The 288,358-nt window shown below is 43.1% G+C and overlaps 1 protein-coding gene across 7 annotated transcripts; it reads right to left on the bottom strand.

Annotated features, from left to right (window-relative positions):
- Window positions 1-75,627: 75,627 nt before the first annotated feature.
- CHL1 (cell adhesion molecule L1 like) lies at window positions 75,628-204,686 on the bottom strand. Of its 7 annotated transcripts, none has more exons than XM_063165034.1 (28): window positions 204,636-204,686; window positions 173,288-173,368; window positions 133,425-133,614; window positions 131,444-131,549; window positions 129,488-129,678; window positions 121,496-121,618; window positions 120,056-120,226; window positions 118,229-118,276; window positions 116,083-116,203; window positions 112,985-113,169; window positions 107,157-107,288; window positions 105,841-105,978; window positions 104,460-104,571; window positions 103,616-103,782; window positions 101,962-102,127; window positions 100,629-100,753; window positions 98,417-98,518; window positions 98,023-98,220; window positions 96,834-96,904; window positions 93,678-93,900; window positions 92,357-92,472; window positions 91,995-92,199; window positions 91,642-91,764; window positions 90,302-90,481; window positions 84,127-84,288; window positions 83,377-83,508; window positions 82,567-82,639; window positions 75,628-80,600 (listed from the first exon to the last, which is right to left on the bottom strand). In XM_063165034.1, the coding sequence occupies exons 3-28, from the start codon at window positions 133,513-133,515 to the stop codon at window positions 80,384-80,386; spliced, it is 3,678 nt and encodes a 1,225-aa protein (XP_063021104.1). In that variant the 5' UTR covers window positions 133,516-133,614; window positions 173,288-173,368; window positions 204,636-204,686; the 3' UTR covers window positions 75,628-80,383. The 7 variants fall into 7 exon arrangements, with proteins under 7 accessions (XP_063021104.1, XP_063021103.1, XP_063021108.1 ...); XM_063165033.1 differs by lacking the exon at window positions 204,636-204,686 and adding an exon at window positions 204,281-204,366; XM_063165038.1 differs by lacking the exons at window positions 84,127-84,288; window positions 204,636-204,686 and adding an exon at window positions 204,281-204,366.
- Window positions 204,687-288,358: the final 83,672 nt, after the last annotated feature.

The following is a 288,358-nucleotide window of genomic DNA, read 5'->3' as shown; positions in this document are numbered from 1 at the left end:
TCCATTGTGCGTTCCAGGGCCCCTCTGTGATACAGGTGGGCACAGAGCTGACCAGCAGCACTGGGGCAGGATTTGGGGGTTGCAGAAGGAGCTGGAACTCTGTCTCCTCTTTCCTATTCCAGCACAGCTGCAAGGATCTTGGAGGAATGGTTATCCTGGACTGTGGATGCAGCTAGGTGAGTCCATGTCCTAAATTATGATGATAACATGAATCGAATGTCACATTTGGCAGTGGCACCCATTCTGATAGGAGTCTCCAGGAGCACTGATCAGGCCTTGGCCCCCAGGCAGAGACCACCTGCACCTTCCTTCCCCATATTTGCATTTTTAGAGATCTCTGTTTTGCAGTCTGTGCCCTGCTTCCCCAGACTCTCGTTTGTGCCTCCCTCGTTCAGGCTCCTCCACTATTCCTGCTTCCTTTGACATTTCTTTTATTGCTCTCCCGTGCACCAGCTCACGTTAACACGTGTTAGAACAGCAGCATCTTTTTGTAGCACTGCTTTTAATTAGCCTGCAGCTTCCCCTGGGATGGCTGTTTGCTCCAAAGCTTCCTGCAGGTGCTGTTCTGTGCTCTGTGACTGCATTTCCTGGAGGTGATACAATACAGGAGGTGGTTGTGTTTTAGGTGACTCCAAAAGTCCTCCCCAGCGTGCAGAATTCTCTCATCTTGGCTGATGAAAACCACTGGCAATGTGGAAGAATATTTTTAATGCTGAGGGAAGGGAAAGATGAAGGTGGGCAAAGCCACTTGTTCAGAACCCACTTGTGTGAAAGGGAACCAATGTCTGAGTGCCATCAATGTCTTTCAAGGATTCTTTGTTTCAAAATACCTTAAGAACAGGACTGGAGGAGCAGTTTATGGGATCAATAAGGCAGGTGCTGATACAGTGCAAATGGGCTGCTTTATCCACATTTACAATGACTAATCCAGGAGTAGCTGCAATGAAGTTGTATTAGTTGTGCTACAAGGACTTGCACTTCTCTCTCTGAATCTGCCACGCCACATTTTCCTATTATCATACCCTGCACAGAGCCTTTGATAACTTCCCAGCTGCCTGTGTTTTGCTGGTGGTCTCCATAAACCCTGACTAATTATTTTTACATCCTCCATCTCCTCATTGCAGCATGTGCCTGACTCCGTGCCCTGCTGCTCACAGTTCTGTGAAACACATCACACCACCAGGAGCTCTGCTTCTCCAAGCCATGGAAAATCCAAAACCTGGCCCTTCTTCCTCAGTTTGCTTTCTAGCACCTCGGATCTTGACTTTGCTTCTGTGAGCTGCATCTTGGCTCATTTAATTACTGTTTGTATGGAGCTGATGATCAGAGTATTATTTTTATTATATATATTATAATAAATACTCAGAGTATTTATTATAACTGACCATTTATCCCAATTCTGTGCAGGATTCCAGAATGGTTTGGGTAGGAAGGGACATTAAGCCCCATCCAGTGCCTACCCCTGCCATGGCAACCCCATCCCACTGTCCCAGGCTGCTCCAGCCCCAGTGTCCAGCCTGGCCTTGGGCACTGCCAGGGATCCAGGGGCAGCCACAGCTGCTCTGGGCACTCACTGCCCTCCCAGGAAAGAGTTTCTTCCTAATATCCAATCCAAACACGATGATGTGAGATGCTGTAATATCTCATTATGCCAAATTCCTGTTGATTTGAGCAGGATTTTCCAGTGGATTAGGTGAGGATACACTTTCTGCAGTGAGTATATGGGAACAGTGAAGCTGAGTTGTCTCTAACAGAGCTTGAGTTGTGTCTAAGACAGAGCCACAATGGCCAATATTTCCATTGAATTTTTGCCTTCATGAAGATTAAGGGTGGTTTGAGGCAACAGTGCAATCCTGGTTTTGTTTCTGGTTTAATTCCTAATTCACTGTTCCTTTCTTGCCTGGTGGTGCCTGCTCTGTCCTCTTGTTGCTTCCATGAAAAGCAGATGTGAAAACCAAAACCTGAGTCTGGAATTTGAGTCTTCACTGCTGCTCCTCTCAGCATTATTGATCACTTCCATTAAAGCCCTTCCAGGAATGAGGCCTGGAAGGGCTCAGAGCAGCAGGGACAAGGCAGAAATGCCCATCCCCAGTCCAGGAGCTTTGGTCCTGCCCTCCTCTAGGAGAAGGAAACAGCCCCACATGTGAAGCATCCCCAAAAAAAGCATTTTGTTCTTCTCATTTCCTTGGCATTCAGTGCACACATCACGTGGGGAAATGTGCATTGAGCTGTTGCCTGCACAAGTGCACCTTGGAGATGCTCATTCAGGAAAATCTGCATTTTTGAACCCTGATTCCTGAACCTACACTCTGACAGATTATTCACTTTGGATGTGTGAATTAACTATTAATTTCTCAATTTAACTATCAATTTAACTATTGATACACCACCAGAATGTGCTTTGGGCTGGACTGGGGTGCAGGGAAGTTGTGAGGTTTGTTATGAAATTCAAGCACCAGCGATTTTCCTACATCCTGCTGTGTGCAAGAGCATTCTGGCTGGACTCCTGTGCCCGATTTCCAGGCTGGCTCTCCTGGCTCTCAGGAAGGTGGCTTAGCTAAAGCTGCATTGTGTGTCCCCTCCACAGAGCTGGAAAGAGAAAAGGCTGCCAGCAGACAAAGAATGGAACAAAGAATTAAACAGTTGTGTCATTAAGCCTTCAGCGTTTGCAGACAGGGCTTTGGCACAGCTTGGCTTCCCAGTGCTAAGCACTAACTCTGGTTTTGGTCATTTAGTGACTTATTAAAGCCCTCAAAGCTTTTCCAGGATTTCTTCTTTTGTTAACTTCTGTCGCACAAAGTGTTTCTAATGCTTTTCTCTCGTTTCCCGTATTACAGCTCTGCAATATTCAGATTAGGTGAGTGGAGAGAGCAGTGATTTAATTATGGATGTGGAAAAAGAGTTTGCAGGAGTTCCCTGTGACAAACAGACAGAAATTTTCCTGACATGAGTGGAACATTTGTCAATCTGCTGTTATATTCAGAGGTAACCAAACCTTTTCAACTCAGGAAACCTCAGCTCAGCTCCACAATTGTTTTTGTGGGAAATAATCTGTTGTTTGAAAACTTTGCAAGTGGAAATCAGTCCACAGTAACCCACCCAGAGTCCAAAGCAGGTCTGTGGCTTTTTAAAATACCAGTTTAACTCTTTCTGTGATGGGAATTGATGGGATTTTGTCTTTGGGACAGTGCCCACCCACATTATATTTTTCATTCATACAATTAAACACCAGTTTGGTGGGACAAAAGTGCAGCTAAAAGACTTAGGTGGTGCTTCAGTGATTCTTCATTAATAAATGCAGTGATTCATTAATAAATGCAGTGATTCGTTAATAAATGCAGCTGGGATGGGCCTGTGAGGGAGGTGAGAAGCTGAGAGGAACTTTGCCTGTCTGGGTTCAGTGGGAGCAAAGCCAATCTCAGGTAATGGAGAAACTCTCTCTTCCTGTGATTTCCACCACAAAAAGCTTTGCTCCAGCAGCTTTGCTGCTCTCCAGGTGAGGAGGGGTGGCCCCAGGGAGGGGTTTGGATGGCTCAGGATGAGTTATCCCTGCTCAGGGATAACCATGGATGGCTCTGCCTCCATCCTGGTCCATCCTGGGTTTCACTCTGCTGGGACATTGCAGCCACGTCCCTGTCACTGCCTGCTGGTGGCCACCACCAGGTGACACCTTTGGAGCATCACCCTGCTGGTTTAATAAGGATATTTTACAGATCTTGTTCTGTGGTCTACAGCGAGCAGAAAAAAAAATACACCTAATAAGTGCAGAAATATTATATACTAGGTGTTTTAATTAAAATTTTTATTTATTGCATTTTAGTCCATTGGAAGTGTTGAGAGTAGCTCTGGGTTTAATGCAGGAAGGATTTTTTTTTAATCTACATATTAAAAGGAAAAGGAGTGTGGTTGTTCTAACATTTTAAGTGCATTTATACCAAGTATAAACTAGAATCCTGGGTTTTATTTTTTAATGAAACTTAATTCAGCCTAGTTAGGAAACCAATAACCATATCTCCTAATTCAGTTTATTAAAGTAATAAACACAGCTATTCCAGGAAATGAAAACATTTCAGGGGATGAAATAGAGAGTTCTCTGAAGAAGATACTCAAGTGGGGGTACCAGGCATTTCACAGCTATTCTGGTGCTAATCAGAGCTTTCTATTTCTAAAGATGCTGGGCATCACCTGGGGCTGTGGATGTTGGAGATTTTCAGCATTTTGAGAACTCCTCTGGCTTACTTGGGTGTGTAAGGTGGATTTAGGTGTCTGATTTTAAGCAATGAGACATGCAGGTGCTTGTCTTGGGCCCTGACTTTCAAAGCTGCGTTAAGCCTGACAAGACAGAGCTGGAATTATGTTTAATAATGGACTAAACTCCTCGCAGGCTGCAGAGCGGGAATAGCAAATACAGCAGGGTGGGTAGGAGAGGCCCTCAGTCACTGCAGCAGGGTTTGCTCTTCATCCTCATCACTGGATTCCTGGAGATGGAAGAAAGGGCAAAGCTGAAACCACAAAAATTGGTCTTTCCATCAAACTGGAATAGGAATGTCTGGGTTCTTCCTCAGCTCATGAACTTGGAACCGTCAAGAATGGGTTGGAAATACCTTAAAAGTCACCCAGCTCCTGTCATGGTGGGGACACCTCCCACTGTCCCAGGCGCTCCAGCCCCAGTGTCCAGCCTGGCCTTGGGCACTGCCAGGGATCCAGGGGCAGCCACAGCTGCTCTGGGCAGGTCCTTTGCAGATTTTGCTTCTTTATCTCCCAAGTCACAATGGTGTTTAACTCAGGCTGGGATCTTGGAGCTCAAAAAGAAAGGAGAAAGAAGTCCAGGGCTAAGGATGAGATGAAAATGTTTATTTAGGAGCACAGGCAGTTTTAACCTGCTTTCTTATAAATCAGCATACTGATAATGGAGATGAATCATATGGCTATAGAGATATCAGACAGCATTTATGGACCCATATTGATTTTTGAGCATTGATCCCAAATCAGCCAATTCTTGCTATTTCCTCCCTTCTTTTCCTCTTTCTCTCATTCCAGTAATCCAGTCATCCTCGATGGTGACGCTGCCGTTTCTTCTTCATCAGGCACTTTACACAAAAAAATACAAAACTACAATTAAAAATGAACTATGGAGAGGGGGATTCCGTGGTTATTGAAGAAGCTTGTGTTCAGCAGAGGTCACTTTCACTTGCCTTTTCGTGTTTTGAGGAACTGCAGCAGAGAGAGACGTGAGGTTTCCCAGGGAAGCCGTCCCGGTGCTGCCGTTCCAGGTGGCTGATCCTTCACTTCTTGTCTCAGCAACTGGGCTGGCCTTGACAACCTCCCATTCCCCAGGACCTACAGGAGCTGTGCTTAATTAATCTCCTCCTTTTTTCAGAGGTAATTACTCTGATTTGTCATGAAGGATTTTTGGAATTTTTTTTTTTCCCGATGTGGCAGCGTTTGATTCTGGGAACCCCAGCATGGGAAGAACAAGGGGCGTGGCTTCCATGTGACAAAGGGCAGGGTTAGGTGAGATTTTGGGAAGGAATTCCATCCCTGTGAGGTGCCCAGAGCAGCTGTGGCTGCCCCTGGATCCCTGGCAGTGCCCTAGGCCAGGTTGGAGCACCCTGGCACAGTGGGAGGTGTCCCTGCCATGAGTCATTTTTTAGACCCCTTCCAAACCAATCCCATTCTGGGATTCTCTGGAGTTCTGAGCTCCCCATTCTTTTCTCACTCATAAACCTCTCTTGTTTTCTCTTCTGGCTCTCTAGGAATATTGGTTTCCTTTAAAAAAAGAGAAGAGGGAAAGGGAATGAGCAGCTCTTGCCACAAGGCAGCAGAATCTGTCCTGGCAGTGCAGGGTGGCTCAAGAAACCTTTTCCAGCTGCAGGGAGCAGAAGTGCTCAGCAGAGCTGTGGATTTGGATCATCCAAGGAGACTTCAATTATTTCCAGAGTCAGTTACCAGCCAGGAATTTGTGGTTTTATGGCAGCATTTAGGGATTCAGCAGCTTTCTCTCCCCCTCCAGGCAGAGCAGATCACTTGAGTGTGCTGGAGAGGAGCACTCAGAGGGAAATGGGAGCAGAGGCAGTCACGAGGAGCAGGCACTTGGAGAAAGGCTTTGGAGAGAGCTCCCAGGGTAAATGATCCTTTGTCAGCAGCTGCTGGATGGCACAGCCCTGCTGCCAGGCCCCAGCACCTGCCCTGCTCAGGGCTGTGCCCAGCAGTGTCACTCCTGTCCCTGTGCAGGGAGGGGATGCTCTGCTTGGACTGCACCGGGAATTTCATCTGGATCTGCCTTTTCCTAACCTGAGCTGTCTGTGAGCTGAGCTTTGCCTTTAACCCCAGCACTTTCTAAAGCCCCACACTGAGGTCACTCCCTGTTTGTATTTGGGTGTTTCTGGCAGTTTATGTTCTAACAAACAGCATTAACGTGCTGTAATACCTTGGAATAAAAGCGCTTTATTTCCTACTGGAATTTCATGCTGCTTGTGGACTTATGAATTGGATTTCCAAGGGATAGTGCTAAGCTCAGAGCCACTTTCAAAGGGGCAGGCAAAAAGTCATTAGCAACACTTGGATAATAAATTCTTCCCGTTCTGCATCAGTGAGATTTGTGATCCCCTTTACATGTATTTTATTATGATCATTCATTGGTTATCTTTCTGGCACTATTAAAGTAATCTGGAGAAGTATATTGCATATTATGACCACTACTTTTATTATAGCAGGCTCCTAAGTAGGAACACAGGAACACTGAAGGGGAAATAGAAGAGGGAAAAGATCTCCTGGGCTGGCACATCCTCTCTCCTGCTGGCACATCACATCACATAATTCCTGTCATAAATACAAGTAATCTACAACTCTGGGGTTTGTTCACTCTGAAAAGAAAATGTTTTCCTGGCGTGTCTAAAGAAGATTAAAGTAAGCCAATCATAAATGTAATTATTGTGAGTTATAAAAGATGATAAGATTTTAGCCCTGTGGTTGCTTTCTTTTGGGGTTTGGGGAGGAAAGAGTTGGTTCTGTGCTGTTTGGGTTTATTTCTTTCTCTGAGAGAGCTGTGTTGAGGGAGCTGCAATAACCTGGATCATTTTCTTTGCACGGGCTGGCTCTGGTGCAGTCAGGCTCCTGCAGGGCAGCCTGGGGAGCTTGCAGCTCCAGCCCAGCTCTGTCCCATGAAAAATGGAATTTCCTAGGGAAGAATTCTTCCTGTGGCTGCCCCTGGATCCCTGGAAGTGTCCAAGGCCAGGTTGGACAGGGCTTGGAGCCATCTGGGACAGTGGAAGGTGTCCCTGCCCATGGCAGAGAGTTGGAATAGGATGGATGATTGGAATAGGTCTCTTCCAACCCAAACCATTTTGGGATTGTATTATTCTATTTCTTTCCTATTTTCTGAGATTATTTTTTTAATCCAGAAGCACAAGTGATGTTTATTACCAAACAAGCATTTTTTTGCCATTTTTGCTGTTGCCATTTTAGAGATGTTAATAACATTAATTATAATTTTACTTTGGTGTTCCCTATCACCTCATTTTCATTCAAAAACACAACTTTTTTTCATTTTCTAAACAAAATTCAGGTGCTTCCTGCTAAGCAACATCCCATTCTGAAGCTGAAATACTCTGTGCCATTCTGCAGAGGCCTGAATGGCAGCAGGAAGGCTGAATTCATTCTGTCACCACACAATGCACAACACCATCCTTTAGCTTTTCACAAACCTGATAAATCCTTCACAAACCAGCCCAAAATAGAAGCAGCAATAGAATTCTCTGAAGTTGTCAGCAAGATTTCTTGAATGAATTTTAACACATCTCTCCTCCAGGAAAAGGTTTCTACAGCAAAGGTTTCTGCAGCAAATTCCAGCTTTCCACTGCCTATTAAAAATAACTTGTAAATATGTATACTTATATATGTACACACATATATATTTACATGTCATTGTTGAGTAATTCACTTTTTGTCTTTTTTATTAGAGTGGCTTGCACTTAAAAAGCCAAGTCTGGATGATCCCAGTGCAAATGCAGAAATCCAGGAGGTGAAGAGTTACAGAAAATATCAGTTGAATTAATATTTTTCACGTAACATTAACTCCAGCTGTCGGTTAGCATTTTAAAAATAAGTTTCTGAGCAGCCAAATGCTCAGACACACAGATAAGCACATGAATAATTCTGGTGGTTACAATAAGGAAACTAATTAAGGATGCCCAAATCCAGGCTGTAACAAGCTGGAGCAGCAGTGATCATTACTAAATTAGTGTTGCTTGATGGGGTTACAAATAACTCAGTGGTCACCCTCCACAAAACCATGAAGGGAGACACAAAATTCAAGAGGACATTAGCCCAAAATGAGGGATATTTTTTCTAGATTGCTCCTAGAAGCAAGATTTGGTAAATCTGAGCTCTTAGGTGCACTTGAGGCATTGAGCAGCTGAAAAAAAAATCAAAATAAACCAACACTAAAGTTGCAGCTCCACAGAAATTAGAGGGAAGTCAAATTTCTGCTTTTCCATGATGTTGTGGTGCTCCATGCTGGAATTACCTTTTCTGGTGAAATGTTCCACCAGACCCAGGGTTTCACTGCAGGTGGGTCCAGCACAGGAGTTAAATTCACCTCAAGGCTCGGTTCTGCACAGGGATTGTTCTTCCAGCCCTTGTGTGTGGCAAAATCAAGTCAAAAACTCTTGGGATGTGTATGGAATGTTCAGGGACTCCCTGGTTTCAGGGTTTTTCAGGATCAAAGCAGCTGCTGATTGCTGAGAGCAAATTGATTGTTCTTGATTTGTCATTTCCCATCTTGGAAGCACATTCAGCCTCCAAACCTAAAGGAACTCAGATAAATTAATGGAGAATTTTTAATACATTTAAGCTAAATTTCCTTAGTGCAAAGAAGAATCAGCCAACATTCTTTTCATAGCATTAGGAACAATATTTGAAGTTCCTTTCCCATCAGCTGCCTTTTCATTAGCAACACTTGAGCCCAGTTCTGACCAACTGGGATTGTTCTGATCTCACAAAGTGGGTGCTGTGTTTTTTCCTGCTGCAGCTGCAATTAAACTGCTTTAATCACTTGATGAGTAACCTCAATATTGGGGGTGACAGAGGCCTTTAATGGTTTAATAACTCAGAGGAGCCCTGGCTTTTGAGGGAAGTTCAGAAATGTGCTGTGGAGTTGGAGAAGTTTCTCCAGATGAATGTAGGCCATAGCCTTGCAGGATAAGGAAAAGCAGCTTGAACAGGGAGATGCTCTGGAGAAATAAAATTTTGCTTGGGATTGTTTATGTTATCACAGCCCCAGATGCATTGCTGCTCACAACAGATCTATTCCAACCTGATGCTGAATTATTTTGGCTTTTCATGCTGTCAGAGGAGACAGAAAACTCCTACCATCAGAAAAACTGCTTTTCTATCCCCACGTGTGAACATCTGACTGAGTGCGTGTGTACTCCAGACTCTGAGTAAGGATGAAAGGACATTTCTGAGTCTGCATTTCTAGCCATTATCTATTATTTAATTCATAAATTATGCAGCCTCTGGGTATTTTGAGGATGTTGCTGCTGCTGGTGCCGTGGCACAGGGAAGATGTTCATGGTACAGCCACATTGGGTTGGGAGGGACCTTAAATTCATCTCATTCCACCCCTGCCCTGTGTTTAAATAATAAATGCAATGTCTCAGTTCAAATAAAACCCTTCACCTCTGTTTTTCCATGTTACTGTTCCTTTTCCTTGTAAATCTCATCTTACTCCGCCCAATCATCTTGATCTTGATAATTTTGTCAACAAATGGAATGGTCAAACAACCTCTGTCCATGATGTGTTTCTGCTCTGAACAGGGCTGTGCTTTGTGGGGTTTGCTGATCCCATTTGTTTCAGTGTCAGCACTACAAGTAGTTCTGCTTCCTCTTTTAAAAGAATTTAAAATATTTTCAATTTTTTAATATTTTTAATGATGTATCAGAAACCGGATCACAATGATTGTGCTTATTGACGTTTTGTTTCCTTTTTAACAGGAATTTTTCTGTTTCATTGACAACCTGATCTCTTTAACCTCCATTTGCTTAAAGCTTCTGTTCTCTTTTATAACACACTGGGTTTGGTTCAGCGTGTATTTGCAATCTCAACCTGCGTACGCATATATTTATATAAATACACATACAATGACCTATGCATATGTTCATATATAAATGTTTTGTACAATTTCACAGCACAGTTCTGGAGAAGGCCAAGCACAGAGCAGCAGAGCTGAGCAAGGTCAGAAAATTGGATCCTGTGAGGCAGCTCTGCCAAGCTGCAGATGGGGCTGGACCTTTGGATGAGGGGATGGGTTTGGAGAAGACTCAGGAGAGGTGAGGGGCTGCAGGGGATCAGCTGGGGCTCACCCTCTGGGTTTGTGGCTTTCTCTCCCAAATGAAGAGGGATAATTCCCCAAATCCCAAGTTTTTCAGCTCTTTCTGTGTCCGATATACATCTTCAGTTGTGTTATGTGCACCCTGTGTTTTACACACCCTACATTTTACACACCCTGTGTTTTACACACCCTGTGTTTTACACATTTTACACACACCATGTATTTTACACAACCTGTATTTTATACACCCGGTACTTTACACACCCTATGTTTTGCACCCCCTACATTGTTCACACCATGTATTTTACACACTCTGTTTTACACCCCCTTTTTTTTACACACGCTACATTTTACACACCTTAAATTTTACACGCCTGTATTTTATGCACCCAATATTTTACGCCCTCTCTATTTTACGCTCTGTACTTTACACACCTTACACTTCACACACCCTCCATTTTACACCCTCTATGTTTTACACCCTTTGTATTTTACACACCTTACATTTTGCACCTCTTGTATTTTACACTCTCTGTACTTTACACACCCTACATTTTACACACCCTGTATTTTACACACTCTGTTTTACACTCTCTGTATTTTATACCCCCTACATTTTACACACCCTATATTTTACACCCTTTGTATTTTACGCACCCTACATTTTACACACCTTACATTTTACACCTCTTATGTTTTACACTCTCTGTGTTTTACACCCCCTACATTTCACACCCCCTTTGTTTTACACACCCTGTATTTTACACCCTTTGTATTTTACACCCCCCACATTTCACCCCCCCTGTATTTCCCCCATCCTCTGTTCTCAGACAATTTTCTGTCCCTTCCAGCTCCTCTCCACAGGCTGGGACACTGCAGCACCTCCCTCCATCGCTGGCTGCGTCACTTTGCTTTTGAATCTGCATCAGGTGAGTAAAGAAACATCAGAGAACTGGTTCTTTTCTGGCATTGCACCAGGTTTTACTGTTAGGAAAATGGTCATTTTATTGCTTGTAGGGCTGTGATTCTGCCCTAGGGATTGTCCATAGGAAAATCTCAGTTGGCCATGGGAGTTTTGTAGCCTAAGGACAGCTGGTTTCATGCCCGAAAAACCCCAAATTTATAATTATATGGGTTGCAAATGTTGATAAATGCCAGTATTCCACTTTCCCCCTCTCTGAGGTGTTCAGGAAAAGATGCTGTGGAAGTCAAGGGATGTTTAGTTACTCCTTCCATGATTGGCTCCCAATAAATGGGGATGCATGGAGCCACTTAATTGGGAAATGTGAAAATTAGAAATGATCTCTCCTTTAACTTCCTCATCACTCCAGCCCTTCTCTAAGGCAGACAAAGGGCTGGATGGGGGCAGGTGGTGTTGTCATTGGGGTCTTTTTTTATTATTTGAAGGGCCCAATTTCCATAGGTCATTGATAGGAAATCATCCTTTAAAGTGTGGATATTGATGGGTGAGTAAAGTGAGTGTTCAGGTGGATGGCGATGCAAAAAAATCTCATAACTTTAAAAAAACCCAAATTATGGGTCAGATTCTGGTCTCACCCAGGACACTTTAAATCTGAAGTCATCTGGAGAAATCATTGACTCCAGGGTAAATGAGTTCCAGGGTTTTATCCTCACAGAGCAGAAGAGAGCAAACCAGAATTAACCATTACTCTGCCACAGTCCTGATGGAAGCAGAGAGAAAAGATCAGATCTGTTTGAAAAATCCCTTTGGCATCTCCCTGCTTCACCCAGAGAGCAGGGATTGTGGTAGGGATTATTTTAAGGTATTTCTGGAAGTTCAGTATTGTAGGGATTATTTTAAGTTATTTTTGGGAGTTTAGAGACAGGGACAGAGGTGAGCTTTTCATTTTTTGGTTTTGAGACCCACTTAGATCTAAATACATAATTTTAATAAATACATATTGTATCTAAATATCATTTTAGTGCTTTAAATACATTGGAAAAATACATATCCCCAAATAGGTCTGGCTGTTTGATATTCAAATATCATTTTTACATGAGAACAATCCCCTGCATAAAAATAAGACCAATCTGTACTCACATTTATTATGTGCTTCTATTATTTCTGTGAGACATTTGTGCTTCTGTGGTTTCTATTAGGCCTTGAGAATATATCAATATATTTTATTTGCACATTATTAATAAGTATTTATATAGATATCATGCAGATTTATAGAAATAATTCCCTCAACAAAATCCTACACAAATTTTTAGAGCAAATGTTTATGGCTACTGGAAACTCATGAAGGATGTAGTTTGTAATATTCTTGTGACACAGCCTCAGCTGTCAGAGCACGAAAAATCACCTCCCTTGCACAGTGAGACAGAGACAGAGAGAAAAAATCAAGGAGAAAAAAGAGGGATACAGGAGTGAGATAAAAAAGAAAACACGACAAGTCAAAATAAAATTTAGCCAAAACAAAAAATTTAACCAAAATAATGATAATAAAAAAAGAGTAGGTCGAGTTAATCCTGAGAATAATTTATAGCCCCAGCTATAAATTATATATTTTATATATAATTTATATATAAATTATATATTTTATATATAATTTATATATAAATTTATAATTTTATATAATTCATATGTAAATTTATATAGTTTTAATATGTTATATATTAATATATAATATTTATTTATATTTATCTATATTTATTAATATATTATATAAAAATAAATACATAATAAATATATAATATATACTAAATATATAATTATAATTAATACATATATAAGTATAATATGTATGAATATACATTATATTTATATATAATATTTATTTAGATGTATTTATTTATATATTTATTATATATATTTATTATTTATATATATCTATATATATAAATTTTTATATATAAATTTATATCTCAATTATATATAAATTTCTTCTCCTCTCCAGGCAGAGGAATATTATAAATGTGCCAACGTGCTGGTATAAAATCTTGGATCAGTGATGGGGGTGATGCTGCTTGATCGCAGTGCCAGGGGGATGGAGGGCAGGGTTTGGAGTGGCACCATCAGGAGAAGCTGGCAGCAGCAGGGATTGTCACCCTGGGGAGTGGGCACAGCTGGGACAGCCTGGGAATGCTGAGCCAGGAGCCACCAGCCCCAAAAGAGCAAAGAGAGGGAGCTTGGCAGGCACTGAACTGATCATTCAGCCAGCAGAATGGGTGCAGATGGAGTTAAAGCAGGGATAAAATCCAAACCTACACCTCCCCAAGCTCCTCCTTCCCAGGGTGGGTTTGGAGCATCTTCCCTAAGAAAGAAAAGCAGGAATTATTTTAATGAATTATATCTTTCACCAGTTTGTGGCCAGGGATAAAATCTAAACCTGCACTTCCCAAGGCTCCTCCTTCCCAGGGCGGGCTTGGAACAACTTTCCCAAGAAAGAAAAACCCACAAATTATTTTAATCAATTACATTTCACCAGTTTCTGGCCAGAGAATATCTAAACCTGCACTTTCCAAGGCACCTCCTTCCCAGGGCAGGCTTGGAACAACTCCTGGGCTTGGTAAGGCAGGAAAACACAAATTATTTTAATGAATTATCTTTCACCAGTTTGTGGCCAGAGATAAAATCTAAACCTGCACCTCCCAAGGCTTCTCCTTTCCAGGGCAGGCTTGGAGCATCTTTCCTAAGAAAGAAAAAAACACAAATTATTTTAATCAATTCTCTTTCACCAGTTTGTGGCCACAGAAAAAATTTAAACCTTCACTTCCCAAGGCATCTCCTTCCCAGGGCAGGTTTGGAACAACTGGGCTTGGTAAGGCAGGAAAACATGAATTATCTTCATGAATTGTTTTCCACCAGTTTGTGGGAACTCCTCAAAGACAAACAGGGGATGCTTTCAGGATTATTTACTACAGGACATTTTGGTTTGATTCTTGGAGCAACAGATTGTGCCAATCTTTCAAATAGTTTTGAGGAAAAACTCCAAGCTTTTCTAGAATGCACTAGTTTTATCAGCACTCCAGTGTTTCCCTTCCAGTAAAACTACAATTTCTTATTAATGTTGAGCAAAAACCTACACAAAACTCACAATTATATCAGGTTTTTGCAAGTCAAAATTTACTTAGGCTTAAAAAATGCTTCCCATGTAACAGTTGCTTTGCAGAAATTCACTTCTCAGAAACAGAAATGCTGGTTCAAATGTAAACAGCTTTTTGTAGTAAGAGGGAAAAATAAATATTGATTGACTGTTTTTCATAAATGTCTCCCTTTTACTACAGGGATGAAATTTTCCCACAGAATCTGGTCAAAGAGCACCCTGTGTTTTATACCCTAACCCTGCACCTTTGTTGTTCTTAGGAAATTTGATTTTGGTTACTAAAAAGGATCTTTTGCCCATTATTGTGCAGAAATTCTTCTGTTTTGTAGCTGCTGATGCAGAGCTTGTCTGAAAAACAGGAGAGACTTAAAATGTAACAGGGAACTGAACTCAAGAATTGGATTAACAGCATTATAATTTTAATTTGATTGTGAATTCAGACTTGCCATTGTTTAACAAAAGTAAGTAATATTTGATTTGAGCTTTCTGCCCAAAGGAGATTGCTTTTGGTCATGATTTTGGTGCAGAATCACCTAAATTTGAGCTGAGCTCACTCATCACACACTTAGCACAACACCTGGAGACAAGCAAGGAGCCTGCAAGCTCCAGTTCATTTACAACGTGACTAAATCTGCTTTTCAGGCACGTGTAAATGTCAGCAATCTGATTTTGCCCCAATTTTGAATATTTCTATTTGAATTAAGCCAACTGAGCCCTCTCACAGGACTTGGGCTGGCAGTGGCTGAGCTCTCCAGTGAGAGCTGAGCTCGAACAGATTTTGCCTCCCTGAAGCCTGTCTGGAATGCCTGGATACTGATTATTATTTTTATTATTCTTGGGCTGTGTCGTTGGCCTTTTCCCACTGACACATTGCTGGGAGTGCAAATAGAAACATGTGAAATGTTTAACCTCCTCTCCAAGCAAAACTCCACAGAGCTGTCTCCCATTCCCACCCAGCTCTCCCAGCCTGTCCTTCACACCTAAACCATCTGTTTGTCATCTCTTGGCTCTGCCACAAACCAACCATCTGCTGGGAGCCTTTCAACTTCTATTTACAACCCAGGCTCTTTTATCTATCTTACAACTCCTTGCATATGTCAAAATTTTAATTACACAGCCACACATTAGGATGTCGTGGGCTCAGGGGGCTTTTTCTATCAGTGATGGCTTTGGAAATGTGGTTTTATGGCTTGTTGATGGATGGTGTTCCTGAAGAGTGCAACTGGTTTGGAAGGGAGGGAATAGCTGATGCATGAAGTCAATAATTGTTCCAAGATACCTCCAAGTAATTGATGTCTGCATAATTCCATAAATGCCGTGGCTTTATTAAAATACAATAACAATATTAATTTATATGAAAATTCGCCCTGGCTAGCAGCTAATGCATTTAAATTTCAGATAATTTAATGCAGTCCTTTCTCCTGTTGGGGTAGGGGGGAAAAAAAGATGATTCTCAGTAGAAATTCTCTACATGCCTCAGATCTCATAAAATAGAAGGTTTGAATGACTTTTATAAATGCTATAAATATGATTAAGATATCCCCCTCCCAAGGCAGGAGGGTGAAATGGATCTCACTGAACAAAAACCAGCCAGGAACGTTAAAAATTACCATTTCAATTATGAATACTGTACATAATACACAGATAAAAACAAAGCCTTGCCTCTCTCCTGCCAGCTGGAGGGACAGAGGATGAATCCCCAATTTCTATCCACAATTTGGATGCAAATTGCTGAGGAGTGTTCCCTGTTCTTTCAGGGTGAGTTTGCTGAGTCGATACCATTTTAGGACACAGATTATTTTGCATGGAGATGGAGGATGGAAGGGAATTTTAATAACACAAATGACAGAGGAGAAAAGAGCAGCAGGACTTTTGCCACATGGTCCACAAGAAAATAAGGGAATTATTGAGGATTAGCAGAATCAGATCCTCTTTCCCTGGAGCTCCAGGGCTTTGCTTTTGTCTCTCTATTCTGCCTTTTCTGGTCAACTTCTCTGTAAAAACAAGGATTTTCCACGCTGAAATCCAAGAACACATGGAAAGCAGATTGGTGGGGAAGTGTTGTAATCTCTGGCTTTGAAAAAAACAAACTAAACAATTTTGAGAGAGCCCCAAGGAGGTTCAACACCATCAGAAGGCTGAAGATGGGATTCTGGAGAGGGACAGAGGCAACAGCACAATTAAATCCCTGCGCAAAGTCCATCTCTTCCCTCTCACTTCCATTTTCCCCTTGGCCCTTTGCTGCAAAGCCTTTCCTGTTTTTTTTGAGAACAGGGGGAGCTTTGCTCAAGGCAGGGAGAAAAATGAAGCATTTTGATGCTTTTTTTTGCCTTCACCCACCTCTGCACGCAATGGGATGCTTTTTCTTCTGTGAAATTTTATTGTCTTGGTTAGAATGAAGAGCTGTCCTAAGTCTCAAATTACACAGAGTATTGGAGCAATTCCAAAAGATCTGTTGGAGGAGACAATCCCACCTTTTTTCTTTTTTTTTTTTTTTTAATTGATTAAGGTAAGCAGCTGAAGCCTGCTTTCAGCTGAAGGAGCCCCTTTCATTTTAATTAAACCTCTTTTTAACAATGAAATCAGTGCTGGAAAGTTTTCTGCGTGCACCTGATGCTGCTGTGGAACATCCCTGCACTGAGAGCCTCTTTACAGAAAACAAGGTACCCAAACTCTGAGAATATTTTTAAAAAAATCCTTTATGAGATTAGCCCTCGTGATCCCTCAATTTACCAACTGGTCTTTCTCCACCAAAGCAGGGCTGCACAAACTGAGAGCAGCTCTGAGTCATCTCCAGGCACTGAGATTGCTCCTCTCCACCTCGTCCAGCAGTGGGGATTATGCTCATCATGCAGATCAATACTGGCTGCTTTAATGCTCTGTGCTCACTTGCTCTCAAATCCCCAAATTTAATCGTGCAGCCTGAACGAGCAGCTTCGTTGTTTTGGAGGAATTTCAATGGTTTTGAAAAGACACATTGGCTTTGGAAGCAGGCTTGAGGAACAAGACATCACATAGAAGTTGTTGTAAATTCTTCACACAGAAGTTGCTGTAAATTTTCAGCTGAAGGGTTTTAATGTGGCTGTGGTTCAAGTGATTGAGCTGGAACTGCTTTCCTGGTTTTCACTTGTTGATAAAGAATAGGAGACAACAATGAAATTTGATTTCATTCAAAGTGGAATTGTATGTTACAGATCCAAATGGAGAAAACCCATTAGACAATAACTCTTCCTGTGGTCAGCATGTTACCCAGTGCTTTTTGTGCTGTTCCAGTCCCAGAAAACAGTTTAGAATCAATTGATCTATATTTTCTCACCAAAGATGACACAAAAATATGATCTGCTGTGATATATCTGTTCTCCTTTTGCTGGGTGTATACAGTGAATTCATACATATTTTATGGAAACCTTTCACCAAAAGCTCCTGCAATCCTATAAAAATTTCTAGGGGATGCTGAGGTGCAGGAAGATTGATATTTGGGAAAATGATTGACTTCAAAAATAACTTTGGGTTCTCTGAGCTCCTTTCTTAGTTCAGGGAGGGGGGAAATTCCAAGGACGGGAAGGTGGAGGGATGATAATGGAATGAGCACAACCCTGGTGAGAGAACATCTCAGCCCCAGCTGCCTTAAACAAACAAATCTCTGCTTTTAGAGTCTCTGTCTCCTGTTTTCTATTCCAATCATCATTTATTAGTTTTCCTGCTTTCCAGCACTCTGTGATCAGAGAATCATTTGTTATTAATGTTTTTTTTTTTTTTTCCAGACATTCAGGTTGCCACAATAGCTCCATCATCACCAGGCTTGAAGGAGGAACAATTAGATCCTGATTTTCTTTAAGCCTGTCCCAGCCATCACAAAAATCCAGCTGTGTGAACAAAATACAGAATCCTCTTGCAGAGCAAATGGTGTTTGCAATCTCACAATTTGCAGACTAAAAATTTAAATGACTATTTTTATCCTTCTTTTAACTAAATTTGTCAATGTTAGCATGCTTAGGATTAAAGTTTTATTGACTTTCTTTATTTTATTTTAAGGCAAACTTTAAGATACAGCACATAAAGTTTTCCAAGCTGCATTAGAAGAGTTCCTGGCCCAGATTCCAGCTTCCAGTTCTGCTCCTGATCCCAATCCTGGTGACAGCTTCAATCTGCTGCTGCCTGGCTCACAGCTTGGTCACAGCACCCAAAATTTGGGCTCAGGAAAAAGGAGAAGGGAGAGAGACAGAGCAGGAGAGAAACTTCTCTCATGGGAAAAGAAAATCCAGTGGTGGAAATCATCCAGTTTGATGGGAATGGTCCCCTGGAATCATTACTACAGCACAGGTTGGAATCGTGAAGGAAAATTGGTCCTGGGTTTGTTCTTCATGCTTCTTCTTCCTTCTTCTCCATGGGTTTGGGTGGCATTTTGTGATTGAGCAGAAAAGTCCCCATTGCAGCTCTGTGGGATCAGTTATTGGATTAAAAGGGAAAATAATCCAGGTGTCAGCTTTTCATTGGGTAGTTTAGTCTTAAAAGACCTTACAACAAGAGATTGTTGGCCATTTTGTGCCTTCTCATGAAAGGCTGCCCACCTCACAGCAGTGAGACTGTTTTAAATAATAAACACCCGAGTCCAAACATGAATTACTGTTTTAAGTGCCTTCAATCCAGACCCAGAGAAACCCACAGCTGGAACTACCACAGGTTGGGCAGGGAACTTGCCATGAAATGATCCCAGTCTCCATTTGCAGCCCTGCATTTACCTCCTGGTGCAGCTGGGAGGGGAGCAGGCAGCTCTCCATGCAGCCACAACATGTCAGGAGCACATCCTCAGCCACAAAGCCATCGTGGAGCCTGTTTGATTTCCTGGCTGCCTTATTTGTTTACAACAATGCTCTTAAAATCGTCTCTCCCATCTGTGTATTTCCTACTTGTCTGAATGAGAATGAGATATTAAAATGCCATCCAGATGTCTGGATGCATATCAGCATTAACATATTATGCAAATTGTCACCAGGATGGGTTTTTTTTTTTTCCTTCCTTAAACAAAACAATATTTGGAGGTGGAATGTAAAGAAGGGAAGCTGTGAAGGATGACAAGTGAAAAAAAAAATAATGCACTGAGCATATTCAGCTGAACTTTTCAATCACTTTGGATGAAAGGGTTATGCACAAAGTGTCCTCAGTTGTTTTCACTGTAAATCTAGAGAAGGACAATTGGATGAAAACAATCTTGAAAAGCAAAACACATAATAAGCAAGGAAACAACAGCAAGCCTGAAGAGTTCATAAAATTAATTCAACAAAGGAAAATATAAAAGTTGCCTCTGATCTCATGAGAACAGGACTTTATAAACAACAGAAACAAATATGTGTTGCTACTGGGCATTTAATTTAAAGAAACCTTTGGCTCTGCCTCTGCAGAATGAGTCCATGGAATTAACAATGTAAGATCATACCTGAGCCTTCATTGCTCTAAAAGTAAGAAAATTAAGATCAATATCTTTAATTGAGGTTGGGTTTGAGGGGATCCTTCCAACTAACAATAAACATGGTGTCTCTTGAGTTTCTCCTAACAAAACATAAACCACCAAAAATTTTAGATTTATTATTTGGCTCCAGATATTTTAATTACTCCAAGCTTAAGCTGGATGTCAGGGAAAAAATCAAAATGGAAATGTTGAAAGCAGGGATAATGGAAAAAGATTTTGAAATGAAGTCACCCACATTATATTTATCTCAAGGTAACATAAATGAGACTTCAGTTGTGTCTGGCAGGCGTCTGCCTAACCTGTCCTTCCACAGATCCTACACTATTTACTCCAGACCCCATCTGGCCTGTAGGTTGGACATTTCCCTGGTGTTTAACCTGAATTTCCTTTACAGTTTCATCACAGAAATTCTCCCATTCCCTCCTGATGGCTGGACACTTCCCAGCCTTCCTCCCACAGAGGACAGAGCTGGAGATGATGCTGTGGAGGTTCTAAAAGAACTTCCCACATGTGAAGATATTTCCCCTCCCTCACCATTCCCTTTAGCTCCATCCTTCACCCAGCCAGGCTTCCCTCATCTCCATTTTTTCTGTAATTTTGTCCACATTCCCCCCAGAATTCCCTTCAGTCCCAGGCAGATATTCCAGCTGTAGAGTTAAGTAGCCTTGAAGAATTGCCCCACATTGGAGATGTGCTGTTCCTGCTCATTTCTCCTGATTTTCTCTCTGTTTCTCTGTGTTTCTAACCCACCAGCACAGCTCCTGCACACATCTCCCCTCCTTCCCCACCCACCTTATCTGCAGAAGGGAGCTTGATATGATTTGTTCTCAGAACATCCATGCTGTTTCTTCTCTCATCATCCTTTATCTTCTGAGTGCTTCAATAGATTGGCTGACTGTTTATCCTGGCATCTTCCTGGGAACAGAGCAGGAAATGATCAGCCTGTTATTCTTCACCATTTTTAACAACATATTCCTTCATTACTGTCATTTTTTTGTCTACTACCAGAGGCACATTATCTTCCCAGAGAGTGTCTATTATTATGTGTGTCCCAGGGTTTAATCCACAGAGGGATGGAGAAGAAAGGATTGAATTTCGGCTGCTCCTGAGTGAGGATGACAATCCCAGTGTGCAGGGGATCAATGATATCACAAAAATTGATCTTCAATAAATAGAGTGAGAGTCTGTGTGTATCCTGTAGCAGACAGTGCAGGCAGAGGCTCTGTTATGTTATGTACATTATGGCAGGGGATATGCACAATCCCATGCTGGAAATAGATTTGATATCTTTCATTTTCCTGCACTTCCTGGGCTTCAGCTCCAGAGACTTCTAATGATAATTCTCAAACGCCTGTCCAATGGCACAAGAGAGCAAAAAGAAGGAAATCTATTCACATAGTTCAGTTCCTTCAGTCATTAGACCAGGAAAAAAAATTGCTGTTTTGAGGATTGCTAAGCAGTCAGAGAATAGATCTGTTTGTGGATTATTAATTGCAAAGTAAAAGCTAATTTTGCAATGGGTGAACAAGATCTGCTTTTTGTGTTGGTGGTTTTGGAGTGCCTGTAGCCAGAGCTACAAGCATTTGTAAACCAGCCCTGCATCCTGCTTTATTTTGAATTCCTGAGAGTTAGGAATTAACACCAAGAGGATGATGGCATCAAGGGAAATGAAAGATTTGCTGTAATCTGGAGACCAGTTTAGCTAAAGGTGGACAGTTGGTGTCGGAGCCGTGCAATATCTGGATATTTTGTACACCTGAGGTGATATTGTCTGTCTGACAAAGCTGTGAATCTGCTCATTTAAGCAGATCTGGTAATAGCAATCATTTTAGTGGCATATTAAGAAATATTTAATTTTTAGTTGGCCCTGAGTCCTTCACAATGACTCCCCTCAAGCACATCAGTGAGCTTCAGGTGCGCAAAATGTTCCCAACACACTGATTTTAGCTATAAATATTTTCTCTGAAGCTATTTCCTAAATATTTCTCAACTGCCACCTGGGGAGGTAGTATGAGACTTTCTCAATTTGCAGCACAACCCGTTTGGATGGAGTTACCATGAGCAGATAAAATATCAGCTGATTTGCTTCCAGGTACCATTCAAGAAGGAATAGTAATAAATCTAGTCAGGAACATTTCACAGAGTAAAAGTGAAGAAATTAGGTTAATACATTATTTATAATGAGTGATTTGCTGGGCTCTATGCAAAACAGAGGAACATTTTTAACCAGTTGAATCAGGAGAGGTGAAATCCATTGTTTCCCTCGTTTTTCTCATTTTCCTGGCAGACTGTCTTAATTACTTATTAAGCTTTAGCTTTGCCACTTGTCGTGTGGCAGCTGACAGTAAAGAGCTGTGCCTGAACAGATGAGCAAACATCTGGCCAGCCCTGGGAGCAGTGGCTCTGCTGCCTGCTCTCACTCCCTTTTTTCAGCCACAAACTCCTTTCCTTGAGGTTCTCCTGTCTCCTCTCCCCTCTCACTCCCTTTGTACACGGTTCTAACAAAGGAATTGCAGCTGGAGGAGCGCTGGAGTGCAGAGTGGAGAATGGATTCTCATTAATCATGCAGGTACAGCTCACTGGATAATTCATAGCACATCTCCCTGCCACATGCAGGACTTCAGAAGTGATTAACCAGCCGCTCTCGCTGCTGTCCCACCACATAAGAAAGCGTGGCAATAAAAGAGGATTCAGCTTCACAGCACCACAGAAGCTTAAATTTCCCTGATAATAACAACAACATGAGCATGGAAATGGGAGAGATGGGGAAAATATCTCAAGGAAGGGAAAGAAGAAAAAAAAAAAAAAGATAAGAAAACAGTTCTTCAAACCTGAAAATAAAAAAGCAGGAGAACATCGTAGCAGGAAATGTAACAAATTTCCAAAGAGACGCTGCAAGAGAAAACACTCCAATCCCACAAGAAGCAATTAGAAGATCCTGTGGAAATGGTGCATTAAAAAGATGAGTCTCCAAAGGAATGAGCTGCTTTTTCCTCATCTCTTTTTTTTTATTGTTGTTCCAATGGAATTCATCTGCCTGCACGCTGTCTGCATTGTTGGAACAGTGCTCTCTCCTTCCAGAGGATTATCTGGCCTCTCTTATCAGAGGCTGTGAATAAGCAAAAGCTTTCAAGGCTGCTGAAGGGGATGAAGCACGTTTTTATTTCTCTTTGTAGAACACAAAGCCTGTAGGAGGGAAATTGCAAAATATTGTTCCTCTCCAGCAGGCGTTAGAAGCTCTTGGTTTATTTACTCGTCTCCCACCTGAGCCAACCTCCAGCTTCATTTCAGTAAATGAGCTCCCACTTCATGGTTTTTTATGTGAGGAGTGGGGCAAAGAGAGGAAGGGAAATGAAGGGAAATTGTTTTGTGGAGTGGATTGTACCTCTCCCTCTTTCTCCTTTTTTTCCTGCTGTTTCTCTTGCCTTGCAGAGGGGCTTTGACCTGAAGGAATTTGGGTATCTCAGAAACCAGGGCACTCACCCCTTGGGCTCAGACATCCATCACCTTCTAGATCAGTTCATGTTGGTTTAAAATGCAACTTCCCATTGCAGTTCTTCAGCCCCACTCGCCTGGAATTTGAAAAGGCCTTTGCAGAGCCCTGCAATCCTCAGTGATTCCTGCCCTTCCTTGGAGGGAACTGAAGGCAGCACAAATCTGAGTTAATGGCTTTTATGATCAATCAGCTCATACCTGTCCTATTAATAATGCAAATGGGATAGGATTATTGGGTTATGAGTAGCTTATACACAAATATTAACCACTAATACATTCATTAAGCTGACTAAAGTATTAATTAGCTTTGATGCTGCTGGATTGCAGACTAGCAGATAGTTTTACTGAGGCCTGCTCAAATTGATTAGAGTGATCCCATGCTGTGCACTGTTTCCACAACAGAATTGATCTTCCTCCTGGATGAAGACAAACAACATCCTGAACCACATCTGGGGATCTTTGTGACTAAGCTTGGCTAGGGAAATCAGGGATGGAAATATCCTGCTGGAGTGGTTTCTCTGGATGGGATCTTACTCTGAAGGTAATCACTTTAAATTTGATGTGATTGGGCTTAGATCCAGAAGAAAAGCAGAATAAAAGATTTTCCCATTTTACTGGGTACTGTAGAGATTTAGGCCCATGACTAAATGAGCTTTAAGGTCCCTTCCAACCCAAACCACTCTGGGATTTTTGCTGTCATCCAGGAGAAATGAAGGCAAAAACCCTACAAGGAAAATCATCATCCTAATGAGGTGGGCACTGTGGATTTCTCTGCAGGTGAAAATCAGAATAAATTTGCACTCTCGCCACAACTTCAATGCAGGCACTCAGTGAGAAAGGTGTAAATATTGATACTTTTACATTACAGGGGTTTAAATAATCATTATTGATTTTTCATGTATCTTTGAAAGGGTCCAAGACAAGCCTATGCAAGATATTTTAAAAATACCACTGGCCTAAACTGCCATGGGGTCATTTTACTGCATGTCTGGAGGGTTAGGAAACTCCTTCAGGGCTTGATGTGAGACAGATATTCTCAAAAACATCATGATCAAGGCAAATTTCAGTTTCCTTACAGCTTTTCTCCCCAACTCTGGATGCTGTTTGCCTCTGTGATATTTTCTAATTTCTCTGACTTTTGAAAGTGCCTTTTCCCTTGCATCACTTCACTGACAGTGAGTGGCAGTTGTTCATTAACCATTATCTCTTCTAATTTTCTGTGAACTAATTACAAGGAGCATAAGAAAAGCTATTAGAATAGCAAAGCTCTGAGGGATAAGAGGAGAAAAAGAGCAGGTCAAGATCACTGCAATTTACAGCAATATTTCTTTCAAGAAATGTGGGGGTCTGAAAGTCAATTGTTAAAAAGAAAGCAGAAAGAGACCTGAAAATATCAATTCAAAAATCAATAGAAATGTCCAGTTTGATACGAAGTTTTACAACAATTTCTAGGGAAAATACTTACCCGATGACATGACAAGCACCTTTATTGCATGGGGTAAATGAGCCAGTAAAAGCAAAAATATTGGGAGCATATTGGAGCAGAGCAGTAGGACAGAAAAACAGGAATACTCAGGCACAAAGATAACAGAGGGGATAAAAAACCAACCAAAACCAGCCCACAAAAGAAACCCCATGTGAGGTGATTCTTGCAGTCCAAAGCTGTTTTCTGAAAGAGGGAACAAGCTTGGTAATCAAAAGGCATCATTATCTGGATAATGTTTCCCAGTATTTGGAAAGAAATAGAAATAAAATTATTAAAACTACCACAGGTTATGAGCACAAAGCAATTTTGCTCCTGTCTGCGTTGATGTGTAACCCCAGCAGGAGATTCCTTACAGCCTGAGCTGCTGATGATTATAAATCATCAGCTTCATTTCTGTATCACTCACGGTTAAAATTCACTTTGGATAGTAGGGAAGGAGGGTGGTGAAAATTGTAAATTAAAATATCTGCTCGAGCTCTTGTGTCAATACAACTCATGATTAAAAAGGTAGAAAAACTTCAATGAATGTTGCAGAAAGAAAAATTTCCATGTTTCTCTGTCCTAAAATTGTGACTAATAGGTGGATGTAGCTTGAAAAAAAAAAAACAAGAATGGTGAAAAAATATCTGCACTGGTCACGTGCAGGCAACAAGTGAGATACAGGAACCCTCATAAATCACATGTACAGCCCGAGCACAGACGGATTAACAGGTGGTGAAACAACAGCTGACACATCCACTGTGATGGGCAAGAAATATGGCCAGGGTGAGGAGTTTGGACAAGCTTTAATTCAGCACAGCACTCTTTGGGAAATGGATGGCTTTTCAAATAACCTGAGAAGGTTTCTGCCCTCCTTTGGTGCCCCCTGGGGCTGGGGATGAATCCAGAGCCATTGTTGGGAGAGCAAAGAGTGAGGTTGAGCGGGTACTGGTGACCAATGGAACCAGCCTGAGATGGTTCCCATGACCAATTATTGAATTACTCAATCAGAGCTGTTCTGACAATACCACCAGCTCAGGAGTTAAAATCACATAAGGGAGAGGATTGATTAACATGAACAAATCCTCCTGCTTGGGTGGGGGACAGCAGGGAGGGTATCCCTGAATTCCTGGGGGATGAGAATAAAAAACCCACCTCAGTTAGCCTTGGAGCAGCTGAAGGGCAGGTAAACAGAGCACCAGAGAGATCTGTCATCAGAAGGACACAGCTCTGCCAGCTTGGTAACCTTCAGCACAGAAATGCAGGATGAGGTGGTTTGAAGATTGGAAGAATTATGGGATGAAAAGTTAGTTAAATAAATCAGCAGGCGTGCCAGGTGATGCTCTGCAGCAGAGATGGATGTTTCTTTTTTAATTTACTGAAAAGGCACAATCCCTTGGCTTGGACTCGAGGCTCTTGAAGGTCTTTTCAGCCTCAACTTTTCTGATTCTCACAGGGACTGCAGGTTCAAGCAGCCACCTTGAGAAAGAATGAAGTCTTTTTCTGCCCTTAATCCAAAGAGTTTATGAAGACTTTGTAGCAGCTGAATTCATGGAAATTTAATAACTTTGAAAGATCTTCAAGAAGCTGATGGTGACCTGGTCCATGGAGGACACCCATGGAAGGAATTCCACCCTCCCATGAATCCATGGGTTGGATCCCTCAGGAATCACAGCTGGGGCACTCTTGCAATGGCTCAGGCTCACCTACATGGCCATGTAACACCCAGTGACTCCAGGGCTTGGTGGCATCTGAGCTGAGGCTTTGAGTCCCTTAATTGAAATATGAAAATAATTGAAATATTGAAAATATTGAAATATTTATTACTGAAAAATTAAAAAGCCCACAGTTAAAATTACTGAAATCCTCCACGGGGTCTAGCAGGTGGCACTTAAACTGTATAAAAGTTTCTTTTCTGGTGATGCAAGTAATACAGATAAAAATTAATCCAAGAGAAAGGGGTGGGAAATCTGGCTGGGTTATTACAGTTATTTTCCAAGTCCTGCTGCAACTCCACATTTTTATGGAGTTCATTTTATTTTCCACAATCCATTGTCAATGAAAATCCAGGCTAGCAAATTAAAATAAACCCACATTATCACTCAGATTTAATGATTTCCTGCTGGCCCTCTTTAATGCTCAGGACTGACCTTTGTTTTAAATACTTATCAGCAAATTTGCTGTCAGTCTTTGGTTTCTTCTCCCCTGGAATGGTCACCTTTTCCTGCCAGGTGAGGCTAAGCATTGCCAGCATGAACGATTTCTGCCTCTCCTTGAGCTTGGGGTTTGTAGCTCTGTGCAAACATTGTCAGCCCTCAAGTCCTGGAGCAAGAGGAATATTCGGCTCCAGAAATTTCCATTCCAGGTGGTGTGAACTTGCTGATTAACCCTGTGAATGAAAAGAAGTGTTTTAGTGGAGTGCTGAGATGACAGCAAATGAAAATATGCCTTAAAATACAGCAAAACCTGCAGGAAATTCCAGGTACCTGCTGAGGAAGCAGCGTTCTCTTGAGCTGAAATGTTTAAATTAATATTTTTGACTCTTGCCTTGTTCTTCTTGGGTCCACGTGGTGGCCATGGCACCGAAGTGCCCCTATTAATCTGGATTTTCTGCTGCCTGGCTGCTGGCAGTGAGGACAGTTAACATCCCAATATCACTGCCCCTTCAAGGATACTGAAGAGCATTGGAAGCATTAAGCTCTGAGGTCGGTAATTCACTAATGAGAAAACTGATTCAAAGAGAAATTAGGAGCTGATTCTCTCCTCCACTGAAGCCAGTGGAAATCACTTTGTGACCATGTGTGGCTTGGAAAGGTCACACAAGAAATCACGGGAGAATGGGACCTAAATTCCAACCCCTTTTTGCTTGTTCAGCACAAGAATAATTGTTCCTTATCTAGAGTCTGAATCCTTTGTACTGAACCCCTTCTCCTTAAAGCAGTTCAGAAATATTTCAATAAATTCAGATTTTCTAAGCCTACATTTTCAAGATTTTGGAAGTAGTTGAACTTCATTGAAAAGCTGCTGCTCTGTATTGCTGAGACCTTTCTGAGGTGCTCAGTTTTACTTAAGAGACACAACTGAATTCTCCAAACTTGCTGCTTTAGAGGTTGTGCTCTCCAGGGGGCTGATCCAAAGTGTTCTGTACTCAGCAGCCTCGAGGATCCCTGAGATGTTTTCCCTCTCCCTGGCAATATTTCCTGGAGTTGCTTTTCTGTTTTCATGCACTGCTTGTGTGGCTGGAAACGTTTTTATACCAAGAGTGCAGATAAATGCCAGTTCTGCCATCATAATACACCTGAACACAGGTAAGAAACACAGTGTTGTGTTTATAAATCTGATTCATGCAGGGCCTGGAGCTGCAGTAACTCAGGCAGAGAGGAGTTTATGCACAGAATCAGCAGAGCATACACAGGATTATTTATCAGCATGGCCTGTGGAGAGAGCTGGCCTGGGGCATTAGCACCCACTTGACAGAACAGGAATAAACATTTCCTGAAAGGGCTCTGGGAAGGTTTATCACAAACACAGCTCTGTAATGAACCCATGGAATATTTATGCTGTACATTCCACGTGAAATATGTGAGAGCTGGCCAAGTAAAGCCCTCCCAAAACAAGGCAAGCAGGACACTTTTATAATGGTGATAAAACTGCAGCAGCATTTCTGGACTTTTATGAACCTTATGCTTCCTATCAGTGTTCCTTCAAATTATTTATCACTTAAACACCATTCCAGCACAAATGAAATTAATGTATTTCCATGGCAGACAGAGCAGACTGGAGATTTTGCTCTGCTCTGGGCTTAACAAATTCCAGTGTGCAGTGAGTGGCAAAAGTATTATTCTACTGTGTCATATAAAGGATTATTTCAGATGTTTGAAATAATGCATACAGTTAAAGGTTATGGGAGAATAATGTTAAAGAAATTCATTGTTTCAGGCTTGGCTGGTAATCTGAATGATAAAAAGGTGATGACTGTTACAGCCTTGAAGCATTACAGTCATTTGGCTATGATAATAGTTCTCAGATTTGGTTATGGCCCTAATATGTTACCTGAAAGTTAAAATCAGATTCTCAGCTCTGTTGGCACATAATGATCACTTATTGTCTAGAATGTAATTTCTGAAAGAGAATAAGAGTTGATCTTGAGGATAAATCCTGGTTTATTTTATGGTTTTCCTTTTCTTTCCCCTTTTTCAGAAGAGCTAAACATGGAGTTTGTATTTCAGAGGAGGAATCAATTCAGGATCATCATTTCTTGAAATACACTGAGATAAATCTGTCTCCTGCTCCCTGCTTTTATAGCCCTTTGTTCCAAGCTGTTATGGACCATGGGCAGGCAATGTTTCTGCTGCTGGAAGCAATCCCCCAGAGCTGGGAGATGACAGAGCTTCAAACCAGACCCTACAGATGCTTTGGGATTTGCTTTTGGCGTACTTTAAAAACACAAGTACAAAGGAGCAGCTCAGAGAAATCTTCCCTGGTTCTTGGTTTTGGATGGGGGCTCAGTGGGAAGGACACAGCTCCAAGGTGAGTTTGGTCTGAGTGAAAGAATTTCAGAATGGTTTGGGTTGGGCAGGACCCTAAATCCCACCCAGTGCCACCCCTGCCATGGCAGGGCCACCTCCCACTGTCCCAGGTGCTCCAGCCCCAGTGTCCAACCTGGCCCTGGGCAGTGCCAGGGATCCAGGGGCAGCCACAGCTGGGAATTCCAGCCCCTCCCCACCCTCACAGGGAGGAATTCCTTCTTTACATCCCACCTAACGCTGCCCTGTGGCACTCTGAAGCCATTCCCTGTGTGCTGTCCCTCCATTTCTGCTCTTTCAGCCTTTCCAGGAGTCCAAACCTTCCCCTTCCCTACAGAAACACAGCAGGAAGGAGTCAGAGTCACAATTTTCACTCCTTTCCTGTAGCCATGATATTTTCTGCAAAACCCAAAATACAAAAAAAGGAAGCACAAAAAAGCCCTCCAAAATCAAACCCAAAAAACCCCAACCAGACAAAAAACAACCAGAAAAACAAAAAAACAACCAAACAAAAAAGTAAAAAAAAAAAACCAACCAACAATGCCAAAAAGTTCACAAAAACCAAAATCCAAAACAACCCAAGAAATTCAGAGAAAAGGACAGAAAATAATGGGAATAATATTCCAGGAAAAGCTGCTTCTAGACAAGCTGAAAAATAAATGAAATGCTGTCACAATTATTACAATCCAAACTTTAAATTCAGTATTTATTCTGCAATTTGTTCTGTTTTGTTTTATGGGGCTGGGAAGTGTTTGATCAAAAAGGGGCTGTGTTTGCAGGGTGTATTACTCTTTTCTGTATTATTCTTTCCCTTTTATAACTCAGGGTAGCCCAATAAATTTCTTAGCCCAGAATCTTCCTTATGTCCCTGTATTTCTGGAGCTTCACAGGGATGATGATTGGAAATCAAACATTCAGGGGAGATCCTGCAGTTAAGTATTAAACCTGACAGCTTTTATATGGTGAGTACAATAATTGATTTCATGTTATGCTAACCTGCTCGGCAGGTTAGAGCAGCCAGGAGAGCTCCATCTCGTAGAGTAGGCACTGAATTATCATTTTTTTAAAGGTTTTAAAAGCACTGAGTCAATTTACATTTCAATTTTCCTTTCTAAACACTCACATAGATGAAGAATACAGCGGGCAGGAGGACAAATTCAATCCTGAAATTTCCTCTGAGGGAAAAAAGCCCCACTGAAGTAGTAAACAAATCAGGAAAACACTGAAAATAAGTCAAATTCTCGAAGGGACTGGTTATATCTTTATTTGCTGTCTTTGTTCTGGTCTATTTAGCACCTGCTGGTGGCATTTTGGGAGTGGAAAAAGCCTCAGGGACTCTTGAGTTTTCAGAGTTAAAAAAACTGACACTCTTGAAGAATATGGCGCCAAAATCCACTGGCATAATGTCAGTGCTGAAAAATTGTGAAGTCACTGACTCTAAATTTGCTCAGAAAGGGTCCAGGGAAAAGCTGATACCTTCAACACCCTTGGTAATTGTCCTGGATTACCAAGAAATTGTATGCTATTTGCTATCTGTATGGCAGCTGTCTTCTGTTCAGTGGGCAGTTTTCCTGATCTCTTCCACAACTGGGCAGACACCTGCTGATAACAGTTATTGAATGTCCCTGCATGGCTGATAAGAACTACAGCATCCCATTGGGAGATGTGAGCCCAGAGGGAGGAGCCAAGCATTCCTGCCTGGAGGATATAATCTGGAGATTCTGAAACACCAGCCAAGCATTCCTACCCAGATAGAATCTGGAGATTCTGGAACACCAGCCAGGCATTCCTGCCTGGATAGAATCTGGAGATTCTGGAACACCAACCAAGCATTCCTACCTGGATATAATCTGAGATTCTGGAACACCAGCCAAGCATTCCTACCTGGATAGAATCTGGAGATTCTGGAACACCAGCCAAGCATTCCTGCCTGGATATAATCTGGAGATTCTGGAACACCAGCCAAGCATTCCTACCTGGATACAATCTGGAGATTCTGGAACACCAGCCAAGCATTCCTACCCAGATAGAATCTGGAGATTCTGGAACACCAGCCAAGCATTCCTACCTGGATAGAATCTGAGATTCTGGAACACCAGCACGGCTTCTCCACTGGATTCCCCAGAGGAGCAGCAGCTGCCTCTGTTCCTGGATCTTCAGAGGCAGAGACTGCACCTTTCTCCAGGATCCCTGCTCCAGCAGAACCAGCCCTGACACTGCAGGAGGGCTGAGCCACAATTCCAATGGCACTGCCACCAACAGCCTGACCCACAGGGTGTCAGGTTGGGTTCTGACTCTGTCAGTATTGTTTTAGTTTACTGCATTGTTTATCTTTTTTATTTTCTTCCCTATTAAAGAACTGTTATTCCTGCTCCCATATTTTTGCCTGAGAGCCCCTTAATTTAAAATTTATAGCAATTCGGAGGGAGGGGGTTCACATTCTCCATTTCAGGGGAGGCTCCTGCCTTCCTTAGCAGACACCTGGCTTTCCAAACCAAGACAGCAATGCTCAGACTGGAGTGATCAGTTTGTTATCATGGCCCCAAAATGGAAAATAACCTGTGTTCTACACCAGTGCTTTTTTGAGCACTTATATTAATATAAGGAAATAAAGGTGGGACCCACAGAGTGTTGGTGGACCTGAAAGTTTTCCAACTTTCCCTCTGCTTCAGATCATCTCAGGCAGCCAGCACAGGCATTTAATATGTCTCTTATTTTTCAGGAAGTCCCTAAACTGGAAATAAAGAGCTCTGGGTTGAACTGCCTGTGACTTTCTCTGCTGTTTCCCTTCATTTACACATTTTACCCTGGAACAGGGAGGTTTCTCCTGTGGGCAGCTCTTCCAGGATTCACATCCTGGTCCCACTCCACAGCTGTGTTGTGCCAAATGGAAAGTCCTCAACTTCAGGATAAATTTACGAGAATCCACCTTTTTACCCACCCTTAAGGGTTATTGCCATGCCCCAGTGCCTGTTGAGGAACAGAATTTTCAGTAAGGACCTGCTCATGGTCAGAGTTCTTTTTCCAGGCAGTTTTTGCTGTATTTATGGTGAGAAATGAGTGTCACTGCCTTGCTGCACATTAGGGCTGCTGAGCTGAAGAAAATGGGTATAACTTTTCTCTTAATTCTATAATCTTATTATCCCAGCTCCAATAAAAACTGATAATGAAATCTGAGGATATTGAGAACTTGGATTTTTTCCATCAAGTTTAACTTGGTATTTTTTGAGTGCTGTGGTACTTACCATAGTCCAACTCTTTTTAAGACCATCCAGGGAAACATAAACCCTTGCAGCGAGCCATTTTCTGTCAAAATTACATCTGACCTGCATATTTTTGCAATTCTCTGATGCATTATACAGTCAGATCAGGTTGTTCCTTGACCACTTGTTCACCCCCATCAATTGCATTAGCATTTAACGTGTCAGTTTAAATTACAAAGGTAACAAAGGTTTAGGAAGGTTACAATAGATCCAATCTCATGCAGAAGTGGGGGAAAATAATCTTAAATCATCCTTGCATGGGAGTGTTATTTTTTTTCCTCCTGACATGCATTTACTCACCTTCAGAGCATCACTGGGCAACTTTTTATGGTGAGGACTCCATGGGATCAGCACAGCCTGTCAAAGGAGAGGAGCAGGGATATTTTATTTGAACTTAGATTGCATCTCCTGTGTCTTTACTAATTTTCCCTTCTATTCTTCATCCTTTTTCAGGGCTAAATTCCCTTTTTTCTCTATCTGGAGAGAGTCTGCTCTTCACTGTGGCTGATCAGTAAATTAGGGCCTATTCTGCAGGCACATAAGAACATCATCAAGGATTGGAGTCCTTAAATTCTTAATCCTTTAGCCTTGAACAGAATCAGGGAATCATTAAGGGTGGAAAAGACCTCTAAGCTCATCAGGTCCAACCATCAACCCTAATCCCTGTCCTCAGCTGCCACATCCCCATGTTTTCTATGCACTTCCAGGGATGGGGACTCCAGCACTGCCCTGGGTGGTCTGTTCCAATCCATGACAAATTGTACAGGAGGAAATTTTTTCCTGGGATCTCATCTGAATCTCCAGAAGGGACAGCAGTGCTTCTCCTCAAGCACCCATCATCCTGTACTGTGGATTTTTACCACTCTACCACATCACGGTTTGGGGGTGTATCAATAAAATATCAACCTGGAATTCCAATAAATTTAGGGAAAACCTCTCTAAAATAATTTCATACACTTGCGAAGATCTGGAGGTCATGTTAATTTTACCTGGGATTTTTTTCTATTTCTACAATGGCTTAGTAACACATGAGCAGTGATATCAGAATTCCAACTGAATTCAAAATATGACAGAATTCCTCCCACATCCAATCATTCCAACCTTTCTGTGCCCTCCCAGCACCAAGCCAGGCAGCTGAGCAACATAAAAACACTGCATGGCCTTGTGGAAAAATAAATCAGTACATGATGGGCCAGAAATGCCCCTGAGTGAAGAGCTGGAAAAATCACAAAAGCAAAATTCTGATAATTTATAAATTTATGTATTTATCGATTATGTATTTCTATATAAATGCATGTGTTTATAATACACTATGCTGATGTATTTATACATCATGAAGTGCATTACAAATACAGGTATTCCTTTTTTTTTATAAAGGTGGAACAAAGGGCTTCTGCCAACAATATTCACGTGCACAAAGCTGCCATCAAATTTGCCTGCATGGAAACTGCAGCTGTAAGGTGTTAAAGCAGCAAAACTAAAAGTAAAGCCAGATTGTGGCTGTAACTGAGCTCAGGAAGCACAATTATCAATTTAAAATAAGCAGATATTTTTAAATTCTTGATTCCAATGTGGCCGGAACGTGTTAAAAGGCCCTAAAACAACAATGCCTGCATCTTAAGTTAGAGCAATAGCTGAAGGCTAAAAATACCATTGAAAAAGGAGTTTAAGGAGATGTCTTTGCTGCACAAGCAGCAGCATTTCCCCGTGCAGCTGTGGCCATGGAGTGTGCTGTGATGAATGGTGTTTAATAAGCACGAGAGCAGAGCTTGGCCTCCGTTTGGCTGGAGTGGCTCCTCTGCTGGGGTTGGGATGTGCCACTTGCATGTCCCCAAACGTGCAGTGCAGCAGCTGGGCTGCCTCCCTGCATGGGGGGCTCTGGATTGCTGGAACCAGCTGGATAGAACGAGCCAGATATGCAAATGTATTTAGATGTGTGACTGACAGAAGTGCAGGGTGAGAAGGGACCTCAAATCCCACCCAGTGCCACCCCTGCCATGGCAGGGACACCTCCCACTGTCCCAGGTGCTCCAGCCCCAGTGTCCAGCCTGGCCTTGGGCACTGCCAGGGATCCAGGGGCAGCCCCAGCTGCTCTGGGCACCTGTGCCAGGGCTGCCCACCCTCACAGGGAAGGATTTCTTCCAAAAATCTCACCTGAATGTACTTTCTGTCAGTTTGAAGCCATTCCTTGTGTCCCATCGCTCCGTCCTTTTTGAACAGTCTCTCTCCATCTTTCCTGTAGCTCCTTCAGGTCCTGGAGCTCACCCCAAAGCTTCTCCTGTGCAGGTGAACAATGCCAGCTGTGCCAGCCTTTCGTGCCAGCCTTTCACCCCAGCAGAGCTGCTCCATCCCTGGACTCACCTTGGAGAAGTTTCCTGAAGTTCATAAACTTCGGTCCTGATCTTTAAATCCCAGAGAAAAAACAAGACACTAACTAACAAAAACCAAGTACAAGCATATTCAAAAGCTGTGTTACCATATTTTGGCTACGCAGATGTGAATTTGAAACAACAAGAATTGCTCTGCCTGATCAGAGAACTCTTCTAAGAAAGGATGAAGTACTTCTCCTATTTCAGATAATATTCTGGGATATTTCAAAGGAAAATGAGAATTTAAATAGAGAACAGGCCTTGTAAAATAATCTCTAAAATAATCTCATCAAGACCTGCACCATAAAGTACTTCAGGACTTTTTGAGCCCCAATCTGTGTCCAGCTTCTTTAAATATCTTCAGCAAACACATGTGGAAAGATTCCTATACCTCCCTTTGAAACTCTTAATTCAAACTACTCCTTCCAATATTATATTTTCATAAATAAAATCCTCAGTTGTTCCATTTCTTGTGGCATAAACCCAAACACAGCCCCCAGTGCTACCAAAAATAGCCCTCAACACCATTTGGCCTGTTTTCCCAATGAATATTTATAGCAGCTCAGGTGTCAGAGGCTCCTTTCAGCTGAAGAAAGACCTTATTCAGATTTTATTGATGGAGCTCACGATGCTCCTGCTCCTGCAGAACACAAGGTCAGGCTGAATTTCGATGTCACACTTCATTAAAGTGTGCACTGGGCACCCTTGGCTCCAGGTGCCCCCTGACCCCAGCACCCTGCAGTCCATGAGCATCAGCAAGCCTCTCTCCTGCCACATTTGCAGCGTTTTTGCAGAGTCAGCCAATCAATATTTTTAAAAAAACGACCCCAAAGTTGCCAGCCTGTGATTATCCTTGCAACATTCCCAACCTGATGGTGCTGTCAGCTCTGGGTGCAGCCTGCACCTGCCTCTGATAGGTTGAAGTCTTGCTTTGGCTTGATTCACAGCAAGAGATTGAAAACAGATCTTTCCTGCCTTATGCAGGGAAATAATCCCGTTTGGAGGATGTTATCTTTTAAGCAGAACCCATGAAATCATGGATCAGAGAGCTGGACTTTGAAACGTCCAGCAAAGCTGAGAAATTTACACAAAATGAAACGGTTTTATTTCAACTATGTCCTCTCCCTTCCCCAAGAAATAAATAAATAAAAGGGGGGAAATTTTTTTCCTGTATCTCCCATTGCTGCTGTGTTCTCAATGCCCATGGAATGAGGTGATGGATTTGATTTGGCACAATTTATGGGTTGCAATCAAGCTGCAAGCTCAGGAGTTCAGTGCCACTGTCTGTCATCGAGTCAAACTGAGGCTAAAGAACTTCACATCCTGAAATTTGGTGCCCTCCAATTATTGCTGCTTTGGAGAGCAAGGCCCCAGCTGAAGGCTGCAGTGTCATCTGTGAGCAGTGCTGACCTTCCTTTGAGGCATTGCTGGCATTTGTCACCCTTCTGTTCACCACTGCAGAGTTTTGCAAAATCAGAGTCCCAAGATCATCAAGTCCAACCTTCAGCCAGATCCCACCAAATCCTATCCCAAAGGGCCACATCCAAAAACCAAAAGGGGTTTTTGGGCAGCCTCCACCACTGCCCTGGGGAGTCTGGAATGGAGCTGGCAAAGGGGGAAACCCGGACGGGATTCCAGCTGGAGTCTGGAATGCAGCCGGAAAAAGGGAAAATCCAGAGAGGATTTCAAGCAGAATCCGGAATGGAGTTGGCAAAAGGGAAAATCCAGAAAGGATTTCAGACAGAGTCTGGAATGGAGTCAGCAAAAGGGAAAACCCGGATCAGATTTATCTTAGAGTCTGGAATGGATCCAAAAAATAATGAAATTGTCTTATTTTCTTAATCCTCCTGGTAATCTGAAGTTCCTGTAGGCTGTATAGAAACTCCTCAAGCTGAAATTCAGCAGAGTTGATGTCTGGAAATGCCTGAAGGGTCCAGCTATAAAATCAGACAACAAATTTAAATATTTTAAGTGATTTGGGATGTCTCCATTGACAGGTGTCTATCAAGTCATCCAAAACCTTTTTCTCAAAAATACCCCTGTGGGTAAAGAAGATTTTGCGTTAAAAAAAAATAGAGATTATTGCTCACAATTTTAAAAATTCATCGTGTTTCAGAGAACCACAACTCCCAAAACAGAGATCTATTTCTAGTTAAATATATAAACAAGTTTCAAACTGACATACCTTGTATGGAATTAACTGAATTTGGTGGATTTTACACCTCCTTAATGAACCAATATAAAACATGGTGTGAACCCCCTAATTCAATTCCAAGCTGGATTTGTTTGTTTTAGGAGATGTACAAAGATCAAGAAAAAACACCCCTGGTCCTCCACTCTGTCTCCAGCTGATATCTTTATATTAATTAAAGTAATTGGAAAAGGAGATTCAAATAAGTAAAATTCCATTCAGAAAAAGGCACCATTTTTCTATTAAAATGTCTCAGAGAAATAAGAATAATACTGGGAACAGAGAACTGATCAATATTCCTCTCAAAGTGGACTGGTGAAGTGCACTAATTAAATTAAAAATCCTGAAATTTAGAGTCTCAATAGCAAAACAGAGTTTTGTCCTCATCCAGCTGCCAAGGTGTGATATTTCTGGGTAACCTCAGGGATCAGGTGCTTTAGTCTCTTGGGAATGGTAAAGTACAAAGGAAAAAATAGGAAACTAAGGAAAAAATAGGAAAATTGTGAAAAGAGGCAGAGAAAGTAAAGCAGTAATTTCTGCAAAGGGGGAAACAACTGTTCTCAGGCAGAACTGAAGTAGATAAAACACATGTTGGCATCTTAATGCTTAAGTTTTTCTTTCTTCCCTTTTCTTTATCATCAAAAGGAGGAAAGCACTTCTTCTCCCATCTCAGATCAATCCATCAAACAGCAGAGCAGGAAAGCTGTGTCAAAAAAGAAAAAATATTTCCAGAGCAATGGAAATTCTTGAAGAAATACCTATATATTTTTTGCTTGATAAATTATTTCTTCATTTCTATATTCATACAAAGCACATGTATTTTCCTGCTCTGTTGAACAGAGAAATCCTGTGAGTTCCCAGGGAAAGCTGCTATTAGGTTATTTTTCTCTGACTGAAGAAGTTATTTGCTGTAGTTTTCAAACCCTGGTAAAAAGCTTTGCTGTTCTTCCTGTGCCCTATTGAGCACAGGTGCAAAATAATTTTTTAAAATGTTATTTTAAATGGAAGATGGTTTCAAACTTTAAATTCAAGTGTTTTCTGTGAACCAGATTGATTTCAAACTAACTTGTTAGGATCCTGATGTTGCAGCAATGCCAATTTCAAGCAAGGTCATGATTAGAAATGGATCAAATTATTAGAAATTGTATTGTTTAGCACAAAAATTTGGTGTTCAGTAGGATTGAGGCGAAAAAGGAGGATCTGAGGAAGATCCCAGCAAAGCTGAACAGGATTGGGGATGGGCTGGAATTTGCTGAGAGGAGATGAGAGACAAGCAGGACCCCAAGCTCGACTCTGCTGATGGAGACAAGCTGCTCTCAGGAAAGCAGATGACACCAAAAAGATTTAAAAATCCAGGCTGTTAGTGCTGATTTTCCCTTTAAACCCCCCAGTTTTCCCCAAGTTTGGAGGATATCAGCAGTGCAGCAAGGAAGTTCCCCACTGAGTGAGGATTGAGCCTGGTTTTCCCACAGGTTTTCAGCAGTTTGCAGGGAAGTTCTGCAAGAGACAGGGTGTAAAGCTGTGATCTCACATTGCCACCCTCCAACACTCCTCCTGTTTTGTTGTTTTTTTTTTTTTTTTTTTAATCAGGTCACTCAAATTAATTGGTTTCAACTTCCCTTTTTTTTCAAGTGGAAGTTCATTAAAATGTTGAAAAATTGCCATCACAAGGAAAAGCACAATCTCCTGTTAACAGTGTCAACCTGCAACTGCTCTGGCTTCTTTTTCTTCTTAATTGGATCTGTTGAATCAAATTCTGCTTAGCAAACAGCTTGGATTTGGGCAAATCAGCACTTTTTTCCTGTGGGGGGGACAAAAAAAAAAATTATGGAGAAATTCCCAACCATCCCAAATAATTTTCCAGATGTGGTATCTTAATAAAGTCGTAGCCTATTTAAAACTTGTTTCTTGCATGCTGAAGTTCTTGCTGAAGTGCCAGGGGACAATCAGTCACCACTTGTACTCAATAAACTGGGAGATGATACTTCAGGAATCGATGCAGCTCTGCAGACTTTTGAAAGATGTGCATTTATTGGAGGAAGCAGTAAATAAAAATAAAACCTCACTGGGATTTCATTTCAGTGCCCAGTGGGTGAGTTTGTACTTCTGTGCATGTATAAATAACTTAATTATAAATAAAGATGCCAAAGGAAAAGGAAAATTGTAAACTTAGCAACTATTGACTAATATGCAAAAAATAAGACCAATGTCATCAAGCTGCACTCTGCTATTCTAATTCTGCATTCATTTGCATAAAATCCTTGCTGATTTGATGCAGATAATTCCTGACTCTCTACTCCATCAGGAAAAATCGATTTGTGGCTATTATAGACTAAATCAACATTTTCCTGGTTTTTGTTGCCCACCCCAAGCCCCACTGCTCTCACAGGTGAGTTCCAGAGGTGAGAGGAGCAGAGCCTGGCACTGTGAGTATACAGAAAGCACAAGGAATAATCTTATCGCAATATTGAGTTAATACTATTAAAGCTATTAAAGCATTTTAAAGACTTCTTGGCCAACTCACAATTAACACTTCTTCAATCTTCTTAAATTATCAAGCACTATGAAAATAGACAAGGTCATTGTTTTATCTGCAATAAAGTCAAAGGAATTGCCAGAGACTCTTACACATATAATTAACAGTGTGCAATTTATTCAATAAAGCTCTCATTTAATTACAGGAACCTATTACACTGAGTGATGTGTTAGGGGTGATTTATATCTCACACGTAAATATTCAGAAAGAGGCCTCCCATCACGAAAGCAGCTGCTCCCTGCTCTCCATCCACGTTCAACTTCAGTGTGTTGGTACAATATAGAAATTAAATTGGTACAATATTGAAATTATTAAATATCGGGAAGAAATTGTTGCCTGGGAGGGTGGGGAGGCCTGGCACAGGGTGTCCCTGGATCCTTGGAAGTGGCCAAGGCCAGGTTGGACATTGGGGCTGGAGCACCTGGGACAGTGGGAGGTGTCCCTGCCATGGATGGGGTGGCACTGGGTGGATTTTAAGGTCCCTCCCAACAATTTCCCCTGGGATTCTGGGATTAATATTGATACCAGGTCCTTACAAGCTGGCAGTGATTATTTTGGGAAGATTCAGTGTCACCTGTTGGAATCATGGCTGACGCCTCCTTGGTTTTCCTCAGGAGCGTGGCCTGGAGCAGCAGCCACAGACACAAGCAGCTGCTGAGCTCTGCCAGATGTTTCATCTCCTTGGTGCTCCTTTCACCAACAGCAAAAAACTGAAGTCTGACAGCAAGCCTGTGCTCTTTCTGCATCCATAAACTGGGAATCCACACGAATTTGCACTGTTAAAAATACAAAAGTCAGTTTGGTTTTCTTTTTCCTTAACATAAAAAAAAAAAGAAATATTCCTGATACCCAGTAATAAATTGTTCCTTGTTGGGATGGGATTATGCACTTGTACCTTCCCTGGGCTCCCAGGGCCTGTCTGCCCTTGGGTTATCCAAAATCCAGAAGACATTCTGCACAAAGCTTTAAACCCCAGAGCTTTTAAACTGAGAGACATTCAGAGCTGCAGTAAGTCACTGCCTCTGTGTGAGCTACACCTGTGCTGTTTTAGCACCCAAAGCACAGCAAATCACCCCATTACTTAAGTATTTTCCTCCACATATCTCAGAGCTTTCACAAAAAAGCGGCTGAATGAAGCCGTTTATGTGTGAACAGAAAACATTTTTCAACATCCATTCCTCAAAAAGCTCTCACTTATGTTATCACAAATTTAAACAACAACAAAAACTTCAAACCCAGTCAAAGGCAGCGGTGTCAGGCTGACAGGAGTTGATGACACTCATAAAAGGAACAGCTTTCTAAAGAGACATCTCTCTCGTGGAAAGTGTTAGCCAATTGATAACACAGGTAATATTCAGCACTCCAGATCTATGCTGATGTATAAAACTGCTGTCAAAACCACTGCCTTTATTGACATCAGCATGAATACTTTGCTCCTGAGGTAAAGACATTATTGTCAGGAGTAGCTGAAAACATTAGAGAAGCTATTTCTCAGTTTAACTATGTAAAAAGTCTGTTGTTAAAAATCTTTACGAGTCCTTAACATCAGAAAAACTGTGGGAGAATCCTGTTTACAACAGAATGCCTTGCTTAAAACCTTGAAAGGGTATTTTAAGTGGAAAAAACACTGTATTGGTGGCACTGGTCACTGGCAAACCCAGCTGTGCCTGCCCACACCACATTTCCTGCCCTGTGCAGCCCTGCCTGGGGCTCTGGCAGGTTTAGAGTCCAATGGTGGAAATTTCCTCAATTTGTGAGGAAAATACTCAAGAAGTGATTTCCAGGGGCCACAGTAAGGAAGACAATCCAGCTGCATAGATCCCATCACATGGAATACTGCAGCACATCCAGTGTCTGGGAGCAACTGGGAACCGTGGAGGGACAAAACAAATCCTGCTGTGCCCATCAGAAAATGGAATCATTTTCACAATCATACATTCACTAAATTCCCTGAATTGGAAGGGACCCACAAGGAGCATCAAAATGCAACTCCAGGCCACCCCAGGAATCCCCAGCACATACCTGTACATAAAACATAAAAAATGAACCTTTTTAAAGCCTGCCTCTTTAACCTTGCCGCAATTTGGCAGAAAAAGATGAGTGCCTAAAGACCAAATCTACAAAAACATTTCAATTTGCCACTGAGTGGAATCAATACCCAGAGGCACGGGGATGAGCTCACGTCCCTCTGCTGTTGCCCTGGTGTCCCTGTGCCCCATCCAGAGCTCAGGGCCAGCACCTGCTGCCCTGTTTGGCCCCACCACTGTCCCCAGGACATCTCACCCCGCTCAGCCCTTCCCTCCAATGCAATGAGACTGAGATGAGGGAACCTCCTGCTCTGCAGAGATCGATTCTCCTCAAGCACAGCACATAAATGAATATTTTACAAGCCATATAAATGCTGCCCTCTCCATTTTTCCTGTCCAGTTCTGCTGTTCCAAGGCAGACCCTGGTGCCAATTCACAAAGTTCCCATCTCAGGAGCAGGCAGAGATTCCAGCCCCTCACCAACCTCCTCCTTGGAGGTTTCCCTCACCAGCTCCAAAAATAACACATTTGGGTAATTCTGACAGAATTCCAACTCCTGCTGAGCTGTAACAGCTGATTATTAAAAATGTGAGATATTCTAGAAAACGCCTTCCTGAGGTCCTGGGTGTCGGAGACCTTTTTGTTGGGAAAACTCAAACTGCACCAGCACTGCTGAGTGTGAAACCTTCTCCAAGAAGAAAATCCTCTCTATTATGGTTACATTCTTCAGCACCCAGTGGTCAATAGCTAACATGCTGTCCCTTAAATGTGGCTATAGGGAATTAACACTGGGCACCTCCAGATCCTGCTGCAATGGCCCTTTGCTTCGGACTTCAAAGGCAATAAAAAAGTAATATTGAGATCAAAGGCTCCCAGCACAATCACACTTTTTGAAGTTTGCAAACCATAGAAATTGGAGGCGTTTTAGTTCGCTGGCTCTTGTCATTTTTTTGAACTCCTGAGCACTTTGAGCCACTGTTCAAACTTTTGATATGCACTCGTGTTTTGATGCACAAGGATCTGAAGATGGCAGGGAATTCCAGATTAATCCATGCTGACAGCAAGGGCCCTCGTTACCTTTCTATTGATTTTGCAAGGTCTGGAGAAAAAAAAAAATAAGCAGCAGAGACTGTTTTAAAGCTTTCCTGTGGCACAGGCTGCATCACACATCCAATTCTGGCTCAATTACCATGACGTGTCCATGCCTAATATTCCGAAGTATAAAACTTCAGTAGCAAACATTTGGATCAGGCCTTGAAACCTGTTTTATTTAGAGATCCAAAATCACATCAGACAGTGCTGTCAAATTCCTCTTGAGAAGCAAAATATGGGCAAAGCAGAGAGCCAGGCCCTGAAGTGTGTGGAGCAAAAGCTGTCAGCATTCCTTGTTCAGAATTCCTGAAAATCACATCACACCCCATGAAGTGCTCAGCTTGGAACCTAAATTGCTTTTCCTTTAGGAGGGATAATTTTTGCACATGGCAGAGATCACTGTTAACTCTGTGCAGGGGACTGTCCTGGGCAGGTAAAGTGATTTCAGGTCTTGGCCATACTCTGAATATCCAGGGTGCTGGAGGAGGGCAGCATCCTCTCCCTGCACTGCAGGGCCCTGGTGAAGCAGGCTCTGTACAGCAATAAATCTGTTTATTTTTGTTATGGTTCTCCCCTTGCTCTCTGGCTGCTTCTGTTTTCTCTTCAAAAGCACTTGATTGTCCCATTCTCTGTCTGTCTGCAGCATCATAAAGTGAAATTCACTTCATTGATCAGAAGATGACCTCCATCCAGTGCCTCTTAGATTAGAGATAACAGCAGGCTGCTGTCTCACTGAGAAATAATTTCTTTGGCTCCTTTGGCTCCTCTTTATTATGATTGCTTCCTAACATATCACTTAAAAACTGGAGTGGAAAATAAATGAGGATATCTTCTCCACTGTTTGTATTTTGACTTCCCAACAAACACAGATGCACACACACTGCAGCACTTGGTGCTCTAGAATAATTCATATTTTCCTGTGGAAGATGAAGAAAATATTTAACTGCAGACAAACGAGCTGAGGAAAGGGGTAAAAATGGATTGACATAAAACCTACATTTTGCCTGAGAGACTTTATGCTTCAAACCAGGAAAAATGGGAGATGTACACTCATGTGAAATTTAAACTGTGCATATTCAGGAACAGGTTTTTAAATATCAGCAATAAAGATCATGTTGGAATACATTATCACATTCTGCACTGGAGCATGTGTTACATATTTATAACAAGGAAAGCGTGCAAGACTAATCATACACTATGAATAATGCCATGTTTTTCCAGGCAGATTTGCAAAGTGTTATCCCAGACATTCCCTTCTGCTGGGGGCAGAGGAAGCAGAGGCTGCTCAGCATCCTCTGCAGAGGATCCCACTGCCAAGTGAGAGGTGTGGTGGCATTTAGCTGAAAATAGGCAGAAATATCTGTATTATTTGGCTATTTCAGGCCTGCTGCTCAGCTCAGGAGAGCTTCAGTTGGCAGCATTTGTTCCCAGGGCCCTGCATGGCGCTGCCTTGGCAAAGTGCTGGGATTTCTGGAGGGCTTGTCAGCCTCAGGAAAGCCCCCGAGCTTCAGTCTCACCATCCTCCACTTCCCCAGGCTCTTGAGGAATAAAATAAACTGCTCTTTTATCCCCTCCCTCAAACAAAACTTGGAGTGCCTCACACACTGGAATGGGCTTTTGACAGCTGACCTTATTATACCAAGTAATTTATAATTAAAGCTCCATAAATTCAATTGTGTCAGACACTAATACAGCTGAAACACTACACGGAAAAATCACCCAAACCATTTCAGTTTTATGAGCTGTTTGCCCTAAACACGAGCTACTCAGCACCAGCCCTGTCCAGTCTATTGAGCTTTTCCTCCTTTATGGAAGCACAGGGAGCTTCCAAAAGAGGGAGAGTGGAGAGAAAAATGTGTTTATTCCTGGCTGTGCTGTGTGCCAGGGCTGCTTCATGGGGTGAAACTACCTGCTCCATTCTCAGGCATCCACATGGAGATTCCTCTGCAAGAAATCTCAAACTGGGATTAAAATTCCAGTTCTAGCTGGGATTAGAATCCCAGCCTCAGACTGGGAATAAAATCCCAGTTCTAGTTGGGGTTAGAATCCCAACCTCAGGCTGGGATTAAAAGAGTGAGCAGGAAGACAAATGCTGGTGGTAGTTCTGGCCCTGGGTTAGTGGCAGGCCCTTGCCCAATGCAGGGGCTTGGCATGAGATGATCTTTAAGATGCCTTCCAAACCAACCCATCCTGTGATTCCATGGTGAATTCTTTAGGAAGGGGATGTGCTCAGCGGGATTAAGGATCAGATACCACAAAAGTTGCCCATAAAGATCTTCAGTTTTTATCAATATTCTGCACCAGTAGACAAAAAAGCTTTCAAAAACATCGATAGCACACCTAAAATGAGCCTTTTGCACTTGGCTGGCCAGCTGTGACTTGGTTCAAACTTCAGTTTTGTAAACAAAATTTAACTCACCCAGGCCTCAGGACCCAGCACATTCCCAAGAGAAAAGAGCAGCTTTTACCAAAGGTCGTTCTCAGCCATAGACTGGAATGGAATAAAGAAAGTCTGAGCATCCTCCATCTAGGAAAACACCATCTGGGAATCACCATTTTATTAAGAAGAAAGGCTTCTCCTATGCTGTGGGGTTGAGGCTCTGCTGTAGATTTGTTCCCTGATATCCTATGGAGCAACACCAAGGTTAATTCAGGAAATGTTTGTGTTCAGCACAAACCTCTCTGTGCCCTCAAGCATGGAACAGAACCCTTGTGCTCCCTTTCCAATAAGGGATGGATCAGGGCCACCTCCACTCCCCTTTGGGTGTGAGGAACCCAAATTCTCCCACGGCCAGAGCTGTTTGGAGCTGCCCAATGCTGTGGCAGACACGTCCCAGTGCAGCCCTGCTGCAGCTTCAGACAATTTTACCCCATCTGTGATTTTCAGAACTCCCAAAAACACCCAGCTAAATTGACAGACACATTTGCTGTGTGACAGTGGCTCTGTGATGCTAATATTGGCTGTTGCCTGACATTTTATATAACAACATTTATATAACAATTTCGAGGCTCTGTGATGCACCACACAATTCCAAACCAGCCCTTCCATTTGCTCCCCTTATCAACGTAAAGCTGGTGCTGCATCAAGTAATATCAGAGAAGATAAATTATGCCACTGTTTATTTACAGTTTACATCGCTGCAGTCAATGTACCTGATGCAGGAATTGACCTGTGGAAGAACTATAGCAGCACATTATTTGTGCAGCAGTAAAATTGATGGAAATTGATGATGCCTGAAAAACACACAATTATAGTGTCTTGATTAAAAATGGAGCACATTTCAATGAACTTTTTCCCTTCTTCTCATGATTATGATACACAAGTACTAACATTAATGGTATTTTTTTATATAATGAACCATAAAATTACAGTTGGCAGTCAAGAGTACTCTAGCAGATAAGTAAGGCAATTTTCCTCATCATTTTTCCCTTTGTTGTCAATCTTGTTGCATAGCCCATTGCCTTTTCAATGAGCTGTAATGTGAATATTCAAGATCTTGCTTTTCCCCAGTGTATACATTCCAGTTGAAATAATTCAGTTTCATGGCACCTATTTTAATATGTTTTATTAAGCAAATTTCGTATTTTTTTAGGTTTTCCACTTGTACCAGAACTTGCCTGAGCATTGACAAAGAGAATAATGGCATTTAGATTGTCCAGGTTTCAGGCAGATCAGCAAAAGTGTTTATTGAGCTTGCTGTGCAAACAGGCCTAAAAGTTTGGGTTTGATTTTGCTCTGACACTGCCTGTCTCTCTTTCCAGGAGGTTTTATGAAGTTTAGACATGTTTGAATACTTACCCGTGTAAGTATGACAATCCAATTAACTCTCAGTTTAGACCAAACCAAGCTACAAGGCACACACATTACAAGTATTAGCTCTCTATTGAAGCGTTTCAGGAAATATTTATTTCATGCTATTTCCTGTGATCTGGCAATTTACAGCTCTTGACATAAATTATTGTTGCTGTAGGATGAGAAATAAGTGAAATGTTGTATAGCCTCCTCTGTGTCTTACTTGACATAAAAAGGCAATAAAAATTAATATATTATATAGTTTTGAGCTAGGAAAAAGAAGATGGGAAGTGCTCTTGAGAGGAATTATCATTCTCATTTCTCAAATGTAAACAAGTGACTGTGGTCCCTGCCCATTAGTGTTGGGACTGAATAATCCTTAAATTCCATTCCAACCCTTCAACTTTCCATGATTCCATCAGATACTCACAGCTTCCTCTGGCTCCAGCATGAAGGATGAAATCCAGGTTCCACTGAGGAGGGTGTGGCTTCTCCAAAATCTGCAGAGCTGGGTGAGATGGATCTTTCCAAAACAAGCTAGAAAATAGAATCTTTCTGTGCCTTTACTGCAGGATTTGCCCAGAAGGCTCAGCAGTCAGGGAGGGAGATTATGCAGATAGCTCAGACATGATAAAATCAACATTTTATCCTCACAATGCAGGCACAGTCATGAGAAACTCCACTTGTGGACATGCCCAGACTTTGTGCCCTTGACTCTGATTTTAGGCTCCTGCAAACTGATCTGATTCTCATCAGGTCTCTCCTGATCAGCTCACTAACCTTCTTCTATTATTTGGGATTCACCAAGGGCAGATATTTTTTGTTCTTTATCCATTTAGGGATGAAGAACCATAAAGGTAAATAATCAGTGGAACAAAAGTCCAAATTTAGGAGGAGAGCCTTATTTGCATTTTGGGTGTCTGTCACCATGTGAAACACAACATTTATCCTGGGGAGAGAAAAAGCCCTCCAGGGACTCCTACGTGGCTGATTTAAGTTTTTTACAGTTTTCAACTTGATTGATTTAGGGCTAAATTCTGTAATATTCAAACATATTAAAATATCTCTGACTTCAACTGCTTTAAGCTCTACTTGAATAACCACACAGAATTCTATGGCTCACAAAGATCTCTAACACAGGACAAAACAAAAAAGAAAGAACCAGCTTAAAAAAAAAATAAATTTATAAAGGCATGAAAATAATCTGCAGAGTGAAAATGAGCCATCAGGAGCGAGCAGCAGAGTCTGGAGGGTGAAGTGCTGCATTTTCAGGGCTGCAGCTGTGATTCCCCCATTCAAACCAGAGCATCTGGCAGGCAGGCAGCTGCTGAGGCTGCCACGGACCTCCCTCCCCTCCACGAGCTGCTCTTCACCCCAGAGCTCAGCCAGGGATGAACCTCCCTGCTGGGATCAGCTTTCTCCAACGCAATCAACATTTCTGTTTTCACGTTCCCTGCGAGCAGCTGATTCCCAAATGCTTTGGGTTTGCACAATTTACCCGAGATCTTTCCAGGCCAGGACGTTTTTTCAGGTTTGTGAGTTAGAATGGAAAATGAGGCAAGTCTGGGATTCCCTGTGAGCAGGGTCATTGTGAATTTGGTTTATTTGTTTGTTTCGTGAATAATGTGGGGTTTTTTTTGCCCCCCATAGGTTCCTACCTGCAAGAAAACCAGACAGGCAACTTTTAGTGAGGCACAGCATCATTCCTTTGAAGAGAAAACTGCTGTTAGAACTTCCTGGTGCCATTAATTCCCATTAGCAGCAAAGATGAGGCTCAGCCTTTGAACGTGCAAAGTTTGCAAGAAATTGTTGTGAAGAAGTGAAGCCACCTTCCTGCTGAAAATAAAACAGATGCCACCATGCTGGTGCCTCCCCAGGAGGCTTTGGAACGGGGGTTACTTTTATCCAATTTAAAGTGAACATGGCATAAACTCCAAACACTCATGGAAATACTTACACAGTTGTATCAGCTTTAAATTCCTCAGTTTTCAGCTCCAAAGCTGCTTCCTTTCCTAAAATGAGGCCAATTTTTAGAAGAAGCCACCAGGATGTCCTTCACAGATAACTTCTAATCACTGAGTAGCAAGAACTCACTGCTAATTTCAATGGCCCAGATTTCAAGTGTAAAAGTTGGCTTTAAGCCAGACCAAGTCTATGAAATAAATCAGAGTTAAGACAAATAGCAATTAGATTTTGTTATGCGGTATTAATGGTGAGATTTCTGTTTCTGATCTAGACTACGAGCTGGTGCTAAGAGGGAGCGTGAGAAAGAGAGAAAACCCTGTATGATGGCTTTTGATACCTGCCCACACAAATTTCACAAGCAGCTGTGGCTAATCCAGGCTCAGAGAGCTTGGAGCAAACCGTGGGGCTGAGAAATGAAGAGTGCCAGCTTTGCAAGGAGCTAATGTGGCACAAGGTCAAGGTTGACAAACCAGCCCCAGCCTAATGCCTCAAATATGTCCAGGGCTGCGTTGGCCGAGAAAGACAAATGAAGAAACTGTCAGCCAGCTCCAGTCTAAACAATGGAACAATTTAAACTGGAGGGAATCATAATCCGAAGCAATTTGTTTCATACTGTACCATCATGATAAAGAAAACCTCGATTTTTCTCCATCAATTTGGGGTGTAAATGGGAGTCTCAAGCAAAAAAAAAAACCTTTCATCAGAAATAAAAGTCACATTTCAAGGTATCCATAAGGACAAGAGCCACGTTTAAAGCACAGTGGAACAGCAGATGTGAAAAAACAATTTTGGTTTGTGAGGCTAAATAAAGTACTGCCAGTTGTGCTGTTTGGAGGGAGACAGGAACATGAAACACAAGATGTGGTGCTCAGTAACAATTCAGGACATTCTGGAAAACAAAATCATGTACATCCCCTGATGAGGTAAATTATAGTTGAAATCTGTTTCTAAGAGGAAGAGAGGGACTTTGAGCTTCTAAAGGATCCCTAATCAGAATCTCTCCTCTTTTGGGGACAAAGTTAATGAAAGAGAGGTCAAAAATCATTATTTCTCATAGATTCACTAGCACTGGTTCTTTTCTCTCAAAGACACCAAAGGGGCTTCACCTTGAGCTGCACAAGTAGAATGAGAACACACCCAAAGAGAAGACCCTGCAAAAATAAATTGGAATAAATAGGTTGTAACATGTACATTTCTGCTCCATAAAAGTGGTAAAGTAACAGTGTGTGATAAAGCCACAAAGTGAAAGAAATTGAAAGTTAAAATTCTCCCTGATCCACTCTCATTTCACACTTCAGTTAGAGATTTTTATTTCCGCTCGTTCGGGAGTCTCATATCTTGAGATTTTTCTCTCCCATTTTCCAGATTTTAATGAGTCTATCAAGACATTTGTATAACTCTGAGGAGAAGGTTATGCAAAGTTTGAAGTAAATTCAAATTGATTTTGAGTACAAGGCACTTTAACTTAATATCCATCTCCCGCTCCTAAAATGGTGTTTTACCACCTCACACTTCTGGTTATATTTAAATAAAACAGGTTCAGATCATGTTATGTTATAGAATGGACTTGGTTGAGGGGATTTCCAGGGATGCAGGGGCACCCTGTGCCAGGTCCTGTCTACCTCAAAGGGAACAATTCCTTCTTAATATCAAATCTTTTCATCAAATCTAATATTCATCATAGAATAAATAATCCTGGGGATGTTGAAATGCCAATCTCTTGGGGTCATGAAGGGTGACACTCATGTGCAATGTTCCTGTTTCTTCTCTTACATTTAAAATAACAATAATATTTTTTAATTCATGTTTTATCTTTTCACTGCTCAGGCACTCCCCAGTACTGAGGCAATATTATAGGTGCAAATATTTTGGAATATGGTATAATAAAAAAATACAAGTAACAATTTCTTATATTATTTTCAATATTTGTTTCATTTCAGCTTCAAGCATAGGTCGGAGAATGACAAAAACAATCCTTGACAAACCTGTACATAATCACCAATGTTTATGGTAAAGTTCTAGGTAGTACTAACGAAATCTGTGAAATTACTCACATGTTTAATGAGATGCATGAAATTAAGCAGGTTTTTGGATTGGGGGAGCCCAGATGTGATGGAGAGAAACATCACAGTCAAGTTCAGAACACTGGAGATGCTAAAATTAAATTTCCAGTCCCCAGCTGACAAAACTCACTCATCCTTAGGCTCTGACCTAACTGACATTTCCAGGTGAAATATCCATGCAGATTTTATAATTAATTCTATTTTCCTACGATTCTTCAAGGAAATTGCACAAAGGGCAAAACATCACTGGCAAAACCCGAAACAACAGAAGCAAAAAAGAGCACAAAAAAAGAAAAGGAAGACAGAGAAGCCTGCTGTGAAATCAGCCTGTGTTCTGAGGCACGTCTCACAGAATGATTTGGAGGCTGTGGTGGTGTAAACCAAGCACCAATATTGACAGAAGGATGAGAGATGATCAGCTCGGGCAGGGAAGGATCCAACCCCTGCACATCTCATCCCTCTAAGGTTACAGAGAGTGGAGTCTATAAAACTCAACCTAAAAAGCTTATTATTTCTCAGAGGACACAAATGTAACAAGCTTCTCCTGATGGCAAAAATCCAATTATTGTGGTAAAGGTTGTGCTCAGTTATTTCTCACTTCATGTCAAAGCAAATTGTAAAATGAGGTGCCTGGGAACTCTACTGCTCTACCTTTACTGGTACATAAACTTACACTCTCCCTTTTTTGTTGTAGTTAGTAAAGAAAACAGAAGGAAAAACTGAAGGGGAATGTCATCAAATACTGGCCAAGAATGTGATATATAGATTTTTTTTTCATTTTTATTTCTCAAGAACTGCAAAGAAAAGTTTAGTGTAGATTGGATCAAAAATATATTTTTCTTTGCTGACAGAAATAAAGTTATCTTCATCTCTATTGGATTTTTTTTCCTTAGATAGGAGTATATGTTAAACCAGTCCAAACTGCTTTTTCTATTTGTTTGGCAGAGGAAAAGAAAAAATTCCACTCAAAACTAAAGGCTAAAGCAATTATTCCTGGCTGTATCTTTGTTTTCTGGGAAATGGCAGTAGGGCTGGCAAGGAAAAAAGTTATTTTTTAGGAAATCACATACAGTAAGAATTGGTGCATTTTCTCCACTGGGCATTGAAAATGATGGATGCCACAATTCTCCCCTTCAAACGTGGAACCAGTGAGGTTGGAAAAGATCTCAAAGATCATCCAAAGAGTCCCAGCTGTGCCAGATCCACACCTTGTACCCAGCCCAGAGCACTGAGTGCCACCTCCAGGATGGGCACCCCAAACCTCCCTGGGGTCTCTTTGGGCACCTCCCTCACATTCCCAACTTAGAGACATTCCTACAGTTGCTGTAAAGTGCCTTTTCCCCTTCTTTTTCTCCTTTTTTGCTTTCCTTTCCTATGATATGAGGGCATTTCCCATCTGGTGCTTCCAGAATGGGCTCCCATACCTGAAACACAAAGTTCTCTTCTTTTCGGATAATAATAAAGATTTTTTATTGCTTTTGGATTCAGACATACAGAATGTTGTTCCTCTTTCTGCAGCAGCAGATATTTCAAGGTTGGATGGGGCTTGGAGCAGCCTGGGCTGGTGGAAGCTGTCCCTGCCCATGGCAGGGGTGAATGAGATGGGCTTTAAGGTTCCTTTCCACCCCAAACCATTCCAGGGTTCTGTTGTATCTGATCAACCCCTCCTATGCATCTCTGCTCTTCAGGATTTCATGGAGTGTCTACATTAAATTTTCTGCTCAGGCATTCTAAAGCTGGGCTCCCTGCCTCACTCACACTAATCGAATATGGAAATCCACCTCAGGAGGGATCTCACACACACTTTGGGAAAGTCCAGCCCAGATCCTGCATTTGGAGCTAAGCTGGGGAGCAATTCATGGTCACAACCAGTGCCCAGGAGCAGCTGCAGCAGCAGAAAATCTTGGGCTGCCTCCCTTTGCCAGGAATGACCTAAAACACTGCTTAAAATCAGGGATTTTTCTGGGCAGCCCACTCTCTGACTGACCTCACTTGAGATGACCTAACTCAGTGCAGGAAATTCTTTTTTGGCATTTGCTAAACAAGACTAAATCAAACAAACAAATCAGAAAGCCACCACATATTAAAGTCTGACCTGCTGCCTGTTAGATTGAGCCAAAGCCAGATTCTGCTTCACATCCAGACTCATGAATAAGGTCTCTGTCAAACTGGCATTGCTAAGCCACATATAAAATGTAATTAAGCACAAAATCCAGCTGCCTTCATATTGAGGGAATTAAACAGCATCCAGTGTAAGAAAAGACAGAAAAAATGGGCCCAAACCCTACATTTAAAGCAGTTTACATAAAAAAGTTATTTCAAGAAATGACCATGTAATGTGAATATTGTATTTTGAAAAGTAGTTAATGCTCACAAAGCTTCACTCCCATCAACAGGGAAGGTGCTACATCTATATTTGAAAAGAATATGTTTGAACATATGAAGTGGGCATCTGTCTTCAGCTGGAGAGCACTAATTTGGTTTTATTCTGTGGAAGCTGGCAGTTGTTTGCTGCCTGCTAACAGTATGACCTGTATTCAGACAGGAATTTCCCAAAACAAGCACTGAACATGTTGCTTTTAACATGTTTTGGGAGGTGGGTAACCCCTTCCTCTATTCAAGATGTTTTCCCTCTTTAATTGTGATTAGGAAACGGCAAGAAGGGCTTAAGTGTCTTCACTTGGGTTTAGCTTTGGGGTTTGATCCCAAATAGCTCAGAGCGAGATCCCTTTCCTAGTTTGAGCCTACAGACCAAAATCCACCTTCAGTAACAGGATTTTCCCACTGAAAACTCTTCCTAAACCAGCGAAGCAGCCAAATCCCAGGAAGCTCAGCAGGGTGCAGTTACACCTGCCACGATGCTCTCAGTAACACCAACACAGCACTGACAATAAACCACAGCGTGCAGGCAGCCAGGCCTCAAGGCTACCTCCTCACAAGTGTCCTTTGCTCGCCCTGAAAGGCTTTTAATAACGCTGTGACACTGCAGACGTGCTTACAGCAGCTGATATTTATTTACTGACCCCAATCCCGTGACACAGGTCGGGGCTCTTTGTCAGACACGAGACGGGGCCTTGCCCACCGGCTGCTGTCACACTCCTTAAGTCTGTTTTCATTTATCTCCGCAAAAAATCTCGCCCAAGTCACGAGCTGCAGGGCTCGACTCGCAGAGTTTAGAGCAGGTTCATTCCTCAAATTAAAATTTTATAGGGCCCTGGCTGTCAGAGTAATTTGCAGACACGCCAAGCTCCATCAGGGCTGCTGACACCCTCTGCCCCCAGCCCTGTCTGCAGCCCCAGGGCTCCCCCAGCTCTGCTCTGCCCCGGGCTGGGCAGCACCAGCAGGAGCTTCTGGCCCTCTTTGCCTCCTCCTTCACCCCAGCACATCCTTGCTGGCCTTTTCCTTTGCATTTCTGCCATGCATTTTATGCAGCCAGGTTTATGATGGCTATTTATGCCAAGTCTCCGTGGTGGGTGCATTTATCAGCTCGGCTGACAACAGGTATAAACCTTTCCTTAAATACACTTGTGAGTGCAGAGCCTATAAAAATATTGTAATCCTGAGAAGAAAGCATCTTTTTGGAGGCAAACAAACCCAAAGGAAAGGGACAAGTTGATTTGAAAGTAAACTCTGAAAAATAAAATGATTCCCGTGGAAAACTCCAATAATCCGGTTTTAATATTTAGGCTGCTTTAAACAGCATGCAGATTAAATTTGATATAGATGGAACTGCAGCCTCTATTTATTTGTATTCATACATACAAGAGCAACATAAAACCCTCAGGAGTTTGTGGAGGAGTCTGTAGCAAATTTGCAAATAACCATATCTGCAGCAGCAGACTATAATGGACCAGTATAATATACTGGGAAACTTGTCACTTGTTTGGCAATTAACACTGATATAGGAGGGAAAGGAATGAGAGGATATTAACAGATTAATCTTGGGGCCGTTTAGACTGCGCTGAAGTGAAAAGATGATTTTTCTCCCACTCCTGTTAGATCAGTGCCCTCTGCTGCTCAGTGCCTGGCTCTGGCAGCTCCACTCTGCAGCACACAGCTCAAACCCACACAAATTCAGGCTGGGATTTACACTGAGGAAGGAACCTTGCAGGGATTTGTGCCCTCAACACCATCTTTCCAAGGAAATACACAAAACAGGGATATTTAGCCACAACCTCTCCAGACAATATTGGAACTATAAGCATATATTGGAAATACATTGAAAATATAAACATCTCTCCATATCATAAAATAATTTCATCATTTTATATCAGAAATAAAACCACTCTGGTTGCTGCTAAACTTCATATTTTTCTCGTTTTTGATCAAGTGGAACATTTTTAATGCATTATGAAAAAGAGATTTGCATGTTCATATTGCAGCTGTACACTGAGATAAACGGTCTCACTTTGAGCAAACAGCTCCTGCCATGAGACTTGGCTGCTCCAAGAGTGAGGAGATTCTTCAGGAGGGCAAAACCAGCCCAGGGATTCATAAAGAAATTGTCCCTAACTTGCTTTCAAGTCACAAGTTTACTCACAAGTCAGGATCTTACCTGCAATTGAGTGATGTCACAACTGGAAAAAGTCTGCTGTGATGAAGATCCTATTAGCATAAAAGCACACAAAAACCTAAAAAAAAAAAGCCCCCAAAACCAAACTACAAAAAAGCATAACATTTACAAAAAGAGAAGACAAACAAAAATAATTTAATTAGGAAGTTTGACAGCATGCTGAGTTTAAACACTGACTGGAAAAAGAAACACTACTCCATAAAGAATACAAATGCACATAGGAATTACTGGAGTCTATTAATAAACTTTCTATTTCATTCCTTCTTTTTAGATTGAATTTTCACCTTACAAGCTCTCTACAACTCCCTGAAAGGAACTTGTAGGCAGGTGGAGCTCAGGTCTTCTCCCAGGTAACAGGGGACAGGATGAGAAGGAACTGCCTGAGTTGTGCCAGGGGAGGTTTAGATGGGATATTTGGGAATATTTCTTTATGAAAAAGATTTTTAAATGCTGGCAGAAGCTGCTTTGGAGGGTTTTAAAGGATATGCACATGGGGACACGGGGACAATGGTAGGATTGGCAGTGGTGAAGGAACACTTGGGCTCAGTGACCTTGAGTGGGCTTTTTGAACCTAAACAAGTCTGTAATTCCCTCCCAAAACATATCTAGAAAATAGAAAGGGTCTTCATAATTGTTTTTCCCAAGCTTTGCTACTTCTCAACTCCTCCTGTGCAGGGTCCTGAGCACTTTGTCACTGTTGTGCCTTCTGTAATATGAGAATGTCTTGTGCTTGCTCCAGTGGGGTGTTGATATTGCTCAGGAAGCAATCAGGAAAAGAATCACTGTCCATTAGAGTGAGGGGTGGAAATGAGGAGCTGACAGCTTCTTTACCTGTCAGGAATTCTTTTAAATAGAGGGAACACATGTAGCAAGGACATTGGGATGCAGGGATGAGTCTCAGTTGAACATCACGAAGAGCAGGCCCTGACTCACCTGAAGCATCCCAGTATCAGGGAAACCTCAGCAAAATACAGCTGGAGGGACAAAAGGAAAAGATCTTACACTTCTGGGAATAAACGGGACCTCCACATTGGGCTCTGAGTGTCCTGGATGTCACCAGCAGGCAGGAACCTCAGGGCAGGGCCACAGCCTGGAGCCGAGCCAGCGGCTCCCAGATAACGCATCCACAGCATCTGTGGGGAAACCTCAGGAAAACACAGGAAATTACCTCTCCCCGTGCTCTTTTGTACAACATGCCACTTTTTCCTGCTCTTCCATGCTAATTAAGCTCCTGGCTGTGCCTCTTCCTCCCCGATCCTTCCCCTTCCTTGAGTGAAATGTCAGGATTAGCGCTGATTCAGTGGAGCCGCGCTTTCGGGAGCTCACATTCAAACACAACCCTGCTGCTGGCAAGGCCCTCCCTGGCACAAAGAGAGCCAGAAGTTTGGCAACTCCAGGCCAACATGGGCAGCAGATGTTCTTAATGCCAGCTTCCCTCTAATTGTAAAGCAGCAGCAGCACAGCGGGAAGGGAGAGCACAATAAATCTCCAGCGCTGGAGTAGCCCACGAGCACATCAATTCTGCCACTTGTTAACAGGATCTGCTGCCAATCTCCGTGCCCTGTGGAGGAGTGCGGGGTGTGCAGCCCCGTCTGGCTGCCTGAGGACAGGCACAGCCAGCTCAGGCTGGGCTGGCAGGGCCAGGTTGCCATGAAACGGTTCCTGCCCCATGGAAAGTGGTTTGGAGCACGTGGGTGAATCCTACAAAGAGCAGAGCCTTGGTGCCAGGCACCTCTACTCAACAGCACAGGGCTGGCACATGGGATCCATATTCTGAGGATGCAGCAGCCCCAACAGCTGCTCCTTCACCAGCAAATGAAGCTCCCAGTGCTTCTACAGCTGTGAGGATTGAGTTGATGGAAAAGTGTTCATCCTACAAACATAACTACATAATTCTGGCTTTCTGCCCTCACTTCCTCCATGCAGCTCCTCTCCTCCATCCCACTGTGCAAACAGAAGCTGTCCTGGGCGGACAGAGGTGTCCTGGACCCACAGGAGGCTGGTGTGGCTCCTGTAGGACCAGCCAAGCCACCTCTGCTCCTGCCCCAGGGTGCAGACCCTGCTATTGATGTATTTTCACAGGGGTGGGAAACCATTTCCTCAGATTTTTCTACAAAGTAAATCGATGGGATGATATTCCTCATCCTCAAGATTATGGCATCAGACTTGCACATTTTTTTTTTCCTGGCTGGAGACATTATTGCAACTAATGCACAACTGCTCTCAGGAGCACAGATGTCCAGGAACATTCCCTGCTCCTTGTGCTGCTTTCTCTAAACATTAAGGGTTAAACCACCAACACAAAATCATGGCTTGGAGCTGACCTGGAAAGCAAAGTTTATGAAACATTTATTTGCTGCTCTGACATCTGGAGGGAGATGCATCATTTAGGTCATGAATTTTTCTCTTTGGATCCAAGCTGATTGCTCACCCAGCCACACTCCACCCTCTGCTCCCCTGCACCTTGCAGCACACAACTAATTGTAAAAAGAGGGGAGAGGTTGGCCCTTAGAAAGGCTTGGAAAATAAAGAGTTTCCTTTTCTTTTTCAAGCAGCAGGAAACAAGACTGCTCACTGGAAGAGAAAAGGTAAGGAATGAGCATTTGAAGGGTGAGTAGTCAATAGGAAGGAAATAAAATATTGTAAATTTATGAGTAAAACGACAAGGTGTCCTTTAGAACCTTGCAGCAGAGGAATCTGAACTGAGTTAATCAATCACCAGACTATTGATAGGTTATAAAAAAAAAAGATTTATCAGTAAGCAGGTGGCAAAGGAGGCAGAGGGAGAGTGAGACACACTAGTCTACCTTGTCCAAACTACCCAGGATACATCCAGCTAATTCAAATCCACATAGCAACATCCCACTCAATACAGCTAAAATCAATCCCTCAGGCTGAAGACATTTTTTGTCCCACTTTTATTATCCTTGTTTATAAAATTGAAGGATTAGGACTTGTCTTGCTGTGGTCATTGTCACTGCGAGACGTTCTCTCTTTGGCAGCAAGGCACCCCCAGCCCCCATAAATGTTATGGGAAAACTGGAAGGGTGTTTGCAAAGGAAAGGGTGAAAACTGCCAAAAAAGTCAAATCCCATCCACTTCTGCCTATTACAGTGCTTCCCAAGACAGAATCCCCTCAAGGAAGATACTGTGTGAAAACAGGAGCTGCTTCTCTGACAGAGAGCGGATTGACAGATTCTGTATTTATTTTTAAAAAACGCCTAACTAAGCATCATTAGTCACCCATCATCCATATTTCTCTCCCTAAATGAGAGTGCACAAAGTTACAGAGTCCCCAGAGAAAGCAATTACAATATTAATTTCAACTAAATGACAACTAGGAGAAAGAAAAAAAGAACCAGCTAGTTTAAGGAGTTCTCTTAGATCCTGATTAGGAAAAAAACTTTAGCACAGAAAACCACCAATAACCAATTTAATCTTTAAATGAGCTCCCTGGGAGGCACTGAAAGGTGCAAGATCCATGTAGGAATACATTTCAGTGGGAATGACTGTGCAGGTTTTTGAGTCTGAGTCACAGGTTTGAGCAGAAAATAGGCTGATCCTGGAGGTGGGGACCAGGCACATGTGCTCAGTCAGGCTGGTGATCCAGGGAGTTCTGCTGGAATCCTGCCACTGAAATGCAGGGAAATTTAATTTATACCCTGCTCCTGGGTCTGTGATCCCTTCCATGCAGAGTCTCACTGAAATCCCAAGTGACTCTTGCCATTAAAATCCATAAACTCACAGAAATCATGGCTGGAAGGGACTTCAGGAGATGACAATTTCCCCATTCACAGTAAAGCTCTTCCTGCTGGGTTAAGTGCAGCTTTTTTTCTAATTGAATTGTGAAATTCTCCAAGGACGGAGGTTCTGCAGCTCCCTGGGAGAAAATTTGGAGAAAGGTCTTCCCATCCTTTCCTAAACTGGAGATCTCAATAATAAGAGACAATTCTATACCACCAATATTTCCCTTGTGAGTTTTCCTTCTCAAATATTTCTGTGGTCTCCCATCCTCAGAACAACACCAAATATTTATCCCAAATTTTTAGCTGCAAAATACACCCTGAAATATGTTCCTGCAAACATCAAGACTGATGTGATGCTGTATTTTAACAACACTGACTGGTTCTTGGGCTTGCTGTTATTTTATTTTTCCCCCTGGCAAAGTAGCACCCACTAAAACCAGGAATAATTCTAAAACAGCCTGGAAAAAAAAAAAAAAAAAAAAAAAGAAAAAAACCCCAATAATTTTGAAATAATTCAAGGGATTTCCCATTTCAGACCAGCCTCTTAGATCACCAAGGTCTGCTTAAAAGTTGTCTTAAAAAGGAAAAGCCAACAAACGAAAACAGCCCTCAGCCTCAAATTATACCTATAATTTGTTGTGAAACTCATCCTTCTTTCCAAACTGCAAATTCCTCAATTCCTCTCTCTGCTGGGTTAAATGACACCTGGTTGAACACAATTTCTGGGACACAGTGCAGCTGGGAGAATTTCAGGATTTTTGCAGGAGCTGTGTGTTATTTGCTGTTGGTTGGAAAAAATAAGTGAAAAATCTGTTTCATTCCCCATCATTGTCATAGAATATCCCCTAAATGAAGGAGCCAAATAAGAGCTGTATCCTATTTCTTAAAACTTCTCTCTGTGCCTTCAGATGTGGCAAATTCAAGCTTCTGACTCCAATTAAGCAGCTTCATCTCCATGTTTCAGCCCAGGAAACAAACAGGTAGAAGGGGCCACCATATGTTTGGGGTTTCAGTTCATTAAATCCTTGATCGTGCAAAACATTTTGAGAGCTACGACCCCATAAAATTCATACAAAGCTATAGTTTGAGTTGTTTGGGAGAATCTTATTAAACATTTTCTCCAAAGAAATATTCCAGCCTTTTGAGAATCAGCACGACACTGCCATGAATTATTCACGCAAGGCTCTGCAAGATGGGCAAGTTCCCTGCCAAGACGTGCACAGTGAGGGGTGGTATAAAACTGAAATTGGAATGTGGAGAGAACTGATGGGGAAGATTTCAAAGATCATCTCTTTTGAAACAGAAAAAAAAAAAAAAAGAAAAAACAAATCACAACTTCACACCTTTAACCTTGTTCCTTCACAGAGCCTCCCAAATGTGCTGCTTCACATCCACTCCCAAATTCCTCAGTTTTGGGCTGTGCTCACACACAGATGCTGTTAAATGGTGCCACAGAGTGATGGAGATGGGGTTGCTGAGATCCACTGGGCAAAATTCATTCCAGGGATTCTTATTGAGGCTGAATCCCAGGAAACTCTGGTGAGGTTCCTTCTGTCACCTTCATGTCCCAGCTGTGGGTGCTGACCCCAGCAGGAAAGGGGGGATCCTGCCCCTATACCCAGGTGAGCCCCCACCTGCAGAGCTGCCCAGAGGAGGCTCCAGGATGGTGCCAGGGATGGAGCAGCTCTGCTGGGAGGAAAGGCTGGCACAGCTGGCATTGGTCACCCGCACAGGAGAAGCTTTGGGCTGAGCTCAGGGTGGGCCTGCAGGGCCTGAAGGAACCACAGGAAACCTGGAGAGAGACAATTGACAGGGGATGGAGTGATGGGACACGGGGAGAATGGCTCCCACTGGCAGAGGGCAGGGCTGGATGGGATATTGGGAATCAGGAATTGTTCCCTTTGAGGGCAGTGAGGCCCTGGCACAGGTGCCCAGAGCAGCTGTGGCTGCCCCTGGATGCCAAGGCCAGGTTGGACATTGGGGCTGAAGCACCTGGGACAGTGGGAGGTGTCCCTGCCATGGCACTTGGTGATCTTTAAGGTCCCTTCCACCCCAAACCATTCCATGACCCATGGAGGCACTCCCTGATAGCTCCACAGGGCTCTTCCTAAATCACCCCAGCCATACAGATGGAGAACCAGAAACTCAATCAGGCCTAAACCCCAAATCCAATCAAATAGTTGAGCCCAATGCAGAAACTAACAGCTAGAAAGAACCAAATGAAAACTATAGTCCCAAACTATTATTTTTAGACTGATATGTCCAGGTTTAGATGTGGATGCAAACAAATCAGGGTTTACTTTGTCCCCCCAAATGCACTGCACTGAATAACTGATGAAAGGCACGTTTTAAATAATACAGGAGGCAGGAGGAGGTTTGGCCATCACTGATGCAGAGCGAGCCAGCACCACCTCTCTTTGTTTTGGTGGTATTTGCACGGGGAGAGAAACAGCCCTGTAAGCACTGAGAGTTGATGTGAGCGATTGCTGAGCACATTTAAATAATTAATTCCACAAATAAGTGAAGTCTATTTTAATTTCACCTTAGACAGCATTGCTGTCTCAGTGAAGGAAACTGCAAACTCTCCTGTTACTGTACCCAACACTGACACTTTGGAAACAGCAGGAAAGTAATGAAAAATATATATATATAGTGCTGAAACTTCTGAGCTATCCAAAGTGCTCCTGAAGATCCTGCAGATAATCTTTAGGGAATAATCCCAACAGCTTTGTTGTATAAAGTTACATTAAATGACTGAACATCACGCTGTGATTGAAAAGTCATGCCCAAAAATGCTGGTCAGTTTGATTGGACATGGACTCTGTTCCAGTGCCTCAAAAGGCCTGTAAAGAACAGCTTAGTAAAGAAAACCAGAATGACTAAAGCCACCAAAGTGATCATGCTTGCATGTTTCAAACAGCAATGTAATGGAATTATTTATCTGTGAAGGAACTGCTGAGAGGATCGAGGGGAAAAAGAGTTTGGAAAACTCTGTTTTCCTTCAACTCAGATAAAGCAGGTTTGTCCTCTGCTTTGACTTCTGAGAAGTTTCTGTAAAGGCCTTTGGCATCATGGCTAAAACCACAACAGTGCTCTGCAAAGCCCTGACATGTCCACGTTTTGGTCAAGAAGGATTTCATGCCCACTGAGTAGCTGAGGTGAGCACTTCTGAAAAGAGAAGGTTTCTACATTTTCCCAAAGAGGAGTTTGGAACTCACAATTTCCAAACATGGGCCCTTTTCTTATTTGGAGAGGAATGATTTTTTTCCCCCCTCCTTTCTCCCAAAGGAAGTGGAGTTCATGTTGGGAAATTGCACATTTTTGGGGGAAAAGCTTCTTCACCAGAGTGAGTCCTGCTTCCAGAGGGAAGGGAATCCACTTTTGGAGAAAGTATTCAAGTATTTGATAAGTATTCAAGAAAATACTTGAAGAAATTCAAGTATTTTCACCAATTTCACTTTTCAATGAAAGTATTTAAAGTATGAGGTCACTAATATTGTTTCTCTGATACCTGAGAATTCCTGGCTCTTTTCCAGTTTCAAAAGAAGAGTGTCTGTGTACTCACCACCCATGAGCTTTTCTTATAAGAGAAAAGCTGCATTTTCTTACAAATTCTTTGCATTTTGAGCCAAAGGGATTTAGAAACTTATTATTATTGTGTCAGGTAAAGATATTATTCCCGCCACTCTGAAAAGTTGCACTTTAAATACTCAGATTGTACTGGGGACCCTTGTCCTTTTTCTGAGCTAAGACCTCTGGCATTTCTCTGAGATCAATCCACACAAGCCAAGGATGTTATAAAGGTGTTACTGAGCACTCCCAGCCCATAATATATTCTGCAAATACATCTCCTGGTTCTGTAAATAAGGTTACTACACAGAATCCCACTGGTTCCAGCATTATATGTACATAATAAAGCTGCAGATCTTATTCAATTTCCAGGTATTTTGTGAGGAGAGCTACTGGCATATCCTCAAGGGCCAAATATTTCATTCAAAGGCAAGGAGATATTATCATACTCTGAATAGATATAGTAGTTAGTTTGTACAGCATCTCATAAAGGGGTAATTTGCAGACTTGAAGAAAAAAAAAAAGAGCTGCTTTAAGGAACACAGGGAATATTTATGTAGCTACACAAATTACTTGGTTGAGTATTATTCTAGAGACTTATTTTAGAAACTGAAATTACTCCTTACAATGTAACTTTCGCCATTATTATTATCTCTTGCACTTAAAGATATTAAATCCTTGCCTTGAAGTTTGGCTCTTGAACAGGCAATTATGATTAAAGCACTTCATCTTCTTGGCCCCTTAATTCATCACAGCAACTAGCCAAATTCCTCACAGTCTGGGATAAATGGAGCTGGCCCAGGCAACCTCAGTGCAGCACAGCAAACCCCACCACAAGGTGAGCACATCCTTGTTTTTCTTTCAGTGACAACATTCCTGCTGCTTAAAATGTTCATTTTTGGATCTCAAGCACTACCTTGCAAATAGCTGATCAATCAGGTTACCTGGAAAATGAAGTCATTTTCCCATTTTTCAAACCAATGGTGAAAATAAACTTAATTATTCATGTGAAGGAAACAGGTTTTCCTCAAGCTTAGTCCAAATTTTCATTCCTTCTCTGCTTCCCCATCTCTCAGAAGAGCATGGAAAATATTATCCTGAAGGTTGTATCATTGGAAAACCGGAATTAGAGCTCAGTGAATACAAGATTGAAATGCTGCTGCTCACACAGGGAGGCAGAGGGGCTGCAGGACTCAGTGTTAATATGTTCACTTTAATAATCAAGTTAATGAAGGCCATTGCTTCAGACAAGATGTGCCTATCACAGTTGTATCTTATCTATCTTTCATACATTTAGTCAATATACAATGATGCTGAACATATCTGGGCAAACGTAGCTAATTTTTTACCCTGAAAGCTAATCAATAATATTTCCTTTAGCAGGTCTCAGTTAACTCTTGGAAACAAGAGGCTGGAAACACATAACTGCTCCCTCCTCCCTGTCTGGCATCTGGGGGTTCTAAATCCATATTAAGATTGTTGCTGAGCCTCGTGGTGACACCTCTGCATCATGCAAAAAACCCTAAAGCCGTTCTGAAGATATTATAGGGGAGATATTTTCTCTGCATGAGGCATTTTAGAAGATTGGGATGACCCAAAATGGTTTTTGATCAGCTTGCAGTGCCTCACCACCCAGGAGACAGCAGGATCAGTCCACAGGCAGCAAATAAAACCCCAAAATCTTCAGCCTAGAGAGCAAGAAAGAGAAGGCTCTCCAAAAATACCTCTAATTTGCATGGGAGCTTGGATTGGGAATCTGTGTCCTGGGCTGCAAATCCTCTCAGACCATAGAGGTGAAACACCCCAAAATCCAGGTGGTGCCATTATTTAATCTGTGCCACAGTGTCCATGGGATGCTGGAGAACACAACCTGGGGAAGCGACTGGACTGAAACCCAACAAAAATCCTAAAAATGCCTTCACAGCTTCCCCCCTCACTGCTGTTCTGCTGGCCTCACACAGGAATTGCAGGACAGAGATCCTGCAGGAATTCTTGTGTGAAGAACATGAAACAATGCCATCGATTGATAATGACTGGAGCAGGACCATGGAATAACGACCCCCATGAAATAATGACCCCCATGAAATAACGACCCCCTCCTAGGCAAAACAGACAACAGAAATAGTAACTGATAGAGCAGGAAACAGAAGGAATATATCCATGGGTGAATGAGAGCTGTGGCTGGAGCCTTTGAGCCGAGCTCACGGCCCCGGGTGTGCTTTGATCAGCAGCATCCCAGCCCTGGGAGCCTTGGCTCTGCCTCTTTTCAATGCCACGTTTCTTGCTCAGCTCTTTCCTGGCTGAAGCAGATGATGAGTTTGATCATCCCAGCCCATCCCAGCAAGCAGCAGAGGGGCCGTGGTGGGACGTGCTGCAGGTGGCCAGGACACAGACAATGCCCCACTCCTGTTCTCCAGTTTGTAGCTCTGAAACGCCACAGTTCCACAGGCAGCACCACAGAGATGCTGCAGGACTGGCGTTCCTCAGAAATCCCTTCCTGGTGATCAGTGCACCCTGGGAAATAATTGTGTTTTATTCATTTCTCTGGGTTGCAATTCTCCATGAGGATAAATAGTACCCCAAACAAACAAATAAACACAACTAAACCAGGTTGCATGATTAAAGCTCAGTATTAAGTTGCTGGTAATTTCCTCCCAAGTCACTCAAGTGGAAACTAGAATTCTTAAATAAAATTACACCTCCTTGGAATTAACAGTCATTTACCAGCTAATGTATTATTGCACAAACACCAACAAAAACCAACCAGACAACACTCAAAAATATGGACATATTACAATAACAAAATTTTCATTACAAACCCTATAAAAAGATCTCACTTTATATTTTACAAGAAGTAGGATGTGTGCTCACTGATCCTGTATTTGCCCAGTTGTAGAAATCCCATTTAGAAATATTAAGAGTTAAAGAGGACATTTTCTCTTTTTTAGGACTTGGAAACTGAGGACGATCTGTCAGCTGATCAGTGAATATTTTTTTGTCCACAGTAACCCAAAGCGGCCATGATTTGACAAAATTCTCTCCAAAAATAACCTTGAAGGTTGCTGCTCTCATTGGGAAATGCTGCAGTTGCAAAGGCACTGACTTTTGGCAGAGCTTTCTTTAGTGATAAGAACAAAGAAACACTCATTAAAAAACCAAGCCAACAAACCAACCACTGTTAGATAATTAAAAGACTGCTTGTTTTCTTAATTTTAACACTAAAGAGCTGCAGAGCACACTAAGAAAAACATTAAAATAAGATTTGTAGGGTAGTGAGCAGTCAGAAAAAGAACAAAGGTGTTTGATAATGGCTTTGGATTGTTATCCTGCCAGTTGTACCCCACTGACCTGGATCCCGTGGATTAAAAGTTAACTTAGAAATCTGACTTGGCTCCACCCAAATCAATAGAATTCCATTTACTTGCTGGTGAAATATTGATAATCAGGCTCATTAACTTGAAATGAGCAGAAATTGATTAACCAGGCAGGAGGAGGAGCCAAACCAGACTCCCAGTCCTTGGAACCCTCCTCAGAGAATTAAAATATTTGTTGGGTTCCTCCTCCACATGGATATTAAAGTATTTTAATAACCTGACTATGAATTAAAATATTTTAATAATCTGACTATTAATAAAGTGGGGAAGCTTCAAATTATTATTTCCCTGGAGAGGGGGAAAACTGGAATTTGGAAGGGAGACAAAGAAAGAGTCAAAGGAGAGTCTGACAAAGTGAATTTTTGGAAGCCAGTATATCCTAGAGGCTGCAGCAGATGCCAGCCCAGCACAGCAGAGAAAGGAAAGGGTTTGGCAAAGCCTGCAGGAGCTGTTCCCTCATCCAGAGATCCACATTCCAACCCGACTGTCTGCTGCTCCCAGGGAATTCCACCTCGCAGAGTGGTTTTTACTCCTAGCTAGGTCTAGGAAATAAATACTGGCCTAGTTTGTGAGAAATGTCAATATCAAATTTCAGCTGCCGAGGAATGAAATGAAAGGTTAAAATCTTAACCTGGGGGAAAACGGGAAAATGGAGTGGGAAAGTTCTACTGCAAACACTGCAGCCTGGAATTTTCCCCAGTGAATGGTTTGATGGACTTCATTTAGGTTTCACCATCCAAAAGACAGATTTAAATTCCAAACCAAAGTTGCCATTTAAACCCTAAAAAGCAGATCTTAAATAGAAAGTCAAACAATAATTTAAAAATATGGGGTTTTAACATGGAAATTTGTCAAGAGCAGCTTTATTCCTACCACACCATTTCCACATGTCCTTAACTCCTGGTGGGAAATCAGGGTGAGAGTACCCAGGAAGATCCAAGCTGCTCTGCAGTCTGCAGAAGCCCTTCCACACTCAGTTCCTACTAGACTGTAGGATTTTAATGTCTTTTTTTCCATAAAGTCATTGGCAGTTTCTTTGAAGCACAAACAATTTAAAAACTCAACATTAACTTGCAAATTGTATTGGTAATGCAAAATCCAAGTTCCCAAAATCCATCAGCAATTTCATTCAGAAGATCCAACAGCCAATTAAAGGGGAAAACCAGGACAGATATTGTTGTGCCACACCAATGTGGCACTCAATGCCAGGGTTTAGTTGAGGTGTTGGGGCTGGGTTGGACTTGATGATATTTAAGGTCTCTTCCAACCTGGTCATTCTGTGAATTCTGTAATTTTGTCAAATAAGAAGTTAATCTGGAAAAATATAGAGACAGCACAAGGTTTTGATGGTTGCATTAAAACCATGAAGCTCACGAGTTTTTGAAGAGAAAATAAAATTAATAGAACCTTTCCTCTGCGGCTTAAGCAGTCTCCAGTTTTATATGGTGGACTACAAAATCTTTCATCATTCTGGTGAATTTTCTCTGAATTCCCAAGTGTTTTTGTGCCCTGCAGACACAAAACCAGCCAGCAGCATCCCTTCATGGAGTTTCCCATCCTGGAGTGAGGGATTCTCCCCAGCCCTGCTCAGCATTCTCCTGTTGCTCCTCAGGATAAGATCTCCCCTGCTGCCTGCACCAGCTCCATTCATTATCGCTGGATAGATGACCCTACATTTGGTGCTATCAAACACATATTGATTGCACGCTCATCTGACAGCCTTGTAATTACTCAGGTCAGCCCATTTACCCTCTTTGAATAATGGCAGAGCACCAGCTTTCCCCCAGCCTATGGAACTTCCCCTGCGAGCCAGGACTTATTAAAAATAAACATTAACGATCCAAAGAGCAGCTCAGATGGCTCTTAAAAATTTTAGGTGCCAGTTAGGCAGACTTACTGATTTAACAGAGTCTGATGAGAGGAGCTGCTGTTTAACTGCCTCTTAATCACTGCTGGGAGATCAATTATTGCCTCCTGTGAGGCAGCAGCATCACCCTCCTCCCTCCAGGGACACCAGCAGCCCTGGGTCTGCCTAAAAATGGGCTGGTGCACTTCTGCTCTCTCCTATCACACTTTAAGGGCATTATTTAATAAGTTTAAACTTGCTGATCATACATTTTTTTCATGCTCTGTATCCTCAGGCTTACCCAGCTCCTCACTTCCCTTCCCTGCCATGGGCTCCTGATCACCCCATTTGCCATTTACAGAGTGTTTTGCCAGGGACAGGAGAAGGGTGGAGGAATTAGGAGAGTTGAATTGTTTTCCTCAATGTGAAATTGGATCTTTGGGAGAACAGTAAATAGAGATTTTTTTTCCCTGTTAGCATGGAGCAGACACAATCAAAGCGAGCAGCCACTAATTTTCCATGCATTGATCAATTGCTCTCTTGCTGTGGAGGTGGGATCTAATCTAGGGCTCCATCCTGCTGGATGTGATGCACCTTCAATTAGGAGAATATTTTCAGAATATTTTCAGAATATTTTCAGAATATTTTCAGAATATTTTCAGAATATTTTCAGAATATTTTCAGAATATTTTCAGAATATTTTCAGAATATTTTCAGAATATTTTCAGAATATTTTCAGAATATTTTCAGAATATTTTCAGAATATTTTCAGAATATTTTCAGAAACACTCAGGGCAATCTCCCACCAGCTGCTCCAGACCTTCTGTCTTGGCTTCCCAAAAGTCCCATGGTCCTTCCCCAAGGACCAGCTCCTTCCACCCTGCAGAACCAAAGAGAAAGCCTCCTGTGGGGATTATTTCCCAGCAGCCACGGCCCAGTGCCCCATCCTGTGTTCCAGCTAGCAGAAAGCTGCCCCGGAACGCTGATGGCTCATTTGTATTAATTGCCTGGGACTGACAGGGGCACTGCAGGCTGCTCCAAGTGCCATTTCCCTGGGCCTGCTTCCTACTTGCTGCTCCCAAAAGGGCACAGAGAGCCACTAATTGTGATATTCAATACTCTCTCTTTCCTGCAAGCAATAGCAATTTAATTAAATTGGCGTGGTTTTAAGTGACCAGCTACGACTCCTCTCATCTGTTTATGCAGGTCACTAGAATTGATAAATCTCCAGTTCATTGCTGACATCTTCTTTTAAGTGCTCCCTTATTCCCCTCCTGACCTTTTAAAGCTGTTTTGTACCCTTCCTGCCCAGCTGAAATAGAGTTTGAAATAGAGCTTCTCTCTTTCCCTAGGAGGCAGGACAGCAATCCATAAACCCCCCAATCCCATTGTACACCAGGGGATTTTCCTTAACGCTTTGAGTGTGAAGTGTCTTTGAAGAGAAAATTGGAATATTTCCCTTTTTTACCCATTTTAATTCCCTTAGAGCCATTCACAGGTGAAACCAAAACCCACATTGCCATTACCCTCTACAGAACCCATCATCATCATCATCTGGCACTGGTGATGTCCAGCATGGCAAAAGCTGAAATAACAGCCCAGAATTCTATTACTGTGAGCCTCAAAGCAGGCAGGATGGAGCTTTCCAACCCAAACCATTCTGGGATCACAGTGCCACCACCTGAGACCTCCATGACTCCTGCAGTTAACAGGAACAGCATTTTCTTGGGCTGTTTTGACATATTTTTCACAAGGTTCTATGTTTAGGTTTTGGTTATTTTGGGGCATAAGGGAGAAAACATCAGCAACACTTATAAATCGCTTTAATCTTCAGGTTTTAAACCATTTTTGCAAATCTCTGACCCCTTTTCCCTCACCTGCGCAGGGAGATTGAATTCAGAGCTCTCCACCAGCCTGGAGATGTGTTTGATACGGAGCAGACTGATCATCCCAGTGCTCCATATGTGCTCAGGCAGAGACAGAACTCAAAGCAGCCAAAAGGCAAATCTGGCCCAGTTTCTCCTCTTTCCCTCTGGGGAGAATTCAATCAAGAATTGATTAATGCTTGAATTCTCATCAAGAATTAATAAGTTCCTGATGTGGTGAAAATGAATAGTCTCAGGGAAGCAGCTAAGCTTGTTGTTTTGTACGGGGGAGAAGAAAAAAATTCCATTTATTTGGTAACTGATGCAGTGGTGAAGTTAGAGACGGGGAGCTCTGAATTCCCTGACTCCTGATGACATTTTAATAATCTGATGAATGGATTGACTGAAGGCCATCTCCCAGAGATGACTCGGGCTGCTCCCACCACTTTCCTCAAGCTTAGGTGCAATTCTCAAGCTCCACACCAACACATCAGATGGGGAGCACTGGGGGTGCAGCAGCTCAACACCACCACCACAAAAAATCCATTTCCTTGTCCCCAAAAAGGTGTCCCCAAAGGCCAGAAGTAAGAACAAGCACAAAGCCAATCCTTTCTCATCAAACCCCTCCTCAATGTATCTGTACAGATTGATAAAATGAGACTCAGCAGGTACTTATAGTGATAAAGGTAAGGAATATTTAGTGACATTTTTATAGTTCCTTTGATGGGCTGGAGAGCTGAAATACCTTAAAAAAAAAAAAGAAGAAAGAAAAACCCATGATGCTCTAAGACTAATTGAACCAATAATCAAAGGCTGTCTCTAATTCCTGGACCAGGAGGTCAATTACAGAAATAAATCTGACAGCAGAAAGATGGGAACAGTGTGCAATTACCAGTTAAAGACTTGATAATTATGGCAAGAATTAGTCTGCATTTCCAATGGCAGCAAAACCCATCAGTTCTTTGCAGTTATTATCTTGATTGGAAGGAGAAATGGGCTCAGCTCTGTCTCAGGCTGACACAAAGCTCCAGCTACAACGGGAGATGAGAAGGGACTGATGAGCCCATGGAGCTGGAATTTTCCTTAGCTGCAAACTTCAGTGGCAGAGGTGAGAAAAAATTAATATTCAGCAAGGAGAGATGTGGAGAAATTTAAACTCAGACAGAATAGGGCTGAGAAATGTGTATTTTTATGAGGCTTGCCAAAATGAGCCCAAATATGGCCTTTTCAAATACTCAGTCTTAAAAGGCAGAGTCAATGGGAGAGTAACAATCCTGAATATTTAAAGAATTAGCACATGGTTCTTCCATTCCCCCATGGCATTATGTAGCCAAAAGGAAGAAGTTTTGTAACTATTTCTTTTCAAAAAGTGATCTGCAACGTAAAGCTCTCAATAAATCAGACTAAACTGGATGACCTTTACTCTTGAGGTAGGCTGTACATGTATTTTCTCCTTATTGAAATAATCTGAAAGCACAACACCCGAGTTCTTCCTCCTATTGTTAATTCTGTCATTCTGGGGCTCCAGGAGCTGAAAAGTTCAGAAAAGTTGGATCCAGGTAAAGCCAAGGAGATGCTGCTGCCCTGGGACAGTGAAAACCTTGGCAGGAGAGTGACTGAGCCCAGCAGAGGAGAACAACACCCAGAAAAAACCCTCAGAAAATGAATAAAACCTGGCAGCCAAGAGGCCTCAGGACAGGAAATAATCTGCAGCCTTGGAGTCATAAAAAATGCACTAAAAAAAGTGAAGATATTTGGGTTTTCAGTAAATATTTTCCAAGAAACCAATCAATGCATTTTAAGTTCTCAACAACCGATAATTGTGGGAAATGAAGCAAAGGGAATATTTCCAGCAGACAGTTTCCTCCTCAGCTCATCCTGATGAGGAAACAATGAAAATGAGTGGCTTTAGCAGCTTCCAAGGTGCTCTCCCACCTCTCAGTATTCCAGAGCTATTCCCACTCCATTTGTCACTGCCACATCCCTCTGCTGACACCTCTCTGCAGCAACTCTTTTTCCTCATTTTTTTTTTTTTTAATTAGGTGAATTACTGTGTCAAATGATCTGATTTCACTGCATTTTATGTAAATTTATTTACTTAGTGGCCTCTGGGCTCCATGCTGAGCTTGGAAAATGTACATTTCAAAATGATAAATAATTAACCAGAACTCCGGCACCACTGGAAGTTGCTACTCCACTCTCATTTTAAATAGTCCAGGAATATTTTTTTAATGCATGTTTCACATAAATTGCCACTTAGAGGAAAATAAATGCTCAGAACGTTGGCTGCCTGAAGTCATAAAGGCTTACACATAGCAAGGTGATTTTTATTAGAAAGTGCATTTATGCTTTTCATTATTTAATAAATAATCGTAAAAGGAACTCATTTGAAAGCAGCAGCAGCCCCATGTGCCCAGCCCTCTGCAGGGATGCACAGGAGGGAGCAGCAGCAGCAATTCCCAGGATAAATCCCAGCCCAGGACCAGGACCAGGCAGGTTCCACACCAGTGACACACTGGGGAGGGCTGAACTCCTGCTCACATCTTCTCTTCATCACCCAGAGGAGCAAATGGGAATTTCTTTGGACAAATTGTTGTGTTTTTTAAAAAAAACAAAATTGAATATTTTGTTTTTTGAGAAAGGCTGGAAGTTCAGACACCTCCATCCATGCTAAATTCAAACACCCAGGTGCAGCTGTCAATGAAATACAACTTCCCCAAAGAGATGAGGGAGTTACAGGTGATGAGAAATATTCACAGGGAAGAAGAATCCTGAACACAGCTCAGACACAAAACTGGCTGAACTTCTCCAAGACCAGAAACGGAAGAGTTGAGGGATCAACCAACACAGATAAATCCTGATAGTCAGGAGGGGGAAGAAAACAACCAAGCTTGTACAGGAGAGGCAGCCTGGCTGCCTTAGGGACAAAAAAAAAACCAACCCTTTAAACATTCTAAAAGAAAGACAGCAGAGCAGCCATGGGAAAAATGGGGAAAACCAGCCCTGGGACAGCAAAAACCACTGGGAGGGACCACAGCCACCCAGATCTGTTCAGCAGGGTCCTCTGACATCCTCTTCCAGGTAAAGCAGCACCAAACCCCCGTTCCCACTGCTGGTTGCTCTCACCTGGTCCATCTTCCCATGGAGTTCCAGCAGCTCCAGGTCCATCCCAGCCCAGGAAAGGTGTGGGAGGCACAGCCTCTGCTCCTGCTGCCACACCAGAGCTGCCCCATCCCAGAGCTGGGGGAAAGTCACTTCTCACCACGAAGGTCATTCCATCCCAAACTGGAAGGAAAAGCTGATTTGCCCCCAGGATAATTAACAAAGAGGTTCCTCCTGTAGCTCATTTCCTGCAGGAGGAGGGATTGGGACTGACCCAGCGCTGGTCCTGTGCCACAGCTGCCCCTTGTTCCTGCTCCTCCTCACATCCCTGCTTCTCACCCCATCCCAGCTGAAGCACAGCCACCAAAAACATCCATTTTTAGAGTTTTGAGTCAACAAAACTACTGCAAACAAGTTTTGGGACTCTCAAACCAAACTAGGTGGTAAAAGCAAAAATAAACCCACCCAAGCTCAAGGTACTGCTGCATGTTTTCTGGTTTGAGATATTCCTGCCCCAATGCTCCAAACAAAGGGTGAAGAACATGCTGTAACCCCAGGCTGGGAGGGATATGAAGCATAGAAATACAAATTCTACAGAAAAAAATAAAACCTGAAATGCAAAGAGTGGTGTTTTTTTACAGAAATGCCCATTTCTACATCCAGGGCATGGGTGGGGCTCCGGCTCTCCTGGGTGGGTTCAGCCACATCATGTGGGCTTCAAGCACAGTGAAAACACCTCCCAAGCCTCGTTCAGTGAGGTTGGAAATGTGCAGAGCTGAGACATTTCAGCAGAGTGAAATGCTGGTGTTTCCCTGAGGGGCTCCTCTGCGTTCCCAGCTGATGAACAGATGCTGAAGTGGAGAAGTGATGACATTTCCTTGTGAACAGAGTGCAGTGTTTGAGCATTAGAAGGAATGCTCAGCCCCCAAGCCAGGTCTAATAATGACAACTTTGTCTCAAAAGCAAAACATCAAATATTTATTAACATTAAATCATAATTAACCAGAGCTCCTGCACCCGTGGAAGTTATTTTACTCTCATTTTAAATAGTCCAGGAATATTTTTAAATGCATGTTTCATATAAATTGAATTTTATCCCATATTTTATCCTTAAACTTCTGTGCCATCTGCTCCCACACACCTGCTGGTGGCAGCAGCACCTTTATTCTCACTCCAGTGAAGCACATGATTGTGGGACTTTCTCCTCCCCATTATGCTATTGAGAAAAGTGTAAATCTCATTATTCCAGGATACGAATTCTAATAAAACCTTCTTGGGATGCCCTTGATGCCTCCCTGAAAGGTGAATGCCTGTTAGCACAGGCCTGCATTCCCAATGAGTGTATTCAGTTCTTGCAGGTGAAGAATGCATGAAAAACGTCCTGAAGTGAAGCAGCTAAAAACATGTGGCAAAAAAAAGAAAAAAAAGGAGAATTTCTTTCACTGAAATACAGTGAAATACACTCAGAATACCACAGAATGAAATGGGGCTCCAGCTCTCCTGGGTGGGTTTAGCCACATCATGTGGGTTTCAAAAACCCCACTCAAGTCTTGTTAAATGAGGTTTAGAAATGTGCAGAGCTCAGATATTAGTGAATTATGAATTATATATTAAATTATATTCTATTAATATATAATAAATAATAAATAATCATTATTTATATATTATATATTATATATTATATACATAATAATAATAACTATTATTATTATTATTATAAATTATACAGTGAGATACACTCAGAGCAGCACAGTAGCCACACCAGCATCAAGGGTGATGCTCTTGAGCATCAACCAGGTCTTTCCTGTTAAATACATTAAAAAATGGATTTTCCAGCAATATCAACTGCCACAGATTTGTCTGCTGTCTTTTCTTGAGTCCTCACTTTGGCTGTTCCAGGTATCAGGAGAGGGAATTTGTGTTTACCTGCAGAACCTTCCCATGGACAGACAGAGTAGAATTAATCCTAGAACAGAGTATTGGTGATGGGCAGAGGGAAGGGATGTTTTCCTTGGCAAACAAAGCCCATTTGCTAAATTCCTGTAAAATTAATACATACAGATTCCAGACTTTAGGCACAAGTGTAGTTTTCCCTAAAAAACCAACAAAATAAGGTATTATTGGGTTGTGTGAGCCTGGATATTGATAAGATTACCAATACTCTGGTGATCTTTAATGAAGAGGAGTAGAAACTCTGTGTGCTGGGAGGTTTTGTGCTGATTAAATGGTGAGTAAAGCCTGTGAGAGATACTAACAGTGTACAGGGTGAGTAAAGCCTGTGAGAGATACTAACAGTGTACAGGGTGAGTAAAGTCTGTGTGAGATGCTAACAACGTACAGGGTGAGTAAAGCCTGTGAGAGATACTAACAATGTACAGGGTGAGTAAAGCCTGTGAGAGATACTAACAGTGTACAGGGTGAGTAAAGCCTGTGAGAGATACTAACAATGTACAGGGTGAGTAAAGTCTGTGAGAGATACTAACAGTGTACAGGGTGAGTAAAGCCTGTGAGAGATACTAACAGTGTACAGGGTGAGTAAAATCTGTGTGAGATGCTAACAGTACACAGGGTGATAGTTTGGTCCAGGAGAGGATCTCATGGAATCAATGAGGATTTAAATTCAGGCTGTTTGCAGGCCAGCTTCATCCTGCTTTGCTGTCATATCTACAGGGCTGGTGATCCATGGTGTCCAGAAATCCCAGTGAAAGCCAAGGGCAGCTCAACCTTGGTGTGAAACCAAAAAAACCCCAAAACCCCCACACGTCACAGCCCAGAGAGGGCTGTGAGTCCCAATTCAATCAGATTCCCAGCAAATAAACAGAGTCAAGTGAAAAAAGAATCAAACAAAACCCCCAAATCAAACAAAAGAAACTTGCTGATTGCAGCCAAGGCTTTTGAAGATTACATCAAGTCAAACTTTTATTAGCAAAGTTGTATTTCATGTAAAATGAAAATATCTTTTCAAACCGTACGTGCACATCTGCGTGGTACAAACAGCAACTACAGTACAACACGTTTCTCTAAACTTTAATCAATGCACACTAACATTTAGCTCCCAAAAAAGTAACATTGTGATGGTGACACCACATTTGCTTTGATCTTTTTCTCATGAAATTACAAAGTCTCTTGTTTAAAGTCAGAACCATAATAATAAAAAACGAACAGACAGAATGCTTTGGCTCAAAGCCCCCGAGGGGCTCCTGCCTGAAAACAGAACAAATCAGTGCAGATCACTTGAGATTTGACATGAGAGATCCAGAGCTGCAATGTAAACATGTCCTGCTACTCCAGAGTGGTTTGTACCTTGATTTTTTTTGTCATAAACACTGACAGAGATGCAGCTGAGGGTGTGATCCATTGGCAAACAAAGGGAATTCTCCATGAAGAATTTCCTTTCTTTCTATCTGTTCTTACAGATAAGCAAAATAACCTAAACACACTTCTCATCTGCAAAATAATGGCTGTTAAAATGATGCTGAGGTTTCCTCTCAAAAGCTCAAGGAGCAGTGAATGTTATTCTAACTTTTCTTTACAAAATGTGGTCACTGTTAAAAACTCTACCTTTATTTTTATATATATAGAAAGATTGTGCTACTATTTGCTTTCATGTCAAAAATAATATTGGCCTGAAAACTTTGATGAAAACCTCTCATGGTCTGGATTGAAGCCATTCAGCCATTGGAAGCAGTTCCCAGGAAAAGAGCTACTCACTGGAATTTGTGCAACATCAACACAGCAGAACAAATACCCATCATTAAAAAAAAAATAAATCATTAAATCACTTGCTAATTAGATCCATTTATGATGTGAGTTACAAGAAAGGTTTTAAAATTTTTTTCTACATGAACACATGATTTTATCCAGAGGGGGAAAGTAATTTCCTGATTTGATTTCTAATTCTTTTCCTGAAGATTTGATTCCTAATGCTCTTCCTACAGATCCAGCCCCAGCAGGGCTTTGATGCCCAGGGCTGTGCTTTTATCCTGCTGGAGTGCAGAGCCACGAGGGTTTCTGGAGGTTGGATCCTCTAATTTTGACAGAGAGGGAAGATGGGGCTGTTCCTGCAGGTACTTGATAATGTAATTCAATTTTAAAATATATGTATGTGTATGCGTATATATATACATATATGTATGTCTGTCTCTGTGTGTGTATATGTGTATATATATATATGAAATTACAGAAAAATTATCAATATTAGGCTGCTCTGGGAATCCAAACAGCTCCCCTGGGAGAAAGGACAGAGGGTTTTTCCACTTTATTTAGGAAGACCTGATTTTATTCATTTAATCTTATGCACAGTCAAAACTGCACAACTTTTTCAGCAAGACCCATACCTCTCTTCTTTCAGTGGTTTTTAAATCCCCAACCCTGGATTTGTGGGGCCAGGGAAATGCCTCCTCCCTGATGGGTGGAATTACATCCTGGCCTGATTTGGGCATCAAATCTGAAAGTGCCATTTCTCCTCTCATTTGTTCCGAGGCAAAATGTGCCAGAACCAATTGGCCCAACCTGGGATGGGATAATTAACAATTCCCTGCTCTGCTCCCATGGCTGGACTCCCTCCTCCCAGCAGGCAGGCTGGAATTCCCTGCGAGGTGTTAATTAATGAAATCCCCATGGATTTCCAGCAGGTAATTTTAATAAACACCCCTGGCCAGAAAAAGAAAAAAAAAATCCAAAAAAATCCCAAACAAAGCAAGGCAAAGATTTAATGCTCAATGCACTATTTCAGAATAGGGTGTGATTTTGGGGCTGTTCTGTGCAGGGGCAGAAGCTGGATTTGGATGAATTTGTAGATCCTTTCCAAGTCAGGAATTTTCTATGAACTGCAGAGCAGTTGGTGACACTTTTAGTGAGCTACATAGTCACACTTCCTCTCAGCTTACACAAACCATGACAAAAACACAGCCCAGCTCCCTGCAATGACAAAAATCTCCTCAGGAAAACCTCAGCTTGCTCTGTTAATATACTTTTGAAAAAAAAAAAAAATCTCTAAAAAACCATCACCAACTAGCACTTTTCAGGGTACCTTTACAGCAGAAAAAAATCCCAGTGCAGGGAAAAAAGGAAAATAAATGACTGGGGAAGAGAAAACAGCTCAGTGAGTGAGATTTCCTGGGAGTTTGAGCCACTTGTTTAATATTCACTGGGCATATTCCTCAAAACCCATGTTCAAAAATCCAGGTTCCATTGCACATCTTTTCCTCCCTGTTTGATTTTTAGGTCCTGAGGCATTGTGGAACACCACCATCAAGATTTAAGACTGAGAATTAAAATCTGAGTGGGAAAAGCAGCACCACCAGCACATCACAAACACCTCTGAGCAGCAACAGAGCAGGAGCTGCATGGGGGATTTATATCCATTATTGGAGCATCTGACACTCACTAATATGGCCTGAAACAGAGAAATTTAACATTGTTTAACACAAGCATTTTCTGGGATGAGGGATCTGGTTTATCTGCAGTGATAATGCAGGAAAAGGTGATGGGTGTGTGCAGGAACAGCCCCCCAGCCCAAAGTCAGGATTTGGGGGAGCCCACCCCAATTTTATTCCCTAATTTTCAAAGATGTTTGATCACTGCAGATGATTCCCAAAGGAAATACATGAAAACCAGACCAAAGCAAGCAGGTTGTCACAAGCCTAATCAGTCCTTAGATTTAATCTGGTTCGGGCTGCAGCAGACACGAGTCAGCAGATAAAGATGCTGCTGGGAAATGTCTCTGTTGATGAGATGCCAATTTTCACATTTCTATAATTGTGCACTCCCTTTTTTGGAAAATTACTTTTCCCCTCCAAAATTAAAAGGCTTTTGGACCTTTTTTGGTGTTTGGATTGAGTGAAATACAGAAAATATCTATAAGTAATAAAAAATGAATAATGTGGGTCACTGATATGAGATGGGATAATTTTTAATTGAGGGCAGATTTCCACTCACCATTTTATACTCATATCCTGAAAGGGGCTTTTGGGGTGGCTGTTTGGTGTTTGCTTTTCCCAAATAGAAGTTACACAAAAAGCTCCAATAAAACCCCAAAAAGAGGCACAGATAAGCAGAAGCTTCAGCACCAAAGGCTTCCAGAAACTGCCAAGCTCTGAGGAGCAGCCCCAGCCTGGCGGGAGCTGTGTGGGATCCACTGGGAAAAATCTGCATTTCCCTGGGCTTAATTGTAGCCCTTGCTGGAAACTCAGAACCATGGGAGTAATTCTTGCTTCCTCTCTTTCTTCCACTGAAATTGTGGAGGAGCCATTTGGGGAAATTTGCCTAATTGCTATCAGGATGCCAAACAGCTTTTAGGGTCTATTCCTCCTGCAAGAACTACTGGAAAACTTTCATAATGGGAGTGACAGAAGAAATGAAGCCACGTTGATGCTCTACTCAAGCAAGCAGATTGAAAAATAGAAATGCTGTTAAAAAGAGATTCAGGAGATTCCAATACAAAAAGATCAAAAAAATGTGCTGTACAGCTCGGCTGAGTTAGTGTTGGAGAGGCAAAGAACCAGATTTAAACCAGCATTCAGTCAACAAAATAGGAAAACAAACTCTACCATAATGTTTTCTCTTTGCTTTTGTTGTTTTTTGTTTATCTAACAGTGAATAGGCTGAAAAGAAATGAAGTCTTGAAATTCAGGTAGGTCTAGTTTAGGTGCTGCTTGAATGGTGAGAGGTTTGGATGATTCCTATACACACAACTCCTTCTGGAAACTAATTCTGCTGGTCCAAATCCATATTGAGAAGCAAATCTACTCATTCCTACACAGCTATACAGACCCATGCTAGCAACATGTCTCAATTCAAAATAAAACCAGGCTGCTCTGGACTTGTGTCAATATTAATATCATATGTACAACGTCTCCATGAAATGTTGGCTAGCTCACAAATATACAGATATGAGACAGACACCAAGGAGTTTGCTTAGAAATGCAGCTTGCAGCTGGGAAAAATTAAAAATATTTCGAGTGATGGTGGATGGGAACCCTGTTTTGCCTTGCCACAGGAAAGAGCTGCAGCTTAACATATTTAAGGAAATAGTGCCAGCTACTGGGCAGCAGCTTCACCCACACTCTCCTGTGGGTAAAGCTGCATTTCTAAGTATTGGAATTGACGTCAGCTGTAACCACTAAAACAGTTTTTTTTTTTTAATATCATACACAAAGGGATTTAATTCTTTAGGAAAAAAATTATACAATATATAGAATATATTTCTCTGGTATTTTAAATCCTAATTTTCCTCGTTGTGTCACTTTACAGAGTAACCTGGTTTTGTTGGTGCCATAACCTTGAGGTTGTAACCAAGGCCATGAGGGAATTTTAAACACATACCTGTGACAACAGCCATACAGGGCAAAAATACTACACAGAGAAACATACTCCAACCTGGAGCAGCAGGCAAGGACACAGATGTACCACCAGAGCAAACTCTGCTCAGACTAACACATCGTGTAGAAAAAAGAATTACTCTGTTTTATTCAGAAGAAAACACATAGAAATTAGGATGGAAAAATCATCTTTTAGTGGCAGTGACTTGTTTTTATATTACCTGGATGTCAGGATTTTCCTGGCTGGCTCAACTGGCACCCAGCTCCCCAGCACAGAGGTAACTGTGGGGAGCTAACCAGGACAACACCACAATTAAACACCAATTTTAGGCGTGGAGAGGAAAAGTCGCCGTAGAGCTCCCAGTGCTTTCCACTGATCCTTTTTCCTTAGATCCAGAATAAGCTCCAATAAATGAACCATCTTCATTGAACATGCCATGCTCCCCTTCTCCATAATCTACCAGACTATCAGCACTTCCAGTGGCTTTAATGTCCCCGTTAAGTGACTGGAGGCTGCCCTTCAGCGGCTTTTCATCGCTGTCACTACAAAATAAAGAGATGCCTTTCCAAAAACCTGCCTTTCCAAGCACCTGCCTTTCCAAAAATCCGAATTCCAAAAACCTGCCTTGCAGTGCTCGAGGGACACTCGAGGGACGTGCTCCTGCCTTGGGAAGGGGAGAGAGAGGGACGTGTGGGTGGAATAGTGAGGATGATCTGATCTCTGAGTCCTGCCCTGCTCCTCACACATCTGAGCTCACCCACGTGGGGTTCTGTCATGATTCCAACCAAATTAAATGGTTAATGGGAATTACCAGTACTCATTTACTTGGGTTTTTTCCCCTTTTTGCCTTGGGCAGACAGAATGGACAGAGAGGGAAGGGGAAGGAAAAGGGAATGCTGGAAAGGATTGGAGGGGTCTGTTCCAGCCACCAGGGCTGATGTCAAATCTTTGGAACCTCACTTCTCATTTTACAAAACACTGGAAAACATTCAGAGCTTATTTATTCAATTTTCCTTTTGAAGTGGGTGGGTTAGGTGATATCACTTCAGTGGGTAACATCTCATTGCTTTGGGAGCATCCCTTTGAGTTTAAATGACCAATAAAGGTGCTGTCCCCCTTTTTTTTCCCCCCTGCTGTTATTTTATTTTACCAGAGTTTATCTCACTGGAGTTTGCCCCTGGTAAGGGGGAGGAACTGGGAAAAAAACAAAGTAGAATGAATGTCTGCATCTTTTTGTCTTTGCAGTTTTTGTCCAGTGAAAATTCCAGGGAAAAGGGGAAGAACTGGGAAAAACCAAAGCAGAATGAATGTCTGCAGACTCTATTCACTGAAAATTCCATAAAAAAGGACAGGCCCACCACAAAAATTCTGGGAAAAAAGTGGAATTTCAGTAGCCATTCCTCCTAATGGCACCACAGAAGAGGAACAAGAACAGGACATTTGGGGGGATTGGGGGAATATTAAAAGATTATATAAAAAAAAATTAAATTAGGCCTCTGATTTAGGGACATAATTACTCAAGGAGAGCCCTTGCTGCTAATGCCAACTCCGGGTCAAATCTTTGGCAATTTTATCTAAGGAGGGACAGAGAAATGAACCTGAGCTTCATTTCTTCAGGATGGACTCAATATAAGTAATAATATATAATAATATACTCTGTGCATAACCAACACAGAAAAAAAAATCACTACTTTTCTGCACAGGGCATTTCTCCTCAGAAAAAAGACAAGTTTGGATTTCAGGGGGAAAGGAAGGGGTCAAAGTTATTAACCTCAGGGCTTTCTTACCTTTCTAAATATTTGTCCCATTAGAAAGCATTAAAAATTAAATAAAGATGAAATTATGCAGAAAAAAAAAACCCTACTCCAGTACAAATAATGTAGTATATATAAGTGGGATTTCAACAGCAATTTTATGCCCTTAAGGGCAGCAACACCAGTTTTCCAGCATGGTTCTTACAATTATGTATTTTCCTTCATATCACAAATACATATTGCTAGAAGTTTTAGTTATTTTAAAGCAGCCAAAGTGGCTATTTCAATTCTCCTACAGGGATTTCTGTAGAGAGATGTTTGGTTTTATAATATTCTTTACCATATTCCAAACTTTTCTTTGTTTTCTTCCCCAAAATTCCCCATATTACATGATTTGGGTCTGTGTTTCAAAAACCCACTGAAGACATAGAATTCAATCCATTGACTTCAGTGGGCTTTTCAGCAGCACCCCAAATTATCCTATATATTTACATTATTCATACAATGCTAATTAAAAAAACAAAAAAGTGAAAAATAACCATCAATACATCAGCATTTCCTTATATCCCAGCTTGGATGGATTGAAATATACTGGATATACCTTTATATTCCTACTCTTATCCACTCCTATGAGGTTTGCTTTGAAAATGAAAAACAGCATTAATTGCATGCCATAAAAATGTCCCGAATAATGATTTGGAAACAAACAAAACCCCAAGAAACACAAAGCCTTGTGAAAGCAGGTCCTATTTACCTATATTCCCCAAAGATTTCATCTTTTATTGATTGAGCTTCGGGATCTGGATGCAAATCTTCTTTTTCTTTCACTGTGCAAATAAAATAAAGGACAGATCTCTGTGTTGTGTTCTGCCATGGATTTTTCTTTTCCCGGGGGCAATGGGAAAACAATCTGCACTCACCTCCAGGCTGGGCTGGAGCTGGCTGGACACAACCTGGGAGCTTCCACGAGTTTGGGACCATTCCCTGATTTATTATGAGCAAGTATTTATAGAATCATGGAATGGTTTGGGTAGGAAGGGAACTTAAATTTCATCAGTGCCACCAGGGACACTTTCCACTGTCCCAGGGTGCTCCAAATCCCGTCCAACCTGGCACTGAATGTTTTCAGAGATGGAGCAGCCACCACCTCTTTGGGCAACCAGACTTTGACCTTAATACATTTACCTAAATCCTTACTCATTGCCTGGAAGGTGACAGAGGTAATTTTTAGCAAAATATTCCACTGTTAATGTGCCTGTGGAAGTTCTGTCCGTGTGTCCAGCAGCAGTTCCCAGGGTGGAAAGTGGGGCAGCAGGAACGATCTTGCTGGATTAAATGCTGGAATATTCCAGGAGTGCTGGGAAAGGCCTTTGCAGGCTCTGTGAGCAGCACACAGCACAGCTCCACTTACACTCATTACAACCCCTTCCGTGGATATTTATCAAAAGCTACAAATCCTAATTGGATGTTTGTGCTCGCGGCCCTGCGGCCCCCAGAGAGGAACCTCTGAAGAATGCTAGTTATTAACATGTGAGCAGAGGGAAAGGACAATAAATCCATTTACCTGAATATTTGCCTCCTTTATTTCTTCTGACAAAGCAAATTGTCAGCAGCAGCAGGGTGAGCAAGGCGATGGCACACATCAGCCCGATGAACCAGCCCTGGGTGGAAATCCCCTCGTAAATGCCAGCGTAGGCTTGGGGAGATGGGTGAGGAGCAAAAAGGGAGAAAATCAATCAGAGGGAAAGGGCAGCACCCCACAATAACATAAACACATCATGGTCCTCTCTGGATTTTAATGGAATCAGCCTATGGCTACTGATGGTGCTCAGCTGCAACAGGAATGTCCAGAGTGAGACATTTGGGACTGGAGGGGAGCGTGTCGGGGACAAGGGACAGCACAGACACTTGGCAAGGTGGCTCTGAGAGAGCAGTTGAGTCACAGGATTAGCACTACACAGGAAAGCTGAGCACAGAGCTGTTAAGCCTCTCATGCAAAAGCAGTTTTGTGAAAGAGAGAGAGGTAAAAGTGCCCCCAGTACATGCAGAGCACCAAACTGGCCCCTTATGGGCTTTATCCCACTGCCCTCTTACATTGCACAGATTTGGGATTGTTCCAGGCTGTTGTAAAGCACAGGGCTCAGCCAAGAGCCTGGGATGTGTTTGTGCTGCCATGGGATTCAACTGCAAAGGGCCAACCTCAACCCCAGAGCACAGAACAATGAGTTTGGGACACTCACAGTGCACAGGAACCTCAGCATGGATTCACATGGAAAAACAAACGTTCAGCGCCTCGAAGGGCTTCGTGTCTCACCTCTCCCCCTGGTCTCAATTACATCTTCAAAAATGCTATTGTTATCCACCCAGTTCTTAGTCACTAGGCGGATTGTGTACTCAGTGCCAGGCTCAAGGGCCTCGCTGGGCTGAAACTTTGGGGTGGGCTTTACCGCGTCTGAAATCCTGCCGCTGCCTTTACCTACGGAATGCACACAGCCAAGGCACAGGGTTAATGGCATTCATGGACAAGGAGCCTAGGAAATGCACAGTTACAAGTAACACACGAACACAACAAGGAATTTTAAACATTTGGCATCGGGCAATCTGATTTTCCAAACATTCCCCAAACATTCCCCACTGACTTTTAACGTTCCGTCAGATGAAATCAACGGCGGACCAGAGTAATCCTGATGTTCAGGAAGGGGTTTGTTCATCTCCCAGGATGAAAGTTAATATTGATGGGGGATTATGGATCTGCTTGAACTAATGCCTGCTTAAAAAATTACAACTTGCAAATGGGCTTGCTTTGTATGGATAATCTGGGGTTTGATGCTTCTCCCATTGAACTGAACTCAGCAGGGAAGCACAGACAGCTTGTTAGCTGGATATGGATCCTTATATGTCTCCCAGAAAAAATTAACAGTGGGATTTGTGCTTGCTTCTCTCCTGACAGTGATTTTCTATGTCCTTTTAAATTCCACAATGACTGCACAAAGCACTGGTTTAGAAAAAACTCGACAATTTGCCTGTAAATGGACATTTAGGCATTTAAGTGTTGCTGATGAGTTTAATATTTGATTAGGAAAAGGTAAATTCCACTACTTCTGTTAATGGAACCTTGTTATTTGCAAAACACCTCCTGTAACCCCATCTGCATTCAGATTGTGGGCATTAAATGAGATTTTTCAGAAGAGCTTTTGTGGAAAGCAGGAGAAAGGACATTACAGGAGTTGAAAATCACTGCCAGGACATGAACAGCCCACTCAGCAAATTCAGAACTGTGTGTGACATAGAGGGATCTCTTACAACATGTAAGAGGTGTCCTCAATGGCAGGAGAAAAATTTGAGGGGGGCTGCACTTAATAAAAATAATTCCTGAATTGTTCTCAGTCGCCTGATTTGCCTGTTTTGTCCAAAGCCATCTAAACTAAGGCTTGAGCACAAAGTATAATCTGAAAACTGCTCGGCCAATTAGCACTGACAGGAGAACAATGCTCATTAATACTTCAACTAGTAAATAAGCAAAGCAAGAAGCTGCTGGAGATTAAGGCTGAGTTGACAGCTGAAGGGAAAAAAAAAGAAAAAAAAGATTAAGATAAATCCAAGCACAGTCAAAGCAGCAGTTCAGGATAAGTTTTTAAGGCAGCTCTCCACGTATTACAATAAGCAGTTAAATGAGCAGACCACTGGGACCAGAGAGAACACATCCAGCTGAAACACTGCTGATACTGAAGCACAGCTCATTAGCATAAATTAATCCATCTATGGGTAATTTTTGCTAAATGAAGTATGTGAAACCCAGCTATAGTTTTTAATCAAACCGAAAACTAGGCAACAGGATACCACAGGTACATTTTAATTACATGCTCTAAAATCAAGGCATCAGAAAAACGGGGATATTATCCATAAAGGAACAGGAATGAACACAAACCTTCAACCCAATGTCTGTTAAATACCACTAACACTTGTGCATGACATGGAAAATACATGACCCAAAGTGTTCACACCAGCAGCCTCCTAAGGAAGAATTTCTCCTGAATTCCTGGGAAGTAATCTTAAATCTTAAATCTTAAGCTTCTGCCAGGTGGTTTGTGATGCATGTTCTTAAGCCAGCATTACCAGTCCCTCTCTGCCTCCTGTTTATTCCCAGCTTGTAGGAGCCTTTTCTGGACCATCAGCTCTTTAGAGAAACAGAAAGAGGGAAGTGAGATGGCTGAAAAAATCCCTTTTTCTGCCCACTCATTGCTCAGCTCTGTCTGATGCTGCAGCTGCCCTGGCACATGGAGCAGCCCAGGGCTGGGATGGAGCTCTTGGGATGAGGATGAGCCCAGCCTAACCTGGCACTGGGGATTTACCAACAGCTCTCCATCTAGCATGTCCTAACCCAAAATACTCTTTTTTTCCCTTTAAAACTCAGAAAGGTGTCCAGAGCTGTGTGATTATGAGGTTTCTTTCCATGCCATTTCCTCCTGGTCTGTGTGGGACAGCCAACAGGGGCCCTACAGGGCAGAAAAATTTGCTAAAGGGGCTGGTATGGTGGCTGGAATAGAAAAAGCAGTGTGGCCTCCTGAAAAATAAAAGCAAAGTTACACAGATAAGGCAAAGCTCCACATTCTGGAAGGCCAGGAACATCCTGAAAGCTGCAGGAATTAGCTGCAGAAAATTGAAAGCAGTTGGGTTGGGTTTTTAATCTCCAATAAGGGAGAAGGAACATTAGTAATAAAGGCATATCACCAGCACTTCTCATCTTCCCCCACTATTTATCAGCCACACCATGGGACTTGCATGAACATTAAACACTGAACTGCAATTTTACAATATTCCTACTGGGCTCCAAGATTTATGAGGAGAACAGAACACACATTTTTTATAGAAGATTATGGTATAAAGGGAAAAACAATAGAAACCACCCCCGAAGATTTTCCAGAGTGTTCTCCAAAAGTTAGCACATCTTTTATAAAATACACTTATATTAAAAAAAAAAATCTGGCAGTCTGAGAGCTAAATACTAATTGTGGGCAGCATCTTAATTTATAACCATACCTGTCTAAATACATCTGCTGCAATAAATGCAAAGCTGAACATCCATTAATTTCCCCCTGCTGCCTGGCTGTTAAAAAATGTATAAATATGCAGCACAAGTATCCTTCACTTTCAGGGCTTTTCAGTGCAGGAGGTAATTCATGTTAAATTTGGATTATTTTGTACTACAGAGATTAGCAAACCTGTTGTATATAAAGTTTATTGAGAAAAAATTATAGGGAAGATGATGATCAAGCAATTTGCACTGATTTAATTAGATTTTCTAGATTGTGAACTAAAACTTAGGTTTGCTGCTAACAGCAGCAGTGGTTACATTTGGAAAAGTAATTTATTTTTCCTTTTCCACTTTGCCCATGGCAAAAGAGAGCTGGACCCACATGTCTTTGGTCCTGAGGGATAGGGACCTCGCCTAAGATTTTCCAAAATCCTTTGGGAATTATGAGCCAACAGCCACTGGAATGTAATGAAATTGGTGAACTTTTATTTCCTGGCTTCTCTGGAGAATAAACCTACAACTGTGTGGCTTCATGTGGATGAATTTCTCATTAATGCTTGGATTTCAGGACACACAATGATAATTCTCAACATGTAATATGTGTTTGGTAATCCCCAAGCAGCACTGGATGAAAAGGAGCTTTGTGTTAAAGAAGGGCTGCTACATTAAATTAATCTTTTCACTTCTGGAAGAACATCATTTTGTGTTATGTTTCTGAGGGCTAATGATCTTGGGGAAATTGACATTTTCAAGGGGAAAATTAATTAGTTTGGAGGTCATTTAAGACATACTGCCTGAAAATATGAAGACAGAGATTACAGTCATTTTCTAAGGACAACATACCTTCTTCTGTGCAATGAAACCACAGAAATTAAGCTGTTATTTATTTTTCAGTACAATCCAAGTCCCCATTTGCTCAGGTTCAAGAGTCATTTTATCAAGAAATGATAAAGATCTTAGGTTGCCCATAAGGGTTTCATTTCTGAGTTATTTTCCCTGTACAGATTTGTTTTTAGTGGTACTACATGAATCCTCACACATATTAAATAAGGAAATTCCCTTTTCTTTCTAATTCCAGACAACAGTAGCAGGGATAGCTGCAAATAAATTAAAGCAACAGCAGTGATAGAGATAAGTAAAAAAAATAAAATGTGAATGACTCCAGAGCTGCCACCTCAACATCTCCACTTTCCTGGCAGATTGCATTGTGCAATTCTGAAATACCCATGGCAAAGGCTGAATTGCAGCACTGGAAGTTTCCAAAGCCTTAAAATGAACAACGAGAGCTTTATGGGTTTATTATTAAACTGGAACAGAGTGGTTATAGAATCACTGAATCAATCCCCAAAGAAACGTGGAGTGCTCCATCATGGAGTTTCATTTCAGAGGGCACCACATTTTATATCTGTCACTTACGTGGGTCATTTGAAATGATAAACTTTGACTTCTGAAATCACTCCCCTCCTTCAAAAAGAGAGATTGTTTTAATTTTGAGCAATTGCCTCGGTCCCCAAACCACAGTTTGAAACCCCAAGGAGGTCACTGAAAAGAGTGATTTTTAATTTTTTTTTCAGCCTATCATGTTTAGGTGAAAAATATCTGAACAATTTAGCCAACAAATAATGACACAGAACTCTAATGGCATCTCAGTGACAGATGCAGTGCCCTAATTTAGGGTGGCTTGAGAAGCAGCAAGGAGCACACATAAATCATAGAACTGAACCCTTGCAGCTTACATTAATTATACTGCTCTAGTCTAAGAAATATTTCACAAGAATCAGGTGTTGCCACCACTGAAACAGAGTTTAGGAAAGTAGAGAATGAGAACAAAATGAATGTCAACATCTCTAAACCATGACAAGGTTATTTCAAGGAGTCAAAACACATTATTCTGGTTGCCCAATGAAGGCGAGAAGAGGCAGCTAATGAGGGGAAATGGGGTATTTTTCTTTTCTTAATGAATAATGAATCAAGATGATTAATAGCTGCTACCAGTGAGTACCTGTATCCTACAGTAAGACTGGAGGCCAAAAGAGAGTTGAGAAAGAGTTTTGCTACTTGAGAAAACAAATGGCAGTTCCTGACTGGATGTGGAACTGGGACATGAAGGTCTAAAACACAGTTTTCCTGTTTTACCAGTAACTGAAAAGAATTCTGCAACTTAGAAGTCCAACAGCACATGGGCCATTTTTCTATTTTCCATCAACATTGCTGCACACTGTTATCTTTGCTAAAAATGATGCAGTCAGGACTCTTTTGCTTATCTCATTCTCTTTTCTCCTTCCCCGGGGTAAGTGCACAGCAATGGTTTCTGATGAATAGCAAGGAGCTGCTCCTCAGTGCTGTGGAGTTCTCAGACTTGCTGAGCACAGTACATTTTATTTCATTTCAGCTGAAAGTGAAAGATGAGCTATCATAGAGTGCTTGGGATTTTTTTCTAAATCACTGAACATCAGTGTTTCAGCACAGGGTGTAAGTGGCAGACAAACACTTACTCCTGGTCTCTGATAAAATAATCATAAATAATGGAGCAAATGCAGTCAACTTGATGTTTATCTGGATTTTCCATGTCAAACAGCTGACCCTAATGTTGCTGGCAGTCCCCCATCTTCATGCACGGGCAGAATTTTTTTTTACAGTATTACTGAGAAAAGATTATCTGCATTTCCAATTTTCTGTTTGTGCCTGAATGCAATTCACTTATTCCAGCATGGCTTAAGGAGTTGATGGGTGGGAACTGAAACAGGACTGCACAGCAAAACGAAACAGATGAGCTCTGCTTCCCTGAAGAACACCATGGCCACATTAAAAAGCCCATTGACTGCTCTCATGGCAAGGAAAACAAACTTACTTCCCCTAATTACAAAGGAAATGTCAAGCCTGGATTATTCCCGATGGATTTTTCTGTTATGAAGCAGAGTAATGCAGAGTCCCCAGGCAGGTGCAAAGGAGGGCTCTTTACTGCAAAAACCAGGCCTTTTAAAGCAGTTAGGCCATTATCAGCTGCACTCCATTTAAGCACAACAAATGTAATTCAACCAACTACCATAAACCACGATGTGAGCACGTCATGGTTCTATAACTTGTTTTCCTACCTCCAAGTCAGCTGAGTCACTTTCCCATAGTTCTTTTCCACTTAGCCAAAGCAGCAGGCCCTAGCCATGATTTTACAAAGGTTGCTAATTTTGTAAGGTTTTACCTACATACAGCATTTTTCCCGCTATTCTCAGAGCTACTCCACATGGAAGCGGATTTTGTGAACTTACTGCCTTGGGCCAGCGTCAGCTTCAATTCAGCTGAGTCACTTTCCCACTTAGCCAAAGCAGCAGGCCCTAGCCATTTTTTATAATTTTTTTGATTTTACAAAGGTAACAAGGCCCTAATTTTGTAAGGTTTTACCTACACGCAACATTTTCCCGCCATTCTCCACACGGACGCGGATTTGTGAACTTACTGCCTTGGGCCAGCGTCAGCCCCTCCTCGGTGGCCGCCTTCCCGCAGCCCTTGGCCGTGCAGGCTTTGATGTAGAACTTGTACTTGGTGCTGGGGCTGAGCCCTGCCAGGTGCCAGCTCAGGGCAGAGCGGTTGGCCACGCTCACGTTGCTCAGGGCGCCCACCTCGTGCGTCTCGTTGACTGCAAGGGAAGAGCATTCAGTCAGGATTGTGTTTGCTGGAAAATGTCCCAACAAAAGCAGGAATGATGGAGCTGCCTCCGAGACAAAGTGGAAATTTTACAGAGCGGAAATCCATTTTGATTTAGGCAAAATGTACATCTTTGAGTTAAGTCTGTAGTTTGAAAACGTAGCTGTTTAGTCTGACTGCCTGTTCTCGTAAAAAGACTAGGCTCAGAGAAACTGCTTCAGTGAAGGACAGAGATAAATAGAGAAAAGACCAAGAGACAGAGAGACTGCTACGAGAGCAGGTCAACCTGACCCAGGAATTCTTTCTGATAAAGAAAAATTAGCGGCAAGTGTCACACGAAATCTGTAAAAACGAATATGGATGAACCTATTGAGAAATTGCATGCATATGTATTTGAGGGGGATAAAAAAGGATCTGGAGCTCTGTAGATAGATCCACTCTGACCATAATCAGCAAAACCAAAGGGAAGATCTGGATGCAAAGGCATCTGAGCAGTTCTGCTATCAGCAGGGAGAAGTGTAAAGTACATGGGTGATTATTTTTTTAAAAATAAGGCAGAGACTCATCTTTTACCACCCTCAAAGAATGTGTAAAATAGACTGAATTATCACCACACCACACAAGTGGTGTTGTGGCAGTCTGGGCTAAGTACTGGGTCTTGCCTGAGGTTGTCTTTGTTTCTCATTTCTTTCCTAGGCAAGAAAAAAGAACTCCCCTGGTATGTGGTTGTTTTCAGTGAGATTACTCAACACCATGACTCTGGTGGTCCTTTGTGTTTCTTCTGAGGCACCTTAGGGGGGAGAAACTCCCTGACATAATGTGCAGAGCTACATTAATGTGGCTTCATAGAATGCTCTCATCACAATGCACTATGTATTAAATGAGCTTCACTCCAGTAAAATGTTCACCTACAATTTATGAGTCTTTTTAGCCACTACATTAGGGGTAATTTGCCAATATGAAATAATTGAATCAGCCCATAAATGTGGGACAGGGAATGGCAGCAATGGGAGCTTCCATGGGAAAAGTGCATGGAAAACTGCATGGAAATCTGCAGCCTGCCCTCTGGCAGCCTCTGTGCACATCACACCTGGGAGTTTTCCTTAACTAATCCTGCTTCAATTCTGAACTCAAGGCAAACAAGGCACATACTTATCTGGTACTGCAGAATGTAGCCAGTGAGGTGACCATTTGCCTTCTTGGGAAGCCCCCAGGACAGAGTGACTGAGTCCTGGTCAAAGTTCAGGATCCTGAGAAAACGTGGTTGTTCAGGGACTGGAAGACACAGGGATGAGTTTTCAGAGGAGAGTGAACAGGTCTGCCCGTACAAATTCTTGTTAAATGAGGATATAATTTAGCTGAACACCCACAGCTCCCCTTTCGAGTGAAGTGCTCTACAAATGGTGGAGATTTTACTATCACCTTAAATAAGGCAATCAACTTACCTTGTCCCAAGGACAATTTCAATTTATGTCCCTCCATCCCATATTTTCCTCTTGTCTTACCTCCTTCTGGAGTTTCAAAAAACACAGGGGAGCTCTCAGGGCCATCTCCTCTGGAGGTGAAACCCGAAACTGTCAAGCGGAATTCACTGAAGGGATCCAGGCCAGGAATCATCCCAGAGGTCCTCTCTCCTACAAACGTCAGGAAGTGTTTCTCTGGGTGATGCCTCTTTCCATCCAGCATGCTTCTTGTTTTCCACCAGTTCACCTGCGAGGAGATTGGGATTTCTATTAACAAATTATATTGTATGGGGATGAGCATGATCACGATCTCTCTCAGCATCCCAAAAATGAGAGATTGAAATCTGGGAATAATTTAATTTTTTATTCAACTATATACAAATATTTATAGAGAGATTTGTAACCTTGTAGCCTCCTAAGTGCCCACGAACTCTGTCCCTTGGTATCGCTGACCAGAAGACTTCGACCAGGGTGCTGTTGATGACTTCCACCGACACGCGCGCAGGAGCAGCATCTGGAACTGTAAAAACAAAAGTCCCAGGTGTTAAAAACACTTCCAAGAGCCCAGATTCACACTGTTCCCAGCTCCAGGGCTTGGCTTTCCAGCTCCAGCTGTGCCATTTCATGCAGTCTCACTGCAGGCAAGCAAAAAGCCATTCCACCTGCATCCAGTGGGTGGAATGGGCCAATAAACATTATTTTTCTGTATTTTTCTGCTGAGGGTTGAGATACATGTGTACTGGGACACATGAATTTCAACACCAGTATTTATGATTTCCTGTTTCAAGCAATGCTTACAGCAGTGAGAAGAATAAAAAAATGATTAACACGGCACTCAAGAAGGCAATCATAAAGGTTTTTTTTTATAATCAATTTCATTTTACAACTAAGCTCATTAAACAGTAGGATTTTAATCACTGCATAACACAGAGAGCTATTACAGTTCCTTGAAATAAAGGATGCCTTGATCCATTGACAACTGAATTGCGAGGAAGATTTTGCACTGGTAGATGCAAAATTAGACTCATCACAGAGAGACAAAGGAAATAAACATCCTGTGGAGTTTCTTTATTCTTGTTCTCACTATTCGCCACCTCTTCTGCACTATCAGACCTTCCTGTAACCACCTCTGGGTGGGCAGTGGGGATTCTCCTGTCTGACCACCACTGAGTCATTTCCAGCACTGAAACTCCATGTGGGAGCCATGTAAAACCATGGGGCAGAACCCAGGCTGGAGAGGATGACACATTCTGCAGGGACTCATGGACAAGGTAACACCAGCACATGTGGGAATGCGGCTCTGTCTGCAAATTCACTCAAACACCCAGCGCCTACGAGTTTGTCCCTAATTGTCAGAGTATTTAACTTCTGACAGTGTTAAACTGTTGGGTCAAGCCTCAGAGCCCACAGATTTTTTCCCTACCAAGTACAACCCGACTGCTACACTTCAGAGACTTCTCATGGACTGTGGCCTTCAGCAAGTACCCAGACTAAGCCAACAACTGAGATTAATGAGAGCACAAGTGACCTTTCCAAAAAAACCTCTCACACTCCAGCAGGCTGGCAGCCAGGCACCCAGCATGGGTCATGTCCATGCCTCATGGAGCCCATCAGGCTGAGCATTGGCACTCCAGCTGCTTTGGGCTGCCCAATCCATCACTCCATACCCGGGTGTTCTGCAGCACAAGAAACCCTCAATTTTACAGCCAAGCTCCTGCCACTCACCATCCTCTCCTGAATATCCAATGGTGATGTTTGGCTCCGGTCCAGATCCTAAATTGTTCACAGCCTGGACTTTGATCTCGTAGGGCACGAAGGTGGGCACGTTCCGCACGCTCAGGGAGTGCTTCTTCACCAGCTCCTCGTTCCAGTCTGTCTCCACACCCCGCTGCCTCCAGCTGACCTTGTACTCCAGCCCCGGCCCGTTCCTCTCCGTGGGCTTCAGTGGCTGGGGAGAACCAAAAGAGATCTTGTCTGCCTTTGTTGTAATCACAAAACAGCAGCTGAGGGGAGCGGGGATGGTTTTGTGTCACTCTAGTGTGGTGCTGTTCACAGGGGTCCCAGGATGAGGGAAGAGATGAGAATCTTGACTCCATGTTTCAGAAGGTTGATTTATTATTTTATGATATATATTATATTAAAAGAAAATGATATATTAAAACTATACTAAAGAATAGAAGAAAGGATTTCATCAGAAGGCTAGCAAGGGATAGAAAAGAATGATAATAAAATCTTGTGACTGTTCACAGCTCAACACAGGTGGCTGTCATTGGTCATCAAGAAAAAACAATTTCACATGCTGGGTGAACAATTCTCCAAAGCAGCAAAACATAGTGAAGCTGAAGCTTCTCAGATTCTCAGGAGAAGAGATCCTAATAAAAGGATTTTTCATAAAATATGTCTGTGACATTCTAGGACATGAAATAAAACAACGCATGCGGGAACCTCCAAGGTAAAAAGAAGGGAAGTTTACTTTCTGACCCCAACATTTATAGACTTTCAAAAGTGACAGTGGATTGGAGGATGCAAGTGCTACCTCTCCAATGACACTGGACCAGACAACAGTCCATCAAGTTTCTCCTCCTCCAGAGAAGAATGTAAAAACAATAATTATTTGCATAAAGTGTGTGAGAAAATTCATTACAAAAATGTAAACATCAGAAGGCTTAGAAGAATTTAGAAGAACAGGGTGGCAGTTTTGGAATGTGTGTTTCAACACTGAGAGAGAAAAGGGGCAAAACCCCCAAGCTTTGAGTTTTTTGCTGTCATTTTAATTTGAGGGTGATTGGAACAACAACAACATGACTTCAAGAGAAAGGGGAGTGAAAGGCTTGGATTAAAATCCAGATTAATTGCTAGGAGCCGTATTTCTGCCTCCTACACACATCAGGTTTTGTTTTGCCACAGGTTTGCCTGTGTGAGGTAAAACCACATGCCTTCAGCACTACTGAATTGCACAGTTTGGCATAAGGCTGTGTGTGCCTTTTAGCAGAGATAAAATTTGCATTTTATCCTAGAATTTTATGTAGCACAGCAAGTTGGGTCATTAAAATTTAGATTTGTTCTAACTACACACCAAATGGTTGAAATTACGCCTGGACATTTAATGTGCAACTGCTGGGCCACTCTGCTTTTACCAATCAGCTGGAGAATTCATCCCAGCAGGGTTTCCAGCTAATTAACAGGAATTTCTAAATATTAGGAGATGTATAGCAATAGCTTGTCATGAGACATCCTCAAGTTGAGTTTATTTCCCTGAAAATGCACTACTTTAATTAAGAAAATTAAATAATCACCTACCCTACCAAAAAAGCTGAACACTGGAACAGCTGTGGAGGTTTCCCACCATATAGGCTGGTTTTAATAATGTTTAAATATAGGAAAATATGAAATATATTACAGCTGGTTTGTATCCAAGAGGTCTGACAGGAAATAGCATCAAATACCAGTAGAAAGTTATTCCCCTTTGATGTTCCTCATGCACAGGGAGACCTAAAGTTGGGGGATCTGCAAAAATTCCCACTGATCTGCTCTGCTGTGAGGACCTTTGGGATGTCTGAGGCAAAGGAACTGGGAGATTGGGCAGCTTTCTCACAGGCACCACCTCCACAGCAAAGATCCCAGGAAATGGGAATTGCAAGAGAAGCTGGAGAAGTAAAAAATTCCTCCTAAAAATCTGATTTCTTGGATAGAGTTAAATTGCAGCCTGCTTGACTATTATTTTGATCTCCCTTTGAGCTGCAAATCCTTGCCTGAAAATCCCAGTCAGTAAAGCTCAGCTGGTCTCTTAATCCAAAATAGGCAGATCAACATCATTCTGCAGCCTTTGTCTGTCAGAAACAGCCTGTGCAGTGCCCAGCAGTCCCTCTGAAAAGCACACAGGAAATGCCATAAATAAATGAATATCCTGTTTAACAACATTTTAATGATTCAACAGGATTTAACCAAGCCTTTCCATCCCATTCTCTCCTTTCAGGCTCAGCTTTCACTTCCACTTTTGCCCTGTCTGAGCAGTGCTTATGAAGTTCCTGGTGCTCAAATCCCAGTACTTCCCAGTAAACATACTGGGTAATAGAACTCTGCATTTTATGGATTCATTAAAGATGGAAAAGACCTCCAAGATCAAATCCAACCTTTTCTGAGAGGCAGAATTGTCTCCCCTGACAATTAAGTTAAAAATCCCATTTGAGTCCAAGCCCATGGATCTTGAGGGCCATTTCATTTTGGATGTAATTCTACCCCACTGGGGAAAAATCTGTTGCTCTTCACTAGGAGCAGAAGATTGAGGAGTAAATTTCATGCAAATTGTGTGTAATTCCAGCCTCAACAAAAACCTGCTTCCCTCCACAGTTGTGGATATTTGTGCTAAATGAAGGAATACATAACTCAACTGCTGGCACAGAAGCTCAAGGCTTAAAACCCAGGAAATTTGAAGCCTGGAAACCATCCTCAAGACTTTTACATAATTCCTTTGATGCACATCACAGGCTTTGGAGGTTTATCCACATTCCTTTAGTTCTTGGTGTAAAAATTCAAGCTCACATTCTCTTGGGCAAGGGATCTGTGGTGTTTTTAAACTTCCAGGCTGCAAGAGCAGAAGCCGTGAGCCTCCCATCCCCTCCCTGGGCCTGGCTGGTAATTTTAATTGCAGAAGCAGTTTCTTGCATAAAAGAAGCAGAGACGAACAAATTCTGGTGAATTCTCACTATGCTTTACAGGAATTCTATATTTTTTTTTAATATCTTCTGAAGTCAGACATAAAAACCAGGCTTTTGAACTAAAAATGATAGCGGGGTTGAAAATGCAGAATAAATTTAAGTCAAATTCATCTTTCAGAAGAATAAAGGATCATTCCTATAGGATTTTCCAATCTTGCCTTACCTCCCATTTCATCACCATTTCATTGGGTTCAGAAGCTTCAACTCGGATGTTCTCTGGGTTTTTATCTGGAGCTGAAACCACACAGGTGACAAGGTCAGTTTGCACATCCCGTTTATTTGCATTTAGCATTCAAATGCCAAAAAGGATGGGAAATTCCCCTCTTAGTGACAGACACTTAAACAAAAAACGTTCATGAGATGAATGGCTTGGATCAGCAAAGCTGATGGGACCCAAGCACGTTGTTTATGCAGTTTGGATTCCTAAGTGTCCCTGTTGGTTGGAGCCACCAGCTAACATGGAACTGTGACTTTTGGATTTGAAAGCACCAGATGTGGGGGGATTATGAGGAAGAGATTTTTCTCCCTGTGGGGATAGCAAACAGAAGGTGCATCATTAGAGGTGCACACACAGCTGGAAAGCTGAGGAGGGAACTCAAATTGGTGCAAATGGGGGGAAAAAGAGAGAAAATGCCAAGGAATGCAAATGCTGTGCTGAACAGTTCGCCTCTAAAATGACTTTCAGGGAGGCAACATTTTCTGCCCCAGTGAATGCTCTGTAAATGGAGATTTTTGACAAGTGCTCCTGGAAGGCTCCTTCTAAACCCAGCCCTTCTGCAGGAACTGTTTGTCCATGAAGTTCTGCAAAGAGTGGAAAATCAGCAAAGTGAGGCGCTGGAGGTGTAGGAAAACTCAGCAGCATGGACTCCTCCCTTTGGCATCCTCAGGAATTTTATGCAGCACAGCAATTTGGATCATTAAAATTTAGATTTGTTCTAACTGCACATCAAATGCTCAAAACAATGCCTGGAAATTTGATGTGCAACTGCTGGGCTGCTCTTTTTTACCAAGAATTCACTCCAGCAGGTTTCCCATCTCATTAATATCTAAAATATCAGAATATAACTTGTCACGAGACATCCTCCAGATGATTTTACCTCTCTGAAAATGAACTGCTTTAGTTAATTTAAATGGTCACCTGCCCCACCAAAATTACTGAGGGTTGTTCCAGTCCACCAAACCAGCTGGGGGCAATTCCCACCACAAGATCTACTTTTAATAATCCCTGAGGCTGCCACTGAGCAGCGCAAGCGACCCTGATTCCTTCACACCCTCTGGAGCATGGGAGGGCACAGATATTCCAAAAAAAGCACTGAAATTGTGAATATTTAGGAAAGCAGAGCCAGGTTTACCAGCTGGAGGGGTCGCATAGCGCAGGGATGGTTTGCTGGGCTGGCTCCTGCCCACAGCGTTGACGGACACCACGCGGAACTGGTAATTCACGTATGGGGACAGGGGCAGCAGGGCTGTGGTGTCATTCCCTGGCACTCTGATGAGCTCCTGCCACATCTCCGGCTCCCAGTGGTTCTCTTCAAACTCTATAATTGACTCTGAGCGGGGAAAAGGACAAAAAACAAGATTAAAAATCCAACTTAGTGTGAAAGGCCTGGGGTGGAAATGAACTTGCAACTAACGAACTGTCATAGTTAAAGTGATTAAATTTGGCCATCAGCAAGGTTTGTGACAACCAGGACATGCCAGAATTTTAAACTGCCCTAAAAAGTTATGCTGGAAACCCCTTCCTACCATTCACAGGGCTGTTATGGCTGGCCCCAGCTTTCCAGGAGAGTCGGACGCTCCGGTTTTGGTTTTCCGAGAGCTGGAGATCTTCTGGTGGGTCAGGAACATCTGAGAAAGAAAGGAGAAGTGTCAGGAGCACAGCAAGGTATTTCTGTTTGTCCTGGCATCTTCTAAAGGGTTGGAACAGCACAGTCAGTGAAGATGGTGGTGAAATTCCTCCTGATTTCAAGATGGGCAGGTTGTGTAAAGTGGAAATTGCTTGGAAAGGTCCTGAATCTTCAGGTGCTGATTTTTGCCTTAAACACAAAATCCTTCTGGAATTCAGCACCCTCTACCCACAATATTGTGCTTGCACCAACAATTTTTTTTTCCAAATCAACCCCAAGATCTGCTTAGTCATTAACAGGCACTGACCCTGCTCTAGGCAGGTCCAGCATCACTTGAATTTACCCTGAGAAAAATCAGAGTGGGAGAAGGAGCCTCAGCTCTGGCAGTTACTGAACTTTGCCTTAGAGGGTGTGAGGGAAAGGAGAATGTTCAATATCCCAGCCATGGGATCTGCATTAAAGGGCAACTGGGAAATTCACTACCTGCCAGCTCAAATAATGCTGTCCCAACTAAACTTTTGACTGATGATATTATTTCTTACAGAAAAACCAGTGATTTCCACCATCACCACTGTCTTTGTCATTCTGTAAAAAATTCACTGCGTTCTTACTGATTTTTTTAAATTACAATACTGAGTTTTTATCTCAGGATACATCAAGAAGTTAAAAAGTTTATGTTTGGATTTTTTTTTCTTTTCTTTTTATTTCTTTCTCTATTTCTCTTTTAGCTGGGAAAATATCAGGAAAGCACAGTTTAATCTGCAGGCATGTTGCTGCTCTATCCTCGGAGTACAGCTGGTTAAAATTCAATATATTAATTTAAAGATAGCGATGGTGCGTCTTAAATATTCTCACCCCTCTACCTGATCATTAAACACCTAACAAATACTTAGAATTATTCTAATTGAGTATTTATTTTACTCTCAGTTGCCCCTAATCTGATGTCTCTATCTAGTTCTTCAGGCAGCCCACCAGTTCTTGATCACAAAAACCTGAATTTTTCACTTGGAAAATAAAAGAAATTGTTAATTCACCAAGACCTTTCTCATATGCAATAAACAAGGGAAAAGAGCACAAAACTGTTTTTCTTCTTCTGCAAAGCACCTTTATAAAAAGGAATAAAATGCTTTATGAAATTTTCATCAGTGAAGTAACGAATCATCTACAAACATTTTGAATTATACAGCACTGAAGGACACAGCACCATAAATAATGTGCACAGCATCTTCCTAATTTACTATTTACTGAAAAATATCACTCCTTTAAAGTGGAAAAACATCTTGAAGGGCAGATTGACTTATTTCTTGCTGCAATCACTGCCAGCAATAAACACAAATGTAAAATGAAGCAAAAATAAATGTAATTAAAATGATGCAAAGCTGTCAGAAAATCATAAAACCACAGAATGGTCTGGGTTGGAAAGAACCTTGAAGATTATCCAATTCTGGCCCTCTGCCACGGGTAGGGACACCATCACCTAGACCAGGCTGGCTGAAATTGTGACCACAAAGCAGAATTTTGGCTGCTGCCCTTGGGTGCAATGGGTGCACAGCACTCCACAAGTTCATCCTCTTAATTCCAAGGGTCCTTCAGGGAGGGATGCAGGTGGTGAGGATGCTCTCAGAAAGCCAAGCTTCTGACCACGGGGAGAAGGCTCTTCCCTTTGTCCCTGGACAATCATTCATGCTCAGTTCACAGATAGAATTAATTCCTTTGAGGTGCTTAACCAGCACTGATCTTCTGAGGAGCTGCACATCCAAATATTGGCCTGATGGCCTCCAAAACCAGTCCAGTTCTTGTGAAGGACTGGCCAAGGACTTCAAAGCAATAGCAGAACAATTCTTAGAATGCTCTCACACCTTCCAGCCTGGGCAACTCCTGCAGCCTCTGAGCTGAGGCAAAAATGCTGCCTCACCTTGCTACAGCAAAGATGAAAATTAATCAAGTTTGTGTCAGCATCCCCATTCCCAGAGATAAGGGACAGCACAGCTGAGCTTAAGGAGTGAGAGGCTCTGTGAAATTGGGTTATTGAGGCTCTGTGAAAGGAAGCAAAGAAGTGCTGCAGTGGCAATTCCTGCTGCAAGGAGTTGCAGCAGGAAAATCGACCTTACCCAGAACAATCAGCTGTGCCTCTGCCTCAGCAGTGTCCAGGGCAGTGCTGGCCACACACTTGTAAACTCCCTGATCCTCCAGGAGAACACTGGATATGAACAGGGTATCCCTGTCCAGAATTATCCTGCAAGAAAAAAAAAAAAAGAAACATAATAAGGATGAGAAAAATAAGTAAGATGAGTATGACACACAATGTTGTTCTCTGAAAAATTGTTCATAATAGAACTTGGCACGGGGCACTCTCATCAAATAGCTGCACACTGGGCCTGCTACATTAAAATGTAATTGTGGCTCTGCCCTACACTGTGCTGAGGAGTATTATTTGTATTTTGTGGCAATTTAGCCTCTGTGGCTGGAGGCTGGCCTGTCAATCCTGCTCTGAAAAGAAGCGCTGGATGAGCGTCTGGGCCATAGGACTTTGGCATGTCATTAATGAGACAAATACATGGGGTTTGTGATGGAATTTTTGCAAGACTGAGGGAAACTGAGCATTCCCAAGGCACTTGTGTCATGTCTAAAGCAGCAGGGAAACTGCCAAGAATCCAAGGCCATGGGCTCCATGGCAAGCATGGAGTTTCCATGGCACTGCCTCACCATCCTACAAGGGCCCAGCGGGATTTTCAGCCTGTCCATATTTAGGGAATCATCTCTCTCCTATGGTAATTAATAAAGACATCTGATTTCCCCCTGTGGGACCTCGCTATGGAATAAAGGCTGAGCTCCAGCCCCCTGAGGTCAATGGAAATCCAAAAATAGGGCAAAATTCAGCCTGCAAATCCTAAACTCACATGGAGGAAAGATTCATATCAGAATCCCTGAAACTTGTTAACCATCACATTGCAAAGACTTTGTTTCGGCTAAATAAGTGCAAACTACAAGAAAATACTGGTTCCACTGAAGTGCAGAAACAACCTGCACTGGGGTCAGGGTTGTGTTTTTGTATTGGGCCAACATTTATATTATACATAAAAATACAGATATGTATTATGTCTGTATATTTATATATATATATATATGTATATATTAATATATATTAATATATATATTAATATATATACATATGTATATATATTAATATATAACTTTATATTCGGCTATGATGATACCAGAGTTAATAAACCCAAACCCATTTGGCTCAAAACTCACATTGCTGCATTTATATTCAGAAGTGTGTAAAATGCAGATCTACTCACGTAGCACATGGAGAATTCTTTGCAGACATAAATTTGCATTTCAAGCTATTAAGGCTCATGTTTAATGAAACTCCAGCTCCAGCACCATGCCAGATTATCCAGCTGAGATCAAGAACAGCCTTGTTCCTTCCCCACTCACCTGCCACCTTCTGTGCTGTTGACTGGCAGCTCAGCTCCATCCTTCCTCCAGGATAATTTAAAACTGTGTTTCAAGTGGGAATCATACTCAGCCTGGCATTTCAATAAAATGGAATGTGATTTCAGCACTCGGGGGTTCTTCGGAGTAACAACAAGTTTTGTAGCATCTGATTGATCACAGAAAAACACTTTGATTAGGTGAGAGAGGGGCTATTACATCAAATTTTCACCAAGCACTTCATCTACGCAAATCAACCTCAGGAGCAACAACCATGTCCTTTTTTTTGTCATATATACACAAACATTTCAAATGAAAGATGGTGGGGTTTGAAATAGATATTTGCCAAGATTTCTTTTTTTTTTATCTTGAAACATTTTTCTTATCTTCAAACATTTTTTTATCTTGAAACATTTTTTAGTTCACTCCAAACCAAAGAGCTCCAGAAAAAAAATCCTCAAAAAAAAAGGTACAGGTGAAAATCCTTGTTAGCAACTTGTCATGAAATGGATGATAAAAAAAGAAAAGGCTTGAATATGATTTTTATGTCTAATTGCCATTTGAAATAAGCTTTGGCAATGATCCAAGAAAAATTACAAGCATATTAAAGTCAAGTGAGAAAAAATTATTGCAATCAAGTTTGTTCTTTTAATTGACTATAATCTGAATGCAGAAACAGATGAATAAGTAAGAAGAAAGCGTTTAGCTGAATTTATTTCTGCAGTGAAATGTTGCTCTGTGACAATTTCATTGTACATTTTCATGTTTATTAGCACTGTAAAATTCCCAAAGCCAAGGGAGTGGGTGGAAATGGAACACAATGAGTGAGCTTTTTCCTCAAGTTTGTCACAGCAAACCTACATCAGAGAGCTTTGCTAATTGAGTATTTAAGGGTTTTGTTTTCTTTATTGGCAAGCCCTAAATCCTAAGTAAATTTGTAGCAAACCCACTAAATGCCACCTGTGTACCCAACAGGAGCTGCCCACTGCCATCACACCCTCCAGGGAAAAACCCCCCTGCCAACCAACCACACAAATCCCTTAAAGCAGAGCTGCAGCACCAGGGACGTATCTCAAATTTATAAGTAAACACATCTGAGGATTTTTATTTGCTCTGTTTAAAAATATTTATCAACAAACAGGCAAAAACCCAGTGCAAAATCCTTCAAACAGCAGCAACCTGCAACGTGTTTGGTGGGAGTTCATCCAGTTTTTGGGATGTGCCTTCTGATCAACAAATGGGAAGGGATTTTAGGGAAGGGAATCCCACAGCTGAGGGAGAACCTGGAGCACATCTGGACCCCACAAAGCCCAGGAACACAGGGTCAGCCAAGAGCCTACCCTGACTATAACAGGGCAGTGAAAAAAAGGAGGGGAAATCCTTTCAATATAATCTGTAAATACAAATTTTTGGTGGCTTGTGCAGCTTCTGCAAGCATCCAGAAGAAAATGAGCACTATGCGAGAGCATGGAGAAATCCAGCTGAAAAGTTAAAGGCTACACATATACGAGACCTGTGGATAATTTCAGGTTGTAATATCCAGAGAATTCCTGAAGTCCCAGAATAAATCTGTACCCTGGACTGAATATTCACTACTTCCCGATAAACTACAGACATAAAATCTTAGCAGCTATGAAAGTTTTTGTTCTTTTCTCACCTCTTATATCCAGATTAGCAGTGATTGCTCTTTTCCCCACAGAATTGGCAGCCCAGCAGGCGTAGGACCCCGAATCCTCCTTGTTTGTGTTCCTGATCTCCAGGGTGCCGTTCTTGTTCACCTCGTAGCGAAACGTTGAAAGGGGCTCTATGCTGTCATCCTTAGTCCTAAAGGTGATGAAAACAGGCCTGGGTTACTGCAGGAACTGTCAGTTCATGGTTAGGGGTTATTGCAGGGGAATTCCGGGACTCAGCTTTGCCACTGAGCAATTAAAGTCAGGATTAGTGAGATACAACATGCACAGGCAGCAAATCATAAAGTTTTACACATCAAACCCACAGGGACAGAGTCTAGAAAGTTCTCTAAAATGCTCTGTCTTTAATCTGTAGCTGCCACCTGCAACTTTATTGCACCTATCATCTGCTGTGACAATCCTGTGATTTCCAACCCTATGGATGCATGTCCAGGTAAATGTGTTCTGTAAGTCACTGCACTTCCACCTCAATAGTGTGTCCAAACTTGAAGGGTTGTCAGCAAACCCTTCAAGTTTAAACTGGCGAAGCTGCAGCAGTATTTGGCTATAAACAGCATCGTTTTGTTTAATGTATGACCTGGCATTTGTCTCAAACATATATTGAGGACTTCCAGGAACTCTTTTTCTCCAAACCAGTTCTTAAGAATTCTCAAAAGCACATTTCAACAGAGAGAATTTACATTATATACAGTTTCATTGCAAATTTCTATTCTTAACTCCATAGAAATTATAATTAGCAGACTTTACAAACGTGGGGAAGCCTGCAGAAACTTGTTTCACATGAAAAAAACCCATTTCCCAGTATTTTACCATCTGACATCTGCTGCAGGTGAGGCAAAGATGTCACAGTGCAGGAAGGCGCTGTAACCCACGACTGTGGCGTAGTTTTCCTCATCTGGGGTCAGTATCAGGGGGGCAATATCTGCAGGAGAGAATTCAGGGTGAGCAGCACTGCATTTCAGAACCAAGGATATAAATATTGGCCCTGCATCCTGCCCTTTTCCAGCAAGGGTGAGAGACTGAGGTGTTTAATGGGAATTTCACAGCTGTTTGGAAGAGTTGCACTGAGCAGCTGAGCTCTCAGAACCTTCACTGACAGATAACCTGGGTTTCCTGCTGGACATGGCAGAAATTGAAACATCTAGAAGAGAAAATAGACCCAGTTCTGCTGCCTCTAGAGATGTCTTTTATTAAATAAATTCCCCTCACTCCCTTTCTTCAAAGAACAGACTGAGCATCACAACTGAAATCAAAGATTAAAAGTACACTTAACTCAAAACCAGCATTGTGGCCACAATTCAGTCCCCAGTGGGTTCACTGTTTTTGAATTAAAGTTTTTGAGCCCAACCACAACCACATTTTTAAAATATATCAAAACTCAGGAGTGCCTGTGCTAAGCACATCACACTGCCCATGATAAAACCTGTTGCAAAAATCTGGATAACATTTCTAAAAATCTGGGGCCAGTCCAAAGGAATCATGAGATGCCCATGACCATCCAAAGAAACTATGGAACCCAAAGGAATCATGAAGAGCCCAAAAGAACTATGAGATGCCCATGACTAGTCAATGAAACCATGGAACCCAAAGGAATCATGAGGAGCCCAAAGGAACCATGAGATTCCCATGACCAGCCAAAGAAACCATGGAGCCCAAAGGAACTGTGAGGAGCCCAAAGGAAACATGAGAACCTAAAGGAACCATGAGATGCCCATGACCAGCCAAAGAAACTGTGGCACTCAAGAAACCATGAGGAACCCAAAGGAACCATGAGATGCCCATGACCAGCCAATGAAACCATGGAACACAAAGGAACCATTGAGATACCCATGATCAGCCAAAGAAACTATGGAACATAGTTTCTCGGTTCTCGGTTCCTTTGGGTTTCTCATGGTTCTAAAGGGACCACGAGGAACCCAAAGGACCCATCAGATGCCCACCAACAGTAAATGAAACCATGGAACCCAAGGAAACCACGAGGAACCCAAAGGAACCATGAGGAAACCAACAGAACTATGAGGAACCCAAAGGAACTATGAGGAACCCAAAGGAACCATGAGATGCCCATGACCAGCCAATGAAACCATGGAACCCAAAGGGCCCATGAGGTGGTGAGAAGCCTCAGGCTGCTGTGAGGATTCAGCTGGGCTGTGGATGTGCCCTCTGGGAGGGGACAGCCCGGGGCACTCACTGAGCACATTGACGTTGGCGCTGGCCAGGATGGTGCCATGCTTGTTGGTGGCCTCGCACTGGAACACGGCGCTGTCCTGCAGCTGCAGGTTGGTCAGGCTGATCTCCCTGGTGGAGATTCTCCCTCGGAAGGTCCTGCCTGGAAAACACCAGATTGTGTCAGCAGATGGAGGAGCACTGTGACTGGGGAGCTCCCAGGTTCTCCTCACCGCTTGGAAGGCAAAGGAAAGAACATCTTGAGGTTCCAACCAAGACTGTGCCCAAGAGCTGTGAGTTCCAGGGCTCAGCCTTTGCCAGCAGTCCCATGGCCTGAGGGAAGTGCTCCAGAGCACCAAATTCCAGTAATTTCGCCACAGAGACTTTTTGAAATTATAATATTGCCACACCAGTGCTCCCCAGCCACCTGGGCTTACTCAGAAGCACAAAGGAGCCCTCAAGCTGTCCCAGATCCCCAAAAGATGGGAGAGTTACTGGGCACCTCAAAGGTACCACAGCTACACATGTGCAACATTCACCACCACCCTCTTCAAGCATCCTATTTAAATATTAGTTTATTTAAGTAAATAAACAATTCATATCTAAAGAGGTGCCAAACCAGATATCATTTTGTGTGTTGGGACTTGTGGGTCCCCTCAAACTGGGTGATACAGAGGCACACAATCACCATCACATTTTCTTAAAAATCCCTTTGCCAGGATTCTTCTCCTGGGAAGCTGAGAAGCCTCAGAGAAGAATGAAAACAATAATTATCTCATTTGCTTCTCCTGTTTTTTTGCTGCTTTGGAATGTGGCTTGGACATTGTTTACCCACAGGTGATTGTTTGATTGGTTTCATATGGATTCTTTTGACTTAATGACCAATCACTGTCAGGCTGTGTCGGACTCTGAGGAGAGAGTCACAAGTTTTTAATTATCATTCTTTGTGGCCTTCTGGCTGTATCCTTTCTCTATTCTTTGGTATAGTTTTAGTATAGTTTTAGTATAGGAATAGAATAGAATGGAATGGAATGGAATGGAATAGAATAGAATAGAATAGATACCATATAATATAATATAATATAATATAATATAATATAATATAATATAATATAATATAATATAATATAATATAATATAATATAATATAATATATTTAATATAATTATTAAAATGAATACAATATAATATAATATTGAACATATAATATAATAATAAATTAGCCTTCTAAGAACATGGAGTCAGATTCATCACTTCGTTCCTGCCACGAGAGATCCCAAAAATTCCCGAGCACAGCCAAGCTGGGCAGGGCCTGGAGGGCAGCCTGGCCCCTGCACCTACCATCGATGGGCCTCCCGTTGAGCTTCCACTGGATGCTGGGCTCGGGGTTCCCGATGGCCTCGCACAGCAGCACCAGGTTTGTCCCCACGCTGTAGACCCCACCCTCGGGCTTCTTCAGCCACTGGGGAGGCTCTGGGGAAAGAGACAGAGCAGGGATCAGTTAATGCTTTTTGGGGCTGCCTAAGAACAGAGGCTAAACTAAATTAAAGGAATAAAAAGCTGTGATATTTATTAAAGGATCTTCAGGTACATTTAGGGCAGCCCCATAGGCTGCACCCAAAAATGGATGATGGGTCAGGGTTTGCACACTTTTATAAGTTTAGTCCATTTGCATATTGGGGTTCATCTTCCAATTCCAGCTCCAGGCAATGAAGTCATTCACCTCAAGTTTGCTGCCCCCAACTCACTTTTGTTCCCATCTCTGGGCCTGAGGCAGTGAGGTGTCCTTGATTGCCAGGCCTGCAGAGGAATTGTTGTGTCTGCCCCAAATGGGAAAGCAGCAGCTCCCACTGAGTGTGGGGTTTGGAGTTACACACTAAAGAACTGCACGGTTCCAAAAAGATGGAAAATGGAAAATCTGAAATCCTGAGCACCACAGTCTCAGCCCCTCTGCTGTTGCTGGGATTCTCCAGGAGATGGCAAACGCCACCAACACTTCCCAGCCGCTGCTCACAGCCCATCCATCAATGGCTGAGCTGCATTCCTCGTGTTTCCCGTGTAAAGGAAAGGGGAAACTGGCATCAGCACCCGCCAGGGCTGTCCTGCAGGCTGGGTGGGTGCCAGGCAGGGTGGAGGAACGGGCAGTGCCCATCCAAGTGGGAAATGGATGGGCACAGGGAGGGAATGGTTCAGCATTTCTTCAAGGACCCTCAGATGTGAGTGTGATCTATGAATTAAGGTGAGGCTATTTCAACAAGACAAGGTGGGAACATCCATCCAGTTCAAATTCCCCTCCCTAGGCAGGAGCAAGTGGCTCCCATCACCTTCCCTGGGAGCTGACAGAGCTCCAGGACAGCAGTGATCCACCTTTGATCCACCTGCCCCTCTCCCTGGGCTGAGGAAATGCACCATCACCTCCATTTGCTGTTTTTCCATGCTGTACTCAGAGCAGAGGCTGATCCATACCACATTTAGGAATGGTAAAATGATTTCTCATGGCTGGAGATGAGTGGTTTGGGTGCCCACACGGTGGTGGTAGAGGAGCAGCCATGTGCGGCTGCATTCCCCATGTTCCGGGGAAGCTCTGGGAAAACTCAGCTCTGCAGAGCAACCCCTGAGCATCAGGTACCCAAACCTCGTGTGGAACAGACATCCATAATGAGGGAAGGGAAATGAAGGGGAGAAAACGGGAATTTATCTCATAAATGCTTAATTCTGACTGAACGCAGGTCCCACAGCTTTGAATTCATCATTTCCCCTTGAAAAGCACCAAACTTTGAGATTTTAACACCAGACCTGACACTGCCTCTTCTGCAAGTGCTGGGAGAATCACTGGGCCTCTTTCCCTGTTAAAAAGGTGAGGTAATGTAGGGAAAACCTGAGGATTCATTAGTTAATGCTCATAAAAGGCTTTGAAGATTAACAGAGCTGTTGCCTGGGAATACAGCAACAGACGTTATCAGTGAGATATGCTAAAGCAAAACATCACTGCTCACATTCACACAGATATTTTTAAAAAAACCAACCCTAAAGTGAGGTGCATTTCCACACCCAGAACAGCAGTCCCACAGGAGAGCACCCAGGAATGGTTTAATTAATATATAAAGACTGAAGTGAAATTCAAACCACTAAAGCTTATTTAAAATGATAAAATCATCCCACTTCCTTCACACAGCAGGGATTTTTCGACCAACATCCTCACTCAGTGCTTCTTCCCATCCCACAGTGACATGACCACATCTGTTCATCTTCCTGGTATTTGGCTCCAGGGAAAAGCTCTGCAAATACCAGAATATTTTGGTTTTGCAGCTCTTTTTTCTTCTCTCCCATATACACCATGGTTTCACCAGGAAAAGATGAGCCAAAGGCATGGAGGTGAAAAGGTTTGTAGCAGTCCTGATTAAATTGCCGGTGTGGAATTTTCCCTCTAAATCTGCCACAAACTTAGACAGGATATTTCCTTGGTTTGGAGACAACAGGCACAGGCTGAATAAAAACCACCTGAAGGATCCCTGCCTATCTCCATCTGTGCCCACACCCTGGAGCTGCGAGCTGATATTTGATGTCACTGCTCTCCTTTCTCAATTCTGGCATTGCTGTGGGTGTTTCAAGCAACTGAAGAAGCTGTGAAGTCAGAGGCAATGAGATTTTGCCAGGTGTGAAATGCAATTTTACAGAAAGGCTGAAGAACCTCTTTTCCACGTGGCAGATGTGCTATAGCACCTAAAGTATACAAAATATACACATATTTTTAGCCACTACAAAATCCAGGGGTTGGATAATCAAATAGTTCATCTGGAATGGCAAATATTTCACTGCATCATTTATTCTTCCGGGTAAGAATTATCAATTTGTTTTTACGGACTGATTTATGTCTTTATGGAAATACTGACAGATCCAGAAATGAAAAGGATCTAAAATGGGCATTTCCAACAGAATCCAAAATACCCACAAAGGATCCAAACATTCCCCTCAGACTCTCCCATGAGTAGAACAAATTTGGGACATCTAACCAGCCTCTGCCTTGCTGCAGTTTAACTCTCCCCTGTTTTCCATCACCCCTAGGGAACTTGGTGGAGAATCTTCCATTCCTCTCAAGGCTCTTGTGCATTCCCCAGGTCTAATTTCTCATAAATTAAAGATATCTCTATTTTTTCCCCCAAATGCCATGATTTTGAGCCCTGTGACCACCCCTGCTGCCTTTTCCTGACCTTTCCTGAAGAAGGTGAAGTTGTAAACCTGCTTACTTCAGGTGAGACCATCTCAGTTCCCAGCAGTCTCTTACAACAACACTTTTCCTTCTATTTCCCAGGATGACTTTTTCCTTTTCTGCCAGACCAACACTTCCCAGAGATGTTCCTCCTGCCATGCAGAGGATTCTCCCAATTCTCCCGAGCAGGCATTTCCCAGCCTGTGCTGATGAGGCCAACCAGGGCTGCCTGGTGAGAATTGCTCTGTGCTTACCGAACCCATCCTTTCTCTCCCACACCACTTTCCCAATTTGTCACTTCAAATCCTCCTCCCAAAGGTTGGGAATCCACCCCACCCCAGGCCAGCAGCAGCTGCTGATGCCACCTTGGGCTCTGCATCCCTGTTGGAGCAATTTTCCAGTGAAACAGAAAGCTTGAGCCTGATTAAAACACCCAGTTCTGCTTCCCATTAATTTAATCTCTTTTCTTTTTCTCTGGCTGAGTAATAAAAGTATTATGAGACATAACTGCAAAGGCCCTTAGCTATTACATTATTACTATAATTAATCATTATATTGTAACAATTATTTCTATTAAACCCCACCTAGAAGCCTCAGTCGAGATCAAAGTAACTTTAGATCATTATGATCCTGCAAGGTTTGCAGGTTATATGTTCATTTTCTGTTGGGTTTGGTGAACTACAAACCACAACCAAATAAACACCTGAAGTCAAAACAATTTGTGGGCTTGCTTTGCTGTTTTTTTAAAAATAATTCTCATTTTAATAACAACAGTGGGGTTTTTGTGTCTGCTCAGGTATTCCAGGCTACATCCTCCCTTGCAAAGAGAGATTAAAATGCTCAAACAGTCAAACAATTTGCTTGCTGAATATTTTCATATGCTTGGTAATGATTGCCTGAATCTTTGCCCTCAGACTCAGTAGGATTAGGAAATGGGCTGCATGCAAATATCATTAAAACTGGTATTTAGAAGGGTGGGCTGGTTTGAGATCCTCAAATACCAGAAAGTAGAGCAGAAAACATGGCACAGCGACAGAAAAATCCTGATTTACACCCCAGCACTCCACCGAGGATGGCTGCAGGTTAATTACACATTAATTTTTCTTCCATATTTAATTTTCATCTCCCTGCGTGCATCCTGTGAGAGGAACCTGTCGGGTGTGAGGAGCCCAAGAGCAGCAGCAGCTCCCTGAAGCCTCCTGAAATGAATGCTCAGGATGTGCCCTTGGTGTGCTCACAGGAGCTGCTGCAGGAGGGATGAACGTGTCCATCCCTGATTGATGACAGCCACCTTTGCTGCTCAGCAGCTGCAGAACACAGCAGGGCTGGGGCTCAGGTTTACCTTGATGCCTTGCATGTGAGGTGGCTCCTAATAGAAAGAATCCCTGCTGCTGACAGGAGCCACCTTTAATTGCACAAATGGATTTAATACCAATTGGAAAAGGATTTTTTACATTGCAATGGCTGGAGTGGGGTTATTTCCTTCTTTTCCCTTTTTCTAAGTTCTTATTTGTTAATAAGCAAAAATAACAATTTGTCAGGAAGTTTTCCTTCCTCTGGAAACTGTGGGAGAAGAAGGTCAACATTCTAAACTGCAAAATTAATGTTATTTCCCTGGTATTTTAGTTTTTGCAGCTCCTGCAATTTCTTTGAAGGAAATCGATTTGTATTTTGCAGCCGAGAAAATCATCGCCAGATTGTTAAAATATTCTGCTACAGCAGAGATGCTCCAAACCATCTGGAAGGATTTCTAGGAGTCAGCACTTCCCTTCCACCCCAGCTGAGAACTTGCCATGCCCTGGGATCCTCCTCTGCCACAATCCCAGCAAGGGCAAGAGGAGTGCAAGGGACAAGGCTGGGCTGGGGGAATGGAGAGGATTCAACAGCCACTGGGAGAAAATACAGAGCAGGGAGCTCAAAGTGCTCCTCTCCCACCAGAAATTGGGTGACCACAGAGGGATGAGGAGCTCTGATGAAAATGAAGCCCTTGGAAGGTTAACAGGGTAAAACTGCCAGGCATTTGTTCTATTTTTTAAGTGCTGAGCAGAGGTTGGAGCGTTTTTCATCAGGCAAATGTTTTCAGCAAGTTTTTCAGCTGAGCCTCAGGGCTCTCAGTTTGTAGATATTTGTGGGCAGAAAAAATGGAAGGGAGAGTTCTTGATTCTGCAACAACTCCTCAGAGCTCTGCTGGCTCCTAGGAAAGGGCATCTCCACCTGATGCACACCTCAGGGCTTGGGGAGGAGGAGAAGGGAAAAAGAAGCCTTGGGTACTCACTGAGGTGACAAAAAGGATCATGTTTCCATTTTTTAACTGCTAAAAAATAGTAGAAAGCATCTTTTTTTTACATTGTTTCACAGGTTTTGTGATACTTTTCAGGGATTCCAGAAAACGCTCTCCACTGACATTGTGCCTGTACAAAAATCACAGCAAGGGAACAGGTGAAGGATGCGAGGGGTGATACCTTGTCTGCTCACTGAATTTTCACAGATCTCCCTAAGAGCCCACTTTTGGTGGAAACCAAAGAAAGGGACTTGAGCTAAATGTCTCTCTGATCCAGCGCAGCATAGCCATTTTCACAGTTTTTAAGAGCAAAAAGAATATTTAGATCTTCCTTCTGACCTTCAGCTTAGTACAAGACATTGCATCAACCTCTCTGCTTGACTCCCTCCCATCTTTAGATTATTGAACTTGCTCACATTTTTTATATGTTTTTTATAATTTTATATTGTTCCCTGCTTTTTAAGGCCTTCATGGTTCAGGGGGGAAAAAACCCAAAAAGCACTATTTAAATTTTTTTGTTGCTGTTGTTTTAGAGGTGCTACTTTGTGCAAACCTTCCCAAATTCAAAAGGCTGGCATCAATTTGTGGAGTTGCTCATATTAACAAAGATCCTCCTTCACCTCCCTTTTCCCACCTTTTAGTCCCAAAACAATAATTTTAGTGAAGAGTACTGAGCACCTTCCACATGCACATGGAACTCGTGCTTGGCGCTGCCCATGGGGTTGCTGGCCGTGCACTCGTACTTCCCCTCATCAGCTGCTGTCACTTGCTCAATCTTCAGGGTCTTGCCAAAATTCTCTGTCTCTGGCTCATCCTTGGGCATGTTTCCTGTCACCTTGACCCAGCTGAGATGAGGAGTTGGGCTGAGAACAAAGGAAGGAAAAGAAGATTTTGAGTTGAACACAAGAAGCTGCTGTGATGCTTCGCGTGGCAGAGCTGCTGTTCCCACCCAGGGTTTGGGAGGTGCTTTTAGGGGATTTTGAGCTTTTAAAGCTTTGAAAACTCTGGGGCTACCTAAGGGTTACACTATACAGCTGCTCTGCTGCTCCTTGTTCTGCACAACCCCTGTGAGTGGGATTTCACCAGGGCAAAGCTGCGTTCCTTGGATGTGCCTTGGCATGGACAGTGGGAAAGGAGCTCATCCCCTCCTGCCCCTAAAGGGCACCTGAGGACAGCCAGGAGGGCCAGAATCCATTGAAATGCCTCTTAGGAGGTGGCTGAAATGCTCTTCCCATCCCTAGAAAGGGCCAGAAGTGTCACAGAATCGGGGACAGACGTGGTTGGTGACCCCAACACTCACAGGACACACAGACACAGCACCAGAGCCGCTCCTCCTGTGCCCATCTGTGCCCGTGGCTCCATGCCCAGGTACCCAGAAATTCTGCTGTTCCACCAGCCCTGCAAATACCCCGTTATTCCCTCCCAGAGCCCTCATGCCACTCTTGTCCCAAAGCCAGCTCCCAGGCCATGCCCTCCTGACACTGCCACTGCTCAGGGTATAAATCTTTAAAAAGTGACAGATTGGAAATGTCCCGAATTCCCTATTTTGCAGTTGGGTGCCCCTGAGCTGAGTTCCTTGAAATCCACTTCCATGGTCTGTGGACATTTGGCAGGGTGGATTGGCAGAGATGTAGGCAAAGCTGAGTGTTTTTCTGCTGAAAATGGGAATTTCAGCAAAGAAAAATAACATTTTATTCTAAGAGTTGGCATTTCTGAAGGATTTCAATGAAAAGGTGTTCTTGGTGATAAGACAAAGAAGTACTTTGTGTTCTTTCAAAAGTGACTGCTTAAAAAGCCACCTTTTTGTTAAAAAAATTAATTTTTAAAGAGTTCCCTGGAAAATTTAGAGTGAAACAAAAATATTTCTTTCTTTTTACCTTTTTCCAAAGGGACAGAAAGACTTTTTTGGCTTTCTCTTCTTGTATCAGATATTCATGCTTGCACATCAAAATTCATATTTGATTATGCCCAAGGTGATTTCCCTATTAAAATCCCTTGAAAACCTTCTAAAATCAGAGCTGTGGCTTTGGGGGTTGGTGGGGAGTGAATTAGACAAGGAAATGTTGCAACAGGGAAGCAAAACTCACTGCAGATACCTGGAGTGAATCCAACAGAGACAAGTCATTCACCTCCTTTCAGGAATGCCAACTCCACTCCTTGCCAGCTTCCACCAGCAATGCCCTTTCAAGCCCACATGGAAAAAACAAAATGCCCCAAACATGTGCAGGCAGATAAATATCCTGACTTTGGAATTTTATGGAGGGAAGAGAATTGCAGAGCCTTTAATGGGAATTATCTGGGTGTGAAGCAGAGCCTGCAGCTCCACGTCCAGCACCAGGGGATGGTGATTTAAAGCTCTGCTCCACACAAAGCCCTGTCCCAGCCAAACCAGAGGGACTCTGCTCTCACTGGGGATTCAGGGGGTGCACAGATTCTCTGCTTTTGTGCTGGCAGCTCAAATTCTGCAGTGACAGGCACAGGGCACAAACTGGGACATGGGAAGAGCAAAGCAGGGCTCGGGGCTGAGTGAGCTGGAGGTGCAGCAGCAGCCCTGAGAAGGGAATCACAGCTCCTTGTCAGGGGGGAACTCAACATTTATTTCCCAATCCCTTTCCTCATTTTGGCCTGTGTTATTTACAAGGAATTTGTTGGATTAAGTGATACATTATAAGCTTTTCTTAGCTTATTGGTTTTTAGCACATTATGTTATAAATGTTTTAAAGCTAATCATCTAAAATTACCCTTTGTTGGTCCTACTACAATGCATCTTTCATAGTTCTATTTCTCTAAAATATTTAGTCTTATTTACAAAATCACCTTTTAAAACTTATTTCTAGCTCCATTTCTCTCTCAACAATGTGTGTCTTACTCTATAATATTTTTAAATCAGCATTTCTTAGCTCAAAATTTGTATACAAATAGATACTGTATGAACTTTTTTTCAAGTTTAAGACAAGAACTGGTCTACAAGTCTTTAAGACTTCTCTACAAATTAATTTCCCACAAAAATTGTCCTTTATGATTTCCCATCATAAAGCAGCTATTTTAACCCTTCCCTCTTTTCCCTTGCTGAAGGGACTCAGCAAAGTAAAGAGAGATTATTTAAAAGAGCCTGGAGTGACAGGACAAAGGGGAATGGCTGCAAACTGAGATAAGGTTTAGAGGGGATTTAGAGGGGCTTTTAGGAAAAACTCTGCCCTGTGAAGTAGCTGGGGCTGCCCCTGGATCCCTGGAAGTGCCCACGGTTTGAGGTTTGCCCTCTGCTGCTGGATTGGTCAGGATCACACTTACACAGCTGGTACTGCTTCACTGTATTGATTCCTTAAAGGATGTCTTGTGTAATATCACTCAAGAACTTTGTTTTTAAAAAACTGAGATCTTACACCTGGAAAATCTTAAATTTTGAAGCAAAACTGAATTGGCAAAACCAGACAAAAACCATTACAGGTTGTGAACAAAAGCACTGAAGCTGATGCTGACATTATTTAGTTTCTGACATCTCAGAAGTAGCACTACTGAAAAAAAAATCAGTTTTTAAAATAGGAAAATTAAAAATAAATCCATACTTACCACCTTATGGTTTTAATTACTTGTTTACAAGTTACAGCAATAACCAACTCACTACTGTTGCCTGCACTCTGTGCTGCTTTACAGGTGCAGAAAGCTTTGCACAGGAGTTGCATTTAAAACTGTTGCATAATTTGTAATATCCCTTTTTCTTTGCTCATTTCTCCCTCCAAAGGTGATTAAGTTTGTGCAGCATTTTCATTACTCACAGCCCTTCAGCAATGCACTCGAGGAGCAGGACACCTCCCTTGATGACAGTGACTGATGAGCTACTGCCAGCAGATTCAGGAGGGATCAGCAGTTTGGGCTTCCTCTCCTTGATAAAATTTGCTGAAAGATAAAATAAAGCAGAAGTTAGGTGGGAAATCTCAGATATTCTTCAATAATGCCACAAATATCACTGCTGGCAGGTTTCTGACAGCCATTTGTGTGCTTTCTTTTTTACTTATCTACTCTGAGGCTAATCCAGAGCCCTGATAACAGTCAGAAGGGAGGTGCAGTGATATCAACATGCAGCAGTGCTGGGAAAACCCTTTTCCTACAGTTTTATATCCAATTTTCCAAGCACTGGCCCTTCCTATCACCCTTCTGATCCTCCCAATTCCTGATCTTCAGGTCCACACCTCCTTTCTTAGCACCTTTCTTCTGCACTGGCTCCATCATCTTTTAAACCTCAGGTGAAACCTCACCTTTCCTGACTTGAGCATCCCACAGAATTGCCCCTCCTGCTCCAATTATTAAATCTACAATAATAGAGATACAATTTGTAAGGGAGACTGTAAAAATAATAAAACAAGATTGAGCTGCACTTGATTCCAACAGCCCATTTGTTCCAGCCTGCCAAACAAGGGTTTTAGGATGAAAAATGCAGGGTTCAGTGGCTGCCCAGTTATCACTATCATAACAATTAGCACACTGATGAATCAGTCCCCAAATGGTGCTAGTTCTTTAAAAAATAGCCAGTTATGGATGGTTTGGTAAAAGACCACATAGATCTCCCTGAACCATTTTCTCATTTTTAATTTTAATTTCCCCTTGCTTGGTATCTGTGCAGATCTGTGTCACAAGAGCCCTGAGTGCAGCAGGACACGTTGGTGCCTCTGGACACTCTCACACATTTCCCATCTGCCCTCCACCTCCTGCTGCCAAAGGCAGCCAGGCTCCTTCCCAGCACGAGTTCAGACATCCCTTGGAGGGAAAAACTGCTCCTGGTGGGCAGCCACAGTGCACAAACCCTGCCTGTGCTGCTCCAGGGCTCAGCTCCACGGGCAAAGTCAGGGCAGTGAGGAGAGCTCTGAGTTATCCATCCCAAAACACTCCAGGATAACCTCCTTTTCAGAAACCTCACTGCTTGGCAAAAAAAAAAATCTCCTAGAGGAGGTTAAAATTGGGCATAAAAAAAAATACTCTTAAAAGGTATTTAACCAAAGAAATGAAGAGCCAAGAGCTGCAGAGTCTTAATTTCGTGTATTTGAAACAAAAGAAAGCAGGAGGAGAATTGCTCTGAGTTATCCATCCCAAAACACTCCAGGATAACCTCCTTTTCAGAAACCACACTGCTTGGCAAAAAAAAAAAATGTATAGGAGGCTGAAATTGGGCATTAAAAAGAAAAAAAAAAAAGGACTCTTAAAAGGTATTTAACCAAAGAAATGAAGAATTAAGCACTACAGAGCCTAAATTTCATGTATTTGAAACAAAAGGAAGCAGGAGGAGAACTGCAGGAATGGGCACCTGCTGCCTGCAGGGTATTTCCAGGATCTGCTCCACAGAGAGGGGCAGGCAGAGCAGTGGGAGTGGGAATGCACAGGATGAGAAGGGCTTTGCTGCAGTGTCACCTGTGCTGGTGGCACACAGGGCACCACAGAGACAGAGCCAGCTCCTATCTAGTAATGGTGATGGGGACAGCCACCACAGGGCACCAGACTCCATAAATCCACACCCTGAGCTCATCCTGGAGCAATGCAGCCCCAGGCTGACCCCTGGGACGTGAATTCATGGTGTCAAACCTTGGCTGTCTCATCCCAGAGCTCTTTTAACAGCCAGAAAAAGATTTGGAGCATCCAGCTCTGGCTCCTGCTCTGAATTGATAACATGAGAAACCCTGAACATCAATGTCCTCACTTCCACCCCCTCACAGAGCTCCTTTCTCAAGTCAAAAACCCTGCCTTTTTCATTAAAAGCCCAGCAGATTGCTCTCAGAAACTACAAGATGAGCCAATTGTGCTCCCTGGACTGCTTAAATCCACCCCATCACAATCAAGAGGCTTTTGTGATGTGTTTTTTGAGCAGCTCCCATTTCACCTCAGATGGTGGAGTCTCAGTTCAAAGGCTAAAAACAGATGGATTCAACTCACCCTTAGTAACAGCAGCGTTAGGTGAGCCTGAGTCATTAGCATGCTTTACTGAAATAAATAAAAATGACAACCAAACAAACATGCAGGGTTGAGACAGAATCAAAAGAAACCATAAATCAACCAAAACAAAACCATGCCCCTCCCCACCCCCCAATTTCCGCCCCAAAAGAAAGAAAGAATGAAAAATATAAAAGAAAGCAACAGATGAGCAACAGAGTTTTGAAAATGCAATGAAAATGCTTTAAAGATTTGTGTTATTCTGAAAAATACATCATGGGTGATATAGTCAGCATTTCAACCTTGCTATGTACAGTAATAAAAATCATTAAGAATCCAGAAAGAGAAATGTTATAAAATGTTATTCATTCTCCTGTTTCTTATAGCTTGTTTTTGTCCTATTTATTTTTCATGCAGCCCCTCACCAGGCCCTTGGCACAGGGAGGAGTGGGCAATGTCAAGCTGAGTTTACAGAACCCTTTCAGTTCATGCCTCTCATCTTTTCCTGGCCCAGGTCCTGTGGCTTTGATGACAAGATGGACACACTGAAGTGGCTTTTTGGGCCACTTCCAGGGCTACCAGCGGCCAAAACCCATCTTGTTTTTCTCTAATCTCTGTGTGCATGTGTGGGGGACTGAACCCATCTGAAAAGCCATGGAGAGCAACATTTAATTTCAATGTTTTTCTCACAATTATTACCCCAAGATGCAGTCTAAGCAAGCATTAAACACACAAAGCCACTATTAATCCTTTTTCTTTTTATCTCAACAAGAAAACTCTCAAAAATCACATATTAAACATGAGGGTTTCGTTCATGAAGACAAAATTCTCCTTGGTTTCTGGGCTGTGTAAGTCTGAAAGATCCACAATGAACAAGTGAAATCTTAAATTCCCTACACATCATTTCATCAAGGAACTGGAAACACCTCCTGTGTTTCTGGTGCTCCAGGCTGCCTGGAAAAACCTGGAAAACATCATCCTTCCAACCTCACTGCTGAGGCTGGAGCAAACCAGGCCTTGGCCAGGGCAGAGGCAGCCACAAAGTCCTCAAAACAAAAACCCAGTGAATTCCCATTCCTGGGGGAGCTGCTGGACTCAAGAGCAGCAGATTTCCCTAATGCACCCTTGGCTTTCACTGTGGGGACAGCAGGAGGAAGGTCACTTTTGGGGTCTGACTGTGATGCCTTAGGATTTTAGCTTTTAAATGTTTCAAATCCTGTACTGCTTTGGTGTATAACTCTGACACGTAGAGTGTCAGCTACTGTCTTCATATTTTGGGCAGACACAAAAATTCCTCTCCAGGCCTGGTAATCAAGGATACCTCACTGCCTCAGGCTCTGAGAAATGTAAACAGCAATGAATTTGGGGGTCAAACTTGGTGTAAATTACTTCATTCTCTGAAGCTGTAATTGGAAAATTAACCTGTAATATGTGAATGGACCAAACCTACAACTGTCTGAAAAACTCGTGGCCATTGTCCATCTTGGGTGTAGCCTCTGGGAGGCTCCTGATTGCTCAAGGTGTGCCTATCAAAGGCCTTTAATAAATACCCATTTTACTCTCTTAATTTTGTCCAGCCTCTGTTCTAGGCAGCCACCCCAAAGTGACCCAGATGGGACAGGAGAAACTGATGCCTTGGGATGGCCACCTAGAACACAGGCTGGAGCAAGAAGCTTTTCTCAGTGACATTTAGCCCCAAGAATGAGGTCAATAATGCAGGAAATAAACTCAGCAAGGTGCCCTGTGTTGAGAGAGCCACGCATCTCCATGCAGTGCTGCCTGGGGAGCTCAGAAAGCAGCAGCAAACAGAGAGCCCAGCCCCACACTCACAGCGGGAAACCTTGAGCGTCATGGGCATCTTCTGCACGATGGTCCTGAGCCTGGGGAAGGCTGCAAAGCAACAATAATCACTCCTGCTGTCACTCTCCTCCACGTTGGCAAAGTAGAGATCTCCCTGCAGGCTCATGGAGACCCTCTCGTCCTGTGGGATGTGCTGCAAATCTGGCAAGGGAAAGTAATGGTGAGGTGGTGTGGGAATTGGAAATACAGAAACTTGCACAGACACTGAAGGGTTTGATCTGCAGGCTTGAGAGAAGCTTGGATTGATGTAAAAATACACATAGACATTAAGCAGAAAAATCATAAACTTATATTTCTATAGCTGTAGATGAGAATATGGCTTAAGTAAATGAGAAACTGTACTGATAAGATGGTGAAGGGTTTATAATGTAGGGGCGTGGTTGTATGGAATAAGCTAAGAGTTTACAAGTGATGATAGAAGCATATGTGTACATGTGATAATAGCCCATTGGATAAAAGTATCCACAATGCAGCAAAATTAATTAAAGGTTATAGATTAGAAAAACAAAATAAACCCTCTGGCAACTGTCCATTGGGTTAGAAAGTTCTGTATTGCCTTGTAACAAAGAACCTGTGACTACTCTGAGCTATGGCCGAGTTCTTGCTCCTCTAAAATCTCTCAGTCTCTGAGACTGATGTTTATCTGAGCAATAAATCATTCTTAGCCTGAAAATAGTCTCATCCCTCCATTTCTAGCAGCAAATGATAAGGTGGGAACAACACAGGGCTGTTTCACCAAATGCTCCCCTCGTGTGCTGCCTTCCAGATACAGAGAATGAAACTCTGAAGTAAAAGAGGCAGAAAATCCAGCAGAGGCAATGGGTTATTTACCAATATTCAGTATAAAAGTGATTAAAAATATTTTTATATAATAATGTATACCTATATAACTGATAAGGAAAAATTGATAATTAAAAAACAGAGTTGTTTTGCTTTCCAAAAGCCAGAAATTCCTGCAGAACAGAAATGCTGCAGAATAATAGGACAGCAACCCACCAGGAGCTAATCATATAAATCTGGTGGATTATTTTTCCCTTAGGATCATAAATCAATCATCTATTTATGGAAAGAGGAAAACAATTATGATAGAAATAACATATTTACATGTGATATCCTCTTTCCTCTAAATGCAGGACTCCTCATCACTGACAGACTCAGCAATATATAAATTATTTGCTATCTCATATTTAATGAGATGCTGTGTCAATGCACTCAACAATTTAACTTTGGGTCATGTCAAACCAGATCTCTACTCTCCATTTTTTAATTTTGTTCTTCAATATCCAGATATTTCTCCCAAGCACTTGCACAATTACAATTCCTACCCATGACAAATCTGCAATGAAGCTGCTCTGAAAGACAAATGCTTTGAGCCCCCTTGTATGAATTGTGCAAAAACCATTTACTCACCAATATTCATCCAGTAGATATGCAAAGGGGGGATGCCTTTTGGGGGGTTGCAGTGCAGGATCACAGAATCTCCATGCTCCACATCCAGAGGCTCGATTTTCTCTTTGGGGAATTTTGGTACACCTGCACAAAAAAGCAAAGAAGTTCCTTTATTATTGAAAGAGGTTCCTCTATTATTGGTACCTTTTGAAAATTTGCCTTTTGCTTTCTTCTTGATACATTTTTAATAAAATATTGACCTTTACATCATCCTTTGCATTCTCTGGCTTTAACACCAATTTTAATTTACACAGAGGCACAGAGAAATAATGAGTTTTACTCAGAGTAGGAAATCCCTGAGTTCTGGAACACTCACAATAGGAATCTCTTCATTCACAAAGTTCTTGGAGCATCCTATCCAAAGCCAGGCCCTGAATGGAGATGTTTAACACTTGTTTGTGATGTCCTGTGCTTTGCTTTGGCTTTACTTTAACACAATTCTTTTCAAACACTTTCTTTAGCTCCTTTGTGCGGTCTGGAAGGGACCAGTCAAGGCCAGAGGGTCCCTAAGGACAAGCCTGGCACCGAGGGCTGTGCACTGATGGGGCCCCAGCTGGTCCCAGTGATGCTTCAGGTTTAGATTTTGTATTTTTCACATTTTGTGCTGCTTTAGTGTGCAGTTCTGAGCCCCATATCAGGGCATGGTGAGCTCTGTGCACAGAGCAGGGAGACAAAACAATTCCTGCTCCAGCTGGGCACCAAGGACAAATGACACAAATCTCAGCCCAGGAGCACAAACCCCGTGGGCTGGAGAGAGAAAAACAAGCAGGGTGGGACTGCCTGGGCTAAAGCTGGAATGGGACAATGAACTGCAAGGTGCAAATGGAGCAGAGCTGATCCCAGGGACAGAGCCCGTGCCCGGCCGTGCATTTTGGGGCCATTTTGGTTCATCTTGGGTGCAGCCCTGGCTGGGCTCTGGTGCTGCCCAAGGTGGGTCCATGGAGGAGATGCTTTGAATAAATCCCTGCTTTATTCTGTGACTCTGCCCAGCCTCTGCTCTAGGCCAGCCTGCACAGGGCACCACCAGGAGATCAGGAACCAGCCTGGGAGTGTGGAACATTCTGGGAAGCCTTGGATCAAACATGGTTCCTAAGGACCCACTGCAAGTCCTTGCAGGTGAGGACAAGCATCAGGCTCCTGTCACAGCTCTCCTCCATCTCCAGGGTCAGAGGAAGGCTGTTCTGAAGCCTCTGTTGCCTCTTCAGGCCTGAAAGCTCAGCCTGGATTCCTGCAGGGATAGGCTTGGCACAAAGCTCCCAGGGCTGTACCAGGGCTGCTCCAGCTGGGCTCAAACACAGGATAAATTGTTCATGGATCAGTGTTTCACCACCCACAGCACCTGATGCCAGCACTTTGTTCCAAGCTTGGAACACCTGGGCAAATCTGGATGCCCAAAAGGCCACTGGAGCTGATGTGGGAAAATGAGGAGCTGGGTTGGAGCCCACCCCAAAGCAAAGGAGGCTCAGCTTGGAGGTGATCCCAGAAAAAGCAGCCTGCAAGATGGAACCACCCTTGAAGGAACTGAGCTGAGGCAGTTTCAGGGCTGACGTCACCTCCTGCTTTCATTCCAGGCATGTTCCAACTGGCCAAAGTTTCACTTCAGACCAGCATCAAGCAGCAAAATGAGCAGCTTAATTAAATGAAATGAAGCAGCAAAGGATGGAGAAGGTCCTGGCTGTGCAGAGTCAAACTGGCACAGCCAATATCAGCCCCCTGTCACAAAAGGGACTCTAGAACTTGAGACATCAGTGGTCCAGCAGGGAACCTGCAACATCCCAGTGCAGGGCGCAAAGGAAAGGAGAGGGGGAGAAATGCAGGGATGGGACTCTGAGGACACTTAACACATCTCAGGATTAGTAAACATGAAAAGAAGCAATCACTCCAGTGCTGAATGCAGACTCTGCAGAGATTTTATCTCCATCAGGGTTATTAATAGGTTAGGAATTCTTAGGAGAGGCAAAATGCAGCTGATGAGCGTCACCCACTCTGTAGGTGAAATTTCAGGTAAAAAAAAAGAGCTGCATATTCATATCCAGTACCTTCAGCAACCTGCACTCTTCAAGCCCTGGGAAATACATCTGCTGACTGCAGAGGTGGAATATTTTCCAGCAGGAAAAAGCCAATTTCATGATCTAAAGCTTATTTATTCCCCAAAGCACGTCACTCCCAACACAACTTTCAATAAGCTGGGTCGGGGAAGGATAAAGGGATTTCTGACCAAACCAATGGATCAGCAAATGGACTAATATGACACCACTTATTTAGGACATTGGAACCCCTTGTTCAAACTCATTTTTTGCCTCATTTAGCAGAACAGAATCTGGGTTTCTGATATCCCAGCTGGGTGCCATAACCACTGGGCTTCTCAGTGAATTTCTGTGGCCAGTAATTACAGAATTATACAGAAATTTACTGAGTCCCACCAGGAGACAGTGACAAGCCACAGTCCTGGTGTCATTAGCTGGCAGCACAGACATTCATCTCCAGATGTTGGCAGCTGGACTTCACTGGGGGAAGCAGCAATTCGACCCCAAATGTCCTCCACCTCCAACAAGTATTTGCACCACAGGTCCTTCCACGCCTTTTTTTTTGCTTAGTTCACCATGAAAAGCACTGAAAAACTTTGATTTTCATCCTCATAATGGATGAATTTGACTGGTTTAATCCTTGAAGCTTTGCAAGAAATGAAAACTCGTGATAAATTCCTGAGCCAAACCCTCTGACAAGCATAATTTTTTTGCCGGGGTCCCACTAGTCTCAAAGACTAGAAAAAATACCTACTTCTGGATTCAATTTATTAAAAATAAAAAGCTTCTGTCACATTAGACTTTGCCTTTTGCACATCAATCTTCAGAATGTCTATGCAGGCAATATTTTGGATATTTTTGCAGGGCTGCTATGTTCTAATTAGAGGACATTCTAGAATCAATCACCACTGATTTGTGGCTGATCACAGAAAGTATCACAGCTGAGTTCAACTCCACAGCCTAATAAAATAAACACAAAATAAATTGTGCCATGGAAATGTTTGATATTGAACAGAGTTCTCAGTGCAGCACAGAATTCCAGCTGCTGTCTCTGCAGTGACAGCAGTGACACTGCTCCAGCAATACTCCATGGAATCCCCACACAGGGATGTGATGGGAGGGGACAGAGGGAGAGCAGAGGGATTTGCTGACTCTGAGAAAGCCCCAGCAGGGCTCTCACCACACACAAATCATGGGGTGTGAGAGGAACAGCCACGGGAAGGATGGAAACCTGCACTCCCAGCTCCAGCTATGGAGAATCTCCCAAAATCCCACCCTGACACCTCTTCAAATACTCCTGGGAAAGGCTTTGCTGACCAAGGGTTTTTCCTGACAAAGCTGCACTCAAAAACCAGGACTGAAGTGCTCTGGCAGTGTGTGAACCATGCAAACAGAAGATTATCAGTGGCCAGAGCCATTTGTGCAAGGAGCCAGGATCTGTTTAATCCCTGGGGTGACTCAAAGTTCAGTGACTGAGCTGTGCTTGAGACCAGGCTGGAGCACCACATCTGGGGGGCTGGGGAAAAATCCAGAAAGGAGCCTGAGTCTCTCCCTCTTATCCCTTCAGAAAATGCAGTTTCTCAACCTAAAGCAAACAGGGAGACACCAATACAGTGCAATAGAAAGGCTTAATTTGAGTTTAGCAGCAACAGAGATTCAGAAATACAGCAAGCAGAGCTGGGAACTCCAGTCCTCAACATTGCTCCAGATTTACTCAGGGATCCATTTAGGATACCTTGTCCTACAGATCAGATTTTGTTCTACAGCTCACTTTTTGTCCTACTGCTGGTTACAGTGGCTTCACACTAAAACTGTATCAATGATGGCAATTTATTCCAATTTATGTGAGAATGGAGCCCATTCCATCAGGTGTTTTACATGTTTTGGGGTCAAGTGTTGAGAAATGGAACAAAGGAAAAGCATTTCTCCAGGTAACCTGTCCTTGAGATCCCTGTCTCTTGTTTCCACCAATATCAGGTGCAAAATGGGAGTGAATTCAGGATGATAAATCAGCAATTAGCAAATACATTGTGAAATTATTGTAGAAAAACATCATTGTGACCTAGGTCTGGTTTTATAACTTTCCCTGTGGATTCTACTGAAGATGTCCTGGGATAAAGGAGAGCTGAGCCTGATCCATCATGGATTGTCTCATATTTTTCCTTGCAAATAAACCCTTAAAGGATGTAAAAAAGTGAGGCAAAGAAGAAATAGTCAAGAATTTTCTATAAACTCGAAATTTCCAGCTCCTTAGACACTTAAATTAGTATCTAATTATGATTTTTCATACAGATCTGTATCCTGTACAGCAAACAACCCAACATTTCAAGGAATCTGAACCATGACTTGCAGTCCCTGATGTTGAGCTGCTCTGAGTGAAGCTTGGGAGGTTTCCAGGGCTCATCTCTGTGCCTCAATTGATATTCTGATGCATGGAGCAGGAGCAGTAGTTAAATCTGTAATTTCCATTGCAGCCTTTGAACTGGTTATGAGATACGACCCTGCTTGTTTATGGATTTTTTAATTGCTGCCTTAAATTGAAAAAGTTAGCAAACCCTGGCTGGGAGTCCACTCACTCCTGAAGATGTGGAATGGAATCAGTGACAGCTTTTTTCTGGGTAATCTCTGTCATCCTCTCCCAAATGATGGCCACAGGCAGGAATCAGAGCAAGCTCCATGATTTAGGTGGTCACAGGGGAAGGTCACTGGCTCAGGAGGCAACAGGGTTAATTTTCATCCCCATCACCTGCAAAGTCTCAGTGAATTGCTCTCTTTTGTTTTCTCTTCCATAAAGGCTACACCAAAGCCTTCACAAAACCTCCTCCTTCAATATCAGCTCAGCATCTTGTACCGATTTCAGGATATTCACACCTGAGTGTTTGAATATTAACTCAGGTCTGCCTTTCTATGGAATTCTTGCTCTAACATCACATCAGAGCACAGCCTGCCATGGGATAATTTTACATTCAGACAATTTTTCCATCCTCAGGTCTCTGGTCTTTTGGAGCAGCAGCTTTAGAAATACCAAGCATAAATCTTAACTCAGTCTGCTGTGAAGAGTCTTTCACAGCACAGTTAATTAAAGAAGTTTAAAGTGTACTTCTTCTCCTTCCTCTGGCACTGGGCCTGCTCACTAATTCAAGCAGCAGATTCCCGAAATGCTGGAGGAGGGGAGCTGAAGTCTGTGTTCTCACCATTTAAATTCATTTTCATGCTGAATGTATCTTGAAACAATCTGGCCTTTGTTAGTGCTGCAAACACATCGAGATCCTCCGAGCCCATTCTTCCCCCTCTCCTTAATGTCATCCTACATAGGGGAGGTGGGGTATTTTCATTATGTAGGTGAGATTTAATGATCATTTCTGCTGACATTTCTATTGCTTCCCTGGAATGACTACTGTGAGTAAACACTCTTTTGTTCTCCTTTTCAGCAGCAGCCTCACAGACCCAGTATTCTGCTTCTGCAGTGGAAATGTAATTTATGAAAGAAGCTGCCCTGCTCTGCCTCGCTGTGGTTTTCTTCCCTTCCCTGGCACGGTGACTTTGCCAAGGAGCTTTACATCTGCCCTGAATGCAGCTGGCACAGCTCTGCCACCTCTGCATCATCATCATGAATGCAGGGAGTGATCTCACATGTACCAGTCTGTGCTCCAAAACCTGGGGGTGAATAGAGGTGATTTATCCCCAGCCCCTCCCTGGCAGGTTCTGATTTACAGAGGATCTGTGCACCAGCAGCTCTTTCACTGGGGCACAGTTGTAGAGCACTTTAGAAAATCAAAGGTGCCTTCTACTCCTCTCTAAATCCTCATTTAATTTGCAGCTTTTACATTGCACCAGTAAATGAAAGTACTGATGGCAGAAGAGTTCTAATAACAGCAAATGTGCTTCAAAAGATGTGTGAGTTGGGTAAATCCCTCTAATACATTATCTGTACCATGTATTTTTTTTTTTTGCTGGGTTTAGGAATTTGCATATATTAGCACTAAAATTCCTCTTGCTTTTGATAACAACCATGTTTGTAACCCCTCCATAAATTTGTTGCCATCCACTCCCAATATATTTAATATCTCCTTAAGGTACTCTAGACTGTTCTTCATTAAAAGCAAAAAATCTCCTCTCTGAATACAGATTCAATAACCCCAAATACAGACATCAACTCCTTGCTTTCCATCTTGTTTAGTTCATTAGCAATGGAATATCAGAATATTCTGCTGCTGGAGGTACAAACAACACTGAGGACTTTAAGTCCCCTCAAATGTAATGAGTTTGAGACATTTTGCTTTAGAGAAGTTGTATTAATCCCACTGACTCCAAAGTCAAAAACTATGTCTGAGGTTTGACTGCATCACTCTCCTGTCCCTGCCTGAAACTCCAGCTGCCATCAGCTGCCCATCCTACCCTGTAAACAGTTCAATAAACCTCAACTCATTGTCCTAAAGCTTTCTGCAATTCTCCTCTGCTCTGGAAAGCTCTTCCCTAAAACACCTGCAAGGTAGAGAAACTAACCCACAGAGCAGCACCTGGAACGCTGCAAATTCCTCACCCAACACCAAGCCCTGGCATCAGAATTACTGTGTGGCACATTGTAACATGAAAAAGCTTTCCCAAAGAAAAAGAAATCCATAAAGCTGGATGGAAGGAAAAGAAACATGTCTTTCATGAGGAGCATTCATAAAATACATTTACATGGCAGCCTCAGCTGCTTCCTCCCTCCCAGGAACCCTCCCAGCCCTTGCAATGTCTTGTTTTTATTGTGCCCACAGCACCAGGACTCTCCCAGCCCTGGCTGTGCCTGGAATGCTCCTCAGGATTATTTCCTATGCTGAAGACAGGACAAAAATGTTTATTCATGTTTCTCATAGCCCATTTCATTTGCCAGGAGTGTTTTCTGTACAAAAGCAGCCACCTCCTGTCACTGTGGGGCTGAGAAGGCTGTGGATGCATCCCCTGCCACATGGATTCCACCTGAACACGGAGCTGTCAGTTATTTCACAACAAAATACTGAGGGAGCTTGGAAATGCAGGATCTCATCTGAACAAATCCACTGCACTGCTGCTTTTCTGCATGTCTGCCACTGAACTGCATCACAAAACCTGCTTCAGGTTCCCACCCTGCTCCACCATGGAGCTGGGGGAGTTTCTTGTCCTTTCTACTCCCTCTGGGAAGATTCTGCGTCTGATTTTCCTCTTCTCATTTCCTATGTTTCAATCCTGAATTTAGAACCAAAATGTGTGCTCATATTCCAAGCTACAGGTGATCAAATGGATTGGTACAAACCAGTTGTTTCAGCTTGGGGACACAGTTAAATACTGAACCTGGTTGGGCTGGCTTAAGGGCTGAACTCAATGATTTTAAGAGCTTTTTGCCAACCTTAATGATTCTTTGATTCTATCCATAAATTTCATGCCACTTCTACAAACCTGGTCTTTAATCCCTCATTTCCCTCTCTGCCCTTCCTCTGTGCTAATAAAGCACAAACTTCTAGGATCAGTAATTTTCCCTGCTTTATTTTTAAGCTTGTTTTCTATTCCAGTTCCACAGCTTTATTTTTCTCCCCATCAGTATTTATCCCAAACCCTGAATGCTGCTGACATCAGATTAATGAACTCACAGCTGATCAAACCATTTCCCCTGGAGTTTTCAAACATTTGCATCAGTTGCTATTTTGCAGTAATAACCTGTGGGAGTTGATAGTTCACTGGTCTGAAATCCTACATCCAGATTTAGTTTCTGTCCTCAAAACCAGGAATTTAAATTATTCCAAGAAGAAAATACCATTTTTTTCTCTGAATGTTCATTGAATCACAAACAACTCATGTTTTGCCATGTGAGCTGGTTCTTTCCCATTTATTTTGAGGAAAGACAGTTCTCATCTTAATAATAAAAGTAAAAATTGCAAATTTGAACCAGAAATGAAGGGCTTACTTGGAACAATCAGCTCAATTTCCTCTGACATGGCAGTTCCCAGCACATTGGAGGCAAAGCAGCGATATTTCCCTTGGAAATTGTTGATGATTCCCCGGTTTTGGATCACAAAAGTTCCAGAGTTGTTAGTCGTGACTATCCTGGGGTCAGATGATAAATCAAATGGTTTTCCATCCTTAGTCCAGTTAAAGCTGAAAAAGGAAAGGAATGTTACAGTGGGCAGGCCTCAGGACAGCATTTTGGCTTAAAGGAGGGGTAAATATGGGGCCCAGAGGGTTTTAGCAAAATAAAAGGAAAAATTTGATGGAAGAGGAGAGAACTGTGCCCACTGTGCCCCTCTGCCTCGTGCTCGGGCACATCCCTCCTTCCACTCTGCTTTTCTTGGCCGTGCCATGACAGCAGAGCACAGAGCTCAGAGCTAGGACAGACAGAACATCTGGGAAAGACGCACACCCACAGCACCTGCAGGCTGGCAAAGGCTGTGCCTGTCATGGAATTGCTGCTTTGGAGTGGCAAAGATCCACAACAGCTTCCCCACCCTCCACCAGGGCTGAACCAGAAGAAATTGAGATGATTCCATTGAGGTTCTCCTTGCCACAGATCCATTTGTGGTTGTGATGGTGCTGGGGGGTGATTTTGATAAATGCTGTTCCTGTGCCTGCAATTCTGGATTGAAATTTGCCTAAACTGATTTAAAATCAGACAGCTGGAAACTTCAGTAACATCAATTTAGTGGCAGATGTACCTTTCTTTTTGCTTTTAAGAGAATAAATAATTAACAACAAAACCATTGTTTTGGCACTTCAATGGTCTTGGTAAAACTGCCTTGCTCCATGATGGAGGGAATATGGGATCCTCCAGGATGGAGGGAATATGGGATCCCTGCTCCAGGAATGAGGGAATATGGGATCCTTTCTCCAGGAATGAGGGAATATGGGATCCTCCAGGATGGAGGGAATATGGGATCCTTGTTCCAGGATGGAAGGAATATGGGATCCTCCGGGATGGAGGGAATATGGGATCCTTGTTCCAGGATGGAGGGAATATGGGATCCCTGCTCCAGGATGGAAAGAACATGGGATCCCCTCACCTAACAGGCACTACCACATCATTTAAATACACCAGGAAACTTTCCACTGATGCACTGACAAACAGTGGAACAAAGGGAATTTATTATCACGCTACAAATCCCCATTCAGAGCTCAATTAAAAACTACCCAAATCGTCTTGATCTAAACAAAAGAATGCCTTTTAAAGTTTAAATTGTATTGCAAAGAAAGGAGAAGGGAAAGATTAAAGAGAAAAGATGACATTCAAACCAGCTATTAATTGAGCCCAAACACCATTCAGGGGTGAAAGCCTCAGGAGGAGTTTTTACTGGGTTATTATTACACTCTTGTTAGTCACATTTTCATTAAAAATCTTTCTTTTTTCCACACTGGTGTAAAATGCACAGAGCTTATCTTTGGATATTTATCTGAATAACTCTTTCTGTGTCTGTCTGGACCATCACCATAGCCCTGCTGAGGTTAGGCATGGACAAGGTATCTGATAAAATGCAAATTGCTGGTTGAATACACGGTTTAATGTGGTTGGGATTTTTAGGGTTGCTGTGGAACAGGCAGAGGAACAGCTGGGCCCCTCTGATTACCATGACACAGCCCATCTTTTGCAGCACAACCCAGACAAGGGTTTTTTAAAACCAGGGGGTGAATTTGGCACGTGCCAGAGAAATCAAACATCCCCCAGCAAGGAAAACCATGTTGATACCTATTCACAGGGTGAGGGGAAGTGATGGAGCAACAAAAGCTGAATGGCCTGAATGGAAAGCCAAACCTTAACCCTGCTGAGGATGATGAGCAGGTCTTTGTGCAGCAGCTCCTGACAGACACAGCAATGTTTGGCAAAGGTTAAAAGCAAACCCAGCTTCTGTTTGCTTCTCCAAGCAGTACTCACGTGGGCTGGGGGTTTCCTCTGGCTTCACATTTAATGGTGAAGTCCTCATCAAAGGGGTAGGCAACCTGGGTGTGGGATTGCTCTGTGATGGTTGGAAGCTGGGAAACTGAGCACAAAGAATTGGGTTAAAACAGAGTTGCAGACAAACTGGGCTGCCCTCGAGTGGAGAGGGACAATGCAGTAATATTGCATTACTCCTGCAGAAAGTGAGCCTTGCCTTGGGAAAAGGATGATCATGGACATCACCCTCTGGCCACTGTCACTGCCTCCATGGCCAACAAAAGGCCTGGCAGAGGGACAGTGCCCACCCTTATTCCCCTCCAAACCCACCCGGGGCAGAGGGGAGCTGCGACCACACCAGAGCCAAAGGCAGAGCACGGAGCTGTGGCAAATTTATTCACAGTGAAGTCAGAAACTGGATTCAATCCAGACACAGATGCACACACATGAAGTAGCAAACTGCTGCCTCCATCCTGGATAAAATTGCCAGAAAAGCCATGGACTGCAAGGCTGGTTTAATGCCTGCCCCAGGGTGCAGCTGCGTGGTCACGCACCGAGGCTGCACCAAATTCTGGGTCTTTCTGAGGGAATTAAAGTGTTGCAAAAGCCTGTGTAACAGAGGAAGGAGAATGTTCCCTGCAGTGGAGCTGGGATAATAGGATCACCCCATTGTTATAAACAGCCAGGAAGAGAATTAAAATGCTCTTTGTGTGCTGCTTTAAGTGCAGGGAGCTCAAAGCTGGAGTGAAAATCAGTGTCTTGTCATATCATATGGCCTCAAAGCTGAACACTTCCAAGCCCACCAGCTCCACTGATCAGAAATAACTTTTTATGATAATATAAAATGCTTCATTACAGCTAATTAAGGGTTAGGTGGTTCCCTGGGGTAGGTTCATAAAAGCAGTGGATGCCCAGAGAGTTTCTCCTGTGCTTTACAGTCACAGCTCCACTTTGGCTTTATTGAAACACAAGGAGCTAATGCAGTCCCCTCCCGGAAAAAAAACTAAAAACCTCTACTTCTCAATGCAAATTTGGATAGTTTTACAAAAATATCCCATAAACCTGCTTGGTTGGCTTCCTCTTTGCAGCCAGGGCAATTGGCAGGCTCCAGAGTGCTAAGAGCTCATGGCAGATCCACAGGATGCCCTGAAACTGGCCCATGTCCTACTCTGAGACCCTGAAATGAGCCTAAATTTATTCTTCCTTAGGCTTACTTCTTTATTTTTCCCCACTATAATTAATAAATCCTAATACTGTTGAGTTTTGCTTTTTGGGACTTTTTTTTTTTTGTTTTTTGCAACCAAAATAACAAAGTAAAATGCAGTGTTTAACCCTTCTGTCCATTTATGACTGAAAAATGCAAAGCTGGGGAGGTCTGGGCTGTACTCCAGGAAGAGGGGTCCTCTGGCTTTCCTTGGATTGCTCCCTATGAGCCTCATGCCATATTTTACACGTGTCCTGGAAGCTCATGATCCATGTAAAACAAGCAGTTTGAATTCATCCCAGCCGGTGAGGGACGCAGGAGCTGCTCCCCAGGGCAGGGCACAGAGTGTGAAATCCTCCTCTGGGGACCAACACTGGCCCTGAGACATCCACCTGCTCCTTCCCCAGGCTGGAATGGCAGCTTGCACGGCAAGGAAGGAGGGATTTATGCACATCAAACAAGCTTCAGGGGGATTCCGAGCCAAAATGAGGAATTGAAGTGAAGGACAAACCCAAACCCTCGGAGCTAAGCATTGTGCTGGATGGCAAACACCACAGAAATATTATTAGCCAACTTTACTGCTCCATTTAAGCAGGCCCAAACAGGACAGCTTAGCTTTTGATCAGAGCTGAATTTCCCAAAGGCCACATTGTGGCAAGATTAAATTCCAAATGGAACACAACTGGAAAGGAGGATTTAGTATTTTTCCTTCAGGGATAGCTGCAAAGGAATACCAAACAAAACCAGCAAAGTGCACAGCAAATAACTACAACTCACCTGATAATGGTATTTCAATAGCTGCTGCCAAACTCAATACAAAGAAAAACAGGCATATGGTGATGCCTTTTGTGCTTAATAGCATCTCCATCACTCTTCTGTAAACAAGGAGTCCAAACAGAATGAGAGATACCTTATGCTTCTGCTCACTGTCACTTCAAATCAGGCACAGGGATGTGAGAGTGGGAGTCTGGTGAGGAGAACAAACAACAATATTAGCCTGCAATATCAACCTGGGTCTGACACAGTTATAAAATTAAAGCAATGCTTCAGGTTTGCAGCTAAATTGCACTAAATGGTCCATTTTCCTCTCGTCCCATCCCCTGGCTTCAGGAGCAACCTATATTTAAATTCTAACAAAAAAACCACATGCACAAAAGTACAGCTCTATTGTAGCACAGAAATATATTTTTTTTCTTTTTGCTGTTTGGCAATTAAAAGTAGAGATGGTTTAGAATATGGTGTCTTTGTAATCATTCCAGTTCATAAATTTTTCTAATGAGAGTTATGTAAGTTGGAAAGTAATGTAACAGATCTAATGAGAGAAATTTGGTACACTAATGACCTTGTTCATAAATCTCATCAGTCTTTTATCTTTCATTTATGCTCAAAGAAGGACACAATTTCATTTAGTTCATTACTAGGAAGCAGAACATGAAACCTTTTCTTTCCCTCCCAGTCCCAGAACTGCTCTATGAGGGTTTTACACATTCCATTGGACACCCTTAGGTTCTGAATGACAAGGTGAAAATGTTGAGCAGCTGAAAAAAGGAGACAGATCCAGCTCTAAGTGAAATTCACAGAGAAGTTAAGGAGAGAATTCTGATTTAGATGAAAAATCAGAGAGGAATTGTTCCCTGGGAGGGTGGGCAGGCCCTGGCACAGGTGCCCAGAGAAGCTGGGGCTGCCCCTGATCCCTGGAAATGTCCAAGGCCAGGCTGGACACTGGGGCTGGGAGCAGCCTGGGATGGTGGAAGGTGTCCCTGCCATGGCAGGGGTTGAGAGAAGATGATTTTTAAGGCCCCTTCCAACCCAAATCACTCTGGGATTCTGCAAAAGTGGGTGCACAGAGGATTCTGATCACCAGCTCCATCCACAGTCCCTGAGTGAATTATTAACCAGCACGAGCTGTGTTCACCTCTCACAGCACTAAGGGACATCAGTCCCGGGAGAATTCAGACCTCAGCTGTCAGGATAACTGTGAAAGAACAATTCTGAAGACAAGGCCACAGTGCAGCAGCCATGGATGCACCAGGCAGGCTGGGCTGGCATGGCCTGGCCATGGCTGCTCCACAAGCACAGCTCACCAGGGCAACCCAGCCCAGCTGAGCCTGCCTCACACACAGCTCTGGTATCTTTGCACACCCCAGCCCGCTAATCCAGGGATCAGAAAGGCAATCCCGGGATCACAGGAGCAGTTGGCATGTGGGGACAGCAGGAGGTGGCACCATGCATGGCTGGGCTGGCCTAGCACAGCTGGGGGAGAGGCAGAGCTCAGCCCACAGGCACACCCTCCAGTCCATGGGGGTTTTCTCCTCATGGCTGCTTTTCCCTGCAGAGATGTTTTCCCCCAGCACATTCCCTCTCACAGCTGGCACTGTGGCCCTCCCTCCAGGATGAGTTCTGTTCACACCAGCCCACAGAAAGTTGCTGGAAGTTCACATCTGTGAGACCAAAACCCCCAGCTGGGGATTGCAATTGGCCAACGAGGGACAGGCGACAGACACCATAATCACATAAGCCTCATTTGTTTAGAAATGAGGCTAAAAACCAGATGTCTTTTAAGTATCTTAGGCCCAGAGTATTTGCTGATGGAAGAAGCTGACTAATCTGCTTAGTGCCCCGCTCTGCAGAAGGGCACTGGAGGGGACAGGGACAGGGGACAGGCTCAGCTGGCACCCCCAGGCCATCCTGGGTGTAAATCAGCCAGAATCAGGCAACACCAACAGCTCTGTTCCCTCAGTTTGAGTTCTCCTGGCTCTGATTTGTGAGGAGTGGAGCTTTCCAAAGCTCAGCCTGCCCAAACCTGGGCTGTGTGACAGCACAGGGGACACACAGGACACGCAGCAGCCACAGCCACCTGATGGCTGCTGTCACTGCAGGATGGGGCTGTCCCCCTCCTCACCTGCTCCTGGCACACGCTCAGCCCCGGATCTGTGTCATGGCAGTAAAACAGATGCTCTGACAGAAAACCCTCTGGATGCAGAATTGCAATTTAGGCTCGTAAAAACCTGCCCAGCCTCACTGCCTGCAGATGGCACGTTGGTGGCAGCGAGAGCCTCCTCTCCCCCATCTGCTGACAGCTCTGGAGACAGGAGCAGGCAGGTCAGGATGGCAGCCAGAGGCAGGGGAGCTGGGATTACACAGGGTGTGCAGCTTGCTAAGGTCACAGCAAGTTTCATTTTAGATGAGTGTCACAAAGCATTGTATAAATTCAGATTAAACCCAAGAAAAAAAAAAAAAAAAAAAAACAAACAAAAACTAGAGCACAGCTCGATTCCTTAACCAAACCAATTAGCTCACACCTTATTTTTTTCTTATTTTTTTTAAATGAAGTGCTACAGCAGAGCAGCAACGTTCCAAGTGAGCAGGATGTCCTTCATCATGTGGCACAGCCCGCCTTGCCTCTGCAGGCTGCTGTAATTAGTCGGCCTGTCTAGCACCTCACTCCTGTCCCTGGCTTGAATACTAATGCTGGGGGCTGGCAGCAGCAGCATTTGGGAGCAGGCAGCACAGGGGGACCTGCAGGGATGGACTTGTGCACACCCAGCAGGTAATTCCACCTGGGGACCTCCCTGCAGCTGCCTTGGATCTCTGTTGGTTTACTGGGAGGGGATTCCATGAGGAGCACCCCTGGGGTGATGGGAGTAAAGCAAGAGGCTCTTTGTAGAGATATTTACCTTGTGACAACCTCCCAGCAAGATAAACCTGGTGCTCCTATGTCTGTTATCCTTGGGGGAGTGGCAGAGGCTGTGACAGGGATTATGGAATGCCAACACTTCACACACATCTCCCCTGATGTGCCCCACTCCCTGTTCTGTGCCCGGCTGGTGCTCAGCCAGGTGAGGCTCATCCTCCCTGCAGAGACCTGGACCAAGCTCTTCACCTTTTTAAGGTGACATTTAGGCAGGGCTGCCAAGCTTTGGGTGTTTAGGAGGCCTGTCATGCCTTTGGCTGTCCCAGCAGAGTTCCTGATTAAATCCCCAACCTTCCCTCTCACCTCCAGCACCCAACACATCCCAAGCCCCTTCCTTAATGAGCAATATCCCCCAGACAGCCCATCCATCCTGCCTTCAGACACAGCCACACACCCAAACTCCAGGCAGAACAATCTCTCACTCCAACCATGATTAAACTCCAAACCCAAACTTCTCAACGTGTGCCAGCTCCCAGTAAATGAACAATTTCACTGCCTAAGTAATTTGGAGAAATGACTGAGGGAGCTGTGCAGGCACTTGGCAGCCATGGGCAGGTTTTGGTCTCGCTGGTGCCAAAGCACAGCTCTGTCACTGGGGGAGGACAGAGCCAGGGACCCACTTGCAAAATCCTGACCTTGGGAACAGCATCAGCCCTGCTCTCCGAGCTGGGTCAGGCCCAGAGTCCTGCTTCTCACAGAATTACAGGATGGTTTGGGGTAGAAGGAGCCTTAAAAATCAGCTTCTCCCATCCCTACCATGGCAGGGACAATTTCCACTCTCCCAGGCTGCTCCAGCCCCAGTGTCCAACCTGGCCTTGGGCACTGCCAGGGATCCAGGGGCAGCCACAGCTGGGAATAATTCCTGCCACCCTCCCAGGGACTAATTCCCAATTCCCAATATCCCATCCAGCCCTGCCCTCTGGCAGTGTGAAGCCATTCCTGTGTCCTGTCCCTCCATGTCCTTGTCCAAAATCCCTCTCCAGCCTTCTTACCCCTGCATGTACTGGTAAAATCGATAAAGTCTCCCCCAAGCCTTCTCCTTTTCCCCAAGAATTCCACATCCCCCTTTGCTCTCACATGGACTCACTGCAGCACCACTTGCACCAGGGATGGGGCACCACCTTGCCCAGGAAAACCTTTCTTCATCACCACAAATGAGCATGGATTTCTACAACAAATGCTACATTTGCAGCTCCTCCTCTCCCTTCTTCTTCCCCCCTTCTCCTTCTCTTTCTGGCTTTCTATTTGCTTTTCTCTGCCTCAGGCTTAAGTCAAGTAATTTGAATTCTCTGCAAATACTTATCTGTAGTTCCTTACCTGCAATTCATTATTTACTGTGCTGTTCAGTTAATAGTAAATACTGATTGCTCTAAGGACAGCTCATTTGTTTGTTTAATGAGCTGCCTTTAACTTACACTGAGCAAATCTTTCAAACTATCAGTATTTGCAAGGAGCAATGGTGTCCCAGATTCTTTTATTACATCCCCTTGCTTCCAGAAGGATGCCATAAAAATATTGGACAACCAAACAAGAAAAAAAAGATTGAATTTCCATTTGTCTCATCAACCTAGTGAAGAATTTCCCCTACATGTAATTACTGCATTAAAATTTCCCATAAATAGCAGCAGGATGACAGCCAAAATTCCCAGATTACTGGTCTGCCACTTCCAAGAGAAATTATAATGCACTACTAAATATGGCATCAACCTCAGCTCTTTGGTTCCCTCTTCAAATATTCCTTGTTTAAGTCCTGTACACAAATCTTGAGGAAAGTAATGTTCACAGTTGAACACTGGTGAATCCCCTGGCTGAGCTTTTCATTAGCTAGAACCAAGTTTAATTTCTCAATGACATGGATGTTACAGGACTGGTTAATATTTGTGATTAGAAATTACAGCCTCCCATGTGGCCCCAGTTATGGAACCACAGGAAAAAAATCTGGGGAAAAAACCATTTTTTTCTGGTAGGAATAAATAAAAGTTAGGTTGTTTAATGATTCCACATGGAATTGTTAATTTTAAGAGAAAGAATTTTAAACTTTCTGCATAGAAAAACACAGACCCTCAAGAAAACACTATATTTTACCTGAAGCCATGGAGAAGATTTCCAAAATTAAATAATAAAATGAAAATGATAAGTGTATAGTTTAAATGGAAGTGTGTAATATCACATAATAGAAAACTAAAAGTTTTAAAATATAATAATATATGTAAAACTAAAATAGAAGTTTTAAAACAATAACTAGTCCTTCTTCATAAGTTTAAGTAGTATTTTATAATTAAACACAAAAAAGTCCACATTACAAAACATAAGTAGTTATTAAGTTAAAAGTAAAAATAAGTGTCATTTCTTAATTAAATAGTTCTTCCTTAAAAAAAACCTTACAGAAATAAATACTAAACCATTTTATAGCTTGTGAATAAAATACCATAAAACTCACAAACTATAAAACTGTAATATAAATAAGAAATAATAAACATCGAAGTTCAAACACAAAATACCATCTGAAGAACTTAAGAACTTTCAATTCCAACCCCAACCCCCAAAAAAAAAAAATTAAAAAGAAAAATAAATCAACATTAATGTAGGGAGGAAAGATGAGTTCAGTGCTACAGAGCACAGGGGCTTCACTGCCAAGAATTCCAGCAATTGGGGCATGGAAAATTCAGCAGGTGAGGAAAGGAAATGTCTCCAAATGTGCTCCCAAGAGTTCCCAGAGCAGCTCCCAGCAGAGGGATGGCAGCCCTGGGAGCCAGGCAGGGAGTGCACAGAATTAATCCATCCCCTCAGAGCTTTTCCACACCTCAAGGATCTCCCTATTTCACCGATTAGCTGGGAAATGTTGAGATTTCTGCTGCATTTCTGCTATAAATGCTGCTCCAGCACCAGTTTTTATGCAGCTATAGATCTTTTATTCCCCCTGAAACCCCCCCAAAGTGCAGAGTCACTCAGGAGTTTGGAAAAGAGAGGGAATATTCATAAGAACCCCATTTTAGTTCAGGTGTCAATGCCACCCATTGCTTTTCCCCTAAAAGATTTTTGACATCCCAGTGTCAGTGTGAGGATAACCTTCACTTGACTCTTCCCCAGTCACATATTCTGGGATGTTTTCAGTTCTTAAAAAAGCAGCCCATGCATATGCTGGAGGTGATTAAAATAATCACCCAAATCAGAAAGCTGCTCTTCCTTCCATGGCAAAGCATTTCCAAAGCCACTGCAGCACACAACAGGCACAGAGATATTTTTGGTTTAGATGCAATCCCACTCTCAGGAGGTTTAGTGAGAAAAGTCCATGCATTATTTATCTTACCAAGGACTTCACAAACATTATTGGACAGCACATCTAAAGGAAAAGTTTGCAGTCTAGTTACACAACTTCAACATTATTTCACAAAATTTATGTGTTTCAACTGTGATTGCAACTATTGTGCCTCCCCAATTTTGTAATCCATCAGTCTTCCAGTTTCCAAACCCCAAAACCACTCTAAAAATAGAATGAACATAATCAACCAAGAAATATGTACACAAGGCTGTAGCACAATGCAGCAGCAAAACATTCAATTCAATAAAAAGCACGATATAATTAATTCCCCATGGCCAAAGTTTTAAGGAATAAACAAGGAATTTGGGAGGCCAGCTTGCCAGGTCCTGGCTGTCTGGGGCTGGGCAGGGTGACAGATGGTGCTGTCCCCTGGCTGCACTGATGCTGTGTAAACCCAATTTCTGGTTCTGGAGATCTGCCCTGAGCTGAAGGAAATCAAGAGGTGCATGAGCATCTTGAATCTAAGGATGTGACCCCAGGAAAAGGCAGCCAGCACCAGCTCCCCATTCTCACAAACACTGCCTTACCTGCTGCCAGCTGCTCCCAGCAAAATCCTGAAGTGCAATCCCCTCCAGTCTCATCAGATCACAGCCTGTGCTCTGAAAGGGCTTAAAGGAGCAATAAATGATTTCTCCTGGTCATATCTGTGCCCACATAATGGCCCAGCACCTGGGAGAGCTGATTTAATTGGTTTTGTCCATCTGGCAGCTGAAGCACCGAGCACAAGCACCACATTTCTTAGAGCTTTGTATGGATTTTATACACACAGGGATGGAGAGCTGAGGAAATGGGGTTTGTAACCTGCAAAGACACAGGAGCTCAGCTTTGCCAGCACCATCAGACCTGCTGGAACCTCAGAATGCCTCTGAACAGCACCTGCAATAAGGATTCCTAAAATCCCCAGAGTGGAAATCAATACCTGCTTTAACCCCTTCACGGCCCAAAGAATAAATAAATGTGAGCTGTGGATGGGCTGTTGCTGCTGATGGATACCTCATTAAACTTCAGTGATGACATTACTGACATGGCACTTCCCAGTAAATTGAGATAACCACGTGGTCCCTCCTGCCAGCAGGAGCACACAAACCTGCACCAAGTTCTGCCCTGATGGAAGTTCTCAAATAGGTGAGCAAAGAGCAACGTGTGGATTATCTGAGGAGAACAACTGGGACATGGGACACCAGGTGACCCCACAGTGGCCCAGAGGAGAACAGAAATGCTCTGTCCTCCTGCAGCTGTCTGGGGACTTTGTGAGCCAGATCTGCTCTTTAATACCAACAAGCCTTTCCTCCATACCTTTAAGTACCTTTTTCTTTTAATTAATTGCTTCCCTGCTCATCCTCACTGCACACAAAACTGCTCCTTCTCCAGTTCATTTTTGGACTGGGTTAATTGGGCAGCAGCTCTGAGCACTGAGCCACCAGAGCAGTTCCTGTGACACAAGTTTAGGTCACTAGACACCATTTTTCCTGAGTGGGAATTAATCCATATTTTTACATTCATCTCCTTTAATCCTTCTTCCAGTTCTACTGTGGCGCCAATCTCTCTTTCAGGGGAAAATCTGGATTTAATGTAGTGTACTCGAGGTGGATGTACCACATCCTGCAGCACAAATTGCTTGTGGAGATGTTGTGCAGCCTTCTGAGAAACTCACAAGTATTTAATTAGGAAGTCGCTAAGGTATTTAGAGTGGAATTAAAAGTACCATGCTGAAATTTTAGACTGTATTCCTCCACTGCACTATAAAATGCATTTTGCATAATTCCTGTACAAGTCACCATAAAATAAGGGTCTGGCTTTACATGTGCACATTTACAGATGGGAGAGCAGCCTAATCCCCCCACTGTGTCTGGTTTATCCCCTCCACCTGAAGGCTTGGCCACACATCATTCCTTCTTTAACCAATGAGAACACAGAAATTACCCCAGCACGAGGAGATAACGCTGCAGCACAGGAATGCCATGACCTACAAACACACAGTGACCATCACCCTCCCTGCTGGCCACAAACCAGCCCAGATCCGAGCTTTGCAGACACACCTGAGAGCACAGCCTGCTAAAAATTCAGCTGTTGTCTGAGGCTTTTGCCATCCTGCATTTCCTGGAGATGCTACATCTCCTAAACGAGTTTAGCACATTTCTGGCTGAAACTGGGTTTGTATTAATTGAGATTTTCAACAGCCATTAGCATTTCAGCTCATAGGTCAAGCATGAAGCGCAAAGCAGAGGACAGCAGCAGGTGGGGTGGGTGATGGGGATGAGGCAGTGGCAGCCAGGCACAAAGGGGAGGGAAGAAAAAGAAATAAAAGCAGGCTGCAGTTTGTGCTCAGATGAAACTGCCAATGACAGCCTCTGCCAACAGAGGTGATGCAAATCCCCCAAAATTTCAACATGAATTTGCAAACGTGCCTGCTTCTTGTACTCTCATCCTGCCCCTTTCAAAACACATAATAATGGGAAAATCATGAGCATTCTCCTGTTAATACAAACAAACATGAGTTCCAGGAGAGCAACACCTCCTTGAAGCAGCCCTGGCTCACCTGGAAAGGCTCTCCTGGAGCCCAGCACATGCCAGAGCCAGTCTGAGCCATGCCAGCTCCTGCCTGGAGCACAGCCTTGGCACACCCAGAGCCAGCAGAGCTGCACTGCCTGGGAAACGTGGGCAGGGAGGTGCCAGGCAGGGCTGTGCCAGCCTGGGGCTGGTGAGGATGTTCAGTCAGCACAAAGCTCAGGGAGAACAGCACAAAACACCCTCCAAGGGCACCACAGCCAAGGGCTCCCGGGGATTCTGCCATGGGAGGAGCCCTGCACTCGCTCAGGTGGCAAAGGAGGGGGAAAATTTACACACCCAGCCCCTGATGGGCTCCAGTCCAGGCACAGGAACCATCCCAGCGCCAGGAAAACCACCTGACAATGGCAGAAACCAATGCAGGGCACCGAGGGCTCCACTTGGTGATTCTCTGATTCTCACAGCGTGGGTTTGTGTACCCTGTGCTGCTAATGAGCAGGGGAAAAGGGGTTTAATTGCAAATAAATTACCTCTATAGCAGAAAACAACTATTATTCCCACTCAGTCCATTAAGGATCATCTTCTCCTGCTGCATCCCAGGCAGGTGAACTCACTCAGATGTACAACACTGGCAATGCTGTCAGATATCAAACCCCCTGAATCTGAGCTCCCTGCTCCATCTGTGTGACCTGTTCACAGGGGTCTGAGGATGAGGGGAGAGATGAGGATCTGACTCCATGTTTCAGAAGGCTGATTTATTATTTTATGATATATATTACATTAAAACTATACTAAATGAGTAGAAGAAAGGATTTCATCAGAAGGCTGGCTAAGAATAGAATAGGAAAGAATGATAACAAAGGTTTGTGTCTCGGCTCTGTCCAAGCCAGCTGACTGTGATTGGCCATTAATTAGAAACAACCACATGAGACCAATCCCAGATGCACCTGTTGCATCCCACAGCAGCAGATAACCATTGTTTGCATTTTGTTCCTGAGGCCTCTCAGCTTCTCAGGAGGAAAAATCTTAAGGAAAGGATTTTTCATAAAAGATGTCTGCGACACATCTGTGCCAGGAAAAATGCACAAAGCTCACAGAGCTTCTCTGCCTTAGGGACTCAGGAGATGCTCAGTGGATAATTCCAAAAACCTCAAGAGAAAAACCCTGGCAGGCTTCACACACAAAAAAATCTTAAACTCCAAGAAAACTGACCCCAAAAGTGCAGCAAACCCCCTCTCTCAGTTTTACCCTGCCTCTCAGCACAATGGCAGTGAAAGTCACTGGGACACTGCGTGTTCCTAATTTAAATTGCAGCCAGTGACTCGTGACCAGGGAGAGTTTCACAGCAGGCAGGCTCTGTGCTCTCTGCCTGCCTCTGATTCTCTTCCTCCTGTGTAATAACAGAGATTAGCTCTTGCAGCTTCCTGGAGCATCTCCCCACACTTGCTTCTCCTGATAAGTCAAGGCCATTAAGCTTCCAACATTTTCTGTGTTGCCAGAGGTACAAGGGATTACTTAGAAAAGAAAAAAAATGAGTGAAATGTAGTGATTTCTCAGAGACACTGCATGGGAGTGTTTAAAGGTGCAAGTGGAACACCACCCACATCACTCTGAGATCCTGATGTGCCTGTGTGGACAGCCAGCAGCACCTCTCCTTTTGGGAATCCTGCTCTGATTCTACAAGAGGATCCTGTGGGGCTCACAGTCTGCCAAGGCAGCAGCACCACAGGAATTGGTTTATGGCAATAATTTTAGGGTTTGGTCCAGTTTGTGCATTAGGAATCTGAGTAGCTGGGCAAACAGGATGGCATTAGAGATTCATGGATAATTCATCCGATTCTGCACTTCCTGCTTTCTCTGTTTTCACCTGGAATCTCCAACAATTTCCTTTTTCCATGAAGAACTTCACAGCTCAACAAAACCCCCAAAAACACACATTGAGCCAACCCAGCCCAGACACTCTTGGTTCACCTGCACTTTTTAGGCGCTCATTTTTAGAGGCTCATGAGGAAGATGGGACAAATTTTCCTCACGATTTCCAGGGAGGAGAGAGCTCAGAATCATACCAGGAGTGCCTGAGACATTCTCCTAAGCAGCATAATGCTGCCATTTATCTGGTCATCATTTTCTTCCTACAGCTCCTGTTAATGGAAATGTTTTTTGGCAAAGCTTTCAGGGAAATCAAGTTGTTGATAAGGTGAGGATTATTTCTGAGCACAGCAGCAATTTTCTGCACTTGCTCTGGTAGTTTTACCATTGTAAGGGAAAAGCATCATTCAAAACACTCCAAACCCCAATGATTTTCTAGCTGCAACAGTTGCTTTTCTCCATTAATACCTTTTCTTTTTTCCAAGGCACTAAATCAAAACATCCATCAAGCACACTGAAGACAGCTGGCTGACAACATATTGAATATATCTGCTGTAGCTGTGAAAGAAAGGTAAGAGACTCTGTAATTCTGCTTTTCTCTCCTTGGGATCCACATTCATCATCCCTTTCAGCACTGGCAGGGTGCAGAGCAGCAGCTGTCAGTACCTTCAGGTGATCACAGGAGAGCTTCCATCAGGCACACCACAAGCCCAGGGTGTGTTTTAAGGCACAGTTGGTTTTTAGAGCTACAATTTGACTCCAGCCAGGTGGCTGAGCAGAAAACAATGAGGAAGCAACACAGGCAGCAAAACACACTGTTCAAACAGCCTGAAAGCCTTGGAAAAACAGGATTGCTTGGGGAAAATATGATTTACCTGTTTACCCAGAACCCAGGGAAAATGTTTTGAAGGAAATTGAGCAAAACTAAATCTATTCCCTCAGCTCCTGAGGGGTTGGTAAAGTATCTCCCAAGAACACACAGGAAGGTTTAGAAACAACCCAGAGGAAATCCCACTAACCAGAGGGAGATTTAGGTGCCTGCTTTTCCTTTAATTTGGTTTTTGCTTTCCTTGGCTACATCGAAATCCACTCACCTAAATCCCATCACCAAATAAGAAATCTTTGTTTCAAAAGCTGGAGATGCTGCTCGTTCCCCATGATGTTACTTTCTGAACACTGAGCATAAACCAATTATCATCCCCCAGTTTTGGAAAAAAACTCCATTCCACCTTGCTGGGAATTAAAGTAAATAAAATCAAATTAGAAATACAGCAAGTAAATATCAGGTGTGGGAAGTTCTGCATGAACAATTAAAATCTGCTGAAATTATGTGAAACTGCAAGGGGAAGCTTCAAGTTGAATGTCAAACAGGCAGCGCCAGGATTTCGGCGCCCATTCCATCCACAACACCAAGTTCTTCAGAACAAGGGTGGCTTTAACCCCAGCCCACCTGCAGAATCCATGATTTGCACAGTGGGAGAAGTGCTCGCCATGCCACATGCATGAAAACTGCATCACAGACTTTACCTACAGCATCACAGACATTGCTCTGCCTTCTTCTTAAAAAAAATTAAAGAAATTGTCAATAAATTGTCAAATTGTTTATATCTCATTTGTGTCACATCATGCATAAACTTAATGCCCTCTAACAATTATCTCACAAAAACTAATTATATTCCTTATAAAGACAAACCAGAAAGTAGCTAAAAAAACTAAAAATATCACAGAGAGCAGTCAGTTATGCACAAGTACATAAATACATTTGTGTCTGAAATTCCTCTGACTGAACTTCTGCCCCTTCCCTGCAGCCCTGAGCCTGGAAATGCCCCCAGAGCATGGCACAGACTGATGGATTCACCCCTCATGGATCTGGGCATTTCAAAAGTTCTCCTGGCACAGACCATGCATGGACACCTCACATCCTTCATCCTGCCCAGCCCAACTGCTTGGTCAGAAAACATTCATTATGGAGCTGAGCTGCAGCTGGGAGCTGTGGGATGCTCTGAGGTGCTCCCAAAATTGGGATTATGTTATTATAAATAACATTTCATGGTTAATAAATGGCATGAAGCCTTTAGAAGTCCAGGAAACAACATGGCAGATGCAGAAGGTGCAAAGGGAACTCATCAGAGCTCTGGTATTAAATACAGAAAATTCCCCATGGCTGGGGCAGTGAGAGCACAAGACAGGTTTTTCTAAGGAGCTGTAAAACCTCTGAGTTTCAAATGAAATCTATTAATTGCTATGAATTTATAAGGTTAAAATTATCTGGAAAAGTCATGCATGTATAAATCCAGAATCTCAGATGATGATGCTTCCTGCTTTCCTCCTTATTCCAAGATAATCTGGTGTTGTTTATGCCCTGCTGCAGTGGAGACACACAGATATCTGTCCTTTAGTTTTCTGAGGCTGGAAAAGAGCTGATTCTGTACCTACCAAACTCTGATTTATTCTACATGGCAGAAAAGCCTTCCTCATGAGACCCTGTACATCTCAAACACAGCAGCAGGTGATGCATTGGCTTTCTTGACATTCTCCTCTGTAAAACTCCCAGAGCTTGAAGCATCTTGTTTTTCCAGACAGGCAGAGCAGGAGCTCATAGGCACTGAAGAACCAAAATGCAGAAATGAAACCCACTCCTGCAATTACAGCACAAGCCCTCAGAGCTTTCCCTTCCACTCTGCTTTTCCTCCCTTTATTTAGCTGAAGTTATTTAGAGGACAGATCTCTGTTTAAGCAGCTGCTGCCACAGCTAGTTGGCCCAAGCAGTTTTTTTTTTAATTAAATATTTGCTGCTGTGAGAGTTTTCTCTCCCCTCCCTGCTCTCCTTGTGGACAACATTTGTTCTTGCAAAGATAAGAGGAATCAGCCTCCGAGGCCTCCTGCACTCCAAGCCCCTGCAATGGTGTGAAATCCTCACTAAAATTAATTTTTATGATAGGCATCACGACATTTTCCTATCAAGGACAACCATCAACAATGAGGAAAAGAAATAAAGCTTGCTGGGATTTAATAATGATTATTAAATGATGTCATTTACATAATTAGACCTTAGCACTAACTATGGCATATCTCCTTTATGGCATGGTAAATTGGCAGAGCACTTCATAAAGAGATTTTTGGGTTTTTTCCCCTTCTCTCCCACCAATTACAGAGGAGTAGATCAGGTAAATGATATCACAGCCCATACTAAGCAGGTTTACACAGAGGCAGGAAATGGAGGTGAGTTTCATGACGTGAATGAGAGAATTCTTGAGAAATACGGATTTCAAACAGGTTTCTTACACATTTGCTGCTCTCAGAATTTCTTCCTAGTCAGCAGGCAGCTCCAGCAATGCCTCTGGGATGTTTTTTGGTATTTCCCAAGCAGGATCAGGGAAGCATTGGGTTTACTCTGCCACAGGTGTGCACAGAATGTTCCCTCTGCTCCTCCCAGCAGGTAACCCTGGGAACAGCATTAAAGGCAACTGCCCTGACCCAATGCCAGCAAAGCTTGACTGGCTTGGGGAGCAGCTCCAGCTGATGTTTCATAAAGCAGAGGTGGCTTGACTCATTTTTACCTGCTCCAGGTGTGACTGGGATTCTCACCTGTTTCCATACTGGAAACAGCAGAGCCAAGTCAGTGTGAAAAAAACCCAAACACAAAATCCTCAGAGAGCCAGATTGGCACTGGAGGAAGGAAAGGGAAACAGAAATGTGATGCTTTTTGAGCAAAGCTGTTTCAACAGACACTCAGGGTCCCTTCTCCCTGCAGAAAGGAGGAAGCAGCAAGGGATGAGCTCCCTGTGAGGGTGGGGAGGGGTTGGGATGGAATTTCCAGTGAAATTCCCCCAGATTTCCAGTGGGCAGCTGTGACTGCCCCTGGATCCCTGGCAGTGCCCCAGGCCAGGCTGGATGGGGCTAGGAGCACCTGGACAGTGGGAGGTGCCCCTGCCCATGGCTGGATGAGCTTTAAGGTCCCTTCCAAGCCAAAATTCCAGAATTCCATGGGGCTGAAGGGATAAAAGTGCTGAGAAGCAGCAGCAGGGAGGAGCACAGGATCTGGAGTGTGAAATGGAGATGGAGAGAGGGAGGAAGGAAGGAAATGAGAGCAGCACCAGAGGAGGCTGGTGCAGCTACACCGGGCTGGGGGGCAAAGGGAGCTGGGAGCAGCTGCTGCTCCACATCTGTGAGCCAGGAACCCGTCCTGGGAGAGGGATGGCTCTGGCAAATCTGGGAATGCAGCTGGGCAGGGAGCAGTGCTGAGCAGAGACAGGCAGCACAGGGACCTGGGGGAGTTTGTGAGGCTGAAACAGGAACTCACTGGGGAAGAAATGAAAGAGAGTCTGGATCTCAATCCCTGAGCAGGGAACTGGGGAGCTGTGATGGCAGTGCCAGTCTGGGGGGACCAGAGAGCAAAGCAGCACATTCTGCATTTGAGGGTATTTCAAACCTGCCTGAACTCCCCAGGCTGGAGCCACAGAGGGATTTCAAAAAGAAATACTAGTATCATATCACCAAGCATTTTTTAAAAATATATATAAATAAGATACATCAAGGCAGACAAGACTGTACAAACTGCTCAGTACCTGAGCACAGGAGGGCTCAGCCCTCATTTACTCCAGGGTGTATCCTCTGAGGACAGCACAGATGCTCCTGACTGACATCAGCTTCACTGGCAACGAAGAAACAAAAATCTGAGCTTCTGTTTCCATGGGAAACCTGTCAAATTCCTCATGCACCACAACACCTCACTGCCTTTCCAGGAACAGAAGCAACTGGTGAAGAAAAACAGGGCTGGGGCCCCTCTCTGTCACCTGTCTCAGGAAAATCTTTCTTGGGGGATTAATTAATATGATTTACATGTTTATAAATATCACCACAGAAGTGCAATGCTGTGTGCTTCCTACAGAAAACAGCAGGATCCCCATTCCCTCTGCTTCCCTCGGATCCATTCACCAAAAGCCAAGGTCACTGGCACTCTCGTGGGCACCCAAAAAACCTATCAATGTTTTATTTACCAGGCAGGTAAATCCAAGCTGAGAATGCACAGAGATCCTTCAGATCAGTGCAGGAATCAGGGAAGCCTGAGAGCTGTTCCAAAATGCCTCTTAGCTTATGGAGCAGCCAGAAAATTAAAAAAGAAAGATTGAAATCTCCAGGAGTCCTCTCCAAAATCCAAGCACTGTCAGGCTGCACTCACCAAAGCAAAGACAAACAGGGTTCCTCCTTTGCAGGTGATGCCCTCAGCAGCTCCTAATCCAGCTACACATGAAGGTTCTGTTTCATAATTGTGTCTGCTTTTCTTTTGTAATAATAGCATTTCTAATTGTGCAACTTGGGCTTTATTAGAGTGAAAGTTGTTTCCATTCTCAGCTTGGCTAATGTTTAAAGGGGCTCCCAGAAGCTTGTTGGGCACAAAGAATACCACTGTCACACTCAGAGAAATCAGTGTTTTCAACAAATACTTTAAGCTTCTATAATCCAGGACAAGTTTGGGCATCCCGGGCGTCTGGGAGTGGCTCTCACCTGCTGCAGAATCAGCTGCAGGGCTGTGAAAGGAATCTGCAGGTGAGGAGGAACCACCCCAGGAGCTGGATGCTGTCTCTAGCACCACCTCTCCTATCCAAAGGGACAATCCAGGACTCCGGAAAACCTCCAGATTGGTGCAATTTCACTGGAAATCTGGGTGAAATTCACTGGAAACCTGGCTGGAATTTCACTGGAAATCTGGCTGGAATTTCACTGGAAATCTGGCTGGAATTTCACTGGAAATCTGTCTTAAATTTCATGGAAATATGGGTGGAATTTCACTGGAAACCTGGCTGGAATTTCACTGGAAATCTGGGTGGAATTTCACTGGAAATCTGGCTGGAATTTCACTGGGAATCTGGCTGGATTTCACGGGAAATCTGGCTGGAATTTCACTGGGAATCTGGCTGGAATTTCACTGGGAATCTGGGTGAATTTCACTGGGAATCTGGGTGAATTTCACTGGGAATCTGGGTGAATTTCACTGGAAATCTGGCACTTCCTCTGCCCCAGCTCCTCAGGGATCAGGAGTGTCACCTGCAGGGAGGAACGACACCAACCTGACCCCAGAGCCACCCCAGGTCCCCTGCAGGTGACAGAGCCAGCATCCCACAGTATCACCCACTCCAGCAGCTCTGCCTGGGAACGTTTCACTAATCCTGGAGCACAAAAAGGCTTCAAATATCTGTCAGTCAGGCTGCTCCCTGCTGGCCTCACAGCCTTGCTGGGAGGATTGTTATTGAGATCACCAGCGCTGCCAACGTGCTGAGGAAAATTAAACCCCAGCCGTGGAAACAATAGCTATTACAAAGTGTGTAGCCAGCAGGAGATGGGATGAATGGTTGTAATTCCAAAGCATAAAAAGCTTTTTTAAAATGTCTTTGCTCTCATCCGTACTTCTTTAATATTTTGCTGGCTAATCGTGGCGTTTTATAGCCCGGCCATAATTTCAGTGAGGTACAAACTTGTGGAGAAGAATGTCAAGCTATGTGGTAGAGTCAAGTAAACATTTGTAGTAATTATATGCCCAGGAGATTTCATCACCTGGCAGAATTAACAAGCAGCTCAGTAAATCACATATCACTCCATCTGCAACTGCTGCATCCCCAGCACAGAGCCTGGCTCCATCTCCAGCAGCCCTGACAGGACGTGTCAGAGCACAGAGCAGACCTGTCAGCCTGTTATGTGCACTCCCAGCAGCCACCAGCTCACCTCAGCAAGCTCCTTTCAAAGCTTTGGAGCACAATTCTCCTTGCAAACACAACCCTACCCAGTACAAAGAGGCAGTTTGCTCACACCTTGTGATTCACGCTAAAATTTGTTTCCATTTTGGTTTTGCCATGGAGCAACGTTCAAAGGGATGAGCTCGAGGTTGCTGCAGACATCTTTCATGAAAAATCCTTTCCTTAGGATTTTTCCTCCTGAGAGGCTGAGAGGCCTCAGGAACAAAATGTAAACATTGATTAACTGCTGCTGTGGGATGCAACAGGTGCATCTGGGATTGGCCCATGTTGATTGTTTCTAATTAATGGCAAATCATAGCACAGAGAGTCCGAGCCACAAGCCTTTGTTATTCATTCCTTCTTATTCTATTCTTAGCCAGCCTTCTGAGGAAATCCTTTCTTCTATTCTTTTACTATAGTTTTAATGTAATATATATCATAAAATAATAAATCAGCCTTCTGAAACATGGAGTCAGATCCTCGTCCCTTCCCTCATCCCCAGACCCCTGTGAACACTGTCACAGAGGTGGTGGTGATCAGCCCTAATTCCCAATGTGTGTCTGGGAGCCCTGGAATGCTCCAAGGCTCAGGAGGGGCAGGCTGCCTGTGGAGCTGCTGCCCAGGTTCTCAGTGCACACATATGTTCTCAAAGTGCTGGCTCTGCACAAAGCTCATTAAACCCTGACAATCATCCTGATGGAGCAGGAGCCAACAGCTCCTGCCTCTCCTGCTGCAAACTCAGGCAATGAGAACGGCTCTGAAGATTTGCAAGGCAGAAAATGCAGATTGCTTTTAAATGTCTCTTCCTAGGCTCCCCCAGCCATGCCAGGGTTACCAGGCAGTGATTACAAACAAGCTCCTCGATTAGGAATTTGAGCACAGCAATAGATTGCCCAAGCAGCTGCTGCTCCCTGGCTCAGAATGAGTGCCCTTTAGCGTTTGTAAAGTGATTTCCTGCAAAATCCCTGCCATTTGTCAGGCCACTACCTGGAAGGTGGAATACACTTACAGAACTCACAGATTCATCACCAGCTAATTCTGTTCTCTGAACAGCACAAAGCAAAAAGGAGACAATGCTCGGGCATCACCTTCTTTCATGTCTTGCATCAGTTTTTAGGCAGTGGTTACAGAGAATCACAGAAGGGTTTGGGTTGGCAGGGACCTTAAAATCCATCTTGTTTGACCCCCTGCCATGGCAGGGACATCTTCCACTGTCCCAGGCTGCTCCAAGCCCTGTCCAAGCTGGCCTTGGCCACTGCCAGGGATCCAGGGGCAGCCCCAGCTGCTCTGGGCACCTGTGCCAGGGCCTCCTCAGGAGAATGTTTTCCTAATGTCCCATCTAAACCTTCTCTCTTTTAGTCTGAAGTCATTCCCTCCTGTCCTGTCCCTGCAGGCCGTCACAGAATTCCCTCTCCAGCTCTCTTGGAGCTCATTTATCACTGAAAGGCACAATCAGATCATCCCAAAGCCTTCTCCAGGCTGAGCAATCCCAGTCCTGTCATCCTTTCCTCCCAGCAGAGCTGCTCCATCCCTCACATCCACCACACCTGAGGCTCCACGGGGGAGATGCTGCTCCCCTCCAGCCTCCAGGGATGGATGGACTGAGCCCAGCCTTGGCTTTGCACCCTCAGACCTCTGCAGGGACACAGCCAGGGACGTGAACAAGCTGTAACCATAGCGAGCTCCCTTCTGAAACAGGGGTTTATCTGTTCATTTATTTCATTTCCCTGGCAAATTTAATCCTGCTTCTAACCTTGCTGGCTGCAGGAGTGATGTGCTGGAACCACATCTCCGAGCACAGCCAACGTTAGCACTCAGGCATTGTTTTCTTTCCCTAAATGACTAATTTATACTGTGCATTCTCTAATACCACAGCCATCTGCCAAAAGGTGTTCAAACCATCCACATTGCAACAGACTCTATTAATATGTATTAAAAATCACATTACAGTTGACACAAGCCATTTCTGTACGTGCATATGAAAAATACGACTATTATGTTTAAAACTTTCAACTAATCATGCATCACTGGTTTTCTCCCTCTGAGTTTATAATTTAAATCTTTAAATGTTTCATAGCAGCCTCATCAAGCCAAGATTTCTGATAGCTGTGGAGCTGAGACAGCCCATTAGAGTTACAACAAGAAAAGGAAAAAAGAAAATAAATAGAAGGCTGGTTTTGGAGGGGGAAAAGAGAGAAATTATTTATAGATGGCAATAAAGTAATAATAATTAAGAAATAATGTGCATCTGCTTCCTGCATTGTTTCCTGTGACACTGGTCACGGTGCAGGGATGGGGTGTGACATAAATCTGCCCAGAAGGACATGGATGGGCAGCAGACAGAGCAGCTGTGACACATGACATGCCCAGAACAGACAATCAGAGGTGACTTTGTCCAAGCCAGCCCAGGACCAGTCCTGCTGCAAGCTGTCTGAACGTCAGACCCCATCCAGCTCCCCAGCCCAGAAGAAACATTCCCTGATTTCTGTTTCACTCCCAATTCCAGGACTTTCACTCAGCTCATTGCAAACCTTAGGACTCAGCAGCTCTGAGCAGCTGAAGCCCAGAGCAGGGCACAAAGTCCCCAAAATCCCTGCAGAACAATTCCTCCAGGCATCTGCCATGGTGGGGACCAGCATTTCCAGGGATTTGGATGCTCTGCTCACATTAAATACCACCAGTAATCTGTGAGCCCAATCTCCAGGGGTAATTTGAAAATCCCAGAATGGGTTTTAGGTTTTCTTTTTGTTTATTTCCCCTCAAGAACTATAGAGGCAGATCCTCCTGTGGAAGCTGTTATTAGACTTGCTGAGCTTTTTCCCACCTGAATTCCCTTTTGTGAATGTTAATCACTGTCATTACACGGTTTATTGTCTGTCAAACACTCACCTCCATTACCACACATCCCCCCAACCAATAAAAACAAATTAAAACAGAATTAAAACAAAATTAAAACAGGTCAGCAGAGAAAACAAGGAACACAAAACTGGGTGCCATTTCATAAAGAATTTTTTCCCAGAGATTCAGATCCCTTCCCCCATTGCCACACTCCTCATTTCCAAACCATTTCAAACACCTTTTCCTATTAATGTCTTCCAGAACAACTCTGCAAGAAGGAGTGTAGTGCTCCTCTCCATGAGTGGCTAAAAACCTCTGGATTCTCTCCTGAGTCCAAATTTTGATCCCAGCCCTTCTTGCAGAGCCACTGAATAAAGCACCAGCTACTGAAATCCAAAATGCTCCCAAATAAATTATTGCATTTAGAGTTGAACAGGGAAAGGGAATGAGGACAACAGAAACAGGTTTTTCTAAGGAGATGGAAAACCTTTGAGTTTCAAGACTGAAATGCATTAATTGCTATGAATATATGAGGTTAATGTTATCTGGAAAAGACATGCATGTCTAAATCCAGAATCTAAGACTAAGATATTTCCTTTTTTACTTCTTATTCTAAAATAATCTCATGCAGTTTATACTCTGCTTCCTTTGGTGACCTGGTACCTATTGCATTTTCCAAAGCTGTTCATTGCCCTTAGCAAAAAAATCCAGTCCAGAGAGGAATTCTAACCCCGCTAGAATTTGTCCCTGCATTCAGGTTTGATGAATAAAATACACACCAAAATTCCAGTCCTCCAGGGTTGGTTTTTTTTGCAGCGTTAGTTGAAGCAATTTACAGAACTGAAATACTGCAAGGAAACTAATTTCAAATGAAAACGTGTAAACCCATGCTGAAGAACCTTTGGAAAAACAGCTGGAATGATCAAGACTTAGTAAAAAAAAAAAAAACCCAAAAAAACCAAATAAAATAAATAAATAAATAAATAAACAACCAACCAACGAAACAAAAAATACCCCAATTTCTCAATCTCAATATTCCATGAATTTTAAGCACAGGGCTTGGAGCAGCCTGGGACATGGAAGGTGTCCCTGCCATGGCACTGGATGGGTTTAATGTCCCTTCCAGCCCAAGCCATGGTTCTGTGACTCTGAAACAAGCAGTGACAGACAAGGGGCCTTCAGGGAGGAGGGAGCCCAGAGCAGAGCTCAGCCAGGAGCCAGGCAGGGCTCAGGATGCATCCCAGATCCCATCCATCACCAGGGCCAGCCCCACGAGCTGCTGATCCACCAGCAAAGCCCCTGTGCCCTTCACACTCAGCAGCTAAAAGGGTAAAGTGGAGAGCAGGGAGAAGAGTTTTGGAGTTCCAGCGCATCAAAGGCTTAGTGACATTGAAGTAATAAGAAATAATGAATATTTAACTCCCAGCTCATATTAAAAAGCCTATTAATGTTTTATTTTGTCATCCATAATGAAACGAGAAATTGGGCCAGTGGTTCTTAGTGATGTCTGTGGTGCATGAGGAAAATTGCTGGGCCAAAAGCAAGGCAGGAGAGGGGAGCTGAGGGCCATGGCAGCCTGGGCTGGGACTCTCAGCCACAAACCAGAACCTCTCTGCACTCTGGGGAAATTTGGGAAGGTGGAACAAGAGCTCAGGGCAGGATGATGTGGATTACAAATCTCAAATCTGACCCTGTCACTGCAGCCCTTCCCTTTCCCCAATCACTGTGGTGTCTTTAATTAAGGAGATAGTTTTGGAAATTGTAAGAAATTCAAATTCCAGCTGTGACAGATACCTATGATCTTACTGAACTTTTCTATGTCACGATGCTCCTTCTTCCAACTCTTGGACCCCTGCTCATGTTCATACCATTCTCAGGATGGGACCTGTGTGCATTCAATGTAATCCCTGGAATTCCCATGGATACACAGGTCTGTTATAATAACAGTGGATTAAACCACAGCCTTAAAGCACTATTTAAGCCTTACTTCGAGGTGCATTTGTCTCAGATTTGCCAGGAAATTCAGAGTCAAAACTGTCCCTATTCCTCATTCCTTTGGTGCTTTTCCCTCTCTCATTGCAGGACCCAGACAACAAAACTCCATCCGTCCATCCATCACTCCATCCATCCATCCATCCATCCATCCATCCATCCATCCATCCATCCATCCATCCCTCCATCCATCATCCATCCATCCATCCCTCCATCCATCATCCATCCATCCATCCATACCATATCCCATCCATACCATATCCCATCCATCCATCCATCCATCCATCCATCCATCCATCCATCCATCCATCCATCATCCATCCATCCATCCATACCATATCCCATCCATACCATATCCCATCCATCCATCCATCCATCCATCCATCCATCCATCCATCCATCCATCCATCCATCCATCATCCATCCATCACCCATCCATCCATCCATCATCCATCCATCATCCATCCATCCCTCCATCCATCCCTCCATCCATCCATCATCCATCCATCCATCCATACCATATCCCATCCATACCATATCCCATCCATCCATCCATCCATCCATCCATCCATCCATCCATCCATCCATCCATCCCTCCATCCATCATCCATCCATCCATCCATACCATATCCCATCCATACCATATCCCATCCATCCATCCATCCATCCATCCATCCATCCATCCATCCATCCATCATCCATCCATCATCCATCCATCATCCATCCATCCCTCCATCCATCCCTCCATCCATCCCTCCATCCATCATCCATCCCTCCATCCATCATCCATCCATCCATCCATCATCCATCCATCCCTCCATCCATCATCCATCCATCCATCCATCCATCCATCCATCCATCCATCATCCATCCCTCCATCCATCATCCATCCATCCATCCATCCATCCATCCATCCATCCATCCATCCATCCATCATCCATCCCTCCATCCATCCATCCATCCATCCATCCATCCATCCATCCATCCATCCATCCATCCATCCATCCATCATCCATCCATCCATCCATCCATCATCCATCCCTCCATCCATCATCCATCCCTCCATCCATCCATCCATCCCTCCCTCCCTGAGGATGCAGCAGTGTGTGTATCCAAGCCTGGGGACACACCTGACTTTCAGAGATCACTTTCACCAGTCCAGGTTTCACTTTCCCTGCTGTAACTCATTCATTACATCCAGGCCCTACCAGAGCAGAGCTGCTTTTCCCATCCCATTCCTGATCCCATTCCTGATCCCACCACTGAGCTCCAGGAGCCCCTGGAGTGCAAATTACCAAAGATTAGGGACTAATTTGACCAAAGACTTCCCTGGGGAGCAGCAATGCTCCCCAACTGCTGCTTATCCCAAGTACCAGGGATGAGAAGGGAAAAGGTTAAATCTTCCTGCTTTGGGTCCTCTCCAGTTGAAACTGGCCACTAATCCCTAATAATTTAATTTATTTGTATTAATGGAGCAGGGAGTCAATATTTGCGTTAGCTTATTGCAGAAAATAATTTGAAATATTTCTTCTAAGTCTGGTTAAATTTCATTTCTTAATGCTAAAGCACCTCTATTTCACAAGATACCAGGAGCCTAATTAATATTTCATGCTTATTACTTAGGCTCAGCCTCACAATAATCAGTTCCTAAACCCAGCTTCCACAGGAGTATTTAATCTTTTGGTATCTGCAGTGCACCTCTGATTTGCAATGAATTTACCTCAAGCTGATTTCTCTCTATTCTCATACCTGAACCCTTCTTGTTAATTAAAAGACAAAAATCAGTGTATTGTTGTCTCTGCAGTTTGGGGTTTATTTCCTCTCCTCCTTCTCATGTTCTTCCCCTGCACTTTTTGCCTACAAGGCACATAGCACTGAGAGATTTCCAGACACAAAGTTCCTGAATTTAATCTAAATTAAGCCCCACATCCAATTTGATAACAAATCCCTGCAATGGAAGTATTCACACTTGGTAAATACTGCATGATTGTAATTACAAAGCTAAAAATCATAACATGAAAGTGTTGATTAATGCTTCAAAGCAGATTTCCAGCATTCTGTACATGGAATCCATCTGATTCATCCTATATGTGATTGCTCTGTTTGGCCTCAGGCTAAAAAATCAAATTTTTCAAACTATTTCTTCCCACTATAAATGTTTCTGCTGGGAAAATTGGCCACTTTCTTTCTTGCTTTCTTTCCCATTTGAAGATCTTTGAATTGAAGCCATGCAGCCAATAAATACATTTTGAGTTCATTATGTTCTGGGAGCACCAAGGTGGTTTTTACTGCAGCAGACATCATCCCTGGGTGGGAATTGTGACTTTGGGAAGTTGGGTTGCTAAATTTCAAAGGATTCTCCTATAGGAAGGATCAACAAACTGAACCCCTGGTTTAAGTCACTGCTTTCATCAAATTTCATATTTTTGCAGCTGCAAAAGCCTGCACAAGGAGAATTAAAGCTTCTTTTATGGGAGCAGGAGTGGAAAAAACCCCAATCACCCCAATGCTCATGGAAAATAAGGTGAATTCTATTAGAAAAGCCAAATCCATAGGCACTAAAATTCCCCCCTCAGTGGTATTTGCCAGGCATTCCACAGATAAACGGGAAAAATTCACTGATCTAATGCACAAAATTATTGTCATTAATAGGAAAACCTAAACATGCCAATGTGGGGCATTCTGGAGTTTAACCTCCTGATATTCCTGTGGAGAATATTTATCCTGTTATTCCTTTGGAGAAATGTCATCAGAGGACTGAGCAGAAAGGAAAACTGGAGGACTGATTAAACCACATTTAAACCATGAGAACATGCAAAACTGAGTATTTTCCAGGCTCATTAAAATAAAACTTAATTACAGAACCCAGTTTATCTGTGTCACCCAATGTCACAATACTTCAAGGCAGGTGATGAGGAGAAAAAGGCAAAAACCCCCAACAAGTGCACCCAGCAGCAGAGCAGTATCTGCATTATTCATCATCAGTCGTTCAGTGACAGATCCAAAATAATTAGTATTATTCACATTAACTTATGCGATTCCCCTGCCTAGAGAGAAGCCATACAGAAATGTAAAGTAATTATAAAGCAGAGATGCTCTGCATGGGCTGGGAAGTTCTGGTGGAGCAAAGCTTGGAGGGAAGAGGAAGAGCAAAACTTGGACAGGCGAAAAATGCAGTTGTCAAAGGAGGAAAGTAAAGTGGGTGAAAATGCTGGTGTGTACCTCAGAGATTAGGGAAACCTGCAACTTTGCAGTAAAAGGGGAAAAGAGAAAGGGAAACAAAAAAAGGTAAAAAGAGGAAAAAAAACACTGGAGAAGAAACAGAAAAGAAACAAAAATGAGCAAGATATATAAAAGGATATAGAAAATATTTTAAATATATCTATCTTATTTATGTTCTTTTAGTCCAAGCTTTCATGACAAAAAGCTAGGACAGAGTCCTATTAAACATGGCATGGAATCCTGGAATGGTTTGGGTTGGAAAGGACCTTAAATCCCCTCCAGTGCCACCCCTGCCATGGCGGGGACACCTCCCACTGTCCCAGGTGCTCCAGCCCCAGTGTCCAGCCTGGCCTTGGGCACTGCCAGGGATCCAGGGGCAGCCACAGCTGCTCTGGGCACCCTGTGCCAGGGCTGCCCACCCTCACAGGGAACAATTCCCACCCAAAATCCCATTAACCCTCTTCTCTTTCAGCCTGAAGCATTTCCCCTTGTCCTATCACAGCTATTTCCTGATGAAAATCATAAATTTTTATTCCTACAAGGTCCTCTGTCTGAAAAAATAATTGACATTTGCTTTCTGTCCATACAGAGCCAAAGGTAGAATCACCACTAAAGTAACATCAAAGTCAGCAAGAGATGCCAGCAGAGTTTGAGTCTCACCTGCAGGAGGAATTGCAGCAAACTCCAGCAGAGTTTGGGTAAATCCTCAGAACCTGGAAGGGCACAGCCTCGATGTGCAGCTGTCCCCATTTATTACAAAGACAGAAAGAAGCTGCTTTCCCTCAGAAGGAGCCAAAAAGAAAAGGAAAAAAGCTGCCAGGCAAAACCTGGCACACCCCAGAGCAGCCAAAAATCTGGAGCTCATTAGAGCTGGGACTCTGCACAGCCCTGGGATGCACCTCCTCGTGCCAGCTGGGAATGTCCAACCTTCCAAATGGTTGTGGTGGGACACTCTGAAAATCCAAGCAGAGCTGGAGAGAATCTGATTTTGAGCAGAGGAAGGCAGAGTTTTCTGCAAGGTCCCCACAAAGCGCCTGAGTCTGAGGTTTTTCAAAGCTCAAATGCATCAGAAATACACTCAGCAAAGGAAACCTGGTGCACCTGGTCAGCAAACATGTGGCTAAAAATCTCATTTATGAGCCAGAAGACAGAAAAGGTAAAAGGAATTGTTCCAGGAAAGGTTGGTTTAGATGTGATTTAAGAAGCAGAAAGTACCAGGCACTAGAAAATAAACTGAGATGTCTCAGCTCTGCCCGTCAGCTCTGAGGGGAACCAGGCACAGCTGAGAGACTGAGAAACGGGGTTTGTTATGAGACAGAAGAAAAAGAAAAATCATAACAGCAACAACAAAACCCACAAAAGATCTGGGCTCAGAGAGGAACTCAGAAATCCTGCCTTTGCAGACGAAAATCCTGACCTTACACCGAGATGTGCAATAACCAAGGCTCTGAGTTGCACAACTGCAAAGAGACCAAGGGAAGATGGGGAGACAGACAGAACCAAAAAACACCAACAAAGTTTTGTGGGGACACCTCACAAACATCTCCCCACAGTGCTCTGACACCACCCCAGCTGCCAGAGCCTGCTCTGCACACCCTGAACCAGACAACACCTCTCACCTGCCCCTTTCTGGGGACCACAACCAGCCCTGAGATCCCCAAACCAGCCCGCAAATCCCAGACCTTCCTGGGGCAGTCTCTGTGCTCCTCCTCCTCTTCCTCACTGCTCTGGGTGGCTCTGGGACCTCTCCTGTCCCCTCATGCTCCTCCTGGGTTGATGCCACCTCCTTCTCTCCAAGGTTTCCTGAGCAGCTTCCGCAGGGGATCCTGGCAATGCCAGGGGATTCAATCTGAGCTGCTCTGCAGATGCTCCCAGTGGCCATTTAAGCAGTGACTCATTTTTTCTGGGAGCCTTTTAAGGAGCTGGGCTGGCACATTTTCAAGGCACATTTCTTAATCCCAAGTTTTGCAATTTGCAGGGTGATGCATCCTGGAGCTGGGAATATGGATCAGATGGCACCAGAGCCGCTTTTATAGGGGAAAAGTGTTTAGCACCAGATTTTCCTCTATGTGGCACTTGCAAAGGGTGATCCTAAAATATCTGAGTTTGTCCTTCTGCCCTATCTCAATTAATTCCTCTTTTAAAGAAAAGTCAGCTGAACTTGGCCAAGAAATGCATAATTTCTATCTTCTGTTACAGCAGAGCAATGATATTTTAAATATTTTTTTAATTAATTCCTTGATTCAGCTCATTTCTGTCTCTGACTTTCAGAGTTATCTGAAACTTTTCCAAATATTTTTGTTTGTTTTGGTGGGTTTTTTTGCAATTACCAGCATCTTTCCCCTACACCTGCCTTCATTTTCTGGCAGGTTCTGTTAAGATCAGCTTACCAATAAATTTTATGCAGCCAAATTACTGAAAGTAACATCAAACTCTGAGTAATTAGTGTGCAAATAATTAGCATTTAAGTGAGATGACTTCAAACAAGTCCATCCTAAGCTATGAAGGCCTCTCACACAATTTCTCTTAGATCATCATGAAATATTTCTACATCTTCATTATTCCACCCCAAACCTACAAATTACAGAGAGCACCAGGGAGGATCTCAGAATTCACCAGAATTCACCAATTTAAGGTGTGTGGCACCTTTTTTATCAATGGCATTTCCCAACAGTAAATTGGTTTCTGATTATTCTGGATTTCCTAGCAGAAGTCAGTGTGCACCTGCCTTGGTGCCACGTCACCAAGCTGCTGCTCCTCTGCAGCTTCCCGGTGAGATAAAAGCCTGCGAGTCCTTTTATCCCCCTTTTCAATGGATTGCAGATGGGTGAAAGTGGCAGACTTGGAGACAAAAAAAAACCCAACCCAACTGAGTCAGAGGAACCTGATGATTCATCCAAACCCAAAGGAGGAGGAATGAAAGAGATTTGGTTTCATATCTTGCTGTAAAACAATAAATAATGTCCAGTGCATCCAGGTCAATAATCTGGACAGCTCAGCAGGGAACTGCACAACCTCCTGCACAGAAACAGTCACAAATTAACAACTAATCACTAATTAAGCTAATGCCTTATGTTACACTTCTCAATGAAATGAGGTATGATGGAATTCTGGAGGGTTTAATACCAAAGTAAGATTCCAAAAGGAACTTCCAGGAATGGAGAAGGGATGAACTTTGGTCCCTAAGGATCAGGGTTGTGCTCTGACGCCAGAGCTCATACCTAAGCACGTGGAACACCAGATTTATTCTTTCTACATAGAAATACACATCTGTCATCTGCAAAGGACACTTAACTCACAGCAAGGTGAAGAATCAGTGATGTTAATTAGATATTTTAATATTCAAAATCTCTGTTCTTTGCAGTTCTACCACTCTAGAGCAAAACAATCACTTGTTTTGCAAATCCCTTTCACACGCACAGAAAAACCCCGATTCCTTTAACACACTGATCCTTTCCTGAGGTATTTCTCCCCAAAACAGTGGCACACCCTCCTGTGCTGCCTCGTGGCACAATCCCCCTCCATCAGCAGCATCCAGACCTTGGTTCTTGCCTGCTGTGGGATGCAGAGGAGGATCTGACCTCCCTCAGGCACAGCTCTGAATTCCAGCTCACCTTTCTGCAAGTGGGGCAGTGACTTTGAGCAGAACCAGTGCCACGAGAAACCCAAGCTCAGGTTAATCCTAGCACCAGGCAAACTTCTCTCACTGATCCTCAATAATTCCAATAATTCAGGGCTGGCCAATGCCAGCAATGCTCAGGGAGTCCAAAGGCTTGGCAAGGTTAAATACAGAAAGATTTGGTAAAGCCACTCCTTCCCAAAAATGCTGGCTTTAAAAGTAAAAATGCCTCTGTTAGCACCTGCAGAGTGAAATTATGATTTACTCAGTTCCAGGCTGGGCTTTCAGAGTTTTACTGGAAATGTTGAATTATCCAATCTCTGACCCAACCTCACCCACCAGCCCTGGGGACAGGATAGCAGCACCCCGAGGTGTTGGGAGACCCCAAAATCACCCCTTTCCCAGGATGTCACCAACATTCCTGAAGATAAAATCTCAAATATAAACCCTTCCGAGATGAAAAACTCCAATATAAACCCTTCAGAGATGAAAATCCTGTGTGATGAGCAGGGGTTTGGCAAAAAGCGCACACTTTGACTGGGGTTATAATGTTGAAATGGACTGGATTCATGAGAACTGTGGTGTTTTTGTTTTTTGTTTTTCCTTGGCAAAGGGCAAAAAAGAGAAATGCTCTTTTCTGGGACAGCCTGTTGAGGAAATGAGGCTCCTGCCACTTGTCCCAGCTCTCCAAACCCCTCCACCACTGGCAAGCAGGGGAGCTGCAAAAGAAAGAAACTCCAGCCAGTGCTTCCACTGAGAAAAAAAAGACATTTTGCAAATTCAGTTTGAGAGCAGCTGACTGGCAAATCTCAGGGCTGTGAGTAACCCAGGAGTAGCTCCTGCCTGCACCAGCCCTGCCCTGTACAGGGACTGGGGATGGCAGCAGCAGGAAACCAAGACAGCCTTTCAGGCTCACAGGTTACAGAATATCTCGTTTTGTCAGAAAGGCTCCATTTTTAATTACCTGGAGAGAGAGTTGCTTTCCCTGTTATTTTGTGCTCCAGGGTTATTATTAACTTTTTAACATAAATCTGCATTGTAGAACTGTAAACCCGAGTTGCTTAATGAAAACAACCACCCTGTGGGGGCACAGCAGCTCAACAGATGATCAAAAAGCCCTTTTTGCATCATTAATCTGCAGGATTCCATGAAAGAATTAAGAAAAATAAGCGTTTCTCTACAACACAGGCATGAAGCATTCTTGAAAATATCAGTCCCTTCCATACAAACAGGTTGCCCAGAAAGATTGCATGGCAACAAAGAGTCCCTAAAACACAAAATGAAATCATTAAGCAGCAAGAAGTGGGTGGAGAGCTCTCCTTGCCCACTAGAAGAGGTTTCACAGCCCTGGTGCAGTTCATTAATTCCCAAATGAGGGATGACGAGCACAGACAGTGTCCCTTTGTCTCCTGGCTCCGTCCCTCGTTAGTGGCGTCCCCTCAGCCCTGTCCTGAGCCCTGGACATTCCTCAGCAGCCTCTTCCCAGGGAAAATCCTGCCTGGCCCCATCCCAGTGCCCTCAGCCCATGCAGGATCCCCTCAGGATTCCTCTGGGAACCCAAAAATTCAGGGAAAGGAGCCTTGGGGAAAGCTGTGCCTGGTAAATCTGGGGGAGCCACAACAGGACCCAAGTGCTTGAATTTAATGAGGCAACAGCACTCATGTTTGTTTAAGCCACTCTTTCCCAAGATGTTGGTTTTAAAAGTAAAAATGCCTCTGTTAGCACCTTCAGGATGATATTATCATTTACTCAGTTCCAGGCTGGGCTTTCAGAGTTTTACTGAAAATGTTGAATTATCCAATCTCTGCCCTAAATGTATGTATGGAATAATTCCCTTTTAGTGAACTGTGGCAACTGGCTTTGCCCTTCCTGCTAATGAAAATAAATTCCATCCAAATTATTCCAGTCTCTGTCCTGTCCTCACCCTTAGCCCTGTGCAGGGATAAAGGAACAGATTTTAAAAGTAAAAATGCCTCTGTTAGCACCTGCAGAGTGAAATTATGATTTACTCAGTTCCAGGCTGGGCTTTCAGAGTTTTACTGGAAATGTTGAATTATCCAATCTCTGACCCACCCTCACCCACCAGCCCCGGGGACAGGGCAGCAGCACCCAGAGGTGTTGGGAGACCCCAAAATCACCCCTTTCCCAGGAAGTCACCAACATTCCTGCACATAAAAACTCAAATATAAACCCTGAAAGTCCTGTGTGATGAACAGGGGTTTGGCAACTGCACTGAGGGGAAAAGGTGCATCAGGCAGGAATTCATTGTCCTGCTCTGCCATGCTCACACACAACCAAGGATTTTGCTCTAGGTAGGATAAATAACGCTAGGCTTGGCATGGAAGTGTTAAGAAAAAATTGATTTTTTTTTTTCAAATGGAGTAGTGAGGAAATATGCAAAGTGAGAATTCTCCAAGAGATGGAAATCCTATTTGCAGGCAGCCACAGGAGATGGTGGAGCCAAATAAACAGATTAAAACCCACGGGCTGTCGGTACAACTGAGCAACCATCCATCTTCGAGCTGCTCAGGAATAACTTCTGCTGCAGCAATTTATGATGTGGCCTGACAGGAAGGGTTAGGAGGGAACATGTCATTAGCTCAGCAGCATTTAAAGAAAAGCCCCAAGTCATTTGTCACATCTCTGCCAGGCCAGGCTCCGTAAGGAGACAGCAGCTTAGAGAAACAGGAGCTGCTGTGACTCCCAATCTCCTGCTGCTGCCAGGGCTGATTTGGGCAGGCAGGGACAACCCTGGGAGTCTGCTCAGCCCACATGAATATATATAATATATATAATATATATAATATATATTATATATATTATATATAAATAATATATATATTATATATAATAGATATAATAGATATAATAGATTTAATATATATAACATATATAATATATATTATATATATAATATAATATAATGTAATGTAATGTAATGTAATATAATATAATATAATATAAATATATATAATATATATAATTGGTATATATTCTATATATAGAATATATAATATATATACTATATAATACATATTCTATAATATATATGATACATGACATATGATATATATATGGTATTTGATATATTATATTATATAGATTGTATATATATTATACATTGTATATATTATATAATATGATATATTAATTATATATTATAATTAAATAATCATAAATATTTAGAATTAAATTATCTTCATTATTTCAGATTGGTTTTTATCTTTCTGACAAAATAATTATAATTAATTATATATTATATACTATGATATATATAATATATTATATATATTATATAGGATATCTATAATAAGGTATTTTAAAATATAAAAATATATAAATAGTTCTATATAATTAAATAATTATTAATATTTAAAAATATAATATATAATTTATACATTATATAATGCCTAATATAATATAATAATATATAATATAATGATATATATAATAAATATAATAAATATAATAAATATAATATAATATAATATAATATAATATAATATAATATAATATAATATAATATAATATAATATAATATAATATAATATAATATAATATAATATATTGATATATATAATAATAATATATGTAATTTAATTAAAATATCTATATTCTCTACTTATTTTGGGCATAACCAAGGACAACCTTTCAAATATGGGTTTTTTTTCAGACGGGCAGTGGGAACAAAGGTTGGAAAGCATAAACCCAAGCGTGAGTCAGCAAGGAGAGGCTGCTGCCAGACACAAGAGGTGTCTGGGGAGATGTTACCAGATGTTAAGCACAGGACACAGGAGGGAATTATCCATGTGAGATTCAGAAACATGGCCTGGAGAGGAGGAGCTTTGCTCCCTCCGTGAAGGGAGGGCTGCCAGAGGGACATGGCAGCAATATTCCAATACTCCAACACATGGCAGGCTTTAATTAAGAAGGCTCCAATCAGTTGTACTTTGGGAGCACCACCAGTGGCTGCCTCAATCCACTGAGAGGGACACTGAGGACAGACAGTATGGAAAGCTGTCTGAGCTTTACAATTAATCATTTTCATGCATTTTCTCCAAAAAAGCTCCCATTGCTGGGAGCTCCTACAATGACCTTGGCACCAGCACCTCTGCTGGAGCAGGAGTGCACTGGGCTCCAGGGGGCTCAGCTGGTGACCCCTTAAAATTTGTGTCAGATTTGCATTCTACCCATTATTTTTTAGTGTCAAAACCCAATAAATAACATTTATAGAAATGTTATTATCTCCTCTGGAAGAAAACCATTTAATCTGGCACAAATAACTGCTGCAGCACCAGCCTTGGAATATTTTCATTTTCAAATTCATATTGGATACCTCCAAGCCAGATCAACTATGGACAATAAATTGTCCATTCCTGGGAGTTCCCAAAGCATCTCTCCCTAAAGGCAGCTCTTTATCCCAGTGCTCTCAGTTTCATCTTTTCCAAACAAACACAGTGACATAAAACCAAAAGAGGAAAAGCTCCCTGGTGACACTTCTGACCCTCCTGTGTACATTGGGGTTTAACATGATCTTCTCCACATTATCCTCAGGGAAAAGCCTTCAGGAGGAAAAGGGTGCCAAGCAATAAACTTCCTTCACTGTGATGTCTGTATTACATATTTTTACTCATTTTTCCTTCATTTTCCATACCTTTGCTGGTCCTATATAGCATTTTGCAGTAAAGCAGAATTTCAGCATCAAAGCTGAATTTTATACTTCAATTTACTGAAGTAACAGATGAGCTTTGCTGATGCTGAACCTAACTTGGTATTTTTATGTGATTTTATTAACTCGTTTATATAAAACTGGATTACACTCTATTACCAATCTATTTTCTCTGTGTCTACAAGGAGCTGGTAATACAGCAGATAAATCTGAAATAATAGGAATAACAAAAGTACTATTGTGCACAATTATAGCTTGTAGCACCCCAAATCAGACATCATTACTAACAAATGATGATATTATAGAAAAGAAATACCATCTGAAAACTGATTTTACACGGCATATTAAAGACTTGATGGCTCAGGAGATGGGTAATAGAATAAAAAGCCTTTTATCTCAAGGTCATCAATTCAAATCCAAGTCAGACTGATAGCAACTGAAAGCCACTTGATGAGAGTGCTAATGAGCCCGGCCTCGTTAGTGGAAATTTAAGAACACCTCAGCATTTAGCTCCTTGTGCTGCCCTGAGAGCAGAAATTGGGAGTTTGGAGGAGCAAACTCCCAATTTCCCAGCTGTTCTTCCCTCCTCACCCACTGCCAGCCCCCTGCTCTGCTCCTAAATTCAGAATTCACTGCTCAGTCCTTATTGTGGGAAGGCTGGGAAAAGTGAGAGGAATAGAGGATTTGTCTTTCTAAATGAGCTGTGGGTCTGCTGGTGGATAAAACCAGCACTGGGAGATAAAAGAAACAATGGGAAGAGTTCCACTGATTGATGAATGGAAGAAGGTATTTGCTTTTACAAATAAACTTTAGGTTTGCTGATAAATTAAATTAGACATTGAAACATGAAAGAAACAATGGGGAAGAAAAACTCCCTAAATTCTTTAAGAATTAAAAATTAAAAGGGAGGGTTATACATTAGAGGGGGATCTTTGGTATCAGGTGTTCTGGGAAGTCTGAACCTCTCAAGTACCTCAGAAACGGGGGAAAACCCCTACATTTCATAAGAATTCAAAATGAAAAGGGAGGGTTGTACATTAGAAGGAAATCTTTGGGATCAGGTGTTCTGGGAAGTCTGAACCTCTCAAGAACCTCAGAAATGGGGAAAGAGAGAGGGAAATGTGGTTGGAAATTGGGATAAAAAGGAGGCTGTGTCCTCCAAAAATCTGAGAGATCCCAGGGGAATGCCCCATGGCCTCTCTCTTTATTCAAATAAAGTAATGTGACTCCTCTGCCTCCTTTTTGGACATAAACCTCTGGTGTTTGTGGATTAATTTTCCTTCAAAAGGGATTGCACTTCCAGCACCCTGAGTGACCACTTTAAATGTGCAGAGGCAGCTCTGCTCTGAGCTGTAACAGCTCCAGCATTAATGGACATCTCACTATTTTATTTGATATCTCACTATTTTCCCAGCATGGATCCGATGATGTGCCAAAGCAAACCAGTGCAGGGAGAGAAAAGAATCCCTGTGCAAACTCCAGCCACTGCTCAGCCAGCAAACAAAGCAGAGCACATATTGCAGGGCTTGACAAGCAAACTCAAAATATTCTCTGATAAAATCCCTGGAATCATTTCCTTTGTTCTGGTATAATACCTGCACAACTCACTGCTGGCTCTGGTATTAACATGATGCAAAGCACTGATAAGAACCCCATTGATGCTGTCCTTTCTATGCTGAATGAGATTTTTATTAAAAAATACCCTTCCAATAAAAGCAACAAAACACCAGAGATGCATTTTCAATTATTTTCAAATTAAAACTAAAAAGCATCCCAGGAGGAATTTGCTTTCATGTGTTTCATAGGCAAAGCTCAGTGTTGAATCAACCCCTACAAATTGCAGTTTGCAGTGGAACTGGGGACACAGAGAAGCACCAGTCTGACACAATCATTGTAAATTGAGCAACCTGGGCTGGTGGAAAATGTCAATGAGATGATCTTTGAGTCCCCTTCAAACCCAAACCATTCCATGATCCTGTAGGAACAGGGCAAGTGTTCCCTGTAATCTCTGGAACCCACAGATTCCTCTTTGAACCTCCCCAAGTCCCTTCCAGCCTCAATTATTTCACGATTCCAAAAATTAACCACCTTCATGGCTCATGTGAACTCCATCCTCAGCAGTGCCTGGGTTTAGAGGAGCAGGTTTAGGTTTCAGGAGTGAATAATGGATTAATTTTAAAGGTACCCAGGTGCCTAAAGATGCATTTTACAACCTTACTATGTCTGGATAATCAATTCCCATAATTCAATTTTTCCCCAGTGTAATAACCATTAGAAACTCAGCCCTTACCCAGGGGAGACTGCAGAAATCCCCAAACTCTCACTTTGCTGCTGTCTGGAGATGCCTCAGCACCCCCAATTCCTCAACTAAACCCCTCTGGATGCCTCTTATTTCAGTGCTGAATTTGGTAACTAATTCCTAAATCTTGATGATCTCATCTTTATTACAGTGGGAACAAACCCTTCAGATTTATGGACGCTCCCCAGATGGAATCCCAGACTGGTTTGGGCTGGAAGGGACCCTAAATCCCACCCAGTGCCACCCCTGCCATGGCAGGGACACCTCCCACTGTCCCAGGTGCTCCAGCCCCAATGTCCAACCTGGACTTGGGCACTGCCAGGGATCCAGGGGCAGCCACAGCTGCTCTGGGCACCTGGGCCAGGGCCTCAGCATCCTTACAGAGAAGAATTAATTCCAAATATTTGATTTAAACCTACTCTTTGTCAGTTCCATCTAAACTCTGTATCCCACATCAGCCCCAGATGTTCACCTCTGGTGCAGATGTGCAGCCCCCAGCCCTGGATTGCCAATTTTTCCCCTTCCAAGAGCTCAGGATTTCCCAGTTCTGATCACCTGAGGTTAAAAGCAGAGCTTCCTCCCCAGCTACAGCACCACAGGGCCCAACTTACTGCAAGTCTGTCCATCAAACTGTCAAAAACTCAGAAATATGGGTTTGAGTGGATTTTGGAGTGTGGAAAAACCCCAAATCCATCAGTTAAGGCCATTAGCTCATGTGACACACCTCGCTGAAGTCAATTTTCAAGGATAAGCGTGTGACAAGCTGACTGGAGGAATTCTCCTTTAATGCATTATTAATTCATTTATTATTACAGTTATTATAATCTTTATGCAGGGCACTGAAGTTTAATTTGTTCTCTATGAGGTAATCTTTTTAATGAGCCCTTTCTTCTCCTCAGGTTGGGAGCTTCCTCAACCACTTATGCAGCTTTTAAGCAAGTAGAAAATGACAGGACCATGTACCCTCCTCATAACCACAGCTTCATATACCATGCCCTGAATTTTAAATGAAAATGAACGATTACCAACTTTCCCACTGCCAAATATCTCTTAAAAGGTTTCAGATTCAGATTTTAAAAGGTTTCAGAAAGGAAAAGATTCACCAATAACGCTCTAAATATAGGGAGTTCATCACACAATGAAATCTTAATTACGATTCCTCTCTCTGACAAAGAGGAGAAATGCATTTAAATAAAAAGCCCCTGTGTGAGTAAATGCAGTTATTTGTGGGGCAGCACAGATTAATCCAGTCTCAGCCCCATCTGAATGGCTCTGGGTTCATTCTCTGGTCACCCAGGGCAAGGAGGTCACAGGGCTGATCCCTGCCCTGGGAAATGGGTTCAGACAGAGAGGAAACGGCACAAAAACACAGAAATGGTGCTTGGAGTTGGGATGCAATGGGAAAAAACCACTCCAATTCCAAACACCCACACTGCAGGCACAGCCAGGCCCCAGCTCTAAGGGCTGCAGCACTTTGGGACACCCTTGGTATCCAAAAACCACGTGGATGTGGCACTTGGGGACACGGGGACATGGGTGAGTGGTGGCCTCGGCAGTGCTGAGGCACCCAGTCAGATCTGATGGCCCTAAAGGTCTTTTCCAACCTCAGTGATTCTGGGATTCCATGATCAAGTCTGCACCTGGAATGCTGTGCCTGCATGGCCAGAGTTCCTCACTGGAAATGGAACAGCTCATAGGACACCTCCCAGAGAGAAGGTTGGGGGATAAAAGGTGGCAGAAGGTTCTGGAGGTGTGCAAGAAGAAACAACACAGACTGTCCACTAAGAAAAACAGAATAAATCCTCAAGGAGAAGGTTGGAGGGATAAAAGGCAGAAGGTTCTGAAGATGTATAAGAAGAAACAACACAGACTGGCCCTCAAGAAAACAGAATAAATCAATCAGAGAGAAGGTTTGGGGGATAAAAGGTGGGAGAAGGTTCTGAAGATGTGCAAGAAGAAACAACAGAGATGGGCCCTCAAGAAAACAGAATAAATCAATCAGAGAGAAGGTTTGGGGGATAAAAGGTAGAAGGTTCTGGAGGAGTGCAAGAAGAAACAACAGAGACGGGCCCTCAAGAAAACAGAATAAATCCTTCAGGGGAATGTTTGAGGGATAAAAGGTAGGAGAAGGTTCTGGAGGTGTCCAAGAAGAAACAAAGATTGTCCACTAAGAAAAACAGAATAAATCCTTCAGGAGAAGGTTTGGGGGATAAAAGGTAGAAGGTTCTGGAGGTGTGCAAGAACAAGCAACAGAGATTGTCCACTAAGAAAAACAGAGTAAATCTTTCTTCTTTTTCATTCATACCCAAAACCCAGCCATCTTTTCGCGGTGGCCTTTCCAGCTGGATGGGCTTGAGAGAGGGAAAGTTTATCAGCTAGCTCACAAGCACACAAGGAAGTCAGCTTTTCAGGCCAGAGCTGCCCCCACAATGAGATAAATGAAAATATAACCAGATTTTATGGAGAGCTGGACTTACACAGCAGCTGGATCTCATTGCCTGCCTGATTAGCTGGGGTTAATCAGAAATTAGTAAATCATTTTCTACTTGGAACAATTGCTGGTTGTAATGGAAAAATCCATTTATCAGTAGGTATAGGAAAATAATTTTAAAAAAATAATAATCCTAAAACATTTTAAATGCTATTCAGACAAACTACATTTTGTCAATAACTTTATCATTCTGATTTTTACAGCCCACCAAAGTTCACAAAATGAAATTCAGCAGCAGATACATAAGAAACCTGCTTTCTACAGTAGTCAAGCAAGCTGAACACAAAATTCTAAAAACTGGCAGCTCAAAAGGAAGTTATGGTGTAAATAATTCCCATTCTAGGCAAAGCTTTCACCTTGAAGCTCCTGTTAGTAAAAGTCCATGGGAAATGCACACATTGGTAGCCAAGACTCCCTTTTCAGGAGCCACAAACAGAAAGAAAAGAGAATTACAGGAGGGTTTGTTTTTGGTTTTTTTTCTGTGTTTTTTTTTTTTGTTTGTTTGTTTTGTTTGTTTGTTTTGGTTTTTTTGTTTTGTTTTGGGTTTTTTTTGTTTTTTGCTTTTGTTTTTTGCTTTTGTTTTTTGCTTTTTTTCTGAATAGGATTAAAAAATAGTTAAATAAACAGACAGAACCCCCTTGCCAGTGTGATTATTTCCTCCAGGCACATCTCCCTACAGGAAGGGCCCACGGGCACTGAAATCCCATGGAAACAAACTGTCCTGGAGAAGCCCAAGCCATAAATAACTCCAGGGCTCCAAAGGCTTTTTTGCCTGTGAGCAGTTGCTGGCAGTGCCACCATCAAGCCCCTGCTCTTCCGCTATTTCTCTTCAACTTTTAGGAAATCCAAGGAAATCCATCCAGCCCTTCCCTGCCCTGGAGAGCAGAATGGGACACTGACCTTGAAATAATCAGGGTAGAATGATCACAGCACCTTTTCCTCCAGAGCTGAGGGGTGTTTTTTAAATGTAAAATCACAATTTCCTCACCAATTAGTTGCTACGACAGGATAAAGCCTGGCTTAGGGCTCAGCTCCACACCCAATAACAAATGAATGTTTGCTTGAGCTGCAAAAGGAGAAGACAAACAAGCTCCATCTGAGCTGGGAGCTGTCAGGCTCTGAGAGCATGTCCACACCCTCCAGGGAATTAAAATCACAGGGAAGCATTCCAGAGCCTGCCTACCTGCACAAACACATACACACACACATGTTTGTGCTTTTATAAAGAGCTTTTTCCAGACAGAAATGGTATCAAACAGGCCCAAAATTATTAAAATGACTTCAACTGTGATCATTCAGACAGAGAGGCAAATCAAATCACACCCAAAACATTTAATTGAAAAGAAAAATATTGTATTAAAAAGAAAAATATGCATTTCTAACCAGTACATGGGGCTGTTTCCTCATCACTGCACGGTCAAGCTGTAGTTCTACATCTGAATCCTTCTCCCCACTTTACTGCATCTAGAAATAAAGAAAGAGTCGTGAGTTGTGTAATGGCATGTCATATGTTCAATTTATCTAAAAGCAGCACCTTTATCAGTACAATTCCTTTGCTTTATTTTGTTTTCCCCTGTATGCTGAGTTTCTGTCTGATCTCATTCTCCTTGCCCTTCATTTACCTGGAAAAGGAGAGGTTTTTCCATATTTAAATAACAGAAGCAACATACCCCATGGAATAGAGGAAAAAATGGGCTGAAGTGAGAAGATCTGATTTTTATTCTAAACCCAGTTTGTGGCCTTGGAACAAGGCACTTTTCTGCACATTTGCCCTCTCTTGCTTTGCCTTTCTTGTCTGCTTACATTACAAGCTCTCTGAAGCCTGTTAGGTGTTTATACAGCGCCAAACAGATAAGATTCAGCTTTCCTCAGAATCACAAGATAACACGAACCCAGAAACAATAAATCTTATCAATCACCACCTACATTGTTGCTCTCCTAACATGAAACACGTTTCAAAGTGGTTTTCAATAGTTACCTTCCTTTAAAGGAAAAGAAATAAAAACAGCTTGTGGGAGAGAAGTGCATCCAAGAGGAAACAGATCCCTTAACTGTTTGTTTGGGTTTTTTTCCCCAATACATTCCACCTGTTTTAACCACATTGACCAAGAGCTGCATTTCTGTATTTTAATACAAGGACAGGACTCATCTCTGCCATTGACCTCGCTATTCCCACCTAGAGCTGGGTCACAGGATGCTCCACAGGGTGCTGGGAGCAGCAAAAGCCTGGAAAAGATTCTGGAGCTCTAATCCCACTTTTCCTGCTTTCCCAAATGTTACAGCTCACACAGTGCAAGCCCCACACCAATTCCTGTGGGCAGAAGGAGCACACAAGCACCATTTTGGTCTGGTTTTACCTCTCTGGGTCATCTTTAAAAGTGATTTTCTTTCCAGCCTCTCAGTGTGAATGACAAGATATTCAGAGAGTCTTGAGGGAGAAGAAGTGATAAAAAGGAATTCATCTAACCTATTTTATTTCTTGTCACTGCCTGATAATCTCTTTATCTGCTCTCATCTCACCAGGTGCAGACAGAGTTATTTATTTCCCCATGGACAGGGCCAATCCCTCTCCCAAAGTGCCCACATGCACCTGGACTTCCTTTCCCAGAGTGTTTCAAATCCACATTGCAAAGTGCCCCTGAGCTTTTGGGGTAAGCAGAGCCAACCTCAGCACACACAGGTGCAAACACATAAAACGTCAGTGCTTATTGCCACACACACATCTTTGGCCTTTCAGGGAGCTTCTGTGGCCATGGGCACGCAGGGAACATTTGCAAGAATCTCCCCATCAATAGAAGTTTGCAGTTTCACTGAAACACAACCCACTAGCACATACATTTTACAGTTTGACCCCTCTGTCGATAAATTATGGTTTTGGTGCGAACAGAAAACATTTTCTACAGCTCCGTGGTGATTTAGGAACCGCAGCTCTACTTTCACCTTAATCCTTCTCGACTCCTATTGAGGCTTCAGCCCAGCGATGTTTGCCGTGCTGCTGGCACTGCACCCAGCCTTTCAGAGAGCCTGCACCTCCCCAGAGCAATGTGACTGCAATTTGTAATGCCAAATGCAAATCTCCCCAGGCACAGCCGGTGCCAGCTGGGCACAGCCCAACCCAGCTCTGCCAGCCTGGCCCAAGCCTTGCAAGACATGCCTGGGCTGGAAAAGAGAGCAAACCCCAACCCAGCCCCGTGCAGAATCACCAGGGCTGCAAAGCAGAGTGGAAAAATCCTTCTGCCACCAAGCAGGGCAGGACAGAGGCCATTTTCAGGGTTTCAGTTTGTCACAGGGCTGGATTCAGGGGGCTCTGGACAAGGTGCTGTTATTACATCAGGGCCAGACTTCCTGCCATGGCACTGCCCCTGTTAGCTCTGGATTAAGCCAATTCCCCTGCAATTGATTAAAAGCTCTCCCCTGTCGCAGACATCTTGTCATGAAAATCCTTTCCTTAGGATTTTTCCTCCTAAGAAGCCTCAGGAACAAAATGTAAACAATGGTTATCTGCTGCTGTGGGATGCAACAGGTGCATCTGGGATTGGTCTCAAGTAGATGTTTGTAATTAATGGCCAATCACAGTCAGCTGGCTCAAACTCTCAGCCCAAGCCACAAACATTTTTTATCATTCTTTTCCTTTCTATTCTATTCTTAGCCAGCCTTCTGAGATGAAACCTTTTCTTCTATTCTTTTAGTACAGTTTTAATGTAATATGTATCATAAAATAATAAATCAGCCTTCTGAAACATGGAGTCAGATCCTCGTCTCTTCCCTCAACATAAGACCCCTGTGAACACCATCACAGTCCTCCATATAAAAAAAAAAAAAAATCTCCTGTTTGTTTAGAGACATGGGAGGGAAAAGAAGAAATTCAGCACTCTTTCAACCTGAGATTCTGAGGGAGGAGGAAATGATGATTTGTATCTCTCCCTCCTCCCATTTTTTAATCTCTCTCAGAAATTACAGCAGAGAACAGTAACTCAAATGCTTTATAGCTGAATTCATTTCCATCAGCTGTCTCCTATCTTTACCAGTTGTTTGTCTGCTTCTCCCATTTATGCTGGGCAGCTTGGACTTATCGATCTTGTAAGCTTTAAATTACAGCTATCCATGGGAAAAAAAAAAAAAAAAAAGAAAGAAAAAGGCAAGAGGAAAACCACAACAGGAAAAAGCAAGTCTGATAAAGGATTTCTGAAGGGCTGCTCACTTTTGGTAAAAGAAAATCTTAATGGCATTTCCTGGAGAGAAGGTCTGTGGGGCTGAAGTTATTAGGGGACTGTGTGGACAGAGGACAGGCAAAAAAAGCTGTCAGATTGAAGGGTTTATATCAAAAACATTTCCAGTGAAAAGTGTAGGAAAACTTGGGGGGAAAAAATACAAGATTTATACAAGTTTCAATCAGCTGATTTATAGCACTGGGTTTATTTGAACCAGCCAATTTACAGCAGCTCTTGTGGTTTCAGGGTGAGTTTAAACACTAAGAATTCACTGCTCCCCAAACCCACTGGAAATATTTCCCATCACAAAGGCAGAGCAGGGGCAGAACTGATTTCTGTGCCCAAGTGCACCCACTGCAGCTCCCTCCGGAATTGTGGGGCTGCCAGAGAATCATAGAATCACAGAATGGCTGAAACAGACCTTAAAATCATCTCACTGCAACCCTCCTTCCATGGGCAGGGACACCTTCCACTTAAAGAGCTCCCTGAATCCCCAGGATCCTCCTGCACCTCCAACCCAATATTCCTGCAGGGATCCTGCAATTCTCCAGGGAAGATTATCCAGGATTTTGCCCAAGACTTTTCTACAACATGAAGGAAAAATTGTGACTTAAAGACTTCTGTTCCAGGTGTTCCCACCTGGGAAGGGAAAGGGGAAGGGGAAAGGAAAGGTGTTGTGGTTTCAGGCTGAATTTAAACACTAAGAATTCACTGCTCCCCAAAACCCACTGGAAATACTTCCCATGACAAAGGCAGAGCAGGGGCAGAGCTGATTTCTGTGCCCAAGTGCACCCACTGCAGCTCAGAGACCCTCAGGGGCTCCCTCCAGAATTGTGGGGCTGCCAGAGAATCGTGGAATCACAGAATGGTTCAAACAGACCAGGGGAGAATTCCCTGCACTCGGGTGGTCACTCCTGCCTGGCAGTGTGGCACAGAGGTGCCTTGGGGACATCCCTGATCCCCGTGTCCAGCTGGGGCCGCTCGCTGTCTGAGCAGAACAGGAGCAGGGCTGGCATCACCCCCTGCCCCTGGCCATGCCACAGATGGCACCAGCAGCTTCCCAGGCTCCTGCATCTCCAGCTGGCACAGGAGGAGCAAACAAAGAGGGATGAGCAGTCCCTGCTGCAATGTGACCTTCACATCCCAGCCATGCATCGCTCCTGACACACACGCACGAGTGACAAAGGCAGAACCTGCCAGTCAGCCTCTGATAGTGCTCTGGAAATGACAAATAAATATTTAAATATCACTTGAGCTGTGCCTGCTGCAGATCCCTGCAGAGCAGAGCAAGGTAATTCACAGATTTGTCCTGGAGGACCTGAGGAAGAGGAATGGCATCAGAGGAGGAGGATTCTGGCCAGGATGGAGCTCTGGCTGCTCCTGGAGCCAGCCTGCTCCCCCAGCCCTGCTCTCACATCAAACCTGCCCTGACCCTGCTCTCAGGGCACTCCAGCAAGGCTGATCCCATTTCAGGGACCTGTGAGTGGCAAAGGGAGGCAAGGACCCAAATCCCAGCACCCAGGGCTGGGCACTGTCCCCATCCATTGTCCTCACCAGGGAGGCACGAGCTGCCCTTGTGCATTGCTGACAGCTGAAGGGTTTGCAAGGAGGAGGTTCTGACAAGCAATAAAAATATGCTTTAACCAGCTTGGAAAATAGCACAGGGTGAAGTGGATAAACTTTGCCAGCAAAAGGCCAAGGTCCTTACAGCTTATGGATGCCACAGCAATGCAAATGTGCTAAGGGGAGCATTTACAGTGATGTCTGACTAACAGCAAGTACATTAAATTAATATGGGTTGAGAAAAAAAAAAAAACCCCAGAGAAAAAAGAAACTCTTTAATAAAGAAATAAACATCCTCAATGTAATTTTACCCATGTGCATTTTGAACACAACCAGCAAAGATACAGTGTGCTGAGAAGAGTCAGCACAAGCATTTTTCTGTTCCTTAAATAATATGATTATTTTCTTTTTAGCAACAGTAGGAGATATTAATTGTACAGGAATAAAATTAAGGATTCTAGTTTAGTAGACATGCTTTGCCCATATTTCAACTTTTCTCACCAGGAAAAAAAATTAATAAAAATATGTTTGTACTCTGTGGGACATATAGAATAAGGTGGCTAGTAATTACTCCAAGCTCAGTGCTACAAGTTGCTCAAACAACTGTTTATTTATTACTGGAATATGAAGAATATGAAGAGAGCCTTGCAATACTAATCCCAGCTGACTGGGCCCCCCTCATGATGCTGGCTGACAATTCCTGTGATTCACTGCACCAGTAAAAGAAGGCAGCCATGAACACATTTTTGTAAATCAAGTCTATTGGGCCAGATTTGGGTCCTCGACTGCTCAGGCATAAGAAATGTTATAGCTCTTTGCCAGTTCATAATTCAGGTGCTGAACTTAATAATATGGATATATGGCATTAAAAGCTGTTAGAATAGTTACCAGGAGAAAATCACCTTGGCTCCAGCACCCAGCAAAGGTTCATTGCTGCACAGGCTCTCTCTGAGCCCTGTCATTACCCTGCCACAGCAGAGCCATATTTTCCCTAAAGAAAATGTCAAGGTCTGTGCAGAATCACCCGGGTTTCATGTTCACACCTCCAGTGAGTGCTCAGCACTTAAACTCAGTGCCACGACGCGAATGAGTTGAGTTTAAATTTACAGAGCGCACCTGGCGCTCCTATCGCCCCCTGAGGGCACCTGGGCCTGGGGCAGGGTCGCCTCTGTCGCTGTTCCCCTGCTGGCTCCATAAATCCTGAGAGCCCATAAAAGCCAGCGAGCAGAACCGACAGCCCCAGCAGCCTGCCAGCACTTTGGGGTAAAATCCGGCACATTCAGCACCTGCCCATCAGTCAGAGTGGTTCTGCATCCAATGGCCCCGAGGTTCAGGCAGCGCTCACGCTGCTTTAACAACCTCCCGATGCTCAAAGCTGCGCTACTGAGAGCTCCTCACCGCGGAGGATGCGCAAACCCGGCCGCACACGGGCTGGAAAAAGGATTTCCCCAAGTGAAGGCAGCACCCTGAGAGCTTGCACAGCAGCTGGGAAATAGCCGGCGTTTTCCAGGAGACCAAGGGAAGCTTAGCACAATATTGGGGTTTCAGGAATGAAAGCAGCCGGAAAACTTTGCCCTGTATTTTTGAAGATATAAAATATTGAAAAAACTAATGTTTCAGCTGTTCACACCCAAAGTCATGGTCGTTCTCCGGCAGTCTGGAGCAGCTCTCAGCACAGAGAAACAGAATCCCCAAAAAAATTGGGGTTGGAAGGGACCTTAAAGCCCATCCAGCCCTACCCTGTCATAGCAGGGACACCTCCCACTGTCCCAGGTGCTCCAGCCCCAGTGTCCAGCCTGGCCTTGGGCACTGCCAGGGATCCAGGGCAGCCACAGCTGTGCCAGGGCCTCAGAACCCTCCCAGCAAGAAATTAATTCCCAATATCCCATCTAAACCTTCTCTCAGTTTGAAGGTAAATAGCACTCAACTCAAATAAATCAGTGTAGCTATTTGAAGTTAAAATTTATTTACCCCATCTGACAAATCATTTCCTTGTTTCCTGGTTAAAATTTGTATGCAAATTGAACAGAGGATGTTTTTTTACTCTACAAACCAGAAGTCAATCCCATGCAAGCTGTCATGAGCATGAACTCAGAAAGATCACAAGGACCTAACCCATGGCACTGAGTGAAAATAACAGGCAAAGAAGTTTGAAAGTTTTTTAAATAATCCATTTTCTGCTGCCCTTTTCGTAACAGATTTAGAGCACAGTTTTAATGAAGGATGATTTTTTTTCCTGTTACAAAGATAGTTCACTGTTAAACTATAATTTTCACATTTTTTTCCCAGGAAATGCCCTTTAAATGCACTTGAAAATTTTCCAATATTGAAATTGGAAACTGAACCCTATAATATGTGATTCTATGCTGAGATTGCTAATTATCACACAAACTAATAAGTAACTTATTTGGCATCTAAAATGATAAGCAAATGACAAAAGAAGCAAATTAAGATTTCTACACCAACTGGCAAATAATTTACAGACTAAGAATCCTCTACAGACAGACATAAAAAAGTGGATGACTTTCAAGCAGAAGGAAAAAATGAAGTCTGTAGTCTGAAGTTGCTCATTATCCCTCATTTGTTCAATTCTTATCTTGATTTGGTCATCAACTCCCTGCTTGCTTGTTAAGATGGTCAAGCCATGCAAACAAAGCGACATTTGTTCCCATAACAACATTGAACCCTTATATAGCATTTTTCATCATCAAATCTGCGATCCTTCTGCGAAGAAGGAGAGCTTTGTTATTTATCCCCAACGCAGATAAGGAAATTACAGCAGGGGGATAATTGCAGAGCCAGAAATAAAACTTCCGAGCCCCGGCTAATGGCCCAAGCAGCAGCACAGGGCGTTTGATTAACACAGGAGACAGCCGAGGTCAGGATGGGCAATTTGAGCATCCCAACTTGTGCTCTGCTGAAAGCGCGAGGAGGAAAGAGCAACTGAGAAAAGTCATCAATTCAAGGAGTGCTTCACGCTGGCACTCCAGGCTTCAAGTGTGCTGTTAACTCCTTCTGCCCACACACCGGCACCAAGACTCCACACCAGCAACCCCTCAGCCAGAAAGGTCATCAAGAAGATGTTTAATTTATTATGGTACTCCAAGTACTTGGAGTCTAATAGGATTTCTTTTTTTTTTTTTTTTTTTTTTTTCTATCAGAAAAAAATACGTGTTTCTGCTGGAAAAGGAATTCTATAGGAGTAAAAGGAGTTTAAAACAATGCCAAGACAACAGAATTTTCCTCAGAAGAGATTATTGAGTCAGAATTACTTCTCAGGAATGTTATGCTGAGAAACATGCTTGTTGGGAGAGGCCATCAGGAGGGGGCTTTGCTGCCCATCACCCAGTTAAGAACTGGAAGTGGACAAAACTTGAGTCAGCCTTCACAAAATGGGGCCACAGATGACTGAGATCTCCTGGCAGCCCTGAAATTCAGGAGCAGTTTGGCCTGCTCAGGGAGTTGGGAGTTGTAAGGCCATGGCTGATGGCCCTGGGGGCAGGAGGGCACAGGAAAACTCCCTGATCCTCATGGAAAACCTCCCCAAAGTACAAGAACAGCCCCCAATCCCAGTGAGTGGGAAGTGGAGCAGACGTGGCAGAAGGCTGGCTTGGCTGGACATGGAATCCCTGACCGAGCTCCAACACAGAAAGTGAACAGAAGGTGGGAGTGGGGACTGCCCAGGAGAGCTACAGAAACCTGGCCCAAACTGCAGGGAAAAAGGAGGAGAAGCAAATAAAATCCAGGTGGAGCTGAAGATCTGTGGTTTTTAACACAGGAAGTTTAAAATTCTTGGTATCTAGGGTTCTAACAATGCAGCACATAACTTAGGAGGAGAGCTGGGAGAACTGGGTTTGTCCAGCATGGAGAGAGAAGACCAGTTCCTGTTTTCAACCCAACAAAGCCCAGAGCAACCAGATTTCAGTTCAAAGTCAACATTAAGTTCATTGCCTGTTTTAAGTTCAAAGCCAACATTAAGCTCAATGCCAATGTTCAACAGGAGGAGCTCCAAAGGTCCCTTCCTACTTATCTTCTTCCACAATTTTAATGGTTTCTCCACTTCTGGTGAAGGAGAAGGCTTCTCCTTCTTCCTTCCCTTCACCCTGCTCATCAGAGTGCACTCACAGCAAATTATAGTTTTAAATAATTATTCTGACTTGGTGCAGCGCTTTCAAACGCAATACAAGATTCCATACATATTTGAGAAGCGTCCAACTGCAGGTGAGCACCAGCATGGCCCAAAAGCCAGTCAGCTGGAGCCAATTACAGCCTGACCAGCCTCCCCTGACACCACAAGGCCTAATTGAACTTCTCCCCTCTGTGCAAGGCGGAGATTTTTGCCTTTTGCACAGAAGCCCGGAATGAAGGGTTTGCTGCTCTGAGCCTCTGCAAAGCAGGATCATTATCAGAACATAACCATCAGAACAGGAGATGTCTGCACTGATTAAAATAATGCTATTCCACCTTCTCAGAAAAGAAAAAAAGACCCAAACCACTTCCTCTGCAAAGATGTTTAGTCCCAGACACCCATTTTTACCCTCCTGGCAAACAGAAAACGTGAGCAGGAGCAAGTAACACACAGGCAGATTTAAAATTAAACTTCAAAAGCAAGTGGTTCATTAAGGAAACCAAGACATGTCTGAATGATTGTTAGCTACAGTCTAATAAAACCTGAGCCTGGTTTTAAAGAGGAGGAAAAAAAAAATTAAGGCTAAAAATGCATGTTGACTGAAATATATAAACTTACAGTGGAAATCAATTGGTATTTATAGCTGCTGAATAATGCACTCATTACTATTCATTCTCATTACTGTGCATTTTGCAACTGTCACAAAAAATACAGTGACTGACTGACTGACAGCTTTTAAAATATTTTTATGCCTCAAGAACCAAAATAGCTGAAAGAGAGCTGGAATTACAAATTCAAAAAGACTGGACAAACTGCCAGTAGTGCAGCAATCTAACCATCTCTTAATTCCTGGTTTTTAGTTCAAATCTCCCCAATATTCTATGTTAATTAGAATAATCATTTTGCTCTTCTGCATTTTTTGGGGGGTGGAATCATGTTTCACTTCTATGTGGCTTTGTTATATGAAAAATCCCTGTATATCAGGAAGGGTACGAGCAACATTTTCCCCTAATTAGTCCATAAAAATGCTAATTTCTCTAATGAATCAGATTGAAATATCACAGGAGTAGGTAATAGCACAAATACAGAGTTTGCTTATGGGGTAGGCTTTTGCTAATCACTACCACAGCACTGGGCAGCTCACAAAGCCAACACTCTAATGAGGTTAGAGAGGCAAGACATGCTCATCTGAATTTTTTTTGGTATAAAAAAGAGACAGTTACTTGCCTGTGCAGTCACAGCACCCTTGAATTTGTGTCTGTCTGTGAAGAAAACCAGATCCCCAGCATTTACAGCCCAGCTCTTCCATCCCCACACACTCAGGTCCTCTCTGCCTGTTTACTCAAGCTGAGGATGGGGCCATAAATCTTTATCCTGCCCAATTTCATTGTTAACATAATCCATTTCTGAGACAGATAAAATAATACTGCCCTTTTTTTTTTCATGGACCAGTAGCTAATAATGTCACCAGTTTGAATGATACAAGACTGAGATCATTGTCTGTCTGCCCCACAGCATCTTTCTCTCTGATTTTTTTCCTGCCCTTATGCTTTGGCTCCTGCCTTCTGTGCTGGCACATACTGAGGCACTTGTATCCAAGCTGCAGATCTAGGAAGGAGTGGTCTCTCTCCTAGTCAAAAATCGAGGAGAATCAATGAGCTCTTAGAGGAAATCTCCTAGGGTTTGACCTTCAGGGTGGCCTTTTACTCTTTAAACCTCATGTAAAACAGGGACTCTGCCAGTCAATCCTTAGTAAAAGATTTAAAGAAAGGGACTGTTGCCTATTGGTGACACCAGCAATCTAAGCAGGAATTAAGCAGCTTGAAAAAGCCTTTAAATTCAACTCACCATTCTCCCCGAGCTCTCCATATATTCTTTATGGGCCTGTGTTCCCCCAGCCCTTTGATCATTTGATATTGAAGCAGTCTCTTGTTTAATACGCAGCTAAGATGACTGCAGGATAACATCAAAACAGGGGGGAACAGAAAGAACATGAAAGAATATGAAGTCAATGGTTTTGCCAATCACAATCCACAAACAGGGCTGGTTAAAAGGCTCAGCATTACAGAGCTGCCTTTATGCTCTCACAAAGCCTCACGCAGCGTTAAGGCCAACAACAAACTGAGACTAATGATTAAAACTACGCTGGGCTGCCTTTCTTCTGCTTTAATTGTTGCTTGCTTTGCTCAGAGGTAGCAGATCTGCAAAGCCAGCACCTGTCTTTGTCCCACAGGTTCTCTGCACCAGCTGGTCTCATCATCTTTCCATCAGCAATCAGAGTTTCCAAGCCAGGGTTTCCAATAAAACATGATCCATCGTCCTTGTGCCATCACAGATTGGTTTTGTTTGGAAGGAACCCTAAAGTTCATCTCTTTCCAAGCCCCTGCCATGGGCAAGGACACCTTCCACTAGACCAGCTTGCTCCAATCCCCATCCAAGCTGGTCTTGAACACCTCACAAAGGAGCTCCTCTAACAAATTCCAAAGGTATTTTTGACAAGAAGCAAAAAGGGAGAAGAGCGTTCACTGAAATTTCCCTCATGCTCCTCTAAGAACATCAACCCACTTCCACAAAAAAATAAAGAAGAAAGAAATCCTAGTTACACAAGACTTTGACTTCTTGATCCCCAACAACTTCCTGGTGCAGAATTAACACAACAACAACTTCCTGGTGCAGTATTTACACAAAAATCCCCAGCGTGCTTTGGACGCCAGACAGACGGAAAAGTTGATGTCTTCTGTCTAGAACTCCTCTCACGCTTGGTTTTCATGCCATATTTCTTGGCTGCCTACACTCATGTTAATCTGCTAAAATCACTTTACCCACTTGGAAGGCAACGTTTCAGTGGTAGTCAGTTCTATTATTCATCAGACAGGCAGCTCCATGACTGACTGACTGCTAATTATCCTTCCCTGCACCGCACCGACAGGCGCAGTCACGGCAGCAATTTATCCCTCCTCCCATGGAGCCACGAGGTGGGAGCTGAGCCCCATTGAAGCTGGTGACAAAGGCCCCAGAGGTTTCAGCTGTGCTGGGAATTCATCTTTTAATAGGCAGAGACCTGCCTTAGGTGTTGTTTAGTGTGTGATGTCACCATCCTGAGATAACAGCTGACAGGAGGAGACCGCGCACGCTGCCAGTGGGGGCACACGGCTCTGGGGGCTCTGCTCGCTGTCACATCCCTGTCACAGGGCCAGACAGGATTGTCCCACATTCCCTCCCAGCAGGGAACAGCCTCAGGTCTGCTCAAACCCAGTGTGCAGTTGCTGGGAACTTTGGGGTGATGGAGAAATCCCATTTACCTTTTCAGTTTTTCAGACCCAGGGAGACACAATCCTCTCTGCAAAAGGAGTTTGGGACAGCTGGGGCAATGTAAATTCCCAGTGTAAATTCCCATTGCTCCTGAATTTCTTTAATAGAAGCAAGAGCCAAAAGGACAATAAATGAAGTGGCAAAGCAAACTTTCCCTGACTTCTTTTCTGTTCACCATTCGAGACATGCTGGCAAAGGAGGGAACACAGAGAAGATGAACATTGTCCAAAATGCTCACTTCTTCCACAAGAAGTTGTAGTTTTCACTGGGAAATATTTTGTGTATGTTAATGAGAAACAGAAGATGAAATCCTAGCATTGATTAACACATTTCTGAATCACAACAGATAATTTTGCTGCTTTGTTTGGGGGTTTTTTTTTGCCTTCCAAATAAGCTATCCTGACTTGTCCTTTCACCTTGTTCTAGTGCCTCAATCTCCCTTACTTTTTTTTGTGTAAGTATCTCATTTTTGCATCTTTTACAAGGGAAGGGAAGGGAAGGGAAGGGAAGGGAAGGGAAGGGAAGGGAAGGGAAGGGAAGGGAAGGGAAGGGAAGGGAAGGGAAGGGAAGGGAAGGGAAGGGAAGGGAAGGGAAGGGAAGGGAAGGGAAGGGAAGGGAAGGGAAGGGAAGGGAAGGGAAGGGAAGGGAAGGGAAGGGAAGGGAAGGGAAGGGAAGGGAAGGGAAGGGAAGGGAAGGGAAGGGAAGGGAAGGGAAGGGAAGGGAAGGGAAGGGAAGGGAAGGGAAGGGAAGGGAAGGGAAGGGAAGGGAAGGGAAGGGAAGGGAAGGGAAGGGAAGGGAAGGGAAGGGAAGGGAAGGGAAGGGAAGGGAAGGGAAGGGAAGGGAAGGGAAGGGAAGGGAAGGGAAGGGAAGGGAAGGGAAGGGAAGGGAAGGGAAGGGAAGGGAAATCTGTCTCCTGAGTGCAGCAGAATGAGGAGCCAAGCAGTCTGGAGCAGGTATTTGGGAGCAGCAGGTTTTGAGCAGCCACCCTGGCCAAAGCAAGCTGAGGGGTATTGTGAGTAAATCCATCTTCCTCATGTGGTTAAAAACCACAGGTACTAAGTTCAACTTGATTAATTTAAAGGTCTTCGTCAACCTGAATAATCTCTGGTTCAAATGAAAAAAAATCCTCTGTGTGCAAGTTACATTTCAAGAACTTTACCCTAAAACAGATCATCCAAATACATTAAAAAACTATTCAAGCCAAATTCACAGCCCAGTCCATGAGATTTTATTCAAATGTATTTTTCTGTTCTCTATATAAACTGATTTCCTCTTACTCTCCTTTGTTCTGGGCAAGGCTCATTTTCCCTGTGCTATTCCAGTGCCACCAAAGCAGCCAGGCGACCTCTGAGGACAAGGAAAATCCAAGCTCCTCATTCAGGATCAGTCTCTGGAGCATCTAAACCACTGAAGCCTTAAACAATCTGAATTTCCTTTTCTGAAACTTCCTTATACTTGTTTTTTTTTAATGCAGAAAATTATTGCTTAAATTACCAGCAATTCTTATATATTGGAAGGACAAAAAGAAGAATGATAAAAATAAATAATGATTCCTATTGATATAGGCTATAACAAAGTGGTGTAAGTAGAGATGGGTTGTTAAAACTTCCTTGAAATACAAAGCAGAATCCACCAGAGCAGCAGACCAGATTAAAAGTAGACAGCGAAATAAATAAATAAATAAAAATCAATGTGCACTGTACTGGTTGTTTGCGAAATTAGACAATTAATTCTGTGTAAACTAACCTATCAGGAAGGCACACTGTGGGGATTCAGAGAGCTGATATTGCAGTACACTGGATTAGGGAAGAAGGCTTTAATGAGATCCCTGGAGAGTCTCCATGGACTTGGACCGTCCTCTCCAAAAGATCATTTTTACCCCATTTAACTGCCAGTGTGTTGTGCCTCTGATACACACATGAACAAAAAGAAAGCAAAAAAAAAAAAAAAAAAAAAAGAAAACCCTGAAGAAAACCTGCAAATAAAGAGCACTTTAACACAATGACCAGGACCAATGAGAATGGTGCTTTTCAGGCTCAAAAAAGACATTATGTCATTTTCAACACATAGCAGCCATCAGAAAGAACATCTGTGTATTAAACCACTGCACTTAAAGCCATTTACAGCCAGAGTAGCTGCAGCATAAAGAAAGCTTTTACACACAGGAGGGTGTAAAAAAATCTATAATAACAATAATAAAAAAATAAAATCACATTGTGCTCACCAGAATAATCTGCAACCTGTCTTTTATTAAAATTTGATTTTTCTTTAAGTAAAGACCTAGTGTGGAGCTTGCCAAGTGCAATAAATGCCCCAGTTCAACGTGATTTTTTCAAATAAACTGGAGAAAACAACCTTGAGCCCCAAACCCAAAATGGTTGTATTTCAAAATGATCACTTGCTGTAAAATAACAGCTGGAAAGCAGCAAGGCAGAATGTTTTGGTAGGGAGCTGAGCAGTGGGGTTAGAAGCTGTTCTTCTGTTTGCAGATTCTCTGTAAAGACATGTACAAGCACATTTATGCCTTCAATCTCAGCAATCAATACTCTCAGCTTCCACAAAGCTTTTCCAGGGAAGCCTGTGGATTTTTCTTACTCTTGTCTGCTTTACAGAGGTGTTTCTGCAACGGAGGCCTGAGATCAGAGAGGAAAATACCCTGAAAATTTGAAATGAAGTGCAAATAAATAAACAAGCCAATAGAGAAACCCTTGGAAACATTTAGGCCAGCCCATAAATTAAGATGAATTCTTTTCTCTCAAACTCTACTGTCGCAGACACCTTTTTATGGAAAATCCTTTCCTTAGGATTTTTCCTCCTGAGAAGCTGAGAGGCCTCAGGAACAAAATGCAAACAATGGTTATCTGCTGCTGTGGAATGCAACAGGTGCATCTGGGATTGGTCTCGGGGGGTTGTTTCTGATTAATGGCCAATCACGGTCAGCTGGCTCGGACTCTCTGCCTGAGACACAAACCTTTGTTATCATTCCTTTCTATTCTTAGCTTAGCCAGCCTTCTGGTGAAACCTTTTCTTCTATTGTTTTAGTATAGTTTTAATGTAATATATATCATAAAATAATAAATCAAGCCTTCTGAAACATGGAGTCAGATCCTCATCTCTTCCCTCATCCTCAGACCCCCGTGAACACCATCACACTCCTCTATTAGACCTTATGCAAGGACCAAATCTCTGCCTCAGCAGCACAAGGTGCTGGACAGCTCTAACCGAGAGACCAAAGTTTATTTCCAGCAGTGCCGTGTTTTGGAAAATCGGCAGGTTTGGGAGTTGGTGGGTTAAGGAGTTGACAGGAACACTCAGGGCTGAAGCATGAATGAATGCAAAGCACCTGAGTTCTCATTGCGCTGCTCCCATTCCACATGGCCAGCTGATGGGACACCCCAACATCCTAAAGCAAAATCCAAACTCCAGGCTGGGAGAGGCCAACAGGAGAATTCCCATGGACAGAGAATTCCCACCTCCAGAGCCCGCTCTCCTCAGGGCAGCGCGCTCCAGCCTGCTCTCATCACCCCTAATTGATTTCACACCACCAGCAAACCCAGAAAGAGTTCAAACACAGTCTTCGAGTCCTAATGTTTACACGGGCAAACATTTGTTTATCTGTCAGCTGTGTAATCCCAGGGCCTCCGCAGAGCCTGGGACAGGCTCTTAAGGAGCTTTCTCCAGTTTTGATTAGCTGGCTGCGGAGCCAGCCGTATAAATATTCCTAATATTTGCACCCCATGGACCGAGTGTTTTGTCGAGCACACTAATTGGTTCACAACCCCTGCTAAGTATCAGCCCTATCATCCCCCGCTGCCAGGGGCTACGATCATCATTAGCCAAGCGACAATCTCCGGGAGAATTTGGGCTCCTTAATCTCCTTTCTCCCCGAGGACATCGGACTCATCGTGGGTTAAAGCTCTCCGAGCTGGCTCTGCTCCTTTCCGAGGCTGGATGCTCAGCGCTGAGGGAAAAACCACCTGAACGTGGGGGCACAAAGGAAATTTGTGGCCACGTCGCAAAAAAGGTGATCCAGAGGGAGAGATTTTGGTGCAGGGAGACCAATTCCTGCCTGCACGCACATTTCTGCAATTTCATTATTTCTAAGAGATGTATGAATTAACAGATGTCAGGTGGAAACAGTCCTTGATCAGCATCAAACCACAGAGACCCCAAAACATCCTGGATGGAGAAATTCTGGAGCTGCAGAGCCCTTGAGAGCCAGCAGGGCTGGGGACAGGAGCATCAAACCACTCTGACCCCAAATCATCCTGGATGGGAAAGTTCTGGGGGCTGCAGAACCCTGAGAGCCAGCAGAGCTGGGGACAGGAGCATCAAACCACAATGAACTCAAAACATCCTGGATTGGAAAGTTCTGGGGGTCCCAAAACCCCTGAGAGGCAGCAGGGCTGGGGACAGGAGCATCAAACCACTCTCACCCCAAATCATCCTGGATTGGAAAGTTCTGGGGGCTGCAGAACTCCTGAAAGGTTCTGCAGGGCTGGGGACAGGAGCACCAAACCACAGTGAACCCAAATCATCCTGGATGGGAAAGTTCTGGAGCTGCAGAACCCTGAGAGCCATCAGGGTTGGGGACAGGAGCATTGAACCACAGTGACCCCAAATCATCCTGGATGGGAAAGTTCTGGAGCTGCAGAACCCTGAGAGCCGTCAGGGCTGGGGACAGGAGCACTGCAGAGGGAGGAGCAGAGCAAGAGGTGAAACGCACGCCAACTGCTGGAAGAAAAGGTGAAAAGGAGAATAAAGGTGGGGAAATGAAAGGCAGACTGTGAGGAGATGTCATGTCCTCAGTCAGGCAGAGCCCACACAAAGAGGAGCAGCTCCAGACAAGGCAGACCTGACCTGCTCAGGGCTGGGACAGGAAAATGGAGATTTAGGCAAGGAGGTTCCTCTGTGCTCTGTTTGATCAGGAGGAAAGTTCTGCTCTTAAACTTGGGACATCCTTTCACACTTTAGATCCTTGCATGTTCGTCATCCTTTCATGTTTTAGATCTGAAGTGTTAAGGTTTGCTTTTTTTTTTTTTTTTTTCCTTTAAAAGCCATACAAATCTCAGACACCAATTTCCTGGAATAGCTGAAAAATCCCCACCACGATGAAGAGGGACATCCTCTCCTCATTGCACCTCTCCCCATCCAACATGGGAGCAAACACCTTGGCAGGCACAAAAAGCCTTCCTGGCCCTCTGAATTCCTGCTTGGACACCAAATTCTTCCTCTTAAAATCACCTGTGCTCACTGATGCTGGAGACTCACCTGATAAACAAGATGTTAAAGCACCAGTCACCATCTGGAGGTGAAGGGGAAATCCAGCTTGGCCTTTCTGAGGTTTCCAGAAGGGAAAGGGTTGTTAAAGAGTGAATGAAAGAAGCTCAGTGATGGCCAAAGCCTCTCTTTTGTCCAAATTTGTACAAGGCAAACTCAAGCTTTGGTACCAGAGCTGCCCTTCTGCATGGAGAGTTTTATTTTTCTTGAGCCACACTGAGAAATCTCTGCAATTTGGAGCTTTGGAAAGCCTGCAAATTCACATTTAATTTGAAATTATACCCTCCATGTTAAAAAATGCCTGGGGGGCAAGTCACTTATGAAAGGAAAAAAAAAAAAAAGAAAATATAAATCTGAATCTTCTTGTCTGCTCTGAGTGGTAACATCTGCCACTGAGAGTGCCAAAGACAGGATGAAGTTGTTCCTCAGAGAGGAGCACCCAAATAAAACAATATCCTAAAACAAAAGGAATCTGAACCCCCTCTCAGGCAACACCTAATTATTAAATATTAGGAAGAAATAAACTTTGGTGTATGAGCTTTCCAGCACTTCTCATGTGCCCACACAATGCAAAACCCCTCATCTTTATTTATAAATAGAAGATATAAAAGTAATTGTATGGGAACATTCATGAAAACACATTATAGGTGTGTAATATCAAATTTCAAAGTTCATAGCTCAGGAATAATTTGAAACATTTCATATGCTCCACATTGAGCTGCTTCACTTGTGTTTGTTTCCCTTTCAGGCACATCAGATGTTGATGTACTCTGATTATTTCCAGGGAAGATAAATGTGATATCAGATTCAAGAGCCCAAGGCTAAAACCACTGCCTGTTGCACAAAATGGTTTTGAAACAAAAACAAAGCTATATCTATAGATGTATCTCCCAAATGATTTTATTTTTCCATGTACTGCCACCATGGTTAAACAATTCTGTGCAAAACCATGCAAATATAATAATTTAACTAATTGTGTGCACAATTAATGCAATAAAAGCTGCAGTTTAAAGAGACTTTTCAAATAAACTGGAGAAAACAACCTTGAGCCCCAAACCCAAAATGCCTGTATTCCAAATATATAAATGTATTCCACATTTATATGTTTCACATCCAAATATATGTATTCCACATATATAAAAACATAAATATATAACCATAAATATATATATTCATAAATAAATATTTCATAAACACTTTATCCACTCAAATTTCAGCCTGCTCAGAAATGCCCAGGCCTCTCAGTTCAAAGCAAACAGTGAAAACCCTTGCAGGAGACAGTTACAGGATCATCCATCTAGGGAGACATTAATTTCCCATCCTTATATTTAGAAGCAACCTATGATCTAAAACATGAGGCTTCCTCAAGGGTCAGAATGGATTTGTTTCATTTGATGTAACTGAAGTTAAATTCCCCAAATAGCCCCTGGCCTTCAGGAGGAGAGGGATTCAATTGGATTCTCTGCTTTCCACAAAAATGAATAAAAATCACCTCAATTGGAAGCATCTGCTCAGCAGCCCAAGGTGCTCAGGGTGCAACTGAGATGAGGATTCTGTACAGAATGCCTCAGAAAGGGCTGGAAGAATTATTAATAATAATTATTAGCAATTCAGATGCGCTGATTTATTTTTGCCTTTGACACAAAGCAGAACTGCACTCAAAAATTAGAGATGTAAAAAGGACTAAATAAGAAAAAAAAAGGAAAATATTACAAGTCCCTTTAAGAAAGGAATGAGAAGAATCCCCAGGATTTCATGCACAGATGAAGTGTTTCAAGGAATGGACATGACAGACACAAGTATTTATGAAAACAGGTGAGACAAGGTCAAGGAGCCACTGCAATGATCACACTGGAATTAAGACACAGCACATTTAAAACAAGAGAGAAAATCACCATAATTACCTTTGTGACCTGTCTGACACAGGAAAAGTTATTGATACAAAGGGCAGGATGATTAGGAGAATGATTAGGTATTTCAAGTGCTAATGATGATACTTTCCCAAGGCAGGAGAAGAATTTATAAGCGCTATTGATCTCACGTTTCAGGATGGAAGTCATGCTGGAAGTGCTTGGGAAGAAGGGAAAATAAAATAAAAAATTAAATAAAATAAAATAATAAATGAAATAAAAAATAAAAAATATAATATAACATAAAAATAAAAATTAAAAATAAAAAATTAAATTAAATTAAAATAAAATAAATAAAAATAAAATAAATAAGAATAACTAAAATAAAAATAAATAAAATAATAAAATAAAATAAAATAAAATAAAATAAAATAAAATAAAATAAAATAAAATAAAATAAAATAAAATAAAATAAAATAAAATAAAATAAAATCTTTAAGGGACAATTTGCTCCTTAATTGTGATGAGGGTTCAGGGAAGGAGAGAGGAAGGTTTGGGGCTTTTCCCAGGGTGTTGAGTCATGTGGTATTGGTTACTAACAGGGAGAGGATTCCAAGTTAATTGGATCTTTAATCGGATTGAATGGGGTAATTCCTACCTCTCTGCATTCCTAGTGGATGTCACAATGGCAGGAGTTAAATGCTGAAGGGCTGCTCTGATTTGAGAACAGCTTCCAGGGGATCCTGGGGCAAAGACAATTATTGGGATGTCCACTGAGAAAGAAAATTATCATCAAGGTGGATATATTGCAGCAGGATTTGGGAATAATTACTGCCCACTCAGCCAGTTCTTACAGGTAGGGCACACATCCTTTGCTTTGTATTTTTTTCCCCCAATAAATCAGTTTATTCCCATTTAGCAATTTTCCTAGTTCCAAGCAGAATATGGCCATAACCAGCCCAATTCCACACTCTGGTACTCAGTGCAAAATGTGCAAGGCAGAAACAGAGCTGCAAGTAATTGGAGCTCTAATTGATTCCAAAGAGTTGATGGTTTTGTTAAATAGTCCAAAGAAAACCTGTTCCTATTTCCACTGAAAAGATCCTGAAATAGTGACTGTCTTCCAGTCTGAAAACAATGCAGGGAATGTTGTTAAATACAGGTAACACCTTTGGGATGGAGTTGTGAAAATCCAGCATTATGTGAGTGATTTCCCTCCACATAACCATGGCAGAATATTCTCTGCTCTGAAAGTAAAGAAGAGTTTTGGAAATTTTTCTGGAAAAGTGATTTCCAGTCCTGGCTAAAGAGCTCCCAAGATAGCAAAATCACTGTCAGTGTTTAGGCATCTGTTTCCCTTCCCTTATAGCTGAAGAGCCACAGGAAAAAAACAGCAACAAAGTCACCTGGAGCATGACTGCACTGCCCCACAGAAAATACACAATATTGGGTGTAAATTAATGATTATCTCATTATTAATAGAGTAATAGAGTTGTAATAGAGTTACATGTTTCTTGGAAAAAAGAAGTCTCAATCACTGCTCTGGTGAAACAACTTCGGAGGACAGACAGACAAAGAGAACACATCAAAAATCCTGAGACCACTGAGATTTCCCTGTGGGATTTCCTTGGTGCCTTAAATTTCAGCTTTCATATTTCCCAGACTCTGCACTGCATTCTGTGACTCTGAACTCCATGCACAGTGCCAGCAGCTCTCCTCACAGCTCAGTCCCACAGAACAATCCTTGTCCAGCCCAGAACCAAGGACACCACTGCAGCTTCAGCCCAAAAAGTGCAAACAGCAGGGAATGGAGGGGAGCAAACTGGGAGGGTGGGACTGCATCACCTGGAGCTGGGATTGGACAGTGAACCCCAACATGGAAATGGAGCAAAACTGATAAAAGTGTGAGAACTCCTGACCCTCATCCACTTTGGGTGGGGCCATGTCTGAGCTCTTGTACTGCCCAGGGTTTATCCTTTTAAGGACACACATTCATTTATTTATTTTAATAAATCCTATTATTTTAATAAATAAATTATCTATTTACACCTATTTATTTTAATAAATCCCTACTTTATTCCTTTAACCCTGTTCCAGGCAGCCTCTCAAGGCATCATCCTGAAAATTTGGTCCAATGGCAGAAATATAAAGTTCTTAATTTCCTTTAACTCTTGTGTGTGTGACACTGATGGCAGCAAAGTGGGGGCACTCAGGAGACCCCAGTGATGGAATGGGGACATCCCACCAATTCCCAGGGACACAGGGTACCCTTTGCTCCAGGGGAGGGTGGCACAACCTTGGTGGGACCCCATCTTCGGGTCCATCCCTGCTCTTGGCAGCTCCATCCTCTCCCCCAGCACTGCCAAAAGCCCAGACCACAAAGAGGAGGTTTCTTTATCATCATTAACAAAGCCCAGAATCCAAAATTGCTGTTTTGACTGGGAGACAGATGACTCCAGCTCTGCCAACACCCAAGGTGCTCCCAATGCCAAAACTCACTTTGCTCACACATATGCTGCAATACTCCGAAACAGAAGCTCTGAAACTCCTTTCTGTGTCCTTTCAGTGGTTCTGTTCCTCCTTTTTGTGCTTCCCATATCCCTTTTCTTTCTTTTTCCTTGACTGCCCTTTGAATTCTCACACATTTTAAGGCCTTTGCACCTTTCTATACAGCACAAAACATATCCAGCAACTCATGTTTGATTGTCACACAAGGTATCCAGTCTCCATCTGAACACATCACAGTTCATTACAGTGGTTAATCACAGATAAAACAACAACAAAAAAAGTCTTTAATGTCTAATTTAAAATTGTCTGGCTCCAGCTTGCAGCTATTGGATCTGATTTTTCTTTTCTCTTCTTGATTAAAAAGCTGGATATGCTTTCCCCATGAAAATACTTGTCCCTGTAATCAAGTCCCCTCTCAATCCTCTTTTTGATGAGCTAAGCAGATTGAGCTCTAAATCTCTCACTGCAGGGAATTTCCTCCACTCTTCAAATCAATATTGTGGTTATTTCCTCGACTCTCCAGGTTTGTAAACCCTTTCTTTCAGCTGTTGACACCACAGCTGACCCTGGCTTTCCAGCACTCTCATGGATTCAGATAAAATCCCTGTGTGAAAGGATCCTATTTGTCCTTCATCCTGCTGGGCTGCCCCTGGATCCCTCAAGTGTCCAAGGCCAGGTTGGACACTGGGGCTGGAGCAGCCTGGGACAGTAGGAGATGTCCCTGCCATGGCACACTGGATGGGATTTAAGGTCCTTTCCAACCCAAACCATTCCACGATTCTGTGAAACAAGATTGATGCCAGTTCCACACACCAGCCTTGTTGGGATTGTTTGGTTTTAACTGAGGTTTACAGCACACCACATCCAACAGCAGGAAACCCTGACACAAACCTCACTCATCCTCATTCATCAAACCTGTAACTCCTCCCGTACCAGAGAGGCCTAAATTATCTCCATTCTTTATTTTAATTCATTCCTCTATCAATTTTTCCATTATTTTTCTGGGATTGGTGCCAAGCTCTCCAGACAATCATCTCTGCCCTTTTCTGCTTTCCCCCTTTGCTCATGGGCTTCTCCTGCATTCCTGCAGAAGATACACAGGATAACGGAGCCAAAACCACTTTGCCAACATTGTATGACCCAGTCTTTTCCAAACACCATAACCAAGACTTTTCCCAACAGATACTGACAATCTGGCCTCTCCCTCCCACCCACCCCAGTTCAGCTGTCCCACAGGTAGAGAGATGCCAAATCATGGGCTGAGAACAACGCACACCAAAAAGCCAGCACCAGAGCCTGCTCAGGAAAACTTTCAGAAGCCTCAGTGCTCTTCTTTAGCAAAATTTTGTAAATTTTATAAAATTTTGTAGAATTTTACTTTTAGGAGAATTCAGCTTTGACCCGTCTATGTATTTCATCCGAAACTGGAGTGATAGGATTCAAATTGAAGGACTAATGGGTTCAAACTGAAAAAATGGGAAATTTAGGTGAGATTATCAGGAAGAAATTGTTCCCTGTGAGGCTGGGAGACCCTGGCACAGAGAAGCTGTGGTTGCCCCATCCCTGGAAATGTCCAAGGAGAGACTGGACACGGTTAAGCTACAAGAAGATCTTTACGGTCCCTTCCACCCCAAACCCCTTCGGAATTCTGTGTGACATCAGCTCAGTGAGAAGTTTGTTTCCCAGGAATTCCCTGCCCCCAGGAGCACATTTAGGATCAGGAACTGATTGAATTTCAGAGGCAGCCCCTGGCTGGGTGATGCTGAGTGGCCTGGACGGGCTCCCCTCTCCAAGGTGTGCTGCAAATCGCGGATTAGCGGCTCCGGCAGCGCCCGCAGCCTCGCCTGTCTGACATCATTTACCTGCCCTGAAATTACAGTTCAATTACTGCAGCAATATCTCATTCAGGCAGAACAAAGAACGGGAAAATATGCAAATGAGCACATTTAAATTCACTTAATTTAAAGGCTTAAAATTTTTAAGGGCACTTTCCCTCTCTGGGGACATTTGGGTTCAAGGATTATAAAATACATAAAGCTATAAATGGTTAAATGGGTTGTCATTGCCTGAGCATCCAAACTTTGCATACATTATTCTTTTCAGTGACTGCATTATGTAATTAGCAGGGGAAATACATAACATTCCTGACGATATCCTAGCCAGGAATAAAAAATTTGGTCTGACCACCCATTTCAGGGAGCTTTGTGCACAGACCAGCTCAGCATACATTTTGGAGGATCACAGTGGAAAAGGTTTGTAGGGAGAATACTGCTTATCTGCTGAATGCAAAGATTATTCCAATTTTTTTTTTTTTGTGGTGCACATGATAAGATTGTGAATAACCCTCCAGGTTTGTTGCCTGTTGTGGTTTTCATGGTTGTTTTTTCATTAATGAACACTGAGGCATAATTTAATGCGCCAGAGATGAAATTTTCCTCTTGCTATGCAGCTGGAATTCTGTGAGGTTTCACTGCACAGGGATGTCTGACAGGGGGAATGGCTGACAGGGAAAATGTGCTGCTCTGGCAGGATAATGAGGTACAGTGCTCCAAAAGGCAGCATCCTGCTCACGGGGAAGGAGATGGCAGAAATTCCCTTTTCTTTAGGGGCTGCATCACCAAATTATTATTACAAAAAAGATAGAGAGGGACTGCTTGCAAGGGCATGTAGTGACAGAACAAGGGGGAATGGATTCAAACAGAAACAGCAGGTTTGGATGGGATTTTGGGGAGGAATTCCTCCCTGTGAGGGTGGTGATGCCTTGGCACAGGGTGCCCAGAGCAGCTGGGGCTGCCACATCCCTGGAAATGCCCAAAGCCAGCCTGGATGGGGCTTGGAGCAACCTGGGATAATGGAAAGTGTCCCTGCCATGGCAAGGGGGAGGGATGAGATGATCCTTAATGTCCCTTGCACCCCAAGGCACCCTGTCCCTCTGTGATTACTGTCTGGTGCCACCACACTGACTGCACTTCACCTTTAGCAAAGCTTTGCTCTGTAATCCCCTCAAACCGCTCCGTTTTCAGCAATTCCCTGGGATGTGATGCAGAGCTGGAGAGGCAAGCCCTAGCCTCTCCCAGCAGGTAAGCACTGTCTGGACAGGAATTAGCCCAAAATCGGGGTGAGCAGAGCCCTGGGCTGAGCTCTGCACACACACACAGACAGCAGGGAGGCTGCGGTCCCACAGGCTCAGCAGAGATCATCAAAACCCCAGATTTAGGTGAGTCCAGCCCCACGCAGCCAATAACAGCAAGGTGCATTTGTCATGCAGGTGGTAAACCCTGAGCAATTACTGTGGATTTCAGTGCTAGCCCTGTCAGTTTAATGGAGCAGGTATGGCTTAGCTCTGCACGGCTGGGACAGCCCTTTAATCACTGCTCCTCCTCACCCTGCACGCCACTGCTGGCATTTGTGTGGCTCAGAAAACAGGAATACTCAGGGCTGTTTGCTGGGTATTTGTTCCCAGCCAAACCAGGAGACACCTGAGAGAAGTCACAGAGCTCCCAACTCTGCTGCCTGCAGAGCCCACGGCGATGGTGGAGCCTCCAAAATCCCAGATGGCTCCAGCCAGGGAAACTCAATCACCCTCAGCTGAAGCAGCCTCATTTGTATCAGTCAAGGGCCTGAGCCATTGCACCTCCTCCTCAAACTGCTGAGGCTGTAAATGAGATTTTTCATCACTCCTGGGACAAAAAGCTGACTCTGCTGAGGTCACTGGGAGTTTGAGCATCCATTTCAGAGGCGCCATGACCTCACCAGTGCTCTCTGCCTGGGCAGTCTCCAGCCTGGAAGTCACCGTGGATCATCCTAAAAGATGTTAAATAAAACCTGCCACTAGAACTGGCAGATAGCAGCAGTTCAGTTCTGTGCCATTTTCCTCTGGCCAGATGCAACAAAAGGAATATTTATCTCGAAGGAATGGGGATGGTAATGACCAATATTGCTGCAGTTTGACCAATGGCTTGGCAGATCTCAAAGCAAAACTGAATACAGCTTATTCCTGTAAAACTCAGTAGTAGTAGTAGTATAGTAGTAGTAGTAGTAATAATAATAATAATAATAATAATAATAATAATAATCAGACAGAACCTCCTCTGACTTAGAACAGAAATCCTCTAAAATCTATCATCTCAATGAAGTTTTTCTGGAACAAAGTCATTGGTAGAGCGATATGAAAGTGAAAAATAAAACACTGGGCCCTTATTCAGTACAGCACTTGAGCAATAACCCAAATTTTAGGTAATAAGTTCACTGAACTCAGCAAACGTATTGTGGTTTGGAGTATTTTGCTTACAAAGAAGTAAAATCAACAAAATTAGACAAACAACCATGGATGCAAGTGTACATACAAACCTGGATCAATCCACACAAACTGCCCCAGAGGGAAGGATTTCAGTGATGGACAGACAGACCTACAAGATCAACCTTGGCAAAAACATGTGCCTGCTTCCAAATCTACAATCTCTTCTTATTAACCATCTCTGATTTCAGTAAACTGCAAAAACAACGGTGCATTCTGTAAAAAGAAAATAACCCATTGAGTTAATCACTCCCTTAGCTGAAGGAATTGTTGGGGATTTTTCTAAAAGAAAAAAACAAAAATCTGCTCCCCAGTAATAATAATTTCCCTTTCCCTATCAGCAGAGCAATCTTTCATCATCAGGACTGATTTTATTGGAAGCACTGGGGGTGCACACTGGCACCAGGCATTTTTTCCTGAGACATTGTTCCAGGTTTGCATTGGGTTTAATGCTGGAGCAGCACGTGACAGGACGGAGAGCTGCATTTTTCAAACCTCCTTTAAAGCTGTGGGAAGACTCTCCTTGAAGGCAGCCCTCTCTCCTTTCAAGTGCCACACAAGCACAGCAGGCAGCATTCAAAGGCACCTCTTCAGTGTCAGCCAGCAGGGAAGGCTGACAGGGAATTGCTTGTGTCACACTCCAAAAGTCACCAAAGCAGACACACACTGAAAGGTGGATGGGCCCAATCCTTCCTTTTTTGCCTTTTTTTTTGCTTTTTTTTTGTTGTTTTCCTACTCCTCTGAGTGGATTTCTGCCTTTCCCATTCATTCCGGCCAGGATGCTGTTCTGAACAGTGACTTCAACCTTGCAGAGTCATCCCATGGGCCTCCCAAAACACAGAGAAGCTTGAAATGAGATTTCTGAAAGCACCAAAATCATCAAGCTGAGCTGTAATGGGAGGTCAGAGGGCTTTGACTCACTGCAATATTTAGAGTTCTTAGGGACTGCAGCCTCATGCTCTCACTGCTTGCCTTGTTTGTAGCTACACTTTGTGTCCTTCTTACATGGACCAGGATCTGCACTTGGAAATCACACTGAAAACCACAAGTTAGTTAAGCTGTAACAACAATCACTACTTTTAATGATAAGCTGTTCTCCATCTGCATTTTTTTTTTTTTTTTGATCTTCACACGTCCAGGTGCAATGAGGGAAGAAGGGAACATCTGCTAGGGAGTGCTGAAACCCCAGAAAATATCATCAGCCCAGGCATCCCTCACTGTGTGCTTCATGCAGGGTGCCTGGACACGCTGGGAGGAGAAACCTGAGGCACCAAATATCACCAAGCACCTTCATCTGTTTATTACAATCACTAATCAGCATCTGGGAATGCAAATGCACTTACACAGGTCAATGAATAAAACAGAAGAGAGTAGCTAAGGGAAAAAAAAAAGATGCTAAATACAACAACCTTGAGTTTTGAGCACTGACTTTGGTACACAGAAACAACAGGGGGAAAACAACCCACAGCAAATTCAGCCAAGCTCACAGGTCTTCACCTAAGCTCTGTCTGAGCCTAGAAGGGCAATTAATTACAAATACACAGATTATGAACTGCAATAATCTATTATGAAGTACAATAATCTAATCTACAATAAGCCTAGGAACAGTGACAACGAGCTGGGATTTGGTTCAGTGTGGTCTCAGCAGCTCCTGTGGGCAATACCACAATGCCCATCTAGTCCTATACACAGTAAAATATTCAATAGTCAAGTTCTACAAAGAGAAGTACCTGGATTCCTTTTTCCCATTCAGAGGGAAGAAATCTTCCCTGCTATTTAACCAGAGTGAATGCCATGACACCCTGCAGTTCTCCCAGCCCCAGCAGCCTTTTCCTAGGCACACTTTCAGCAGGATGAGGATTTGTCTGAATGAGCAGAGCTCAGAAGGGTGGAGATAAGCAGAGCAAAAGGGTGCTGGGAGCCCCAGGTGCACCCACCCACACTGCAGAGCTTTGCTCCAGCTCAGGATGAAAAGCCACTGGCAGCTGCAGTGCACAGAGGGAGCTCCTGAATTATCCAAACTCACCCTGGGGGTTCCCTGGCCCTGGAACCCTGAGAGAAGCACAGAGAGTGGGCATGGGGTGATGCAGGATTCCCTCCCAAGGTGCAGCACACCAGGGGGAACAGAAAAGAGCCTCTGACCAAATTAGAACTCATTGAAGCCCACGTTGGCACTCCAGGTAGATCATCACGATAACATCGATCCTCCCTCTGCTCTTTGAGTTATTCCCTCACCCAACAAGATCTGCCAAGGACTCAGGGTGTGCTGTGAGGGGAAGCCAGCAGAGCTCCCCAGCCCCGTAATGGGGTAATTCAGACCCCAATCAAAGCACATATTCCAGGTTTCATTTCAGAGTGGAGCTCAGGGAAACCCCACAGACCTTGCAGGGTCTCATGGCTCATGACAGCACATTCAAACAGCACCTGGTGGATCAATTTCTTTGATAGAACTCGTCCCACTAATGATTTGGAGTTTTTTAGGAGTCTAACCAAGAAAGGACAATTGAAATTTATTATAAAACACTGAGCACATCACCACCAGAATATGGTACAAGATTCCTGCTCTGTTTTTATTCCCTTGCTGCTCCCACACCCTGTGCTGGGACATCAATTTTCATTCTCCACCATTTAGGGTGGTTCTAGGGTGGGCTTTGTGCTAGCAAAGAACCCACGATCTGTAACAAAACTGAATTTCTACTTTGCTGGACAAATACACCAAAAGAAATTGTGGCATCTTGGTGGGTTGCTAAGCAACCCAGAGCTCCAGTGTCACTTGTTTGTGATCAATTCAAGTCATTCACAGGGCTCTGAAGCACCAGCTCAGGAATTCCAACAAAATCTGTGCCTTGGGAAAGCCAGGGGGACTTCCTGACACACAATAACACTTTCTTTCCTCCAAGATAAACTTTGTAGATGTTCTTTTGATCTGTGTGATGTGTTAATCCATTATTCTGAACGTACTGCTAATGGGAAAAGCTATAATTAACCAACTACAGCATTGTAATGCGTGCAAGATAAACTGATCTAATTAGTAGTGTTTAAAGTAGTCCCTGTCCTCTCCCACCGGGGAAAGGAGCAGATCCTTTCTGATCACAGGAGCAACTGTCCCCAGCATCGTTTCATGTAAAGAATAAATTCCTTTTTGTTCCATTTTCCCCTCCCAAACAGAAGTGATGAAGTAAATTTTTACTGGCAAACAAGGTGGCCCCAGTCCAAGGCACTCGAGGTACACATGCAAGCTGTGAATAATGCAATCTTTCATTTAAATAAGGCTTATCTGTTGGCTTTCTTGGGGTGAAGAAGTGGACTGTTATACTTTCATGCATGAAGTTTAATTACTGAAGTAACTCATGCTAAATGCCCACAATGGTTGCACTCACTGAGTTAAATGTATATTGCTGAAGCAATATACATTTATTATGTACAAATAATAAAGTCTCTTTATTTCAGCCTTATATTCAAGATTCATCCCATCCCTATTTTGATAAAAAAAACTATAACAAACAGGAAGAGTTTAAAAACAAATTGGTTTCCAAGCTGTGTGCTGCATATGGCAGAATTTCAACTCCTTGATTGCCAGCAGGTGTTTTTTTACTGAAGATATTTAATGATAATTTCATATACACTGGGCAGTATTTCTAAAGAAATTACCTCCTACAAATCTCGGTGTCCTATCCTGTGCATCTCATTTTAATGTCACATGATCTGGACTTGTAGTTCCTCTGCAAGCCAGACTCCACTGACAGCAGATGCTCAGCCTAAATGAGCACCAGAAACTGGTGAACCAGAATTTCCTAATTTTTGATTAATTTTTAATGACCCATTGAGAGAGAGAGAGGGCTTTATTTGGCTTGGGTTTTTTAGAAACACAATGAAAATTTATTAGTTTTAAGACAGGGAGAAGTGTTAACACAGCAGGAGTTGTGCACTCTGGTATCTCTTATCAGAAGATAAGCAGAGGCACGTGGGAAGCAATGGCCAGAGGGTGGCAAGCACAGCTCCAACGAGGTAACATTTCACGTTCAGAAACGGCCAAAAAATACATATTTATTTAAAGTACAGCTTTTCACCTCCTCTCCTTTCCTCGGACCTGGCTCTAAAGTCATAACATTTATTATTTCTTGCTTGTGGAATTGGGATTTGGGGGAGCTACACAGCACTTATGAACTCAGTCACACCGAACCCTTGGCAATGACACAGAATTGCCACCTGTCACCACACTGGTGAAATATTCCAAACCCACATTTCAAGCAAAAGTATTCCCAGGCAGTGCTGAACACCTAATCCAACAAAACAGAGCTCGGCTCCATCCTACCCCAAAGGAAGCCAAGCATCCCCAAGGATGGAAGCGGCAGATGCAAAGCCCACGTACATTTGCCGTGTCTGACTACAGGAACGCAGAATCTCCTTGGGCTGCGTTGCCAAGCTCGCCGATGCTCTCCGATCGTGCAGCATCAATCGATAACACACACAGCCCAGCCACCGAGCCCAGCCATTCCCGCAGCGCTGCACGGGCAGTTACACCGCTTCCCAGGGAAAAAAACACCAACAACCCGGGCACCGCGGGAATTATTGAGGAACTGCAGCGAAAGCACCGCAAATCCTCTCCGAAACCATTTGGGGAGCTGAAACAAGTGTCCGCCAAGATGCAGGACATCAGAATGGCAAACTTGAGCCCACCTAAAGCCGGACGGGACTGACACAGCAACCCTCAGGCGAGCCCACGGACCATGGCTCTGTCCCCTGGACCCTCCGTGCTGTCCCCTGGCCCTGTCCCTTGGTCCGTGGGTCTGTCCCTTGGTCCGTGGGTCTGTCCCCCGGCCCCTCCGCGCTGTCCCCTGGACCATGGCTCTGCCCCCTGGCTCCGTCCCCCGGACCTTCCGCGCTATCCCCTGGCTCTGTCCCTTGGTCCGTGGCTCTGTCCCCCGGCCCCGCAGGGCTCCGCACCCCGAAACTTCCCGCGGGCAGCAGCTCCTCCGCCCGGGGACCCCAGTGCGGGGAGAAGGGGCCGGACCGGCTCCCCGGGACCCCCCGATCCCCCCCGCTCGCCCCGAGCCCGGCTCCGCTTCCCATGGCTGCGGGACCAGGTGCGGCGCCGGCAGCAGGAAAAGCAGTTTCCGAACCAGAGCGATAATAATAATAATAATGATTAAAGAGCGCTTTGGGAGCCGGGCAGGGCGGCCCCGAGGCCGGACACCCCCGAGCCCTCCCGCTGCCCCGCCGTACCTTGAGCCCGGGCGGGCCGAGGGGTCCCGGTGGCGGCGGCGGCTCCGCAGCCCCGTCCCGGCGCTCCGGATTAATCGCTCCACCCCGAAAAGGAAAGGAAGAAAAAAAAAAAAAAAAAAAAAAAGGGGGAGGTAGGTGGGGAGGGAAGGAGGGGGAACGGAAAAACCCAACGCAACCACCCCAAAGCCAGCCCCGCTCCACACCCACGAGGAGGGAGAGGGTCCCTCCGTGACTGGCATCGCTATCTCCTCCGGCGGAGCTTGCGGGCAGCCATGGCAACGAGCCCCGCGCTCCCCACGGCCTCCCCCGGGCCCCGGCCACCCCCGCCCGGCCCCGGCCCCGCTCCGGGTCCCACCTGCCCGATCCGAACCCCTCGGCCGGAGCCGGCGGCACCTCCGCTGCTCCGGGCGGCACCTGCGGGTGCAGGAGGGAGGAGAATGGAGCGAGGGCAGCCCCTGCCCGCCCCCAGCCCGGGGGGGCCGTCCCGCAGCCGGGCAGGTGCCCCCAGGGCCGGGCAGCCCAGAACCGGGCCGGGAGGAGCAGAACGGAGCGGCCGAACCGAGGGGACCCGGGATGCTCGGATGCTCTCGCTCCGCCGAAACCCAGGCGAGGAGAGCGAGGCGCTGCCGGGGAAGGGATGGTCCCCGCCTGCTCTCACCCCTCTCTGGGGTGCGGAATTGTCGCTGCTTTTCAGAGGAAAGGATGGAGATTATGAAAACCGCAAGTGGGTTTAGCCCTTCCTCCCTTACCCCTACTAAACCCTCGTGTACCCCATCATCCCAGCAGCAAATCTCGGAAAAAAACCCTCTTTTCCTCGGTTTGTCTGGTTTTTGTTTTGGCGAATGCCCCCCGTGTGCAGTACATGACCACAGACCCAGCTCAGGTTCACGTGTGTGCTTGGGCACCCGGACTCTGCCTGGGCGCTTCGTGCCCCGAGCCCCGCGTGGAACGCGCTGAATATTTCAGTGATTGGTAAAGACAGTCGTCACAAACCTGCCAGTCATTGTCTTAAGCACCCCGTCCCAGAGGTGGGGAGGGTCAGACAGAATCATTTTCATGAGGGCTCGGACTCCTCAGACGTTTCTTGACCTTTGGGTGCTCCTCTTTTCTCTGAGCCTTGGCTAATGCAATGAACAATAACCACAGAGTAACATTCACGGGCATTAAACCATAAACCCACCCTACCGAAGCACAGTGGCACTCCCGGGGATTATTAGCATTTGGGTTAAAGATTTTTGGGGCAGTGGCAATTGGAATTTGTGTGGATGTACTGGCCAACTGTGTTGTTTATCTGCTGCAGATTTAAGCAGGTGAGCTTGCCTTTTGGATGAGGAGTAAATAATTAAATTTAAGGGAAGGCATTATAAAGATGTCAGTAAAAGAAAAAAATATCTGAAAAGTAGAAGGAAAAAGGGCAGAATAGTTTAATGTATTTGTTAAGTAAATGCAAAACAGTTCAAGCAATGGCAAGTTTGGAGTCATGCAGTCAAGCAATTAATAGACAGAATTTTTATATTCACCTATGCATGAGCGAGCTGGCACCAATATAAATGCATGGAGCAGAGGATGGAAGGTGCTGAGGAAGCTCTGAAGTTGGGCAGATTTCTGTGTGGCAAACACCCAGCCCAGGGCACACCAGAGGACTGGGAATCTTCCTTTGGATCCTGCCCTCCATGCCAGACCCTGAATTGAGTCACTGTTCCATCCAAAGACAGTCAAATGTTATATTTACAGCACATTGCTTTCCAAAGCAACCAACAGCCAAGCAACAGACCTGTTCCCTGTGAGGGGAAACTCAGGAAATAAAGGACGAGGAGGCAGCTCCAGAGGAATGTCTGAGGGCTGCCCATGGATTGAAAAGCCATTTGAGCCAGCAGAGATTCACTCCAGTCCAGAGGTCTGGGGATTCACTGCAGCCTTGGCAATAACTGGAAGTGCCAAGGGTGGGAAGCTGCTTGTCTGGGAGCAGAGATAAGAGAGCTGGGAGAGCCAGGGAGAGCTGGCATTGCCCCTGCTGCCATTGCCAGGAGCATGAAAAGTAAAACCAGGGACTCTCACTCACCCTGTTGGAACCCCAGCTGCTGAGAATTTTAGATTTTCTGTGTTGAAAGGCACCAAACCTCAAGGGAACACTGCATTTGACCTGAGGCCGTGGAGAGGGCTTCCAAAATTGATAAATCTGGGATTGTGGGTGTGGAGTTTGAATAGAGGTGTGTAATATCACATGGTGGAAAACTTAGGTTTTAAAGTACAGCAACTAGGCCTGATCAAGAAGAGTTTAATGTAGGGTGTGAAAGTTTGAGTATTGGGAAGTATAGAATATATTGCTATAGTATAGCAATATATAGAGAGCAGAGATGGAGGTTTTAGGGTGGCTGATCCTTTTCCTTCACCTTCTTCTCCATGGGTTTAGGGAGTATCTTGTAATTGGGCAGAAAAGTCCACATTGTGAGACATGGGTGATTAGTTGTTGAGTTAAAAGTAAAAATAATTTGGGTGTCATTTCTTAATTGGATAGTTTTTTCTTAAAAGACCTTGTAGAGATAGATACAGGGCCATTTTGTAGCTTTTTGTAAGACTGTAACATAGATAAGAGATAACAAACACCTGAGTCTGAACACAACATCACATCCCCCTGCCCAGGCAGTGCCGAGCCCCACCTGGCATGCCCGAGCAGCCCCGGGAGTTTCCAGGCTGAATTTTGCAGCAGAAAGAAGAGAGGCACCAATTCCACGACCTGCAGAGGCTGCTGCCAAAATCAGCTTCCAGCTGCCCATCCCCTCATCCCTGTGCCACACAGGGAGGGGAGCTGGGCTTGCACAATGCAGCCACCCCTCAGACCTTCATCTCCCTGCCAGATTTTAGATCCTTCCTGTCAATGGGATCCTCCCATGTTCAGGTTTGAGGCCATAATATGGAAAGCATTAAATGGTTTTAATTCTTCACAGAATCATGCACAAAGTTTTTCTTCTTCTAGGAAGCCAGCTGATGGCAAAGCCCAAGAGTGCAGCAGCTTCCCCAGAGCTGCCCTACATTGCAAAATAAAATAAAATGTGTTCCTGTTAATAATAATAATAACATGGCACTAGTTAAATCTATTTGAGAATAGGGTTTGCCTTAAGTAAAGTGTAAATAGACACAATCAATCGTGCCTCACATCTCACTGGGCTATGAAATGGGGCAAATGTCGTGGCACTTAAGTCTGCACCAAACAAAAATAAAGACAGAGAAGCTCAGTGTGGTCCTCTCTGCATCTCACAAAACTGCTCTTTATTTTGGGATTTCCTGCTGAAAATCAAGGGGCCTTTTCATCAGACCCTCTGCTTGATGTGAGGATGAGACAGCAACACTGCTGGAAACACTGGAAAAAATTAATTCTCTCTAGGCTGGTACAGATCACATATTTAAAAACACACATTAAGTTAATAATATTGTCTGAAATCAAGTGTGAGAGAAGCACCTCAGAATATTTACCCCAGGCATTGTGTGAAGGAGTCAGGAGGAACAGCAGGTGGGTTCTGCCAATCCCAAATGTAACTTGTTACCTGATTCCAGAGTGTTCTCCCTCAAGACACACCCACCATCTCAAACCCAGCTCCAGAGTCTGGTGGCAGGCTCAGAAGATTCCCAATCCTACTCTAAATGTCATTTAAGACACATGAAATACTCAGGACAAAAGAACAGATTGGCCAGGTTTTCTGTGGAGGAAATTAATTTGCTTGTAATTGCCAGCACACATCCCATCAGCAGAGCTCGTTAATAAAGACGCTGTAATTTTCTGAATAGGTAGATATGCAAAAAAGGGGAATGTATTTGAATATCAAGAACCACAATTTGATATGGACCAAAAAAAATAATAAATAGACTAAGCTTCTGGAATCTGGTTTGGTCCTGGACAAATTAAGTGGCTAAAATAATTGACATGATGCCATCTAAATTTTGAAATTATGCCCTGCTTCATGATTTTGCAGCATTTTCCTTAACTTTTATATTTTTAAAGTATTTAAGTTATACCAGCTGAGCTGCAGCTTGAGAAGCACTGAGCTGCTTTAGAAGAGTGAATTCCCAGAAAAGATTTGGACCATTAAGGGGAAAACTCAGATGAGAAAGAGGATGATGCACATCCTGCTAATGGTTTATTAAACACAGATCTGATTGTAAACACACCTCATCAACACTCAGCCTCGAAATGCTGAAAGTTGGATGGGTCCTGACCAGAGAGAAACTCCAGACATGCCAGAAAATTCTCATCTATCCCTTCCTAATGAGAGTCCAGGAGAAATCCACGTGGTCAAAGGACAGCAAGTTTAAAGAGAATTAGAGGAACTACCACTTTGCACAGTTCAAAGCAATCCCAGGAATTCAGGCTTTGAAGAACCTGGAGTGAAATGTTGGGATTTTATTTTTTTTTTCTCCTAATCTGATTTTTTTTAAGGCTGGATAATTTTACGACTGCTAATAACATTTGTAACTATGCTAGCTAAGATAATAACAATGGTAATCAAATCTCATGCTTCAGGGCATAAATTGATTGCTTGGAGGGGTTATGGAGAATTTTCTGGTTTTCCCACCACTGAGTCCATGATTTCACAACTGACTAAGTGCATTACAAGGGGGGAATTTGCTGCTGCAGCCAGACAATTGATCTGATCTGTAATAACAAATCTGACACCAAAATACAGCGAGCTGCCTGTCTGCTGTGCAAACACCAAAAGATTTAGGCTCAAATTCAGGGAAACATTTGGTTCTTATTTTCCAGTTGGTTTCCTACAGTCCTCCTGAAAGAAAGCAGCAAGATCTAGGTTGAAAACAAATAAATCCAAAAAGCCCCAAACAACTCCACAACATTTAAGAGCAGGAAGGTAGCAGTGCATCTGAAAGATCATTTAGGCAAGGGGGCTCATCCACAGGTTCAGGGCCAAAGATCAGGATGGAAAACAATTCACAGAGTGGGCTGACTCGTGTATGCTATGGCCAAGCACATATTTCCATATGTTTCCATCAGAAAAGGAGGTCGTGGTCTCTTTTCCTTGAAAAACAGGCACAGCAGGAGATGAGAGCTCAGCCTGGGGATGGGGATTTAGGTTTAATTCCCAGCTGGAGCAGCAAGCTCCATACAAGTTTGTACTCTGCTTCAGGACAGACAGACTGAGCTCTGGAGAGCATTTCATCCAGCAGAAATTGGAGAACTGAAGAAACAGCAGAATTGAAGGTTCCCTTGAGCCAAGCTGGGGCAAAACTGGGCCTCACTTTTGTTACAGAATTTATGGAAGGATGGTTTGAGCCCCAGTGATAGAATTTATGGAAGGATGGTTTGAGCCCCAGTGATGCCACAACAGAGTATTCCTGATTTGCCATAGAATCTCAGAATGGGTTGGGTTGGAAGGGTCTTGAAGCTCATCCAGTCCATGGGCAGAGACACTTTTCACTATCCCAAGGTGCTCCAAGCCCTGTCCAACCATTTCTAGGGATCCAGGGGCAGCCACAGCTGCTCTGGGCACCCCCCAGATCCTCCCACGGAAGGATGGAGAGCAGCCCCTGTCCAGGGCTCTGCCATGCAGAGGAATGAGGACATTTATTAGGAAAAGCGAGTGCAGCTCACAAAACCAGCTGTGTGAAAACACATCTTTGGTCCCTGCAAGAGCTGGCACAAAGCCCAGGAGGAGGAAGCTGCAATATTTAGAGAAATGGAAGCGTGACTCACGTCAGGACAACGGCATCGACCTCGTTCGTTTGTGGAAGAGATTAAAGGGGCCCAGGAATAAAGATTTCCTATTTCTCAACAAAAGCTGCTGCTCGCTGGACAAACCCTCAGCAGAGAGGTCCTGCAGTGGCTGTGATCCCTGCCCAGTGTGGAGGTGGGATTTGGAGAGTGCAGCCTGTGTCTGGGCAATCCATGAGCACAGTGGTGTTTTTGCAGTGATGGGGATGAGACCCATTGCTCACCAACTGCTGAATAAAATGCTTTGTGGATTGAAAAGCCATAATTTCTTTTTTTTTTTTTTTTTTTTTTTCTTCCTGTCAAGGTCAACTGACATAAATTCCACAAAATTTCTGCTGCAAAAACCCTATGCTGTTAAAGCACAAAAATTAAAGAAATTGTAAAGAAATGGTTTGTGCAGGTTTTCAGCTGAGAATCAAACCTGTTCGGACTGCAGTAACAGCAGGCATTTACAGAATTACTGCAGCTACCCTTGAACCCCAGCAGTCACAAACAGCTAAACCAGAATTACCAGGCACCCCCTCCCAAACTGGACAGGATGATTGCCTTGGGCTTCATTTGCTTTTCATGAGAGAAGAGGAAATGGGAAAGGGACACACAGTGGAAAGGGACACACAGTGGGCTTGGCTAATGCTGCCATTTCTATTCCCCCATTTTTTACATCCATGGAGCTGATTTTCTGACAATGACCTGCATTAAAACCCACATGAAAGCCCCCAAAACAATAGATGGGTGTTTGCTGAAGCAGTTGGTGCTGCCTGTGCTCCTGTACCAATTTAATGTGACCGGTGGCTCGCAGGGTGTTCAATAGGTCACCTGCATCAGCAATTTCAGCCCTGACAATTTGCCTCTAAATACTGCAAGCTATGATACACATTTTCCAATTACAACTCAGCCTGATTTTAAATTCCACCAGACAGACAAAGTTCTGGAAGTCTAGAGGGCTCAGGAAATAACAGCATGCAAATAATTCAATATTAAAGCAATTTGTTTTGCACAGTCAGTCTATGAGCAGTTATACAAAATTATTATGCAAGCAGGGAAGTGGTAGCTTGACCAAAAAATGTAAAGTTTCTTTAAAAACATTGGCAATTCTCACGTAACAGAGCACATAAATGATTTATCCCTCTTCAGTGTCCTTCAGAAAAGACATTCAATAAGAGAAGACTCCTAGTAATGGGAATATCAAATAGAATAATTGGGAAAACACTGTTAAAAAAGCAAACCCTTCAACTTTTTTTGCATATATATATATAAATTCATGTTATGGGAAACCAAGAAATTTTAATTAATATAAGAATCACCCAGTAAATACTGAAAATGTCGCTAAGGCGGGATGATGAGTGTGGGTCAAAAATTATATCCTTGCAAGAATGAAAGTAAGGACTTAAAGTGCTGGGGATTACCCAAATAAATTATATATATATATGATTCAGAATTATATTTATTACAAATGCTAATATATAGTAATAATTTCAATAGACTGTGCAGGCAGTCTAGCTTTTTTTTTTTTTCAGTATTTAAACAAAAAATAAATATTTCTAAAACTTTCAGATCAAACCTAAGAGGAAATGAGGTGGTGCAGAGTGACTTTAACCCCTTGGTCAGCTGGCTGTGAGCAAGCAGGAGATTTTTCCAGAGTATCCAAAAAATGCAATGGGATGGAGCAAGGACAAGGAATTCAAGTCATGGGATCTCTACAGAGATCCTACACTCTGAGTGGGACATAAATCAGAGGGATTAAAAGCCACAGGTTTAACCTTATCTCTATGAGGGCTACAAAATCCAAAACTGAATGAGCAGAGGATATGAAATAATTATAAAAAGTCTCTGTAGCTTTTTTATTTTGTGACTTTTTTTTTTTTTTTTTTTTAAGCAAAGAGTTAATTAAACTTTCTGCTTTGAAAAAATCTGCATTAGCAAAATATTCTTACTTGCGGTAACTCATTTGTGATGGGCCATTATGACAGCAAGACGAGATATTTTTCTCTAAAATACTTTTTAGCAAGAGCAAAAAGATTGGATTGGAGATGTAGAACATGAGAAGTTCCTGTCAGTTGATCACAAAGGTTGATGCTCAGCAGTGGCAAAATCCCAGCTCAGCAAAGATCCAGGCCAAGAGGAGCCAGGAATGAGCCAAGGATGCACAAAGGTGACCTCAAAAGAAACCCATCAATCCAAGTCCTGTCAGCAAAAGGAAACTGGGTTTGGGACTTTCCCAGCTCTGAAAGCAAACTGCACATCCTATCCCTGCTGCATTGTCCAGCTCTGGGATGGAGCAGGAAAAATCCTCTTACAGCAGCCACGTCCTGCTTGGGGGCTTCAAAATCCCTCAAGGAGGTGATTTGCTCCCTCAGAAATCAAAGGAGATAGATGTCATCCTACAAATGCATCCTTGTCTGGGTAATTCCAGCGGGAGGGCAAGCAAAACCAGGAAAAAACCTCCAAATCTGTCAAACCCACCTGTGTTGAGTTCCTGCTAAAGTACACACTTATTTAATGATTTAAAGTTTCCATGAAGTCCAAGCTGAGCTGACTTCCAGCTCCTTGAAGTTAATCTGCCTCTGACACTTCCCATCAGCTGGAAATCCATCCTGGATCCTTTTCTAAGTGTTTCTATCATCTCTAACAGCTCCCACATTTCAGCTTCGGTGAATCTGCTCTCTCAATCCTTCTGCCACCTGCCTTTTTTGCTGGGCTCACAGGAGTTTCTCTGGCAGTGGCTCTGTAGAGCACACTAAAATACCAAAAGGACATTTTGAAAGTGTCCTGCTAAATGCACATGTAAAACAAATGGGTAACTGTCACAGACATATTTTTATGAAAAATTCCTTCCTTAGGATTTTTCCTCCTGAGAAGCTCAGAGGCCTCAGGAACAAAATGTAAACAATGGTTATCTGCTGCTGTGGAATGCAACAGGTGCATCTGGGATTGGTCTCATGTTGGTTGTTTCTGATTAATGGCCAACCACAGTCAGCGGGCTCGAGCTCTCTGTCCCAGCCACAAACCTTTGTTATGATTCCTTTCTATTCTTAGGTAGCCTTCTGATGAAACCTTTTCTTCTATTCTTTTAGTATAGTTTTAATGTAATATATATAATAAAATAATAAATCAGCTTTCTGAAACATGGAGTCAGATCCTCATCTCTTCCCGCATCCTGGGACTCCTGTGAACACCTTCACAAGCAACCACTGAAAAATGGCAGATCCAATAATCTACATTAAATTTCTGTGCCTGCTGGCAGAACCAAGCCTTCCCAAGGCCCATGGCACAGCCCTGCAGATAATCCACACTGAGGAGTCACACACACCCCTTAGGGAAGCAGCAGAGAAAGAAATCCCCATGCCAACACCCAACCTCTGGGCAGGAATGCGAGCCAGGCATCATTTCCCCAGGATGACAGCAATCCCCACTGCACCAAAGGAACTCCTCTGAAAGGAGCTGTTCCCAGACAGAGATATTCACTGCTCTGAAAAGCTCTGAACACTCAAAGTGTTGGTGTTTCTCTTACCTTTGCTAAAATGAGTTTGCTTCCCTGCGCCATCTCAAATACATTGAAAGCCTTACACGTTTTCTTGGTGGGGGAGTAGGAAGGGTGAAGTTACCATTCTCTTTCAAATTATAAATAAAACAAAAACTCTTTAAATGTGACTTTTTTCTGACTTTGCTACCTGGCTACATCTCATTCCAATCCAAATAGCTGCAGTATTCACTTGTTAATTATCTCCTAATTTATAAGGGACTCAGGGACTGTATTTTCTCTCCTTGCAATAGTCAGTCATATAATCTTAAATATTTCTTGAGAATCAATTTGTTCTCCACCCTTGTTGCCAAGAGATTGAACTGAATGAAAATAAAGAGAAGGATGTTAAATAATGCAGCTGCAGCAAAAGCAAAGCCAAAAACCCCTGACACAAACCACTGAGAAAGGAAATCCTTGCAAGCTAACCTGTCTCTCCAAAGCTGGAATAATCAGGGATCAAAAGACAAAATAAGACCTCAGAATAAGCAGGTCCCTCTAATCAGAATTGTTTCACTCATACAAGTTTTAATTCCACACGAAGATGCCTTTCTGCAGACCCAGCAGTTGAAACACTGCAGGGCCCTTAGGTGGAAAATTAGAATATAAAGGCAATTAGCTGCCAATTAATCTTGTGAGGTCAATGGGAAGCAGCCTGAATTGCTGTTTCCAGATGGGCAGAGGGACACGCTGGAATTTAATTTCTGCTGTCACCGCTGCTCCCTGGCACGGCTCCGAGCTCTCAAAACAAGGCAATGGGTTGGCAAAATTTGGGGGTGTTTCAGCTCCTTCTGGTGCCAGACAGAAGAGATTTACATCTGGAGATGTAAACCCACCCTAGATGGATTTTTTAATTTTTTTTTCTCCCACTGTGCCACCCTTAGCATGGCCTGAAAAGTGCCACCACGTGTCCAAAGGTGATGTGTTGATGGCACAAGAAATCCACCAGAGAATGCTTTGCTGCTTAATGTTATTTAAATTTAAATTAAATATTAGCAGTGCTGGTTAAAAAGCTCTAAGAGTTAGAAATATACTCCAATTTCCCAGCAGTTTATGTGCTTAAAAAGAAGATAGTATTGACTTACCTTTTTGACACATTTTTAATGTTCCACATTGAAATGTAAAATTGGATAGGGAGTTGTGTTTATCACAAGCAGCTGAGACAGAATAAAATAAAAAAAAAAATCATGTCTTCAAATTAAAAAAAAAAACCAAAAATCCCTGAAATATTCAAAGCAATGGTTGGAGGTGTGAATGCTGCCAGTGATTCATACACTGGGGAAGAGGAAAAACCAAAACCCAGTGAGAAATACTCACACTTCAGTGTTTTGACTCATGTTTTCTCATTAAACGATGTTATTTGAATTTAAAACACTGGGCAAGCTGCAGATTTATGGCTGTGGATCTCCAGAGAGGGTTTTGAGGTCTGTGACAAGCCCAGTGCTGACAAAGCCTCCTTTAAACCAGTCCTAGATGTGGTCACAGACCACTCAAAGCTGGGTTTAAATCCTGATGTAATAGAGCCAAGATAACCCCTGAGGGCACCTGTGATGGTTCCTAATATTTTAATTGAACAATGCAGCTCAAAATTGAGTAGTTTTAGATAGGAACTGTTTTCTCTTTAAAATAAGCCATGTATTAACTCATTAGAAACTGATCGCGACAAAAGTAGAGGTGAAATACAATATTTTCCCTGCAGTTTTATGGCAAGTATTTATCCTTCAATAGAAATAATTATCTTTGTCCTAAGCATTAGTTCCCTTCATGGCCAGGGAAAATTTGCTTATGTGCCTCCCAGAAAATCTATTTTTGGTCCACCAAAGAAAATGAGGTAATTCAGTGGGAAAGCGAGACTTCCAGAGAGTTCCACTCGCTCTGTGGGGTGGCTGCAGTCAGTGGGATAAGCTGGGCAAGGCCATGGAGGAACTGCAAGTTCAGCACGCAGAAGGCCAGAGAAAGTAAAATATGGCTTAAAGTGTGATGAAGGGGATAAGGAAGCTTAAGGGTGTTTACCCTGATGAGGTTATTGGCTTGGAGTGTGACCCAAGGAGAGGATAAATGGATTTCTGCCACTGCAGGGCTCTCTCTGGGCTGGGGAGGACCATGAATTACAGGGAGTTAATTGGCAGCTGCCTGCTCACCTGTGCTGAGTAAGTGCTCTCACTTGTGCCTCTGGAGTTATGGGCGCCACGAAGGGCAGAGACAAGCTGGAATGAATAAAAAAAAGACAGCTGAGTAAGGGAGGAGCATGGTTGGAGTGCTGGGATAAATCAGGAGTGATTGCCTGTGAAACTGGGATGCATTGATCAGAGCAAGGCCCCTGCTCATTAAATGAGCAAGTCACTTCTGAACCAGGGAAAAAAAAATCAAACTGCCTTATATTAAAGCTGCTGGAGAGGCATCTTCAGTGCCCAATTTGCACAGGGTTTGTTTTGCTTGCAGAATCATTTATTATTATTTCTGTTGCAGTAACGACCATGAGTTCAGCATTGTGTGGGCTGTGTGTTCGCTCCTGAGACAAAACCCAAAAACACAGAAATCAGGCAGGGGCTGGTGCAAACAATGACAGTGGAATGGGGAATGCTGGCAGTACAAATGTGTGGTTTATAGAATAAAGAGGGTTTTTACCATGCTGTGGTTCTGTTCTGTGACTGGCACTCAGAAGGTCTCGGTGGCCAGAGAGGTTTGTCCTGGGGGCTCCCAGACACCTCCTGGTGCTCCTTAAACACAGCTCAGGGTCCCCAGGGAGCCCTGGAGGGTCTGCATTGGGGGATTGAGTCAATATTGCCCTGGGGAAGAGGATGCACAGCAGGAGGATAATGGCTAAAAATTAACTGATGGAGCTGAAAAGCATCAGCCCCGTGTGAGGGTCAGGGCTGAGCTGCTCATTCCAGTTCCCACCTCCACAGAGGTGAAGTTTCCCTCGAGGTGGGAGGAGAAGGGAACCCTCTGGGGTCTCCTTCCAGCCTGGGGGGTTCAGGGGCCTGGAGCCCCTCTGGAGGCCACTCCAACCAGCCCTGCATGCAGGCACTGAGTGGTTCTCAGGTTTTTCCTCCTCTGTTGTTATGGAAACAGGCTGTCCAAGGGATGCTGAATGCTGGATGTGCAAGGAGGGCAGGTAGACAGGGAATCCCTCTGTGCAGCTTCGAAGCTGAATAAAGATGAGGATGTGATTTTGGAGGTAGATTAAATAAGCACGGAGAGCCAAAAGCACCCTCACAGAGGCATTCCAGGATGGAATAGGAATATAGGAATGGATGGAAATTCCATTTCCTATGGAATATCCATAGGAAAGCTGCTGGTGTGAATTCCTGTACCCACCTGTGGGCATGGGCAGCATCACCCTGCTGAGTGAATGGCAGAGGTTTTGCCTCAGGGGATGCCTCATTACACCCCATTTTCCCTGGTGCACATTTTGTCAGGACACTCCTTGTGTTTCTCCATTTCATTTTCTTCATTTCCTGAAGGATCAAAGACCTGAAGATACAAACCCATGCCAGGATGACAGTGGTGATTTGGAGAAGGACACCTGAGGAAATCCAACAACTCTCAGCGCTCTAAGGCTGGAGATAATAATTCCAACATAATAATTCCAAGTGTGTTATTTTATCTGGGATAACATGCATCCTCCAAACCTCTGCTTCCAGCTCCTTGCTTGGCAGATCAGAGTGGTTTTTTGGAGCTGCAGCCCAGTGTGGAGTCAGTCTGATGTTCTGAGCCCGTGAGCCAAGGCAGTTTTCTCAGAGAGACTCAATGACTTCTTTCAGAGCTTGCAGGAGGCAGCTGGCAGACACATGGGCTCGTGTGAGCAGGCCAGGAAAATGTGTCTGATCGCAAAAAGGGCAAAAGAGATGATGAATGTCTCTGGGGGCTCTCCACCCCAGCTTCTCTGCAGTCCATGCATGGAGCAGCTCCTCTCTGCCTCTCCCCAGCATCCTCGCTTCCCTCCCTGCTCCCTCCCTCTGCATTCAGCTGCACAGTTTGCCTCAGCCCGCTCAAAGGCTGTAAATCAGATTGCAGGATTCAAGCAGGGAACAAAACCATCACGAGGCAATTCACAGAGCCTCACAGGAGCAGAGAGGAAAGGCAAATTCCCCAGCTAATGGAGCTCACACCTTTGTGCAGTAGCGGGATTGTCTCCTCTCAAGGAGCTCTTCAGCCCTCTCCTAAAGCTCTGATCAATGCTCTGGTAATGCCAGCCTGGAATGGCAGCCCCTGGAGGAGCATTTGGCCACTCCTAATGCCTGCAGGAAAGTCTAACTGGCTCAGGTAAAACCCCAGTACTTCCAGTCAGGTCATGGGAATGAAGGAAGGGAAAGGGTTGGAGTGTGGGAAATTCCACCCCTGGGCCACACTGGGACAGAGCCCGTGTCACCATGATATTTTCTGAAAAATCATCTTCTTTTCTGAAAAATCTTCTCAGGATTTTTCTCCTGAGAAGCTGAGAAGCCTCAGAAAGGAAATGTAAACAATAATTATCTGATCACTTGGGATGTGGTCTGGAGGTTGCTGACCAACAGGTGCATCTTTGACTGGTTCCATGTGAATTGTGTTGACTTAATGACCAATCCCAGTCCATCTGGTCAGCCAAGGGGGTTTTTTATTATTCATTCTTGTCTAGCTTTCTGAGGTCTCCTTTCTCTTCCTTTAGTATAGTTTTAGTATATAATTTCTTTTAGTAGAAAATAATGTAATAATATAATAAATCAGCCTTCTAAGAACATGGAGTCAATTTCTCATCTCTCGCCTTGTCCTGGGGACCTCCCAACACCACAAGTCAGGGCTCGTGGTGCCCTCTCCTGGTGCCAGAGCCTCTCCATGGCAGTGGCACCACCAGCAGGGTCGCTGGTGTTGGACTGACACCAGGTGCTGATGTTTCTGTGTCTGTGACAACTTTGAATTCAGAAACAAAGCTCCCATGCTGGGAGAGGAGGATGTGACCAATCCACCAGGGGTGTCACCGTGCCAGGGCTGGCCAGGCAGTGAGTGAGGCTGCAGTGACACAGGAGCTCATTGTTTCCTCTGGAAGCACCACAGCCACACGTTCTGCTCTGTGAAGTGATCCTGGGGTTTCCAGCTGGCAGAAATTCTTTGGATGTCCAGCTGGATTCTTCCAGGCTGGTTCTGTGCTGCTCTGCACTGCCTGAGGTGGATAAAACCAAAAACCCTTTCTGGATCCTGTAGAAGGAGTCTCATGAACAGCAGACCTGGCTCCATGGATGAAGTCACTGTGGGAGCTTCCCAAATAAATCAATCCACATTCATCAGACCCTCAGAATAGATATCAGTGTCAGAGCTGTCCTGGGAACATAAAACAAAACCCAGAGAAGACCTTTCTTTGCAAAGGTTGTCCTGTTGTCCTTCTCTACAGGATACACAAGCTCTTCCCTTGAGCAGTGGTCTCAGTCTGGAGAAGACACACAGGTTCGGTGAGGTCAGTTAAAAGCTTGACCATCACTCCTAAATTCACAAAAGAAGCATTGGTGCCTGTGGCACAGTGACAGAACAAAGCCCTGTGATGAACAGACAGCTTTTTGTTACTGAACACTGCATCAGACCTCCAATTTCAGTGCAGAAAAGAAAAAATCTGGAATTCTACTGTCTGTACCTTCACCTAAAAATTAAATTACATGGTATTTTTGGACTTTATATTTGCTCCTGAAGGTTACATCACTTCCAGTTACCCTGAAGCCAACTGAAGGCCAGTTCTTTTCTAAGTGCACTTCTCAGAGCTGGCAGCAGCTTGGAGAAAAGATTATCATGCAGGAGCAAGACTGCACTAATTGCAGAAATAGGTGGTTCAGCTGCTGCTGGTTTGCAATATTGGAGTGAATTAAAACAAACGAAGCTGACATTAAATAGATATTTAGAAAAAGTACCAAGGCTGGGGAAGCAGAGCTGTGCAGGAGATGAAGGAGGTGTTTTATGATGTGCAGTGTTTCGTGAGCTCATCGCTGTTTGTGTCACTGAGGGCACAAAGTGACCTGAGCCTTTCCAAGAACCTGCTGGAGGACATGGGATCAATGTCCTGCTGTCCTTCTGCAGCAGAACCACGGACAATCAGCCAGTCCTTGGGTCAGCAGGACACCTGGAAGAGAGCAGGGTCAGGGAATGACAGAGGGGTTTGGGTTGGGAGGACTTTAAAGCTCATCGAGTCCCACCTCCCACCTCATCCATGGCAGGGACACCTCCCCCTGTCCCAGGTGCTCCAGCCCCAGTGTCCAGCCTGGCCAGGGATCCAGGGCAGCCGCAGCTGGGAACAAAACCATCACAGGGAGGAATTTCCTCCTAACTTCTGATCTAAATCCCTCCCCTTTGAGTTTAAAACCATTCCTGTTATCCATCACCGCCTGCCCGTGTCAAAAATCACTCTCAGGTCTCATCCCCTCCCCACGTGCAGCCTCCTCCAGTGCTCCTCACTCACAGCCAGCCTCAGAGTCCACCAGGAGCTCTCATCACCCTGAACGAGTTTCATGCATCACCTTCTCCTGCAGGGCAGTGCCTCACCTTCCAGCACACCCAGCCTCGTGTGCACCACTCAGGAGATGCAGATTCGGTCTCCAGCCTACAGCTGCTCCAACAAAACCTGTTGGGATGCAGGGAATAAATAAACTGACAAAGCAGAAATCCAAGATGATGCAAAGTATTCCTCTCCACAAGGCTCTGAAAGGCCATGACTAAGCTGCATCTCTAACAAATATGTATTTTTGCCTTTATCACTCAGACTTGAAGCAAAACAAACAGACTGGTGTTGCATGTAAACTCCTTTTTGTATCAAGGGTAAATTCAGTTGGGGGCATTTTCCAGAAAATATTTTAAAAAATGAAATTTACTGATAAAATAAAAGCATCCTCAGGGAGCCCTATCCCCTTCATTCAGCTGCTCATCACACATCTTGCTCTAACAGTTTATCCAGCTGAATTCTGAATCCCAGGTGTTGATGAAGACTGAAAAATTTTGCCAACTGTTTTAAAATCAGTGCCCAGAAATTTTTCATCAGTGTGTAACATTTGTGAGGCTCAGTGAGGTAAAGGCAGAACTGGATCCAAGTAGGCTGAAAGGTGTTACATGAAAAGATTCAGAGGATAAGTTGTTAACAGGGTGGGGGAGAGGGGTTTCCTCAGCACTCTTGCTTATAATCTTCCATTTACATTGTGGAATAATCTCAAAATAGGGATTATTATAATGTATGAAGGCCTAATTGAAAGAAGGTGCTGTGGTTAACTCAGGAACCATTTAATTTCAAATGCTTTTATCATCCCCTGATGTGAATCCACATTTAAACATGGAGGAAAAATGCGTGGTATATTCAGGAACAAACAAAGGTATTGTCTGACATAAGAAGCTTATGTAAATGTGGGATGGCAGAGCTCCTTTTGCCATAAACCTTTCAAATACCTCAATAAATCATGAGGGGAAAAAAAAAATAAATCTGTCTTTTAAGGAGGTTTGCCATGAAATTTCACCTGTCCACAACTAAGGACAGCAATCTTCAGGGTAAAAAAATAAAGAATGAAAATAGATTTGCTAGAATCTTCCTAGACAGCAAATTGCAAATAAAATACCAACTTTTGGGTGCTTCCACTATGGATCCACTGACAATTTGCTGATTTTCAAAGCAAGGTGACATCGTGCAGGGCTGGATGCGCCTGCAAGGGCGTTTGGCATCCTTTCAGTCCCCCTTTACAAGCCAGTAGATTTAGTTTTGCTTTTAAATGCAGAGAGACATAAAAAAATAAATTAAAAGGTGCCTGTACTCCAGTGGCTTAAAGCCTTTGAATGCAACACATTCAGAGAAAAACACAGGACCAGAAATCCTGGATATTTCCATTCTACCCTGTACAGCAGCTATCCTGATGTAATCTCAGGAAAATCCTTCACCTCCTTCTCTCCCTTGCTGTTCTCACCTTTTAATTTTCCTTTTAGACCAGGAGTACTTTGGAGAAGGAACCATTTGCTCCTAAATCAGAGCAGAATCCTTTAGTTGCCAGTGCTCTGCTCCCAGTTGGAAAACCAACAATTCTAATTACAAGGAGGCAGGATGCATGTGGATGCAACATTACTTTGTTCAGCCTAATCAGCTCAATTCCATCACTGGAATCTCTCTCAATTATAGGAGAATCCATGTGTGCCACAGAGACAGCAGGAATCAATCCTAATTAATCCCCACTGCCTGCACCATTCTCCTGTGCAAACAGAGAAGGGACGTGAGGTGCTCCCAGCATGGGTGGGAATTGTGAGTTCCTTCTTCTGGGAATCTCTTACTGCTCCATCAGGAAAGGCTTGTGCTGTGCCAAGCAGGAATACCAGCAAAAGCAATAAAATGGGTGTTTCAAGCAGAAAAACAAGTGGGAAAATCATCAGAGGCCTTTCTAGAGAGAGCAGGGTATGACCCACCTCCCTTCTGAGCAACAGATCTGTGGATTCATTCTTGTCTAAGAAAAAATAAAGAAATGTAGTTCCCTGGGTTCTATACCAAATGAGAACTTCATCAAATCATTTCCTCTTCTGGGCAGAAAAGATGAAACTTTGTAATTTCAAAAGGAAATTTGCTCCTTCTGAGCAATGCATCCATGGATTCATCCTTGTCTAAGAAAAAATAAAGAAAGAAATTGAGTTCTTTGGGTTCTATACTGAGTGAGAACTTCATAAAATCATTTCCTCTTCCTGACAGAAAAGATGAAATTTTGCATTCTTAGTAAAGAACACAAATGGGTACCAAACCAAATTCCCCTACAGGTGAGCAGTGGGTTTCCCCGTCTCTCACGGAGCAGGATGGAGCTGTGAGCAGTGGGTGGAAGGGACAGGATCAGGTCACCAGCAGTGCCCCACACGTGGCAGGACCTCCTGGTTCACCTGCAGCCACCCCCAGGCTGCCCAGGGGGACAGGGAGCTGGTTTGGTCCCAAGAGCATCAATGATGACGTGCACAGACAATTTTAGAGTGCTCCAAGTACCTCTTGAGCATCCCTGGCAATCAAGCTTCAAGTCTGTGTGTACTCTTACAAAATGAGGGAGTGAATGGGTTGCAGTTGTTCCCTTTAATCATCTGTATTTGGATATTAGGCCCCTGAATGTGCTGCTACCTGCACTGAAGTCAATTTGAGCTGCAAAAGGCACAGAGCACTGGCTCCCCAAAAGAGGAGACCCCATGGAAAGGGGTCTGTGCTCCCAGCTCTGACCCCAGCACACAAACCTGCTCTCAGTTTTATCCTCCCAGCTCTGAGTGTCTGATCTGCCACAAACCCACACAGGAATTAAAAAGCTGCTGCATCTCAGAGAAGGATTTTTGTCCACAGCATTGACACAAATCAGAAACGAGTGAAATTATTCAGCAGAGTTGAAAAGTCAGGAGAAGAGGGCAATGAACCAGAATGGCACCCAAAACCCTGCAAAGACAGAATTCTGCTTAATCCTGGCAGGAATTGCACTTCCAGGACTCATACCCATATATCAAAGAACACAGAAGGAAATATAAAACAAAACTGGAGGAGACAATCAGCAAGATGTTGTTTCAAACTTATAGTTGAGATCAAAAGGTCAATTCAGATTTCCAGCTCTCCTTGTCCTGAGGATAAGCTGAATGATGCCACTCTTCTCCAGGGCCAGATCTGGAAAATATACAAATCCTTTGTTATAATTTGACCTTGCAAAGATCTTTCACAATGGGGATTATGGTGTTGGCAGAAGATTATTCTGCACCTGTTTCCCTGACATTTGTCCCTCTCAGAGGAAGTGCAAACACTGGTGACATCAACCCTCAGCAGTGCCTTGTCACTCCTGTGGAGACAGAGCTGGGATGCAGACAGAAGGAATGGAAAAGGTGATGAAGAAATAAAACCAGGACCAGAAACTAGAAAGCTTTTTTTCCCCATCCACCACTTCTACCAACAAAGCAAAACAAAAGATGCACAGGAAAAATCAATACAAGCAAGTGAAAAGAAAACCACGTTGGAAACGTGCACAGGGAGAGGCAGGAACGCCCTGGCATTTATTCTAAAGTCACATAAAAACCTGCATCTCTCTTTAAAATATTGGGAAAGCCTGGATGAAACACGTCTGCTATAAAGGGTTGCTGAGATGGAAGTGACTGGCAGCATCCAGGGGGAAAAGAGACAGATGAAATCCAGGCTGTTGCAGCCGGATGCTCTGACTGAAGTTAGATGTTTCTTAGCAGGAGAGAAATGCAATAACTTCGGGAAGAAAAATGAATAAAGCTGGAAAATGTCCTCAGAGGAATGAGTGAGAGGCTGGTGTCACAAGCACTGACAACAAAGCTTGGGATCCCAGTTTTCAAGTGGGGTGAGGCTCTTCCTTTCCTCCCTGTTAGCTTCCAACCAACCATAAATGGGATTAAAGGACCTAATAAAGTTATTACCTTTTTCTGGGTTTGTTACCTGTATTTTCATACCAGGCTATTCCTGGTAGTGCAATATTAAGTTCTGTCATCCCTTGGCTGCTGATGGGAAGTGGGAACTTCTAACAAGTAATTTTGCAGGGCTGTTATTAAAATATCAATCTGTCTCTAATGAATACTGTCTCTAATATGGATCACATCTGTAACTCCCCCCAAAAAAAGAGCTCTCCTATGAGAAAAGTGGGCTTTATTGACTCAACAACACAGTGTGCCACCAGCTAATCTCCAGCTTGAAAATCTGAAATGGACATATCTCTTTTAAATAACCCTGAATCTTTTAATCCCATCTCAATAACAGCAATATGAAAAGAAATAAATCTAAGTTTTGTACCTATGTGATACCAAAATCTCCTTGGCTTCAGCTAGACCATAAACACATCAGTGACCCAAATCCCTGTTTCTGAAAAGACACGTTGAGATTGAATTTACAAAAAACATAAGCTATTTTTAAAATGCTTCCCAGTTTTTTATCTTCATTCATTCTGATGCACATATTTATGCAGTTTCCAGTTTTTCAGTTTTCTTGGCCAAGCAGAAATATTTATTATACTTGTAAAGTTTATATTACCCTGTAGCAAAGCAATTTATCATTACTATACATGGGTGACTTTGCTGATTATTAAAATACTGTTAAAGTGAAAACTGTTCAGCTCACCACTCGTCTCTAATTTATTCCCGTTGTTTGACTTCAATTGGAATAATTCTGAAAAAATAATACATCAGAGTCAGAAATTGAGACAGGGGATGGACAGACAGGAAGGTGAGAAGTGCCTGGTCGATGGTGATGAGATGTTCTGAGAGGTTTAGGGGCTGGATAGGAATGGAAAATGGGAAAATGAGGCTCAGGGGGGACCTGAAAGGAAAGGGGGGTTGGGAACAGGGACAGGAGGAGAGGGAATGGGCTCAGGCTGGGCCAGGGGAAGATCAGGGTGGACACAGCAGGAATTTCTCTGTGCAAAGGGTGCCCAGGAATTGGAACTGCCCAGGGAGGTTTGGAGGCGTCCAAGGAAGGGCTGGAGATGGCACTTACCCATTAATGTGGGGATCAGGCACAGCTAGTGCTCGATGGTCCTGTGGGGATTTTCCAACCTCAGTGATTCTGGGAAAAGTCACCCAGGGATGAGGGAACAGGGAGGGACTTAGAGCTCAAAGTGTATAAAGAAGAAAAGAGTATAAATGTTCTCAATCTTTTTTCCAATCCAGTAAAAACCAAGGAGCCATTAAAGCTGGGAAAGCCCTCTGAGATCATTGAGTCCAAGCACCCCCCCAGCCCTGCCAGGGCCACCACTGACCCACATCCCCAAGTGTGTCACATCCACACATCTGTTAAATCCCTCCAGGGATGGTGATTCCAGCACTTCCCTGGCAGGCTGTGTCAATGCCTGGCCACCTTTTAAGTGAAGAAATTTTTCCTAATATCTAAAATTCTCCTGGTGGAACATTGAGGCCATAACAAAATGTGTTAAGTTCCCATATCCCCACCGAATGCAGGAATAGATAGCACAAACTCTTATTGTTTAAAACACCTCCTTTATGTCTCATTTTACAGCCCCTGAGGCTGAATTTGAGCTGGGATTTTGCACTCCAGGTTTCCAACCAGCAGGGATTATTTATGGCTGAACCAACAACGTCTCCATGCAAGGGATGGTGATGGCAGCCCTGAGAGAGTGGCCCCCAAAAGCTGCAGCAGGTTCTGCTGCAAGTTTTGGGTTAAGCACCGTCCCTCCTTTGGTCTGGGAATCTTGTAAAATTAAAACATGACAAAATCCAAATGCTGGTAAGCAGATAAGAGCGCTGAGCTCATTATTCTGGCCCTTGCATTCCCCAGCAGTTACATTTTCCTCTATCGTTTGCTGTCTTTGTAGCGATAACTCACATCGTTTTCGAGTTGCACAAAATGAGATTTTCAACAAAACACTTATTTCTCAATCTGAATTAACCATGTTTTAGGTAATATTTCCACATCCTCTCTTTTTCCTGGAGTTGAACCTCAGGTCAAGTTGTAGACTGCTCTTCTCTGACAACAATTGCCCCAATCAGAGTGGTCGCTTCACTTCTTAATGAGCTGATTTTTGTTCTGTTTCTTCCTCTGCGTTATCTTAAAATGCAGAAGATGGTAATTTACTTTAGTGCGCAGCAAATCCCCTCCAGTAAGAAATACATTCTTCTGAAGCCAGAGTGGCCAATAGCAAATAAAGTTCAGTTCTTTGGGTGATGTCAAAACAATGCCTGATGGAAACAAAGGCAGCTGCTTTGATTTATATTGCCTTCCCCCAGCACTACAAGGCAGCGCTCTGCTTGCCCTTTTCTCTGCAGTTGCACATTAAGCTGAATGCTTTAGAGATTTTCCCCAACAACTCCCAGATCTCTTTCCTAATCAGTATTCGGCACATCTTTCCCTCAGCAGATGCGCTGAGATTTCCCCCCTTTGTTCCAGGATTCATTGTTCTCCATTAACTGCACTTGCCATTTATTAGTCCAGATGCAGGAATGATCCAACGACCCCGTGTGGGTCGGGGTGTTCACACCCACCCATCCACCCTCCCGTGCTCCTGGGATCATCACGTATTTAAATGTATGCACCCAAACCAGAGGCTGCTTACGTGAGATTTATGATGTCCCCCAAATGTACATATGATGGCAAAATGGGATTTTTCAGCTCAAAGGGAGCCATCTTCAAAGATGGGTTTTGAAGATTTGCGCTTCCCCGGCTTTGAGAACACAAAAATCCACAGGAGCAGATCCTCAGCTGGTGAGAAATCTTGTTAGGATTAATGCTGCTTGGGTTGATTTACACCAGGTAAGGGTGTGAGCAATTAAATCTATGCTGTGGGCTATATAATTTTTTAATGAAAATTTAAATGTAGTCATGTTAGGACACAATACTCATTTTAGGGGGAAAAGGGAGACAGAAAATTAAGTATGGAAACACTGGGAAAATCCATTCTGAAAATACAGACAAATTGGTAGGAAATGGAGTGTCTCATGCTTAAATATTCAAACTACTGATAATATAAACAGGTGGCAACCATATAATATAAAGTACATTAACTTGGAATTCTGCAGACACTTGGATGATAGGAAAATAGGATTTCACATCATATTAGCCCGCTGGTCCATGAAATCCTATATCCCTCTTTCTACACTGGCTAGTAGTTAATTCTTCAGTGGAAGACAATCCCACCTCTCATAACGCCCCTCAGAAACACAAAATGCCAAAAGACACAAGAAGCAGGAAAATAGTGCAAGAAAAAAACTGCAAGACAGCCCTTGAAAAAATTTGGGAAAAGCCAAAAATGAGAGCTCATAGTTTAATTAAGAGCCAAGATTTGCTGTCGTAGAGCCAAGCTCAGCTGGGTGTTGGTGGCTGGAAGTGAGCTCTGCTTTCCCCCTCAGGTTATAACCCAATTCCCCATCAACCCTGCCTCAAATTTATGATCCCAGTGCCCTTTGTAAATAAAGATGTTTCCACTTCATAAAGCCAAGGGTATTACTGGCAGTCACTCTTCCCTTTCTCCAAGGGGGGCAGTGAGGGTGGCAGCTCAGTGACCCTTCCTTGGTGACAGTCCCTCAAGCCAGAGCTGGGAGTGACTGTGAGGGACAGGTTCAGATAAAATCTGACAGATAATGTCAAAGCCAGTGAAGATTTTCTTGGCTACCACAGAAATAACTCTGGGTTTAAATTAAATAAATATTCTGGCTGCATCCCTGGAAGTCTCCAAGGCCAGCTGGACACTGGGGCCTGGAGCAACCTGGGATCCAGGTGGGAAGGTGACACCATGGGAAGGTGTCCCTGCCCATGGCAGGGGTGGAATGGGTGCTCTTAACTTCCCTTCCAACCCAAACCATTCTGGGATTCTGGGATTCATTGCCTTAAAGGTGTATTCACACTGAGAACCAAGCCTGGAGCATCATCAGAGGAGTTCAAAAGGAACTGCTCCTCCGTCAGGCTCCTGCATCGTGTCCCACCCTGCCCCACACACAGTTTGGGGTTTGCACCCTCTTTGAGAGAACACAAACCCCCACAGCAGCCAGGGGAAGCATCTCAAGAGCCAACACAAAATCCTGTCTTGGTACCTGAACTCAAACCACACCATTTTCCCACTAGATCTGGTGTGGATCCTATAACACAGCATGGGCACTTCCTTCCTTTGTTCCCAAATGATTTTTTTCACTAATACACACCAATAAAATGACAATCTTCAATGAAATGGTTTCAGAACTGTAAACTGTTCTAAAAGCTGAACTCAGGCTGGAGCTAATGATGCAGTGGATTTACTAAGCCAGGTCTAAGCACACAAGAATGATGGGAAAAAATATCATGTCCAATACTTTTTTAATAGACTTTGGATAACAACAGTACACAGAAAAGCATCATTTAATATCTTAAATGATCCATCTTGTCATGCTATGGCTTCATCTCACATGATCTATTGCTTTACAGCATGCTATTATGTATATAGAAAAAAACAGCTTGTAATAAATTACCACAGCTCTATTTACTCCTCCATATCTGCTTCCTTTCCCATTTAACCCATGCCAGGGTAAGCCCATTTCCAAAAACATGGATCCTTCTCCTAATCTTTGCGAGCCCAGATATTTAATCTTAGGATATTTAATCTTATTTTATATTTTCAAGCACAGATATTTGTGATATCTCTCCTGGATAGCAAATATTCAGGGTGTGGCCACTAGGCCTCAAGTCTTACTGATAAACACCAGAATTATAAAGAATTTTGATCCATTTTTGAAGATGATGGGCAACTCAAATCCTACAGCTATGAGGAAAGGAACAAAATACCTTGGAGAAGCTGTCTTAATTCTCTCATGTGTTTTGGAAACCTTCTTGATAATACTTGCCTTGAAATTTCTTGATGTAGAGCTCAAACCTGGATCCTCTTGGTGCTCTTGGTGCCATTCCTGCACCTTGATATTGCCAAGAGCAGAGGGGTTTTCCAAGGTGGATATTTCTCCTTCCCATGGCCTGAAATTGCACAGTGAATCGTGGCAATCACAGCTGGGCAGAGATCAAAGGAGATCTGGAGATGCTCTAAAAATGAAGATCCCACAGAAGTGCCAGAATAGGGCGGGCACCAAACCCTTCCTCGTTTGTGGAGCACCAATTCAAGCGCAGCTCCAGATCAAGGCTGTAATCTGCTGCATTTGTCAGTCTGGAATTCCTAAACAGCTTCCTCTCTCCCTTTATAAATGACATCTTTTGATATGTGTTATCACATTTTTCCATTCCAATTCCATTGAAACCGTAGAGCAGCATAACAAAACACAGAATTACTGCTGCTAGATTCAGCAACTGGAATTAAAGAGAGTTTTTTTTCTTTCTTCTTGAACATAATTGTAATAATTCATACTCCTTCTACAAAGAGCAGGATTTAATGGCTGTTATGGATTTTTCACCCCCTTAGAGAATTTCTGAAAAATTCAATTATTTTTGGGGACTGCTTGAGTTTCTATCTCCCAGTGATGATGAATTACCTATTGTAGCAGCTGACTTAAAAACAATACACAAAAATCAATTGTTTGACAAAAGGAAAGACACAGAGAAACTGGGACTGGCACACGCTGCCTGTGCCCTGAGTTAAAAAATGCACCAATTTCTAACATTTTACCTTTTTAAACATTTTCTGCAGCAGCATCTGATTACATTGCAGCTTTTTTGCTTTCCTATAGAGAGTGACTTTGCCAACAAGATGATTTGCCATCTAGAAATTGTAATTAACTTAATGAACTTTGTCTTTTAAACAGTTGGAGATTTTAGAGCTAAGAGTAATGATTATTCACAAGTAGCAGAGTTTGGTTTCAAACATACATATTCAGTGCCAGATATCAGCAATTTGCATTTCAACATTTTCATGTTCAGACCTGCTGACTGTCGAAGGAATAATGTTATGCACCAAATAATAGCTTTAGAAATACCAATAAATAACATTGAAAATGGAATTGAAGTAATGCCCCTTGTAATGAAGAGTTTTAGAGCTCAAAACAGATGCTAAAAGAACAACATTGCACCAGACCACAGCAAGAGTCCTTCTGTGGAGCCCTGAGATCCAGCTGGAAGCCAACTTTTCATTCTGTCCATGAATCTACAAATTATATCTCTTACTTTGGGCTTAGCAGCATAAATTGTCAAGAAAAAATATAGCCAGCCTGGAGCTATCAGTACAAATTGTTGGGATGCCAAGTGCTGGGGCTTTGAGAGCCAGCTGATCTTCCTTCTCTGGAAGTATTTTATATTAATCTCATGCTAAAGAAATCCAAAGCATTGCATTGGTAAAGTGTGACTGAGTTCAGTGCTGGGATTTCTCACTGGACACACTCAGCCTGGTCTCATCCCCATATCAGATTTTTGGTGTTGGGTTTTGTGGGTTTGGCCATAAATTTCTCAGCAACTTGGAAGAAAATTGTGACTTTTCACAGGGAGTAAAGGAAGTGTAAGAAACACCTGTCATGTTCTCCCTCTCTTAGGAAGGCTCAGCATCTTCCCCAGGACACACCCAGCTCCTTGTCTCTAAAATTCAATATGGGGAAGTCTGGTTCTGAGCAGGACACTCTGCAATATCCCCAGTGGAAAAGGAAAGGTGTGGGTGTTTAGAAGTGGGTCTAGATAGGGTATTAAGAAGAAATTGTTTCCTGTGAGGGCAATGAATGGTGGCTGCCCCTGGATCCCTGGCAGTGCCCAAGGCCAGGTTGGGCATTGGGGCTGGAGCACCTGGGACAGTGGGAGGTGTCCCTGCCATGGCAGGGGTGGCACTGGGTGATCTTTTAGGTCTCTTCCAACACAAACCATTAACTCATCCTATAATTTATCATTCCTCTTGTCGAAGCAGTGACCAGTGTACATTTTTCCCATTGGCAGAACCATTTTAGGCAGAGCTGTAATTTATCCTGCCCTAAAGAAGCAGCAAATGAAAAGCAAGGAAGTTAAATCTCAAAGCTCTTACTCACTTGAGTAACCTCAAAGCAGGGGGATCCAGCTCCTCATTACACATCCCTGAAAGGAATTTTGTGACAAAGCCCCTGAGTATCTTCACTGAGGACCCTCCACGACCTTCTCCTGTCGGAGGGGCTTTACAAAACCTCCAAAAACCCCATAAATGAGGGGTCCTGCTTCCCTTCCTGCAGAGAGGAACCAACGCTGCTCTCCAACCCTTTAAAAAGGAATCATCCCCCAGTGGTTTTCACCCTGCTGAGCTACAAAAGGGAAATGCTGAGCAGTTCCTAAAGTACAAAAAACAAAAGTTTTCTCCCTGTAGCAGCTGCAGGGTTTGGATCCCACCATAAATTGTAGATTAAATTGTGAGCATGAAGGCATGAAATTCTGGTAATGCTATTAACTCATCATTTTTATGTAAGGGCTGTCTGAAATACAAAACCTTGCTAAAATATCTTCCTAGCACAGATATGGCTCATCCCAGCTACAGTTCAGGTACAGTCAGCTGCCCAAATTAAATTCTACTAAAGAATAACTTCATTTACATGAAGATATAGAAGAAGAATAACTTCATTTACATGATGAAGGCTTTTGCCAGTACAAACATGCAGATTTCCATGTGTGGCACACCCAAACTCCAAATTCCTCAGCATTTTTGCCCTTTGCAGAATTAAATGTTATGTGAAGCCCTTCAAGAACACAACTGCAAAAAGAGTTCCCACCTTTGGAGCAGTTTGATCTGCAGGAGCTGATGGTAAATCAAAACATAAATTGCTCACCTGTAAAAATCTACAGGGTAATGGTGAGGCAATTCTGTTTAATCAACAGCAGAGCTCACCTCCAGCACAACAGGAACAAGGGAAAGGCACTATTATGGGTGGGAAAGGCAAAGGAAAAAGAAACAGAGCTACAAACCAGCAAATATTCTCAATAAAAAGCACCCTCCCCATCACATTCATATTTTCTGAAAAATCCCTTTGCCCAGGATTTTTCTTCTGGGAAGCTGAGAAGCCTCAGAGAAAAAGGAAAACAATAATTTCTGATTTGCTTCTCCTGTGTTTTGCTGCTTTGGAATGTGGCTTGGACGTTGTTTACCCACAGGTGATTGTTTCATTGGTTTCTGCTGTGAATTGTTTTGACTTAATGACCAATTGGGGCCAAGCTGTGTTGAGGCTCCGGAAAGAGTCACATGTTTTCATTATTATCTTTTTATCCTTCTGTCTGTATCCTTTCTGTATTCTTTAGTATAGTATAGTATAGCACTCTTCAATATAGTATAGTACCATAAAATAATAAATTAACCTTCTGAGAACATGGAGTCAGATTCATCATTCCTTCCTGCCACGTGGCACCCCACAAACACAATACCCTCCCTAATAAAAGCACCAGCACAGATACAGAAGTTTGTCTCAGCAGTAGAGAAAGTGAAGAGCTGATGGTCCCACGGGACACCCAGAGGTGCCAGCATGTTCATTAAACCCAGACCTGGCTGGTGTGTGACCACAGCCCAGCTCCAAATCACCTCGTGTCTAAAGGCTCCATCTGGGCTCAGGCAACATCGCTTTAGTTGCAATCTTCATCCAAACAAAACCCTGACAATGAACAGAATTGTCATTTGTGAGCTAAAATACAATCGCCCATCCCACTTTAAAACACAGGCAGGCACATTATTTGGGGGGAATATAGACAAATCCTGTCACTGCAAAATGCAAGCAGCTGACAGCATCGCCTGACAAGTTCCTTGGGGGCAGAAATCAGTTTATAGCAGCTGGGTGAGCTCCCCCTGCTCTCCCTCACCTGCCTTGTCCACACTGCACATTGCAACTCTTTAATTTAGATTAAATTCCCCCTGCAAATGCCATGGCTCAGTTACTTCATGTGAGGCTTTCTAAAAACCAGGACAGCTTTGATGATCAGTTCTGGGCTGGAGCTGTTATTAAGAGTTTCTTGCCTTTTCCTGAAGCCAAATCACAGAGAAAATGCTCTGTACAGATATAATTTATGAGGGCAAGAACACGTAGGGACATTCAGAGACAGGCTCAGCCCCTCCACGTGCTGAAATAGGAAAGATCAAGAGTTATTATGCTCAGGAGGTGGAGGACAGCGTTGTCACCATTCAGCAACATCCCATGCATTGCCAGGGGCAGGAACATTTCCATACAGCTGGAAACAGTAATTAATTAAGGTTACCTTTTAGGGAATTCCTTAAGGGATCCTCACTATCCCCTAAGTTAGGCAATGCCTGAGCAGGGCCATGCAAACAGAGCAGTTTTTAAAGCAGTGAGGGAGAACAGCACCTCACCCACCCCAAAATAACAGAGATGAAAGAGAAGAAATGAAGGGATAGTGAGAAAAAAATATTAAAATATTTTTCTTTTAGCACCATATTTACTGTGTGTACTATGTTTACAATGTACACCAGCTTTATGGTGCTGTAAATGCCCCAGCATCTACCTGATTGCTGTCCTTGCTATTTGCACAAGTGAAGCAGAGCATAATTCTGAAAATAAAATAAAATAGCCCTTCGTGAGCTCAGGGACTGCCCTGCAAGCAGCATCCACCTGAGAGAGGTGATGGCTTGGGACACCCCATGTTTCAGTCTGCAGCCCTCCACATTTCTTCCTTCTGTTTCTCACAGAATTTTTGATGCCTCCTCCATTTCCAGTTTCTCATTAAACTCCAATTCGGCAAATATTTCACCCCAGTGTGTCCCAATGTCTTCCAGTTTTTGGAAATTTGGAATTTCCACAGGCTCTGTACAGACAGCCAAGCTCAGGAAGGGCCTGCAGCCCCTCACAGTTTGCTGCAGCAATTTTGCACGAGCATTGCTCATGGTGATGAACTGGAAATTCCATGTGTTCCTCATCAGAATCACCCTTAATTGCAGCTAATTCCAGGGCTATCAGAGGAAGTGTTTGCACATTGCCTTATCACAGCCCCACTGGCAGCCACTTGCACTCAGTTTCCCATTTATTTCGTATCCAGTTCAAAGCTGCCTGCCTTGGAATTCTCCACGGGCCATTTCCAGCCATCCTCACAGATCTGGTGCCCACGTTCAGTTTCCTTGAAGTCCCTGGGAAAATTTCCATTGATTTTAATTGAACAGGCTGTTCAGCTTTTTTTTTTTTTTTTGCCTTTTTTTTTTTCCCCTCTGGCAATGAAACATTCCAACCACAAAATTCAAGACCACGGGAGTGTGGGTCTCCTGTTTTGTGGTGAAACTGAAAATCACCCTGGATTCTGTGAGATTTGCAAAGAGGAAACATTTGGTGTGTTTTCCTCCTGAAACACACACCAGTTGTGTAATGGGGCTGAGTGTGAAACTGCTGTGAATTATGCACTGAGGTTTGCTAGAACAGGACTTGGGAAAATGCAACTTAATTTGCATTTTATGTTAAATTGTCATTTTTTCTTAAGTTTGTCTGTTGCTTTTTTCTTCCCCAGGAAAAAAAAAATCATAATTTCCACATGATTACTAAAACAGTGGAGATCATACCATGATTTGAAACAGGACTTCAGGTAGGGCAGATTTATTCTGGCCTATTACTGTTTGCATAGACTCATGGAATCACTGAGGTTGGAAAAGACCTCTGATATCATCAAGTCCAACCATTGAATGAACAGATACCAGAATATTTGAGCCCCTAGATCTGCTTTCTCTGCAAAACTGAACTATTAAAGATGAAAAAGGGACATTGGCCACGATCCTCATCCTTTTTGAGCAGTTGGGAAGAAAAGCACAGGATGTGGAGGCAGCCAGAGAAGACTTGTATAGTGACAGTCAGTGACAGATGCTCAGTGGTTCCCAAATAATTGTGCTCCAATTCCAGGCATCTCCCAGGGCTGGCACTCCCCTCCAGGGATTTCTTCCCTCTTGGGCAGGAAGATTCCTTATCCTGGTCAAATCCTGTGACAATTTTCCTTGCAGCATTAAAGGTCTGCTTCCCCCCAGGTGCCTGTTCAGGGGCACTGGCCAACAGTGAGATGCCTCCCATGGCAATGAAAAGAAATCCACAACAAAAGGAGTGAAGAAAGTTCAAGTCTACCTCAGGTTCACTGGTTCCTGCTCCATTCTTTCATGCTATTCATCTCCTCACAATTCAAGGCTGCAGAATTCAAACACATTTTCTCCAGCCTTCTTTTGCTGTACAAAAAGAGGTTGATTCAATTAAAAAAAACAAACACAACAAAACCCCACCAAAAATCCAAAAGAAATGAAAGAAAACCCCACTACCAACCAGAAAAACACCGAACCTCCAAAATATTACCTGTTTTTCCTCCAAAAATGCCCCCAAACCGTACCAAATCCACCAAGCCCAAAGCCAAACTGTTTCTTTTACACTCAAGTATCCTAACACAGAGGTTCCCCACACCAACAGCCAAGTGAAACCCAATAATTGCCTGGATTCAGCACAAAATGAAGTCCTGACAGCATCAAATTTCAAAATTTTTACCTGTGACAGAGCAAAAAGCAACCCCTCCTCCAGGCCTGGCCAGGACAAACAGGCTCTGCCCAATGATTGGTATTCCCCTCCAGCCACCAGAGTGTTAATTGAATGGATTCCATTACCATAGGAATAGCAAAAACCAGATTAAAAACCAAGCCAGCTGTAAACTGAGCCAATGATTTTAATGGGAAGAAAATAAAGGCTGGCAATTGCGTGGTGAAGTGCATCAAAATGTTAATTGCTTGCAGTCACATCCTTCTGAACTAGTGGAGAGGGTGATGGAGATAAGGTCTGATAAAGCCCAGCAGAAGTTCCAGGCCTTGGTAATCCTGCAGTGGAAATGAATGGGTAAAATGAGGAATAAATATCTGCAGCAGAGTGGAATTAGTGCTGGAGTAAGTTCCTAAACAGCATGTTTTGCTTTTGGTTTTACATCTGCGTAAATCCATGTATTTCAACTTGGCAGTTGAAATAGATATATATATGGATGTTTATCCTATGTACTTATTTATTCTTACCTTGATTTTTAGGCAAGATTCATCAGTGCAGCCAAGCAGGGCCAACCTGAGAACCAAACATGACTGGTACCACTGGTTTCTCCCCAAAACACAGTTTCCCTGACCAAAATTTGTTGCAGACTACAGCAACACACCTCAAAACACATTCCCAAGTGCAGAATGATCCTTCCCAGGGTCCACCCTGGATTCCCCTTAGAAATCCATGCTTTCTGTGATCCACAGAAAATTTTAGCCAACAGCCACCTGAGGCAGAAGAAGCTGTGGAAAATCCGGCCTTAAATACAAATTCCAAGTTGTTCCAAAACTTCTCACCTTATGGTACCCAGGGGTTTTATAAAGGGCTGGGCACACCTTGAGCCTGATCCTGGCCCTGTTTGGTTTTGGGAGCTGGCTGTAGGATAAATGTCCCGCTCACTGGCAATGTGAAACAGGACACAGGAAGAGGGTGATTAAAGAAAATCCTACTGCATTCCTGATGGAATCATGGCTCTCACAGCCTCCCTAAATGCTAAAAGATGGAGTATTGATTTTAGTCAGCCAAATCCCAAAATTACAGGAGGCTCTGCAAGTCACACAGAGCACCCTGATGAGATCCCCTCAGCTCTCATTCCTTACTCATAACCACAGAACATCCTCAAAACTGCCCTGATGGGAGCAAGGAAGAATGAGAGTCTGGGGAATTTTAAAATGTCAGAAATATGCAAATATTACGGATTAGTATTCCACAGAGAGCCATAATTTCCAGTGTTTGCACTCATTTTAGCATTCCTTTTAAATTAAAGGCACAATAGGTAAGCTGGCAGCATGCAGATGGTTTAAAGGGTTTGAAACGTCCATATTCATAATTTTGATTTTTTTCTACTAGGAGCTATTTAGAACCCCACTTTTTGTGCTCTTTCAAAGGTAACAGGATTTGGTCTGGGAACGAAATTCAGCAGGAAACCAGCAGGTGACTTAATGGGTTTGCATATTTTAAACACAAATAATACAAGTTAATAACATCCCTTCAGAACTTCTAACACACCTTGATACACAGGCATGGAGCTGTGTGGGGGTGATTACAAGGGAGCAAAGCCCTGAAATCACCAGGGAAGGAATGTGGCACTTAGGAGAGCCCTGAGGTGGGTCTGAAGAGCAGATGAGGGATGTCACACTGCACTGCCAGTGATGCCCTAGAGCAGAGGCTGGGCAGAGTTACAGAATAAAGCAGGGATTTATTCAAAGCATCTCCTCCATGGATGCACCTTGGGCAGCACCAGAGCCCAGCCAGGGCTGCACCCAAGATGAACCAAAATAGACACAAAATGAACCCAAAATGGACCCAAATGATCACAAAAGGAGCCCAAGATGGACCCAAAATGGCCCCAAAATGAACCCAAGATGAACCAAAATGGCCCCAAAATGCACGGCCGGGCACGGGCTCTGTCCCTGGGATCAGTTCTGCTCCATTTGCACCTTGCAGTTCATTGTCCCATTCCAGCTTTAGCCCAGGCAGTCCCACCCTGCTTGTTTTTCTCTCTCCAGCCCACGGGGTTTGTGCTCCTGGGCTGAGATTTGGGTCATTTGTCCTCGGTGCCCAGCTGGAGCAGGAATTGTTTTGTCTCCCTGCTCTGTGCACAGAGCTCACCATGCCCTGATATGGGGCTCAGAACTGCTCACTAAAGCAGCACAGAATCTGAAAAATAGAAAAGTTCAAACCTGAGGCATCACCAGAGGTAGCCCTAGAAGGGGAAATGCAGGAAGGGAACCAGGAATTTGGCAAAACACATTAAAATCATCCCCAGACTGAGGAAGTGTGGGTTTAGAGCCAGCCATCAGCAAACACTGATCACACTCATGCTGCTCTCTGACCCACAAAGGTCTCTCTTTCCTGGGCAATTTTGGGTTCAATTTCATCTTTAGAAGTTGACTGAAATGCAGACAAATTGCTGTGGATCTGGCCTGGAGAGGGGAAAGTTCCCTGATCCCTTTTCCCCCATGTGTGAGCAGGACCTGACCCATTAGAGCAGCACCACGGGTCAGGCTGGGGTGTAAACCACAAACCTGCTCAGCAGTGCTGGAGCTGGATCTCCTCACTGCCCACATCCCCCTGGGTGTCCTGAGCCCTGATTTATCCTCTGCCCCTGACTTTTACCCTTTCCCTGCTCTCAGGACTCACACCTTTGCTGTGACAGCCTCGAGCAGCGAGTGCTGCTGGCTCTGACCAGGCTGTGAACAGACCCTGCTAAGGGAATAAAAGGATGTTGGGTGCTCCTGTTCACCCCTCAGCTCCCAGGGGATGGATTGTCACAAACATCTTTTTGTGAAAATCTTTTTCTTAGCATTTTTTCTTCTTGAGAAGCTGAGAGGCCTCAAGAACAATATTAAACAATGATTATCTGCTGCTGTGGAATGCAGCAGGTGTATCTGTGATTGGGCTCATGTGTTGTTTATAATTAATGGCCAATCACAGTCAGCTGGCTCAGACAGAGAGTCCGAGCCACAAACCTTTGTTGTCATTCCTTTCTATTCTTAGCTTAGCCAGCCTTCTGAAGAAAACCTTCTCTTCTATTCTTTTAGTACAGTTTTAATGTAATACATATCGTAAAATAATAAATCAAGCCTTCTGAAATACAGAGTCAGATGCCCGTCTCTTCCCTCATCCTAAGAGCCCTGTGACCACCATCACAATGGATTCTGTGCTTCCCACAGGTTCAGTGCTCTCCTCCTGTCCCAGACACAAGCCCAGAGCTGAGCCTTGTTGAGCTGCCCCCAGAGCAAACCTGTTGCCCAGCCCAGCTCAGGTGGAGCCCATATGGCATCAGCAGCTCCTTTGGGGTAGCTCAAGCTCTATGTCATGTGCAGCAGTAGAAAATTTCTGGCTCCCAGGGAATGAATAGTTTTCTTTAAATCATTTTCGTTTTGGAGTTTTTTTTACTCCTAGGTAGCCTGAAAGTTACTACTGCTGCTCTTTTATTCTAAAGCTACAAAGGAAAACCAAGATTAGAAATGCAGGGAAAGAAAGAATGAAAGAAAAAGAAAAAAAGAAAATAAGGAAAGGAAATGAAAGGAAGAAAGAAGGAAGGACAGGAAGAAAGGGAGGAAGGAAACAAGGAAGACAGACAAAAAAACCCAAAAACCACAGGTCAAGGAGAAACCTAGGGAAAAAAAAAAAAAAGAAAAAGAAAAGAAAAAAAAACCAAAAAAACCCAAAAAAAACCCCCAAAGAAACCCCTCAGGATGGGCGAGAACCCCCCCCCCCCCCCCGAAAAATCCAAGATGGGCAAGAAAAGTCTCAGAAATACCACAGAAAAAAAAACAGGAAAAAAACAAAATAAAGACAAAACCAAAAATACCCATAAAACAACAACAAGGGCAAGAAAAAAACGCAGAAGAAAACCCCAAGATGGGCATGAAAAAGCCCAGAAAAAAAAAAAAAAAAACAAACCAAAAAAACAGAAAAATACGTAAGAAAGGCAGAGGAAAAAAAAACACAGAAAAAAAAAACCAAGATGGGCAAGAAAAATCCCTGAAAACAGACTAGAGAAAAATCCCAAGATGGGCAAGTAAAAAAATCACAACAAAAAACCAAGATGTGGAAGAAAAAATCCAGAAAAGAAAAACCCAGGAAAAAAAAAAAAAAACCTGAAAAAAAGCCCCCAAGGGGGGCAAGGAAAAACCAGAAAAAACACCAAGAGGGGCAAGAAGAATCGCAGAAAAAAAATGCGAGATGGACCAGAAAAAACCCCGGAAAAACCAGGAAAAAAAAAACAGGGAAAAAAACCGGAAAAAAATCCCAAGATGGTCAAGGAAAAACCCAGAAAAAACCAAGAAAAAAAACCCCAAGATGGGCAAGGAGAAAATCTACAAAAAACCCAGAAAATCACAGAAAAAACCCCCAAGAAGGGCAAGAAAAAACCCAGAAAACACCCACAGAAAACCACGGAAAAAACCCCAAGATGGGTGAGAAAACTCCCAGGAGAAAAAACCAAGATGGGCCTGAGAAAAACCTTAAAAAACCAAGAAAAAAAAATAACCAGGAAAAAAACCTGGAAAAATACCCAAGGATGGGCAAGAACAATCCAGAAAAAAACTCAGAAAAAATCCTCCAAGATGGGCAAGAAAAAACCCAGAAAAAAACACAGAAAAAAACCCCAAGATGGGCCAGAAGAAATCTGGAAATAACTCCCCAAGACTGGCAAGAAAAAAACAGAAAAATCGCCAAGATGGGCAAGGAAAAAACTGTGGTAAAAGGTGCCGTAAAGCACGACTGTCGTAAAAGGCGCCGTAAAGCGCGACTGTCGTAACCTCTGACTTGCAGGGCCTGTCTTCAGGTACAGAAGAAAGAGAAATCACTGAATAAATTATGATGAGCATCTGCCCTGCATAAATAAGGACGATTTCAACTGAAACTGGATAATTTTAATTGCAAAAGCATTTTACTCTCAGTCCTTCACCCCTCATGCTGGGTGATGTGAGAAAGTATTCTCACAAAGAGTGGGCTCATGGTAAGAAATGCAGGCACCAGAACAGAAGGAAAGGGAAAATATTTATGTAGAAAAATATTGCATGTCTGGTTGACAAGAATCTACTTGTGCTTATTACAAAAAGCTACAACGCAGTTTTAAACTGACAATCCATTACTAGAAATCCATCTTTTGCTTAGGATGATAAAGCAAGATTGAATTATATATTTCACAGCAGCAATTCTGACATTTTGCATTTCAGCTCACACCTTCTGCTTTCCCAAAGCTTTTTTAATCCCTTCATTTGAAATAAATGGTCACGCTCAAAAAATTGCCTCAATTTGTGAATGTTTTCATTACAGGAAATGTAGGATCCCAGTCCCCAAAACTCCTCACAGACCTTGTTAAAAAAAAGCTTTCTCATCAAAACCTAATTTTTAGCATTTATTCAGCTTTTTATGTTTAATTTGATTTGTGAACAAGCACCTTCCCTGAGTGCATGGCTGCTTTTCCTATTTAATTCAGATTTGCAGAGAGGGCTCAGATGTAGTTCCATGTTGGGCAGGATTCTGATTTCAGACCACTGCCATTCATACATGAATATTTAGTCACACATGAAATCCATCTAATCCACGGATCACACTGCCAGTGAATAGGGCAAGTTTGTTATCCACGTTCTTCCACTAAATTAAACCTCTCTGTCTTGTGTGAAGCCATTTAAATTGACATTCCCCTTCACTGTCCCTTGCTCAGTGCTGGGCCCCAGAGCTCAGCAGCTGGAATATGGGACCAGCTCCCCCAAACTGGTGTTATCCCAGCCCTTTGGGGGTCACTTTGATAATTCAGTGACAAATCAGTTAAAGCAGCCAAACATCCTGTCCTTCCTCTTAAGGACCCATCCCCTGCATGCAAACTGATGTGTGGGTGGGAGAGTGTCACAGACATCTTTGATGGAAAATCTTTTCCTTAAGATTTCTCCTCCTGAGAAGCTGAGAGGCTTCAGGAACAAAATATAAACATTGATTATCTGCTGCTGTGGAATGCAACAGGTGCATCTGGGATTGACCCGTGTTGGATGTTTGTAATTAATGGCCAATCACAGCCCAGCTGGCTCGGAGAGACTGAGAGCCTTTGTTATCATTCTTCTCGATTCTATTCTTAGCTGCCCTTCTGATGAAACCCTTTCTTCTATTCTTTTAGTATAGTTTTAATATAATATATATCATGAAATAATAAATCAGCCTTCTGAAACATGGAGTCAGATCTTTGTCTCTTCCCTCATCCTAAGACCCCCGTGAACACTGTCACGGGAGGGAAAGACTTCCCGACTCAGCCCTGAAATCTGAATAAAAGTTCAACATTCCAGCTCCACAAATGCTAACGAGGCCGAGTTTTTGTCAGAGCAGCCATGAGGCAGCCAGGCTATTTGCAGCCACTGATGCGTTCAGCTGCTCATTGTCAGTGCAGGGAGGGCACCTCAAATGAACCATCCCCCCTTCCCAGCACGGCACACAGACAGAGCGAGAACTTCATCTGCCAAAACCTTCTCCCAGGCCAGGCTCCTTCAGAAATCAATAGGGAAAAGGAGGAGAGAGGAAACTCAAGGGTTTAAGTGGGTTTTTTCTTTATCACCCAAAGCTGCCATCGTTCTGTCCTCATGCGTTCTCTGAGTTCCTGCCCAGGGGAGAAGGGTCCTGTGTGAGTGAGAAGCTGTAGCTGCTCTATTATTCCTATGATCAACATAATTTTACACAAATATTCCATATCTCAGACTTCTGCCTCTGTCTTCCTCTTGTCTGCTCACACAGGGGCAGAGGTGGTGTGCCATCATTTCCACAAGTGTTATTCTATATGCTAGAAAACTTCTGCCTCAGCCCTCTGCAGAAATATTTAAGTACCACAATTCCAGGATTCATAAAGGATTTCAGCCTAAACAACCAGCCCAAATAAAGGCCACAATTTCATTTGCAGAATTTAAAAATATGTGTAGAAATGAGCCACATCTATTTGCTGTGTGAGGCAATAACTCTCTCAGTGGATGCTCTGTGTGAGTGCAGGAGAACACCTGGCCCATCCCTTGGAAGCCAACACGACCATCTGCAGGACATGATCAAATATTAAAAAGTAAAACAGCCCCCAGGGAAAAGCCCTGCATCACCAGAAAGAGCCACAGAGCTGCTTCAGGTTAAACCCCATGAAAATAAAACAGCGCTGGCGTCCCTGGGCATGGCAATTTCCTTCACTGCTTGCCTGTGAGGATTCCTGCTTTGTGTGCAGAGCAGGGGGATGGAACAGACCCCAGAGGCAGCACCAGCACCTGGGAGTGATGCTGAGCTCAGCCTGGAGTGGGAATGGAGCAGGGAGCTGAGCTGCATCAGGGGGACAATGCCAATTCCAGCCACGTCCTCAGCCAATGGCACACAGATCTTCTGGAGCCATGGAACAGAAGGCTGAGGCCTTGGGGATCCACAACAAATATTTATCCTGAGAGCAAATGCCCAGACCCAAACCCAAATTGGTGCAATCTGGACCTGCAGAGTTTAGAGGCTTCAGCTGCAGAAACAGCAAGGACAGGAAGGGGTAATTCAGCCAGGCCCAGTGGGGCTCCAGAACCCCGTGGATCCACCCCAAAACTGGCCAGGGCTGTCACACCTATTTCATCTTTATAACATTCCAAACCCTGTCCCATTCAGCCTGTAGTTTTGGGGTTTGTTTTTAATTTAAGAGAATGTGGCTGAACTCCATTGCCCTGAAAATGGTAGAAATACATATTTTCTTGATCAAATTTTCTTTCTTTTTAGTTGGAGCCACACTCAGGATCTGCCTCATGGCTCCACTGTGAGCACACACACAAATATCCTCAGCTCCTCTTTCAAAAGCACTGCAAACACTGTTTAAAGGAAAAATCCATAAGAATTGTGATTATTTTGGGCAGGTTTAATAACAGCTTGGTTGCCTCTAATCCCCATCCCTGGAAATGTCCAATGCCAGGTTGGACAGAGCTTGGAGTGACCTGGGATAGTGGAAGGGGTCCCTGCCCACGGCAGGGAGGTTGGATAAGATCCTTTCTAATCCAAACCAAACAATGATTTTATGATTAACCAACACAAAAGCAAAAATAATAATGAGGGATTGTAGCAATGTCACTACTGCTTTGAGAAAAGTGCCATGTGCCTTACTGGAGAAAAACCCTAGAAAAGAAAAGTCACCTCTCTCCATGTTCAACAGATTTCCAAATTTTTTTGAAAATTGAATTGGAATCTATTTTGTCCCAAAATGGAACTTTATCATAAAGAACCCAAACTCTGACTTAAAGCTTCCTTTTGTAAAAAATCCACTAAAGATTAGTGGAGGAAGGTTACATTTGTATCAAAAAGAGGATTTTTAATAGGTAGCAAAATGAAATAAAGAACAGACACCAGTTTTACCTCCTAATCCTTCCAATTGAGTGAAAGATCTTATCCTGCTGCTGTAGATGGAGTTGGTTTAAACCCTAAGCAACCAAATTTTATTCCTAAGGTATTTTTGCTCCATTGGCCATTCTGTCCTACACCTTTGGGAGACACTTCCAGGCAGCAGCACTCCCATTAACATCAGATTTTGCTCTTCTCACTGAAGTGTCACAATTACAAGCCCTAAACCCTGGCTTTCCATGCAGGCTGATTTAGCAGCCTCTGTTCTTTGAAAATCCCAAATTCCATTACCAAAGAGACCCTGGCAATGACATGATATTACACAGCATGAAATCTCTCCCACACCTCATCTTCCAAGGGTCTGACACGACAAAAAGAATCACAAACTCTACACACTCATCATATCTTGAGTTTTTTCCAATTTCCAAGCCTAAACAAGACACAAGGCTGCTTTCTGAGCCCTGCATGCATCAGCATCATTCAGCACAGGGAGCAATTTTCTGTTTGAAAGGAAACCACACTGGGATTCCAAATTAATATTAAAACCAACCCTCACACTCTTGTTGTCTCCCCAAAGAAGCAGAGTTCTAAGCTGGGAAAGGAGAGGAGGTGGGTTCAGCAGATGCAGACATTCCCCTGAATATTGCTTTGAGAAAAACTGAATAACAACAAAGCCCTGAGGTATTATCTGCTTTCTGCCTGAAAGAACTGGAGAGTGGCTCAATCTGCATTCTCCTCACAATATTTTCTTTCCCTTTCCAGTGACACAAGACCATCACAACAGGACTGACAGGTGACAGTGTCAGAGCTGCAGACCTGGCTCTACAGGTACAGAGAGGGTACAGTTATCATTTGTCTAATAAAAAATAGTGAAGGAAAATTTAGTCATGGAAAAGTGAACCATAGAAAAGCAAAAGCAGATCTCACCTCCTTTAGCACACACAGCCAGGATGGTAAAGTCAGCGTCTGCACTTCAGCACAACCAGAGCAGGGATTTCAGGAGGAAAAAAGGCCAGAAAAACACCCACTGGTTCCAGGGTGTGTGGTCAGGTGTCTGTCCATGTGCCTTTGGTCCAGCTGGATCTTTCCTCTTGAATCACCCAGGAACTCCAGCCCTGCTGGAGCCAGCGACCCCCAGACTGAGTTTGGGAGGAGTTCATCCTTCCCAGACTGAGTTTGGGACAGGTTTATCCTTGCCAGGCTGAGTTTAGGACAGGTTTATCCTTCCCAGGCTGAGTTTGGGAGAGGTTTATCCTCCCCAGGCTGAGTTTAGGATGGGTTTATCCTTCCCAGGCTGAGTTTGGGAGAGGTTCATCCATCCCAGGCTGAGTTTGGGAGAGGTTCATCCTCCCCAGGCTGAGTTTAGGACACGTTTATCCTTCCCAACAGGAATTGCAGCTCTCCACCATCACCAGAACTCAGGAGAAGCAGAGTCTGTAGAACAAGTTAAATCCAAGCCCATCAAGTTTCAGAAGAAAATTTTTACCCAAAAAAGACCTCAAAACCAGCCTGAAAAGGGCCAGGCCTTCGTCTCCTCCTCATCAGCACCTGCAGGAGCTCAGCTGATGTTGGGACAGCTCAGCATCAGCTGTGACACTTTGAGCAGCTGCTGACATGAAATGTAATTCCCTGAGACAATCCAAACAGCCACAGTGCCAAGATTGCAAGGAAAGAAATTTCAGCTTTTCAAGTGAAAATGAACTGATGGAGGGAAAGCTGAGGCAAATGGATCACAAGTCACTTATTTTCAATTCTTTGAGCCTGTTAACTCTGAGCCAAAACTCATAACAGGATGTATTTGACATGGATTTTCATAGAAGAATGCAATATCCACAGAAATTGTACTGGGAAATAGTTTTGAAAGTTATTCTTAAAATTTCTTTTGTATTATTTTCATCCACACCAAGTAGATAAATAAACCAAGAGTGTAAATAATAAAAATAACCCACTAAAAATGAAATACTACAGGCAGCTTGTTGCTTGGTTACAATTTTCTGGTGCACACACCCATGGTTAGCAGCGATATTGTCTGATCCAGCTCTTGGGAGAATATCTAAATCCCAGTAATTCCCCAATAACTCCAGCCTGCAGTGAAGCCTGTGCAATGCAGAAGCAGCCATGTGATGGATGCCAGGCTGGAGCCTTGAATCCCCAGTAAATTCATCATTTTGCAGGGCTGATAAATAAACTGTGTCCCCCTCAGCCTGGAGGGGGTGATGGCAGCGAGGGCAGGGCCAAGGACACCCCCTGCCCCAACAGCTGCATTTGGGATTTAAAACACCCCAGGTGCTGCCCTGGCACCTTCCTTTTGCAGAAGCACAAAGGAATAACTGGAATCTCATGAACAATAATGTAAGAGAGCAGAAATTCCATCGGCAGATTGCAGCTCCAGCCTTTAATCTTCATTAAGGATTCAAACACAAGCATTTAAAGGCAAGATTCAAGTGGGATGATGAAATTCCTTTTGTTTAATGGATAACAATCAAGGAACACATAATCCCTTATCGCAGTGATTCTGCAACTCCTCTGTCCCCTTTATGTGCATTACACACCCTAATGGGTTTTACAGCAATTTAGGCCACAAGACAAAGCATCTGGCAAAGACTAATTTACAACAACGTTGCTCTAAGAGTAACAAATCCCACCCACAATACTGAAATATTGGGTGCTGCAGGCAGTTCATCTCCCAGCCCTGTAAATACTCCTCAAAAAGAGAATTTCTAGACAAGAGTGCTGCTACATCCCCTTTTAATTGCTATCTTTTTGAACAGCAGGCTGGTTTCCTTTCACTCATTAATAAGATTAGCCCCCATTAATAGAGATATTGTCCATGCCCTTCCTCGATGTCCTTGCAGGATCTCAATGCCACACAAAGTGCTCACCCCCTTAAATGGGATTAATGGGATTTTGAATTAAGAGTGATTTCAAAGGTAAATAAATATCATAAACAATACAGAATATAGAATATAATACAGAATAAGCCTCTGAGAAGGGAGATACAAATAGATTCTATTTTAAATAAATAAATAAATACAAATAGATTATACTATAGATTTCAGAGAGGAAATGTAGAGGAAAATCATGATCTCTGTGTGTGTGGGCAGGCAAGGCAAGCGAGGAAATGATGAATTTATGGAAAAATGGGATCAGCACTCCCTTTTCCCTTTAATGTGAGGCTGAGCTGTGTTTGTTTTAGGAGATCTCTGCTGATCACAGTTCTGTTCTGTCAGGTAAAACCCTGCAAAAACAGGCACAAGCAGTGCCTCCCACCACAGCATTATTCAGATCCTCCCGAATTTAAAGGATTCCTTTCCAGTCTTTCCTGAACTATTTTCAGGAGCACTGATAAGTTCTCCAGCACTACAAGTGGTGTAGAAACCTTGCTGATATCTACACTCAGTCATTAATTTCACCTCACAGGCTCTCACTGTTCCTGGAAGATTTTTTGAACAAATTCTTGCTGGAGCAAAGCAGATCTTATGGGAGGTGGAATAATTTTCTCTAAGAAAAGTGCTGTGGAGGGAAAATCCCCAAAAAACATTCAGCAGCTGAAATGGTTAATTGCCTGCTGAGACTATGACTCCTTTTTTCCCCCTGACAAGCATCTCACAGTAACTTTTGAAGGAGCTGATTATCCACATTTGGGTTCTCACAGGGAAAGGCAGAGACTCATTGGGTGAATTGTTAATATTCTCTTTGCACCTGCAGTCTCCTACTGACAGACAAATTCTCCAAGCCCTTCACCATTCTCTGAGTCTTCTCTGTACTCCCTGAAATTTCTAAATTGCATAAATTGTGTGAATACTACCCTGCTCATAAATCCTGGGACGTGTGTGACCTTTTGGTCACTCGCTTTCATGGGAGTTATTTTTCCACTGATTATTAAACAGCAGTTTTCACATCATTTTGTGACTATTCTGCAGGTCTTAACCAACTGTCTGTCACTCACATTGATCTAAAAAGACCTGTCAGGAAATTAAAATGAAAATTCAAAGCACTGTTTAAAGGATATTAAATTTCCTGAGTGGATCCAGATGTTGTCCTTGTCTCTTGATTGAGAACGACCTAAACCTGAAGAGGCCAATCCAAAAAATCAGGAATGCCAAATGAAAGGAAGAGCTCAGGTTTGCCTGCATGGTTCAGTGACAGACACCAAGAAAAGTGTGTATCCCGCAGATTCCATCATTTTATCCAAGCCTTATTTCACAAGGATTCTGTGGTTTTCTCCTTTTGAACTGACTAAAACATCCCAATGTTATTTTTATTCTTTTTTGCATTATCATTTTGCCCTGATGAACAGCATTATATGGGAGAAATCTCTGCAAAGAGAGATCACTCTATGGGAATTGTCTGTGTGATTGTACCAGAACCTCTCTCTCTGCCTTCTACCCTGCCTGCAGAGGATTTAGCAAGGTGAAGGTTGAACAAAATTATAATTTATATATAAAAATATATGTCTATATACTTATATTTTTATATATATTTATATATAAGTATATAGAATACATAAAATATATTAAAATGTATATAAATATGTAAATATATATAATATAAAATTCATATAAATATATAGAAATTAAACATATAAATATATATTTATATACGAATATATGAAATAATATATAAATATATAAAATATATACATTTTAATAGAAATCTATTTTAATATATTATTCCTTATATTTAATTATAATTTTATATATTTATATATGCATATATACATATATGCATATAAAATATTAATATATAAAATATATAAAATATATTTTACTATATAAACGAATATAAATATATAAATATATAAAAATTATAATTAAATTATAGGTTTTTTGCCAGGAGAGCTGAGACTGAAGAGGGGATTGCAGGGTTTGCCATCCCATCAGCAGGAGCAGGAACTGGGATCTCATTCCCTTTGATCCCCCTGGATCCAGCACCCAAACCATGACTCTGCTGGGCCAGACCTCATCACTCTGCATTATTTGCAGTGTGGCTGCTGGCAGAGCTTTCAGGGCTAATTTCAGTTAGAGTTTCATTTTTATTTCTTTAATGGCTGTGACCAAGCAGGCTCCCCCCTCTCTGCTCTATAGATTTATGTTGTGTGGAGCTACATCTGTTTCAGTGCCTTAAACTGCTCCAATCTGAGCACTATTGACATTTTCATTATGTGTGAGTTGACAGTACATGGCTGTATTAAGGGATTTCCAACCCTGGCAGGGAGGGGGGTGATCTCTCTTTGCAGAGATTTCTCCCAGATAATGCTTTTCAGCAGGGCAAAATGATAATGCAAATAAAAAAAAAATAGAAGAAAAAAATAGAATTGGGATGTTTGAGTCAGTGTAAGAGGAGAAAATCAGAGGATCCTTGTGAAAGAAGTGCTGGCTGCAGAGCAAGGTACGTGGCATTAATATATATCAGTATCTATATTCCAGAAGGAGAGAGCCAAGGACTATAATTAGCTCTGAAGCTAAAGTATGAGCAGCATAATAATAACTATTAGTCTAAAAAGGAATATAATGAATAAAAGCTCAATTCACATTGGAACACAATGTTAATATTGAAATTTGGACATGGGGAAATGGTAAGCTGTAAAAGAGGAGCATTTAATGACACTTTGTGTCTGGGCAATTTATTCAGGATAGATAAAAAAAAGGAACAATTATCATTTACAAGAACAAGGAGTGTTTTAAACATGTTTGGTCATCGTCTACCATATCAATCATTGCCTTTGATGTCTCCAGTGTGCACAACCTGTGCTGCACAAACACACACACAAAATACATCTATAAACAGATTAAATCTGCTATTTTCCCACAGCAGTTAAAAAATGAGTGGAGAAAAATGCTGGAACAGAGAAAAATCAAACTTCACAGGAGATCTCTCTGGTTGTTCTCCAGATCTGACCTTGAAGGCTCCTCAGATGATTGTCAGTAAGTGCCTCCTCCTGTTATTGACCAATTATTTACACATTTCTATTCAAACCTAAGGCTTGAGAATAGGGGGAAAGGGAGGGAAGATAATGTGGCTTTTAAAGCTCCCTCTTGTCCTGGATGCAGACAATGCAAGTTGGTTAAACAACACAAACAAAACAAGACAAGGAGTGTTGCCTGTGTAGATAATCCCTCAGCGATCCCAGGTTTGTTAGGGGAAGGCAAGATCAAAGATTGGGATTTCTCAGTCCAAGCCAACACCTCAAAGGGTGTCAGACCAGATTGTAACATTTCCAGTGAAAACAGTTGTTTTTTATAAGGTTTGTAGTGATGCCTCAGGTTTAGCTTTTCTATTTTTCAGATTTGTGAAAAATATAAAGTCTGAGCCCCATATCAGGGCATGGTGAGCTCTGTGCACAGAGCAGGGAGACAAAACAATTCCTGCTCCAGCTGGGCACCAAGGACAAATGACCCAAATCTCAGCCCAGGAGCACAAACCCCGTGGGCTGGAGAGAGAAAAACAAGCAGGGTGGGACTGCCTGGGCTGAAGCTGGGATGGGACAATGAACTGCAAGGTGCAAATGGAGCAGAGCTGATCCCAGGGACAGAGCCCGTGCCCGGCCGTGCATTTTGGGGCCATTTTGGTTCATCTTGGGTTCAGCCCTGGCTGGGCTCTGGTGCTGCCCAAGGTGCATCCATGGAGGAGATGCTTTGAATAAATCTCTGCTTTATTCTGTAACTCTGCCCAGCCTCTGCTCTAGGGCAGCTGGCTCAGGGCATCAGCAGCAAAATCAGTCGATCCTTTTCGATACAACAAAACTTTTCCTGAGAATTCAATTCCTTCTTGCTGATTTAAGGGGAGAGATTCAGACAGAAAGGGAATTACTCCAACCCTGAGCTGACAAACCAGTCACATTCCTGCCCTGTGGTTCCATCACCTCTCCTTTGATTCCACCAGTGCCTCACTATTGAACACATTAAGACATTTCTGGCACTGCACTAAAGGCTGCCACGCTCTCAACCTGACCCACATGTCTGCTCTTCTTCCTCCCTTCAACTTTTCCCATTCTTTTTGCTGCTTCTGCATTAATATCTACACTAATTTCTCTGTGTCATGTAGTGATATGTAATTCTCTGTCATCTTGTCACCTGCACCTAAAATAATCTGGTTTTATTGTTTCTCACCAGACAAATGTCTCCTTAAAAATAGTAAATAAACAAACTAATCTCTTTCATAAATGGATGCTCCTCACCAGTGATAACAATGAGCTTTTATGATTTACATGGCAGCTTGCTAAAAACTTTATGGATAATTTTCTCTCACATCTCACATGGAATATGTATAATTAATACTTTTAAAAATGGCTCAAACACAATCCATGCAGGAAGGTTGTAGAGCTGTAGCACTACAGAATGGTTTGGGTTGGAAGGGGCCTTTAGGGTGATCTAATTCCACCCCATGGGCAGGGACACCTTCCACCATCCTGTCCTTGGGCACTGCCAGGGATCCAGGGCCTGCCCACCCTCCCAGGAACAATTTCTTGCTAATTTAAACCTCCAAGTTTTCACTTTCTTTCAAGCCAAGAGAGCTTTTCTAGAGGTGCTGATGTTGTAGTTTCCATCAGGTTGGAAACAAGTGTGAATTTCTGGCTGTTTATTAAAATAAGTCACTTTAAACCCAGAGTCACAGGAGTTCCACACCCACCAAGGCTGTCTGACCCACACTGACCCTACAAAAGCAATTTTGTGGAACCTGTTCAAATGGAGAGGGTGGAATTACAGGGAGCAAGGATCACCTGTTTTCTACACAACATTCTGCCAACACTTCAATAACACAGAATGCAACAGCACTGACTGATCAAATCTGGTTTTATACCAGCAAAGAGCCCAGAAACTCCAGATTTTCTCCCAAAGGTTGTGTCAGTTGAGGATAAAACTTACACATATAACACAAAACAACAAAATTAATTTGGATTTACAGCATATTTGAAGAGTTTCTCAAGAGTTCACACGACGGTGAGGTGCAAGATTGACAAGGGGGACTAAAAGTGAGAGTAGCTGTGGACAAAGCAATTAAAGCAATTAACATCTCTGTTCTGTGCCATTGATCCAGCTGATCCCTTGCTAACAAACCTCCAAAGCCAGCCCACAAAGTGTTTGATAATCATGCAAGATGAAACAGATAACAGCCAAATAATCAATTAAACAGAGCCTTGCAAGGCCTGCTTTGAGGATCAAGAAAGAGCAGGGAGATCAAATGAAGAAAAAAAATTATAATTTACAGTCAGGGAAGCTCTGTGAGATGTTTATTTGAAGTCCAAACTGATAACAGAACCCCACAAAAAGGGGAATTCAGCATCCTGAGGGATGAGGATGAGCCTTTCCTGCTGGGGAAAAACTTCAGGGCAGGACTGGGTGTGAGCCTCAGCCCAGCAGGGTCTGGGTTCAGTGGTCTGAGAAAAAAGAACTGAAAAATGGGGTTTTACCAGGGAAAAAATGGAACACAGCAGCCTTGGACTTATGAAAGCTGCAGCAACTCATGGTGGGGGAAAAGGAAGTTATGGGAGCAACTGGGGAGGAAAAGAGTTGAAGTATCCTTGTCTTACTTCATCTTGCAAACTCAGGAATATCTGATAGAAGCCAGCTACAAACAATATAAAACTTGGAAATAAATATTATTCTATTTCACTTCACATCCAGGTGTTTTGTGTGTTGGGATAAGCTGTTTTTTTTCTAAAGAGATGAGATAATGCTCTTTTTTAGTAGTTAGAATAATTAGAATGAGTCATAATAACATTTCAATCAATACACAAAAAAAACCTGAAACAAAACACACATCAAAAAAAACCCTAAACCAAAAAAAAACCAACCAAAAGAAACCCCAAAACCAATAAAAAGCCCCCAAATCCAAAAGCTCTTCCATCATTCCTGATGGCTGATCACATATTTCAATTAATAAACACAAGCATGAGATTTGAGAAAAAACAGAAATGAAGAATCCAAATCTTTTCACTGTCCTTCCCTTTTCTGCTTGATTCCCAAACATTTAAATCCTATTTTTTTCATTCAGCTAGGACTTGCAATAGTCATTACCCCTTAGGAAGCAATTCACAGACAAAGCATGAAACAGAGCATTAAACAGCAGCCCCACTGGGTCTTTTTGGTCAATAATACTTAAAAATTTCAAATGACCACCTTTGGGGATCTTGGGTACCTCAGGTGAGCTGTGAGCTGTCTTTAGCCACAGAAATACTTAAAAAAAAGAAATAACAATGAAGAATTTATGGAGTAAAACTGATACATTCAGTATCATGCACACTATTATGTCCATAAAGGGTTAAAGTATCCAGTCTGAAATGCTGCTGCTGTTTTATTTCTTCTCTGCAAAATACTTAACTATTAACAGTGATTTGAATATCTGCTCTGAATTCCAGAATGGCATAAACAAAAGTAATTCTATTTATTTAATTACAAGGGTCAGCAACTTCTTACAGAAAATCAAGTCCGAGGAGTAAAATACAAATGAGCTTACTCAGGCTATTTCAGCGATTTTTTGTTTTTTAATTATTATTTTTCCCCCACCTTCCCTCAGGCAAATGTAACACCACCAGAACACTTGTCCCAACAGGATTTCTGCTACCTCCCCAGCTGGCTCCTTGGAGAAACATCTGCTGTCCCAAAACGGGACTGGAAGGTTTGTGCAGGGCAAGGAATGGAAGTTTGGGAATGGTGGTGATGTGGAGCACAGGAAAAGTGGTGCCACTGCATCACCCTGATGCTCAAAAGCCTGAAATAGTGCAGGAATTGGTGCAAAAATGGAATAGAGAGATGAGAAAATGCAGGAATGCTTTAATGAGACAACATCCACCCAGTGTGGCAATCCAGCCTTAAGAGGGAAAAGTCTCCATTTATTTAGAAAGTTGATATTCGTGTTTTTAAATGCACCCAGTGAGGAGAAAAGGATTTGTAAGTTAAAAAAAAATAGGAAAAAATTAATATAAATTATCTAGGAATGTATTTATTGTGAAATAAAATTACAGCCTCTTCCCCATTATTGGGGAAAGGTTACAGAACAGAGTCCCAAGAGGAGAAATATTTAATTAGTTTTCAAGTGGCACTCGAGCACCTGATGGAAGGTTTTCCATGGCATGGATATCTCCCAGAGCAGAGGACTGAACCCATGACCCAGCAGATCCCATTCACTCCTCAGCATTTCTCCCTAATAATTTACATGCACCACCAAAACCTGACCCTTCCTCCTGCTTTTAACACCTTAGGTTCCATTTAATGCCCAAAACCTGACCCTTCCTCTGCTTTTAATACCTTAGGTTCCATTTAATGCCCAAATTCATGGCTTGGGGAGGTTAATATATATATTTTAATGTTTTAGAAAAACATGTTGTGTTTTGAAAGCCCCCCAATGAAACGTGGCACTGTGCTGCAGCTCCTGATTGCACAGATCCCGCTGTGGCCCTTGATGGGAGCGTTATTTAATGAGGGTCCCTGGAGGGATTAGCATGTCAATGTGTGGATATTGATTTCCTAATCCAGCCCATCAAAGCTGCTATGATCTGGCACAGCACAAGAAGCAGGAGTTCAAGGTTCTTCACACAGCTCCCACAGTATGTTCTCATGCCTCTTGATGTGAGAATTAGCTCACTCCTGAAGTCCAATTAATCTGATGAGACTGTCAACAAAGATGTCATTTCTCATCACATTTTTGGGGATGTGGACACCTGTCTAAAATGGAGGATGAGATCATCAGCTCATTAGCATTTTCCAGCAGATGGCAAAAAGCTGCATTTTGTGTCATTTTTGGGCTGCTCCACGTTTTGTGGCCAGACCTCTGAGCTGTGGGACAGCAAAGTCAGCTCTTCCCATTTGAGTGGCTGGCAGGCACATATGGAACCACCAACAGGAGCCTGGAATCAGGATCACAGCACAGCCAGGAGGAGTTTGCAATGTCAATCCAGACATTTCAATAAATAAATCAATAAAGTGGAGAAGAAAACCAATCAGAAATGGGGGAGGGAGATCAGTTAAACAAAAGCTTTTCCTGACTAAATGTCACAGACACATTTTATGAAAAATCCTTTCACTAGGATTTTTTCCTCCTCAGAAGCTGAGAGGCCTCAAGAACAAAATGTAAACAATGGTTATCTGCTGCTGTGGGATGCAACAGGTGCATCTGGGATTGGCTCAGGGGGTTGTTTCTAATTAATGGCCAATCACAGTCAGCTGGTTCAAAGTCTCTGTCCGAGACACAAACCTTTGTTATCATTCTTTCTTTTTCTATTCTTAGCCACCCTTCTGATGAAATCCTTTCTTCTGTTCTTTTAGTATAGTTTTAATGTAATATATATCATAAAATAATAAATCAAGCCTTCTGAAACATGGAGTCAGATCCTCATCTCTTCCCTCAACCTGAGACCCCTGTGAACACCGTCACAACTAAATTCAAATTTCATCCAGTATTCCCTCCCCTGGGGTATTTCAATGTGGGATGTTTCAGTTTTCTGTAGGGTCATGATCCCATCCTTTTAGGATCTGGCACCAAGAGCTCTGCCTGGTCCTGCAGGGGACACTCCCATGGCACACAGGGGTTCCTGGAGGAGCTGGGAGCTCCACACTGCCTGTGCCACCAGCAGGAACCACTGGGACAGGAACCACTGCTCCTACAGCAAAGCTGCGTAACAAAAGTGGAGCAAAACCAGCTTCTAACTTCTTAAGTTTCCAGCTGAGATAAATATGGCAAGAAGAAAACTCGTAAGTGCACAACCTAGTCAGGATTACTAAATTCAAATTTCATCCAATATTCCTTCCCCTGGGATGTTTCAGTGTGGGATGTTTCAGTTTTCTGTAGGGTCATGATCCCATCCCTTTAAAGACTGACTCCAAGAGCTCTGCCTGGTCCTGCAGGGGACACTTCCACGGCACACTGGAGGAGCTGGGAGCTCCACACTGCCTGTGGCACCAGCAGGAGCAGGAACCCTGTGACAGTCCCTGAGCAGCTGCTGCTCCTCAGCTGGGGCCTCTGCTCCTACAGCAAAGGTGTTTAATGAAACTAGAGCAAAACCAGCTTCTAACACATTTCCAGCTGAGATAAATATGGCAAAAAAAGAACTTGCAAGTGCACAAGCTAGTCAGGATTACTGCAAGAATAACCAGAGGTGGAGTTCTCTCAGCATCCAGAGAAACTGCTGTCACATAAAAGGAATATTTTTGAAGGCTTGATGAGGAGTCCCCCCTTTTTTCTTTAACCACACAACTCTCACTACACAGCCCCCACATTGCTTTGGCTGCTCAGACGTGTCACAGCACAAATTGGCATTCTTCCTATTTCTGATATTGTCTAATTCCCTGGGTCATTAGTTATGTAATCATAATAATTTTTCTGCTGGGCTGATTGGTGTGATCCATCTCGTCCCCTTCTCTCATCTCACCTCTTTAGTAGCGTGTGAGCATGGATGGGAACATCCAAGTCCCTCAGGGCACCATCTGCTGCTACCCTGAGCAGGGAGGGCTAAATGAATGACATACTGTACAGTACTTCCTACTCATTAGTTACTGATTCCTTATGGTGCCGAGGCTTTTCCATTCATTCCATTACAGATTCGTTCACTAATTTGTTCATTTCTGTCCCCTTTCCCTCCTGCCCACATCTGAAGGCTTCACAAAGCAGGGGGGGGAAGCCTAAAGGGTGAGAAAGTGGTGATAATGTGAGCATGGGAACAAAGGAGAGCGTAGGAGATCAGTGTTCAAACTACGAACAGGAACAAAAAAACACGAAAAATACTGCCAGGCATCACAAAGCAAGAGGGATTGAATATAAAAGTGAATTTATCCAGGGCTGTGAGTCACCTGCCTGTGGGTAAACCTCCCACAACAGATGAATCTTTTATATGTAAATAACACCAACTCCAAACGCTCCCCCTCCTTTCCCAAAAGGATCAGAATCCAGGAAACAAGGAGGAGATGCCTTCCGAAGTTGTGCTGAAGGTGTGTGCACCTCCCATCGAGTACCTGCTCTGCTGCAGGAGGCACTGGCCCAGGATAAAGGAGCATTTGAATTTTTATGTTTTATGTTCATCTCCCCAAAACAGATTGCTTCTTTTATTGTTCTGTGTAGCACCGTAAATGTAGATGGCCTTTGAAAGCCAAATATCACTCTTGCTAAGTAATTGTCAATTAAATTCGGTATTAATTATTCTTAATAGCCCAATCTCATCTGCGGTTTTCCATGTGTCTCATTTTTGCATGGTTCTAATGTCAGAGCAGATGAGTTTCAGTTTGGAGGTTTACTTAAAGGCCCTGTTTAATGAAATCACTCTATTGTTGGGTGAGTGTGTAAAGCTCTGGAATGAAACTGCCAGAACTGCTTACAAAATCTCCCAGCCTCTGCAGGCACATCCAAGTCTTGTAAGCAAACATCAAATGATGACAGAAAATGCAATAACTTAATAATCATTCTGGGTTATAATTATATTGCCAGTCAAAGCCTTTGTTTTTTTTTAATATAAGATTGTCACTGCGATACTTGATGAAAAATCCCTTCACCGGGATTTCTTCATCTCCTGGCAAGATGAGAAGCCTCAGCTTCTCCATGTTTTGCTCCTCTGGAACATGATTTGGAGAATTGTTTACCCTGCACGTGACTTGTTTTAACTTAATGACCAATCACCAGCCAGCTAGCTGTGTCAGACTCTGGTCTGTCACAGGTTTTTATTATTCATTCTTGTTCTAGCCTTTTGATGTCTCCTTTCTCTTTCTTTAGTGTATAATTAAAAAAAAAATACAATATAATAATATAATAAATCAGCCTTCTGAGAACTTTGAGTCAATTTTCATCTCTCACCTTGTCCTGGGGACCCTCACAACACCACAACAATTGGTGACCACATAAGATTGGAAGAATGGCTTCCCATCCCCACTAAGACAGAAAAATATCAAGAATTCCATTTCTGTCTAAACTTCCACTCTCCACCATGGGACAGTGTGCCTGGAAGGATGCAGAAGTGGTGCAGGGCTCCCTGAAGCTGTGTCCCATGTCCTTCCAGCACAGCAGGACCAAGGGCTACCCAGTGTGGATGGATGGGACAGACAGAGATAAACAGCAAGCATTTCTCACAGTGGCTTGTGAGAACTTTTAGGGAGTTGTAAAGATGTGATAACTTTTAAGTATAAACAATCTGCAGGTGGTGTTTTTCTATTTCTTTCTGTTCTTCTCAAGGACAGTGTGTGAGGAAGATGTTTTTGTTCATTAGCCAGTCAAGTAGAAGATATCGTATCACTCTATAAAACCGTGTGGTTCTCTTGAATAAAACCTTCTTTGCTCTTTCTACAAAACTGCCTCCCACCTGTTCCTGTGTCATTCTCAGCTCAAGAGTGACAGCCCAGGAATGTCTGGAGCAGCCAAACCTCCAGGAGATTATTCCATGGCTGCTGGGCAGTCCCTGTGCCCATTCCTGAGGGCAAGAATGTCACCTGGCTCCTCTCCTTGCTGCAAACCCCTCTGAGAGCAGCCACAAACACAGCCTCAGGAGGAACCTGGAGAACCTCAGGGGCTGCTCCTGAGGCCTTGGCCTGCAGGATGGATGTGCTGGCATGGCTCCCCAGCCCTGCTGACAATCCCCCTGCAAGGCAGGCCCGAGCAGTCCTGTGCTCACAAGCAGCCGGTGCCTCATTAGGCAGGAGGAGGTGGAAAGGGAAAAACAAAGGTGATACAGCTCACCTCTGCCCCCAGCCCTGAGCAGCTGCTGCTGAGGGTTTGTGCTGGGACAGGGTTTGTTCCTGCCGCTCCTCTTGGTCTCCAAATTGAATTTTTAAAATTTTGCGGCTCAGAGTTTGCCCTTGTTGCAGCACAGAGGGACCTGGTGCACAAACAGGGGGTCAAAGATAGCCCCAGTCAATCTGTCACCTCCTCAGCAGGATGAAAGGAGACATTAAGCAGTGCTAAGATCCATGAAATCCCAGGGAATGATGGCAGCTCCCTCAAATGGGGCTGTATTTTTCACACAACAGCCTCACACCAAACAGCAAAACAGAACACAGGGTAAAACTCATAACAAACAAATTTAAAAGGATCCTCAGTTCAGACACTGTAAGAGGCATTCTTCAAATGCCTTTCAGCCATTCATTCCTCCTTATATCCATGTGAATGTTCCCCCTTGGCCTTTTGTTTTCATTTTAGCTTTCTAAGCCTCTGTGCCATTCCAGAAGCTGTTTCCCCCCTCTCCCTGTCCTTCTCAACCCTTTCCTCCCAGCCCTTCTCATTCTACCTCTGCAGGACCCTTTCTCTTGTGTGATTTGGCATTCGTGCTCTGCTCTTTCTAAATTCTGTTTTGCTTCTTAAACTTTTTTGATATTTCCCCCCTCTGGACTGATTCCCCTTTTCCATGAAGCCAGACTTGTTGTTTTGTTGGGGTTTTTTTTGGTTTTTTTTTTTTTTTTTTTTTTTATCCCCCACCCTTAAAAAGAGCATTTTATCGTGGCCAAGGCCAGGCCTTGCCATGCTCTCATTTGCAAATGTCACCGCAGCAGGGCTGAAATCCCGCTCGGGCCCTGGGAGCTGTGCTGGCACAGAACAAAGGCAGCGCAGTGCCTCGCACACCACGGCGTTGTTTCCCCTCATTCCTCCTCCAGGAACAGCCTGCAATGACATTTTAGCAAAAGTCACGCTCTTTCCACAGCTCCTCCCCCTGCTGACAGCAGGAATCCCCAGTCCTTTGAGGAGAAGCCATGAAAGGCTGACCCTGAGCAGCAGAAAAGGAGACAGAGCCCCTCGTTCCTGTCTGGCTTCCTGGATTTCAGTCCACACCAAGGTCCGAGATGTTTTTTCCCCTCATCATCAAATGCTTAATTGTAATTTGTAATCTTTAGCTCAGCACATGAACTCCAACAGGGAAATCTCTGTGGGGACCCCAGAAGGGTCAGAGATAACCTTGACAGTGCTAGGAGCCAAGTTCATTTCTAGCATAAATGGTATACAATGGCCCAACGCTCATTTCTAGCATCAATGGTATAAAACCTTACTCAGCAAATGGTTAAGCAAAGAAACCACGATTTAATGTGGAAGACATCAGCAAATAAACCCATTTTGAGGCCTCACTGCCAGAGAGAGGGTCTCACCCCTCCTCGGTGCCCTCCAAACCTCGTGGCCAACCTCAGCAGCTTTGGACTCCCAAAGTCCCAAAGAAAATTCATGGTGGCACTGCCTCCCTGGCTTATTTGTACTTAAATTTATATTTCCCCACTCAGAATAGAACATGAAAATAGAAAATTAGGCCTCTATTTTCATGTTCAAAATAGAACATGAAAATAGAAAACTTATGAAATTAATTTCATAAATATCGAAATCTGATTTAATTAATGGGTGCTTTGAGAAGCTGCTGCAGCCATTCACTGTTTGCTGTCCCTGCAGAGAGGAGCAGCCCCTCTTCCCCTCCCTGATGTGACAGCCAGGGACAGCCCAGTGCCACTGCTGAGGGTCACCCGAGGCCACCACTGCCACACAAAGGGACACTGAGGAGTCTGGCAGTGCCATCAGGATGTCCTTGACTGAGCACTGAGATCCTCCCAGCCCTGGCTCTGACAGGGAATTGAGGCAATGGCAAAAGCTTCCCGCTGTCACCTTGGTTACACCATCAAAACAAATAATTTCCCCAAAACCCCCAGAGAATGAACCTTGTCTCATCTCCAAAGGAATTCAGCAGCACCTCTGTGGTTTGTGGGGGAAAAGTCTCCCTTGGCCTCAGCAATTCCTCTGACTGTCCCTCCAAAACCCAAAAAGGGGCAGAATCCCAATGATTTGGGCTCAAGGAGATTTTAAACCATCCAAACCCAGCACTCTTTCTTCTGAGCCCAGGCAATACCTGCACACCCAATTCCCTGAGCAGGGAAGGTTTTTGGAGCCAGGGAATGCCCAGGTATGAGGTTCTGCAACAATGGGAACATCCCAAGCTCCCTCTGACCCCCCCAAGCTGCTACTGCAGCCACCAGCCCTATTTCATCTCATTTGTTATTAAAACAACACCAAAAATCAGAGCCTGTTTGGCTCAGCCTGCTGGTTCCATTCCTCTGAACCCCCTTAAAAATCATTCCAAGGTGGGGATTAGCAGACAGAAAACAGCAAAATTAAGCAGGCAGGCAATTTTTGCAAGCATGAATGCAGGAATCAGGGAGGAAGGAGGATTTTCTATCTCCAGCACAAGCAGGTTCTCCCTGGGGGAGAGCCAAACCTGCTGCCAGCTCTGCTCTGCAGATAAAAGTGATTTCCAGTGGGAAGGAAAGAATCTTGTTTGGGGCTTCAGGTTTAAATTACTGTTTCTGGGCTAAAACTGATTATCCTGTGGTTCTGCTGAAGGGTTTCTCACTGCAAGGGACCCTGCCTAAGAAGAATATTAGGAAAATATTAGAACACTCCCAAATTCATACCTGAGCAGCCAGAGAACAACAGGTTTAGTTGCACTTGGAGGAGATCTGATGTGGGATCCCCAGGGAAGCCCTTCCTCACAGCTGCTCCAGGGGAGCAGGATGCGTTTATCCCATTCCTGATTTTATATAAATAAAATATAAATTTTATATAAATATAGAATCCTTCAGGCTGGAAAAGCCTTCTAAGACCACCAAGTTCAACCATTAACCCAGCACTGCCAAATCCACCACTAAACCATGATTCCAGGTGCCTTTTCTCAGCCTTTCCAGGGATTGATTCCACAGCCTCCCTGGGAATTGCTACATAACCCTGCATCTCTGCTTTGTGTGCAGGTAAAAATTTTTAGTACCCTCCTAAAACTAACAGCTAAATAAGTTCTTAAAAAAGCCAAGTTTGTCCCAGTTTAACCGAGAGCATGGCTCATACAGGAGCTGCAAGGCTGTGGATACAATCATTTCCAACTCCACACTGGAGTTAATGTTTTGATTGCTTTAGATTGTACAATGGCACAACAGTCAACAATGGTTAAATGACCATAATTAAATGCCCTACCTATCAAGGAGCTGCAATGATTTATCAGCCAAAAGGCACTGAGTGCTTGATCACTTCACCAGATCATTAATCTGCCTTCCAGGAACGTGCCTGGCACTTCTGTAGTCAATTATATTAATTTTAACTGACTGGAAGTCAGTATATATACACAAGATCAGATCAATATTGGACATAATTCAGTTTATATATTCCATCAGCTATTTAGTGGGGGTTTAAAAAGACAATTTTCTTTCTATTAAGGCAAATTAATAAATAATTTAGTGTGCATAAATAATGACCAGTGTGAAAGGGGAAATGCTTTCAATTGACAGCTGCCAAGCTCTGACATTTAGTGCTTTCAAATGGTGAGAGATAAGCTGGGTTTGGCTTAAATTCTGCTGTGCTTCCTGAACACATGGGGTTGGAGTGATGCTGCCTTGCTGCAGTGCCTTTGCCTTCTTTTTTGGCTGGAGTTTTTTGCCAGGGTGGCTACAAATGTCTACTGGAGCATTTTTTTGGATAAAAAACACAGCCCTAAAAATACCCACATACACTTGGAGGATGTCAAAACCACCCTGAGTGTTAAGCACGTGGGAACACATCCTCAGAAACAGCAGCCTGCAATCTAAATTGAGAAACAAAATGAGTCTTGAGTTCTCTTAGTTCTGATTTTCCTGTAAAAACTCTGTGTTTCACAGACCCTCTGGGACAATTCGAGCTTCCAAGAAGCTTTGTCTTGTCAGCTCCTCTCGCTCAGCTCAGAGAAATATTGCAGAAAGTTGGGCACATGCAGGCCCAGGGCTTCCAAATCTCTTTTATCCTTTCAGATCCCACATGCCTGGTGGCTCTGTAGCAGCTCAGATGGTGAGAAGCAGGCAGATGTTCAGGAAGCTTTATTGGGAAAACCAGATCGGGGGGAATGAGAGCAAGCGGCTGAGCTCCTCTCCAGGACAGCTCCTAATGAGGTTTTCAATGTTATGTGTTGGACAAGAAGCCCCCCTTCAGCCCAGGGTCTTTAATTTCTCATTTTAGAAGGCTGGAGTCCTTAATTCACACTCTGGCCATGTAACAAGGTGATTTATCTTTATTTATCTCCACTCTCTTGCTGGGAATAGCAAAGAACTTCTCAGCTCCCAGCCTTGGTGTGAGTCAGCCTGAGATTTCCCTCATCACATTGCTCAAAAATTCCTGCTCTGCTTCCAAGGGCTTCTTGTACTGCCCAGCCTGCCTGGAGCTCCCCAAGATCTCTGTGTTTGACTGGGAGATTTCTCCTTTCATGAGCTGAGCAGAGAAAAGGAGCTGTTCTCTGTCGCACACATCTTTTATGAAAATCCTTTCCTTAGGATTTTTCCTCCTGAGAAGCTGAAAGGCCTCAGGAACAAAATGCAAACAATGGTTATCTGCTGCTGTGGGATGCAACAGGTGCATCTGGGATTGGTCTCATGTGGTTGTTTGTAATTAATGGCCAATCACAGTCAGCTGGCTCAGACAGAGCCCAGACACAAACCTTTGTTATCATTCTTTGTTATTCTATTCTTAGCCAGCCTTCTGATGAAACCTTTTCTTCTATTCTTTTAGAATAGTTTTAATGTAATATATATCATAAAATAATAAATCAGCCTTCTGAAACATGGAGTCAGATCCTCATCTCTTCCCTCATCCTCAGACCCCTGTGAACACCATCACAGTTCTCCACGGAGCTGCTTGGCCACATCCCCTTCCCTCCCTCTCCTCCTCCAACAGGAAAATAAAGCCAAGAGCAAAGAGCCAGAATGAGCTCATGAGGGTGTTTTTGGGTAAATCCTCCCCCAAAACCACCATGGTTTTGGTTCATTTTGCTGTTACTGCTCCAGGGAAGCACAGAGGTCTCATTCCATCCCTGGGGGCAGCGCCTTCTCCTCCTGCTTGCCTCACTCCTTTCTATTGCAAAAAGGAAACTGCTCTGGTACAAGTGAGCCAGACACCCCAACCTCATTAGAGAGCTCTGTAGCCTCTTAAACACAACTGCATCACAAAGAGCATTTTTAAATAAGCCAGAAGGAAAACACAGGCACTAATAAAATAAATTGTGAATATCGGCGATACTTGGTTATGTTATTTGCATACAAATTCCAGAAATGTGTTACTTATATATTTTTAAACGCTCAGCTTCACGAAAATCCTCAACAGTCTTCAATGCCTGGGGAACACTGCCTTTTGACTCCTGGCAAAGAACAGAAATTAATTACCTGTTTAGTATTCTGGGTTTGCCTTAGCAAAATGAGCAGCCAGCTTCGCAGAGGGCCAAAATTCAAACAGAAACTCAATTCACGCGCAAGAGATCAGCCCTAAAACTTGGATGGGGCCCATTCTGTCACCAGGGCTTCTGTCAGCCCCGGGGTGATCCCTGCTCAGTGCAGAGCAAACACCCTGGGGGCAGCAGGGAGAGCTCCTTGCTGGGATGCTCTGGAACCTGCCCTGCAGCTGATGCCTTTTGGGGCTACCTAAAAACAGGGGCCAGACAGAATTAATGGAGTAAAAAGCTGTTCTATTTATTGAAGGGTCCAATTTTGAGCAGACAAAGCCCCCCAGGGGCTACACCCAAAAATGGATGGTGGGTCAGGGTTTGCACACTTTTATAAGTTTGGTCCATTTGCATATTGGGGGTTCATCTGCCAATTCCAGCTCCAGGTAATGAAGTCATTGACCCCAAAGTTTGCTGCCCCCAACTCCCTTTTGTTCCCATCTCTGGGCCTGAGGCAGTGAGGTGTCCTTGATTGCCAGGCCTGCAGAGGAATTGTTGTGTCTGCCCCAAAGGGGAAAGCAGCAGCTCACACTGAGTGTGGGGTTTAGAGTTACACACTAAAGGTTTACAGAATTACAAATAGATGGAAAATAGAAAAGCTGAATTCCTAAGATCATTGCACCTCCTATTAAAGCACCCAGATTCCCATATTCTCCCCAAAATAGGTCCTGAGTGCCACAGGCCAAGGAGCAGCTGGCTCATGACCTGCATGGAAACCACACAGCTGTAGGACAGAGCAGGAAAATCCCAGCAGAAAACATCAGGATGGAGATGGCATCACCCCAGATCCAGGGACTGGTCCTAATTCTGTGTTACACTCCCCCCATTCCACCCTAATTATGTTTATAAATATTTTTTTTTTTAATGGTGATTTCTTTATGGAGGGATTTCACTGCCCTGCGAACAACACAAGGGATTTTTTGCAATATTTTCACATCCCAGATTTGCACTGTCTCTAGAAAACAGCCTGAGCCTCTGGTAGCCATGGAGACTCCTGGCTGGAAGCTGCTCAACTTTAACTGGTTCCCAACTTCCAGAGGGAAACCAGATACAGAAACTGCTCTGAAACTTCACCCCTCAGGCACCCTGGTGCCTTGCTCAAACAGCTGAGCAAGAGAAAAGACATCACAAACCAAATAAACCCAAAGCTACACCTGGTTCCACCCCTGCCATGGCAGGGACACCTCCCACTGCTCCAAACCCCAGGTCCCACCTGGCCTTGGGCACTTCCTCTGTCCCTAAAGCAGAAACTGAAGGGAAAAAAGCCAAACCGAGCACTAACAACCAAAAAAACCCCACCAAAATGAGAAATCAGCAGCACACAGAAAGATGGTTAAGTGAATTAGAAAATAGAGGTGACTTGTTGGGGATAATTTGCTCACAGGGTTTTAGGCAAGTGGAAAAGGTGGAATTAAAATGCCAGATTAAAAGAGTTGCTAAAACAAGTAACTGCAAATTGTGTTGGTTTCCATAAATGCTTGTTCTGATTCTTGGTTCAATGTTGGAAATACTGGAGGATGAGCAATCAGGCAACTCGGAAAAAGCAGTAGAAAAGTAGATTTGGAAACTCAAATAATCCTTTTACTTTGTACTTATAAACCACTCTTAATGGAAATAAAATGTAAAGTACATAATATATTAGTAGTAGCATTTAATTACCCACCTTAATCAACTTGAATAATTAAATAATCCAGTTCCTATTTAAATGCAGCACTTTGTGTGCTGAAATACATAACAGAATTAAAGAGAAAGGCTGTTGGAATCTCTGAGCTGAAAGAATTAATTCTGAGCCCTACTTTAGGAGCTGCTGCGACTGCAATTCCAATGTATTGATTAATTAGATTTCTATGCAGTGAAATTACTGTGAATTTTCACATCATGCCAGGATGCAGGAAAAATGAGAAGCAATTGTCATCTTCATTTCCCTGATCTTTATTAGGAAATGTTACTCTGAGCTGGTTCATTGCTGCTATCACTGGAATTTGTTGCTGGGGGATGTAAAACGAAATATAATGAGAGGATTATAGTAATTGCAAATATTCCTTTAAATTCTCCACCATTACTCATTGGAAACTGCTCCAAAGCCTTGGAGCCTGCAGACCTGAAGCCAGGTTCCTACAACCTGCAGAAGGTACCACAAATACATCAAAAATATCTGATTATTGAAGGCATTAAACATTGCCAGGTTGTATTTAACAGCAGGACAGCTGAGCTGCCAGCAGCAGTTATTAAATCAATCTAACACTGTGTTTATCTGTTATTTTGAGTAGGAAAACCTTTTGGGTATCTAATTTTTGGGTGTCCTTGTTCACCTGGCAGGGACCTCCTCCAGCAGCTCCCACAGCTCTGCCCAAAGTTGCCAAATTGCAGCATCAGGAAATTGCTGGTGTAACAGGGGCTGTGAGCAAAGCTGGGACACCTCAAGCTCTAATGAGATCAACAGGAGTCAAATCTGGGCAAGATCCCTAGGAAAACTGAAGAAAATTTCATTACTGTATCATGGAATTAGTTTTCTATCTTGGTATTTTTAGCAGCTCTAGCCCACACAGAAGAGATAGGCACAAATGTCTAAATCAGATTTTTCCATAAGGCATTTTCCCCAGTCAATGTTCTTGCCCTCCTTTATTGATTATTTGTTATAGCAGGCAGGAAATCCAGCTTTGGGCAACTTTGGAAGAGAGTTGAGGGACTGATGAGTTGCTGCATTCCATGAAAAAGGGAAATAATCTCCTTTAAGGAGATCATTTAAGGACATTAAATGCTTTATGAGGGTTACAGACCATGGGTGAAATGAATACTACAAACTTTAAAGATTTTTTTATGCCAAACACATGGGATCTCTAGGATACGGAGAGATGGCAAGGGGTGCAAGCCATCAAATTAGACTTTTTCTTGCCCCTCACATTCTCACGTTCACCTTTTTACTAAACCTTTTCCCAGGAAAATCACACTTGTCTGCCTCACTCTCCCTCACCCACCAGCTGAGGTTTCTCCAGTGTCACAAAGAGAAATCTCCCAAACAAACTGTTCAATGTTCCTCTGGCCAATTCAGATATTTAGCTTTTATTTCTCATTATTTCCAGTTAAAAGCCACAGCAGAGCTCGCTCCTAGAACTGTGCTTTGAAAAGGAAGAGCCTTTCCCTGCCAGCTCCCCACCTGATTCCTCTGCCTTTGTGCTTCCCCATTCTGTTCCTTGCTGCTGCGTTTGATGTTGTGCTGTGCAAAACCCACAAGCCCAGCACACAAAGCATCTGCTCCCAAACGAACAGAAAATGACTCAGCACTTGGAATTGCTCTTTTCCCTGACCTTTGGCTCCCTTCCTGAGGAAAATGACACATCCTCCATCAGTGTGGGGTGACCACACGTGACTGAGCCCATCACAGCTCTGGCATTTCCCCCCATAACCACAGGGTTTCTGCTCTCAAGAGGACCCACTGTTCTCTGCACCCCTGTTGAGCAACTTTTCTGGTTCATGACCTCACAGCTCCAACAATCTTTTGTATATTCATCCATCTGTGATGCTGCAGCTGTGCGGGAATCAAAGTTCTGTGGGTTTTAGGATGGCACAAACTTGAGACCCCAAACAACACTGCAGCTCTAACTCAGATCATTTAAGGACATTAAATGTTTTATGTCATTAACATGATTCTGTATAAATAAACTTCCTGCTCCCCTTTTTTTCCTAAAAAGAGAAACCACATCCTTTTTTCACTGAAGTTGATTAAAAACAGAAGGAATGGCACAGGGAGGAAAACAGTAACACTCATTTCTAGAGTCAGGGTTTTTTTTGTACTTTCTGAATGTTGTACACAATATCTGTCTTTTTAGAATGCACTCCTGTGAAGGATGTAATTCCAGGCTTATTGTGATAAAGTTTAGATTCCATTTTGGTAACAGCCAAATGATGGACTTTTAAAAAAAGGAGAAAATATTCCTGTAAGAAAACACTTGGGTTTGTGACTCCAGCTTTGCCTAAAGCAGAACCACCACCCCGAGGATGCTAAGCCAGGCTCAGAGGCAGGTGCAGAGATTTGTGTGCCTGGCTTTTGGCTTGGACAGCCAAGAATTTCAGAACCTTTCATCCGCTAAGAACCTCGTGTTTCCTGGTGATAGCACAGAGGAATTGCTCAGGACTCCCTTTGGAGGAGGGCAGAGGATGCCAGGGCAGCTCTCCCACTGGGAAAGCCTCTGGTGGAAACAGAGGGGCTGGATTTAAACAAGAGAGCTTATGGCACATGGAGCCAGAGATAAGGGAAGCTCCAAAGGCTTCAGTACCAACACTTAGCTGGAAAAAGGACGTGGAGTGATGGAAAAGCTCAGAGTGGACTGGGAGCACAGCAGGGCTCAGGACAAGGCTCTGCCTCAGCCTGGGCTCCCAATAAATAATTCCTTGCAAAAAGACAATCTCAATGAGATAATTGGGTCATTGATGAGTCCAGGCAAAGTCCTGCCACAGGACTGATGGGAGCTGCCCCAGCTGCAGTGCCCTACAGGATCCTCTGTCCTGTCCCTCAGAAACCTCTCCTGGATTTCCTGAGGCTCCCGGGGCCTGGAGAGCTCCACACTCACCACAAAATGTTGGTACAAAAACTTACACACAGCTCCAGGCACGCCACGAAAGCCAAACCTCTGTCCTGACAACTTTGTTCCCTCTTGGCTGGACTCTGATCTTGGATATATTTTCCAGCACCAAGGGTTCTGTGATTCCATGGTTCTTGGGTAGAAGGGAAAACACAGCACGTGGTTTTTGCACTTATTATCCAGAGTGGTTCGTATTTAATGTTTGTTATTGTTTTGATACTTCAGTGTTTATGTTTAACTGTTTGTACTTGTATTTTCCCTTAAATACTTAAATTTAACTATTTGTATTTATTCTTAAACATTTATATTTAACTATTTGTATTTTTCTTAATAGACTTACATTTAACTGTATTGATACTTCAATATTTATATTTAACTGTATTTGTATTTTCCTTTATATACTTATACTTAACGATTCACATTTATTCTTAAACACTTATATTTAATTATTTGTATTTTCCTTATATATTTACATGTAGCTGCTTTAATTTATTCTTAAATATTTATATATAAAACTGTTTGTATTTGTGTTTTTCCTTAAATAGTTACATTTAACTGTTTGTATTTATTCTTAAATGTTTATATTTGACTATTTGTATTTTTCCCTAAATACTTACTTTTAACTGTTTGTGTTTATTCTAAAACGTTTATATTTAACTGTTTGAATTTTCAGGGCTGGAACTGGAGGGTGTTTGGGATTAGCCCTCCCTGTACAGAGCACCAAAGCCAGGCTGCCTCTCCCACCTCATCCTTCCCCATTTCCAAACCCTGAAAATCCTCTTTTCTACCAGATTTTTAATTTTTTCCTTCTCAGAGAACATTTGGAAGGCACCACTATGACTCCAGAGCATCCAGTCTCTGATCAGACACAAATAAATACCTGTTATTTGAAATTAAAACTTCCTTTGCTCCCCAAAGTGCCATTTACAGCACTATTTATACACAACGTTTATTTTACGTTTCTGCTGAGAATTATTTATCAGCAACACACCCTGCAGTGACGCACGGGAAACCTTTGTGTGGAATCTCGAGTTGTCTTTTATTTTGAAGGAGGGAAAGGCGGAATTTGCCTGACGTGGGTGGCAAAAGATGCCGAAATGCAATTGCTGAGTGCCCTCTGGTGATGCCAGGAGGAAACAGCTCCTCTGCCGGGGTACTGAGGAGCTGCTGATCACTTCTTCTATAAAATCCTCATTTTAAAATAAACCTTATAGTCTGTGTGCACTTAATTCCTGTGTTTACCAAGATTTTTAATTTGTTTTGTTTAGGAAAAGCTCGCTAGAGCTGCTCTGGCAGCACAAATTGAATGGAAGGCACAGATTCCAGCTCGTTTTATTGGACTTGGGAAATCAAAAATGTTTGATTTTATCCTCCCTTGTTTCATAGTCCTGTCCTTCCCAAGCTCAACAAACAGATATTCATTTTTTCCTATTACTCTCTCTTATCATTTATAGAGCATCCAGAGGTCCCCTTGCACTAAAAATAAAAAAGGAATCCCCCAGCACACCTGTGAGTGAACTGAAAACAGGAGCAAAGCAGGTAAACTAAAATAACACCAAAACCAGGGTTAGGATGTGAAATATAAAGATGTTTTATAGAGCACCACGCTGGATATTGTTAGTACAGTTCCGCCAACCCCTCCCTGTTTAAAACTGAAGGATTAATCCATAGATTTGAGTTATCCTCTCTTCTTAACAACACTGGGGATTTTTTTTTGCTAAGAAGTTTTCCCCAAAAACTGAAGAATATTCCTAAGATTTCATTGTGTTTTATACAACCCCAGGTTCCAAGGCGAGGCTGGGGTGTGTCACAGGCTTTGAATGCAGAGGCACCATGATGCCATCACTTCAAATTTTTTGGGGGGAGAGCCACAAGAGCTGGAACCAGGAGGGAATTTCTGGTTACAGAGGTGCTCCAGTAGGGTGGGAGGTGGTGGGGACATTCAGGAGCAGAATTGCAGAGCACAGTTGTGTAATGATGGCAGCTGCACAGGACTGACTCCAGCACCATTGCTTTGGGACTGAAATTCCCAGCTTTCTTCAGGTGTGGTGACTCCATGATTTCATTTGATTGATCCCCTGTAGGACAGATGTTTTCTGGTTCTAATCCCACATATCTGAGTTATTTCTTGAGCCCCCAAGCTTTAACCTGGCTGTGATGGCAATACTGGCTCAACTCCACCTGAGGAGAGACTGCAGGGGGGGGTTCTGGGGGTGAGAAATAGGCAGTGGAGTTCTTGACTCTATTTCAATCCACTTTTTACATCAATGGCAATTTCCTTGTCACACAAAATTCATTATGGTATAAAGGTGCAGGAAAAAAAAAAGGATTTTTCTCTCCCAAATCCTTATTCCACCTCACTCACTGATGTACCAAACTCTTTGCTGCCCCTGGGATTTGCAGGGCTTGCTCAGCCTCTGATTCACACAAAGCAAAGCAGGACAAAACTCCTCATTCCCAGCCCCAGGAGCGAGGAATATCCATTGCAAATGTTCCTTCTCTCTGCAAAGGAGCAGATTTCCATCCCAAGGAGGGGCAGTGACAGCTCTGCACTGCCTGAGTCAGCATAAAGTGACAGATCAGCAGCAGGAGCTGGTGGCAGCTCTGAACCATGGTTTTATTACAGGAATTGCTTTTGTAAATTTAAAGAGTTTGCTTTGCTGATGACAAAGAGATGCTTGAATGACTGATTTTTTTAAATATTTATAAGCAGATATTTATAACCTCTGGCAGTTTGTCACTAAGTTTTCCACATATGAGAGAGTCGTAATGAACTTCATTACTGTGAATATTTGCTTTCCCTTTTTGCTGCTACACTAACAAAAAAAGGCTTTTAATAATAAATTTCCTAGAGTGAAAGGCATGGAAGTTGTGTCAGTCTTTGAAGAGCCCTTCCCATCCCTGCTCAGCAAAAGTAGAATTTGGGTAGAAAGTTGTGTCGTGAAGAGAAATTTACAGATTTTCTTCTGACTTTTATTTGTTTTCTTAAAACTTTGAGATCCTTGTTAATTATCCTGACTCTTATTTAGGTACTTTTGATACCTAAATCAAAAGGTGCGATTTTGATCGTGCCTAGTCTGTACTGTCATTTATTGCTTAATTCAGCTTGACCTTCACCCTTCAACCATGTCGCAGACATCTATTTATGAAAATCCTTTTCTTGAGATTTTTTTCTTCCTGAGAAGCTGAGAGGCCTCAGGGACAAAATGCAAACAATGGTTATCTGCTGCTGTGGAATGCAACAGGTGCATCTGGGATTGGGCTCATGTGGTTGTTTGTAATTAATGGCCAACCACAGTCAGCTGGCTCTGACAGAGAGTCTGAGGCAGCTGCCTTTGTTATCATTCTTTTCTGTTCTATTCTTAGCTTAGCCAGCCTTCTGAGATGAAACTTTTCCTTCTATTCTTTTTAGTATAGTTTTAATGTAATGAATATCATAAAACAATAAATCAAGCCTTCTGAACACAGAGTCAACATCCTCATCCCTTCCCTCACCTGAAAACCCCTGTGAACACCATCACACAACCAAACACTCACTGTACCAAAAGGAAAAGCAACAATGACCCAAAATATCAATTTTCTGCTCATCTGACTGCTTTGGCATCTCTGCTGCTGCCCAAAGCTTCTCTAAACACCAGCAACAGAGTTTTGATCACAATGAAGTTCACATGATGAGGGAGAAAGTAATGGAGGATGAGATAAGGGCAGAACCAGATGAGAAAATTGAGGAAAATCCTTCCCTGTGAGGGTGGGCAGCCCTGGCACAGGTGCCCAGAGCAGCTGGGGCTGCCCCTGGATCCCTGGCAGTGCCCACGCCAGGCTGGACATCAACCTGGGACAGTGGGAGGTGTCCCTGCCATGGCAGGGGTGGCACTGGATGGTCCCTTCCAATCCAAACCATTCAAGATTTGAGCATTAATAAACCAGGAATAGAAAAAACAAACAAAGTCCAAACCCACCCAAAATAACAATTAAAGATTTTGTGTTTCATATTCACACCAGGCAGAATTGAATCCTCTCACTCAAAGCTTAAATAGGCACAACTTTTCCCCCTTATCCAATTCTATCTCTGTCCTAAATGCACCAAGATTCCCATAGAAATTTTACTGGAAAGAAAGCTTTGCATTCCATTAGAAAGAATTTCTTCTGAGATTATTTCAAGGGAAACTTAGCTGGAGAATTCCCATCATCTCTCAGCTATGCCCAAACATATATCAGAGCAACACAGAAATTATTTATAAGGTATTTAAAAGTTCATTGTTTTCTGGAAAGGAACAGCACATCACCAAAATGCTTTCAGGAACCATTCCTACATCCACAGTACGAGGCTGAGTGTGTGAGCAGAAAACTTTGCCAGCCCTCCTGAATAACCTGTTCAGTGGTTGAGGCAGTTCTGAAGTGTGTGATGGAGAAAAAATTAAAATTTAAGTAGTTTGGCAGTGTTGAAACAAATATAATTATTGAGCTGCACAGCAGTGGCAGCAGAGAAAATAAAAAGGTGCATAAACAGCGTGGTTCTAGATAAAATGCACATTTAGCACCCAATTATTGAAAAGCTGCTGCTCTCAGGAGCTTTAAAATAACTCCACAGAGAAGAGTTCACATCCTAATAAAGGCCCTTGCTCAGTTAGGGAGTATCCCAGCTTAGCAAAGATGTCAGCTTCCCTTTCACCAGGGAATCAAACACTCAGGAAAGCCTCAAAGACTGATCAGAATTTGGTACAGTTCTGGAATTCCAAGTGGTTTCAGTACCCAGGTTAGCTAAATAACGAATAAAGAGACTATGAGATGAACATAAAGCAAAACTCAATCAAATTTCATTTTCAAACATTTCTCCATCTAAACCAAGCTGTTAAAATATAGTACAAAATCAATTCTCTCAAGAAGAAAAAACAGACAGAAATTATTTTACATCTCACAATAAAGAGCAGCATTGCTTGGATCTAGTCAGAAACTTGTGGTGAGGGTTGGAGGGAGGTAAAGGAACAAATCCTGGGTAAAATCCATATCCAAGTAAATTCAGCCAATGATTGCAGGTGAAATAAACTCTTACCTGTCTGAGGAGCTGTTCCTGGCACAGGAGCAGGGACCCACAGCTCCCAAATTCTACAGAAGTGCAGAGGAGCCAAAGCACCTTCTGCTCCCCTGGGAGCATGGAGAAAGGGAGAGGGCAATTTAACACGTAAATCTGAGACAGGTGCTCTGAGTTTCTCCCCAAACAAAATCCCTCCCACCCCACCCTTAGCAAGAACAATTTGCTGTAATGGGAGGTCAGCTGGGGCAGGAGGTGAGTCCTGATCCCATTCCTGTCCTCTGGCATTCCCAGGGCAGCAGCTGGGCAGGGACAGAGTGACAGAGCTGTCACACCAGGGTGTCACCAGTGGGGACTGAGGGGCTGCCACCACAGGGAGGGACCCAGGGAAAAGGGATCCTGCATTAATACATCTTAAAGAATCACTCAACAACGTTAATTTGAAAATAACAGCTCGGTTTTAACCAAATATAAACTGCATTTTATTAAATTTATGCCCGGGCTGGGCTGACTCATGAGACAGAGATGCAGAATTCCTTATAGGAAGCCAGGAAAAAGTTTGGATTGGGATCCCCAGCTCCTGAGGAGCTGGAATGAACCCCTTTAAACACTAGAAATGAGGCTTTTCCCCAAGTAATTGGTGGCTCCTGAAACCCCAGACAGGAATCTGGTGAGGGGACACTGATCCCACCTTGTCCCAGCAGGGAAAGGAGGTGACAGTCCCAAGCCACAGCCCTTGCCCAATAAACTTTGCCCAATAATGGATTCTGTTCTTCTCCATGAGACTCATCCCAAAGGCTCAGGGTGTAATTCAGCAATTCCAGCTGAACCAAGGACCACAGGAATACAGATATTAATAGATACAGATATTACAAATATTAATGGGGATTTTAAAAACTGAATTGTGTCCCTTCTTAAAAAAAAATCAATTCTCACAATAAAATTATCCTAAAAGTACCCTCAGTATTAAGTGAGTATGTTTGTGTTATTTTCACATTGAGACCACAGCCTTTACAAACCAATCAGTTCTGGGTTTAAATACTACAGGAAACCAGATTTTTTTTTCTTTTTCCAAGTTGCATAAATGTGAGTCATAAAAACCCCCACAAAGCACTGACAGCTTTACTGCAAAGCAAAATTTACATCCCACGGTCGCAGGTCTGTGCATGGCCCATGCCTATTAAGAGAACTCATCAAAAATACAGATATAAAGCACACACACCTTACTTCTGTCTCAGAACGTTGCACCATTTTTATCTCCTCTCCATAAATAATGGAAGCATCAGCACATTTGTCGGGGCACAATAACAAATCCCATCCTCTTGGTAATTGTAAACACACTGGAGCTTGTTATTGACCTTGTGTAAAATACTGACACAGGAAAACAGGGGGGAAAAGAGAAATAAAGTTTCCCCACCACCAGCCCTGTTCCATCCAAAGCTAAAATACAGCTGAATTTATAATGAGAAGTGGGAGGAATGAACTGTCATCAAAAATGAGCTGCAAAATAAAGCGTGGAGCAAAATCTAAAATCCAATTTTAATAGACTAAGGTGTATTCATCCACATAATGACAATTTACGTGCATATTTCACTTGATTTAATCAGTCTTCATTTTAAATCTTAAAATACCAGCCGCTGTAATGAAACAGAATTTATTACCTATCTGTACGAGCAGCACTGCTGATTTTCCTAAGTAATCCATTTAGGTGCTTGTGGACATGTGAACAGCTAAATTCATCAGGCCCTCAGCTCTCCCTGCCTGATCTGCACCTCCTTTGTGCCCTTTGAAATGCCCGGTGTTAATGCAGCCCTGCCAGTACAAAATAAATTATTTATTTGATTGAGCACAAGTGCCTTTGCCTGGACTTGAATGAGTGTTGGAAAATACATTTTTCTCTGATGATAACACAGCCACAACATTTTGATGGGAAAGGATCCTTTGCCACATTATCACTTCTCGAGGCCCATCAAGGGTGGTGCTTTATGTGCTCTGTTCCAATGGAAAATGATAAAAGGGCTTTACCAGATTTTTTGTGTGAAAAACCCACAAAATTTTGTGTGCAGGAGTGGTTGGGGAGGGTCTGGATCAAAAAATCTTCCCTGGTGGGAGAGGAGCCATTTAGTGTTGATTTCAACACTTCTTCCTGCTCATGATTTTCCAGAGGAATTTCCCATGACTGCTGTTCCTGCAAAGGCAAATCCATTTAGGAAATATTTCTATCAGAGCCTATTAATCCACTTTGAACCTTGTTCTGTGGAGTTTGCTGTTATGAGATGAATAAATATGGAGTATGAGGAATAGTGGGGCAGCAGAACCAGTTCTTTCCTACCTTAATGATTCTGTGATTCTCTGTATACACACACACCTGTTATTATATCTCCTTTTTGCAGTGCAAAAGCAGGCAGTTCTAGTAAAAACTAGATATTTGAACTTTTGAAAGGACAATCTTATCCAATCCAGAACCTACCTTAAAAAAAAAAAAAAAAAAAACAACCAAGTTTTTTATGTAAAGCCTCATTACAGAATTGTGAAGAAACTGGAACCTGGCAGTGCAAAATTAAACCAGAACATCCCCAAATAAGAACAAACACCCTTGAAGGAATTACCCTGGAGAAATGTTTGTGCCAAACTGCTTTTATAAAGATTATAACTCATTTACCTGCAGCTTTTTCTGTACAACTCTTCTATCAAGAAGAGCACAAGGCTGCACTCAAGCCTTGACTTTGAATTTTGTGAGGCTGCAAAGAACTTAAAGGGAGACTTTTTTATTTTATCAGATGATTTCTGTCGTGAAAATACCAATGCTGCTGATCTCATTCCACATCCCATAGGTGAAATATTCAAATATTTCTGTAAAAATCTTGTTTTCCAGCCAGAAAACAATTAGTAGTGATTGTATTACCTTTAATGCTGTCCTATTTTATAGACTGTTAGAAAGTATACTTATGTGCTCAGCATCTTGTAAAATTGCTAATAAGTGGCAATTAGAGTTATTAATATTCCCTCCTAAGTGAGAAAGCAACTCCTTTTCATTAGACAAAGTAGTTTGTCAGAGAAAACTGGGGCAATAACAAAACAATTTCCTGTTCCAATTGGGCAATTTCCAAGGATTTGTCTCCAGAGAATTCAGGGATCTCTCTGACAAAGCAGCAAACACTGCCCAGATGATGCCACAGCTGCACAGCTCCAGGTTTTGGGTCACCTCAGCCCAGTGTCTGTGTCCCTCTGCACTGCTCTTCTACAACAACAACAATAATTTGTTGGGTTAGACATTGTTTTGTTATCACTCCATGCTGAACTGTCTGTTGTGTTTTGTATTCCCCAGGATTTCACTGGGAAAGGGATAAACCCAAAGTTCCCCAGCATCAAAGGGGGTTTGAATGAAAATTCACATTCCTTCTAATCAGCCATTGAGACCCTGAGCTAGTTTGGAGTGATCATTAGTGAGCACTCTGAGCCAGAACGATGAATTTTTAATGTCCAGGTAGAGCAAACCCTACAAATAAAAACCCTCCTGGGGCAGAGGAGTAGGTGTGAACACATCCCTGAGGCTGCAAACTCCTGAGCTGGAGCTGAATCAAGCAGCAATAAACATGGACAAGATTTAATCAACATATCCCGTGGGTCTTTGTCCCAAATTTCTGTAACAACACTTGCCAATGGATGGATATTCCTGATATTCCTGAATCTCAGCCCCTAGCACAACCAACATCCAATGTCAGTGACTATCACTGAAAAATTAAATGCTAAATTTACTTCCATACATGGCTTTGCTCTGAAATAAAGGTGGCATTTTTAATACATCTTAAAGGTTCACTCAACAACGTTAATTTTAAAATAACAGCTTGGTTCTAACCAAATATAAACTGCATTTTATGAAATTTATACCCAAGCTGGGCTGACTCATGAGGCAGAGATGCAGAATTCCTTAGAGGAAGCCAGGAAAAAGTTTGGCAGCTCTGCCTTAAAATATTCTGGAGGTTTAATATTTCTTTTTATGCTGAAACCACTGAAGAATCAAGTTTGGAGTGTGGAGTTATCTTTCTTCAGAATGTAGATTTTACCTTAAAATGATTCCCCATCATGGAAACCCAGGATCACAAATGGGGATGGAGCTTTCAGCTGGAAAATGGAATGGTGTGATGGAACAGAGGGAAACCTGGATTTCTGCACATATTAAAAGTCAGGGAACGCAAGAGAATTAATTCTACAAGGATTTTCACAGATCTGTTTTTAAACATAAGTTCTTGACATTTTCCAGGAGATAGCAGCTCCTGCTTAGATAACCAGCTCCAATGAAAGAGTTCAGCTTTGCTTTTATGCACCCATAAAATCCCTTGCACGAGATGCTCAGTGGAGTCTCAGACAGTAAACTGGGGAAAACACAACCATAAAGCCGAAAGGTAAACATGCAGAGAATAATCAGGCTTTTAAAAGACTCACATTAAAATGAAATTCTCTCTCTATTTTCATCTGTCTAATAAGTGGATTTATTTTCTGTACAGAGCAAGATGTAAAACCCATCCAAGATGCTCCAGTCTTTGGACACTAAAAGAAAAGGCAGTGATTTGACTCTTCAGTTTTGCTTAGGAAATGCTGATAACTAGCCTATTAAATCAATTAACAGCCTATTAAATCACTTAAATTGATTAACAACTCTAAAAGTGAAGCCCACAGCTTTAGTAGGAAGGATTCGATGTCTTCATGTATGGCTCTGCTGAAAATCTCCAGGAGAAATTCAAAGGCAGCTCTAGAGTTCTGTTTAGTTTAATTTTGGGATTCCTTCTCACTAATTGCTCAGCAGGAAGAGCAGTAATTACATGAGCTGCAATATACAGGGTGCAAAAAAAAATAAAAGTCAATGCAAATTTGCCACACCAATAAAAAGGCTGAGAAAGTAATATGTTGTACAAATTAATTAGAACCAAGCATTAAACCATGCAGTAATTGCTCTGTGGCATAACTTTCCAACAACTACTGAAATTAGTTAAGGTTTCCAATAACTACATATGAGAAACATAATTTTTACAGCTTTATTTTCATTAGTTAAAGTTTCTAGACAGTCACAAATCCAACACAGCTTTCCTTTATATTAAACAAAGAGCAGAGAAAATTCCTAGACCTTCCCAATGGAAAGCTGCTTCCAAATATAACACTCTGAGGTTATTTTCTTATTTCCTTTTTTCGTGGCATTTCCACAATGAATTGCTTAAACTCTCCTTACTATTTACATGCATTAGTAGTAAATATTCCTCATATACAAAACTGGTGGGACATTAATCCAAATAAAACTTTTGACCTTCTCTCTGTTATGCACATATGAGACAAAGATAAACTGGACTTATTTAATTGCAATTGACCCCAAAAGTAGCATAAATATTAAATATTCTAGAAAAAAAGAATACAAAATCATGTCCTTTTAATGTAAGAGTGATAAAACCCAGCGCTTCCAAAGAAATCTGGATTTCAGTGGTGGCCTGAAGTGCAGAGCCTCTGAAATGTTTTCTGCCCCCTGAAGTTCCCATCTTGTGCACAGTTTAAATAAATGAGATGCAGAACAGATGAGCAGAGCCATGGTTTTTTTTTCCAGACAACTTTCCACCTTTTTTTTGTGGGCCCAGGTGAAATTGGAAATTCAGGGTGAAGCAGCTGTGGCAGCTCAGTTTGAGACACCTGGGTGTTACCAGGGGTTCAGGCTGAGGCTGGTGAGTCTGCAAAACTGGATTTAAGCTTTAGTACTCAACCTAAATCATCCAAACAAGATGATATAAAGTGCAGATCTCTGCGTTCAGTCCTACTAAAAAAAAAATAAAATTAATTTTTTAAAGGAAAAAAGGGAGATGCTTTCATATATTCCTACAGGAGTAAGGGTGTGTTCTGTCCCTGAAGGGAACAGTTGCACTTTGGTGCCTGATCCACCTCAAATTTGTATTTCTGTGTCATCCAGAAGAGGAGACGTCCAGAAATGACCATGAAACAACAGCCCACAGGACTGTGGCTCATTCCTTAAGGACAGTGACATGATAATGCCCAGAAATTCCAGGTGTGCTTGTGGTGACAAAGCAAAACCTGGAGTTGTGACTCCTGTTTGCAGAATAAAGCTGAATTTTGTCATGCTTTCACAGCAAGTTTCACTGTTTACAGTAAAACCATTTTTACCCAGGCAGATCCATGACCCCGTGGAAGTGCTGCTGACAGAGCACAACAGCCACACAACCCTGGGGAACCACAACCTACTCAGTCTCACACATCCCACTCCTCACTCTAAACATTTCACATTTGCTGTCCTCTCAATCCTTCTCCACTTTTCCTCCTTCAGCCTAAAATAAATTCCTTCATGTATTCACTTTTCTAATCAGCACGGTGGATTTATTTAAATTTTTATTTAATATTTATTTTAAGTTGTTTTTATTTAAATTATTTTTAAATTTAAATGGTGGATTTATTTAAATGTTTAAATGTGCCAGCCTTTCCTTCATTCCTCTGGTCCTGGATGTTCAGGGAGTGTGAAATTCCAAGTGCTGAGCACCTTTCCAACAGAGTCCAACCAATCAACCTTTCACAACTGATTTTAGTCTTTCATTTTACTAAAATTGAAATCCTACTTCTCCTGGTTTTTCTAACTGTTTCATAATGAAATGCTAATTCCACAGCTTTTGGAGTTGACTTTTGACTCTGACATGAAATGCAAATTTAACAACCCCTACCAGCATGAGGCCAAATAGAAATGCATCAAAGACAGCTGAGAGGAGGAGGAGGTGTTGATCACAAGCCTAGCATTTTTAATGTTGCACAGCTCCTTTTTCAGCAGAATTTTTATTTTCTAAAAATTTAGTGCTAAATCATAAAGCCTTTTCTTTCTTTTTTTTTTTTCCTATCTTATTTTTTTTTTACAGCTGATACATAATGTATGACTCCACATAAATCTAGTCCAAGTCTGGCTTTGGACATTCACAGGCACCACAGCAGAATAAATTTATAACAGAGACTGATTTTAACAGCTTTCTTCTATGGGAGTTCAAAGCATTCTGTGTCTGTCTGCATTCTTCCTAAAGTTTGCAAGATCTGGAAGATTTTAAACCTTTCTTTTCTTGAAAACAAGGAACAGGAAAATGTTGGCTCTTGTGTCAAATCCTTGAAGCTCTAACCAGTCAAGCTCTGTATTCATGGCACTGATGCGGAATTATTTAAGGATATTTTCCATGACTGGGTTTCCAAAATAAACATGAGCAGCAAGCACAGAATCATCAAGATCGGAAGAGACCTTCAAGGTCATTAAATCAAACAGTACCGTATAATCACCCCTAAACCTTGTCCCCAAGAGCCACATTCAGAAGCCTCTTGACCAATTGCAGAGATGGTGACTCCACCACCTCCCTGGGAAACTGATTCCAGTATCTGACCAACCTTTCAGAGAAAAATCCTTTTCTAAAACTCAACCTGAACCTCCCCTGGCACAACTTGAGGCCATTTCCTCTCATCTTTTCTCCTGTGCCAGAGCAGAAGAGACTGAACCCCACCTCAGCCATTTGCTTTGGAGGAAAAGAAAAGGTTTGTGAGCCACTTTTTAAATTCTTTTTGCAGATCTTAGGCTGGAGAAAGCCTTTATGGCAGCTTGAAGGTCAGCCCAACCTCATGCCAGCACGAACATTTCCAAGGTGGCCAAGCTCTTCCCTCCTATCCTCTGCCAATCACTCTTGGGAGCTCATTTCCATGTTATTTTCTTCTTCCTTACTGGATTAAGACATCACACAAAATCTCCAGCAGCACAAGAACCTGGAATGATTCCCACATATCCCTGCAGGAAAAGCAGAGGCCCCACAAAAGCAGCACCAGGCTGATTTTGGCAGGTGGAACTTGCATCTTTTATGAGGAATAACTCAATTTGCATCCCAACTGCTGAGCTGACGTGACATTTGTCCTGCCAGGCTCCCATCCAGTGGCAGCAGTGGTTATTTAACAGAGGGCAGGACCTCTGCAGAGTGAATCTATTAATAGAGTGCTCTGCCACCTCTACAGCCACTCAAAGTCAACCCATTCCTTTAATGAATCCAGACCTGGAAAGGCAGAACACAATTATTTTTACTTTTAGATAATTTTAGAGATTTTCTTTGGACACAAAAAATGGATCAGAATCAGTTTTTCAAGTTAAATTTTCACATTAAGTAACTTGAATACACCAAAATTAAAAACTCTTCCTACAGGACCCAGACGAGGCCTAGAGAAAGGAGGTAACATCCTCCTGAGGAAATGGGTGGAAGATCAGTGCTGGGGAAACTCTGTGTGAGTACAGGTCTCAGAAACACAGGGAGCTTTAAAATCAGAGGGAAGAGGTGGTTGTCCACTCCAGCGCCATGAGGGACACAAGGCCCTGAATCCCTGAATTCAAACCCAGCCTGAGGCTGAGCCTGCCTGACACTGAACCTTCCTCTACGTTCACCTCAGTCCTATGCACCACTCTGAATTATGCTTCTCACCCTTTTTGTCTTGGATGCCTGGAAAACAAATATATCAAATATCAATCTGATCAAAACCCAGCTTACTCAGCTATTAAAGGAAACCCTCAGTTTTTGTGTGCCCTGGTTACCGCCATGATGAATGACAAACCAGAATAATTCAATCACTCTCAGAGGAGTTTCCCTCAGCACACCCCTCCATGTGTAAATGTATGGATGGGAGGATTTATTTTCTATAAACCTCATCTCCTCTTTTAGTGACCTTGGTAGAAAATTCTTTCAGGGGTAAACATGGATCCTCTTATCAAACTTCTCTCTGGCTCACAGAAGTTGCTGTAAAACCTCTTCCACAAATTCCTGGGTAACAACAAATTCCCAAGGGCAACAACAACTTAAGAGATTTCAGCAGGGAGAGGAGAGATCAGGCTGTGCCTGGTAAGCAGCCAGAAAAGCAGATATTCCATAGCAATGGCACATTTTATTCCTAGATCAAGTGTGTTTTATTTCTAAAAATCAAATTTATGAAGCCTCTGCATTCTGGGTAACTCACTCTTTGTTGGGATGTGCAGCTATGAGAAAGTTTTATTTCTATGATGCAGCTGGGACTTCACAGCAATACCTGCTCTTTGAAATGTTCTGAAATGGGAATCTCTGTAATTCCTACTAAATTTAAACACACCCAGGACATATTTATTTCTCTGTTTCTTAATTTAAACAACGTGTCTGCCCTCCTCTTTGTCAAATTAGTTTCCAATTAAAGCAGCACTTCAGACTTCCCAAATGCAATCATATGCTAATAAACCTAAACGCTTCTGCAGCACCAATTAGAGAAAGTGTTTCTCTTCCAAAAATAATTCTGTGTGTTCCTCAGTTCTTTCTGCAAAGCAATCTGATGAGAGTTGCTGGGAGTTTGAAGAGTACATTTGAGAAAAAAGCAAACCAGATAACAGCACAGAAATTTTGCAATTTAGGAAAATATTGTAAAGAGAGAGTTTGTTGGGAAGTTGCGCTATGAATAAACTCTGAAGTCCATTTTTGTCTTAAAGACAGACCTCAAAAGCTTTCTTCTTGATATCACAGTTTGTCACTTCAGGAAAACAGAAGCCATCAGTTTGGAAAACAATTTTAAAAAATCCCTTTTAATGAAGTTATTAATCCTCAAAACCAAAACTCATGCAGAAAAAAAAAACCAAAACAGTTTCATCAAGTTCTGCAGATCTGATTATTTCCTAAAGTGGTAAAATTACCAAAATATCTTATTTGGCATTTTCAAAATTAAAATGAGAAGATTTCCCATTTCAAAACAACCTTTCCCTTCAAAATTTGAGCTAATCAAGCAAATGACAGATCAAAGATAGCAGCAAAATCATTAAATGCTTCAAAACTATCAAACCTATTTTTGTCAAGTAAAGCAAGAAAATATCTCATCAGTCTGCAAAAGAAAAAAAAAATTAATAATGGGTTTTTTTCTGGTGTGGGCTTTGAATTAGGGGGAATTATCAGAAAGGGGGAATTATCAGAAGGATAATTTGACAATTTGCATGCATTTAGCATGATTTGATGATCCAGCGCTGCTTGAAGGCTACTTTCAGGAATCATGGGTTTTAAAATTTCCCTGCCATGGGGAGAAATTCTTTTCCAACACTCACCATTTATTTTGGCAGCCCTGGCAGCAGAGATGAGGAGGAGAACCTCAATCCCAGCAGCCGGGATGCAGAGAAATGGAGAATTTGCCTTTCCTGGACATCAGGATGCTGCTGGTCCAGCCTCTGCCAGCAGCCTGAGACAGCCTAAGGGCAGGAAATACAGAAAACAATTTAAAATGCCTCTAAACTGCCAGAGGGCAGGGCTGGATGGGATATTGGGAAGGAATTCTTCCCTGTGAGGGTGGGGATGAGCTGGGATGGAATTCCCAGCCCTGCATCCCTGGCAGTGCCCAGGGCCAGGCTGGACATTGGGGCTGACTGGGAGCACCTGGGACAGTGGGAGGTGTCCCTGCCATGGCAGGGGTGGCACTGGGTGGGATTTAAGGCCTTTCCAACCCAAAGCATTCCATGATTTTATGAAGATCAGCGACTGGGAAAAGGCACCTTGGTGTTTCACCTGCGGAGGTGAATCGGTGCAAGTTCCTCACCTGCAGTGGTGATTCACCAGCAGCAGCTGCTCCTCATCCTCTTCCTCCAGTGCTCTGCCAAAGCAGGTAAGCTCAGCCCTGAGTTCCTGCTGGAGCCCAGTAACGAAGCAGAGTCATTAATTACCCCCTCCATGTCCTAGAGTAAGAATAACCTCACGCACACCGACTGCACTGCGCTTATCAAACCTCTCTTTAATTCAGCAGGACAGGCCTTTCCTGAAAAATGCCATTAATAAAAACTTGATGAACTGGCTGGTTTTTAACTCCCCCTCTTTGCCCTTCTGTCTGTGCTCTCCCATCACTCCAGCACAATTTACTACAGACCAGGTTCCAAAACTCTTCCAGGGGGAAAGGAATGCAGGTAAGGAACAGCTGGGATTTCTCACAGCTGCCTGCAAGTTCACCTCTGCATCTTAGCACCCAATTATCTCCTGAAAATACAGCTGCCTTGGGCACCTGCAGCACCAAACACAGCACTGGGAGATGGAGGCTGCAGATATGAGAGCAGCAACATCACTCCAGGAAAAGCCATCCAGCGTGTGGGTAAAGCCAGCTGTCACTCCTGATGGGGTTTGCTCCAGCTGGGAAAACAGGAATTATGTTCCAAGGCTTGCAAAAGCAACATGGGAAAGATCTGCAATATGGGAGGATCTGCAGAAATTCATGTTTTGACTCAAGGAGAGAGCACAGGGATCCTGAATGACCCCACAGCATTTTCCAGGCTGCAGTCAGTGAGCTGCTGGCAGAACCATGCCCTGGTTTGGGCTGTGCTTCATTTTAATACAGGGAACTACACCCCGTTCAATATTTACAGATAAATCTTTATGGTCATATCTGTATTTTTCCTCTGATTTTACCCTTTTTTTTATCATTACTGCCACCTTCACTGTCCTGTAATAAGAAAATCCGTCTGCATTTCCACAATTATTCAGGGTAGTGCCAGGTTTTGCAGAAGAAAGTACATGAGGGTAAAGTGGTACTCTCAGAGATCCCAAATGATTAAGGAAAATTTGAAATAACTTGGAATTATACAGATAATTCTATGTGGGAGAAATTTATTTATCACAAATTCTGAACTTCCAGCACATTGCTCAGTGGAGAATTCCATTTACTCTGTAAATTCTCACTTCCAAAAACCATCACTGGTGCAGGAGCAAGGTGAAAAACACAAGAAAATTTTTACAAGAGCAGATTCTTAGCATGAGAGAAACTTCCTCTTTCTTCTCTCAATTCTTTTCCTTCAACAGAGAAATTGAAATCTCCTGGAAGTTTTTTATATCCTGTTTTCAAAATGAATTTAACTAACTCACCAAGAATTTGACTCGATTTTTCTCGCCCATGACAAGAAGAATTCAAATGGGAACAGCTTCAAAAATGAACTTTCCTGGCTGTGAGTGGAATCAGGGTTGGGAGCGAACACAAGAGGGAGAACAAACCCCACATTTGCTGCACCACATCTCTGCAGCAGCTTGATGTAATCCAGGAATTCCAAAATAAAGATCAGGGCTCAGCTGGTTTAAACCAAGAACCCAGCCCAAATTCCAATCCTCAGAGCCAAGCAGAAGAATTTCAGTTCTTTGCCTCCACTTCCTAAAGTACCCTGAAAATAGGATTGGCTGATCCTTATCCTTCTGTCATAAACCTCAGCCAAGTAAAAGAGGGAGAAGGAATTGTGCTGTCTGAAATCCCAACATCCATTATTATTTCATAAAATACATGAGTTGGAATAAACTGCTATGGATGTGTTGACCTCAAAGGTCAGGAAGGTTTAGCTGATATAAATGAAATTTCACTCTCTTGTGTAACCTTTAACTCCCAGACCTTTAACCTTGTTGTGATCTCTCACCCTATTTGAGGTAAATCCCCTCCCCACTTTAAAGAAAAAAAGAAATGAAAACTCAGTAAGTGAAGCCTTCAATATTTTAGGCACCTGCAATTGAAATAAGGCATGGAAAAAATAAAAATAGCCTAATTTGACAATGGCAAAATGTGTGACATTATTTAAGCAGCTCATTATGTGAAGCTTCTGAGTTGTTCTCTGAGCTCAGCTGAGGTTCTTGCTGCCTTCCTGCCCTTGTTAAGTCTTTCTGGTAAAAACTAAAGAGCTGCCTGTCTAATCAGAGATTAATAAGGCTGTTCCCAGCTTATCTGGGAGCTCTACACTGCAGCAGCATCAAGACAAAAAGGACTTAGGTTAAAAACTACAGCTGAAAAAAAAAAGAAAAATATGCAAAGTTTGGCGGCTTGCTTTGAGGAGTGATGACTTATTCCATTCATTTGAGCTTCACACCTTCAACTCCACAGTAAAAACATTTCCAAGTAGCAAACTTTAAAGCAAAGCATCGGTGAACAAGGTTCAGAGCAGGCTGAGGGTGATTACACTGCCCTGATGTCCTCAGGTTTGGAATGAGCTCTGTGTTTTTCTGGGACTTATTAAGGAAAGGAACTTTCCTTAGCAACTGTGGAAATTATAAAGGAAATAATAATTTCTTGTGGTTGCAGAAATGAATGGCAGCCAGGGCTTCACTCCCTGTCACCACTTCAGGTTGGAAAATCAATGGGAGCTTCTCCCAAACCCAGCCTCAAAGCTGCCTTTGATGGATTCCTCCTGCTTTGGGCTCCTGGGGGAAGTCCTCAAAAGCCAGCCCTGCTCTGGGACTCCTGCTGCACTCAGGGCTGCTTTGCCACTGATTTCCCAGAGTCAAGTTTATTTAAAAATAAATTTAATAATGTTTTCTCCAACCTAGAGAAAACAGCTTTGCCCTAGAGCTGTTGTAAGAGTTTGGGAACCAGGCACTATGTGGATAAAAACCTCCCAAGATCTTCCATAATTGGTTTCCCTCCATTTGTAGAAATTCCCTTTATTCACAGCTCCCTGCCAGACTCTGTGGGACTCTGTGCCTCCCTCCACATCCCAGATTCACCATCCCTGATGTCAGGAGCTGAGTTACCTTCCCCAAAATCCACATCTCAGAGCTCTCAGCCCTGCTCTGTGACTCCGGCTGCACCCAGGGCTGCCTTGCCAGTGATTTCCCAGAGTAAAGTACAGGAAAAGTATTTAAAAATAAATTTCTTAATGTTTTCTACTACCTGCTTTGCCCTAGGGCTGTTGTAAGAGTTTGGGAACAAGGCACTATGTGGAGAAAAACCTTCCAAGGTCTTCCATAATTGGTTTCCTTCCATTTGTAGAAATTGAACATGAATGTATCTTAACATGAATGTACCTTGAATTTTAGCACTGCTGTCCTAGCTCCCATTCCCAATCCTAAATCTGTCACTAGGATCTCCCACAAGCAGAAATATCCCCATTCCTACCTGCCCTTTGGGATGGGAGGCTCTCTGGAACAGCCAAAACAACTGACAGAGAAAGGATTTTACTGTGTCGTTCAGGAGATGAGCATTGGCCAGGAAACCTGAAAAAAACCAACTCACAATGTCATGCTTTTGTCTAAATAGCACCAAAACAAGCTCAGGAATATCCTGACAAGTGCAGGGAGAGCAGGAGTCAGGGCAGAAATGCTGTTTTGGAAGGTATTTTAATGTAAGGACACTCTAAAAGCGCATTAAAACCACTTAAAAAAAGGGAAAAAAAGAAAAGTGAGAGGCTTCATCTCAACTATTCTGCAGCTGCTTCTTGTTGACAAAATCAGAATTATTTCACCTCTTGTGTGGATCTGGATCACCAAGTGCAGCCTGAAGGGGAATTTCCCTCAGCTGCCACCCCTGGGCCTCTCCCAGCCCCAATTCCAAATTCTGCCCCAGGTCCCTGAACCAACCCAGGGCTGCTCCAGCTCCTGCAGGGTCACAGCCTGAGTTTGGGGAAATGGAGACCCCAGAGGAATCCCCCTCACTTTAAAATGTTCCTGAAATCAGAACTGTGACCCTTGGAACTCCTCTTGCTGAAATAAATGTGGTATTCCAGACACCAGTGCTGAAAATTACTTAATATCCATTATTCTTCGTTAACCTTTACTAACTTTATTTTCCCTAAATATTTCTGAATTTAAATATTAACATTTATTACACATTTTGAAAAGGCTCAGTGCATTAGCAGAGGTCAAGCCTCACTTGTCTTCTGACTGAAATTCTTAATAAAAGGGAGAGCACCTTCTTTTTTATGAATAAATGAGGGGATTTCAATATAGATATAACAACAATAAATGGATTTGGCCTGAGTGCATTACAGCCATTAAATAAATCACTGTTTCACAGAGAAAAAGAGGAGACTTTGAAAAGAAATCTAATTTCATACAACTTCATGAC

Source organism: Melospiza melodia, chromosome 10 (assembly GCF_035770615.1).
Source record: "Melospiza melodia melodia isolate bMelMel2 chromosome 10, bMelMel2.pri, whole genome shotgun sequence".
Taxonomy (NCBI): domain Eukaryota; kingdom Metazoa; phylum Chordata; class Aves; order Passeriformes; family Passerellidae; genus Melospiza; species Melospiza melodia.
The sequence above is the reverse complement of the archived record's forward strand: the minus strand, read 5'-3'. Positions and strand labels throughout refer to the sequence as shown.

Excerpts from the sequence above, each read along its gene's own strand:
- CHL1 (XM_063165034.1), bottom strand. The coding sequence starts at position 133,515 with ATGGAGATGCTATTAAGCACAAAAGGCATCACCATATGCCTGTTTTTC. Across the intron at positions 129,679-131,443 it reads AGAGGAAACCCCCAGCCCAC|CTTTAACTGGACTAAGGATG; the intron begins GTGAGTACTGCT and ends TTCCTTTTTCAG. Across the intron at positions 98,519-100,628 it reads GGCACAGCTGATTGTTCTGG|ATGTTCCTGACCCACCAGAA; the intron begins GTAAGGTCGATT and ends TTTCTTTCTCAG.